This window comes from Cetorhinus maximus, chromosome 2, assembly GCF_964194155.1.
Source record: "Cetorhinus maximus chromosome 2, sCetMax3.hap1.1, whole genome shotgun sequence".
Taxonomy (NCBI): Eukaryota; Metazoa; Chordata; class Chondrichthyes; order Lamniformes; family Cetorhinidae; genus Cetorhinus; species Cetorhinus maximus.
The window spans coordinates 223,231,712-223,516,663 of NC_135880.1; the positions used below are offsets into that span (position 1 = coordinate 223,231,712).

Genomic DNA, 284,952 nt, shown 5'->3' on the forward strand with positions numbered 1-284,952 from the left:
TGAGGAACTCCTGCAGTGATGTCCTAGAGCTGAGATGACTGGCCTCCAACAACCACAACCATCTTTCTTTGTGCTCGGTCTGACTCCAACCAGTGGAAATATTTCCCCGATTCCCACTGACTCCAGTTTTGCTAGGGCTCCTTGATGCCACACTCGATCAAATGCGGCCTTGATGTCAAGGGCAGTCACTCTCACCTCACCATGTGAGTTCAGCTCTTTTGTCCATGTTTGAACCAAGGCTGTAATGAGGTCAGGAGCTGAGTGGCCTGGCAGAACCAAACTGGGCATCAGTGAACAGGTTATTGCTAAGCAAGTGCTGCTTGATAGCACTGTTGATGATCCCTTCCATCACTTTACTGATGATCGAAAGTAGACCAATGGGGTGGTAATTGGCAGGGTTGGATTTGTGTACAGGACATACCTGAGCAATTTTCCAGATAGCCAGTGTTGTCGTTGTACTGGAACAGCATGGCTAGGAGCGCAGCAAGTTCTGGAGCACAAGTCTTCAGTACTATTGCCAGAATATTGTCAGGGCCCATAGTCTTTGCAGTATCGAGTGCCTTCAGCCATTTCTTGATATCATGTGGAATGAATTGAATTGGCTGAAGACTGGCATCTGTGATGCTGGGGACCTCTGGAGGAGGCCGAGGTGGATCACTCACTCAGCACTTCGGGCTTAAGATTGTTGCAAATGCTTCAGCCTTATCTTTTGCACTGATCATGCTGAACTCCCCCATCATTGAGAGTGGGGATATTTGTGAAGCTTCCTCCTCCAGTGAGTCAACTGTCCACCCCCACTCACGACTCAATGTGGCAGGACTGCAGAGCTTAGATCTGATCTGTTGATTGTGGGATCGTTTAGCTCTATCAGTTGCTGCTTAGCACACAAGCAGCCCTGTGTTATAGCTTCACCAGATTGACACCTAATTTTTAGGTATGCCTGGTGTTGCTCTTAACATGCCCTCATGCACTCTTCATTGAACCAGAATTGATCCACTGGCTTGATGGTAATGGTGGAGTGGGGGATATGCCAGGCCACGAGGTTACAGATTGTGTTCAAGTACAATTCTGCTGCTGCTGAAGTCCCACAGTGCCTCATGGATGCCCAGTCTTGGGTTGCTAGATCTGTTCGAAATCTATCCCATTTAGCACGGTGGTAGTGCCACACGGCACAATGAAGGGTGTCCTCAGTGTGAAGGCAGGACTCATCTCTACAGCAACTGTGCGGTGGCCATTCCTACCGATACTGTCATGGACAGGTGCTTCTGCAGCAAGCAGGTTGGTGAGAATGAGGTCAAGTACGTTTTTCCCTCTTGTTGGTTCCCTCACCACCTGCCACAGACCCAGTTTAGCAGCCATGTCCTTTAGGACTCAGCTAGCTCGGTCAGTAATGGTGCTACCGAGCCACACTTGGTGATAGACATTGAAGTCCCCCATCCAGGGTACATTCTGTATCCTTGCCACCCTCAGTGCTTCCTCCAAGCGGTGTTCAGCATGGAAGAGCACTGATTCATCAGCTGAGGGAGGGCAGTATGTGGTAACCAGCAGGAGGCTTTCATGCCCATGTTTGACCTGATGTCATCAGACTTCATGGGATCCAGAGTCAATGACTGAATATTCATTTATATAGCTCTTTTCACAAACTCTCAAGGTATTTCAAACCAAATTTCGTACTTTTTGAGTATAATCACTGTTGCAGCGTAGACCAGCATAGTAACTTTACACACAGCAAAGTTCCACAAACAGCAATGAGATAAATGACCAGTTATTCTGTTTTAGCAACCTTGAGATATCAATGTTGGCCAGGACAACAGGGAGGTTGCTCCTGCTCTTCTTCAAAGAGTGTTGTAAGACAGTTTTAGTCTACTTGAAAGGGCCTCTGGTTAACCATCCAACAAATGGTATCTCCAACAGGACAGCACCCCCACAGCATGGCAGTGGTATGCCAGTGTAGATTGTGCGCTCAAGTATCTGGAATGGGACTTGAACTCAGAGGCAAGAGAGCTTTCAACTAAACTATCTCTAGGCACAACATTGATCAAACTTTCCAAATTTATCCTGATTTTTTTTTCAAATGATACACATTTTATTTGTCCATGTTTGTAGAAAGAGCCCTTTTGAGACTAAAATTCTGTTGAGTGGTGAGAATGTAGAACTCCCGAACATAGGGAATAATTGAGGTGAACAGCGCTGACACATTGACAGGAAAGCTAAATAAACACAAGGGAAGAAAGGAATATGCTGGATAGGGCAACAGGAGACTCGGTTACAACATAAACACCGACATAGGCCAGTTGAGCCGAATAACTTAGTTCTGTACTGTAACCAGTTTGAAAACACTACCACAATAATATTAATTGGAACAGTTTGATACCCTACCCCTTCAGATATCTGAGATCCACAGTTTGACTGTACACTCATGCACTATATTCATTTTTATCTCAATTACCTCTCGAACAGCCCGGAAAACTTTCTCTTCATGAGAGTCCATTTCTGTGAAGGTTCGGATCTGGGCTAGGTTCACGTTCTCACGGTAACCCAGAGCCACTATCTCATCAAAGGCAAAGATCAGATCAAAGCAGTGCTCTGATATCTCACTCTCCTCCAGAACTCTGCAATATTCTGGAATCTATTAAACAACCAAAAGAAATACTTATTACAATTGTTATATGTAGCAACTATCAGGAAGGCAAACAAAGATAAGGAAAAAACATACATTTCAAACTGATTCTAAAAAGACAGGTAGAGCACTACTGTATATACTTGGATCCCTAACAGATTTCAGGTATTCCAGGATTATGGAGAATTTTGAAATCACTCAAACATGAACTGATAGCTTATTCAATTTCAGCAATTCAATAACTTAGTGTGACACAGGGAACTGAAATCGACTTATTCAATTGGTTAGTGAGGAAAGGCACCACTTAATGCCCTGTCCTGATCAGAGGGCCCAGGTTTGACTACCAGCGTGTTCAGTCAGCTGAAGCGTGTGTACTACAAATGGCCTCAGTAACCAGTGCTAGAGGTTGGGCAAAGGAAATCATGGTTCTTCATTACAATCCAAAGATCTCTGCTGGAAAATGCACAACAGGCAGGGACAAACTCAGAAATGCCATCTATGATAAAACACCACCACATGTACCACTCCAGCATCAAGCAATGCCTTCAGAGATGCATGGGGAGAGCAGATCACACAAGATAAAAACAGATGGGGAGGGGCATGATAGCTCAACCTTCAAGCTATCTCAAAAATCTAAGGGCTTTTGTTTCCGCTACTCCAAAAGGGCTTATCCTATGAAGAAAGGTTGAATAGGTTGGGCCTATGCCCATTGGAGTTTAGAAGAATGAGAAGTGATCTTATTGTAATATACAAAATCCTGAGGGGACTTGACAGGGTAGATACCAGGAGGATGCTTCCTCTTGTGGGAAACAAAAGAACCGGGGACACAGTTTAAAAATAAGGGGTCTCCCCTTTAAGACTGAGATGAGGGGAAATTATTTCTCTGAGGGTCGTTAGTCTGACAGCAGTAGGAGCTGGGTCATTGAGTTTATTCAAGGCACAGTTGGACTGATTTTTGACAGACAAGGGAGTCAAGGGTTATGGGAGGCAGACAGGAAAGTGGAGTTGAGACCACAACCAGATCAGCCATGATCAACGGCGGAGCAGGCTCAAAGGGCCAAATGGCCTATCCCTGCTCTCAAGTCCTATGCTCCTATTCCCAGGAGACCATTCTAAACGCTGTTTATTTGCATAAAGATTTTCTTCCCAACACACCTTCTAAGCCTTCCTTCCCTTCCTAAGTTTTAACTTATGATGCCGCTCCTTATTCAAATATCCTAACACATCTTGTAATGGTGCTCCAAATTAAAGTTACTGTGTCCTTTTGTATCTCACACTTCCATACAATCCCTTCTCAGTCACCCATTTTAAAGGCAAGTTCAAACTTTGCATCAGCATCAAGGCTTTTTTCTATGTAGTTTCCATGACTTAAACATTCCGTGTGTTTTGGTAGCTAACCCCTAACGCTAAACACAATTGGACCAGGGCACTTGTTTATACATTCTACTCATTGTACCCTCCAATTGACATATTACCACTGTTTGAGTACACACACCAACAACAACTGCTTACTAACAAAACATACATGAAGTTATTTTATGGGAAACTCAAATCAAAATAATGGCTCAAAGATTCTGAGCTCTACGACTTTTTGAGAGTTTTGGAACAAAGCAAGCTATTTACAAACTCAACATTTCTCAGGCAGATTATTGTAATTTTAAAAGCAAATGTCTGAGAAATATGAATTAAGATGACCCATTCTGAAGCTCTGTGTTACGAACCAACTAAAAACAGGATTGCATCAGTCCAGAGATGATTATTGCCTTTTCCTTTACAGAAAGAATTTTATGTAATTAAAATCCTGGTGCAGTTACAGAAAATTAAGGGAACATTGAAACAGTTCTGCTAACTCCCTCTGCAATCCACATGTTTCTGGGGCAAAGGGCATAAAACTTGGGTGCTTACCTCAGCTTTGCTATACTGGCTATTTTCACCTGGCCTTCTTACAAGCTCAGCTAGTTGACATTGTCAGGGAATCTGGTTTTTAATCTTTGTTCTGTCTAGTTTTGGGGCAAAGGTCAAACCCTGATTAAATGACTACAACTCCTGACATGCCCAGGATATTAGCGTGAGCACAGAGCATGGCAGGGAGACAGGCTGCGCACGCTCAGTTCTAGATTTTCTTCAACAGCTGCTCGGGGATGGCTTGAAACAGTTTTTTCTTCTGAAGGCTTCAAGTCGAAAGTCTCATTCACATCACGTGCGGTTCCTGTGGCAGATGGCGAACACCAGCCTCCAGGCCGTGCATCAGAGTGGAAGATGAGGGCTCGGCCATCCTGGCAGTAATGCACATCCACTGGGTGTGGGGTGCAAAAAACACGAACATGGCACTGGGCTTTTGGGCATGAAAATGAGTCTACATGACCAGTTTTTAGTCCAGGTTGCTGCAGTGGGAAGTTTAGTGACGCGAGGCTCAAGCTGAGCCGCAGCAGTTGCTAGCTCTGTGCAGCTGGGGCTCAGAAAAGCCTGTCATGAGCTTCAAAGGTGACGGAAGTCGCTGGTTCTGTGCTGCTAAGCAGTTGCAGCTCGGGGAAGCCCTGGAGACCTTAACAGCTCAGTGAAGCTGAGGGGAAGCTGTCTGCTAGAAAGCTAGCAGTTGGGGCAGAGAAAAGCATGTAAGCAGTGGTTGACCTGCTAGGGAGCTAGAATCATGCTGGGGTAATTAGGTACTGGGTTGCAGCCTTGGGAATCCAGTGAAATGCAATCTCAGCAGAAGAGATCGAGCAACAGGGGGACAAGCAGTCGCTGAGCAAGTCTGAGTTGGAGTGGCTTTTGGGGGCAGAGGATAGATCTTCAAAAGAGAGGAGCTGAAATCTCTCAGGAGGAAGACAGAGCTTTAAAGAATTTTTGTGACTCACCGAAGTCTGGGTAGGTTGCTGAAAAAATTTGGGGGTACCTGTCTTGGTTGTGTCTCTCATTTATATGTAGTTTGTGGTATGGTTGATCAGAGTTTGCCTGATAATTCATGTTTACCTCTGGATATGTTTACCTCTGGATGGTTAATTCTGGATATTAGACTGTAAGATAGATAGTATTGCCTGTTTGCTTTATTATCTGTCTAAAGTAAAATTTCTTCTGTTTAAAACCGTGGAATCTATGGTTTTATTATCTTAGCAGACACCTGGGATTTTAAATTTCGCCTGCTTTAACAAAAAAAATACGGTCCCTAACTGGACTAATAAATTTGGGGGGTCTCACCTAGGACAGTAACAAAATTTAGAGGTTTGGTCTGGGATCATAACATGTCATTCCTGGCACAATTGATATGGTGCAATGCACTCTCAGTTGAAGACATCATGAAAGAAGAATGAAAGGTGGTCCCTGAGGCACTGTTTACAAGTTTTACAATTCTCTACAGCGCAGTTGCACACAAATCTCAGGAGAAAAGAACTGGATTTATGAACTAATTAACTCCATCACCTTTTCAGATTTGGGTCACATCCCCTAAAACCGAATTAAAACATTGTGCAAAATTTAGTGCATCTCACTCAAATCTTACTTTATCCTTTTATGATAGTCATTTCCCATGTGTTTGAAACAACGGACAGTTTCTCATTTAAACATTAAATTGCCTTTTAAATGCAGATGCAATTTAAATTAACTTGCATTTATAAAACACTTATGACATTATATTCCAAAGTGCTTCAGTGCCAATTAATTACTTTTTATGTGTACAGCTGAGGTAGAATGCAAAGAGTTAACTTGCCATGGACAGACGCAAGTTTTGTTACCACAGCCGTGTGCAAGTTAACAGGCCTCATTCATACATTTAAGAGGATAGTAAAGTGGAAGTGAAGCCTGTCTGCTTAATGTTATGGCAGAAAACACAAATCTAATAAATAGCTAATACAATGCCAGAATATTCTGAATTGACTCAAAAATTCTCAGTGAATTAGCTTTGGTATCCTTCAGATAGTTTGATTTTGCATCGGTAGTGACAAAAGCAATGGAAATGCTGGCTTCTGGGTGGATCTGAATGATGACAAAATTCAGCTGCACCAATTACCAGTGGCAATACCCTGATAAATTCAGATTGTCTCAGTTTCAGTATTCTCAGCAGCTTGAGTTTATTGCTCTTACCACTCGAGAGAAGAGACGGAGTGTTTCCAGATCTTCCAGGATGTTGCTATTTTTGGTTGTGATCAATACCATGTAGAGTTTTTCCAGTGGCTGGTACACATACCGCACACTTTCTGTCTCCACAAATGTGTGCTGCTTCCCAGTGTTCATCAGCTTGGGGAATGCTGCCAGCAAACCTTCAATTCGGGTCCTTGTCATTTCCACAAACTGCCGTGAGACGATTGCCTTCCCAGCCTTGGTGCAAACAGCTGTAGCCAACAGCACCTAGAGTGGAGGGAGAGAGGAAAAAAAACAGCTATCAAGAGGGAAATTACAGCATATTCCTACCCTAATGAAGTAAACTAGACTGAGATATGTTGACCAGACAAATTCAGTTGGACCAAACGTCTATTATAAATATTTCATCCACCTCAGACATAGCATTACATATGTACCCAGGGAAAGAGGGATATTGTGACTTGAATTGGGTATCAGAAGCTACTCTCTTAAAAAATCTTATGGTCTTGTCACTTGATGCAGTAAACACCCTTTAGAACAAAGGTTTTACCTCTGATCAAAAATGATGGCAGCATCAAATGCTCAGGCTGGTTAACTATGGACTGTCATTTTGGGTGAGGCCAGCAATAGGGTTTCAGCAGGGATGTAATTTTAGACATAACTGCATGTGTGCACATCTTGAACTTCAGGCTATTCAGGAGTATAATGAGCAAACAAGTTCCCACCAAACATCAGAACACAACACAAAAAGTGGCCTGAACAAATTGGCAAACTAGCCCGAGATAAGCCATAGAATTGGACTGGTCTATGATCATAGAATAGTACAGCACGGAGGAAGGACACTGGGCCCACCGAGTCTTGGCAAGCTCTTTCAAAAAGCAATCCAGTTAGTCCCATTTTTCCTTTCTCTCTCTATTTTGTAGTAACTTATTGCCAACACACAAATAGCGTTACAACACTTGCCAGACTCTCTCAGAAAGAACTTGCATTCTTTCATACCTTTCATATTCTAAAGTACTTTCCAATTACAGTATTGCTGAAAAAGAGAGGCAAGCTGTTGAAGCTTCATGTCCTGCACTCCTCAGGATAGACACAAAAATGCCGAATTTCAAAGGGAGTAATAATTTATACTGAGAAAAGGGCATTGATTGGTTGGAGTGTCAATCTGATTGGTTGAGGTATTGCCATGGAGAATGTACCAGGGAACTACTGTGCCCCACGCTTTTGTTTAGTTCAAAAAAAAGGATGCAATACCTAGGCATGTTCCTTTTGCTTGCGTAATGTACATGAGCCACATTATAAATCTACTGATAATCTTAAACTGGTTATTAGTGTAATTCTTAGCATACTCCATTCCAGATTGTTCAGCAAGTGTTGTCCAATCGTGGAATCACATCTAAAATTAGATATATGCTCTGAGTTTTATAACTAATTACTTTTAGCATTAGTCACTGGTGAACACAGCGAAGTCCCATTCACAATCAGATGAACAACTCCCTCAGTACTGCAGAGAAGTTATCAGCCTGGATAATGTGTTCAAGTCCTGGAATGAGGCTGAAGCACAACCTTCTGGCTCAGGTGCGGAAGCATTATCACTAGCCATTGGTAACACTTGAGATTAACCACGCAGGGGACATGTTGCCAGGTGACCAGAAACATGAAACTACAATCCTAGAAACCTCCAGGATTGAAGGCTTGAGAAGACTATTTAAAAAGGACATTGTATATCTAAACAGTTTGGGCATGTAGAATAATGCAAATGTTCTAAAATGCCAAAGCATTTTACTTAAGTCATTAAAAGGTATATTAGCTGATTAACAAAAGTTTAACTGACAACCCAGGAAAATAAGAAACTGAAGATTTAATCCAACTCAAATCTTGTGTCTGAATGCTATGAAGTTGACCATGCTAAATAATGAAATGAAACTATGTTCAAAAAAGCACATACAGAACTGGATGTTTTTTTTTTGACCTCATTGCTCTAAGTCAGATACTTCTAAGTCTGCAGCATCTTGTCTGAACTGACTTATTCTTCAGGTGTGAATCTATACAGTGGCCACTGTCACAGGCACACCAAATACAGTTCTCACTCAATGTCCATATGTACACAAGGGTCACTAAGCAATGATTAAAAGTTTGAATATTGGCTGCTTATTTGCTGTTTATAGGCAAAGGGCCTGTGAGTTGGCCTATATAAACTCTTTCCAGCCTTTGCAGCATGTACCATCACTAGAGTTCTAATGAATAATTTTGAAATAACTGCATAGGTATAGTTTCTAACTAGAGCCAGCAGCTGTGAAAGCTCCCAACAGAAACTGTGAAAGGGTAAATATCTGTGCCCTTGATGGCCAAGTAGGTAAATAGAAAGGGCTACATTTGTTACACACAGTAACAGGCTTCTATCAATAGAAACACATTCACCTTTCAATGAAACAAGGTGATAAATGGGATGTACAAATTCTCTTTGTGGGTTATTATTTCTTAAAAAGAGTCGGGAAAGTGATAAATCCACAAATTCCAGTCCAGTTTAGAAGTACAATGAGGCAGAAAAATTCAAATCCAGAAATATTGACAACAAAGCACCTTTCTGTGAGAAATCATGATGCTTCTATGTGGTGCGCCAGCTATTTTACGATTAGTTGGCTCAAACAGGAGTGGAAATTCCACTTTACTGGTTAGCTTCATCAAATTCAATCTCCAGCTACCAGCAAAACAAAATGAAAATATAATTACAAGATGATGTTATCGCTACGCCTTGAATAGGTAAACATGTCAAGTCAAAACAAACCTTATTTTTTAAATCTTGAATATATTTGTGGGAGCTTTGGTACAAAGGGGTTATAACTGGCAATGTGCTGTAACTTGAAAATCAATCCACTATGAAATTTACACAAGCACCTGGCACGTGTGCAAACTGAATCCTAACATGGTATTCAAATGTAATTGAATCAGTTTAACTTTGCTCTTTTGAACTAATTGGAAATGACAATCGGAGACTAGAAAGCTATTTTATTGAAGGAAACCTCAAACGTTTTACAGAAGAAAGTGGGTTATATAAAAAGCAATTTACAATCATGAAGCCATTATCCTTCTCACCTTAAGGTTAAGTACAGCAGGATGCCACATAACCTGGTTCAATTATTCCCCCCAAGACTATATGTTAAGCAAGCTGTTAATTCAATTCTACACATACTGTTGTCCCAATATCTGACTAAAGTACAATCTTTATGACGTTATTCTGACCTCTATGTAACTTCAAACTTCACACATCAGATGCAGGCATCCTTGTTTATTACAGTATTACTACCGACACCAAGGAGCATGGGTAAGAATGCAACACTTGCATACCACACATTCGATAATATTCCAACAATACTTTCAAATAGGACAATAAGACAAGTCAAAGCTGTTACAATAAGACAAGAATACCATTTTCCAGCTCTCCAACATCAAATTCTATTTATCCTGAGGCTCATTTTCACATCTTTCATTGAATCAGATTTTCCAGGAGTTCACCAGAACTTATTTTCATAGTGAATAAAGCTTCAGGAATGATATACTATGACTGATTAAAGTCCTTCGCAGGTCTCTGACAGCTATTAACCCACAACGAACTTGCTCTAATCGCTTTAAAATTGCTGAATTTGGCATAACAGTGTTACAGAAACTGAAATATCAAAACACAGCTCTATGAAGTGGTGGAAGGTGTAATTCATCCTCCACCTTCAGATCTGAGCTACATGGTAGTATGGAGGTACAGTACTGACTGCAGACTTGTCATTATCTTCCACAAAGGGAATCACAGAATTGTTATGGCGCAGAAGGAGGCCATTTGGCCCATCGTGTCATCACCAGCTCTCCAAATGAGCATCGTGCCATTCTCCTGCTTTATTCCCGTACACTTTCACATTGTTTCTATTCAAATAATCATCCAACGCCGAGCCCTCTTGAATGCCTCGATTGAACCTGCCTCCACTACACTTCCAGGCAGTGCATTCCAGGCCCAAACCACTCGCGTGAAAAAGTTTTTTCTCACATCACATTTACTTTTTTTGCAAATCACTTTAAATCTGTGCCCTCTCATTCTCGATCCCTTGATGAGTGGGAATAGTTTCTCCCTATTGACTTTATCCAACCCCCTCATGATTCTGAGCATCTCTATCAAATCTCCTCTTGGCCTTCTCCTCTCCAAGCAGAACAGTCCCTCTCCAATCTATCTTCATAACTCAAGTTTATCATTCCTGGAACCATTCTTGTAAACCTCTTCTACACTCTCTCCAATGAGATCACATCCTTCCTATAGTGTGGAGCCCAGAACTGTACACAATACTCCAGCTGAGGTCAAACTAGTGTCTTGTATAAGCTCAGCATAGCCTCCCTGCTCTTCTACTCTACACCCCTATTAATAAAGCCCAGGAGAGGGGAAGAGCAGCTTACTCCAGGCTATGAGGCAAATATAGGCAGGCAACCTTTGGAGCGATTCTCCCCAAGACTAATTAGTACATCTTACCCAAGATGATATAGATGAGGAACAAAATCAGACAAAAACGTCACACATTAGAGCATATAGTCTTGAATATGATTTTCTGAGAGCATAAAAATACCAATATAATAACCAGTGACAACACTGTGCACTGCAGGCAGAATGGCTATAAACTAAATTTGCCCATTCACACCTATTGTCTCTGAATCTGCCCTGAAACAAGAAACTTGAGAGGTGGGTTTTACCACATGGCAGACAAGAGTTTTGGAAGATGCAAGTTGCCACTGGAAACCAAAATGTCAGACTATGTTTTGAATGTCAGTTCAAGGAGGATTCTAAATTTACTGCAATGGTAATTTAATATATTCATGTGTGAATAGGTTTGAAGTCAAAATTACAATCACAGGTACTTCATAAAACAACAGTGTTGCATAATGATCACAAGGTGAGAATTAGCAATGCACAATGTGAGTTGCAGAGGTCTGACCTAGTTTATAAACTTTATTGATATTCTGTTTGGGCTTCAGTGTAAAATTCAAAAGTATGTTAAAAAATTGGGTGAACTTTGCTTAAGATTGTAGATGTCAGTAACCAAAGGGCAAACTGTTTCTGCAATATTGGCATCAAGCTTCACAAGTTAGGTTCCAGATCGGATCAGTTGTGGGATAAAGCTCCTTCCATTTATGAAAGAAATACTTTAATTCAAGCTCAGAAGAGTATGCCTACAGCACAAGTGTGAAATTTTTGTTTCAACATCTTCCATTCTTGGTGATTCGCAGAGCACTTGCTAAATAATTGAGGGCACTTATGTACCGTCGTCTTCACGCTCACTTGGAATTGGATTCCAAATGCCAAAACCAATTTCATAATACTGCTCTAAACATTAAGCCTACAGAATGTTGAAAAGGTGTGTATGTTACGTCATTCTAGAGTAAGAGATCACAGGTTTAAATCCCACAGCTTCTCAGACAATATGGTAGGTGATAGTGCAGGTAGGTGCAGCTAAGGTAGATCAGCCATGACCTTAGTGAATGGCAAAGCAGAGGCAAGGGGCTGAATGGCCTACTCCTGATCCTATTTCTTATGTTGCTGAGGTTGTCAAGTACTTCTCCACAAAGAGAATTTTAAATAAAGGCAGTAAATTGCCCCACATACCCCAATCTCAAATCCATCCTGCCAGTTGCTTTGAGATTGGCATTCACAATGATCTGGGGAAAATGTACCCATCCTGCTTCTGACTAGCAGATGGCGCAAAGAGGAGAAAACAAGATAGATTACCAGCAAGAATGTATGATTAGCATGAATATGGAATCACCCACTGTCAGTAAACAAAGTCACTAACCTCATTATGTCCTGCTAAACAAAAATTTCCATGTACTTTACCTCTGACTCAAAACAAAAGGGAGAGGAGAGAATATTAGCACAATACCACAACTATGCAAGTTTAAGAAAACCACCAGATCTTGGTTGTCATCTATGCTTCTCTCAATAAGGAAGCACTGCATTGTGAACACTGGACTCTACTGCTACAGTGACTGACTGGTTCACTATGTACTACAACACATTAGTTCTGAAATGTGTTAGAGAACTTATGGTATATCAAACTATTTTCAATCTGTTGTACACTCAATGTAACTTGAACACCGGACAAGTTGCTTAAGGGAGAATATACTCATTGCTTCCAAACACAACTCTTCTTCCTCCTGTTTGATCTCAAAATTAAGTGATCACAATTACAACTCTGAATTTCAAGACAAATTAAATTCCAAAAAAAAATAGGATCGTGTTCCCTAAAATTCAAGAGCTTGGGGTAATTTGATTGAAGTTCAGATATTAGGGGGAAACAATAGGATAGAGAGAAAATATTTCTGCTGACTGGGGTGTCTAGGACTAGGGGCCATAGCCTAAAAATTAGAGCCAGGCTTGTCAGGACTGAAGGTAAAAAGTCCTTATACACACAAAGGGTGGTGGAAATTTGGAACGGTCTTCCACAAATGACAGTTAATGTAGATCAACTGTTAACACCAAACCTGAGATTAATAGATTTTTGATCACAAAGTATTAATGAGATATGGGGCAAAAAGGTAAGCCACCTGAGAAGTTCCTGTTTTTCTCTCTCGGCACAGATGTTGCCTGGCCACCTGAGTAGTTACTACATCTTGTTTTTATTTTGTATGAATAAGGTTAAACTCAGAAATTAAACTCCAGAGAACTGATATGACTGTGTTTCCTTTCAGATTAGTGTCAGCTTGGTTCAGTGACAACACACTCACTATGAGTCAGGAGGCTGTGGGTTCAAGTACAATTCCAGCTCTGGAACATGGAATAAGGTGATAATTCAGTACAGCATTGAGCGAAGTGCTGCATTGCTGAAGTTGCTTTCTTCTAGATAACCCATAAAACTGAAGTTTGGCTACCTGTTTAATTGGATGTAAATTATCCCATGCCACTATTCAAAGAGGAAAGGTGATCTCCTTATGTCCTGGTCAATATTTACCCAACAATCAACAGCACTAAAAGGATAATTTCTCATTTGGGCGTCTTTCTGCACACAGTACAAATGCCCGTTGTCATGTTTGCCTACAACACACCAGTCACAACTGGTCCAAGCCACTGTTCATTCTCTGCATGAACTGCCTCCTAACCTATCAGTGCAACCTTACACTTCTTTCTCCCTTGTCGAACCTGCCCCAAATGCATTTATGCTACTCACCTCCAAAAAGAGAAAAGGCTACTGACAATCCTATAGCACTTTTCACAACCTCAGGACACACAAAGCTCTTTACAACCAATGAAGAATTTTTGCAGTGTAGCCAATGTAGTAATATAGGAAATGCACACAGCAAGTTCACACAGCCAGCAATATGAGCATAAAACTTAGGAGGAGTAGGCCATTCAATGTGACAATGATCAGGTCATTTCAAGCGATTTTGGTAGAGGATAAATATTGGTCAAGACAGTTTGGATAACTCCTCTGCTCTTTTTTAAAATAGTGCCATAGGATCTTTTATGTCCACCTGAGAAGGCACAGCACCTTTGTTTAACATCTCAACCAAAAGAGGGCACATCCAACATTGCAGCACACCCTTAGTTCTGTACTGGAGCAGGACTGAACCACAACCTTCTGACTCGTGCCACACAAGTGCCAGTCAATGACCATCTCCAACAAGAGAGAATCTAACCATCACCCCTTGACATGCAGTGGCATTACCATCACTGAATCCCCCACCATCAACACCCTGGGGGGTTACCATTGACCAGAAACTGAACTGGGCCAGCCATATAAATACTGTGGCTACAAGAGCAGGTCAGAGGCTGGGAATCCTGCAACAAGTAACTCGCCTCCTGACTCCCCAGAGCCTGTCCACCATCTACAAGGCACAAGTCAGGAGTGTGATGGGACTCTCCACATGCCTGGATGAGTGCAGCTCCAACATTTTTCCACATTGTCAGGCTGGTGCCAGTGTTGCACCTGCACTGGAGCAGCTTGGCTAGGGATGCAACTAGTTCCAGAGCAAAAGTGTTCAAGACTACAGATGGGATACTGTCAGGGCCCATTGCCTTTGCTGAATCCAGTGGCTTCAACCATTTCTTGATATTACATGGAGTGAATCAAATTGGCTGAAGACTGGCATCTGTGATGTTGGGGACCTCAGGAGGAGATGGAGAAGGATCATCCACTTCTGGCTGAATATGGTTGCTGTGAAGCACTGTGGGGTATTTCACAGATTCAAAAGCTGTATAAATACAAGTTCCTTCTTTCTGAAAAGCCAGGCCAGCTGGTCTATATACTGCAGCCCCATGAGACCCACTTTGATAATCTGGCAGTTTACATATATTTGCATTTATTATATTTTGTCTTGCATATTTTTCCTGTTTTGAGCCTGCAGTTTTGTAGAAGTCAATTAGCACCATTTTCCCACTGGTAGAAAGATCGGGAATTAGAGAGCCAAGATCTATTGGCATTCGTGGTCTGAGACATATGCAAATTAGAATTTGTAAATCCCAGTATCCACCCATGACACTTACATTAACAAGCGGCTGAGAGAGAGTTAGGCTGACATGCACGATAGCAAGCTTCATATGTCACTATATTATATTCAACTTGTGAAACACAAGCTGGCTCTCATTCAGCCTACACTTGCATCCTAAATACCAGCTCCTGGCACTGTGGTAGGAATAACAAACGGAGTAGGCGATATGGCCCCTCAAACCTGCTCTGCCATTCAATAAAATCATGGCTGATCTACCTTCACTTTGCTACCCTCTCCCCATATCTCTTGATTCCCTTCATGTACAAAAATCTTTTAGTCTTAAATATACTCAACAACCAATCATCCTTTGTTAGTGTCATCTTTGTTAATAGATGCAAAAAACACGCCTTGTGTGTTCCTACCCACATTTTCTACTGCTTTCTTTATCCTGAATGTGTTGAACCTTGCTTCCACAGTGCTGACAACCCTTCAGCACTTAACTCAAATTGACATTTTCCACTGTTTTTATTCAGTCATGGAACATGGATTTCACTGGCCATCCCAACTGCCCCCAAGGTGGAAGTGAGCCACCTTCTTGAACTGTGTCCATGCAGGTACACCCAGTGCTGTTAGGAAGGAGTTCCAGGAACACTGACCGGCCCCTAATTAGTGATGGCCAGCTATTCAAACATGGTGTGGGTTGCGTGTGTGGGGGTGGTTAAGGCCATGAAATCACAGCTGAGTCCAATTCTGTGCTCACCACATTCACAAACACACTTTACAGCACAGACGACTGGAGCTAGCATCCCAGTTGATTTCCACGTCTAGCTGAGGGCCAGTCTGGCCAATTGTTGTCTTGACTTAGGTCAGTTAACTCAGTGGAAACTTGGGATTAAACCTGAAACCTTTATGCTCAGTATCACAAGGAGTCTGTTTGCACATTGCGCCACTGGGGAGCTGGTGGTGCATTTATAAAAGGTAAAATTTGAAAAAGAACACTGCTGCTTTAAATTTCCATTTAACAGCAGAAGGCAGCACATGTCTTACACACAACTTTTGAAAACTCACTCACACCATGAGCACATATTTGTAGTATAGGGCTGCACAGCAGCCATCAAGGAATCCCAAATTTACAACCAAAGACAAGCAAGGAAGTCATCTCGGAAAGGGAGTGAGGAAAATTTGCCATTCATCGTTAACTGAGGGTTGGGATTTTGAGCTCCAAATATCACCAAGGTTCCATTCTTCTAATCTGAAAACACAGCAAAATCTCAGCCTGCACCATTTTAAAATCTAAACTGTAGCTTTTGATCAACACAGAAAAAATCAAGATAGGAATACAAATTCTAACATTTGGCCCACATTTAATAAAACATGATCATATTATGACAGCTACACATCATACCATTTCGGGTGACAAATAAGTGGAACCTAGTTATGAATTTCCCTCAACAGCATTGTACCCCCAAAAATTTGCTGACAGAAAATAAATATGAATAAAATCAGGGCTATATATCTTTATGACAGCAACAGAGAAACTCAAAGTGCACCTTTTGTACCTTCAATGTGAAAGTTCTATGTTAGTCAGGTATACACGAGGAAAAGTGAACACGACATTTCTTTAAAAAAACACTCAATTTTCTCGAACACCACAACAAGGTGAGCTTTTAGGCAGTTCCATCTTGGACAATTTAGCAAGTGATGATGTGTCACATTTAGATGGTGAAAAAAAACTGACAGCCCTCCGTCAACACTAAAACTTGCTCACACCAAGGGGAAGCGGTGGGGGGGGGGGGGAGGAGAGAGAGAGAGAGAGATGCAGGGACAGATTTAGTAAGCAAACGAAAGGCAAGGCAGACACTTGAAATAAGAGCAGAAATTGTTGGAAATCCACCAGCTGCCAAACAAAAATTCAGGCTCATGAGCAAGGGCTCCAACAGAAGAGACTAGGACCAGGACTTGCATACCTCGACTGCCTGAGGAAGGAATTGTCCTGCTTATTTGCAGATAACCACACTGATGACACCATTTGAGTATTTGGTTGGAGGATGATAAAGTGAAGCGAATAAAAGTTTGAACACACACAAAAAAAAAAGCCTCATTTCACCCAACCGTCAGGGGAGACATGAGTTGACAGATTGGTGAGAGCCCAGTTGCACTCATTGAAATGCCAAATGGGAGTCAGCAATAAAATTTAACCACAGGGTCCCATTTGTTCTGAAAGGGGAAGAGGCAAGTCTTCTGCTGAGGGTTTGGGGGCCAGATTACCGCACATATCACTCCCATCAGCACTGAGATGGGAAATTCATTAAAGAATAGAGCAGTGGAGGTTATGAGCGAGTTGGCGACGCAGAAAGTGGGGGGTGGATAGTGAAAGAGAAGGGTCTTTGTGGGAGTGCGGCCTAGCTCAGGCTCAGCCAGGGCTTTCCTCAACCTGACAGGGAAGTAGAAAGGGGGGGAGAGAGAGAGGCAGAGAAAGGAGAACAAAGGCAGATATTGTTTTTTCTCAGTCTCTTACCATCTTGGCGTCCTGTGCGGGGCCTGGTCCTTCGCTGAATATTAATGTCCAGGGGCTTCCACCTCAGCAGCAGAGGACAGGCGGCTTCTCGGCGGCGGTCGGAGCGCCGGCAAGATGGCGGCGGCGGCCACGTCTCCAACCGGAAGTGATGAGACCTCCGGGTCAAAGGGCAGCGCCCGGCACCCCATTCATTAAAAACAGAGAGTGAACAGCAACACTGTCACCCCCCAGTAATACTATACACAGCAGACAGCACAGTCACCCCCCCCCAATAATACTACACACATCAGACAGCACAGTCACCCCCCCAATAATACTATACACATCAGACAGCACAGTCACCCCCCCAATAATACTACACACATCAGACAGCACAGTCACCCCCCCAATAATACTACACACATCAGACAGCACAGTCACCCCCCCAATAATACTACACACATCAGACAGCACAGTCACCCCCCCAATAATACTACACACATCAGACAGCACAGTCACCCCCCCCAATAATACTACACACATCAGACAGCACAGTCACCCCCCCAATAATACTATACACATCAGACAGCACAGTCACCCCCCCCCAATAATACTACACACATCAGACAGCACAGTCACCCCCCAATAATACTATACACATCAGACAGCACAGTCACCCCCCCAATAATACTACACACATCAGACAGCACAGTCACCCCCCCAATAATACTACACACATCAGACAGCACAGTCACCCCCCCAATAATACTACACACATCAGACAGCACAGTCACCCCCCCAATAATACTACACACATCAGACAGCACAGTCACCCCCCCAATAATACTACACACATCAGACAGCACAGTCACCCCCCCAATAATACTACACACATCAGACAGCACAGTCACCCCCCCAATAATACTACACACATCAGACAGCACAGTCACCCCCCCAATAATACTACACACATCAGACAGCACAGTCACCCCCCCAATAATACTACACACATCAGACAGCACAGTCACCCCCCCAATAATACTATACACATCAGACAGCACAGTCACCCCCCCCAATAATACTACACACATCAGACAGCACAGTCACCCCCCCAATAATACTACACACATCAGACAGCACAGTCACCCCCCCAATAATACTACACACATCAGACAGCACAGTCACCCCCCCAATAATACTACACACATCAGACAGCACAGTCACCCCCCCAATAATACTACACACATCAGACAGCACAGTCACCCCCCCAATAATACTACACACATCAGACAGCACAGTCACCCCCCCAATAATACTACACACATCAGACAGCACAGTCACCCCCCCAATAATACTACACACATCAGACAGCACAGTCACCCCCCCAATAATACTATACACATCAGACAGCACAGTCACCCCCCCCAATAATACTACACACATCAGACAGCACAGTCACCCCCCCAATAATACTATACACATCAGACAGCACAGTCACCCCCCCAATAATACTACACACATCAGACAGCACAGTCACCCCCCCAATAATACTACACACATCAGACAGCACAGTCACCCCCCCAACAATACTACACACATCAGACAGCACATTCACCCCCCCAATAATACTACACACATCAGACAGCACAGTCACCCCCCCAACAATACTACACACATCAGACAGCACATTCACCCCCCCAATAATACTACACACACCAGACAGCACAGTCACCCCCCCAATAATACTACACACATCAGACAGCACAGTCACCCCCCCAATAATACTACACACATCAGACAGCACAGTCACCCCCCCAATAATACTACACACATCAGACAGCACAGTCACCCCCCCAATAATACTACACACATCAGACAGCACAGTCACCCCCCCAATAATACTACACACATCAGACAGCACAGTCACCCCCCCAATAATACTATACACACCAGACAGCACATTCACCCCCCCAATAATACTACACACATCAGACAGCACAGTCACCCCCAATAATACTATACACACCAGACAGCACAGTCACCCCCCAGTAATACTACACACATCAGACAGCACAGTCACCCCCCCAATAATACTACACACATCAAACAGCACAGTCACCCATTAATACTATACACACCAGACAGCACAGTCACCCCCCAATAATACTACACACATCAGACAGCACAGTCACCGCCCCCCCCAATAATACTACACACACCAGACAGCACAGTCACCCCCAATAATACTACACACACCAGACAGCACAGTCACCCCCAATAATACTACGCACATCAGACAGCACAGTCACCCCCAATAATACTACACACATCAGACAGCACAGTCACCCCCAATAATACTACACACACCAGACAGCACAGTCATCCCCAATAGTACTACACACATCAGACAGCACAGTCATCCCCAATAATACTACACACATCAGACAGCACAGTCATCCCCAATACAAAAACAAAAATACCTGGAAAAACTCAGCAGGTCTGGCAGCATCTGTGGAGAGGAGCACAGTTAACGTTTCGAGTCCGCATGACTCTTCAACAGAACTAAGGAAAAATAGAAAAGGGGTGAAATATAAATCCATTGTTTTATCTCTACCTTTTAGCCTTTTTCGATTCTTTCACCCCACCCCACCCTCACTAGGGCTATCTGTACCTTGCTTGTCCTGCTTTCTACCCTTAATTAGCACATTCCTTCAGATAATATCACCACCTTCAACACCTCTTTGACCTTTTGTCTGTGACATCTTTTGGTTATCTCCACCTATCACTGGCCCTCTATCCAGCTCTTCTTGTCCCACCCACCTCCCCCCGCCTTAAACCAGCTTATGTTTCACCCCTTTTCTATTAATCCTTAATTCTGTTGAAGAGTCATGCGGACTCAAAATGTTAACTGTGCTCCTCTCCCCAGATGCCAGAGCGGCTGAGTTTTTCAAGGTATTTTTGTTTTTGTTTTGGATTTCAGCATCCGCAGTTTTTTGCTTTTATCTTAGTGCCACCCCAATAATTCTACACACATCAGACAGCACAGTCGCCCCCAATAATACTACACACATCAGACAGCACCGTCACCCCCAATAATAGTAGACACATCAGACAGCACCGTCACCCCCAATAATAATACACACATCAGACAGCACAGTCACCCCCAATAATTCTACACACATCAGACAGCACAGTCGCCCCCAATAATACTACACACATCAGACAGCACCGTCACCCCCAATAATAGTAGACACATCAGGCAGCACAGTCACCCCCAATAATACTACACACATCAGACAGCACAGTCACCCCCAATAATAATACACACATCAGACAGCACAGTCACCCCAATAATAATACACACATCAGACAGCACAGTCACCCCCAATAATAGTAGATACATCAGACAGCACATTCACCCCCAATAATACTATACACACCAGACAGCACCGTCACCCCCAATTATAATACACACATCAGACAGCACAGTCACCCCCAATAATACTACACACATCAGATAGCACAGTCACCCCCAATAATACTACACACATCAGACAGCACAGTCGCCCCCAATAATACTACACACATCAGATAGCACCGTCACCCCCAATAATACTACACACGTCAGACAGCACAGTCACCCCCAATAATACTACACACATCAGACAGCACAGTCACCCCCCCAATAATACTACACACATCAGACAGCACAGTTACCCCCGATAATACTACACACATCAGACAGCACAGTCACCCCCAATAATACTACACACATCAGACAGCACAGTCACCCCCAATAATACTAGACACATCAGACAGCACAGTCACCCCCAATAATACTACACACATCAGACAGCACCGTCACCCCCAATAATACTACACACATCAGACAGCACCGTCACCCCCAATAATACTACACACATCAGACAGCACAATCACCCCCCCAATAATACTACACACATCAGACAGCACAGTCACCCCCAATAATACTACACACATCAGACAGCACAGTCACCCCCCCAATAATACTACACACATGACACAGTACAGTTACCCCCCCCAATAATACTACACACATCAGACAGCACAGTTACCCCCAATAATACTACACACATCAGACAGCACAGTCACCCCCAATAATACTACACACATCAGACAGCACAGTTACCCCCAATAATACTACACACATCAGACAGCACAGTCACCCCCAATAATACTACACACATCAGACAGCACAGTCACCCCCAATAATACTACACACATCAGACAGCACAGTCACCCCCAATAATACTACACACATCAGATAGCACAGTCACCCCCCAATAATACTACACACATCAGACAGCACAGTCATCCCCAATAAAACTACACACATCAGATAGCACAGTCACCCCCAATAAAACTACACACATCAGACAGCACAGTCACCCCCAATAATACTACACACACCAGACAGCACAGTCACCCCCCAATAATACTACACACATCAGACAGCACAGTCACCCCCAATAATACTACACACATCAGACAGCACAGTCACCCCCAATAAAACTACACACATCAGACAGCACAGTCACCCCCAATAATACTACACACATCAGACAGCACAGTCACCCCCAATAATACTAGACACATCAGACAGCACAGTCACCACCAATAATACTACACACATCAAACAGCACAGTCACCGCCAATAATACTACACACATCAGACTACACAGTCACCACCAATAATACTACACACATCAGACAGCACAGTCACCCCCCAATAATACTACACACATCAGACAGCACAGTCACCCCCCAATAATACTACACACATCAGACAGCACAGTCACCCCCAATAAAACTACGCACATCAGACAGCACATTCACCACCAATAATTCTACGCAAATCAGACAGCACAGTCACCCCCGATAATACTACGCACATCAGACAGTACATTCACCACCAATAATTCTACGCACATCAGACAGCACAGTCACCCCCAATAATACTACACACATCAGACAGCACAGTCTCCACCAATAATTCTACACACATCAGACAGCACAGTCACCCCAAAATAATACTACACACATCAGATAGCACAGCACCCCCCCAATAATACTACACACATCAGACAGCACAGTTACCCCCCCAATAATACTACACACATCAGAAAGCACAGTCACCCCCCCAATAATACTACACACATCAGACAGCACAGTCACCCCCAATAATACTACACACATCAGACAGCACAGTCACCCCCAATAATACTACACACATCAGACAGCACAGTCACCCCCAATAATTCTACACACATCAGACAGCACAGTCACCCCCAATAATTCTACAGACAGCACAGTCACCCCCAATTATACTACACACATCAGACAGCACAGTCTCCACCAATAATTCTACAAACATCAGACAGCACAGTCATCACCAATAATTCCACACACATCAGACAGCACAGTCACCCCCAATAATATTACGCACATCAGACAGCACAGTCATCCCCCAATAATACTACACACATCAGATAGCACAGCAACCCCCAATAATACTACACACATCAGACAGCACAGTCACCCCCCCAATAATACTACACACATCAGACAGCAGAGTCACCCCCCCAATAATACTACACACATCAGACAGCACAGTCACCCCCAATAATACTACAAACATCAGACAGCACAGTCACCCCCAATAATACTACACACATCAGACAGCACAGTCACCCCCAATAATATTACACACATCAGACAGCACAGTCACCCCCAATAATACTACACACATCAGATAGCACAGCACCCCCCCAATAATACTACACACATCAGACAGCACAGTCACCCCCAATAAAACTACACACATCAGACAGCACAGTCACCCCCAATAATACTACACACATCAGACAGCACAGTCACCGCCAATAACACTACACACATCAGACAGCACAGTCACCCCCCCAATAATACTAGACACATCAGACAGCACAGTCACCCCCAATAATACTACACACATCAAACAGCACAGTCATCGCCAATAATACTACACACATCAGACTACACAGTCACCACCAATAATACTACACACATCAGACAGCACAGTCACCCCCCAATAATACTACACACATCAGACAGCACAGTCACCCCCCAATAATACTACACACATCAGACAGCACAGTCACCCCCAATAAAACTACGCACATCAGACAGCACATTCACCACCAATAATTCTACGCAAATCAGACAGCACAGTCACCCCCAATAATACTACGCACATCAGACAGCACATTCACGACCAATAATTCTATGCACATCAGACAGCACAGTCACCCCCAATAATACTACACACATCAGACAACACAGTCACCCCCAATAATACTACACACATCAGAAAGCACAGTCACCCCCCAATAATACTACACACATCAGACAGCACAGTCGCCCCCAATAATTCTACACACATCAGACAGCACAGTCACCCCCAATAATTCTACAGACAGCACAGTCACCCCCAGATATACTACACACATCAGACAGCACAGTCTCCACCAATAATTCTACAAACATCAGACAGCACAGTCATCACCAATAATTCTACACACATCAGACAGCACAGTCACCCCCCAATAATACTACACACATCAGATAGCACAGCACCACCCCAATAATACTACACACATCAGACAGCACAGTCACCCCCAATAATACTACACACATCAGACAGCACAGTCATCCCCAATAATTCTACAGACAGCACAGTCACCCCCAATTATACTACACACATCAGACAGCACAGTCTCCACCAATAATTCTACAAACATCAGACAGCACAGTCATCACCAATAATTCCACACACATCAGACAGCACAGTCACCCCCAATAATATTACGCACATCAGACAGCACAGTCATCCCCCAATAATACTACACACATCAGATAGCACAGCAACCCCCAATAATACTACACACATCAGACAGCACAGTCACCCCCCCAATAATACTACACACATCAGACAGCAGAGTCACCCCCCCAATAATACTACACACATCAGACAGCACAGTCACCCCCAATAATACTACAAACATCAGACAGCACAGTCACCCCCAATAATACTACACACATCAGACAGCACAGTCACCCCCAATAATATTACACACATCAGACAGCACAGTCACCCCCAATAATACTACACACATCAGATAGCACAGCACCCCCCCAATAATACTACACACATCAGACAGCACAGTCACCCCCCCAATAATACTACACACATCAGACAGCACAGTCACCCCCAATAATACTACACACATCAAACAGCACAGTCATCGCCAATAATACTACACACATCAGACTACACAGTCACCACCAATAATACTACACACATCAGACAGCACAGTCACCCCCCAATAATACTACACACATCAGACAGCACAGTCACCCCCCAATAATACTACACACATCAGACAGCACAGTCACCCCCAATAAAACTACGCACATCAGACAGCACATTCACCACCAATAATTCTACGCAAATCAGACAGCACAGTCACCCCCAATAATACTACGCACATCAGACAGCACATTCACGACCAATAATTCTATGCACATCAGACAGCACAGTCACCCCCAATAATACTACACACATCAGACAACACAGTCACCCCCAATAATACTACACACATCAGATAGCACAGTCACCCCCCAATAATACTACACACATCAGACAGCACAGTCACCCCCAATAATTCTACACACATCAGACAGCACAGTCACCCCCAATAATTCTACAGACAGCACAGTCACCCCCAGATATACTACACACATCAGACAGCACAGTCTCCACCAATAATTCTACAAACATCAGACAGCACAGTCATCACCAATAATTCTACACACATCAGACAGCACAGTCACCCCCCAATAATACTACACACATCAGATAGCACAGCACCACCCCAATAATACTACACACATCAGACAGCACAGTCACCCCCCCAATAATACTACACACATCAGACAGCACAGTCACCCCGCCAATAATACTACACACATCAGACAGCACAGTCACCCCCAATAATACTACACACATCAGACAGCACAGTCACCCCCAATAATACTACACACATCAGACAGCACAGTCACCCCCAATAATTCTACACACATCGGACAGCACAGTCACCCCCAATAATTCTACAGACAGCACAGTCACCCCCAATTATACTACACACATCAGACAGCACAGTCTCCACCAATAATTCTACAAACATCAGACAGCACAGTCATCACCAATAATTCTACACACATCAGACAGCACAGTCACCCCCAATAATACTTCGCACATCAGATAGCACAGTCACCCCCCAATAATACTACACACATCAGATAGAACAGCACCCCCCCCCCAATAATACTACACACATCAGACAGCACAGTCACCCCCACAATAATACAACACACATCAGACAGCACAGTCACCCCCCCAATAATACTACACACATCAGACAGAACAGTCACCCCCAATAATACTACACACATCAGACAGCACAGTCATCCCCAATAATACTACACACATCAGATAGCAGAGTCACCCCCCCCAATAATACTACACACATCAGACAGCACAGTCACCCCCAATAATTCTACACACATCAGACAGCACAGTCACCGCCAATAATTCTACACACATCAGACAGCACAGTCATCCCCAATAATACTACACACATCAGATAGCAGAGTCACCACCCCCAATAATACTACACACATCAGATAGCAGAGTCACCCCCCCCAATAATACTACACACATCAGACAGCACAGTCACCGCCAATAATTCTACACACATCAGACAGCACAGTCATCCCCAATAATACTACACATATCAGACAGCACAGTCACCCCCAATAATACTACACACATCAGACAGCACAGTCATCCCAAATAATACTACACACATCAGACAGCACAGTCACCCCCAAGAATTCTACACAGGTCAGACAACACAGTTTGATTTTGGTTACATTGTTGCTGTCTGGTTTGTATATAATTATTGAGGTTACAGTGCTGCTGCCTGATTTGTATACAATTATGCAGGTTACAGTGCTGCTGTCTGGTTTGTATATAATTATTGGGGTTACAGTGCTGCAGTCTGGTTTGTATATAATTATTGGGGTTACAGTGCTGCTGTCTGATTTGTATACAGTTATGCAGGTTACAGTGCTGCTGTCTGGTTTGTATATAATTATTGTGATTACAGTGCTGCTGTCTGGTTTGAATATAATTATTGGGGTTACAGTGCTGCTGTCTGGTTTGTATATAATTATTGGGGTTACAGTGCTGCTATCTGATTTGTATATAATTATGCAGGTTACAGTGCTTCTGTCTGGTTTGTATATAATTATGGAGGTCACAGTGCAGCTGTCCGGTTTGCATACAATTATACAGGTTACAGTGCTTCTGTCTGGTTTGTATATAATTATGCAGGTTACAGTGCTGCTGTCTGGTTTGTATATAATTATTTAGCCTACAGTGTTGCTGTCTGGTTTGTATATAATTATGGAGGTTACACTGCTGCTGTCTGGTTTGTATATAATAATTGGGGTTACAGTGCTGCTGTCTGGTTTGTATATAATTATTGGGGTTACAGTGCTGGTGTCTAATTTGTATATAATTATTGGGGTTACAGTGCTGCCGTCTGATTTGTATTTAATTATTGGGGTTACAGTGCTGCTGTCTGATTTGTATATAATTATTCTGGTTACAGTGCTGCTGACTGGTTTGTATATAATTATTGAGGTTACAGTGCTGCTGTCTGGTTTGTATATAATTATTGGGGTTACAGTGCTGCTGTCTGGTTTGTATATAATTATTGGGATTACAGTGCTGCTGTCTGGTTTGAATATAATTATTGGGATTACAGTGCTGCTGTCTGGTTTGTACATAATTATTGGAGTTACAGTGCTGCGATCTGATTTGTATATAATTATGCAGGTTACAGTGCTTCTGTCTGGTTTGTATATAATTATGCAGGTTACAGTACTGCTGTCTGGTTTGTATATAAATATGCAGGTTACAGTGCTTCTGTCTGGTTTGTATATAATTATGCAGTTTACAGTGCTGCTGTCTGGTTTGTATATAATTATTGAGGTTACAGGTTGCTGTCTGGTTTGTATATAATTATGGAGGTTACACTGCTGCTGTCTGGTTTGTATATAATTATTGATGTTACAGTGCTGCTGTCTGATTTGTATATAATTATTGGGGTTACAGTGCTGCTGTCTGATATGTATATAATTATTGGGGTTACAGTGTTGCTGTCTGATTTGTATATAATTATTGGGGTTACAGTGCTGCTGTCTGATTTGTATATGATTATTGAGGTTACAGTGCTGGAGTCTGGCTTGTTTATAATTATTGGGATTACAGTGCTGCTCTCTGGTTTGTTTATAATTATTGGGGTTACAGTGCTGCTGTCTGGTTTGTCTATAATTATTCGGGTTACAGTGCTGCTGTCTGGTTTGTATATAATTATGGAGGTTACTGTTTTGCGGTCTGATTTGTATATAATTATTGAGGTTACAGTGCTGCTGCCTGGTTTGTATATAATTATTGGGGTTGCATTGCTGCAGTCTGATTTGTATATAATTATTGGGGTTACAGTGCTACTGTCTGGTTTGTATATAATTATTGGGATCATAGTGCTGCTCTCTGGTTTGTTTATAATTATTGGGGTTACAGTGCTGCAGTCTGGTTTGTCTATAATTATTCGGGCTACAGTGCTTCTGTCTGATTTGTATATAATTATTGGGGTTACAGTGCTGCTGTCTGTTTTGCATATAATTATTGGGGTTACAGTGCTGCTGTCTGGTTCGTTTATAATTATTGGGGTCACAGTGCTGCTGTCTGGTTTGTTTAAAATTATTGGGGTTACGGTGCTGCTGTCTGGTTTGTTTATAATTATTGGGGTTACAGTGCTGCTGTCTGATTTGCATATAATTATTGGGGCTACAGTGCTGCTGTCTGGTTTGTATATAATTATTGGGGTTACAGTGCTGCAGTCTGATTTGTATATAATTATGGAGGTTACAGTGCTGCTGTCTGATTTGTATATAATTATTGAGGTTACAGTGCTGCTGTCTGGTTTGTACATAATTATGGAGGTTACTGTGCTGCTATCTGTTTTGTATATAATTATGGGGGTTACATTGCTGCTGTCTGATTTGTGTATAATTATGGAGTTTCCTGTGTTGCAGTCTGATTTGTATATAATTATTGTGGTTACAGTGCTGCTGTCTGGTTTGTATATAATTATGGAGGTTATAGTGATGCTCTCTGATTTGAATATAATTATTGAGGTTACAGTGCTGCTGTCTGGTTTGTATATAATTATGGTGGTCACAGTGCTGCTGTCTGGTTTGTATATAATTATGGAGTTTACACTGCTGCTGTCTGGTTTGTATATAATTATTGGGGTTGCATTGCTGCTGTCTGATTTGTATATAATTATTGGGGTTACAATGCTGCTGTCCGGTTTGTATATTATTATAGGGGTTACAGTGCTGCTCTCCGGTTTGTATATAATTATTGGGGTTACAGTGCTGCTGCCTGGTTTGTATATAATTATTGGGGTTACAGTGCTGCTTTCTGGTTTGTATATAAGTATTGAGGTTACAGTGCTGCTGTCTGGTTTGTATATAATTATTGGGATTGCAGTGCTGCTGTCTGGTTTGTATATAATTATTGAGGTTACAGTGCTGCTGTCTGGTTTGTATATAATTATTGGGGTTACAGTGCTGCTGTCCGGTTGTATATAATTATTGGGCTTACAGTGCTGCTGTCTGATTTGTATATACTTATTGGGGTTACAGTGCTGCTGTCTGGATTACATATAATTATTAGGGTAACAGTGCTGCTGTCTAGTTTGTATATAATTATTGGGTTTACAGTGCTGCTGTCTGATTTGTATATAATTATTGGGGTTACAGTGCTGCTGTCTGATTTGCATATAACAATTGGGGTTACAGTGCTGCTGTTTGGTTTGTATATAATTATTGGGGTTACAGTGCTGCTGTCTGGTTTGTATATAATTATTAGGGTTAGAGTGCTGCTGTCTGATTTGTATATAATTATTGGGGTTACAGTGCTGCTGTCTGATTTCTTTGAAATTATTGGGGTTACAGTGCTGCTGTCAGATTTGAATATAATTATGAAGGTTACAGTGCTGCTGTGTGGTTTGTATATAATTATGGAGGTTACAGTGCTGCTGTCTGGTTTGTATATAATTATGAAGGTTACAGTGCTGCTGTCAGATTTGTATATAATTATGAAGGTTACAGTGCTGCTGTCTGGTTTGTATATAATTATGGAGGTTACAGTGCTGCTGTCTGGTTTGTATATAATTATTGGGGTTATAGTGCAGCTGTCTGATTTGCATATAATTATTGGGGTTATACTGCTGCTGTCTGGTTTGTATAAAATTATTGGGGTTAGAGTGCTGCTCTCTGATTTGTATATAATTATTGGGGTTACAGTGTAGCTGTCCGATTTGTATATAATTATGAAGGTTACAGTGCTGCTGTCTGGTTTGTATATAATTATGGAGGTTACAGTGCTGCTGTCCGGTTTGTATATAATTATTGGGGTTACAGTGCTGCTATCTGATTTGTATATAATTATTGGGGTTACAGTGCTGCTGTCTGATTTGTATATAATTATTGGGGTTACATTGCTGCTGTCTGATTTGTATATAATTATTGGGGTTACAGTGCTGCTGTCTGATTTGTATATAATTATTGGGGTTACAGTGCTGTTGTCAGATTTGTATATAATTATGGAGGTTACAGTGCTGCTGTCTGGTTTGTATATAATTATGGAGGTTACACTGCTGCTTTCTGGTTTGTATATAATTATTGGGGTTACAGTGCTGCTGTCTGATTTGTATATAATTATTGGGGTTACAGTGCTGCTGTCTGGTTTGTATATAATTATTGGGGTTACAGTGCTGCTGTCGGGTTTGTATATAATTATGGAGGTTACAGTGCTGCTGTCTAGTTTGTATATAATTATGGATGTTACATTGCTGCTGTCTGGTTTGTAAATAATTATTGGGGTTACAGTGCTGCTGTCTGATTTGTATATAATTATAGAGGTTACAGTGCTGCTGTCTGGTTTGTATATAATTATAGAGGTTACAGTGCTGCTGTCTGGTTTGTATATAATTATTGGGGTTACAGTGCTGCTGTCTGATTTGTATATGATTATTGAGGTTACAGTGCTGCTGTCTGGTTTGTCTATAATTATTGGGATTACAGTGCTGCTGTCTGGTTTGTATATAATTATTGGGGTTGCACTGCTGCTGTCCAGTTTGTATATAATGATTGGGGTTACAGTGCTGCTCTCCGGTTTGTATATAATTATTGGGGTTAATGTGCTGCTGTCTGGTTTGTATATAATTATGGAGGTTACTGTTTTGCGGTCTGATTTGTATATAATTATTGGGGTTACAGTGCTGCTGCCTGGTTTGTATATAATTATTGGGGTTGCATTGCTGCAGTGTGATTTGTATATAATTATTGGGGTTACAGTGCTGCTGTCTGGTTTGTATATAATTATTGGGATCATAGTGCTGCTCTCTGGTTTGTATATAATTATTGGTGTTGAATTGCTGCTGTCTGATTTGTATATAATTATTGGGGTTACAGTGCTGGAGTCTGGTTTGTTTATAATTATTGGGGTTACAGTGCTGCTGTCTGGTTCGTCTATAATTATTGGGGTTACAGTGCTACTGTCTGATTTGTATATAATTATTGGGGTTACAGTGCTGCTGCCTGGTTTGTATATAATTATTGGGGTTACAGTGCTGCTGTCTGATTTGTATATGATTATTGAGGTTACAGTGCTGCTGTCTGGTTTGTCTATAATTATTGGGGTTACAGTGCTGCTGTCTGGTTTGTATATAATTATTGGGGTTGCACTGCTGCTGTCCAGTTTGTATATAATGATTGGGGTTACAGTGCTGCTCTCCGGTTTGTATATAATTATTGGGGTTAATGTGCTGCTGTCTGGTTTGTATATAATTATGGAGGTTACTGTTTTGCGGTCTGATTTGTATATAATTATTGGGGTTACAGTGCTGCTGCCTGGTTTGTATATAATTATTGGGGTTACATTGCTGCTGTCTGATTTGTATATAATTATGGGGCTTACAGTTTTGCTGACTGGTTTACATATAATTATGGTGTTTCCAATGCTGCTGTCTGTTTTGTATATAATTATGGAGCTTACAGTTTTGCTGTCTGGTTTGTATATAATTAAGGTGGTTACAGTGCTGCTGTCTGTTTTGTATATAATTGTTGGGGTTACAGTGCTGCTGTCTGATTTGTATATCACTATTGGGGTTACGGTGTTGCTGTGTGGTTTGTATATAATTATAGAGTTTACAGTGCTGCTGTGTGGTTTGTATATTATTATTGGGGTCACAGTGCTGCTGCCTGGTTTGTATATAATTATTGGGGTTACAGTGTTGCTGCCTGATTTGTATATAATTATGGAGGTTACAGTGCTGCTGTCTGGTTTGTATATAATTACTGGGGTTACAGTGTTGCTGTCTGATTTGTATATAATTATGGAGGTTACAGTGCTGCTGTCTGGTTTGTATATAATTATTGGGGTTACAGTGTTGCTGTCTGATTTGTATATAATAATGGAGGTTACAGTGCTGCTGTCTGATTTGTATATAATTATTGGGGTCACAGTGCTGCTGCCTGGTTTGTATATAATTATTGGGGTTACAGTGCTGCTGTCTGGTTTGTATATAACTATGGAGGTTACAGTGCTGCTGTCTGATTTGTATATAATTATTAGGGTTTCTTTGCTGCTGTCTGATTGATATATAATTATTGAGGTTACAGTGCTGCTGTCTGATTTGTATATAATTATTGGGGTTACAGTGCTGCTGTCTGGTTTGTATATAATTATTGGGGCTACAGTGCTGCTGTCTGCTTTGTATATAATTATTGGGGTTACAGTGCTGCTGTCTGGTTTGTATATAATTATTGGGGTTACAGTGCTGCTGTCTGGTTTGTATATAATTATTGGGGTTACAGTGCTGCTGTCTGATTTGTATATAATTATTGGGGTTACAGTGCTGCTGTCTGGTTTGTATATAATTATTGGGGCTACAGTGCTGCTGTCTGCTTTGTATATAATTATGGAGATTACAGTGCTGACGTCTGATTTGTATATAATTATTCGGGTTACAGTGCTGCTGTCTGGTTTGTATATAATTATTGGTGTTACAGTGCTGCTGTCTGATTTGTATATAATTATTGGGGTTACAGTGCTGCTGTGTGGATTGTATATAATTATGGAGGTTACAGTGCTGCTATCTGATTTGTATATCATTATTGGGGTTACAGTGCTGCTGTCTGGTTTGCATATAATTATTGGGGTTACAGTGCTGCTGTCTAGTTTGTATATAATTATTGGGGTTACAGTGCTGCTGTCTGGTTTGTATATAATTATTGGGGTTACAGTGCTGCTGTCTGGATTGTATATAATTATGGAGGTTACAGTGCTGCTGTCTGATTTGTATATAATTATTGGGGTTACAGTGCTGCTGTCTGGATTGTATATAATTATGGGGGTTACAGTGCTGCTGTCTAGTTTGTATATAATTATTGGGGTTACAGTGCTGCTGTCTGGATTGTATATAATTATGGAGGTTACAGTGCTGCTGTCTGATTTGTGTATAATTATTGGTGTTGCAGTGCTGCTGTCTGGTTTCTATATAATTATTGGGGTTACAGTGCTGCTGTCTGGTTTCTATATAATTATTGGGGTCACAGTGCTGCTGTCTGGTTTGTATATAATTATTGTGGTTACAGTGCTGCTGTCTGGTTTGTATATAATTATTGGGGTTACAGAGCTGCTGTCTGGTTTGTATATAATTATGGAGGTTACAGTGCTGCTGTCTGGTTTGTATTTAATTATTGGAGTTACAGTGCTGCTGTCTGGTTTGTATATAATTATTGGGGTTACAGTGCTGCTGTCTGGTTTGTATATAATTATTGGGATTGCATTGTTGCTGTCTGGTTTGTATATATATTTATTGGGATTAAATTGTTGCTGCCTGGTTTGTATATAATTATTGGGGTTACAGTGCTGCTGTCTGATTTGTATATAATTATTGGGGTTACAGTGCTGCTGTCTGATTTGTATATAATTATTGGAGTTACAGTGCTGCTGTCTGATTTGTATATAATTTTTGGGGTTCCATTGTTGCTATCTGGTTTGTATATAATTATTGGGGTTACAGTGCTGCTGTCTGATTTGTATATAATTATTGGGGTTACAGTGCTGCTGTCTGATTTGTATATAATTATTGGCGTTACATTGTTGCTATCTGGTTTGTATATAATTATTGGGGTTATAGTGCTGCTGACTGATTTGTATTTAATTATTGGGGTTACAGTGCTGCTGTCTGATTTGTATATAATTATTGGGGTTACAGTGCTGCTGTCTGGTTTGTATATAATTATTGGGGTTGCAGTGCTGCTGTCTGATTTGTATATAAATATTGGGGTTACATTGTTGCTATCTGGTTTGTATATAATTATTGGGGTTACGTTGTTGCTGTCTGGTTTGTATATATTTATTGGGGTTACATTGTTGCTATCTGGTTTGTATATAATTTTTGAGGTTACAGTGCTGCTCTCTGATTGGTTTATAATTATTGGGGTTACGGTGCTGCTGTCTGATTTGTATATAATTATGGAGGTTACAGTGTTGCTGTCTGGTTTGTATGTAATTATGGTGGTTACAATGCTGCTGTCTGGTTTGTATATAATTATTGAGGTTACAGTGCTGCTCTCTGATTTGTATATAATTATGCAGGTTACAGTGTTGCTGTCTGGTCTTTATATAATTATTGGGGTTACAGTGCTGCTCTCTGATTTGTATATATTTATTGGGATTACATTGTTACTGCCTGGTTTGTATTTAATTATGGAGGTTACAGTGTTGCTGTCTGGTTTGTATATAATTATTGGTGTTACATTGTTGCTATATGGTTTGTATGTAATTATTTGGGTTACAGTGCTGTTGCCTGATTTGTATATAATTATTGGGGTTACTGTACTGCTGTCTGGTTTGTATATAATTATTGAGGCTACAGTGCTGCTGTCTGGTTTGTATATAATTATTGAGGTTACAGTCTGCTGTCTGATTTGTATATAATTATTGGGGTTACAGCGCTACTGTCTGGTTTGTATATAATTATTGAGGTTACAGTGCTGCTGACTGGTTTGTATATAATTATTGGGGTTACATTGTTGCTGTCTGGTTTGTATATAATTATTGGGGTTACAGTGCTGTTGCCTGATTTGTATATAATTATTGGGTTTACAGTGCTGTTGCCTGATTTGTATATAATTATTGGGGATACTGTGCTGCTGTCTGGTTTGTATATAGTTATAAGACAATAAGACATAGGAGGATAAATCAGGCCAATCGGCCCATCGAGTCTGCTCCGCCATTCAATCATGGCTGATAAGTTTCTCAACCCCATTCTCCTGCCTTCTCCTCGTAACCTTTAATATCCTTACCGATCAAGAACCTATCTATCTCGGTCTTAAATACACCTGGCCTCCACAGCCTTCTGTGGCAATGAATTCCATAGATTCACCACTCTCTGGCTAAAGTAGTTTCTCCTCATCTCTGTTCTTAAAGGCCTTCCCTTTACTCTGAGGCTGTGCCCTCGGGTCCTAGTCTCTCCTACTAATGGTAACATCTTCCCCACATCCACTCTATCCAGGCCTTTCAGTATTCTGTAAGTTTCAATCAGATCCCCCCTCATCCTTCTAAACTCCATTGAGTATAGACCCAGAGTCCTCAAACGTTCCTCATATGTTAAGCCTTTCATTCCTGGGATCGTTCTCGTGAACCTCCTCTGAACCCTATCTAGGCCCAGCACATCCTTCCTGGGATACGGGGCTCAAAATTGCTCACAATATTCTAAATGTGGTCTGACCAGAGCCTTATAAAGCCTCAGCAGCACATCCCTGCTTTTATATTCTAGTCCTCTCGAAATAAATGCCAACATTGCATTTGTCTTCCTAACTACCGACTCAACCTGCAAGTTAACCTTAAAAGAATCCTGGACGAGGACTCCCAAGTCCCTTTGCACTCCAGATTTCTGAATTCTCTCCCCATTTAGAAAATAGTCCATGCCTCTATTCTTCCTACCAAAGTGCATGACCTCACACTTGCCCACGTTGTATTCCATCTGCCACTTCTTTGCCCATTCTCCCAACCTGTCCAAATCCTTCTGCAGCCTCCCCGCCTCCTCAATACTACCTGTCCCTCCACCTATCTTTGTATCATCTGCAAACTTAGCCAGGATGCCCTCAGTTCCTTCATCTAGATCATTAATGTATAAAGTGAAAATTTGTGGTCCCAACACTGACCCCTGCGGAACTCCACTAGTCACCGGCCGCCATCCTGAGAAGGACCCCCTTATCCCCACTCTCTGCCTCCTGCCAGACACTAATCTTCTATCCATGCTAGTACCTTGCCTCTAACACCATGGGCTCTTATCTTACTGAGCAGCCTCCTGTGTGGCACCTTGTCAAAGGCCTTCTGGAAGTCCAAGTAGATAACATCCATTGGCTCTCCTTTGTCTAACCTGCTCATTACCTCCTCAAAGAATTCTAACAGATTTGTCAGGCATGACCTCCCCTTGATGAAACCATGCTGACTCTGCCCTATTTTACCATGCACTTCCAAGTATTCTGAAATCTCATCCTTAATAATGGACTCTAAAATCTTACCAACGACCGAGGTCAGGCTAATCGGCCTGTAATTTCCCGTCTTTTGCCTCACTCCCTTCTTAAACAGGAGGGTTACATTAGCAATTTTCCAGTCCTCTGGGACCCTCCCTGACTCCAGTGATTCCTGAAAGATCACCACTAACGCCTCCACTATCTCTTCAGCTATCTCCTTCAGAACTCTGGGGTGTAATCCATCTGGTCCAGGTGATTTATCCACCTTCAGACCTTTCAGTTTTCCTAGCACCTTCTCCTTGGTAATGGCCACCATACTCACCTCTGCCCCCCGACTCTCTTGAACTTTGGGGATGTTACTCGTGTCTTCCACTGTGAAGACTGATGCAAAGTACCTATTCAGTTCCTCTGCCATTTCTTTGTTCCCCACTACTACTTCTCCAGCGTCATTTTCCAGCAGCCCAATATCCACTTTTGCCTCTCTCCTACCCTTTATACATCTAAAAAAAACTCTTGCAATCTTCTTTTATATCACTGGCTAGTTTACCCTCATATTTAATCTTCTCCCTCCTTATTTCTTTTTTAGTTGTCCTCTGTTGGTCTTTGTAGGCTTCCCAATCCCTTGGTTTCTCACTGCTCTTCACCGCATTGTATGCTTTCTCTTTAGCTTTTATGCTGTCCCTGACTTCCCTTGTCAGCCATGGTTGCCTCGTCCTCCCTTTAGTATGCTTCTTCTTCCTAGGGATGAATTTTTGCTGTGTCTCCCAAATTACTCCCAGAAACTCCTGCCATTGCTGTTCCACTGTCTTTCCTGCTAGGCTCATCTCCCAGTCAATTCTGGCCAGCTCCTCCCTCATGCCTCTGTAGTTGCCTTTATTCAACTGTAATACCGTTACATCTAATTCCAGCTTTTTCCTCTCAAGTTGCAGGGTAAATTCTATCATATTATGGTCACTTCCTCCTAAGGGTTCCTTCACCTTAAGCTCCCTTATCAAATCTGACTCATTACACATCACTAAATCTAGAATTGTCTGTTCCCTAGTGGGCTCCACCACAAGCTACTCCAAAAAGCCATCTCATAGACATTCCACAAATTCCTTTTCTTGGGATCCACTACCAACCTGATCTTCCCAGTCTACCTGCATATTGAAATCCCCCATGATCACTGTAACCTTGCCTTTCTTACATGCCTTTTCTATCTCCTGGTGTATCTTGTGCCCCACATCCTGACTACTGTTCGGAGGCCTGTACATAACTCCCATTATGGTTTTTTTACCTTTGCAGTTCCTCAACTCTACCCATACAGATTCTACATCATCTGACCCTACATCATTTCTTGCTATCGATTTAATTTCATTTCTTACTAACAAAGCAACCCCACCTCCTCTGCCAACCTGCCTATCTTTTCAATAGGATGTATATCCTTGGATATTTAGCTCCCAGTCCTGATCCCCTTGCAGCCATGTCTCCGTGATGCCCACCACATCATACCTGCCAACTTCAACCTGCGCCACAAGCTCATTTACCTTATTTCGTATACTGCGTGCATTCAGATACAACACCTTCAGTCCTGTATTTCCCGTCCCCTTTCTCATTGTCATCCCTTTACCTGATGTGCTTGAAGTTAGATTCCTAGCCCTTTCCAAACACTCTGTCCTATTTTGTGTTCTGGAGACTTTAATAGCCTCTCCTTTCTTTTCAGGTTTTTCATAATTTTCCATGAAGTTGAATCCACCCCCCCACATGCTAACCTGCTGCTTTGTTTCCCATTAGTCATACTTCTTGGAGTTTTACCCTTCCCTTCCCCCCCCCCACTTTCTAGTTTAAGGTCCTGTTGACCACCCTATTTACCCTTTTCGCTAGAACATTGGTCCCAGATCGGTTCAGGTGGAGACCGTCCCAACGGTACAGATCCCTCCTGTTCCAATACTGATACCAGTGCCCCACAAAATGGAATCCTTCTTTCCCGCACCACTCCTTTAGCCACGTGTTTACTTCCCTTATTCTCACGTCCCTATGGCAATTTGCACGTGGCTCGGGTAGTAATCCGGAGATTATAACCCTTGAGGACCTGTTCTTTAATTTAGTTCCTAGTTCCTGATAATCCCCAAACAGGTCCTCTTTCCTTGTCTTACCTATATTATTTGTCCCGACGTGGACCACAACAACTGGATCCTCCCCCTCCCTCTTCAATATCCTTTCAAACCGATCAGAGATGTCCCTCACCCTGGCACCGGGCAGGCAACATACCATGCGGGACTCTCGATCCTGCTCACAAAGGAAGCTATCAATTCCCCTAATTATAGAATCTCCTACAACTACCACTTGTCTTTTTGCTCCCCTCTCTTGAATGGCCTGCTGTGCCTCGGTGCCATGGTCAGCTGGCTCATCCTCCCTCCAGCCCTGTTCCTCATCCACACAGGGAGCAAGTACCTCGTACCTGTTGGACAAGGTCAAGAGCTGAGGCTCCTCTGTTCCTGAACACAGGATCCCTCTACCTGCCTCACTTGCAGTCACACCCTGCTGACCCTGACCACTGACTGGACTTGAGGTACATAATCTACCAGGTGTGATCGCCTCCTGATACAAAGCGTCCAGGTAACTCTCCCCCTCCTGGATGTGCCGCAGCGTCCGGAGCTTGGACTCCAGCTCATCAATTCTGAGGTGGAGTTCCTCCAGCAACCAACACTTGCTGCAGATGTGGTCACTGCAGCTTGCAATGGGATCTCCCAGCTCCCACATCATACAGCTACAGCACATCACCTGCCCAGCCATCTCGACTTAGATAATTAATTTATTAATTAGCTTTGCAGTGGTTTTTTTTCAAATTTGGTGCAGATTTCCTACCAACCAATCAGTTCACAGCTTTCCTGTGACATCACTTTTTCAGTTTTGGCTTCAGTTACTCGGTGCCCCGAGGTCACCGCTCCGGTGGTCCTCCCTCCGAGAGTCTGCTCCCTAGAGCCAAGGCCGTGAATCCCCAAGGTAAGCTGGATTTATACCCACCGCTCCGGTACTCCTCCCTCCGAGTCTGCTCCCAGGATTTACTCACCAATCAGCTGCTTTTTCTTTAAAATCCACTTTCAGAAGAGTGTCCCTCGCAGGTCTGGTGCACTCCTGAAGGCACTGCCGCTTCCTCTCTCTTTTGTTTAGGTTTGAGGAGGAGGGAGGGATGGAAACACTACAGCAATGTAATGTTTGGGGCTATTCCGTTCTTTGACAGTGGGTCCTCCTCGATTCCCTCCTGAGTCGCGGTGGCTGCGATAAATTCTCCCAGAATGCTTCAGTCACTTCTCACCAGCGCCCTCTGTTGGATTACAGAGATTACAGTGTTGCTGTCTGATTTGTTTATAATTATTGGGGTTACAGTGCTGCTGTCTGGTTTGTATATAATTATTGAGGTTACAGTGCTGCTGTCTGGTTTGTATATAATTATTGTGGTTACAGTGCTGCTGTCTGGTTTGTATATAATTATTGTGGTTACAATGCTGCTGTCTGGTTTGTATATAATAATGGAGGTTACAGTGCTGCTGTCTGGTTTGTATATAATTATTGTGGTTACAGTGCTGCTGTCTGGTTTGTATATACTTATTGGGGTTACAGTGCTGCTGTCTGATTGTAACCCCAATCACATCCTTCCTATAATGTGGCAACCAGAACTGCACACAGTACTCCAGCTGTGGCCTCACCAAGGTTCTATACAACTCTAACATGACCTCCCTACTTTTGTAATCTATGCCTCGATTGATAAAGGCAAGTGTCCCATATGCCTTTTTCACCACCCAACTGACATGCCCGTCCGCCTTCAGAGATCTATGGATACACACGCCAAGGTCCCTTTGTTTTTTTTTTTTGCAAAAATATACTTTATTCATAAAATATCTTCAATCACATTCCAAACCATTTCAAAAACAACATTACAAGGGTACAATCCAGGTTAAACTTTTACAAAATGTATCACCAGGTGCATCAGTACAAACAATATTACAATCATTTACAGCCTTTCATTTTGATCTGTACAGCCCGAGGGGCTCTAAACAGTTCCCAGTCTCTCGGTGCGCTGTGGTAGAAAGGTCTTAGACAGCGACCCTTCCCCATTGCGCCTTTGCGGCAGCTGCCCCAAGCTTTAGTGCGTCCCTCAGCACGTAGTCCTGGACTTTGGATTGTGCCAGTCCGCAACAATCGGTCGGGGACAACTCTTTGTGCTGGAAGACCAACAAGTTTCGGGCAGACCAAAGCACGTCTTTCACCGAGTTGATGATCCTCCAGCTGCAGTTGATGTTTGTCTCGGTGTGTGTCCCTGGGAACAGCCCGTAGAGCACAGAGTCCTGTGTCACAGAACTGCTCGGGATGAACCTCGACAGCAACCACTGCATCTCTCTCCAGACTTTCTTTGCAAAGGCACAATCCACAAGGAGGTGAACAACGGTCTCTTCCCCACCACAGCCACCTCGAGGGCAACGTGCAGAGGGGGTGAGCCTCCTGGCGTGTAGGAAGGATCTGACGGGGAGGGCCTTTCTCACCACCAGCCAAGCTACGTCTTGGTGCTTGTTGGAAAGTTCTGGCGATGAGGCATTCTGCCAAATGACTTTGACAGTCTGCTCGGGGACCATCGCCAAGGTCCCTTTGTTCCTCAGAACTTCCTAGTGCCATGCCATTCATTGAATACTTCCTTGTCAAATTACTCCTTCCAAAGTGTAACACCTCACACTTTTCAGTCTTAAATTCCATCTGCCACTTATCTGGCCATTTGACCATCCCGTCTATATCTCCCTGTAGCCCAAGACACTCAGCCTCACTGTTAACCACCCGGCCAATCTTTGTGTCATCTGTAAACTTACTAATCCTACACCCGACATAGTCATCTATGTCGTTTATGTAAATGACAAATAATAGGGGACCGAGCACAGGTCCCTGTGGTACGCCACTGGACACTGGCTTCCAGTCACTAAAGCATCCTTCTGTCATCACCCTCTGTCTCCTACAACAAAGCCAATTTTGAATTCACCTTATCAAATTACTCTGTATCCCATGTGCCTTTGCATTCTTTATAAGTCTCCCATGTGGGACCTTGTCAAAGGCTTTGCTGAAATCCATATAAACTACATCAATTGCACTACCCTCATCTACACACCTGGTCACCTCCTCAAAAAATTCAATCAAATTTGTTAGGCATGACCTTCCTCTGACAAAGCCATGCTGACTATCCCTGATCAAACCTTGCCTCTCCAAGTGGAGATAGATGCTCTCTTTCTGAAATTTCTCCAGTAGTTTCCCTACCACTGACGTGAGACTCACTGGCCACAGCCCTTCTTAAATAGCGGAACCACATTAGCTGTTCTCCAGTCCTCTGGCACCTCCCCCCTGGCCAGAGAGGAATTAAAAATTTGGGTCAGAGCCCCTGCGATCTCCTCCCTTGCCTCCCTCAGCAGTCTGGGACACAAATCATCCGGACCTGGAGATTTGTCCACTTTTAAGCCTGCCAACACCTCCAATACCTTGTCACTTCCTATATACTTTCAGGCAACATCGCTGATACTCCAATATGTATATAGAAATAAGACAGCAGCGCTGAGAATCCAATCATTATGTACAAATCAGACAACAGCACTGTAACCACAATAATTATATATAAATTAGACAGTAGTACTGTGGCCCCAATAATTATATACAAATCAGACAGCAGCACTGACATCCCAGCAATTATATATATTCAGACAGCAACACAGTCACCCCAATAATTATATACAAATGGGACAGCAGCACTGTAACCCCGATAATTAATTACAAATCACTCTGCATTTATTGAGAGTAATAATTCCATACAGACTGCATTGGTATAATTCTGATCAGGCTACATTTGTTTAAAATCAGTTTAAGTTAGATTACACTTATCAGTAAATGAAAATGAAATCAGACTACGTATATTTAAAATAATTGAAATAAGCCCACTTTTAAAAAAAAATTTAATTCAGCCTACAGCTAAACTAAGCATATTTAAATTAAGATTGCATTTAAAAAGTTCTCATAAGATTACATTTTGAACTTTATTTGCATGAAACCACCTTTCAAAGAAGAGTCAAGTCAGACTACATAAACTTTAAATAGTTAGTAGCATTGAAAATGCATATGAAACTTCATTAAAATTTGTAATATGTACAATTTTTGTGGTTTAAAATAGATATGACACCCATTGCCAGTGTTTAAAATTTGACTATTTTAAATTGAAAAACAGGATGTATATTATTAAGTCAACAATATTGAAAATTCCAATAAAAGTAGGCAATCTTTGCAATATTGACTTTTTTGGGGGTTTAACAGCAAAAATGAAATCCTTTCCCAATGCAGAAATCTGATTTTTTAAAAATGAATTTAGAAAATTCACATTCTCAAGTAACAGCATTGTGAAGTTATATAAATTTCTATAAAATTTGCAATATGTATTCGTGGTTTTTTAAAAAAAAAAGTAAATCTTTGCCAATACTGACAATCTGAAATGGGGTTGCAGTGCCTCAAGAAAAGTAGAAAATTCACACTGTCAAGTCAAATGCATTGAACTGGCAAATATAACTGCATTAGCTTTGCAAGATGTATTTATTTGTGTTTTAAAAGCAAAGTAAAATCCTTTGCCAAGGTTGGGAATCTGATTTTTTTTTATAAAACAGAAAATGCACATTGCCAGGTCAATAGCATTGATACCCTTGTGTTTGCAATCAGATACAATCCATAATAAAACACAGAAAACATCAATCTGAATCTTAAAAAGTGAATGGTTAATTTTGAATGTAACCTGAATTTTTCTGCGCCCAACTGTTAACCATCCTAGAGTTGGATGGCTCGTTTGACTTGAGCAGTGCTCTTTAGCTATGGAACTCCTGTTGGTTTAAATGAATGCCAATACACAAACAGGCAATTTGGCTCAATCTGTGTTGATGTTTATTATCACACAAGCAGTGATCCTGATCCTGATTCCTATTCATTTATTTTCCTTCAGCTACCTATCTAGGCTATACTTAAATGTTGACATGGTTCCTGCTTCAATCTGTACATTTGGTCATTCATTCCACTTAGCCTCATAACCCTCCGCCTGAAAAAGATTCTACTGCTCTCTGTCAAACTTAACTTTATATCCAAGTTAGGTCATTCTAGACCTTCACTGTCCCATTCCTAAACACCCAGTCTTAACCTGCAATCTTCTCTATTCTAAGGAAAAATAGCCCCAATTCTTTCTTTGCATTTCCTCAGACCATGCAACATCTTAAATGCCTCACACTGAACAAAAAAATTTTACATCACGGGGAGAAGGCGGGAGATTGGGGTTGAGAAACTTATCAGCCATGATTGAATGGCGGAGCAGACTCGATGGGCCGAATGGCCTAATTTCTGCTCCTATGTCTTATGGTCTTATAACCTGATATCTGCTTCAAATGTTTCTCTACTCTTCCTCTAAAAGTGTAATAACATGTTTTACCTATTGCTGTGAATTACCTTAAACTGTTCTTGGGTGAAAATGGTTACCACAAAGTAAGGTCCCACAAACAGCAATGTGATGAATAACAAATTGTCTTTGGTGATATAACTAAATTACCAAGAAAATTCCCAATTCTTCAAACAGCCAATGGGATCCATCTGAATCACTGGAATAAAGCAATGATGACTTGATTTAATTGGAGATCTAAGCACTCTGCTCATTCAGCAAATACAATGTCATATCAACCTTGCTTATTAGCTCAAGTGTCAGGGTGGGTTTGTGCCCACAATCTTCTAACTCAGAGGTGAGAATATATAACTGAGCTCAAACTGGCATTCTGTGTCAAGCACAATAAGGTTTATATGAAACCAAAACAAAAGTAAAAATACCTGGAAAAACTCAGCAGGTCTGACAGCATCTGCGGAGAGGAACACAGTTAACGTTTCGAGTCATAACTCTTCAGTCATATGGACTTGAAACGTTAACTGTGTTCCTCTCCGCAGATGCTGTCAGACCTGCTGAGTTTTACCAGGTATTTTTATTTTTGTTTTGGATTTCCAGCATCCGCAGTTTTTATGCTTTTATCTTAAGGTTTATGTGAAGGCTGCTGTCCCTGAATTCCCTCCAAAAAAGCTGTGACCTAGTGACCTGAAACATTAACTCTGTTTTTCTCTGCACAGATGCTGCCTGACCTGCTGAATATTTCCAGCACTTTCTGTTTTTATTTCAAATTTCTGGCATCTGCAGTATTTTCCTAATTTAGTGACCATTGGACAAGTTTTCACCCTCATAATTTCCTATCGTTGAAAGTTCTGCTTTTATAAGAGGCACAATTCATAGAACCATGTTTGGGGGTGGTGGTGGTGGTTGCAGGACTGAAAACAGGATGCACATCAATAAAGCAACAAGAATAGTGATTGTCATTGAAGATAAAGGTTAATGCAGCCCAGGACTACAACTCCCATCGTCCTTTAGCGCCGTAGAGCATTTATTTCCGGTGTCCAAGGATGACTTCCGGCCGGGTGACCTTGCTGTGGGAGTTCGACATGGCGGCCGTTGTCAGGCTCAGTCTGGTGTGTGGACGGGGCTGGAAGCGTGAGTGACCATTCCTTTGCCGCTCGGCTGCCCGCCGCTTGCATCCGATGACCTGTCGGTGTTGTTTGCCGGTGGGGAGGTGGTTGACTGAGAATTTTGTTCTAAATCCCGCCGCCGCCCCACCCCCCCCCCCCACGCACGGGACGGGACTGACCTCCACCCGCCACGGCCCAGGCCCGGTTTGTTGTGGTAACGGCCACCCAACACCCCCGCCCCCCCCCCCCCCCCTTATTATTGCAAATAATGCATCCGCTGCGCATGGGGTATCGGTAATAATCGAGAGGAGCAGAGGGGGGGAGGTGGGTAGGTTTGGGAAGGGGGGGGAGGTTTGGGGAGGGGGGGAAGGGGGGGGGGAGGTTTGGGAAGGGGGGGGAGGTTTGGGAAGGGGGGGGAGGTTTGGGAAGGAGGGGGAGGGGGGAGGGAGGTTTGGGAAGGGGGGGAGGGGGGGAGGTTTGGGAAGGGGGGGAGGGGGGGGAGGTTTGGGAAGGGGGGGAGGGGGGGGAGGGGAGGGGGAGGGGGAGGGGGGGGAGGGGGGGGAGGGGGAGGGGGAGGGGGAGGGGGGGGAGGGGAGGGGGGGGGAGGGGGGGAGGGGGGGAGGGGAGGGGGAGGGGGGGGAGGGGAGGGGAGGGGGGGAGGGGAAGGGGGGGAGGGGGGGGGAGGGGGAGGGGGGGGGAGGGGGGGGGAGGGGAAGGGGGGGAGGGGGAGGGGGGGAGGGAGGGGGAGGGGGAGGGGGGAGGGGGGGGGGGGAGGGGAAGGGGGGGAGGGGGAGGGGGGGGGAGGGGGAGGGGGAGGGGGAGGGGGGGGGAGGGGGGGGAGGGGGGGGGGAGGGGGAGGGGGGGGAGGGGGGGGAGGGGAGGGGGAGGGGGAGGGGGGGGAGGGGAGGGGGGAGGGGGGGAGGGGAGGGGAGGGGGAGGGGGGGAGGGGGAGGGGGAGGGGGAGGGGGGGAGGGGAGGGGGAGGGGGGAGGGGGGAGGGGAGGGGGGAGGGAGGTTTGGGAAGGGGGGGAGGGGGGGGGAGGTTTGGGAAGGGGGGGAGGGGGGGGGAGGTTTGGGAAGGGGGGAGGGGGGGAGGTTTGGGAAGGGGGGAGGTTTGGGAAGGGGGGGAGGGGGGGAGGTTTGGGAAGGGGGGGAGGCGGGGGAGGGGGGGAGGTTTGGGAAGGGGGGGAGGCGGGGGAGGGGGGAGGTTTGGGAAGGGGGGGAGGTTGGGAAGGGGGGGAGGTTTGGGGAGGGGGGGGAGGGAGGGGGGGGAGGTTTGGGAAGGGGGGGGAGGTTTGGGAAGGGGGGGGAGGTTTGGGGAGGGGGGAGGGGAGAGGGAGGGAGGTTTGGGGAGGGGGGGGAGGTTTGGGGAGGGGGTGGAGGGAGGGGGGGAGGGAGGGAGGGGGGGAGGTTTGGGGAGGGGGGGAGGTTTGGGGAGGGGGGGGAGGGAGGGAGGGGGGGAGGTTTGGGGGGGGGTGGAGGGAGGGAGGGGGGGAGGTTTGGGGAGGGGGTGGAGGGAGGGAGGGGGGGGAGGTTTGGGGAGGGGGTGGAGGGAGGGAGGGGGGGGAGGTTTGGGGAGGGGGTGGAGGGAGGGGGGGAGGTTGGGGAGGTGGGGGAGGTTTGGGGAGGGGGTGGAGGGAGCGGGGGGGAGGTTTGGGGAGGGGGGGGAGGTTTGGGGAGGGGGAGGTTTGGGGAAGGGAGGGGGGGTTTGGGGGAGGGGGGGTGTTTGGGGAGGGGAGGGAAGGTTTGGGGAGGGGAGGGGGGGGAAGGTTTGGGGAGGGGAGGGGGGGGGAAGGTTTGGGAGGGGAGGGGGGGGGAAGGTTTGGGGAGGGGAGGGGGGGGAAGGTTTGGGGAGGGGAGTGGGGGGGGAGGTTTGGGGAGGGGAGGGGGGAGGTTTGGGGAGGGGAGGGGGGGGAGGTGGGGAAGGGGGAGGTTTGGGGGGGAGGGGGAGGTTTGGTGGGGGGAGGGGAGGTTTGGGGGGGGAGGGGAGGGGGAGGTTTGGGGGGGAGGGGAGGGGGGGGAGGTTTGGGGAGGGGGGGAGGTTGGGGGAGGGGGGGGAGGTTTGGGGGGGAAGGGGGGAGGTTTGGAGGGGGAGGGGGGGAAGGGGGGAGGGGGAGGAGGAGGTGGGGGGGAGGGGGGGGAGGGAGGTGGGGGGGGGGAGGGGGGGGGAGAGGAGGTGGGGGGGGGAGAGGGGGGGAGAGGGGGGAGGAGGTGGGGAGGGGGAGGAGGAGGGGGGGAGGAGGTGGGGAGGGGAGAGGGGGGGAGGAGGTGGGGAGGGGGAGGAGGAGGTAGGGGGGGGAGAGAGGGTGGGGGGGGGAGAGGGGGGGAGGGGGGGAGGGGGGGTGGGGGGGAGGGGGGAGGGGGGGGAGGTTGGGGGGAGGGGGGAGGGGGGGAGGGAGGGGGGGGGAGGGGGGAGGTTGCGGGGGGAGGGAGGGGGAGGGAGGGAGGGGGGGAGGGGGGGGGGAGGGAGGGGGGGAGGGAGGGGGAGGGAGGTTGGGGGGGAGGGAGGGGGGGGGAGGGAGGGGGGGGAGGGGAGGGGGGGGAGGGAGGGGGGGGGAGGGAGGGGGGGGGGGAGGGAGGGGGGGAGGTTGGGTGGGGGGGAGGGGGAGAGGTTTGGGAGGGGGGGAGGTTGGTTGGGGGGGAGGGGGGAGAGGTTTGGGAGGGGGGGGAGTTTTGAGGGGGGGGAGGTTTGGGGGCGTGGGGGGAGGTTGGGGAGATGCGCTCACAATTTATCAGGGGTCGAACTTGAGAGTCGAGTGAGACCCTGCGCCAGAGGGCGGGGGCAGCCAGATCTCTCTCTCTCTCTCTCTGTGAATGCCCGCCCACCCCCCACCAGTCCACCGCTGATCTGTTGCCCATAGGCTTCTCCAATCCATGTGGCCCTTCTGTCACTGGAGAAGTTGTTCCTGCATCGCTTTGGGTATAATTATATAATTCTGTATGCGGCCAGCAGGCCACCATCTACTGAGTACCATCCCTGATGGACCAATCCTGGCATATTGTCGGCTGCGCTTGCTGCATTTTATCAGACCATCCCTTGATCGCTTGCTAAGGGAGAATTTGTAATTCTTTGTTAAAAACAAAAAAACTGCGGATGCTGGAAATCCAAAACAAACAGAAATACCTGGAAAAACTCAGCAGGTCTGGCAGCATCGGCAGAGAAGAGCACAGTTGACGTTTCGAGTCCTCATGACCCTTCAACAGAACTAAGTAAAATTAGAAAAGGGGTGAAATATAAGCTGGTTTAAAGCGCGGGGGGGGTGGGGGTTTTGTTGGGACAAGAAGCCAGTGATAGGAGGAGATAACCAAAAGATGTCACAGACAAAAGAACAAAGAGGTGTTGAAGGTGGTGATATTATCTAAAGGAATGTGCTAATTAAGAGCAGAAGACAGGACAGATAAGGTACAGATAGCTCTGGTGGGGGAATACTAAAAGATAGAAATAAACAATGGTGGAAATACATTTAAAATTACTGGAAATAGGTGGGAAAAGAAAAAATCTATATAAATTATTGGAAAAAACAAAAAGGAGGGGGAAGAAACAGAAAGGGGGTGGGGTTGGAGGAGAGAGTTCAAGATCTAAAATTGTTGAACTCAATGTTCAGCCCGGAAGGCTGTAAAGTGCCTAGTCAGAAGATGAGGTGCTGTTCCTCCAGTTTGCGTTGAGCTTCACTGGAAGACTGCAGCAAGCCAAGGACAGACATGTGGGCAAGAGAGCAGGGTGGAGTGTTGAAATGGCAAGCGACAGGGAGGTCTGGGTCATTCTTGCGGACAGACCGAAGGTGTTCTGCAAAGCAGTCACCCAGTCTGCGTTTGGAACCACCAAACACATCTTCCCTTCAACCCCCCCTGGCGGCATTCCGTAGGGATCGTTCCCTCTGTGACACCCTGGTCCACTCCTCCATCACCCCCTACTCCTCCTCCCACGGCACCTCCCCATGCAAACGCAGAAGATGCAACACCTGCCCCTTCACTTCCTCTCTCCTCGCCGTCCAAGGGCCCAAACACTCCTTTCAAGTGAAGCAGCATTTCACTTGCACTTCCCCCAACATAGTCTACTGCATTCGTTGCTCCCAATGCGGTTTCCTCTACATTGGAGAGACCAAACGCAGACTGGGTGACCGCTTTGCAGAACACCTTCGGTCTATCCGTAAGAATGGCCCAGACCTCCCTGTCGCTTGCCATTTCAACACCCCACCCTACTCTCTTGCCCACATGTCTGTCCTTGGCTTGCTGCAGTGTTCCAGTGAAGCTCAACGCAAACTGGGGGAACAGCACCTCATCTTCCGACTAGGCACTTTACAGCCTTCCGGACTGAATATTGAGTTCAACAATTTTAGATCATGAACTCTCTCCTCCATCCCCAGCCCCTTCCTGTTTCTTCCCCCTCCTTTTTGTTTTTTCCAATAATTTATAAAGATTTTTTCTTTTCCCACCTATTTCCAGTAATTTTAAATGTATTTCCACCATTGTTTATTTCTACCTTTTAGTATTCCCCCACCCCCAATAGAGCTATCTGTACCTTATCTGTCCTGTCTTCTACTCTTAATTAGCACTTTCCTTTAGATAATATCACCACCTTCAACACCTCTTTGTTCTTTTGTCTGTGACAGCTTTTGGTTATCTCCTCCTATCACTGGCTGCTTGTCCCAACAAACCCCCCCACCTTAAACCAGCTTATATTTCACCCCTTTCCTAATTTTACTTAGTTCTGTTGAAGGGTCATGAGGACTCGAAACGTCAACTGTACTGTTCTCCGCTGATGCTGCCAGACCTGCTGAGATTTTCCAGGTATTTCTGTTTCTGTTTTTGTTCTGTAATTCTTTGTCTTTGTTGGGCTTATCTTTAATTTGACTCGTGTAGTGTAACCTTCACTAGGTGATGGATCTTTATACCTCGATATTTTACCTCTTGTTTCTCACAGAATCACAGTGCAGAAGAGGCCCTTCGGCCCATCGAGTCTGCACCGACACGTGAGAAAACACCTGATCTACCTACCTAATCCCATTTACCAGCATTTGGCCCATAGCCTTGAATGTTATGACATGCCAAGTGCTCATCCAGATACTTTTTAAAGGATGTGAGGCAACCCGCCTCCACCACCCTCCCAGGCAGTGCATTCCAGACCGTCACACCCTCTGGGTAAAAAAAATTTTCCTCACATCCCCTCTAAACCTCCTGCCCCTCACCTTGAACTTTTGTCCCCTTGTGACTGACCCTTCAACTAAACTGCTCCTCATCCACCCTGTCCATACCCCTCATAATCTTGTACACCTTGATCGGATCGCCCCTCAGTCTTCTCTGCTCCAACGAAAACAACCCAAGCCTATCCAATCTCTATTCATAACTTAAATGTTTTATCCCAGGTTACATCCTGGTGAATCTCCTCTGCACCCCCTCCAGTGCAATCACATCCTTCCAATAAGCGGTGACCAGAACTGCACACAGTACTCCAGCTGTGGCCTCACCAAGGTTCTATACAACTCCAACATGACCTCCCTACTTTTGTAATCTATGCCTCGATTGATAAAGGCTAGTGTCCCATATGCCTTTTTCACCCCACTAATTTGCCCCTCTGCCTTCAGAGATCTATGGACACACATGCCAAGGTCCCTTTGTTCCTCAGAACTTCCTAGTGTCATGCCGTTCATTGAATACTTCCTCCTTTGGCGACAACTGAGATAGGACATATGCTAGCACCGTTTCTCTACCTGGCTTCGCTTTCAGAGTGAAACTGTAATCTGAAACCTCAAGAGTAACCTCTAGTCTAGCTGGTGGTGTACACATTTTTCTTGAAGATCTGTTCCAGTGGACTCACTAGTCCAGATGTGCTTTTGATTTAAGCAAAGTGCCTTGTGTTTATTTTGCATATTGCATTTTTCAGGTTGTTCAGAGCTTATGTATTGTGATTTGTTTCAGAATAACATATACAGGAAGTGTCGACTTTCATACATTCAATGTGTGAAAAAGGCAATAGATTTTTGGAATACTGGGGAGGGCAGTGGCAGCTTCCAGGAGGAAGCTGTGACTTATTTTCTTCAGTGTTTGGAGTTGAAACTTGGACACTCCACCTCTGTTGACAAAAGACACAATTTGCTCTTGTAAATGGACACTTAAATGTAGAAAATATTGCAAGGAGCTGTACATAGATTGAGGAGGAATGGAGGGGGGTGGTGGTGAGAGAAACAATAGATAAAAGGAATTTAAATCTAGATAATGAGCCTTGTTGGAGAGATTTAGGAGAACTGACTGAAAGCTTGTTTGAAAAATTGGGTTTTGAAAAGGCTTTGCTTTGCAGATAGTAGAAAGGGAGGAATATGTACATATATCCATGGGGGTTTCCCACCAAATGGGGCTACACAAAAAGACACACTTGGACACTGCAGATTCACTTTGTTCCTTTAAACGTCCCACCAGTAACTTCCCATTCCCTCCATCGTAGAGGATGTGAGTTTTTAACACTCGCATGGGAAGCATTATTATTTCTTTTGAAAATCTATTCCCACTATCTTTAGAAGAAAGTTACAGTAAATTGTTGGGTATTGCTCCTTGTAGCTTTCTCCCTAGCTCCCAGTCAATATCTTCAACAGGTTATATTCTTGCATAACCATATATATTTCACTGATTAAGTTAAAATAGCATGTCTCAATGGAAGTCTTTCCCAAGATGTTTGTTTATTTCATCACTGAATCGCGATATAATTTGTGATAAAAGCACCATGTGGCTTGTTTATCTGCTTGGCAGCAAAAATATCTGGAGAGAAATGATTTTCTTTGGTTTGAGATTACAGCACAAGGGTACATGTCATTGAAATTAGGTCAGGAAACTCTCCTTCACACCAAGCATAGTGGGAATCTGAAATTCTGATCCAAAAAGCTGCTGAGGCTGAGGGGAGTTGAAAATATCAAAACTCAGATTGTGATATTTTTATTAGGCAAGGGTATTAAGGGTTTTGGAACCAAGATGAGTAAATGAATTTAAGATACAGATCAACAATAATCTGTTGAAAGGCAGGTGAGACTTGAGGGGATGAATGGTTGTCTCCTCTGCTCAACAAACAAATGATTGCCATGCACATCTATACATATATAATTTTATTGTAACCACTATCCATAGTGGAATAATAACTGGGTAAGTTCATTTTGAAAGTATCTTCTATTTTGCAGCTGCTATTAAAGTTTAGGTTTGTTGCCTGTTTGTCTGTCCTTCTCTCCAGCAACATTCTTCAGTAAATCATTGGCAGCTGGACCTCTTGTTGCTTCCAGAAAGACCCAGCAAACTCCAGTGCTTTTGACATCGCAGATTCACACGTCTCCCAGCCATTTGAGTAAGTGTTGTACCTACAGGATTCTGTATATCGAGCAAATCCAAGCTTTTTGTTTTTATTGGTTGCTTAGGAGGCAGGATGGAAGGAGCGGGGAGCTGCACCTATAATTCCTTCCTCTGACAACAAGGCTGCGATTCAGACTCATGGGCAGACTTGCGACGTTATTTGCGATCACAGTGGGGCCACAGAAACAGCATTTGGGGTGGACCTCCTCTGAGGAAGCAGTGGCGACTGGAGAGGAGACTCTGGTGGGACAATTCTAGACCCAGTGGATCAATGCCATCAAACAGCAAAGGAGTGTACAGTGAACCTGACGTGTTCTTAAACATCCCAGCACTCGCCTCTAGAAGTGTTAATGTGCCAAGCTTGGCAGAGGCAGGCAAGCATAACTCAGTCTTTGGCAGAGTGCAGTAAAAACAGGGAAGTCATGCAGCTCAGCCTTGCAGGTGAGTGGTAGCTACAGACTTTACTGTGCTTCTTATACTGTCTGCCTGCTGTACAGGCTCCTTACACCGAGCTGGCAACACTGCTTCGCAGGCAGAAGCAGGGAGAGCAAAGGGGAGAGGGGTGGTGTAGTGTGACAGTAGATTTGGGACCTTGGGTAGATGAAGGGGGGATTACCGGGTGCAGGGAGGAGAGGGCCTCATTGCTGGGTGCAGGGAGGAGAGGGGCCCGTTGCTGGGTGTGGGGAATGGGGGTAGAGGGGCTTCACAGTGTCTACTATCACCAGGAAATCTGGCTGAAACTTGCCTGGGTACATATAAATTTTTACAAGGTACTTTAAGATGCAACTTTTCATATACATATGCATAAGCTTTAATGATTACATACTGAATGTTACTGTGCTGCTTTATTCCTGTTTTGTTTTTGGTGGTATTGGGGTCAAGTTGATTTTTAAGTTTTAAAATGGGGTCATATTGGAAAGTAGCTTGAGAAGCACTGATATAGAGCGTGTGACAGGATGAATCAAAGGCATAGACGGTATTTGTGAATGATACTGGTCAACAGGAGCTGTAAGCAAGCAAGAGCAGTATTTTGTATAGCATTTTGGTATATTTTGATGAATCTTAATAATGTTCTTAACATAGGAGTGGGCCATTCAGCCTCTCGAGTCTGTTTCCCAGACAGAGCTTTGGTTTAAAATCTGATTGGAATGCTGGAACCTCTGACATTATTCAGAGGTTTTGCTCTAATTTATGTCTTGGAGCTGAACTTGCATCTTTCCTTTTGACCTTGGGGAGGTGCAACAGAGAATGATACCAGACCTAAAAGGGTCAAATTATGAGGACAGGTTTGTATAGACTAGGCCTTGAACTGTTAATTCTGTTTCTTCCTCTACAGATGCTGCCTGACCTGCTGAGGTTTTCTAACATTTTCTGTTTTTATTTCAGATTTCCAGCATCTGAAGTATTTTGCATTTTTTTTAATACCAGACTTGTATTTCCTAAATCATAGAAGGATTAAGGGGTTATCTAATTAAGTATTTAAGATAATTAAAGGGTTTGTTAGAGTGGGAAGAGGAAAATTATTTTCTCTAGTTGGGAGTCAAGAACAAGGGGGGCATAACCTCACCATTAGAGCTAGGCTGTTCAGGGTGATTTTAGGAAGCACTTCTTCACACAAGGAGCAGAGGAAATCTAGAAAACTCCCCCACCCCCAAAAAAAAAATTACTGCTGAGGTTAGGGGTGAATTGACAATTTCAAAACTGAGATTGATAGATTTTTGTTATACAAGGGTAGTTTAGAACCAGGGCAGGTAGGGGTTAAGACATAGATCAAACATAATCTGATTGCATTAAAGAAAAGGCTTGAGGGGTTGAATAGCCTCTTGTTCCTGTATTGCTATAATTGTAGAATTCTGAAATGGAAGCACAATGTTTGCAAATCAGCAGATCAGCCAACAGCTATGGATACAACAGAACAGATTGGTTTCTTCACAGCTCAACATTCAGGATCGTCACCTGAAACACAGATTTGCTTTTTTTTGTTTCTTGAACTGCACTTTTCTGATTAAGACTGTAGAAAAACCAAGCTGCACCATCACAAAATAATTTGCAGCCATGCATAATTCTGAGTAGTTTATTCCACTTTCAATTACCCTTCTGCCATCTGCTTAGCGTAAGATCAGATGTGCTTTCGTGTGGATTTGCAGCTTGAGAATGTTTTACATACTGTTGTAAGCACTAGATGGCAGCAAAGGCACTGAAATGGGCTGTTTTTAACAAAGACATGTTTCTGTAGTTCCACGTTCAAGCGATGTCTCAGCATTTAAAATTGTAATTGAGGGGAAAATACAATGGATACCAAATGGGAGGCAAGGACAGATAAATGGGATTAACAATTGGACCCAAAAATATGGGTGATGAGAGATGTTTTGAGAAGACTTTTATATACAGGCATGTTCAATGATGTTGATGTTCTATGGCATCACTATCACTGAATCCCCCATTATCAACATCCTGGGGGGTTACCATTGACCATATCGTGAACTGGACTAGACATATAAATACTGTGGCTACAAAAGCTGGTCAGAGGCTAGGAATCCTGTGACGAGTAACTCACCTTCTGACTCCCCTAAGGCTGTCCACAATCTACAAGGCACAAAGTCAAGAGTGTGATGGAATACTCCCCACTTGCCTGGATGAGTGCAGCTCCCACAACACACAAGAAGCTTGACACCGTCCAGGACAAAGCAGCCCGCTTGATGGCACCATGTCCACAAACATTCACTCTCTCCACCACCAATGCACAGTAGCAGCAGTGTGTGCCATCTACAAGATGCACTGCAGGAATTCACCAAGGCTCCATTGACAGCACCTTCCAAACCCACGACCACCACCATCTAGAAGGACAAGGGCAGCAGATAGATGGGAACACCACCACCTGGAAGTTCCCCTCCAATTCACTCGCTATTCTGACTTGGAAATATATCACCGTTCCTTCACTGTCGCTGGGTCAAAATCCTGGAACTCTTTCCCTAACAGCATTGTGGGTGTACCCACGTCACATGAGCTGCAGCGATTCAAGAAGGCAGCTCACCACCACCTTCTCAAGGGCAACTAGGGATGGGCAATAAATGCTGGCCCAGCCAGCAAAGCCCACATCCTGTGAATGAATTTTTTTTAAGAAAGGGAAGGGAGGTGAGATTTGGAGGCAGTTACAGAAGATGGAGGCATGTTCGGTGTTAAACTGATAATGGATGATGTGAGGTTCCTCAGGGATATCCTTTGGTTAGGATGATATACAGCACTGAAAGAGGTCATTCAGTCTAGTGCCAGCCGAAAAAGAGCCCTTGGTCTGTAGTCCTGTGGTTTTTGCATCTCCAGTGCATATCCAACTATTTTTTAAATGTGAGAATTTCTGCCTCTACCACCCTTTCAGACAGTGAGCTCCAGACCCCCCTCACCACCTTATCCACTCTGACTAAGGCCCTTAATTTTATACCCCTCAATTAAATCTCCCCTCGGTCTCCTCTGTTCCAAAGAAAATAACCCCAGCCTATCTGATCTTTCCTTTATAGCTAAAATTCTCCATTCTTGACAACATCGCTGTAAATCTCCTCTTTACTCTCTATTATGACTGATGCAGTTGGTAAAGCTGAGTTATTAAAAAAATCCCAGAGGGAAACTTTTAAAATTATTGGTTATGAAGTTCAGTGTTTGAGATGCGACTCTAAACTCAGGAATCAGACCACTAGTTCTTGAGGTTTTAAATCAAACTAATTGAAACATTTTATTAATTAATTTACACAGGTTAAAAAAATATATATACATTGCTACAAAGTACTGCTATCATAACTTTTAACAAATTCCCACACTAATCTCTGTTAAGGCAACAGCAACCTATAGACTTAACTAAACACCAGGCAAAGCATAAACAGAATTACCTGGAAAAACTCAGCAGGTCTGGCAGCATCGGCGGAGAAGAAAAGAGTTGACGTTTTGAGTCCTTATGACCCTTCAACAGAACTGAGTAAAACTTTACTCTCAAAGTAATACTCTGAGTATTTTACTCAGTTCTGTTGAAGGGTCATGAGGACTCGAAACATCAACTATTTTCTTCTCCGCCGATGCTGCCAGACCTGCTGAGTTTTTCCAGGTAATTCTGTTTTTGTTTTGGATTTCCAGCATCCGCAGTTGTTTTTTTGTTTTTAACCAGGCAAAGCATTTTCACCGTACGAATTCAAAATGAGGTTCTTTTCACTGTGGAGCCAGTTGGAGGCTTGCAGCTGCCTTTTGATCTTACATTGCCTCTGCTCTGCACACCCGAAAACTACTGAAGCTATACCTACCACCATTGATTGATTGAATTCAAATTCTCATTGTCTCACTAGTCTCTTTGAACTTTACCTTTTACCAATTTTATTAGTAATGTAAACATATTGCTTGATAGCTGCTAGAAAGGCAAGTTTTCACCCCACTTCTTGAATGCACTATTCAAAAAAAATGCAAATACACACTACCTCTCTGTTTACATCTTAAACTAGTACATATCAAAGCACCCAGACTAACTGACTTTAATCTAATTAAGACACATCCGCAGACTAAACCTCTATTTAAAAGAAAAATGTTTTCCAAAATATATACATTAATAGCTTCATGACACCCTCTCTAGTGCGATCACTTCCTTCTTGTACTGTGGTTACCAGAGGTGCACTGTAATCTGCTACTGGTGTGTGTCTACTTCAATTATCCAAACATGCTGGAATCATTCATTTGGGTGTTTAGTGCCGGCACTTCATACAGTGAGTGTTTTTGAGCTCTTTGTCTCCCTAGGCCCACATAACTATTACAATTGGTTGCTCCCTAATTTGGCCCTTAATTAGGTGACTGTGCAATGTACACCCGTGGCCCAGTGGTGAGTGGCAAAGCTTTTCCTCCCTCCATCTTCGAGTGCCTGACTTCTCAATGCCTCCTGTAATGATATTGCTAAAGGAGCTAACTCTGCAGGTTTAGGGAACTGAATCTATGATCTAATGTGCTAAATTCATGTTCTACCCACCATTAGTCTATTAAACACTCCTAAATTGGGAAATAATGTAGAAATGATATATTGGAACTGTATCTTTCTGCAACCTTATTGTGCTGCTGTTACAGATCTGCTTTTTTTAATTGCTTTCAAAAGGTTTCAGACTTGACTCCCGTTTTATGTTGAGAGTTGATCTCTGCTGGGTGAGCAGTTGGGGCACCATAATTGGCTTTTAGCACCTGGGAAATCTGCTGATGTTCCTGCTGGATAGGACAGTTCTGTGTTGTTTGGAGAGGGTGCAATTGGGCTCAGCTGTGGTCTTCCCCTACAGTTCAATTGCCATCTGGTACTCAACTGTCTTGACTTATACAGTGGCTGGTGCCTGTGAAACTATACACCAGCTTGGAGACTAGTATAAGGCAACAAATCAGCAACAGCAAAATTATCATTGATACAAAACCAAAACGCATTAACATGCCCCAATATGAAGTGATGGAGCGTAGATTTGTGTTCAGTTTCAATTGAGGTGAGCGCCTGATCTCCACTAACATTGAGCCTACAGCTCAAAAACAGTTTTACCCAACTGCTCTATATACAGGCATTTGTGCCACGTGAGTCTCATCATCTTGACCTCACCTCAACCTCTATCAGCAATATCATTTGGTTCTTTCTTAATCCTATTTTATCCCCCTCTTTTTCAGTAATTTTCCCCCCTTTTCCCCATCCATTCTAAAGACATTAATTCCTTAATTAAGTACCTTTTTGATGGTACTTAATTCACAGAAGTGCTTGTTGTTTATGTGTAGACCTAGACACCAAGTGTTAACCTTTGTCACTTTCTCTGATGCTCTCCTTCCAACCTGCCTAACTCAAGCTGGAACGTGTTCAAAATGCTGTGGTCCACCTCCTGACTGACGCAAGAAGTCCCTGCACTTTCATAGCCCTGTACTGCTGCTTGTCCAGAGTGCCTCTAAGTCGATAGCAAGATTGAAATCTTTCCTTCCAAATGTCTCCATGGCTGCTCATCTTCACACGCCCTCCATGCACATGTCTGCCACTCCTTAGATGTTTAATTGCAGCTCCATGGGTTGCACTCTGGCCCCTGAGTCAGGAAGTTGTAGGTTCAAGCCCTGCTCCAGAGACTTGAGCACAAAATCTAAGCTGACATGTCCAGCACAGTATTGAGCGAGTGTTGCATTGTCTTCCGGAGATAACATTAAACTAAGGCTCTGCCCTTTCTCTCAAGTGGTTGTAAAATATCCCGCGCCACTATTTTGAAGAGTGGGCAAGTTCGACTGATGTCCAACATTTATCCCTCAACCACCATCATGAAAACAAATGATCTGGTCGTTATCTGATTGCTTTTAGTGGGAGCTTGCTGTGTGCAAATTGGCTGTCAGATTGCCTACATTATAAGTAGTGACTACACTTCAAAAGGACTTTATTGCCTGTCCTGAGATTCTAGGTAGAAGTCACTAGGAAAGTTCAAGTCTCTCTTTTTTTAACACTAGGCTTTTCCTTATCCCCATTTTCCTTTCTGTCACTGGTGGCCACAATACCCCTGGCCCTTGTATTCCCAGCCTACTCTCTTCCACCTTGCCTTTTACCTTTTCCCTTTCAAAAATGAACTTAAAACTTCTCCTGCAACCAAGTTTTAGGTTCCAAGCCCAACTCTGTCCATATCTCCCTTTACTTTTGTTCCTTGGCAGCCACTGCCTTAACCTCCATGTAAGAAGTTTTGAGCTGTACAAAAAAGCAATTTGTCATGTTTCCAGTGTTGCGCTTTGATCTGTGCATATTTCTGTCACTTAAGAAAAAGAGGAAGTAAGTAATTCTCGCTCTACAGAGAACATTTCCAAGCAACTGAAAGTTAGTTTCTAACTGATCTAAGGAGACACTGAGAAAGAAAACGAGTAATTACCCTCTATTTAATCACAAGAAGGTATAGCCACTAGAACTTGTGATCTTCAAAGGGCACAGCAGCTTATGCACCTAGCCATATTAACAGGAAAATAGTACACTATGTTGTAACACCATGCAATGTTCATGAACCTATATTGTGAGCAATGACACTTTATTCTTGGTATGTTCCATTTTTGCGTGTGTTTAGGTGAATGTGAGTGCTACAGAAATATAGACTTCTGTTAATGAGATTGAGATCATAATTGGAAATTACCATGGATTGGAAAGATCCCTTGAAAAAGAGCACTGATGCCTAATTTGATTCACAGATTATCTAACCTATTCCAATTTCATCAAATGTGCCTCTCTTCTAAGATTAGTCTTCAAATGGTTACAACAGCAAAAACTAACACCTGAAATGTGGCCGGAATTTCAAATGTTGCACAATTTCTAAACAGCAGCATCTTTTCTGTTCGTATTTATTCATTTACTTTTGCGTCAAAGTTTCTCAGTTCGAATTGTTGAATGTTTTTTTTTCACAAAAAAAAATTACTTTGCATTATCAGGAGTAGATAGTTTTTAAACCCTCCTCCACAAATTGGTTTCTGATTTGCAAACTGGAATTGTGGGGCTAATTACGTGGCCTCTTCTGTGCAATTACGGTACATTAGCATGATTAGAGAGATTTGTACATCGTGTTATGGACAAAATGAAGTCCAGATAGTGCATCTCATTTTGTCCTTTCTCCTATTAGCTGGTTCGAAAGCTGCCTCTCAACACTGGACTAGTGAACGGATACTGAGTGTAGCGTTACTGGGCCTTTTACCTGCTGCTTACTTCTACCCGGGAGTTGTCATGGATTACTCACTGGCTGCAGCTGTTACTCTCCATGGTCACTGGTGAGATCACTTTTTAAGCTCTTGTGGTAATTTATCTCTTTTTTTTCAATGAATTATTTGGAAAATTGACTACTCAGGCAGAATGATAGGAGGAGTGAGAGAATTCAGTTACGTGAAGAGAAATTGTGATTGTTTCCTCTAGATTTTGTTTATTTGTTCTTGGGATGTGAGTGTTGCTGACAAGGCCAGCAATTATTGCCCCCTCCCCAATTACCCTTGAGCTGTGAAGGTGCTGAGTTCCCTTCTTGAACCGCTGTTGTCCATCTGGTGTAGGTACACCCATAGTGTTGTTAGGAAGGGAGCTCCCAGGAATTTGACCCAGTGACAGTGAAGGAACAGTAAGTTTCTAACTTGGAAAGATATTACAAGTGTTGGTGTTCCCATGTGTTTGCTGTCCTTGTCCTTCAAGGTGGTAGAGGTTGAGGGACAGAGGAGAGAAGTCAATGGGAATCAGAGGGGAAAAGACTTCACTGGTTGGAGTCATACCTAGCACAAAGCAAGATAGTTGTAGTTGTTGGAGTTCAGTCATCTTGGCTCCAGGACATCACTGCAGGAGCTCTTCAGGGTGGTGTCCTTGGCCCCACATCTTCAGCTGCTTCATCAATGACCTTCCTTCCATCATAAGGTCAGAAGTGGGGATGTTCGCTGATGATTGCACAATGTTCAGCACCATTTGTGACTCCTTAGATACTGAAGCATTCCATGTCCAAATGCAGCAAGATCTGGATAATATCCAGGCTTGGGTTGACAAGTGGCAAGTAAAATTCATGCCACACAAGTGCCAGGCAACTACCTTCACCAAAGACCATCTTCCCTTGACATCGAATGGCATTACCATCACTGAACACCACACTATCAACATCCTGGGGGTTACCATTGACCAGAAACTGAATTGGACTAGCTATATAAATACTGTGGCTACAACAGCAGGTCAGAGGCTAGGAATCCTGCGACGAGTAACCCACCTCCTGACCTCCCAAAGCCTGTCCACCATCTACAAGGCACAAGTCAGGAGTGTGGTGGAATACTCCCTACTTGCCTGGATGAGTGCAGCTCCATCAACACTATCCAAGACAAAGCAGTCCGCTTGATTGGCAGCACACCCACAAACATTCATTCCCTCCACCACCGACGTAGTAGCAGAGTGTACCATCTACAAGATGCACTGCAGGAATTCACCAAGGCTCCGTAGCACCTTCCAAACCGACAACCACGACCATGTAGAAGGACGAGGGCAGCAGACACATGGGAATGCCACCACCTGCAAATTCCCCTCCAAGTCACTCATCGTCCTGACTTGAAAATATATCATCGTTCCTTCACTGTTGCTGGGTCAAAATCCTGGAACTCCCTCCCTAACAGCACTGTGGGTGTACATCATAATGGACTGCAGCGGTTCAAGAAGGCAGCTCACCACCACCGCCTCCTCAAGGGCAACCAGGGATGACCAATAAATGCTGGCCCAGCCAGCGAAGCCCACATCCCATGTATGAATAAGTTTTTTTTTAAATTAGTTTAGAGACTGCCTGCTAGATATTACACTTGTTTGGATATTGAGTATGGATGGGATTGGGATGTTGTACCAGCCTGCTGATACTGCATAGGGACTGCTCAATGCTGAGTGGCCACTTGAGTGAGATACTGGAAAGTTGATTCGCGTCCATAAGTGGTTCATTAAGTGAACAGGAGTTTGCTGATGATGCCAAACTAGGCAGAAAGGTAAACTGTGGGGGACACACGGAGAGGTTGTAAAGAAATATAGGCAGGTTAGTTGAGGCAACAAGATGGCAGATGGAGTATAATGTAGGGAAATGTGAAGATATTCACTTTGGTCATTTATATAAAAAAAGCAGAATATTTTTTAAAAGGTGAGAAACTTGTAAGTGTTGATGTTCAAAGAGACTTGGGTGTGCTGGCACAAGGTATGCAAGAAAGTTAGCATGCAGGTGCAGCAAGCAAATAAGAAGGCAAATGACATGTTGGCCTTTATTACAAGGGGATTGGAGTATAAGAATAAAGAAGTCTTGCTACAGTTGTTCAGGGTTTTTGTGAGACCATATCTGGAGTACTGTATCCATTTTTGGTCTCTGCATTTAAAGGATATACTTACATTGGAGGCGGCACAGTGAAGGTTCACTAAATTGGTCCCAGGGGTGAGAGGTTGTCCTGTGATGACAGGCTGAGTAAATTGGTCTTATGTTCTCTGGAGTTTAGAAAAATGAGAGGCGACCTCATTGAAACCTACAAAATTCTGAAGGGGTTTGACAGGGTAGATGCTGAGAGAGAGATTCCCTGACCAGCGGAAACAAAACAGGGGGGCAGAGTCTCAGGATAAGGGGCCAATCATTTAGGACTGAGATGAGGAGAAATTACTTCATTTGAAGGCTTGTGAATCTTTGGAATTCTCTACCCCAGAGGGTTGTGGATGCTCTATTGTTGAATATATTTAAAGCTGGGATAGACACAATTTTGATCTAGGTAATTGAGGAATATGGGGAGTGGGTGGGAAAATGGAGTTGAAGCCCAAGATCAACCATGATCGTATTGAATGGCAGAGCACGCTCGATGGGTCTACTCCTCCTATTTCTTGTGTTCTTCTGAACCAGTGCCTTTTAAGAGAGAAAATAAATGAACAAGCCTTCCTTCCTAAAATAAAAACAGAAAATTCCAGAAACAATTGGCAGGACAGGCAGTGTCTTTGGAGATAGGAACTGGAAGAAGGATCCAATGTGAATGGTTACACAGGAACGTTACCAGCATCTGTTGTCCAAGAAAACGGGAGGGTATGACCTTTCCTCCTGACAATCTTAGCTTTTGAGATCTGTACTGTAATTGTAGAAAGGCTTTTAGTTCCAAGTCCTAATTTCTAATGTGAAGCATGCTTAATAATAGCCTACCAGATTTAAAATTTTGAATATCTGTGTCATGCTTTTGTGGTTCGCTTATGTTTCATGATGGTTTTTGACTTTTTAGTTGTTGGGCACTGAACATTTATTTCCCATCCCTAATTATCCTTGCGAAGGTGGTGGTGAGCCACCGCCTTGAAATGCTGCAGTCCGTTCTAATGTAGGTACACCCAGAGTGCTGTAAGGAAGGGAGTTCCAGGATTTTGACCCAATGACAGTGAAGGAACGGTCAAGTCAGGGTGGTTTGTGGCTTGGAGAGGAACTTTGCAGGTGGTGGTATTCCCATGCATCTGCTGCCTTTTTCATTCTAGGTGGTAGAGGATGCTTGATGAGTTTCTGCCCTGCACCTTGTAGCTGCTACTGTGCACTGGTGGAGGAGGGAGTAAATGTCTAAGGTACCTTTGTTCATAGAGGCAGAAACTGAACTAATTAGAGCAGAACCATAGAAAAGTTACAGCACAGAAGGGGGCCATTCGGCCCATCTTGTCTATGCCAGCCCGAGGACACCCAGGTGCCCTTTCTAATCCCACCTTCCTGCACCCGGCCCATAGCCCTGCAGCTTACAGCATTTAAGGTGCAGATCCAGGTACTTTTTAAAAGAGTTTAGAGTTTCTGCCTCTATCACCAACTTGGGCAGCGAATTCCAGACACCCACTACCCTCTGCGTAAAAAAGTTCTTTCTCATGTACCCCCTACACCTTCTGCCACTTATCTTGAATCTATGTCCCCTGGTTCTAGAATGCTCCATCAAGGGAAACAATTTTATCCTGTCCACTCTATCTATTCCCCTCATAATTTTGTACACCTCAATCAAGTCACCTCTCAGCCTTCTTTGTTCTAAGGAAAATAACCCCAACCCATCCAATCTCTCCTCGTAGCTACACTTTTCTAACATTGGCAACGTTCTTGTAAACCTCCTCTGCACTCTCTCCAGAGCTATTATGTCCTTCCTGTAATGTGGTGACCAGAAGTGCACACAATACTCCAGTTGTGGCCTCACCAGTGTTTTATACAATTCCAACATTATATCCTTCCTTTTATATTCTATACCTCTGCCAATGAAGGAGAGCATTCCGTATGCCTTCTTTACAACCTTGTCTATTTGAACTGCTGCCTTCAGGGACCTGTGTACTTGTACGCCAAGATCTCTCACTTCATCTACCCCTCTTAGTATATTCCCATTTATTGTGTAATCTCTGTAACTGTTTGACCTCCCTAAATGTATGACCTCACACTTCTCTATGTTAAAATCCATCTGCCACTTTACCGCCCGCTCCACCAACCCATCTATATCGTTTTGGAGATTATGGCTATCCTCTACACTATCCACTACTCGGCCAATCTTTGTGTCATCTGCAAATTTCCCAATCGTGCCCCCCAACGTTCACGTGCAAATCGTTAATATATAACAGAAACAGCAAGGGTCCCAACACCGAGCCCTGTGGAACACCACATGAGACAACTTTCCATTCGCAAGGGCATCCATCGATCATTACCCTTTGTTTCTTGTTACAAAGCCAACCTTTTATCCAGTTTGCCACATTACCCTGAATCCCATGGGCTTTTACTTTCCTGACCAATTTGCCATGTGGGACCTTGTCAAATGCCTTGCTAAAATCCATGTACACAACATCCACTGCACTACCTTCATCAACCCTTCTTGTCACTTCCTCAAAGAATTCAATCAAATTTGTGAGGCAAAACCTTCCTTTAATAAATCCATGCTGACCATCCCTGACTAGTCCATGCCTTTCCACATGACAGTTAATCCTTTCTCTCAGGATTGATTCTACTAATTTGCTCACCACTGATGTAAGACTAACTGGCCTATAATTGTTTGGCATTTCCTTTGATCCCTTTTTAAACAATGGAACTACATTTGCATATCTCCAGTCCACCGGTACCTCCACTGTATCTAGTGAACATTGGAAAATCATCCTCAGAGCATCTGGTATCTCCTCCCTGACTTCCTTCAGCAGCCTCAGAAACAATCCATCTGGCCCTGGCGACTTATCAACTTTCAAGGATTTCAACCTTTCGAGTACTTCCTCTCTCTTTATGACTATCCTGTCCAATATCTTGCAGTGTTCCTCCTGGACTACTATATCTACATCCTCCCTCTCCTTTGTAAACACGGAGACAAAATATTCATTCAAAACCCTTCCCACAGCCTCTGCATCTTCACACAAGTTTCCATCTTCATCTCTGATAGGTCCCACTTTTTCCTTAACTAACCTTTTAGCATTAATGTATTGGTAAAACATCTTTGGGTTATCTTTAACTTTACTTGCTAATCCTTTTTCATGCCCTCTCTTTGATTTCCTTATTTCCTTTTTTACTTCGTCCCTGCACTTCCTATATTCATCTAGGCTATCTGCAGTGCTTAGTTCTTTGTGCCTATCGTACGCTTTCTTTTTCTGTTTGATCTTTCCCTGTATTCCTCTAGACTACCAGGGGGGTCTAGATTTGGCAGTACCACTCTTATTTTTGTTGGGGACATGTCTACTTTATACAATTAGGATCTCGTTTTTTAGTGCTTCCCACTGGTTTTCCACTGTTTTATCCTCCAGCAGTGCTGTCCAGTCCACCTCAGCCAAGTCCCTTCTCATTTCTGCAAAATTTGCCTTCTCCCAGTTCAAGACTTTTACACCTGCCTTATCTCTGTCCTTTTCCAAGGTAATGCTAAATCTAACTGAATTGTGATCACTGTCCCCGATATGGTCACTAATGTCACTCGGTGCCAGAAGATCTATGAGGTTTCATTCTGATCTGTACTGTGAACTTTCTCAAATGTGGTAATGGTCCTCTGTCTCAAGATATTGCGGAGAAAATTCATCCAAAATTTCAAGATCTGATTGCCATTAATGCCTATCCTGGAGTGACTGCATATGTATGTGGGTGTCAGGTGAGAACAAGCTGGTTTGTGGCTGTGGCACCTTTAGGGCTGTTATGTAATATGTCCGTATACCCAAGTTAGAGCAGGATGGAGCTGTGCCCTCAGCACGAATCAGTGGCCCTCAGATTAATTGGGGAGAAATTTGGAAGAAAAAGAATTACTAGCCTGTGTCAGTCGCAGCTCTGCTCTGTATTCCTTGCTCACGAGAAACCAAATGAATGATCTGGACAATTAGTGACCACTTTGCTTCCGAACTGGATGGGGTCAGTGCGCCTCAACTCTTCACCTGTGGGGCCTTCATGACTCTGTTTTCAAACCCCTCTAGAATCCCTAGACCCCTGATCCCTCCCTATCTTTGTAATCTCCTCCAGTGCTACAACCTTCTGAGGTCTCTGCGCCATCTCCGATTTTAATCGCTCCACATCTGTTGCCATGCCTTCGATTGTCTGGGCCCTAAGCATTGGAATTCACTCTCTACATCCCTCCAACTCACTCCTTTAGGCTGCTCTTTAAAACCTTCCTCTCTGGCCAAATATTTGGTCACCTGTCCTAATATTTCCTTACGTGGCTCGGAATGAAATTTGGCTTGACGCTACTGTGAAGTGCCTTGGACATTTCACTACATTAAAGGTGCTATATAAATATAATTTATTATTTTGGACAAATGCAAGCCACGTCCCACTTTGTTCAATTGTGCCCACTACCTGAACTATGTAGTGGCAAATGCAGTTTTCATGCTGTTGATGGCTGGAATATGACTGGAATCAGTATCTAAGTCTGTTTACAATAAATGTATACCTGCATATAATAATGCTCTTTGAAGTAGCAGCAGTAAAGGATTGGTAACCTTTTTGTACAAGACATGACACAACAGTTCTCTGCCCTTCAGGTCAGTGAGCTAAAAAAGTTTGTGGTTAACCTACACATTTACAGATTCTCTGAGACCAATGAGTTTCGCTTAATTTCCTGGTTTATATGCTTGATGTTTTTGAAAAATACAGTTCACCACTTGACTGTTTTTTCCGTTAGGGAAATTTGTTTCAACACTTTACAGTAACTGGACTAAAATAACAATGATAGTCAGATGTTCCCTTCATGGGGCAAAGGGGAACAGGAATAGATTGGTAACTGGATGAATAACCCTATCCGTAATGGATATGGTAACCTTAATTCACCAGCCACAATTCATTCTGAACACCATGAGAAAATAGTTCACGTGAACTGAATCGTTTTTAGCTTTGGTCAAATACCTTGACCCTGTTTGCTATATTGGCTGGTACATCAAACATTAAGATAAAAGCAAAATACTGTGGATGCTGGAACGCTGAAACAAAAATAGCTGGAAAAACTCAGCAGGTCTGACAGTATCTGTGGAGAGGAATACAGTCATACGGACTTGAAACGTTGACTGTATTCCTCAATGCAGATGCTGTCAGACCTGCTGAGTTTTTCCAGCTATTTTTATTATTATTGTTGTACATCAAACATGTTCACTTAAGCAAGATGTTCAATCTCTGCTGATAGCTGTAAAGCCATTATCAGGGTTGAGTTAGCACCTTTGGTATAAGGATTGGCCAAACCGGTTTATGGGATGGCATTGCAAACCTACCTTTAAATTGATATGTTTGTGGCACAGCTTGTTGAACGCTTTGGACAGGCCTGTGCTATTGGGTACTTTCTTCCATTTAAAAACAGGTATGTGACATCCTGCTCTGAAATTTTATCTGATGAAGCGATAAACTGCCTGCACCCACATCCCATAACACTGCCCTACATCACAAATAATGTTTTGCACCGTGACCCTATCTTTTAACCTCTTTTGCCCTTTTTATATTTTTTCTTTCTCTACCCTGATCCAAAAGATGTTGACTTGTGTTTTAGAATAGATTGATTGGAATAGTTTGTCAACAAAGTGCAACACTTCTTGGGAGGAGTGGAGAAAAATGAGGGGAACTAAACTAACCTGGGAAGCAAGGGACTTCATAATGTCCAGAAGTTATATCATTGTGCATGGTAACGGTTGAGCCACCTTTGGAGATCTGTAGGTATCCCATGATAGAAAATACATTAGAGTGTGTAAAATGGTGTTGTGTCAGAGATGAGAAACTATAAAAACTCAGCAGGTCTGACAGCATCTGCAGAGAGGAATACAGTTAACGTTTCAAGTCCGAATGGCTCCTCATCAGAACTAAGGAAAAATAGAAAAGAGGTGAAATATAAGCTGGTTTAAGGGGTTGGGGGTGGGGGTGGGGGGGTAGAGCTGGATAGAGGGCCAGTGATAGACGGAGATTGCCAAAAGATGTCATAGACAAAAGGACAAAGAGGTGTTGACGGTGCTGATATTATCTAAGGAATGTGCTAATGATGACATTAAGGGTAGAAAGCAGGACGAGCAAGGTACAGATAGCCCTAGTAGGGGTGGGGTGGGGGGCAGGGATCGAAATAGGCTAAAAGGTAGAGACAAAACAAGGGATGGAAATACATTTAAAAATAATGGAAATAGGTGGGGAAAGAAAAATATATATAAATTATTGGAAAAGGGAGGATTGGAAAGGGTGTGGGGATGGAGGAGAGAGTTCATGATCTAAAGTTGTTGAACTCAGTATTCAGTCCGGAAGGCTGTAAAGTGCCTAGTCGGAAGATGAGGGGCTGTTCCTCCAGTTTGCGTTGAGCTTCACTGGGACATTGCAGCAGGCCAGGGACGGACATGTGGGCATGAGAGCAGGATGGTGTGTTGAAATGGCAAGCGACAAGGGAGGTCTGGGTCATGCTTGCGGACAGACTGAAGGTGTTCCACAAAGCGGTCACCCAGTCTGCGTTTGGTTTTTTCAATGTAGAGGAAACTGCGTTGGGAGCAGCGAATGCAGTAGACTAAATTGAGGGAAGTGCAAGTGAAATGCTGCTTCACTTGAAAGGAGTGTTTAGGCCCTTGGACGTTGAGGAGGGGGGAAGTAAAGGGGCAGGTGTTGCACCTTCTGTGGTTGAATGGGAAGGTGCCGTGGGAGGGGGTTTGAGGTGTAGGAGGTGATGGAGGAGTGGACCAGTGTGTCCCAGAGGGAACGATCCCTGCGGAATGCTGCCGGGGGGGGGTGAAGGGAAGATGTGTTTGGTGGTGGCATCATGCTGGAGTTGGCGGAAATGGCGGAGGATGATCCTTTGAATGCGGAGGCTGGTGGGGTGATAAGTGAGGACAAGGGGGACCGTATCATGGTTCTGGGAGGGAGAGGGAGGTGTGAGGGTGGATGCACGGGAGATGGGCTGGACACGGTTGAGGGCCCTGTCAACCACCGTGGGTGGAAAACCTCGGTTAAGGAAGACATGTCAGAGGAACTGTTTTTGAAAGTGGCATCATCAGAACAGATGTGATGGAGGCGCAGAAACTGAGAGAATGGGATGGAGTCCTTACAGGAAGCGGGGTGTGAGGAGCTGTAGTCGAGGTAGCTGTGGGAGTCGGTAGGCTTGTAATGAATATTGGTGGATAGTCTATCACCAGAAATTGAGACAGAGAGGTCAAGGAAGGGAAGGAAAGTGTCAGAGATGAACCATGTGAAAATGATGGAGGGGTAGAAATTGGAAGCAAAATTAATAAATTTTTCCAGGTCCAGACGAGAGCATGAAGCAGCACCGAAGCAGTCATTGATGTACCGAAGAAAGAGTTGTGGGAGGGGGCCGGAGTAGGACTGGAATAAGGAATGTTCCACATACCTCATAAAGAGACAGGCATAACTGGGGCCCATGCGGGTACCCATAGCCACACCTTTTATTTGGAGGAAGTGAGAGGAGTTTAAGGAGAAATTGTTCAGTGAGAGAACAAGTTCAGCCAGACAGAGGAGAGTAGTGGTGGTTGGGGATTGTTCGGGCCTCTGTTCGAGGAAGAAGCGGAGAGCCCTCAGACCATCCCGGTGGGGGATGGAGGTGTAGAGGGATTGGACGTCCATGGTGAAGAGGAGGCGGTTGGGGCCAGGGAACTGGAAATTGTTGATATGATGTAGGATGTCAGAGGAATCACGGATGGAGATGGGAAGAGACTGGACAAGGGGAGAGCGAATGGAGTCAAGATAACAAGAAATGAGTTCCGTGGGGCAGGAACAGGCTGACACATGCCGGGACAGTCCTGTTTGTGGATTTTGGGTAGGAGGTAGAAGCGGGCCGTCCAAGGTTGGGAGACTGAGGTTGGAAGCTGTGGAAGGAAGATCTCCAGAGGAGATGAGGTCAGTGACAGTCCTAGAAACAATGGCTTGATGTTCAGTGGTGGGGTCGTGGTCCAGGGGGAGGTAGGAGTAAGTGTCTGTGAGTTGATGCTCAGCCTCTGCGAGGCAGAGGTCATTGCGCCAGACAACAACAGCACCACCCTTGTCAGCGGGTTTGATGACAATGTTGAGGTTGGACCTGAGAGAACGGAGTGCAGTAAGTTCAGAGAGAGACAGGTTAGAATGGGTGAGAGGAGCAGAGAAATTGAGACGACTGATGTCACACCGACAGTTCTCAATGAAAAGATCAAGAGAAGGTAAGAATCCAGAGGGAGGGGTCCAGGTGGAGGGAGAATATTGGAGGCGGGTAAAAGGATCCGTTGCACGGGGAGAGGACTCCTGCCCAAAGAAGTGAGCACGGAGACGAAGGCGGCGGATCATGAACTCTCTCCTCCATCCCCACCCCGTTTCTGATCCCCCCCTTTTCCAATGATTTATACATTTTCTTTTCCCACCTATTTCCATTATTTTTAAATGTATTTCCATCCATTGTTTTATCTCTACCTTTTAGCCTATTTCGATCCCTTCCCCCCTACCCCACCCCCACTAGGGCTATCTGTCCCTTGCTCGTCCTGCTTTCTACCCTTAATGTCATCATTAGCACATTCCTTAGCTAATATCACCACCGTCAACACCCCTTTGTCCTTTTGTCTATGACATCTTTTGGCAATCTCCACCTATCACTGGCCCTCTATCCAGCTCTACCTGTCCCACCCCCCGCCCCCACTTAAACCAGCTTATATTTCACTACTTCTATTTTTCCTTAATTCTGATGAAGAGTCATTCGGATTTGAAACGTTAACTGTATTTCTCTCTGCAGATGCTGTCAGACCTGCTGAGCTTTTCCAGGTATTTTTGTTTTTGTTTTGCATTTCCAGCATCCGCAGTTTTTTGCTTTTATACGAGAAACTATAATGTGGTCAATGGACTGGAAATTTTTCTACTGAAGCAGAGAAGGCCAAGATAAGGAATGAAGGGCTTTTAATAATGATGAGCTTTGATTGTGTGAAAAATAAGGACTATTTACTCTGGATAGGAACTCCAGAGTAAATGAGGGTTCATTAATTTAAATCGGCTTGTCACTTTCCATGGTGCAGTAAACTCCTTCAATACTGCTTTCATACATATTGGCCTAGATTGGGTGCTCAAGACTACATTGAGGCTTGAACCCACCACCTTCTGACGTCAAGGTGAGAATGCTACTTTTCCTCTCCTCTTCTCGGCTTTCCTTTTTCTATTTCTGTAGCAGGGGGATGGAAGTTAGACCCCTGTTGGAAAATATTTCCAGAAATGTCTCCTTGGAGCACTTAAGTGCTACTTCACAGCCTACTCTGGATACCCTGGAGCAAACTTGCCTATTTTCCCTCTTTGCTGCAAATATAATATGCCCAGGGTGGCAGAGGGATATAAGTAGCTATTATAGGAATGGAGTCACTGCAGAAAACCCAAATCTGACCTTTCTGTCCAGTTTTAGTCCCTCTGACGTAGCTGATGGCTATTCCTGAAAGTGGAATATCACATTAGATCATTCCTCATTTTTTGTGCTCACCCTAATATTGTCTTTGCTTTGTTCTCTTAACTTTGGGTTTGTTCACTCTTCACTGCAAAAAATCTTTCCAAATATAGGAACAAGAGAAGGCCATTCAGCCCCTTGAGCCTGTTCTACCATTCAATGAAATCATGGCTGATTTACAATGTAATTCTGCGCACCTGTCTTTGCCCCATTTCCCCTAATATTTTTGATTCACAGAAATCTATCAATTTAAAATTAACCATTGATCTAGAATCAATTGCCATTTGCAGAAGGGGGTTCTAAATTCCCACCACCCTTTGTAAGAAGAAGTATTTCCTAATTTCACCCCTGAGAAGCCTGGCTCTAAATTTTAGACTATGACCTCAAATATACTAAATGTATAGACAGAAGCTCAATAAGGAGTCCTATTTTGCTGAAAATTTTAAAGATTTCTCAAAGTAGAACAAATAATGATCATGAATTCATGGGTTGAAAACATTTCCTTTTAACATATTTGCAATGGCACTATAGAAGGGTGGATTATCTGTTTCTTATCCTAAATTACAATCTGGGCATCACAAGCATTCACTGTGAAATGTGAAATGAATGCACGGAGCAATGATTTTGGATGTTGTTTGCAAGTTCACTGCCTGCCTATTTCCACAGTTAATTCTTTTTCCTTAACCAATCTGCTTTCTTTCAGGGGCCTTGGGGAAATAGTCACAGATTATGTACACGGAGAGACTAAGGTAAAGCTGGCCAAGTTGGGCCTCCAAGTACTGTCAGTTGTCACTTTCGCCGGCCTGTGTTACTTCAATTACCACGACGTGGGGATCTGCAAGGCCGTTGCAATGGTCTGGAGCCTCTAATTCTCAAAATTGTTCATGGTGCCGTCCATCCAGCTGAGCTATTTCTAGGTTCGCTTTGACTTAAAAAAAAAATATATATATACTTTTCTCTTTTGACAAATCACAATAATTATTTCTTTACAAAGAGCTGACAAAAATGAAACATTTTTCCGAATGTATCTTTGAAACCTTTGTCTACACTGATCGTAGATGTTGCCTTATGTCGTTCAGTCATACCGCTGGCCTTGTGTTTAAATTGCACTTACCATCCCAGTGCGCACAAGTTCCCATTGTAAAAACCTCCATTTATTTTTAGTGCATGTACAAAGGGACTTACTTTGCACAAGTGTACAAACCGGGATCAATTTGATTCACAGCTATACAGAAATCATTGTTTTATTTATATCACATTGTGTTTTGCCAAGTATTTACAGCATAAGAACAGACCATTTGATCCAACTGGTCCATGCCAGTGTTCATGCTCCATATAAGCGTCCTTCCACCCTACTTCATCTCATCATATCAGCATATCCCTCTGTTCTTTTCTTGCTCCTGTTTATATAGCTTCCCCTTAAATGCATCTATGCTGTATTCCTCAACGAGTCCATGGGGTAGTGAGTTGCACATTCTAATCAATCTCTGGGTAAAGAAGTTGAGAGGTTGTTTGATTTGAATGAGTTTGTTTTCATATTGTCTATCTGTAAAAACAAGACCTTGGAACTTCCATTTTTTCCCCAACTCTCCTTGTGAAGTCTGCTCATTGTTGGAGAATAAAACCCACAAGTGTCGTTTTTATTCTTGCAATCAATGATGTCACTAAACAGCAGCAACAGAGTTTAAAAACAAAAAACTACTGCGGATGCTGGAAATCCAAAACAAAAACAGAATTACCTGGAAAAACTCAGCAGGTCTGGCAGCATCGGTGGAGAAGAAAAGAGTCGATGTTTCGAGTCCTCACGACCCTTTGAAAGAAATGTCGACTCTTTTCTTCTCCACCGATGCTGCCAGACCTGCTGAGTTTTTCCAGGTAATTCTGTTTTTGTTGTGAGCAGCAACAGAGTGCTTTGTAAGGCAGTGTGCTGTGCTCTGCTGAATTATATCATTGCTGTTTGAAGCGATGAGTCATGTTGATATTGTAACTAGAGAAAGGAAATTTCTTACGGGTTGGGGATGCATTAATCAGCGGTTTTAGTGTTGCCTTTGGAATCTGACTGGTGCAAAGGCCATCATCCACCCCCACCACTACACGTGTGCACATTTTTGCTGCAGTTTCAACACCAGTTTAAACAATTATCATTCTGATTGCTAATCATTTTAACAAGCCCATTAGGGTGGGATATGGACAGATATACAATGACCAGTGTGTCTGGTTGCTCATGTGATCTGTGGGGAGAGGGCCAGGTGGTCTGGTCAACAGACCCATTGCCGAATAAAGAAAATTTTAGCATCTATCTAGCCCAGTGACCTGCTGAGGAAGTGCGTCATTGTGACATTTGGGTACCAAAAATATAAGATCTTTATTTACCTGCAACACTGACTTCACTCACTCTTTACAATTTTCAACAACAGTATTTGAAGGAAGTTTGGTCATTTTGAGTCTAATGTTACTTTTTTTTTTTAAATCCTTAGTAAATAAGTTGTAATCACTAAAGTAAATTATCTGAGCATAACCTCTGCTGTTTCTGGGAGTTTGCTGTGTGCAATTTTGGGTGCTGTAATTCCTGCATTAAAACAGTGACTATACTTCAAAAGTATTTCAGTGGCTTGTAAAGTGCTTTGGAAAGTCCTGAAAGTGCTTAAAAATTCAAGCCTTTTAGTAGTAAAGCTGATGAACACAGGATGTCAGAATGTACGCAAGGCAGAGCATTTGTCCGTCTTTAGTCCTTTCTCCACCGGAAAAGTGGACTTGAACCTAAAGCCATAAACACAGTTGGCTCCCACAATAGCATCTGCTGCCAGCACTAAAAGAATGAACCAAAGCTGAATAAAACAACATGGAGGCCCAGCTGTCATTTTGGGAGCTAGAGAGGGGAACGAAAGATCATCCAAGAGTTTTTCTCCAGATCATGATTCAGTGAGTAGAGCTGTAATGTGTATTTGTGATTGTTAGCCAAAAATGAGATTTTGTTTGGCTATGATATTTCTCCAGAGTTGAGCCACCAATTCACACTCCTTGTCCAAGCTTACATAAGTAGAGTAGGCATTTGGCTGAGGGACTTGTCTCCTGAAACCATGACCCAGTAAGAGAGAATGAATGCCATTGGAGGGGGAGGAAATTAAACATAGTATTAGATTTTTTTGATAAAGCATCTGGGAGTGAGTCTTCGGGCTCAGATAATGGTTAAACTTCACTATTGAGGTTTAGGAGGTTTTCTGTACCCCTTAATTAGAATACCTTATCAATTACCCCATGAAATAAAACCCAGCACCACTTAAAATCAAAAAGAACATAACAAGTTGGAGGAGGAGGCGACCACCACAGAGTCAGTCAAGCCTATTCTGCCATTCAATACGATCATAGCTAATTTTGCCTCAGCTCTCTCACCTGCCCCCATGTTCCTTGATTCCCTCAGAGAACAAATATCTGTATTCAATAATGGAGCGTCCATAATCCACTGGGTAGAGAATTCCAAAGTTTCATTACCTTCTGAGTGAAGAGATTTCTCATTTCAGTCCCTAAATGGGTGACCCTTTATCTCAAGACTGAGCCCCCCATGTCCTAGATTCCCCAGCTAGTGGAAACACCTCTGTGACTACCCTGTTAAGTGTGGTAAAAATATCTTTTCAGTTCCAGTGTTAGTCCATGATGGGCTCTGCTGGTTACAGCAAAGAAAACTTGGCAAAAATAAAATGCCTTCACCACATTGAAATGGATAACCCATTAGACTGTATAAGCAGTGGCTAGAAATAGCAAACTGCTTGAGCGGTTTTGGATGTCATTCCATCCAATGGACCACATAAGCTCACCTGAATCCCTTGGTTCAAGTGCAATTTCATCAGGATCGATCAGTCACTGTGTCAGGTATTCCCAACTAGCTGCTTTGATATATGAGTAAGTATGCACAATCTTTCTTCTTGAGTTTGTGTCGTTGGCGAATATTAAGCTGCAAAGAGGTTTCACCCTAACCTAGCACATAACACAGGTGATAACTGTAGGCTGTCGGGGCTGTCATTTCACTGTCCACTTTATGCCTTCAGTGTAATTCATGTGGCCATGGGAGAGTAACTTGTGCAAAGTTTGGTTTAGAGGCCTGCCTCACAATCTGTGATTTCAACATGTCCGTGGCCAATATAAGAAATCTCCACAGACTTGGAGGAAGTTGGGAGAGAAAGGAAGGTCCCTCCTCTGAGGTCACTGTACAATTGATTTACACATGCAGGAAAGTTTTGTCAACAGCTTTTTGCCATAATGTATTTTTTCCTCCCCCCTTCCATGTGTATGATACATAAATAGGCATACTGAATACATGCAATAACATGCAGTGGATCTTGTGTGGTAGCGCTCGCAGAATTCCTGTGGTCATTGTGTTTTATAAGGAGCAGAACATTGGATCGTGTAATGCACAATGCATCATTCTGCAGTGAAGCTGGAGCAGTGAGAGACCTGGTGTCTGCAAGACCACAAGCCTAGCTCCTGTACCCTCCAAGGTCATTTACAGGCTAACTGCTGGGGTTAATTAGATGCCAATAACTGGCTTTCCTTGTACTTTCTTTAAAAATGAGATGAGTTTGTATTTGTGAGCCACTGAGATATGACAGGTGTGTCTCAAACATTTTATAGGTGAAAGTCCAACAGTCAACCAGTTAATAAAGAAAACACTAAGCAATTGGCCTGACTGCATCAATTGGTGGTTAATCCTTAACTGGATTGAATCGATCTCGGTGCAGTCTCAATTATTTTCTCTGTGCAGTAGCTCAGATAAATTCTATGCTTAAGTCATGACAGAACCAATGAATTATCAGCATTCAATATTACCCTTCCTTCAACTGAATATTTCTGTTTCAAATAATGTTGTTTTCACAGATGTTGATACAATGCGATGTTGTGGTTAAAGCAGATTTGCCACAGGAAATTACTCTGTTCATATTTAATTCATGGCATGACTGAGGGAACATGGGCACACACTTAAATGCTATAATGTTTTGTATATTAATGAGTACAGCCAGTATCTCAACCAGTTCCTTTTAAAACTTTGGCATTTGTTTAAAAACAGTTATTTAAGTCAGTAACATCTGATATGTAATTATCTATAACATCAGCAATCCTGGATATTTAAATGTTGAAGGGGCAGTTTCAATGATGGTTATTATTAGAATTTTCTGCATTCATACAATTAGTCAATTCTTTGTACATAATTTGTAAACTACAGCTGAGCAATTGCATTGTGATGCTCCAGTAAAGTTGAAACCAAGTTAAAATAAAACTGTGCTCTTAATCAAAACTATTTATTCCTTCCATTGTGTTCTATCGTAGGACAGGACTTAAGTCAAGTTTCACAGGGTTTTTTGCAGGGTTTTTTTCTCACTACAGTACAATGTTGACAGAAATCATCTTAAAGGCCAATTGATCCTGAGAACTTAAGCAACAGCTCTGAGAATAAATCTGGGCAGCAAGCGACAGAAGCTGGGAAACAAATATATAACAATGTTCACAACGTAACCGACAGGTATAACTAACCCCCGGAAACCGCTTTTGCAATGATCTTTTTTGAAATGGCTTTAATTTTGAAGAAAACCATAACAAAATTATCTGCAAGTGTTTAGACAAGGACAAAATGAGTGAGAAAATATAATAAATATAATATAATATAAGTTGAGTAACTTTAAAGGTATTTTCCTGTGTTCAATGTTTAAAAGTAATTGACACAATACCTCAGTATAATCTAATTTTCAGTTTCTGACAAAGTTTCCAATTAAAATGTGAACTTATTCCTTCTCTACAAAAAGCAGCTGTACTTTTTAAAGCACCTTCAACTAGTAAAATAACAAGTTAACACCTTAATAAATCATAACTTTTGCTGGACTCCTGTTTCCCAAGGCCAGCTACTCAACAATAATTATGCTTTTATAAGCCAAAAATGCTTGAGCTTATAACTAGAGCTTAAGTTAGACAGCATAGGGAACGAACTTCCTACTGTCACGTATCATTAGCTTATTCTTAGAGTTGTCCTCAACTTGCCAGCTATTTTGCAGGGTTTTTTTCTCACTACAGTACAATGTTGACAGAAATCATCTGAAACGCCAATTGATCCTGAGAACTATTGCAACAGCTCTGAGACTAAATCTGGGCAGCAAGCGACAGAAGCTGAGAAACAAATATATAACAATGTTCACAACGTAACCAACAGGTATAACTAGCCCCCGGAAACGGCTTTTGCAATGATCTTTTTTGAAACAGCAGTGTCAGCTTGTTTTCGGGAGACTGGCCTGTCTGCTCCTGCCATTATACTTTCCCGGACTTTCCTGCAACGTCAAGTGTTTTTCTTCATCGATATCCCCCGAAGCCGTCACCTTCTTTAACGCTAACTTATAAAGTCCATTTTCAAACTCTGTGCACAGCCAGTAACCACGCGCGAAGTCGGATTCAAACGTTGAGAACTGTCCCTTGTCACTCATGTAGAATATGATGTTGCGCTTGCTGCCATCCACTGTTTCTTCGTCTGGAGTATTCTGCTCCTGTTTATAAAAAAAAAATCAAATTCATCACAGTATATCCAGGAAAACTCAGTCTAAGTTTATAATACAAAATTTCCACTCAGAAACTAAATGGGATTGACAAGTGAAGAAACCAGAGAATGCAGATACAGGAATCATTAAAAATATTGATGCAAGTTGATAAGGTCATAAACTGGACTGCAGTTTGTTTCTAGAGGAAGGCAATACCAAAGAAGAGGGAGGTAATGTTATATTTATATACAATCTTGGTTCGAATACTGTGTACAGTTATGATATCTGTACCACAAAAGAGATACTGATCTATAAAGACCTTACCAGAATAAAGAGATGCAACTATCAGGAAAGATTAAGCAGGCTGGGGCTCTTTCCTTTTGAGAAAGCAAAGCAGAGACCTGAGAGGGGTCTCTCAAATGATGAAGTAGTTCAAATGGATGGTTGTGGAGGAGTTGTTTTTTTCACTGTCTGTGCCTGCATCCAGAACTAGGGCCCATAAATATAAATGGTCAGTAACAGACCAAATAAAGGATTTAGGTGAAATTTCCTCACCTGGGGGTAGTGGTACTGTTAATGTTGCTGGAGTAGTAATCTAGAGGCCCAGGCTAATGTTCTGGGAACATGGGTTCAAATCCCACCAAAGCAGCTGGATCTAAAAGCTAATCTCAGTAATGGTGATTGCGACTCTCTCGAATGCATGAAAACTATCAGATTGTGGTTTAAAAACCCACCTAATCCAGCAATGACCTTTAAGGAAGGAAATCTGCCAGCCTTAACCAGTCTGGCCTCCATACAACTTCAGATACCGCACAATGTGGTTGACTCTGAAATGGCCTAGCAAGTCACTCAGTTGTACTAAACTGTTATAGAAAAGTCAATAAGGAATAAAACCGGACAAGCCACATCACATCAAGCTAGGCACTGGGGATGACAATGGCACACCATGCCCAGTCATCCCAGCAAAGTCCTCTTTACGAACATCTGCGGGCTTGTGCCAAAATTGGGAGAGCTGTCCCACAGGCAAAAATCCTGGAACTCCCTTCCGAACAGCACTATGGATGTACCTACACCACATGGACTGCTGCAGTTCAAGAAGGCAGCTCACCACCGCTTTCACGCCAGGGATGCTGTCACAGCCAGTGAAAGAATTAAAGGGCATGTTGGTAAAGGTTAGGAGATGGAACTCGTCGCCACATGGCATGGGAATCTGCATGTCCTCACCGCTCTCTGTATCTAACTCAAAGGTGAGAGTCCTAACACAGCTACTTCTCACTCCAGGTGCATTATGAGCAACTGTAGCACCTGTAACCTACACAATGGCAGATTGAACCTAAGGCTTGCTTGCATGGCTTTGTGACTGGCTGAAAATAGTGAGCGGGAGAAGGGGAAATGTGTTCCATTTCTCAACTGTGTTACCCCTCAGTGGAAAATCGTGCCCTGGGGGGGCGCTGGTGGGGGTTTGATGTAATAATTTTAGGATTGTACCCACCAGAAACTCGATACTTTTGGACTTGCTGCATGACATTTGATATCTCTTTGAGTTGCACTGCACTCTAAAGGAAACTGGAAATGAGGTATCCTGGAAATTACAACCTTTAGTGCACTCTTCTGACTCATAGTAAATTATATCAAATTCGATGCCTGTGAAAAGATCAAATACAAAGTATAAACAAAGCATCTTTAAAACACCAGTGATAGGTTCTGTAACTTGAGTCAAACAGGTTGAAGGAAACCTGGGGGTGTACAAAGCTAAGAAAGTGGCAGGGTAAGTTGAGAAGGCGGTTTAATAAAAGTTATTTTAAATAGAAGGGTAAAGTACACAAGTACTTTGTGCTAAACCTTTATAAAACACTAGTTAGGCCCCAGCAAGAGTATTGTGTCCGATTCTGGGCACCACACTTTAGGACGGATTTCAAAGTCTTGGTGAGAGGAGCTTTACTAGAATGGTTCCGGGGATGAGGGACCTCAACCCAGCCTGTTCCTTCCTGGTGGGTTAGGTTACAATGAAACCCCCCCCCCCGAATTAATGCGGAGGGACTGGAGAAGCTGGGGTCGTTCTCTTTTCAGCGAGGTAGGTTAGGGGGAGATTTAATAGAGATGTTCAAAATTATGAGGAGTTTTGACAGAGTAAGTAGGGAGAAATCTTTTAAGTTCCAAGATCACCACAGACTAGTTTAATTAATCGAAAAGCAGTCGATTAGACCCTAAAGAATGGAGAATTTTTAAACTTAATATTTAAACATTTTAAAAATTTGCTTCCATCACAAGCCACTCCGCATTGTGGTAAATTTCGCAGCAATTCCCTCTCCAAACACAAACACTCCCTCCAAGAAGATGTTCATGTGAACATGGATTAAGATATGGCTGCACTGTGATGCCTCTGGTGGTCAAATTGCCTTCCCATACTCATGACGGAGGCTCAAATGCTAGTTGGGCGAGCTGTTGGAGGGTGGCCATAGAGTCAGTTTGAACCAGTGTTAAGGCTTAGCCTCAGGATTTTGAAAGGGTTTGTTAGGGTCTAATCTATGACTATGACTGTGATCTAACTTAGCTCAGATGGAGGATCATATCCCAGTCCTACTCTGTGGGGCTCAGCACCATTCTGTAGCTGTTGCAGTTACCCATGAAAACTACCCAGACGAGCTTCAAAACCTGCTCTAAATGTGCCCCAAACAGGATCCTAAGAGGGAGTATATTTTAACCTAACCCACCTGGTTGGTAGCATCAGCTGCCAATTTCACATCCCCCTCCGATTTACGTTCTTGTTGCCTTCAATGGTTGGGCTTTAAAATAGCCGACAGACTATCCCTCCCCCAAAAAACCCACCCTGTTCCTTCCTGGTGGGTTAGGTTACAATGAAACCCCCCTGAATGTTAGAAGAAACCATGATTGGAGAATCAGGCAAGTGCTTTGGAGCAACTCATTGTAATTTGTCAGGAATATTCACGTCCAAACAATTCAATAACTTACCATTCACTAAGTTATCAGGCCTCATTGCTAGTGACAAAGAGAATAAAAAAGCTCAAATTAGTGACTAAATTGAGAATCAGCATATAACTTCTATGTGGTCACATGACCCCTTCATTTTATTATAAATTAAATAATAATTTTTTTTTTAAAAAATGGGGATAGACTAGATGAGGTAGAGGGAAAAATGAGTTGGGAGTTCGGGTGCACAAGTCATTAAAACTTTTTCACCCAGAGGGTGGTGCCTGGAATTCGCTGACCAGATTGGGGTTTGGGGCAGAATCACCTCGACTCATTGAAAAGGTACCTGGATCTACACCTGAAATGCTGTAATCTGCAAGGCTACGGACCAGATGCTGGAAGGTGGGATTAGAATGGGCGGCTATTTTTTTTTTCCAGCTGGCACAGCCACAACGGGTTGAATGGCCTCTTTCTGTGCCGTAACTTTCCTGTGGTTCTAAAAGCAGCACCAAGGGATGGATTCGTTCAGACAAGAACATAATGGATTCTTGGGTTTTATGACGAAAGTTTCGGAATAGAAGATTCAATATTTCAAAAATTTATTCATGGGATGTGGGTGTCGCTTGTCTGGGCCAGCATTTATTGCCCACCCCTAATTGCCCCTTGAGAAGGTGGTGGTGAGCTGCCTTCTTGAACCGCTGCAGTCCCTGTGGTGTAGGTACACCCACAGTGCTGTTAGGAAGAGAGTTCCAGGATTTTGACCCAGTGACAGTGAAAGACCCCCTAAAATTGTTGACACCTGATGGAGTCTTTGCACTTTGCGTCTTATGCCTGTGTTGGTTTTCCCATCTGAAAGTATGTTGGTTTTGACAGGCCAATGTTAATGGCAGGGGTGGGGGTTGTAATTTTAGGGATTGTTGGCTGGCCAATCAGTACTGGCAGGATAGATTCTGGTGTTGGGGAAGGGACTGAGGTAGCTTTGGGAGGTGTTGATTGTTAGCTGGGACACAAGGCAAGTATGGCACAGGGACAGAAGTGGCTTCAGGTGAAGGGCACCAGGCAGGTTCCAAAACAGGTACTTTGTCGACAAGGACAGGGGAATGGACAAGTGGCGCTCGTGGGCACAGGAAGCTTAATAATTTTTAGATTGGCAAATTTAGCAAATTACCAGTTTTGGGCACCAAACTCTAGGAAGGGTGTGAAGGCATTAGCAAGGGTGCAGAAATGTGAGAATGGCTCCTGGGATTTGAATCTCTTTGTAAAAATCTAATTTTGTTTGTATTTAGCATTTAACTGAAATTTATTGTCTAAATTCTAAATTTCCCAGCCTGAAGCAGGGTTTCAGGGCTTAACGGGGAGAGCAGTGCAAGGGCTTCAACTTTTTACAATTTATATAAACAATTTGGATGAAAGAACCGAAGGTAAGGTTGCTAAATTTGCTGATGACACAAAGACAGGTAAGAAACTAAGTTGTGAAGAGGACATAAGGAGGCTACAAAGGGACATATATAGGTTAAGTGAGTGGGCAAAGATCCCGCAAATGGAGTATAATGTGGGCAAATGTCCATTTTGGCAGGAAGAATAAAAAGGAAGCTTATTATCTAAATGGTGAGAGATTACAGAGCTCTGAGATTCAGAGGGATCTGGGTGTGCTGGTGCATGAAACACAGAAGGTTAGTATGCAGGTACAGCAAGTGATTAGGAAAGCGAATAGAATGTTATCATTTATTGTGAGGGGAATTGAATACAAAAGTAGGGAGGATATGCTTCAGTTGTACAGTACACTGGTGAGAACACATCTGGAATACTGTGTACAGTATTGGTCTCCTTATTCAAGGAAGGATATAAATGCGTTGGAAGCAACTCAGAGAAGGTTTACCACTCATACCTGGAATGGGCAGGTTGTCTTATGAGGAAAGGTTGGACAGGTTAAGCTTGTATCCGCTGGAGTTTAGAAAAGTAAGAGGCAACTTGATTGAAAACTTTAAGATCCTGAGGGGTTCTGACAGGGTGGATGTGGAGAGGATGTTTTTTGCTGGATATATAGAACTAGGGGTCACTATTTAAAAATAAGGGGTCACCCATTTGAGACATATATGAGAAGAAATTCTTTCCCTCAGAGGGATGTGTCTTTGGAACTCTCTTCCTGAAAATGTGGTGGAAGCAGAATCTTTGAATATTTTTAAGACAGAGGTAGATAGATTCTTGATAAACAAGGGGGTGAAAGGTTATTGGGGATAGGCGGGGGAGGGGGTGGTGGTGGTTACAATCAGGTCAGCCATGATCTTATTGATGACAGAGCAGGCTCGAAGGGCCGAGTGGCCTACTCCTGTTCCTAATTCGTATGTTCCTATGTGGAACTTCAGTTACATAGAGTGATTGGAGAAGCTGGGACTGTTCTCCTTGGGGAAGAGAAGGCTGAGAGGAGATTTGATATTCAAAATCATGAAGGGTCTGGACAGAGTAGATACTGTTCCCATTGGTGGAAGGGTCGAGAACGAGAGGACATAGATTTAAAGGAATTGTCAAAAGAAGCAATGGAGACTTGAGGAAAAACCTTCTGGAGGTGAGTGGTTAGGATCTGGAATGCACTGCCTGAGAATGTGCTGAAGGCAGGTTTAATCATGACTTTTAAAGGGGAATTTCTGAAGAGGAAAGGTTTGCAGGACTACAGGGAAAAGGTGGTGGAATTAGTCCTGCAGAGAGCTGGCACAGGCATGATGGGCTGAATGGCCTCCCTCTGTGCTGTAACCAATCTATGATTCTATGAAAGTTGACCCAATTAAGCTACAACATCAACACACTTTAAACCCCAGAAGTACAGGATAAATCTCTACTTGATTGTGGATATTCGGAATTTTCAATTGCTCGTCCCCACTTAGTACACACTAGGCCCATAAAAAAATTTAATATATAAACTTAACTAGGAACTTGGGATGGATGAAATGCACATTAATTGTCCAGCTGTTAAATTTGCCCAAAAAAAAGTACCTTTAGTTTTCTCTTTCTTATTTAGGTCACGAAATTTGGCTGTTTCACATTTCCCTTCGTTGGAGAATACCAGGAGTTTATGACGCATATCCTGCACTAACACGATGTCCTTGCGTGAAAAACTGAGACAATCTTTCACAAAATCTAAATAGAAATAAATTTTTTAACAGACAGGCAACAACACTAAGTAAAGCCTTTTCCAAAATCACAAGTCCCACAAAATTCATAACAGGAGGAGGAGGTGGTGGTGTAGTGTAGTGTATTAGTATTGTTACTGTTACTGGACTAATAACCCTGAGATCTGGGTTCAAATCCCACCATAGCAGGTGAGTAAAACTCGAATTCAATAAAAATCTGAAATTAAAAGTCTAATGAGAATTATCCATCTGGTTCACCAATGCCCTTTGGGGAAGGATAGTGTACACCTGGCCTACAAGTGATTCTGAAATGGCTTAGCAAGTCACTCAGTTCTCAAGGGTAATTAGGGCAATAAATCTCTACATTGATTGTGGATATTCAGAATTTTCAATTGCTCATCCCCACTTAGTACACACTAGGTCCATAGAAAAATTAAAAGCCAGTGAAGCCCCCACAAGCAAATTTTAAAAAATCACCTCCCAAGACCTCTACCACAGAGAATGACAACCAACCATGTGGGAAAACCATCTCCAAGTCACACACAAAAGCAACTTAAAAATATAGAAACCGCTCCTTCACGTGAGTCCCTTCACCACATGAGTAGTGGTTCAAGAAGGCAGCTCACCATCACCTTTCCAAAGGGCCATTAGGAGTAGCTAACAAATGTCAAGTTGGACTTGGGGGATGCCTGCGTCCCAAGAATAAGTTTTTTACTAAAAAGGCCAACCTGTCCACAGTGTACAAGACACCATTTGGACACTCACGGGGTGGAACACAATTTGAAGAGCGGTGTTCAACACTAAATAAAACAGGTAAGTCACTCACATAACACGTGAGGTTGCCAACTCTCCAGGATTGCCCTGGAGCCTCAAAGAGTTAAAAGATTAATCTCCAGGTGAGCAACACCTGGGAATAATTATGTTTTCTAACAAAAAAATAAATTTTAACGCTATAGTTATTAATGATAAAATGTGGGATGAAAATGACTGTCAAGAATCAACCAACTGGATAACGAAGAGTCTGTTAGCTTTCTGATTGGGCAATGGGAAGGCAGGACACTTAAATGATAGCTGAGCAATGGCAGTAACGTGGGGTGGGGTGGTTGGAGGCAGGAGGTCATGTGATGAAACCTCCAACCAGAGTTGGCAACCCAAATAACACAGGAGAGCTGTAAATTGTGTGACTGGTGGTTCTTGGGCACATTCACTTAAACAGTCAGTCCTTCAGCATGTATCTCTGTTTGTTCCTGTTCCTCCTCAGTTTCTACTCCCCAGTGCTCCCTCCTCCCCATCACTCCTGCATCTATACTATTCCCCTGAGTCATGAGAAATCTGCTGTGGCTCAGTGGGTAACACTCTCCTCTCTAGGTCAGAAGGTCATAGGTTCCAGTCCTACTCAGAAGCAAAAAAAGCCTAGGCTGATACTCTCAGTGCAGTACTGAGAGAGTGCTGGACTGTCAGAGCTGCCACCTTTCAGGTGAGCCTTTAAACTAATGATCCCGTCTGCCCTCTCAGGTGGATGTTAAGGATCCTATGGCCACTATTCCAAAGAAGAGCAATGGATTTCACATCATTGGAAAACAGATAACCTGGTTGTTATCACATTTCTGTTTGAGAGCTTGCAGTGCGTACCCAGGTTGCTGTGTTTCCTACATTACTACAGCAACTGTACTTCAACAAAACTTCATTGGCTGTAAAAGGCTTTGTGAGGTCATGAAAGGTGCTACAGGGGCAAGTCAGGTACAGGGTATAGGTGCAAGGAACAAGCAAAGAAAGGTATAAGTCTTTCTTTAATGTGTTTACATAGAGAAATTAAATAGATCATCAACTGAATTAAAATAGCAGAGGAAAGGGAATTAACTCTCCAATCAGTATGATAGGTTGGAGTCGTGAACATAGACCCTTCAATTTATGAATATTTGAAAATGTCCATATCTTACCTCCTGGCATTCCTTCATGTTTCAGCACAATTTGCAAAAGAAAAAGAAAGAATTATTAAAAGACTGATCCCAGCCACAACATCAATCTGATCATCTATCAATATTGGTTCTATTGATAATTATCATCAGTGAGTGCATTCCAAAATTAATTGTAAAATAACACCATGCTTTATGTTGTCAGTTGAGGCTCAATGGGCTTCACTCTCACTTCTTAAATCAGAAAGACATGAGTTCAAGAGCTTACCCCAGAGAACGGAGCATAAAATCTAGGCAGACACTCCTTGGCTGAATGGCCTCTTTTTTTATTCATTCACGGGATGTGGGCTTCGCTGGCTAGGCCAGTATTTATTGCCCATCCCTAGTTGCCCTTGAGAAGGTGGTGGTGAGCTGCCTTCTTGAATCGCTGCAACTCATGTGACGTGGGTACACCCACAATGCTGATAGGGAGAGAGTTCCAGGATTTTGACCCAGCAAGTGAAGGAACGGCGATATATTTCCAAGTCAGAATAGCGAGTGAATTGGAGGGGAACTTCCAGGTGGTGGTGTTCCCATCTATCTGCTGCCCTTGTCCCTCTAGATGATAGTGGCTGTGGGTTTGGAAGGTACTGTCTAAGTAGCCTTGGTGAATTCCTGCAGTGCATCTTGTAGATGGTACACACTGCTGTCACTGTGCGTTGGTGGTGGAGGGAGTGAATGTTTGTGGATGTGGTGCCAATCAAGTGGGCTGCTTTGTCCTGAATGGTGTCAAGCTTTTTGAGTGTTGTGGGAGCTGCACTCATCCAGGCAAGTGGGGAGTATTCCATCACACTCCTGACTTGTGCCTTGTAGATGGTGGACAGGCTTTGGGGAGTCAGGATTCATCAAAGGATTCCCAGCCTCTGACCTGCTGTTGTAGCCACAGTATTTATATGGCTAGTCCAGTTCAGTTTCTGGTCAATGGTAACCCCCAGGATGTTGATAGTGGGGAGATTCAGTGATGGTAATGCCGTTGAACATCAAGAGGTGATGGTTAGATTCTCTCTTGTTGGAGATGGTCATTGCCTGGCACTTGTGTGGCATGAAAATTACTTGCCACTTGTCAGCCCCAAGCCTGGATATTGTCCAGGTCTTGCTGCATTTGGACATGGACTACTTCAGTATCTGAGGAGTCGCGAATGGTGCTGAACATTGTGCAATCATCTGGCCTTTTGATGGAAGGAAGGTCATTGATGAAACAGCTGAAGATGGTTGGGCCGAGGACACTACCCTGAGGAACTCCTGCAGTGATGTGCTGGAACTGAGAGGACTGACCTCCAACAACCATAACCATCTTCCTTCACGCTAGGTATGACTCCAATGTCTTTCTGCACCGTAACGTCTATGGTTTTATAGAGGGACATGAAGAAAAACTTGTTCACCCAGAGGGTGGTGGGCTCACTGGAGAGTCAGCCTGGTTTAAGTTCTCAGGTCTAAGGAGTGGGACTTGAACCCATGACTTTCTGACTCAGAGGTGAGACAGCTATTCCTGGCTGACAGCTAGATATCAAGTTAAGGTCTCACTTCCTGGGTAAATACAGCTGTCACACAGTAAGATGAAAGGGTTTAACCGACATTGCATCGGAGAGGTAACTATATGTGGTGTCTAACCCGCACTGTGTTTTAACAAGTCATTACAAGACTGCATTGTGCAAGAACCAAATAGTCAATACTGATTATTTTGAATTAAAAACAAGTTTTTTTTAAAAAGACAATGTTTTCTCAACCTTAAATGATATTTTATGATCAATATGCAAGATCTGAGCTCAGTGTGTAAATATTGCTTCACACTCAGGCTGAAAAGTCTTTACGATTCTAGCTGTGTTACCACACAGCAGGAAGTCGGTGGATTACATTTAAGAGTTAGTTTGATGTCCAGTCACCGGAGAATACTTTGTTTTCGATTCCCATCGTTTTTTTGAGTTGTTGGGGTAACTATCAGCGGAAAAAGTCTATGATGCCATCTGTAACTTAAACCAAAGGCTGGTATCAGATTGTCAAAGGGAACTGTCTGGAGATAGAGGGATGGTCATTTCCAAATTCAAGTCGATCTAAGTTGGAATGTAACCAGATCATTCCAGACCCGTGGGATCCCTGTGCCAGCTCAGACCGATTGATCACTTAAACAGCCAAGAACACCCACAAATGTCTGATCGAAAAGTTGAAAAATCTCGAATTTGGTTTAATTTTATTCCAAATTACTGCAAATGGATCCGCCTCTCTCATCAACTCCTTCTTTGTCTCTGAACAGTTTAGGTTTGTGTACAGAGTTTTTTCCATTCACGTCCCCAACATCCAATCAGATGTCGCTATGTTTGGGAGTCGTGGATTTCCAAAGTAAATATCAATTATTTTCCCTTTTTTCTGACCCGGTCACGTTCACATCGTGAGCAGACAGGCAAAATGGATAAAACATCAACACTTTCCTGTGAGCCACAATGTGTTAGTCAAGGTGAGACCTCAATGCAACACGTAGACAACACGAATGTCTGGTTAAATTGCAAGGATTCCCAATCGCCACCAGGAGACAACTTTCTTGGTTTACTTTAGCTGGTACAATTCTTGGCCCAGAGTCTGTAGGTTTCAGTTTATGCCAATTTTAACACTTGTGGTGATGGTGTGTTATAATTCATTCAGGGATTCCAAGTTGCTTTGGTAACATACACTTTTACATGCATGTTGTGGGCCAGAGCTATGGTTAGTGACAGTGGAGGTTCCGATTTACTTTCTATCACTTGTGTGTGAGTGTTTATGTGTCTGTGTAGTGCCTGTCTATGTGTCTTGTTTGTCTGTGTATGTGTGTCTATGTCTGTTTATGTGTGTGCGTGTGTGCCTGTGTCGCTGTGTGTGTGGCTGTGTTTGTGTCTGTGCATGTCTGTGTGTCTGTATGTGTGTGTTTGTCTGTATGTGAGATTGGGTTCCTTGCAATTTAACCAGACATTTGTGTTGTTTTTGTGTTGCATTGAGGTCTGTATGTGTCCGTGCATGTCTGTGCGTGTGTGTCTGTGTGTGTACGTGTCTGTGCATGTCTGTGTGTGTGTCTGTATGTGTTTGTATGCATGTGTAAATGTGTTTATGTGTCTGTGTGGTGCCTGTGTGTGTGTCTGTCTGTGTCTGTGTCTGTGTCTGTGTGTGTGCCTGTGTATAACTGTGTCTGTCTGTGTCTGTGTGTGTGTGCTGCAGTTGTCTGGCCTCTGCCTGAGCTGATCTATGTCGGGTCGATTCCATAAAGAAATAAAGACCTTTGTTGGGAAAGGAAAGTATTGTGTGTGGGACTTCAACACATTCACCGAGAGTTCGGAGAGGGGGAGCAGAGACATCAACTCTCACTCTGGGCGGTGAGTTTACCAATTCCTGCACTGGGAGAGATCAGAGTCTGTTTAGTGGCTTCATTATCCTTCCCCGTCCACCAGCTGTGAATTGTTCAATAAAACTTTACCTTCAAGCCACAAGATACCGTCCTTCAACACAACCGGTCTGAGTTCTTGACACTTTTCCATCTCTTGAAAGATAAAAGATAGAAGAACAGTGAAAATGAATGGCTGGAAGAATTAAAATATTCTATTTCATAATCGATAACACCTTCAATGTTATTAATTCAAACTATCTACCTGCATCTGTGCAGGTCACCTCCTCAGGAATTATAGGTCCTGGAGTCACCTGGCTATGCTTAGGGTCACCTGGTCCGGATGGCTTGCATCCCAGGTTGCTAAAGGAAGTGGGCGTGGAGATAGTGGAAGGGCTTTCCATAACTTTTCCAATCTTCCCTATATGTTGGGGAGGTGCCAGAGGATTGAGGAGTGGCAGGTGTGGCCCCTTATCCAGGACAGGGTGCAAGGACAGTCCTAGCAAGTACAGGCCAGATAATCTAACATCAGTGGTGGGTAAGGTTTTGGAAACCTTAATCAGGGAAGAGATCAACAGGAATTTGGAGTGGTTTGAGTTAATTAAGGAGCACGGATTTGTAAAAGGCTGATTGTGCTTGACTAATTTAATTGAATTTTTCGATGAAGTAACAGAGAAGGTTGATTAAGGGAATGCACTGGATGTTGTTTATATGGATTTTAAGAAAGTGATTGACAAGGAACCACATAAAAGGCTGGTTAACAAAATTGAGGCTTATAGAATAGGAGGGCCATGTACAATTGGATAAAAAATTGGCTTAAGGACAAAACCGCGAGTTGCAGTAGATAGTCGTTTTACAAGACCACAGGGTGATAGAAAGTCATGCTTCCCAAGGGTCAGTGCTAGGACCACTACTTTATCTATATATAAATAACTTGGATCTTGGAATACGGAGTAAAATTTCAAAATTTGTTGACACCAAACTTGGAGGAGCGGCGAAAAGCGAGGATGATACAAATTGCCAGTAACAGGACATACGTAGGCTAGCAGGATGGGCAGATCTGTGGCAGGTGGTATTTTAAAGAGAGAAACGTGAGGTGATGCGTTTTCGAAGAAGGGATGGGAAGAGGCAATATCGACTTATTGGCACAGTCCTGAAGAGTTTGCAGGAACAGAGGGGCCCCAAGGGTTCATGTGCATCAATCTTTGGTGGCAGGACACATCAAGAGAATGGTTAGCAAAGCATATGGGATCTTGGGCTTCATAAATAGAGGCATTGAGAACAAAAGCAGGGAAGTATGCTGAACCTATATAAAGCTCTTGTTAGGCTCCAGTATCTGGTCTGCATAGTTTCAGAAGGATGTGAAAGTCCTTGACAGGGTGCAGAGTGGATTTACAAGAATGGTTCCGTGGATGTGGGTTTTTAGTTACAAGGTTGGGTTGGAGAAGCTGGGATGGTTCTCCTTGGAGCAAAGGAGATTGAGGGGAACAAAACAAAAATAAAAATAGCTGGAAAAACTCAGCAGGTCTGGCAGCATCCTCGGAGAGGAACACAGTTAACGTTTCGAGTCCGTATGACTCTTCAACAGAACTAAGAAATTTGACCGACATGCACAAAATTATGATAATCTAGACAGAGAAAAACCCTTCCCATTGGCTGATTGTACAAGGACTAGGGAGACGCAGATTTAAGGTTTTGGGCAAGAGATGAGGGGGTGGGGATGTGAGGAAGAACATTTTTTACACAGCAAGTGGTAATGACCTGGAACTTGCTGCGGATGAGGGTGGTGGATGGGGAAACAATCAAAATGATTTCAAAAAGAAATTGGATGTGCACTTGAAGAAAATTAAATTGCAGGGGTCCTGGAACTGAGCGGGAGACTGGGACAGAATGGATTGCTCTGCGGTTAGCTGGAATGAACTGGATGGGCCGAATGGCCTCCTTCTGTCCAGGAATCACTTGCTGAGGGTCTAATAACCCCGTACAATAAGGTTTCTCTGCTCACTGATATATACGGCAAAGATCTGCTCGATCATTGCCACGGTAACAGTAGTCACTGCATAATGAAAAGTGATTAAACAAACTAACTTTACCCACTTCAACGATGTGATGAGGTCTTCTGCAAATCCACGTGGTTAGTTTTACTTTTTTAGTTGTTGTGCCTAATGATGTGCCCGTTTGGACGTTAATCTTCTCCTCTGACTTGGTTTTCGTATCTCCCTTGACCTCAGCGAATAGTGGGCGTGGGATCCACAACGTAACAGGCTCTGAGGTTTTAAAAGCTGTTCCTCATGTGCGTGCTGATAAATGAATAAAATAAAGACTTGCACTTATACAGTGTCTTTCACAACCTCAGAATGTCCCGAAGCACTTTACAGTCAATGATGCGCTTTTAAAGTGTAGTCACTGTTGTAATGTAGGAAATGTGGCGGCCAATTTGCGCACAGCAAGATCCCACAAATGGCAACGTGATCATGGCCAGATAATCCATTTAAGGTGTTGATTGAGGGATAAAGATTGGCCGGGACACCTGGGATAACTCCTCTGCTCTTCTCCAAAAACACCATGTGATCTTTTACATCACCCGAGAGGGCAGACATGGTTTATTGTCTCATCCAAAAAATACACTTTCAGCAGCACAGCATCTCCCTCAGCACTGCACTGGGAGTTTCAGTATGAATCATGGGCTCAAGTCTCTAGAGTGAGGCTTAGACCTACCACCTTCTGACTCAGGGGCGGAGTGCTATTCAATGAGCCTTGGCCGATACCTGAAGGCCAAGGTTGATTGACCATGAGAGACCTCACACCTGAATCTGATTCCACTTGCTGTATTTTCATGTTAATTTCCCATTAAGCTTATCACAGAAACTTAAGTCTAGTGCCTATCAGCGTTAGTATCCTCTATATGCCATGACAAGTGAGAATGCGGAACTCGCTACCACAGGGAGAGGTTGAAGTGAGTAGTTTAGACGCTTTTAAGGGGAAGCTAGATAAGCTTATGAGAGAGAAGGGAATAGAGGGTTACAATGATAGATTTAGGTGGGAGAAAAGATGGGAGGAGGTTCAAGTGCAGTATAAACACCAGCATGGACAGGTTGGGCTGAATGGCCTGTTTCTGTGCCATCTATCCTATGTAACAAAGCTATGGAACTACTGTGATGAAAGTGGGCTACAAGTTCACCAACTACCTTGGGACATCTTGAACTTTTTAAGGAAGACCTGGGGTTTTTAGAGGAATACAAGTAAAGACATTGATCAAAAGACGGCTGATACAGTAAAGTGACCACATTCTGGAAAATTCCTCTGTGGTTTCACACTGACAGATGTGCCCTGACAACATGGAACTTTGCACCCGAAAAGGCGTCAATGCCCACTTCTAACAGAGAGACTTGAAAAAAGGTTTGGACAATGCAAAAGCCTGGGTTTTAATCTCCCGTGTTTGTGGAGACAATGGGCTGTTTCCTACATCTCATCAGAAATCTTAAAAAACCCATCTCCTGTTGATTTGTATCTCAGAACGTGTGTAAAAAAGTTCTGAGATGAAAGAAAAATGGACGGTAGATGCAAGACGCACCTATTTCCCCCTCCTGGGAATTCACAGAGAAAATGGCTTAAAAACTGGCTGAAGACCAGTGAGTGACAGTGACAGAAGCAAGAAGCAACACCCCTGCAGAGAAAGGCAGGCGATTTCTCTCTGTCTCTCTCTCTTTCTCTCTCACTGAAAGCAAGTGCCTTTAAGATAAACAGCAAGAAACAAGGCAGTTTCCTAAGAACACCACTAAAAAGGCACGATCTCTATCTCTCTCTCTCTCTCTCTCTCGCTGGAGACAAGTGTTGTAACAGGGTGTCTTTCAGAATTGAATCAAACCAACAAGTGTCTCAAATAGACTACAAAAACCAACAAGGACAACTCCAAAGTTCTACTGGAATCATATAACTTTACAGCCACAATATACCACCATCTACACCACAGACAAGCCAAGGACATATTCAAGGACATACTTTCTTTGTAACTGTTATCTGGACTCTTAATTTTCTCATTTCTGATCAACGTGCGTGGTTCTCGCGTCTTTTGTTATTTTTCCTCAGGGTTTTTTTTTTAGTAACTAATAAACTTACTCTTTCTTTGACTCAAGGAAACCTGGTTGGATTGGCTCCTTATTAGAAAGTAAATACATTTGAATAGGGAAAAGTCATCCATGGGGTAAGAATTTTAAACAAACCTTTGTGGCGACCTGCCGGGAGGGGTTGAATAAAAAAGGGGAGCCAGCTCATTCTTCCCATCCGGTCATAACACAACTGACTTCCAATCAACCTGGTGCCCAGAAAGTGAATAATTTTTAAGTGTGGAGTCTCAATCCTTCAGGTTGTGAATTGTTTTAGGAGATTTTCAAAATGTCAAATAATTTTTTTGTTCCTGTACTTTTCCTTTCTTCCCCTCTTATCTCTCTCACTTAATCCAATCCTTCTTTCTATCTCCTTATTCTCAATCTTCTAATCTCATTGGTTAAGCAGATAGACTGTCAGCCCTGTTGTCCATTGAGATCCTGTATGACCCTTGACCCTCGCTGTGCACATATAGGCTCACACTTGCAGCAATTTTTAAAAAAATTTCATTCTTGGGTTGTGAGCATCACTGGCAATGACAGCATTTGTTGATGATGCTGGTGAGTCATGTCATGGCCATGTGGTGTAAGTACACCAAAAGCACTATTAGGGATGTAGTTCCAGGATTTTGACTCAGTGATAGTGAAGGAATGACAATATAGTTCTAAGTTAGGATGGTACATGGCTTGGAGTGGACCTTGCAGGTGGTGGTGTTCATGATTCTGTTGCCCTTGTCCTTCTAGATGGTACAGGTCACTGGTTTGGAAAGTGTTGTTGAAGAAGCCTTGGTGAGTTGCTGCAGTGTAGATGGTACACACTGCTGCCACTGTGCATCAGCAGTGTTAAGGCAAATGGGGAGCATTCCATTACATTCCTGACTTGTTCTTGTGGATGGTGGACAGGTTTTGGGGAGTCAGGAGGTGAGTTACTCTCCGCAGGATTCCTAGCCTCTGACCTGTTCTTGTAGCCACAGTATTTATTTGGCTAGACCAGTTCAGTCTCTGGACAATCGTAACCCCCAGGATTTTGATAGTGGGGGTTTCGGTGATGGTAATGCCATTGAACATTAAGGGGTGATGGTTAGGTTCTCTCTTGTTGGAGATGGTCATTATCTGACACAATGCTGTGGCATTAATGTTACTTGACACTTGTCAGCCCAAGACTGGATATTGTCCAGGTCTTGCTGCATTTGGATATGGACTGCTTCAATATCTGAGGAGTCGTGAATGGTGCTGAACATTGTGCAATCATCAGCGAACATCCCCATTTCTCACCTTATGATGGAAGGAAGGTCATTGATGAAGCAGCTGAAGATGGTTAGGACTAGGACACTACCCTGAGGAAAAGCTAGGGTCCCGGCTAGTCCTGGAGCAGAGGTCATTAGTACTACAGTGGGGATGTTGTTCAGAGTTGAAACAGACATACAAAGCTTGAAACATGAACATGCACAAACAACTCTAGTTAACAATACACCTTGTGCTGCCGTGAGATCTGAGCCAACATAAACTCAACAATACACTGCAGCCAGTCACCAAGCAGATATAACCCACAGAACCCAAACACAGCTCATCTTATTCAGGCTTGTTTAATGTATTTATAATTGTGTTGCACACCTCTGCAGCCTGGGATTTTCTTGCATCATAAAACCCTTTCTCTCTCCATCATTCTCTTCCGTGACACTTTAACCACAAAAGCAACACATGAGCCACATGGAGCTGCAAATGTGAGTTCGATTGTGGAGCAAAATCTGTGTGACATCAGATAGAAGAAAAGGTCTCAGGGACGGAGGAGGAAGGTAAACTCCAGGACTAATGCAAGTTGGACGAGATTGAATCTGGTGGTACAGGACTTGAGTGTTGCTGAAGAAAGAGACACGTCCAATCTTTTCGTCTTGCATTCATCAGACACACGCGAGAAAACCAATACGAGTGTCTGATGCGTGCAAGACAAAAAGCTTAGACATGTCCCTTTTTGCAGCGATAGTGAATATAGACCCTCCACCTGACATTCCCTTTGTGCTGAAACCAATGGTGTAAAATGAGTTTCTAATTCACAATCACTCACAACAGCAAATATTCCATGAAAGCAAAATATTGGGCAAGTACACAGTTTGCGTCGGAATGGTCAGGGACTATCAGAGGATAGAGGCCCCTCAGGGGTACCTTTCCATCCCCAGAGGTTGCACATTTTCACCATCGTCTGTTTTTCTGTAAGGTGCTGGCTATTGTGTCTAACTTTTGAATGGTTTATAAATTATGTCCAATTTTACAGAAGCAGGCCATTTGGCCCAAATCACCCGTGCAAGTGTTTATTTTTTTATTCATTCACGGGATGTGGGCTTCGCTGGCTGGGCCAGCATTTATTGCCCATCCCTAGTTGCCCTGAGAAGGTGGTGATGAGCTGCCTTCTTGAATCGCACTGTTGATGACCCTTCCCATTTACTGATGATGGAGAGTAGACTGATGGGGCGGTAATTGGCCGGGTTGGATTTCTCCTGCTTTTTGTGTATAGGACATACCTGGGCAATTTTCCACATAGCCGGGTAGCTGCCAGTGTTGTAGCTGTACTGGATCAGCTTGGCTAGGGGCGCGGCAAGTTCTGGAGCACAAGTCTTCAGTACTATTGCCGGAATATTGTCAGGGTCCATGGCCTTTGCAGCATCCAGTGCCTTCAGCCGTTTCTTGATATCACGTGGAGTGAATCGAATTGGCTGAAGACTGGGGTCTGTGATGCTGGGGACCTCTGGAAGAGGTGAAAATTGTAGCAAATGCTTCAGCCTTATCTTTTGCACTGATGTGCTGGGCTCCTCCATCATTGAGGATGGGGATATTTGTGGAACCTCCTCCTCCAGTGAGTTGTTTAATTGTCCATCACCATTCACGACTGGGTGTGGTAGGACTGCAGAGCTTAGATCTGATCCGTTGGTTGTGGGATTGCTTAGCCCTGTCTATCACTTACTGCTTATGCTGTTTGGAATGCAAGTTGTCCGGTGTTATAGCTTCACCAGGTTGACACCTCATTTTTAGGTATGCTTGGTGCTGCTCCTGGCATGCCCTCCTGCACTCTTCATTTAACCAGGGTTGATCCCCTGGCTTGATGGTAATGGTAGAGTGGGGGATATGTCGGGCCATGAGGTTACAGATTGTGTTTGAGTACAATTCTGCTGCTGCTGATGGCCCACAGCGCCTCATGGATGCCCAGTCTTGAGTCACGAGATCTGTTTGAAATCTATCCCATTTAGCACGTTGGTAGTGCCACACAACACGATGGAGGGTATCCTCAATGTGAAGGCGGGACTTCGTCTCCACAAGGACTGTGTGGTGGTCACTCCTACCGATACTGTCATGGACAGATGCATCTGCGGCAGGCAGGTTGGTGAGGATGAGGTCAAGTATGTTTTTTCCTCTTGTTGGTTCCCTCACCACCTGCCGCTATCTCCTTTAGGACTCACCCAGTAGTGGTGCTACCGAGCCACCCTTGATGATGATCAGTGAAGTCCCCCACCCAGAGTACATTCAGTGCCCTTACCACCTTCAGTGCTTCATCCAAGTGATATTTAACAGCAGTACGTGGTAATCAGCAGGAGGTTTCCTTGCCCATGTTTGACCTGATGCCATGAGACTTAATGGGGTCTGGAGTCAATGTTGAGGATTCCCAGGGCAACTCCCTCCTGACTGTATACCACTGTGCTGCTCCCTCAGCTGGGTCTGTCCGTCCTTCTGTTGGGACAGGACATACCCAGGGATGGTGATGGTGGTGTCTGGGACATTATCCGTAAGATATGATTCAATGAGTGTGACTACGTCAAGCTGTTGCTTGACTAGTCTGTGAGTCAGCTCTCCCACTAGCCCCCAGATGTTAGTAAGGAGGACTTTTCAGTATCGACCAGACTGAGATTGCCATTGTCGTTTCTGGTGTCTAGGTCGATGTCAGGTGGTCTGTCTTGTTTCATTCGTTTTTTGGGTTTGATATAACTGAGGGGCACTTAAGAGACAACCACATTGCTCTGGGTCTGGAGTCAGAAGGTTTCCTTCCCTGGGACATTAGTGAACCGCAGATGGGTTTTTACAACAATCGACAATGGTTTCATGGTCATCAATAGACTTTTAATTCCAGATTTTTAAAAGTTGAATTCAAATTCCACCATCAGTCGTGGTGGGATTGTGAACAGCGTCTCTGGATTACTAGTCCAACGACTATACCACTACACCATCACCTCCCCACCCCACATGAGCGTCTACCCATCCTACCTCATCTCATACTATCGGCATATTCCTGTACTCCTGTCTCCTTCATGTGTGTCCAGCTTCCCCTTAAATTTATCTTTTCTGTTCACTTCAAATATTCCCTGTGATAGCGAGTTCCACGTTCTCCCCACTCTCTGGGTAAAGACCTTTCTCCTGAATTCCCGATTGGATTTATTAATGACTATTGAATATTTCCTGTGATAGCGAGTTCCACATTCTCCCCACTCTCTGGGTAAAGACGTTGCTCCTGAATTCCCGATTGGATTTATTAATGACTACGTTGAGCTGTGTTGAGCTTTTTTTGCACTTTCCCCAAAGCTACTGCATTTTTTTTGGTAATACGGAGAGCAGGACTGCTCTGGGTACTCCAGGGTTCCACACAAGTTTAAAATACTGTCCCTGATTGTCAATTCTATCATCCAGAAATGAGACTACAGACTATTTCTTAGAAAAAAGTCACCTACCTCAATCTGGTGAATATTCCTAGGCTCTGCACTGTGCACTTACAGGTACAGCACTTACAATGAATGCCTGTCCGCCTCAAGTGACAGTCTAGTTTTTATAAGCCACCCACCACAGTTGTGGCTGATTCATTTCCCTTCTATGACGTCTTTTTATTGATTTCTTTTTCCTACACAGATTTTGTTTTTTATTAATTCCAGTTGTCTTTGAGAAGGTGGTGGTGAGCTTCCTTCTTGAGCCGCTGCAGTCCCTGTGGTGTAGGTACACCCACAGCGCTGTTAGGGAGTTCCAGGATTTTGACCCAGCGACAGTGAAATTGGGTGGCAAAGACCTCACCAGACTTTCAACTCTTGGTTGCTTGTTTTCTCAAGTGAAGTAGACACGTCCACTTATCACAGAATCTTAACAGCACAGGAGGAGGCCATTCGGCCCATCATGTCTGCACCAGCTCTCCAAATGAGCATTATGAGCTGGTGCCATTGCCCTGCCTTTTCCCCGCACCCCTGCACATTGTTTCTATTCAAATAATCATCTAATGCCCTCTTGAATGCCTCGATTGAACCTGCCCCCACCACACTTCCAGGCAGCGCATTCCAGACCCAAACCACTCGCTGTGTGAAAAAGATTTTTCTCATGTCGCATTTGCTTCTTTTGCAAATCACTTTAAACCTGTGCCTTCTCGTTCTTGATCCTTTTACGAGTGGGAACAGCTTCTCCCTATCTACTCTGTCCAGTCCCCTCATGATTTTGAACATCTCTATCAAATCTCCTCTTAGCCTTCTTCTCTCCAAGGAGAACAGTTCCAAACTCTCCAATCTACCCTCACAGCTGAAGTATCTCATCCCTGGAATCATTCTTGTAAACCTCTTCTGCTCTCTCTCTAATGTGTTCACATCCTTCCTATAATATGGTGGCCAGAACTGTACACAATATTCCAGCTGAGGTCTAACGAGTGTCTTATATAAATTCAGCATAACCTCCCTGCTCTTGTACTCTATGCCCCTATTACTAAAGCCCAGGATACTATATGCTTTACTAACTGCTCTCTCTACCTGTCCTGCCACCTTCAATGATCTATGCACATATGCACCCAAGTCTTTCTGCTCCTGCATTCCCTTCAAAATTTCACCCCTTATTTTATATTGTCTGTCCATGTTCTTCGTACCAAAATACATCACCTCGCACTTCTCTGCATTGAACTTTATCTGCCACGTATCCGCCCACTCCACCTACTTGTCTATGTCCTTTTGAAGTTCTACACTGTCCCCCTCACAGTTTACAAAACTCCCAAGCTTCGTATCATCTGTAAATTTTGAAATTGTCCCCTCCACACCAATCATTAATATATATCAGGAAAAGCAAGGGTCCCAATACCGACCCCTGGGGAACTCCACTACAAACCTTCCTGCAGCCCGGGAAACATCCATTGACCATTACTCTTTGCTTCCTATTCTTCAGCCAATTTTGTATCCATGTGGCTACTGTCCCTTTTATTCCATGAGCAATAACTTTTCTCACAAGTCAGTTGTCGGCCCTAAATTCCCCTTATTCCTGGCGTTTCACAGTTAAATCCGAGTATAGGAAATTAAAAAATATTACACTTTTCTAATTTACTCACCAGTTCCTACTTACCAAGGTCGCCGCTCTTCTCTGAGCGAAGGCAGAGAAGGAGAGGAGCCCCTCTGCCCTCAGTCACCAAACTCCAGCTGAAGCACTCAGCTGCAGCCAAATGCCCCCGTATCTATCCCGCCTCACCACCTTAAACAAAATTTCCATTGAGTTCTGCAATCCCGGTGGGGGCCAGCGAGTGAAAGCGTTGTTATTGCACCAAGTGAATTAGCTCATTCCGATCGGAATGTTTTCCCAGCCAGGTTTGTGGAATCAGGAGAACCGGAAATGCTGAAAAGCTGAAAAGACGGCTGGAAATTCTGGAACAGCGCTGACAGGTTCCCCAAGCTGCCTCTGAGGCCTGTTTCTTGGCTTTGTTCTATGTTGTTATGGCTCAGAACCAGGTTACTGTTGAGTAATTCCAACTAGAATTCATAGAATCATACATCACAAGAGGAGGCCATTCAGCCTGTCATGCCTGTGCTGGCTCTTTTTGCAAGAGTTATCCAATTAATACCGCTCCCACCCCATTCCAACCCTTTCCACCAAATTGCCCTGCAAATATTTCCCCTTCAAGGATTTATCCAATTCCTTTTTGAAAGTTACTGTTGAATCTGTTTCCACCCTTCTGGCCCCTTTCAGGCAGCACATTCCAGATCACAACAACTCATTGTGTAAACTTCCTGTCTCCCAATTTGGCTCTCAGTGCCCAACAGTTAATTCTTTCTAACTATGAGCACTAACCTCGCCGCAGACACAATGATAATCCTGGAGATTGTCCTGAATTCCCTTGAAGCAGCCGCTGCTCAAAGGTTTCGCATGACTTTATGTCCAGCTCCGCCCTCCAATTGACCATAGTCTGCCCCCTTCACCTCTCCGCCCCCGCCGCCAGTGACGGAAGCATTGGTAGAAGCAGCGTACCAATGGTAGGTGAGTCAACGCCCAGGAATCCTTCTCCCCACCTAGCTCTCCCAAGAATAGCCTGAGTGCCATCTGCTGGAGAGCCGTGGAATGACACAGTCCCCGTTTAATTCCAATCGAGAGCTGAATTAATCGGGCTTTCCTTTCACTCGTTCCTGGGACGCGAGTGCCACTGGCAAGACCAGCTTTTGGTTGCCCGTCCCTGATGGACCTTGAAAAGACGTTGGTGAGCTGCCTCCTGCTGTCCGTGCGGCGTAGGTACACCCAGTGTGGTGTTAGGAGGGGAGTGAAGGAATGGCGGTGTAGTTCCAATTCAGGATGGAATGAGGGATGAGGGGCTTATCCGATGGAGAAAAGTTGAACAGGTTAGGCCTGTACCCATTGGAGTTGAGAAGAATGAGAGGTGATCTTATTGGAATGTACGAGATCCTGAGGGGATTTGACAGGTTGGATACTGGGAGGAATGTTTCCACTTGTGGGAGAGACTAGAACCAGGGGGCACAGTTTAAGAATAAGAGGTCTCCCTTTTAAGATGGAGGTGAGAGAAATTTTTTCTCTCAGAGGGCGGTTAGTCTGTGGAATCCTCTTCCTCAGAAGGCAGTGGGGGCTGGGTCATTGACTTTATTCAAGGCTGAGTTAGGCAGGTTTTTGACAGATAAGAGACTCGAGGACTATGGGAGGCAGGCAGGAAAGTGGAGTTGAGACCAAACCAGATCAGCCATGATCTTATTGAAGGATGGAGCAGGCTCGAAGGGCTGAATGGCCTACTCCTGCTTCTAAGTTCCATGTTCCTATGTGTGTGGCTTGGGGAGGAACCTGCAAGTGGTGATATTGTATCCACAAGAATGGGAACCACAGGAAGAAGCTTAATCTCACATCCAACCCCAGCCTGCCCCATCCTCCCACTTAAACACAATCTATTATTTTCAGTGTCAGTCAGGTAGCCAATGGGAGTGGAGGATTGAGGGTCAGCCTGAGGGCCACTCCCCCAATAACTGGAGGGTGACAGATCCTCTGGCAGCAAAGTGGGGGAAGACCAGCTCATGCAATGTGCCTGTTGCTGGCACACAGACCTGTCAGCTCCGTGTGTGGCAGCAGTGTGGGCACTCTGCCCTTAGCTCAGCTGTGGCACAGTTTGTAGCATTCCCGCCTCCTGATTCAGAAAGTGGTGGGTTCAATACCCACTCCAAGGACCTGAGCACAAAATCCAAGCTGGCGCTCCCAGTGTAGGAGTGAGGGAGTACCACACTGTCGGAGGAGATGTTAAACCACAGCCCCTTCTGCCCTCTTAGGTAGACGCAAAAGATCCCATGGCACTATTTCAAAGAAGAGCAGTGGAATTCTCCTCAGTGTCCTGGTCAATATTTATCCCTCAATCAGCATCACTCAAATTGATTATTTGGTCATCAACACATTGCTGTTTGTGAGATCTCGCAGTGCACAAGATCCATCGCTGAATTCCCCACTATCAACATCCTGGGGGAGTTACTATTGACCAGAAACTGAACTGGACTAGCCATAGAAATACTGTGGCTACAAGAGCAGATCAGAGACTAGGAATCCTGTGGTGAGTAACTCACCTCCTGACTCCCCAAAGCCTGTCCACCATCTATAAGGCACAAGTCAGGAGTGTGATGGAATACTCCCCACTTGCCTGGATATGTACAGCTCCCACAACACTCGAGAAGCTCAACACCATCCAGGACAAAGCAGCCCACTTGTTTGGCACCCCATCCACAAACATTCACTCCCTCCACCTCTGACACCCAGTGGCAACAGTGTGTACCATCGACAAGATGCACTGAAGCAGCTCGCCAAGGCTCCTTTGACAGCATCTTCCAAATCTGCAACATCTACCACCCAGAAGGATAAGGGTAGCAGATAGATGGGAACACCACCACTTGGAAGTTCCCTTCCAAACCACTCACCATCCTGACTTGGAAATATATCGGCCGTTCCTTCACTGTCACTGGGTCAAAATCCTGGAACTCCCGTCCAAACAGCACTGTGGGTGTACCTACACCACATGGACTGCAGCGGTTCAAGAAGGCAGCTCACCACCACCTTCTCAAGGGGCAATTAGGGATGGGCAATAAATGCTGGCCCAGACAACAACACTCACTTTCCAAGAACAAATTAAAAGGGGGCCAAGGCAAGACTCTCATGGATTCCAGAGGTAACAGTACATATGGGAATGGGAAGGAAAGACATTGAAGGAGATTCTCTGGCCACAATTCAATCAATAAGATTGTAACAAGATGAGGACAGTCCCACCCAGCTGGATGAGAGGCTTTGGAGATGTTGTGGCCAACTGTGCCAAAGGCTGCAGACAAGTTGAGAAGGAGAGGGATAGTTTACCAAGGATGTCATATGGTCCAGATGTGGTGAGAGGATGGAAAGGGCGGGACTGGGATCTACCAATTCAGGATGAGCTCATGGGTGAAGCAAGTTTCCTGTTTCAAGTTCTTACTGCTTGCAACCACCAGAGGGCCCCCCACTCCACATTAAGGTGAGCACGATACTGGGGATTCATACACATAGCCTGAGCATTTTGACAGGTGATAGTTCTGGGATTCACCTCCTCTCTCTGCATTGGCTCCAGGTCCTGGCGTATCCTCCAACAGAGATTCCCAGTTGATGAGGCAGTTTGAATTATCTGTGACAATTAAAGTGCATTGTGAGTGTGAAGCCTGGAATCAGGTGGTCTGCACTGCACTCTGCAGGTCATTTTCAGGAACGATGTCAGGAAGACTTATTCACACAAGGGCTCATGGAAACCTGGAATTCTCTCCCCCAAAAAGCTGCTGAGGCTGGGGTGGGGTTGGGAGGGAGGCGGGGGTGAGTTGAAAATTTGAAAACTGAGATTGATGGGTTTTTGTTAAGTAAGGGTGTTAAAGGTCACAGAATCAAGGGACAGAATCGTCCCAGATTCACACTAATTGTGGTAGCGAGCGTGAAATAAAGTGGTTTCACCCACCAGCCACGATGGTGAGTTTTCACAGCGTATCGCCCCCCTCTTCCCGTTGTGTCCCACTCCATTAATAACCCATTCCCGGGAAACGCTCCGGATCGCTGGTCAGTGGGCTCAGATTTTCCCACCAGGCTCTGACCTCAGTGCTTCCTCACTCCGGATGCCGTGTTTAAAGGGCACCAGAGCACAGAGGAGGCCAGTGTGGGAAGAGGGTGAATTCTCTCCTCCATTCCACAGGGTAAGTCAACCACCTCATCGCTCTCAACTCACACACACTCACAAACCCATCACATCCACAGAGATCTCACACCTCAAGGGACAACACCACTGACTCTCACACACACCCTCACATCTCCATCAGGCTCATACCCTCTCGAACGCACGTCCTCATCCTGTCCATGGCTCCGCTCACCACACAAACATTCCACATAGTGCCCCGTGTCCTGCTCCCACTCTCTCCATCTGTTTTAATGCAGGAGAAGTTGGCTCACAACAGCAGGGAGAGGTCCCAGACCAGGGGTGGAGTGGCCCCACATTAGGCCCCCTCACTCACTTTGAGGAATGTGCCATCGCACTGACTGGTCAGGATGCAGATCGTACCTGTGGCGATGGTGGGGTCGGCAGTGATCACCCATGTGAGGATCTTACACCACATCATCCCTCTCTCAATCCAACTGTGAGTGCTCTCTCTTCTACATCCCAGGGTACTAAAGATGGTGGCCATGGAAATAGTGGATGTGTTGGTTATCATCTTCCAAAATTCTGTAGATTCTGGAACAGTCCCAGCAGATTGGAGGGTGGCAAATGTAATCCCAGTATTTAAAAAAGGAGGGAGGGAGGGAGAAAGCAGGAAATTACAGACCGGTTAGCCTAACATCAGTAGGAGGGAAAATGCTAGAGTCTATTATAAAGGATGTGATAACAGGGACACTTAGAAAATATCAACAGGATTAGACAAAGTCAAAATGGGTTTATGAAAGGGAAATCATGTTTGACAAACCTATTGGAGATTTTTGAGGATGTAACTAGCAGAATAGATAAGGGAGAATCAGTGGATGTGGTGGATTTGGATTTTCAGAAGGCTTTTGGTAAAGTCCCACATAAGAGGTTAGTGTGCAAATTAAAGCACATGGGATTGGGGATAATATATTGGCATGGATTGAGAATTGGTTAGCAGACAGGAAACAGAGAGTAGGAATAAATGGGTCTTTTTCTGAGTGGCAGGTGGTGACAAGTGGGGTACTGCAGGGATCAGTGCTTGGGCCCCTAATATTCACAATATATATCAATGATTTGACTGAGGGAACCAAATGTAATATTTCCAAGTTTGCTGATGACATGAAACTAGGTGGGAATGTGAGTGATGAGAAGGTTGTTAAGAGGCTTCAAGGTGATTTAGACAAGTTGAGTGAGTGGGCAAATACATGGCAGATGCAGTATAATGTGGATAAATGTGAAGTTATCCACTTCGGTAGGAAAAACAGAATAGCAGAGTATTATTTAAGTGGTGATAGATTGGGAAATGTTGATGTACAAAGGGACCTGGGTGTCCTTGTACACCAATCACTGAAAGCAAGCATGCAGATGCAGCAAGCAGTTAAAAGGCAAATGGTATGTTGGCCTTCATTGTGAGAGGACCTGAGTACAGGAGCAAGGATATCTTACTGCAGCTGTACAGGGCCTTGGTGAGACCACACCTGGAGTATTGTGTGCAGTTTTGGTCTCCTTACCTAAGAAAGGATATACTTGCCATAGAGGGAGTGCAGCGAAGGTTCACCAGACTGATTCCTGTGATAGCAGGATTGGTGTATGAGGAGAGATTGGGCCGACTAAGCTGGGGGGTCTAGAACAAGGGGTCACAGTCTCAGGATATGGGGCAGGCCATTTAGGACTGAGATGAGGAGAAATTTCTTCACCCAGAGGGTGGTGAGCCTGTGGAATTCACCACCGCAGAAAGGCTGTGAAGGCCGTGCCACTGAATATATTTAAGAAGGAAATAGGTTTCTGGACTCCAGTTTCCAGAGGACCCGTCACAGCGCTTACCCGCACCCTCCACCAGTGCAGAGACACACAGCTCATTGGGATCTAGAGCAGGCGCGGGTTCACAATCTGGTGGTCACCACATGACACATGTCCACAATAGGCAGCGTCAGGCTCAGCTGAGCTCCCCGGTACTCGGGGGTCTGCGGGGGGAGAGAACCTGTGGGGTCCGAGTCAGATGACAAGCCGCTGGATTCAACCTCCCAACTCATCCTGGAGAGTCAGCAGAAGGCAGGGGAACATCACACAGAGCTATTGGAACATCACACAGAGCTATTGGAACATCACACAGAGCTATTGGAACATCACACAGAGCTATTGGAACATCACACAGAGCTATTGGAACATCACACAGAGCTATTGGAACATCACACAGAGCTATTGGAACATCACACAGAGCTATTGGAACATCACACAGAGCTATTGGAACATCACACAGAGCTATTGGAACATCACACAGAGCTGTTGGAGCATCACACAGAGCTGGTGGAACATCACACAGAGTTATTGGAACATCACACAGAACTATTGGAACATCACACAGAACTATTGGAACATCACACAGAGATATTGGAACATCACACAGAGCTATTGGAACATCACACAGAGCTATTGGAACATCACGCAGAGCTATTGGAACATCACACAGAGCTGTTGGAACATCACGCAGAGCTATTGGAACATCACACAGAGCTATTGGAACATCACACAGAGCTATTGGAACATGACACAGAGCTATTGGAACATCACACAGAGCTATTGGAACATCACACAGAGCTGTTGGAACATCACGCAGAGCTATTGGAACATCACGCAGAGCTATTGGAACATCACGCAGAGCTATTGGAACATCACGCAGAGCTATTGGAACATCACGCAGAGCTGTTGGAACATCACGCAGAGCTATTGGAACATCACACAGAGCTATTGGAACATCACACAGAGCTATTGGAACATCACACAGAGCTATTGGAACATCACGCAGAGCTATTGGAACATCACACAGAGCTATTGGAACATCACACAGAGCTATTGGAACATCACACAGAGCTGTTGGAACATCACGCAGAGCTATTGGAACATCACACAGAGCTATTGGAACATCACGCAGAGCTATTGGAACATCACACAGAGCTATTGGAACATCACACAGAGCTATTGGAACATCACGCAGAGCTATTGGAACATCACACAGAGCTATTGGAACATCACACAGAACTATTGGAACATCACACAGAGCTATTGGAACATCACGCAGAGCTATTGGAACATCACGCAGAGCTATTGGAACATCACGCAGAGCTATTGGAACATCACGCAGAGCTATTGGAACATCACGCAGAGCTATTGGAACATCACACAGAGCTATTGGAACATCACACAGAGCTATTGGAACATCACGCAGAGCTGTTGGAACATCACGCAGAGCTATTGGAACATCACGCAGAGCTATTGGAACATCACACAGAGCTGTTGGAACATCACGCAGAGCTATTGGAACATCACGCAGAGCTATTGGAACATCACACAGAGCTATTGGAACATCACACAGAGCTATTGGAACATCACACAGAGCTATTGGAACATCACACAGAGCTATTGGAACATCACACAGAGCTATTGGAACATGACACAGAGCTAGTGGAACATCACACAGAGCTATTGGAACATGACAGAGCTATTGGAACATGACACAGAGCTATTGGAACATCACACAGAGCTATTGGAACATGACACAGAGCTATTGGAACATCACACAGAGCTACTGGAACATCACACAGAGCTATTGGAACATCACACAGAGCTATTGGAACATCACACAGAGCTATTGGAACATCACACAGAACTATTGGAACATCACACAGAGCTATTGGAACATCACACAGAGCTATTGGAACATCACACAGAGCTATTGGAACATCACACAGAGCTATTGGAACATCACACAGAGCTATTGGAACATCACACAGAGCTATTGGAACATCACACAGAGCTATTGGAACATCACACAGAGCTATTGGAACATCACACAGAGCTATTGGAACATCACACAGAGCTGGTGGAACATCACACAGAGCTATTGGAACATCACACAGAACTATTGGAACATCACACAGAGCTACTGGAACATCACACAGAGCTATTGGAACATCACACAGAGCTATTGGAACATCACACAGAGCTATTGGAACATCACACAGAGCTATTGGAACATCACACAGAGCTATTGGAAGCCCTCCACAGAGTGGCACGGAAGTCGGAGGAGTGTGTCTGCCTGCTCGCTGATGAAGTGATGCCCACATGTACATGTACGGAGGTCTCCATGGGGAAGATGGTGGAGACCCTGGTCCAGCAGGATGCGGAGATGCGCGCGGACCTGCACTCCTTTGCGGTAGCCATGGGTGAGTTCCTGCAGTGGTGACGTGAGAGGGCAATGGGGCACCTCGACATTCCTCCAGGTGCTCATCCCCGTCAAGGAATCAGGCTGGGGCCCTTGGATATCCGAAGGGAGGAGGAGCGGCAGTTGGACATCTCTGGGTCTTCCATTCAGGAATCTCAGAGGCTGTCCGCTCCCTTTTGCCTGTGACCCTCTCACCTCACCCTCTGTCACTGCAGAGGGAGCAGTTGGCCCACAGGTGGACAGCCAAAGCAAGTCGGGGCCCTGAAGGCCTCGGCTCTCCAGAGTACACACACTGAAGTCATCAGAGGCAACAGGGCCAACCATTGCACAGGCTGTCTCCACCCCTGCTGCGGATGTCAGGGCAGCACCTAGAAGAAGTGGAAGGCCTAGAAAAGTTACGAATTTCTGATCACAAATGGTTGCACAGGTGAACAGACTTTGTCACTTTATAATCTGAAAACATATTAACTAACACTGAATAATGTGTAATGTTGTCTTTCAGCTTCATTGACAGACTTTTCAAATTCCCCTGCTGTATTCCCGCCCCGCCCCACCCCCCCTCAGTTTCACCCAGCTGGAGCACGCGTGCTTCTGGAGAAAGAAGTGTGTGTGTGTGTGTCAGGGGCTTTCAGAGCCTCAGCTAAGCACTCTCCCACGCACGCAGACTCTTCATCCATCACACTCATCTTACTGTCCTGAGCATTTTTAATGTTGCCTCTGGGGTTCTCTTCCAGTTCTCTATCGGAGCCGAACTGCATCTCCTCCCACCCACTGATCACACTCCCGTGCAGCACCAGTGCTCATCCAACAGGAGGCTCCACTCGCTTTCCGTTCTCACAACCACAGTCGGAGTGAAGTTTGGAATCAGTTCCCCTGTCCTTTCCCACCAGAGTCACCCACGTTCTTTCCCCCATCACTGTTGACCCTCCTGGCATCACCTTCCACCTCCCCACTGTCACCTACCACCCCGAACCCTTGTCTTTCCAGGATGTCCAGGTGAACATTCCCTACCTACCTGAGAATTCCACCCCCACCCACATTGACTTCCCCGACCTCCGACTTCCCACCCCCAGGGTCCATGTCTGCCTCTGAATCCCCACCAGCGACCCTCACCATCCCTTCTCCCATTACCGACGCACCCTCATCCTCCCATCCTACCACCTCATACTGCCCTCTCTCACACTCACCATTCACCCCTACCCTGCCCACCCTCAGTTTGCTCCCCCAGGAGACAGTCATTGACTCCACAGACCCCCTCCCTTGCATATTCACCTGGACATTCCCCCTCATTACTCCCTCCTCCACCCTTACTCCCTCCTTCCCCCGGACACCTCCCTCCCTCTGAACTCCCTCCTTTACACCTTCCTCCACCCTTATGCCTAACTCCCCACTTGCTGCATTCACCCCCGTTACACCCTCCGCCCCTGTACTTCTCCTCCCCCCTCCCAACCTCAGTCCCCCAATATATTTGGACCCCCCCCCCAACCCAACCTCACCAAGCCCCTCTCCCCCCCACCAGACGCCTTTGTCCTGCCCCTCCCAACCTCACCCCCCCCCCCACCCCTCCCACTCACAAATGGATCTTCCACTCCCGCCCCCTCGCTGATCATCCATAGCAGCCCATAGCCAGGGCCGTGATGTTCTGAAACAGGCCCGAGACGCTGATGGAGACCTCCCACTTCTGAGAGCTGCTTCGCGGTGGAACCATGCGCATGAGAATCCACCCAGCACGCGATGCACTTGTTCCTCGGGGGTCCGGTGGCTGTAGGGCTCCAGCATCTTCTGCTCCGCGGATGTCCACAATCTGAACAAGGCCCTAACGGTAAAGTCCCAACTTTTGCACATCTGGCTTGTCCAGACATGTTCCAGGCGTGTTTTACCGCTGGCGTAATGGGAAATCGGGCATGGCGGCACAATTCCAGACCGGGTTTACTTTGCATTCCATGAGTGGGATGCAAATCGGGTTCCCGCCGGCCTCCAGCAGGATTGGCGTTCCCACCATGGCAGAGACCATCGGATGGTCTGGCTGTGTTTTCACATGAGCATGAAACTGATTCCTGCCCCTCACACTGAAATCCCACCCCCACCCCCACCCACCATGACACCCGCCACGGATCGGACAATTCTGCCCAAGTATCAAGTTAAGATGCAGATCAACCAGAGTCTAATTGAATGACGTCACTGCAGGAGTTCCTCAGGGTCGTGTCCTCGGCCCAACCATCTTCAGCTGCTTCATCAATGACCTTCCATCCATCATAAGGTCAGAAGTGGGGATGTTTGCTGATGATTGCACAATGTTCAGCACCATTCGCGACTCTTCAGATATTGAAGCAGTCCATGTCCAAATGCAGCAAGATCTGGACAATATCCAGGCTTGGGCTGACAAGTGGCAAGTAACATTCACGGTACACAAGTGCCAGGCAATGACCATCTCCAACAAGTGAGAATTTACCCATCATCCCTTGACATTCAATGGCATTACAATCGCTGAATCCCCCATTATCAACATCCTGGAGGTTACCATTGACAGAAACTGAACTGGACTAGCCATATAAATACTGTGGCTACAATAGCAGGTCAGAGGCTAGGAATCTTGCACCTCCTGACTCCCCAAAGCCTGTCCACCATCTACAAGGCACAAGTCAGGAGTATGATGGAATATCCTCCACTTGCCTGGATGAGTGCAGCTCCAACAACACTCAAGAAGCTCGACACTTTCCAGGAAAAAGCAGCCACTTGATCAGCACCCCATCCACCCCCTTGAATGTTCACTGCCTCCACCACCGATGTGCAGTGGCAACTGTGTGTACCATCTACAAGATACGCTGCAGCAAAGGAGCCAAGTCTCCTTCAACCACCTAAAAGGACAAGGGCAGCAGATGTATGGGAACACCACCACCTGCAAGTTCCCCTCCAGGCCGTACACCATCCTGTCTTGGAACTGCAGCAGTTTAAGAAGGCAGCTCACCACCACCTTCCCAAGGGCAATTGGGAATGGGCAATAAGTACTGGCCCAGCCAGCAAAGACCACATCCCATGAACGAATGAAAAAAAAAGAACAGGCTTGAGGGGCTACATCGCCTCCTCTTGTTTCTATGTTCCTATTAATACCATGTTAAGATAGTGCCGTTGAAAAATTATATGAGGGGTTTTGATGGAGTAAATAAGGAGAAGCTTTCAATGGCAGGATGGAGAGTAACCAGAAAGACACAGAGTTAAGGTGAGTGGCAAAATGTGAGGTGAGGAAATAAATTTTTACACCACAAATTGTTGTGGTCTGGAAGGGTCATCTTCTCCTCTTCTCCCACTTCAGTCTCATTGAGACATGGAAGGCTCTACAAGAAGGGGGTGGAAAATGATTGTGTGTGTTTGTGTGTGTGTGTGTGTGTGTGTGTGTGAGAAAGAAAGAATTAGGACAGTTGTACGGGAAAGGACTTGCAAAGTTTCTGTCAAAGACCTGTTTCACAGGGTGATCCACATGAGGATTTGCGTTAATTGGCAGGCAGTGGACAGCAGCACATGGTGGACGGTCCAGTGTTAAGAGTTCAGTCATTCACTGAAACAACAGCAGCAGCTGCTGCACTTGTCAGTATGGCTAATAAGTAATAGCATTAAAGGGGCAGTATGACTGCAGGAACCATTGGAAGGGACATCACCAACATAGAGAAAAGAATAAAGAAAGACTTGTATTTATCTTGTGCCTCATTGTGTCTCTCAGTAATAAATCACATACCTTGAATTGGACTGACATGAAACAACTGCTGTTACTGACGGGGACTGATGAATGTGTAATCAGAGCAGAGAGGATGATTCTCTTGCCTCTCTACAATGGGTAGATTGTGTCACTGAGCAGGGGGTTTGCAGGTTTAATCTGTGTTGTGCGCTGACCTCAGCTGTAGCAGCGATTGGGGGAAGGAGTGAGGAGGGAAGGGCTCCAATTGCCCTCAGTACCCTGAAGTAAGGAGAGGAAAGTTCAGGCAGGATTCCTGCTGCTGGTTACTGTCTGGTGATGCCTTCTAGCTCGGCAATGATGCACCACATGCTATGATAGCTTACTAACACTCACCTGATCTACTCTCATAAATAATGTGTATCAGATTAAACCGAGGAGGAGGATGGGTGAAAAACTGGCCCAAAAAATGGTAAATATTGACAACCTGATTATTTACAATGGAGCCTCTTAAATTACCCCATTTATTTTCATTAAAAAACACCCAGTTTACCGCATTTAACCTCCTCTCAGATATCCAGCGCTGGGAGATGTCTGACAATCTCTACTCGTGGCCTGATTCTCTCACCCTCTCCTTCTTAAAGGATACAACTGACATAAGGACCTCTCCCAATGCACCCCCAGATGAAATGTCTGTTTTATCGAAGATGGCATGTTCTCATGAAGAAATATTTACAAAATCACAGCAAAGTGTGTCAACTGCCCCCACACTCACACCTTTGGCCACTCAACATGTGCATCCTCATAGTGCCTCACTTTCCTGAGCCAATTGGAAAACAAATCTGATCGGATGATTCCTGATGTCAGTCAAAGAGACACAATTCCTCATTACAGACATTTATACAACTCATAAACAAAATGGTTCCCTTAAAAATGAAGAAAAAGAATATTTTTATTAATGCCATTATTATGTTTCTCCGGAGTATTAATGACAGCAGTATCTCAGAGATTCATCTTGAACTCCTGGACAATGCTGGAGAGTCAATGAGCCTCTGAGGACCCAACACAGGTCCTGGCTACTTGGGGGAGGCATGTGGTAGGGTGGAGGGTGCGGGTGGTGGTGGTGTTGCTGAAGAACTGTACACCAGCCCAAGTTAGCATCTACAAGGAGATAGGAAGAAAACTGCAGGAGAGGGATAGGGGGAATATTTTTGTGTTGTTTATATTTTTTCTCCCTCTCTATACAGACATTGTGTGAGGGATGCTAATAATGGTTCATGCCATAATATTACTATGGGGCAGCTCTCTCAAACTACCTCAGCTGGTACAGGGATTAAACCCATGCTTTTGGTGTTATTCTGCACCATACTGTTGCCATCTAGCCATCACCGTTTACATTTTAAGGCTTTTATAAATAGCTGCCCAAAACCAGGAGCAACCCCATTGTCTAGTCCCAGCCCCATGTCTGCTTTGTTGAAGGGTGCGTTTTAGACTGGGCTGAATAAATATAGGCTCCACCAATATCCTTATCTTCAATGGTGGGGCTTTTCAGCACATCAGAGCAAAAGACAAGGCAACAATCTTCAGCCAGAAGTGCCGAGTGGATGATCCATCTCGGCCTCCGGAGGTCCCCAGCATCACAGATGCCAGTCTTCAGCCAACTCAATTCACTCCGGCTGATATCAAGAAGTGGCTGAAGGCACCGGATACATCAAAGGCTATGGGCCCTGACAACATCCCAGCATTGGTATTGAAGACTTGTGCTCCAGAACGTGCCGCTCCCCTAGCCAAGCTGTTCCAGTACAACTACAACGCTAATGCTAATAATGGTGAAAATGTGGAAAATTGCTCAGGTATGTCCTGTACACAAAAAGCAGGACAGATCCAACCTGGCCAATTACCGGCCAGTAAGTCTACTCTTGATTATCAGCAAATTGAAGGAAGGGGCCATGGACGGTGCTATCAAGCGAACTTACTCAGCAATAACCTGCTCTCTGACACTCAGTTTGGGTTCCGCCAGGGCCACTCAGCTCCTGACCTCATTACAGCCTTGGTTCAAACATGGACAAAAGAGCTGAACTCCATAGATGAGGTGAGAGTGGCTGCCCTTGACATCAAGGCAGCATTTGACCGAGTGTGGCATCAAGGAGCCCTAGCAAAACTGGAGTCAATGGGAATCAGGGGAAAACTCTCTGCTGGTTGGAGTCATACCCAGCACAAAGGAAGATGGTTGTGGTTGTTGGAGGTCAGTCATCTCAGCTCCAGGACATCACTGCAGGAGTTCCTCAGGATAGTGTCCTAGGCTCAACCACCTTCAGCTGCTTCATCAATGACCTTCCTTCCATCATAAGGTCAGAAGTGGGAATATTCGCTGTTGATTGCACAATGTTCAGCACTCTTGACTCCTCAGATACAGAAGCAGTCCATGTCCTTATGAAACAAGACCTGGACAATAGGCAGGCTTGGGATGATATGTGGCAAGTAATATTCATGCCACACAAGTGCAAGGCAATGACCATCTCCAACAAGAGAGAATCTAACCATCTCGCCTTAACTTAAAAACAGAAAATGCTGGAAAACCTCAGCAGGTCTGGCAGCATCAGTTGAGAGAGAAACAGAGCTAATGTTTCGAGTCTGTATGACTCTTCTTCAAAGCTGGATCTCCCCTTGATGTTCAACGGCATTACCATCACTGAATCCCCCACCATCAACATCCTGGGGGTTACCATTGACCAGAAACTGAACTGGACTAGCCAAATAAATACTGTGGCTACAAGAGCAGGTCAGAGGCTAGGAATCCTGTGGTGAGTAACTCACCAGCTGACTCCCCAAAACCTGTCCACCATGTACAAGGCACAAATCAGGAGTGTGATGGAATACTCCCCACTTGCCTGGATGAGTGCAGCTCCCACAACACTTGAGAAACTCGACATCATCAAGGTCAAATTAGCCCACTTGATTGTCACCACATCCACCACCTTCAGCATCCACTCCCTCCACCAGTGACACACAGTAGCAGCAGTGTGTACCATCTACAAGATGCACTGCAGCAACTCACCAAGGCTCCTTTGACAGATAAAAGCAAAATGCCGCAGATGCTGGAAATCTGAAACAAAAACAGAAAATGCTAGAAAAACTCAGCAGGTCTGGCAGCATCTGTGGAGAGAGAAACAGAGTTAACGTTTTGAGTCCATATGACTCTTCTTCAGAGCTGCCATCCTTTGACAGAACCTTCCAACCTGCAACCTCTACCATCTAGAAGGACAAGGGCAACAGATGTATGGGAACACCAGCACCTGGAAGTTCCCCTCCAAGCCACACACCATCCTGAATTGGAAATATATCACCGTTCCTTCACTGTCACTGGGATAAAATCCTGGAACTCCCTCCCTAACAGCACTGTGGGTGAACAGGGACTGCAGCGGTTCAAGAAGGCAGCTCACCATCACCTTCTCAAGGGGCAATTAGGGATGGGTAACAAATGTTAGGGCCAGCCGGACATGCCCACATCCCGTGAAGAATAAAAAAGCAAACACCTTCAAAAGGCTGTGACTGTAGCAATGTGGCAAACCCAGCAGCCAATCTGCACATATCAAGATCCCACAAACTGTTTATAGGTGTTGTTAACAGATAATTATGGGTGAGGACATCAGAGGCATCTACCTTGCTCTCCTTCAGATAGTGCCATGGGATTGCATTAACCTGAGAGTGTAGACAGGGCCTCGGTTTAAAATCTCATCAGAAGGACAGCGCCTCCAGCAGTGCAGCACTCCCTCAGGGCTGGAGTTTGTGTTCCAGTTAATGGGGGTGGGACTTGAACTCACAGCCTCAGAGGTTTCATTTTGCAAACCCCGCTCTTCAAGCATCTTCCATCAGCTCGGTCCCAAATGCAGCGATTGAAGAGTGTATATGTAAACACTGTTATTACATAGAATTACACTGTTATTAAACCCGCCCAGAATATCAAATCAAAGGGTCTGGAAGTATTTTATTAAAAAAGAATCAGCTCATGAATCATTAGCTGAGCATGAGATTGATGATTAATTAATACCCCTGAACTTTTCCGTAAAGAATAATTCCAGGTCTGGTAGCGTGGGTTGGGAGCTCCATATAAGACCATAAGACATAGGAGCAGAAATTAGGCCATTCGGCCCATCGAGTCTGCCCTGCCATTCAATCATGGCTGATAAGTTTCTCAACCCCATTCACCTGCCTTCTCCCCGTAACCTTTGATCCCCTTACCAATCAAGAACTTATCTATCTCGGTCTTAAATACACTCAATGACCTGGCCTCCACAGCCTTCTGTGGCAATGAATTCCATAGATTCACCACTCTCTGGCTAAAGAAGTTTCTCCTCATCTCTGCTATAAAAGGGAGGAGGGAGGGAAGATGATTATACTATTCCCCAGCTCATTCATAAATTAGTCATTTACAGAGCTGGAGTGATACAGCAGCACCTCATTAGAAATGTTTCCTCTCTCCTCCATGCATGCCCTTGTGTAATATTTTAAGGAGGCGATAGTTAAGACTTCCGACCGCCGTGTGGTTTAAGTGAATGTCGCCTGGGTGACTTTAGTCTCCTGTATATGTACCAGGAAGTCGATTTTTTACGCTGTTGGGCTGTGCTTGTGTGAAAGACTCTCTCTCTCTCTGAATGCTGTAGATGCGAGGACTGTTTTTTCTGGAATGGCACTTTAATTTCCACACAGCATGGCTACTAAGGAAGAGCTGTACACCAAAGTTGTACCCAGAAAGAATCGGCAGAACCGACCTGGGACCGTCAAACATGGGTCGACTCTGGAGGTTTTCTTATCAATGGGATTCCCTAAAGCCCGAGCGTAAGTTGGATGAGTTCAAATGGATCTATTTTGCTCTCTGTTTCTTTGTGGCTCTGTTGTTACTGTATCCAAATGGCGCTGCCCCTGATACTGTGTTTCCATTTGATGTAACGTTTCTGTCTGGTAACATTGGTCTTGCTACATTGTTGGGAAGGGAGTTGTCACATGGCCTATTCTAAAAACCTGTTCAAAATACGGAATAGGCTGAAAACGCCCAGTCTCCCTGAAAAAGGGAGGGGGGGGTGGAGATGCCAGTTAATGTTTCGGGGCCTCACTATCTCCCCATCGTATTTGCATTTTTATATTAAAAAAAACTTAAGCTTTAAACGGGCCCCTTTCTAACCCTCTCCCTCTCTCTCTCTGTCCTCTCCTCCATCTCTCTCTCCCTCTCCCCCTCTCTCACACACAATAATAACACTGAAATCTAGGGCCTGCAGTCAGGAAGCTGGGCGATTGTCCCGGGTTGTTTTGGAACTGGATGGAGTGGTTACGTTGCAGTTTTTAGTGTCGGTCACCCGGAGTCTCTCTGGATGGTTTAAGGGGAGAGGGAGAGGGAGAGGGCAACATCCCCTCCGCCCACCCGGGGCTGTGTGAATTTCACCAGTGCGTTAGTTTCAACAGGGGACGTGTGTCTGTTTCATTCATCCCCGTCTTTCCTCCCACTCCCTCTCCCCCCCTCTCTCTCCCTCTCCCCCCCTCTCTCTCCCTCTCCCTCCCTCTCCCTCCCTCTCCCCCCCTCTCTCTCCCTCTCCCCCCCTCTCTCTCCCTCTCCCCCCCTCTCTCTCCCTCTCTCTCCCTCTCCCCCCCTCTCTCTCCCTCTCCCCCCCTCTCTCTCTCTCTCCCCCCCCTCCTCCCATTTTTTAAAAGCCTGTTTGAATGCTGGTGATTTTGCTAACACGTGAATTTTGTGCGGATTACAATGAGCCGTGGAGAAAAAAAAGCAGAAAAAAAAATACTGCGGATGCTGGAAATCTGAAATAAGACCAGAAAATGCTGGAATTGCTCAGCAGGTCAGGCAGTTCCCGTGGAGAGAGAGAGAGAGAGAGAAAGAGTTAACGTTTTGGGTCGATAACCTTTCAGGACCTGCTGAGTATTTCCTACATTTTCCGTTTTTATTACAATGCGCTATGTTAGCATTCGGTGCAATGTGAACATGATATCCTGTGCTCACCAAAAGCACTCATGGAAACCCATTTTCCTCCCTCCCTCCCCCTCCAAGCCGCTTTTGGAAAAGGTGAATGCGGCAAAAATCCTTCTCCCAGGATTTTCTGACCGAAACATTTTGGCTCCGTGACCACGGAAAGATTACTTGGCTGTTTTTTTTTTGCTGGTTCACAGGGCGACACTCCTGACAATCTTGTAGCAATATTTCCTCCACCAAGATGCAAGATTTTTAAAAAATATATATATATTTTTGTTGCAACTGTGCTTTGAAGAATCCCAGCTAACCCCCAAATCCCCCTCCCTATAGTTTCTGCAGGGCTACTTTTTATAACTGTCCTCAAAATGGAGAACCGCTTTAGCTAAATTGGGATCACGACCCTAAATTCACAGGCTCAGGGCAAGGGGTTTGAGGGGAGTAAATATGGAGAAGCTGCTCTTTCACTGGCAGCATGGTCAGTAACCAGAAGACAGTTCAGATAATTTGGCAAAGGAACCAGAGGGGAGATCAGGAAACACATTTTAATGCAGCAAGTTGTGATCTGGAATGTGCTGCCTGAAAGGGCGGTGGAAGCAGATTTAATTTAATAGTAACTTTCAAAAGGGAATTGGATAAATACTTACAAAGGGGGGGGAGAAAAAAGGTTAGAGAGCAGCGGGAATAATGGGATAGCTCTTTCAGAGTTAGAACAGGCACGATGGACCAAATGGCTTCCTTCTGTGCTGTAAGATTCTATGAAGTCAAGATCTGCTTCTGTCCCCTGCTGTCTGTGGTTCTGTGTGATTTACAATCTGTGTTTGTGTCCACTTATTCATTTCTGTAGAAAACTAAACCGAATGTCCTTGCCTATGTCTAAGAAAGAACAAATTGCATTTACATAACACCTTGCATAACTTCTGGAATTCAGAGTTTCTGTTCTGAGGAATTTTTTTTTCCCTGCAATGTGCTCATTGGCCTTTCCAGATTTAGTAATTGTAGCACAATCACCTCTCCTCCGTTTTAACGTGTGTATGCTTGTTTCATTACTTTGTCCATTGGTGTGTCCTCCATCTTAACAGGAGATGTGAAGCTTCACCCCTGAAGCTGCTGGTGGACTCCAGGAGCCCAGTGATCTTGGGCTGTGCCTTGCTGATTCAGTGCTGAGCTGATTCCTCACTCTCAGCAGGCATTGCCCTAGTGTGAAGCTTATTGTTCCCATACAGTGAATTCCTGATCTCAGTCGGGTAGACACTGGGAGAAGTGGAACATTATGTTTAGCTAACTTGATTCAGTTTTTTTAATCAGGTAATAGAGAGGGCGGACGAGGGTAACCCAGTTGATGTAATATACATAGACTTCCAAATGGCATTTGATAAAGTGCCACAGAATAGGCTTGTCGGCAATGTTGAAGCCCATTGAATAAAAGGGACAGGGACAGTATGGATACGAAGTTGGGTGAACATTTTTTTGGACCAGAGAATGGTATACAGTGGGGCTTCCCAATGGGCTGTATTAAGACCACTGCTTTTCTGTGTGAAGTGATAGATGGAGAGGCAATATTTCAAGATATCATTCTCAAAGAAGCAGAGGCAGAAATTGTTGAAGGTGGCAGGGTGGGTTGAGAAAGTGGTTGATATAGCATACAGGATCCTGAGCTTTATAAATAGAGGCGTAGGGTACAAAAACAAGGAATTTATTAATTGAATTTAAATTGTACCATTGTCTATGGCAGGATTTGAACCTATGCCCTTTGAGCCTTTAGGCTACTAACCCAGTGACATTACCACTATGCCACTGCCTCCACCCAATAAGGAATTTAAGATGAACCTCGATCAGGGTCTGGATGGAGTAGATAGGGTGAAACTATTCCCATTGGCAGAATCTGGTTGAGAACCAGATGAGATCGATTTAAATAGATTGGTGATATGAGGAAAACTTTTTCCACGCAGAGTGGTTAGGATGCACTGCCCGAGAGTGTGCTGGAGGCAGATTTCATCGTGGCTTTCAAAAGGAAATTGTAAAATTATCTGAAGAAAATATTTTCAGGAAAGGGATAGGGTAGTGGGACTAGCTGAGTTCTCTTGCAGAGAGCTGGCATGAACACAATGGGCTGAATGGCCTGATTCTGTGCTGTAAGCATTATATGATAAAGAATAGGAGTTCGCTTCCCTTATCACCACTGTGCCAACCTAGGCGAAATCGAGGAGTGTTAACACGGGCCACATATGCACTTCTTATGTGTCAGCTGTGTCTCAGTGGGTAGCACTCTCACCTTCCGACTCTGAAGGTTCTGGGTTCAAGTCCCACTCTTGGAGGCTTGAGCACAAAATCCAGGCTGACACTGCCTGTGTGATACTGAGGGAGCGCTACACTGTCGGAGGAGCCCTCTTTCGGATGCAACTTTCAACCAAAGTCCTATCTGCTCCTTCAGGTGGACCTCAAAAGATCCCCAGCACGATTCTGAAGAAAAACAGGGGAGTTTTCCCTGGTCTCTGGCTGATATTCATCTTTAAACCAACCGCTTAAAATCAGATGACTTGATCATTTTTATGGTGATGTTTGTTTGTGATAACTTGCTGTGTGCAAATTGGCAGCTGCGTTTCCTACACTACAACAGTGACAATATTTAATTAGCTGTATAGCACTTTGGAACATTCTGAGGTCACCAAATAGACTCTAGAAATGAGAGTTCTTTTTGCTTCTGTAAGTGATGTGCATTTGTGACCTCACTTAACAGGCACTAAGACCCTATTGGAAAGATTGCACCTAAACCAGTGCTCCTATGATATTGTTAATGCAGTGTTTTAAACTGCTCCTAGCGCTCATCTTTTCTGTACTTTACCCCAGCAATATACGGCTCAAAATGCTACTCACCAGACCCAAGGTTAGCAGCGTAAAATCTATAATTGTGTATTGCTGCATTTTTTTTCGTGAATCAAGTGGTTTGCATTTCATAGAATCACAGACATTGCAGTGAAACCATTGATGTATCTTCATGAAAGCATTAATATTCTTAATACATGCACGGGCAGTAGAACTTTCTGGCGCTCGATTACACATTAATTGCAGCAAAGAAATGCCAGCTCTATTTGAAACCTTCAGCGTGAATGGCATCAAACGTCAACAATGCTGCAAGCCCAAAACCAAGTCAAACTAACCTAATAAATTAACGAGCACAAAAAAAAATACCAGTGGTGATTTTGGGAATGAAGAGGGAGAACTGCAAATACTGGACTAAATCTGAGCATCAAATCAGAATGATAGCAATGAACAACCGGTTTATCAGACTTTTGGAATGATGGGCTGAATGGCCTCCTCCAGTGATTTATATAATTCCATGTGAAATATTTAATGTTTTGGATCTCCACTTGAGGGGAACATGGCCCCTAAATTTGTTATTTTGACTTTGGACTTGGAACAGGATGGAGGGTTGTAAACCAAGTTTGATGTTATTGAGACTCATTAATACCTGAACAAAACAGCACTCAGAAAGATTCATGGAATGTAAGCTTTTATCTCAATGGGGCTGCAGGATAGAGCCTTAGTCAGATGCTATTCAGAGTACTGTGTTCAGTTCTGGGCATTGCACCTCACAAAGGATTTACTGGCCTTGGAATGGTTGCAACAGATTCACCAGAATGATACCAGCCATAGATTTAAAAAGTTTGGCTAAAGAACTGGAGGGGTAATGAGAATTTCCACACACTGGGGTGTCGTGATCACAAGCTCAAAGATTGCTGGAATCAATTCCATAGATTTCAAAGGCAATTGGACGTGTGCTTGAAGAGGACAAATTAGCAGAGTTATGGGGGGAAAAGCTAGAGTATGGGACTAATTGGTTAGGTCATTCAAATTGCCAACAGAGATGAGATGGGCTGAATGGCCTCCCTCAGTGCTGTAAGATTCTGTGATCCAGTAAAAGGTTGAAATTGAGGCCAAATTGCATTGAATAGGCTTGTATTTTTTTCAGTTTAGAAGATTGAGAGATGATCTAATCGCAATATTTAATATGATCGAGATTGAGTAGGGTAGGCACAGAGAAACACATTCCCATGGTAGGGCAGTCCAGGATATGGGGGGCACAATCTTAAGAATAGAGCTAGATCATTTGGAAATGAAATCAGGAGGCACTTTTTAAACACACGAGTTCTGGGAATTTGGAATCCTCTTTTGCCCCAAAGACTGAGGGGATGTTTGGTCAGTTAACACGTTAAGACTGAAATTGATAGATTTTTTTTTAATTGGCTAGGGGTGTAATGCAGAGATCAGCCATGATCTAATTGAATGGCGGAACAGTTTTGAACAGCTGAATGGCACCAGGGTATATGGAACAGAGGAGGTTATATGGAGTTAGGTCACAAATCAGCCACAATCTCATTAGATGGCGGAATAGTCTCGCATTGGTATTCCTGTGATCGTCCTGATGAGTGCAGGATGAAAAGTTTCAACAAAATGTCTCTTTTTTTTTCTAGCAATACTCAACATTTTACGTATAGAAACTTTGGCCTTCCTGCTCCATCTAACCGGTTCTTTCTCATGCTGATACTCTGAGACACAGAAAATAATTTTGTTTTGTAATTGTTGGGGTGTCTGTGTCAATATGTGAAAGCTGGTGAGGAAGTTGTTTAAAGTGAGGTGCGCAAAATAGAAGCAGTGCAAAGCGGTACAAAGCTGAGACTGTTGCTGAGCGCTGGAAATCCTGTTTCCATTGCTCTGACATCAGTGACTCGTTTTACTTCCCAGCAGCAAAACAACAGAATTGAAAATATTTGTTTAATCAAAAAAAAACAGCTTTAAAAATGATGAGTCCTTGTTGAACTACCTACCACTTTTTATAAATTGAATTATCGTCTATATAATGGTATAATTGCCATCAGTTGAATAACGATGGACATATGCCAGTGATAAATATAAGAATAGATTCTATTGAATGGGCTACCATTGGGAATCTGTTATTTAACAAACTATATAATACACAGCATATAATACACTAACTGTTACCATGGTAACAATCCTGTCTTAGCCTCTGGATAGGTAGCTTCAACATGTTGAATGAAAGATTTGAGAAGTATTAGAAATGTGTGTTATAGATTTAACAGTCCTAAATTGACACTCCACAGCTGCAGTGAAAAAGAAATTGTTTTACATTCTTAAATAAAAAGGTAAAAGCTGATCACGTATCTGTAATTTTGAAGTTTTTATCCTTGTTCTCAGATTTTCCATGGCTTTGCCCCTTCCGATCTCTAACCTCCTACAACCCTCTGGGATCTCTGCATTGTTCCAATTCTGGCCTCTTGCGCATCCCCGATTTTTGATCACACCACTATTGGCAACTGTGCCTTCAGCTGCCTAGGCGCTGTCTGATCACGCTGATGTGGAGCACCTTAGGACACTTTAGTTTGTTTAAAGGTGTTATGAAAATGCAACTTGTTGTGGTAACGAGTAAAGGTACGTAAACATTTGGATTCAGATCACTGTCAAAATCAGGAATGGTTCTGATGGGGAATATGCATCTAAAATGGTGACCACCTTTGGAGCTGCTGAGAAGCCTGTGTATTTTCAGAATGTTCTGCATGTGAATTAGATCCTCTCTAGCCTTTTTTCTAAGGCTGTGTGTGAACCACCTTTTAGCTGTCAGACATCATTTTCATCCCTTGAGAAAAGTGAAAGTTTTGGAACTGCAGCATTAACTTGTGTTTCTCAGCAACCAACGGCACAATTAATTCACAGTAATTTAACACCATTGTGACTTTGGCGACATGGACCGCTGTGCAGCAGTTTCAGGTGTCAGCTGTGGCTCGGTGGGTAGCACTCTTGCCTCGGAGCCTAAAGATAGTGGGTTCAACTCCAATTCCAGAGACCTCTGCACAAAATCCAAGTTAAGACTTCAGTACGGTGCTGAAAGAATGCTGCAGTGGATGAGGTGCAGCTTTTTTTTTTGGGTGTGATGCTAAACCAAGGCTCTGCCTGGGTGCAAAATTAAATAAATAAATCACATGGTGCCATTACAAAGATTTGATCATACCTCATGGCTGTTTTTGGGAGCTTGCTGTGTGCAAATTGGCTTCCATGTTCCTTGCATTATATGAAAACTTTATTGGCTGTGAAGTGTTTAAAATGTCATGAATGGTGCTATATAAATGGAAGTCTTTCTTGTAGATTGTAAAAGTAATGCATATAAGCATTGACAGAACGTTTATTTGGACATCATATGCGCAGCTAATGTAGATTTCTTGAAATTTGGCTAATTGTGTATTCCAAACCAACAATAACAACCAAAGCGGGAGGGAAATGTGATAATTTAACACCAAGAAAGCAGATGGAGGAACTACTTATTAGGAAAGACTAAAGATCTCTGAAAATAAGAGAAGAATGAAGAAAGAGAGATTATCGCCCCCAGGCAAAGGTGAATCTGTTGCTTACGTGAATATTTTTTTGTAAATAAAGTATTTTTTTTTAAGGACCAGATTATTCAAATTTGGAGGGGGATTTAGCAAATAAGTCCTGAAGTTTAATGATTTGTTTGTGTCACATTTAAATACAGATCCAGAAATATTTGACAAAGCGGGAGAGATGCAAATTACCATTTTTTAAAAAAGGTACTTTGATCTTCATAAATTCACACCATAAATAGAGAATAAAGAAGTTGCATGTTACAAATGGGATTGCCAAATATCCAGGATTGTCCAGGACACAGCTGTCAGCAAAACCTGGAGAAAAATTATAGGGATCATTTTATTTTTTAAAAAAAAGCATTGTGATTTTTTTTTTCATTTTCTTTTTAATGCTTTCATTTATTAGTCATTAAATTATTGGAGATGGAATTAAAAGGTAGTTTAATGCACAGTCAAGCATCATTAATTGGGTGATTTAAGAGTCAGTTAGTTGTGATCACAAACTTTCAGTTCCAGGTAAGGTATAATATCAGCTCCTGATGTTATATAATATATAGCAGCAGGAGCAAAGTAAAGCAGCCTGCTCTCTCCTCCTCTCCAGTGGAATGCTTATCAGTGTCACAAACAGAATTTGTGTTTTATTGTTATCTGTGGTCAAAGTGTGTTTTTGTGCAAGGTCGTTGTGTTTTCTTACCCTCGGAGTGACTTGTCCCAGTTTTAAAAGTTTCCAGCAGCAAGCTTTTTTGTGACTTTAAAAACAAAGATTATTTTTTTATCACATACTTACCCCACAGGTTTAAAGTGATGTCTCTCTCACACACACACACACGACCACCATACATACAAAAATTAAATACAGATGAAGGAAAAAAAAGCAATATGGTTACAAGTAGTATTTATTGCAGTCTATTTTGTAACTGGCCTGTAGTTTCTTAGATGAATTGATGCTTTAGCTGGAGTGGAGGTCTTGTAAAGCGCAGAATTCTCAGTAAGCTGTGAGGCTTCTTGTAGTTGAATTGCCAGAAGGCTGGCTCTCAGGTGAACTTGAAGATGGAACAGGTTAGGGGAGAATCATTCTCCCACTTTACCTTGGCTGTGTGGTTGTCTTGATGGCTTTTCAGTGGTGTTTCAATGGTGCATGTCATGGTGTTTCCTAATTAGAATAGCTTCTGTTGTTAGAAAAAAGAACAGATAATCAACATGGCTGTTTTAACTTTGTGACCTGTGATGAGCCCAAAGTCATTTTTACAAAAAAAGGTGGTGGGTTGGGATGATACACGTCCTGTGTTGGAGCCTTTCACGCTTTGAGACGTCCAAGTTCTTTGTATTGTGATGGCTCCACGTCCAAACACAGTGAAAGGTCGATTGGGGTTATTTCATATTCCTCTACCACCAGTGGAGTTCAATGTCTGTTGTCCACAGTGAAACGTGGAGACGAGTTGACTGCAAACCCAATCATCTGTAAGTTTTGGACCATTCTTAAGCAATGAGATGTACGAATTTCTCAAGTGACTGAGAGGTTCCTTCACTCAGTTCCGTATTTAATCAGGTATTGGCTGCAGACTCTGTCTAACAGTTCAAATGTCAAATAAGTCACATGGTGTGCTGCAGCTATCTTAAGCTTTTGGTGTCGGTTTTTTTTAACAAAAATGATAGCTTTAAAATTTGCAATACCTTCATGCCTGTACTGGGTGTGACACCAGCCACCTATCTGTGCTAATGTGACATTTTCTGTGTATTTTCCTGGCTACCGCAGATTTTATGCCAAATGTATGAGCTGTTCAGTGGATTTATACCCACTGGGAGATGGTTCACTTGCTCACGTTTTTACCCGCCTCCTCAGACTAAGTGTTTGGTTGACCATCCTAATATCTCATGTGGCACATTCTTTTTTTTTTTGAGTCATTTAATTCAATTGTGAAACACCTCGGGACATTTGACTACATTAAAGGCCCAAATGAATACAACTTTTTGCCATTGGGGTTTTCCCTGTGTGTGGGAGAGGGGCAGACTCCGGCTCGACTTGTGGTGCTGCCCCTGCAGTGGAATATCCTGCTGAAGCTCTCACCCTCGGCTCACGTGAAGAATGGCCGCTTGGGGAAAGGCAGCTGGAGATTTTTGTTTTGGAATGTGCCTGTAAAGTGCCTTGGGGACATTTCATTCAATTAAAGGCGCAGTATAAATAGAAGTTGTTGTAAAGCACCTTGTGACATTTCACTACGTTAAAGGTGCTATATAAATGCAAATTGTTCAGAGTGATTTCAGGGTTCAAGTATAATAATTTGCAAAACAAGTGTTTAAAGTGTAGGCGCAGGTTCAAATTATTTCTTTTGTCTTTTCATTTGGCTTTAGTACTTGCTGCAAACGTGACGTTTTAAAATATGTCAGCAGTGAGTTACCGTTTTCCGTTTGCTACCCCCACACCCCCTCCCCTCCCCTGCCGTCTTGCTAATTCAGGAACAGTATTGCCGATCCAACTTCCTTAATCTATTGAGCTGGTTTCAGACTCTGAGCTGTGCATCCTGTTTGTATTGTGTACCAGACTTCACCAGAGCCCATTCCCCACTGTCCCCACCCCTCTCCTCCCGGTTTCTGTGTTGCTGAATTCCTGGCGTGCCGTCTGTAAATACACATTGACTTCAGACAGAAAAGGGAGCAGAAGCGAGGACGTGAACACTGACGCCCACCTCTTATTAAACCCCAAAGTGACAACACTGCTACTGCGTGTTCAGTGACCCTCACCCTCTACCCATGTATTTTCATTAAGTTACGCCAAGATAAGCTTTGGCATACCAAAAATCTGCAAGAGTCTTTCTTTCTTGTCAACACCTCCCTCCTCTCTTGGGGGGGAGGGAGGGGGAGGGGGGGGGAATATCAAGAACTTGCATTTATATAGCACTTTTCAATACCACAGGACATCCCAAAGTGTTTTACAGTCGATGAAGCATTTTTTTGAAGTGGAGAAGTATAGGAATCAAACAGCCAATCAGGACACAGCAAGCTCCCACCAGCAGCAATGTGGTAAATGGCCAGATCATCTGTTTTGGCAATTATTGGTTGAAGGATAAATTTTACCCCAGGGCATGGGAGAACTCAACCGCTTTGAGTAAGTGCCATGACCTCTCACATGGCGGCACTTTTCTAGAGGGTGTACACTTTATCCTGTTGTGAACAAAGATGGTAATTATGGACAGCCCTTTAATGCCAAAGTGTGAATTGCTGGAACAGGTTGTGACAACAGCTTGTATTTTGCTGTTTGACATGAAATTTACTCAGAAAAGCCCGAGCTGCTGAAAATGGGAAACAGTATTTTGTTTCTCTAATAATCTGCGTGCAAATAGCCTTGTCTTTTTATGTTAGAGATTCAGATGTGTATTCCCCAGAAGTGTGTAGCAAGAATAAATATTTATCTAGAGAGACCATGGATTTAACTCAGTACTGTGGTAGCATGAGGCTGATTCCAGTAAGCCTGCCAAACTATTGCACAAGCTGTGACAAGCTACTTTTGCAATAGCATCTTTAATGAAGAAATCCTCCTCAAACATTTACAAAAGGATAAAGGTAAGTGAAAAGATTAGATGGTGTACCATGTTGAGATCATCCTGGAGTCTCCAGGAATTGAAGATTTGATCTCTAACACGGTATTGCAAGTAATCTTGGAAAGAAACCATTTGGACGTTTATTCCTGTTTTAAAGTGTGTGTTATGTTCTTCAAACACTTCCCTAATTGGTTATGTCCTAATGCTTTATGTCCTAATGCTTTTACATCCAATCAACTACTTTTCAAGTGCAGTCACTGTTGAAATGTTTAGGGGGAAAAAAAACACATTGGAGATGGAGGAAAATGGATCATTTGACTGAAATTGAGAGTCATCCATTTGCACAACAAAGAGTCCGTTTGCTTTTCACTTGGCTTGGGAAGGAGTAACATGAAGGGAGCAGTTGTGGTGGACCAATGGCGGAGATGCATATCCTGCCCTATCCACAGCAGAACTTCCAGCCTTGGAAGTCACCTACATGCCCACCGGAACCCTACCAAACGCCGCAGATGATGAATGTGGATCTTTGCCTTGAAGGATGAACAAGGAAGGCAGGAGTTAGAGGTGATTGAAAACCTGCCATGACTCTCCCATCAATCGTTGCCCAGCTTGTCCCTCTTCATGGTGTCCTGCCTTCCTCCATAACCAAATCGGCTCCCCATTGGCTGATTCTTCACTGGCAATCACATAGCTTTTCTTCCGCATCTCCGTCCACCAATATTTTTATAACTAGCAAACCAAAGTATTCAAAAAATACTTTAATGTGGGGAAAAGCAACACCCATTTAATTTAACATTTGAGTTTCTCCGAGGTTTTGTTCACAGCAGTGCCCTGGAGAATTAGTATTTAATTCCCGGTGACTCCAGGGCAACCCTGGAGAGTTGGCAACTCTTGAAGAGAAATGCATTTCAATAAAGGACTATAGGATTAGGATGGGCACATGGGTTTTGGGTGACTGTCTGAGTGGAGTATAAATACTTGCCCAAACTGGTTGGATTGAATAGCCCATGTTTCTTTGTTTGGAATATTTATATATTAAAATACTGCGGATGCTGGAAATCTGAAACAAAAACAAAAATACCTGGAAAAACTCAACAGGTCTGACAGCATCTGCGGAGAGGAGCACAGTTGACGTTTCGAGTCCGAATGACTCTTCATCAGCACTAAGGAAATAGAGAAATGAGGCAAAGTATAAGCTGGTAGAGGGGAGAGGGGGGGGGGGGGGGTGGGACAGGTAGAGTTGGATAGGGGACCAGTGATAGGTGGAGGCAAAGACAAGATTTCCAAAGTTGTCATAATCAGAATGACAAAGGGGTGTTGACGGTGGTGATGTTATCTAAGGAATGTGCTAATGGGGACATTAAGGGTAGCAAGCAGGACAAGCTAGTGGCAGATGGCCCTAGTCGGGGTGGGGTGGGGGGGAAGGGATCAAAATGGGCTAAAAGGTGGAGATAGAACAATAGATCGAAATAAATTTTAAAAATAGGTGGGAAAAGAAAAATATATTTTTTTAAATATTATAAATTATTGGAAAAAGGGGGATCGGAAAGGGGGTGGGGATGGAGGAGAGAGTTCATGATCTGAAATTGTTGAACTCAGTATTCAGTCCGGAAGGCTGTAAAGTGCCTAGTCGGAAGATGAGGTGCTGTTCCTCCAGTTTGCGTTGAGCTTCACTGGAACAATGCAGCAGGCCAAGGACGGACATGTGGGCATGAGAGCAGGGTGGTGTGTTGAAATGGCAAGCGACAGGGAGGTCTGGGTCATGCTTGCGGACAGACCGAATATATTAAGCATCTATATTCAACAGTGACTACATTTTGAGTACATTGTTCGTCAAGCACTCTGAAGCATCTTGAAGATGTGAAATGGTTAAGAGAAAGGGAACAATAGCAAAATATTATGGATGCTGGAAATCTGTAATAAAAGCAGAAAATGCTGGAAATACTCAGCAGGTCAGGCAGCTTCATGTGGAGAGAGAAACTCTTAAATCTACTTAGTACATGAACTGGTGCACAGGCTACAGTCTGTCACATTCAATTAAAAAAAAATTTATAGTCCAAACTAGGCACTGATTAGAACATCCACCACTACTACTTCTTTCATGTGGAGAGGGGAACAGATTCAATGGCCTGTTTGTCAGAGAAATAGTTATTCCTTTGTAAAAATTAACTTTTTTACATCTAACCCTGATGTATGTCAGATCTGGGAGACATTGGTGCTTAAAATGGCATTGGTATCAATCTGCTGCTTTAACTGTGATAACCTTGGCTCAGTTGGTATCACCCTCTCTCTTCCTGACCCAGAAGGCTGTTGGTTCAAGTCCCATTCATGCACTGCAACAGAAAACTGAAGCTGGCACATCCTGTTGCTATGGTCCCAAATAAGGTTACCACTGGACAAGCTAGATCCCAGGGTGGAACCCAGCTTGATGGATCCTAACTTTTTGTTTGTTTGCTTAGATATGTAGAGAGGGGCTACTGAACAGAGTCACCAGAGTCAGCTAATGAACTTTTAACAAAAGCATAAAACATTAAACAAGAAAAGATGAACTTTCTTACAATACTCCTTCACCCACAATTATATCTTTACAGATGTATACAGATTTGTAAGGATAACACAAGTTACAAAAGCTATCTTATACTCTCATGTTCACAGTAAGTACACAGTCCATGTACACCTATGGCTCCCTGTGGTCAGACACCCCACACTCTGAAACCAAGTGACAGATGCTATGGATCTCTCCTTGACTCCCCCCAGACACTTATTACAGCGTGAGGCAACCAGTCTCACTGAACTCCGTCTTTCACACGAGGGTTTCCAATCTCCACTTGCCAAGAACTCACCTTGGAATCTTTTCCTAAACTGACTCTTTCTCTCAGACGCCTTCCGCAAGGGTTCACCTCCAGGGTTTTGAACTCTCCTTCCAAGGTTCCTCTCCCCTGGGTCACCACATGCATTCAAGCTTTCTTCCACGCATTCTCTCTCACCGGCTCAGCTGTTAACAGTACACCACTGCTTCACATGCCCATAGCAAGGAGTTACAGACCTTCAATTGCCTCTTTGGGCCTTCTGACTCCTCACAAGCTTTTACATCATTTTGACTTTGCTCCTTGCAGCTTGGAGCCTGGAGCCTTTCTCTGCCTCTCAATCTTAACTTCACTTAACAAGATCTTTTCCAGGTTCCTGTTCTTTCTTGGACTAGAAGGTCTGCTTGGGACTTCCTCCTGTTCCACTCCCCTGGATTTGGGGACCACCTTCTTTAGCTTGGAACCTGTTATCTGTCCCTTTGTTCCAGTCTCTCTCAACTTTTAACCAGCTTTGGCTTGGACTGGCTATCTGCACCTTTTCAGGTTGCTTCTGTTTGGCAGCTGTCTTCAAAACCAACTGAACTCAAAACAGCTCCCTAATCAAATTGCTGTTTCTAGTTCCTTCTGTGCGTGTCTGTGGGAGGGACCTGTCTCCCTGGACCCCTATAAGCAACAGCCCAGTTTTTCTACTCTTGTGCTTGCTTTACTACTTTTTTGTTGTAAACTCATTAGAAATGTAGCCACCTTTTTAAAGTGAAACTAAAACTCAACTTGACCTTTTCTTAACACACGGTTACAGAAATACAAATCAAACTTAAACTTTAAAGCTAAACCTGATTCCTAATACCCACAAATGCCAATATAACTAACTTGAACTATCTCTATTTCCTAACACTGCAGGATTGAGGGAGTATTACACAGTCGGAGATAGTTTGCCTTTTCGGATGAGACATTCCCCTCTCAGGGTGGACATATAAAATCCAAAGGCACTATTTTGTAGAAGAGCAGGGGAGTTCTCCCCAGTGTCCTGGCCAATATGTATCCCACAACCAACATCTTTAACACAGATGATCTGGCTTTTATTCATTGCAATTCATGGGCACCTGCTGTGTGCAAATGAATGTGTTTTCTATGTTACAGCATTGTCTAAACTTCAGGAGTAGGGACACCCTGAAGTCATCAAAGGTGCTATATAAATGCAAGTTCTTTCTTTTCATGTCTCTTCCTTCAAACAGAATTCACCAAAAGAAGTGCAATATTCCCTTGTGCCACTTTGTGTTCTGGGATGGTGGATGTTCTAATCAGTGCCTTGCAGCTTCTCTAGTTCTGACTATAATTTTTTTTTAAATTGAATGTGACAGACTGTGGCCTGTGCACCAGTTCATGCACTAAGTAGATTTGAGAGCAAAAGATGTCCAAGGGAATAACTCCATCCGAAAGTGATGTTGACTGAGCTGCAATTGTTCCTCGTTGAGCTACATTTAAGTGGAGTATACCTTGGGGCAAGAGCAGAATGGAAGCCATTTTCTTTCGTTTGTTTTTTCTGGGTGTTTTTCACCATTTCGTCCAAGTCCTGTCCCCTGATTGCTGTGTAATCAGTTTTCAAGGCCAATGACTTAATGAGGCGTGAAAGGGCATCTCTCCCATCTTTTCCCCAGGATTTCCAAACTCTCCAAATTGCCCTCACTGTTTTATTTTGGGAAGGTGCTTCCCAGGATCTGCTGGACACAGGGAGCTCATTGGACCTGGAAGAGTAGAAGAAACTTCTGGTCCTAGTGCATCTTGCATCGCCGGAACCAGAAGCCATTTCTGAAACCGGTGAGCTGCTCCCTGACGTACTTGAATGATCAGGAAGGTCCTGGCCACTCATCACTTAGTCACAATATATTTTGTATAGATAATGCAATGGTATGTTTGAGTTAATTTGCATAAAAGAAAACCGCCCTTACCCAGCACTAACATTTAAGCTAGAACCCCTGACTTGTCAGATGAATGATTCATTTTCCCCATAGCTGCTTCTCTCTCTCTCTCCTTCTGTCTCTGTGTCTCTTTTCTTTCTATCTCTTGCGCCCCCCCACTCTCTTTTCCCCCCGCCCCGCCACCCTCTCTCCCAGCCTGGGCTATGGGTTCTCAAACGTAGTTTAACAAAAATTGCCAAGTTAATCCTTTGATGTCACACACTGACTAGTACAGAAGGGAAGAGATGTTTCATTGACCACAGCAATTCCAGCTGTAGACTCATTAAAAATACATTGGACTGGACATGATCTTGATCTGCCCACATCACAAAGCTCTGGCAATTAACCAACCACCCCCCCTTGCTACCCCCCATGAGACAGCAGTGGTTCTAGGAACAGTATCAATGATGTGACCCAGATACCAAGTCAGCACATATGTTCCTTGCTATAACGTTAACTTTTCTACCTCGTGTAATGGTGCTGGTTCCTGTGATCTTGAAATAGATGCTGTTTTATTTTTTTTTAAAAATAGCTTGCAAGGGGTTCTGTGCTTGAGTTGAGCACAAGGGGCACTGCATTGGGAGGTTGAGTGTGTGTGTTGAGTGTATGGGGCTGTCTGTGTGTGGTTGGGTGATATCCAGCAGAATATCTTTGGGTAAGCCATTAGTGCATGAAGGAGTGACCATGAACACCAGCACTGATAGATTTGTTTGTTCAGGTGTTTGAATAGTCTGAACCATCTGAGTGCCAGGGAAAGCTCTGATTTGACACATCATCATCCAGAAAATCTTAGATTGATGAATTGGTGTCAGTCATGGGGACCAGCAGCAACTCTTGGCCTGCGCTGGGTTATCTGATCCCACTCCTTTAGCTGAAAAGACGATGAGGCCTGAAGGGAAAGAAAATCAGTTGGGGTTACTGTTATCCAGTGACCTGACTGGATGTTAGCTAAGAGACTGGGTTCACTATAGTTCCCCTCATGACTGAATATGCTGTTGACCTCAGTGTAGCTTCATACATGAAAGGATCATCTGGTTGGAGCACAGGAGAGCAAACTGTACCTGTGAAACTGTATCCTAACCAGCATTGAGGCATTCGGTGAAAACAACCTGTGTATATTTTGGGTTGAATTTTCCAAAATCTTGTGCAGGCAACATATTGGAGAATTAGGAGTTTTCTGCCCAAATCAATGGATAGAACATTCTGGCATTCTTGGGCAATGTGACTGTGATGTCCCCATAGGCTGCTTGCTGCCTGTAAAATCCCATGTGGCACAGAATCTTGTAACATTTCAACCTTTAGTCCTTTCCCAGATTAAAAAGTCATTCTTCTTTTTCAGTTAACAAAGCAAATGATTGTCTGTCTGTCTGTAAATTATGTGCTGAGTCACAATCTCTCCTAATCCTTGGCACCCCCGTAGCATTGTGGTGCAGACAAGCCAAATATTCAGGACAGGGCATTGACATGTGGTGTTCCTTTTTGTATTTTGGCAGTTGTGTGTGTGGCCGTTTCCAAGGGGCCTTGTTATGAAAGATAATAATAGATACAGGCAGATGTGGATGCGGTGAGCCAGACAGGAAGAAAGCACCAGTCCTCCAGAAGGCCTTTCGCTTGTCAGTTCAGCCTGAGGGCTAGTCTTGAAGACCTGACTAATGACAGTAGGATTGAGATAGAGTTCTAACTCTTGAAGAATCATCTTAATGCTCCGCAGCATTCTCTCTTTTTGTGTCATCTTAACAAAGCAACACAGAAATGTAGCCTGGCATGACTGCAAAGCTGGAGAGGTGGGGGTGGGTTACAGTTTCTGTGAAGCTTTTGTAAAATGCATGGCTATAAGTCACTATGTTCATGACAGTCGCCCTATTTATGTTACAGCCCAGCGTGCAGAGACTGGAACCATACCACCCTGTGTCAAAGCATTATGGAAAGTAAATTTGTATCATCTGCAGGTGAAGTTGCTGCAGTGTTTTGGATGAATGTAGAGAAGTAGGAGAGTCCAAAACTTGAGGCCATAAATATCGAATAATCAGTAATAAATCCAGTGTGGAACTTCGGGAGCAGGTTCTTTAGCCAGGGAATGATGAGAATGTGGATATTGTTGCCACAAGTAACTGAGTCTATTAGTGTGTAGATAGCTTTTCAAAAGAAAGCTGGATAAACATATGACAGAGAAAGAAATGGAAACATATGCTGATGAAATAAATTGGAAGGAGGCTCATGTGGAGCATAAGCAATGGCAATGGCTTGTTTCTGTGCTGTTCACTCAATGGACTTTGCCTGTTGTCTTTCTGGTTGGGGTTAGAAACTGAACTTTAATGGAAAATTAAGCCGAATGTATTGGAAGCAGCGATCTCTGTCCTCCACAGGAACATGACTGTATTGTACAAACCTCTCTCTTGTTATTTGACCAGAGGTACACAGGGCAATTGATGTTGGGAGGTAACTAGTGTTCAGGTGTAAAACAAAAACAGAATTACCTGGAAAAACTCAGCAGGTCTGGTGAGGTCTCCTACCTCTCCCTGGACCATGACCCCACCACTGAACATCAAGCCATTGTTTCCAGGACTGTCACTGACCTCATCTCCTCTGGAGATCTTCCTCCCACAGCTTCCAACCTGATAGTCGCCCAACCTCGGACGGCCCGCTTCTACCTCCTACCCAAAATCCACAAACAGAACTGTCCCAGCAGACTGACATGTCAGCCTGTTCCTGCCCCACAGAACTCATTTCTCGTTATCTTGACTCCCTTCTCTCTCCCCTTGTCCAGTCCCTTCCCACCTACATCCGTGATTCCTCTGACACCTTACGTCACATCAACGATTTCCAGTTCCCTGGCCCCAACCGCTTCCTCTTCACCATGGACGTCCAATCCCTCTACACCTCCATCCCCCACCAGGATGGTCTGAGGGCCCTTAGCTTCTTCCTTGAACAGAGGCCCCAACAATCCCCATCCACCACTACTCTCCTCCGGCTGGCTGAACTTGTTCTCACACTGAACAATTTCTCCTTAAACTCCTCTCACTTCCTCCAAATAAAAGGTGTGGCTATGGGTACCCGCATGGGCCCCAGCTATGCCTGTCTCTTTATGGGGTATGTGGAACATTCCTTAAACCAGCTTATATTTCACCCCTCTCCTAACTTCACTCAGTTCTGCTGAAGGGTCATGAGGACTCGAAACGTCAACTCTTTTCTTCTCCGCCGATGCTGCCAGACCTGCTGAGTTTTTCCAGGTAATTCTGTTTTTGTTTTGGATTTCTAGCATCCGCAGCAGTTTTTTGTTTTTATCTGTGTTCAGGTGTATGTTGCCTGCCAATGCCAGAATGGGCCTTGCTTCCATATTAGCTGGAATTAACCTACTGGCAATTTTGTTTGAGGTGAATACTGAAATCTGATCACTGGAAACAGTTGCTAGTCTCTCTCTCTCTTTGTCCAATTTTCCCTGGTGGGGATAAGGCTGCAGAGAGCCTTAAAATCAGAGACGGGTCATACTAGGGGTGATGACAGAAAGAACACTTCACTCTAAAAGGAGTGGAAATCTGGAATTTTCTCTCCCCAGATATGTTGAGGGTGTGGGAGAGAGATTGATTGATTGAAAATTTCAAAACTGAGGTTACTAGTTTTACTTTGATACTAAGGAGTATTAAGTATTATAGAACCAAGGTTGGTAGATGGAGTTGAAACGCTGATCAGCCATGATCTAATTGCTCCAGTGTAGCTACAACACAGGCATCTACCCAGCGCAAAAAGCAGGACAAATGCAAGCCAGCCAATTACTGGCCCATCAGTCTACTCTGATCACCAGCAAAGTGATGGAAGGGGTTGTTGACAGTGCTATCAAGTAACACTTATTCAGCAATAACCTGCTCACTGACGCTCAGTTTGGGTTCCGCCAGGGCCACTCGGCTCCTGACCTCATTATAAACTTAGTCCAAATGTGGACAAAAGAGCTGAACTCCCGAGGTGAGGTGAGAGTGACTGCCCTTGACATCAAGGCAGCATTTGACCGAGTGTGGCATCAAGGAGCCCTAGCAAAACTGGAGTCAATGGGAATTAGGGGGAAAACTCTCCGCTGGTTGGAGTCATACCTAGCACAAAGGAAGATAGTTTTTTTTATTATTCATTCATGGGATGGGGGTGTTGCTGTCCAGGCCAGCATTTATTACCCATCCTAAGTTGCCCTAGTTCAGAGGGCATTTAAGAGTCAACCACATTGCTGTGGGACTGGAGCCAGACCAGGTAAGGACAGATTTCCTTCCCTAAAGGACTTTGCAGTCATGGCATTTTACATTCCTGTGCTGCTTTGTTAAGATGGCACAAGCATCCAGCGATTGACATTTAAAGGACATTAGTGAACCAGATGGGTTTTAACAACAATTGACAATGGTCATCATTAGACTTTTTAATTCTATATTTTTGTTTTAATTGAATTCAAATTCCATCTACCGTGGCCTCCTGACTCTACAAAGCCTGTCCACCATCTACAAGGCACAAGTCAGGAGTGTGATAGAATACTCTCCACTTGCCTGGATGAGTGCAGCTCCCACAACACTCAAGAAGCTTGACATAAACATCCACAACACTCACTCCCTCCACCACTGACGTACAGTGGCAGCAGTGTACACCATCTACAAGATGCACTGCAGGAATTCACCAAGGCTCCTTCGACAGCACCTTCCAAACCCACGACCACTACTGTCTAGAAAGACAAAAGCAGCAGATAGATGGGAACACCACCACCTGGAAGTTCCCCTCCAAGTCACTCACCATCCTGACTTGGAAATATATCACCGTTCCTTCACTGTGGCTGGGTCAAAATCCTGGAACTCCCACTCTAACAGCACTGAGTGTACCTACATCACATGGACTGCAGCGGCTCAAGAAAGCAGCTCACCACCACCTTCTCAAGGGCAATTAAGGATGGGCAATAAAGATGTTGATTTTGCCAATGATGCCACGTTCTATTAAAGAAAAGAAAAATTGAATGGCAGAACAGGCTCAAGGGGTTAGCTGAATGCCCCCCTCCCCCTTTCCTACAAAGGGCAGTGGGCATATTATTTTAAGACTCGTGTCAGACAGTAGAAATGGTTTCTAAGGTCACAGGTCAAAAGCAATGAAGCTAGTGTATGTAGAATTGTATCTAAGCATCCTCGGGATTTTGGGGGAAATTGAAATGATTTAGCTTGGAACAGGTTAGTGAGAGGCAGATGACACACAGGCCTGTTACCAGATCGCTGGCTTATTTATTGTTAACTAGGGTATGCAGGAACTGAAGGAGGCCATTCATCCCTCAGTGACATTATGGCGAATTGTGCCTCAATTCCATAAACCTGCCTTAGTTCCATATCCCTTGATCCCCCTACCCAACAAAAATCGGACAGCCTCACTGTTGAAAGCTTCAGTGGCCCAGACTTTTTTGAGGAGAGCATTTCTACTGTCCTTTGTGCAAAGAAATACTTCCTGTTTTCCCTCCTCAATCTTTGGGCTTGAATTTTAATCCTGTCACCTTTTTGTTCTTCATCTCCTATCAGAGCAAGTAGTTTCTCTAAGCCTATCTAATCAAATCATTTATATATTTAAAAAAAAACTCCGATCACCCCTCAATTTTGCATGTTTCGAGGTAATACATGCCAAGTTTCTGCACCGTCTCTGTATTGCTGTTTTACCTGGGGGATTTGCCTTGTTTGCAACAGCCCCATCTAGTCACACACGCCCACACACTTGTTACGTGATTCCTGCATGTTTAGTAGAAATGTCTTGCCTTCCCCGATAGGAAGGGAGCTCCCCATGTTACTGAAACAACCATGGGGGCTGCAGAGATGCAGAACAAAAACTGCTCACTTACTCTTTTTTGTGGTAGAGTTAACCTTTAGTTTCATTTCCACTAGAGGCTCCTTTTATGCATGTGTCTTGTGTGTCTGATTATTTTTCCAGTAATATTGGTTGAGGAGGAAGCAGTGGGAAGCATTTTGTTACATATGTGAATGACACTGACCCTTTCTTCATTAGGACCCCTGGTGGTGGACTTTTTCAATGATTGCCTCACCCCCTTCTATAGGTGTTGAAATTCCACCAGCATCTCATCCCAGTGGCCATTTCTCCTGTGTGAACCGAGACTTTGTTTGTTTGTTTGTGTCAGCAGGCAATTCAACTGCAAAGGGCATCACAGCTAAAGACCATCCTGGCTTCACCTGTCATTCCAGAGGTGCTAGATAATGAGGAGCAGGAACCCTGACTTGATTTTTGTTTTTTTATCTTCACTCCCTTTGTTTTAGGGCTTTGAACCTCCCTAGCACGTCAAACCAGATTGAGTTTTGTGGGTCAGGATCCTGTTGGAGAATGCCCTTTAAACCAATAAGCTGCATGTGATGGAACAAAAAAGAAACTTGAATTTACATAATGCCTTTCATGACTCCGATGTCTGAAAGCTCTTATCAAATGCTTCTGTACTGTAGGACACGCAGCAGCTAACCTGCACGTAGCAAGGCCCCACACACTACAATGTGACCAAGGACCAGATTGTCTGTTTCAGTGAACTTGGTTAGGGGATAAGTGTTGCCTAGGACAGCTTGTAGAATTCCTCTGCTCCTCTTTTGAAATATTGCCATGGGATCTTTAGGCCCACCCGAGAGGCAAGATGGACCCTTGGTTTACCTTCTCATCTGAAAGATGAGTGCCATGCCGGGGGGTGTTGACCTAGATTATGTGTTAAGGTTTCTCAAGTGGGACTTGAACCCTTCCAGTACCACAGTGGAGGAACCAAACGAGTAAAAGAGAAGCAATGCGCCACCATAAGATGAGAGAGAGAGAGAGAGGAAGTATATCTGTGCTGAGTTGAGACTAGTTCCAACATTTTAATTGGTACATGGAATGTGGGTGTCACTGACTGGACCAGCATTTATTGCCCATCCCTAATTGCCATTGAGAAGGTGGTGGTGAGCTGCCTTCTTGAACCGCTGCAGTCCATGTGGTGTAGGGACACCCACAGTGCTGTTAGGGAGGGTGTTCCAGGATTTTGACCCAGCGACGTGAGTGACTTGGAGGGGAACTTACAGGGGATGGTGTTCCCATCTATCTGCTGCCCTTGTCCTTCTAGATGGTAGTGGTTGTGGGTTTGGAAGGTGCTGTCTAAGGGGCCTTGGTGAATTCCTGCAGTGCATCCTGTAGATGGTACACACACTGCTGCTACTGTGCATCGGTGGTGGATGGAGTGAATGTTTGTAGATGTGGTACCAATCAAGCGGCTGCTTTGTCCTGGATGGTGTTGTCCTGGATGCTTCTTGAGATGCACTCATCCAGGCAAGTGGGGAGCATTCCATCACATTCCTGAATTGTGCCTTGCAGATGGTGGACAGGCTTTGGGGAGTCAGGAGGTGAGGTACACAGGATTCCTAGCCTCTGACTTCTTGTTGCCACAGTATTTATATGGCTAGTCCAGTTCAATGGTCTGGTCAATGGCAACCCTGCAGGATCTTGATAATGGGGGATTCAGTGATGGTAATGCCGTTGAATGCTAAGAGGCAATGCTTAAATTCTCACTTGTTGAGGATGGTCATTGCCTGGCACTTGTGTGGTGTGAATGTTAATTGCCACTTGTCAGCCCAAGCCTGGATATTGTCCAGGTCTTGCTGCATTTGGACGTGGACTGCTTCAGTATCTGAGGAGTCCTGAATGGTGTTGAACATTGTGCAATCATCAGCGAACATCCCCACTTCTGACCTTATGGTGGAAGGAAGGTCATTGATGAAGCAGCTGAAGATGGTTGGGCTGAGGACACGACCCTGAGGAACTGCTGCAATGATGTCCTGAAGCTGAGGTGACTGACCTCTAACAACTGCAACCATCTTCCTTTGTGCTGGGTATGACTCCAACCAGCAGAGTCAACCATTGACTCCAGTTTTGCTGGGGCTCCTTGATGCCACACTCTGTCAAATGCTGCCTTGGTGTTAAGGGCAGTCACTCTCGCCTCACCTCTGGAGTTCAGCTCTTTTGTCCATGTTTTGAACCAAGGCTGTAATGAAGTCAGGAGCTGAGTGGCCCTGGCGGAACCCAAATATGGCGTCAGTGAGCAGGTTATTGCTAAGCAAGTGCAACTTGAAGCACAGTTGATGATCCCTTGCATCACATTTTACTGATGACTGAGAGCATACCAATGGCGTGGTAATTGGCCAGCTTGGATTTGTCCTGCTATGTGTGTACAGAATGTACCTGGGCAATTTTCCACATAGCTGAGTAGATGCCAGTGTTGTAGCTGTACTGGAACAACTTGGCTAGGGGCGCAGCAAATTCTGCAGCATAAATCTTCAGTACTATTGCCGGAATGGTGTCAGGGCCCATAGCCTTTGCAGCATCCAGTGCCTTCAGCCGTTTCTTGATATCACATGGAGTGAATCGAATTGGCTGAAGACTGACATCTGTGATGCTGGGAACCTCCAAAGGAGGCCGAGATGAATCATTCACTCAGCACTTCTGGCTTCCAGAGAGAACATCCCAGCCCTTCCCAGAAGTCAACACCTTCTCTGGAGCATTGAGTAGACATAAATTGCATTTGACGTAAGGTTGGAGCAGAGTGTTTGATATTCAGCCTTGGTCAGAGTAATTAGCTTGTAAAACATCTGCTTTATCCCTTTATCATCCCTCTTTCCCTTTATCATTTTATTATTTCTTTGTGTTTACCTCGATCGTTTTCCTGCCCTTCTTGGTGGGCAGTTGGTTGTCCACACTGTTTGGCATACAAACCTTGGCCAGGGTACAAAGGAGGTTTATCAGAATGATGCCAGTGATGAGGAATTTCAGTTATGTGCAGAGATGAGAGAAGCTGGGGTTATTCTCTTGCAGAGCAGAGAAAGTTAAGGAGAGATTTAATAGAAATGTTCAAAAATTATGAAGGGTTTTGGTAGAGTGAATAAGAAAGAAACTGTTTACATTGGCAGGAGGGTCGGTAACCAGAGGACACAGATTTAAGGTAATAACTAAGAAGGAAGTTTATTTTTTACAGCGAGCTGTGATGATCTGGAATGCAGTGCCTGAGAAAGGCAGTGAAAGCTGATTCAGGAGTAACTTTCAAATGGAATTGGATAAATAGTTGATGGAGAAAGATCAGGGGAGTAGGACTCATTGGACATCTTTCAAAAAGCCAGCACTGGCTCAATGACCAAATGGCCGTCTCTTAAATTATTTTAGCAAATCAGAGAATGATTGTCAATGATGCTTATGGATCAAGAATGCCTAACAGAATCATGTGACGTGGTCTGTTCACTATTTGTTTAAGAAGGGACTTAGCCCATTTAAAAAAGGTTGATAAAATATTAGACAGAGGAAGAGGGAACGTCCTACATTTATATATTTTCCACTGATGGTGGAACCCACGCTTTCTAGGTTGTAGTGTTTTATAGATATGCTACCCTCCCAAAGGAATATGGGTAAACCCCGTACTCCATTAGCACAGTTCTGACTTTGCCTTACTATAGCAGTAGCAGGAATATTTTTTTTGGAAAAATATACTTTATTCATAAAATATCCGCAAGAACATTACAAAACATTTCAAAATGGCCATTACAAAAAGTGCAATCAGATTCAAGTTTCTCACATAGATCATGAGGTGCTTCAATACAATTAATGAACATTACAGACATCTCAACATAGTCATTTTTTAAAGTGTAGCAGGAATGCTTTTTTTTGGAAAAATATACTTTACTCATAAACTATCTGGAAGAACATTACAAAACATTTCTAAATGGCCATCACAAAAAGTGCAGTCGGATTCAACTTTTACACATGGATCACGAGGTGCTTCAATACAATCGATGAATATTACAATCATTTCAATACAGTCATTACAGACAGTCAACTCCACTAACCTGCACTATCAACATACATTATGTTGCACTCTGAGGTGCTTTAATACAATTATAATACAATTAGTATTCACTACAGACATTTATTGTGAGTCGTACAGCCCGAGGGGTCTACACCTTTCCCAGCCCCTCTGTGCACTGGCAGAAAGGTCTTAGACAGCGACCTTTCCCCACTGAGCCTTTGCGGTGGCTGCCCCAAGCTTTAGTTCGTCCCTCAGCAGGTAGTCCTGGAGCTTGGAATGTGCCAGTCTGCAACACTCGGTCAGGGACAACTCTTTGTGCTGGAAGACCAACAAGTTTCGGGCAGACCAAGGAGCGTCTTTCACCGAGTTGATGATCCTCCAGCTGCAGTTGATGTTTGTCTCGGTGTGTGTCCCTGGGAACAGCCCGTAGAGCACAGAGTCCTGTGTCACAGAACTGCTTGGGATGAACCTCGACAGAAACCACTGCATCTCTCTCCAGACCTTCTTTGCAAAGACACAATCCACAAGGAGGTGAATATCAGTCTCTTCCCCACCACAGCCACCTCGAGGGCAACGTGCAGAGGGGGTGAGACTCCTGGCGTGTTGGAAGGATCTGACTGGGAGGGCCTTTCTCACCACCAACCAAGCTACATCTTGGTGCTTGTTGGAAAGTTCTGGCGATGAGGCATTCTGCCAAATGACTTTGACAGTCTGCTCGGGGAACCATCCCACAGGATCCACCCTCTCCTTTTCCCGCAGGGCCTCTAGGACATTACGTGCCAACCACTGCCTGATGGACTTGTGGTCAAAGGTGTTTCTCTGCATAAATTTTTCCACGAGAGACAGGTGGTACGGCACGGTCCAACTACTTGGAGCGTTCCGCGGCAGCGTGGCCAGACCCAGCCTTCGCAACACTGGGGACAGGTAGAACCTCAGCACATAGTGACACTTGGTGTTTGCGTACTGAGGGTCTACGCACAGCTTGATGCAGCCACACACAAAGGTGCCCATCAGGATGAGGGTGATATTGGGCATGTTTTTTCCCCCTTTATCTAGAGGTTTGTACATCTCATCCCTGCAAACACTATCCATTTTTGACCTCCAGATAAAATGAAAGATGGCTCGGGTGATCGCCATCGCGCAGGAGTGTGGAATGGGCCAGACCTGTGCCACGTACAGCAACAGCGAGAGTGCCTCACACCTGATGACCAGGTTCTTACCCGCAATGGAGAGGGAGCGTCGCTCCCACATGCCCAGTTTTCTTTCCACCATAGCCACTCGCTCCTTCCAGTTTCTAACGCATGCCCTGGTCCCTCCGAACCATATCCCCAGCACCTTCAGGCCGTCAGCCCTGACAGTGAAGGGGACAAAGGATTGATCAGCCCAGTTCCCAAAGAACATGGCCTCGCTCTTGCCACGAGGCCAGTTTGAAATGGTCGCTGATGTGGATCAGTCTGCGCACCGACAGCGGATCCGAGCAGAAGATGGCGACATCGTCCATGGACAGGGAGGCTTTGACCTGAGTGCCTCCACTGCCTGGGATCGTCACTCCTCTTATGCCCAGGTCCTTCCTGATGGACTCAGCAAAGGGTTCTAGGACAGGGGATAGAGGGCAGCCCTGCCTGACTCCAGATTTAATAGGAAAGCTATCTGATTCCCACCCGTTGATTGAGACTGCGCTACTGATGTTAGTGTAGAGCAGTTGGATCCAATTGCGAATTCCCTCCCCAAATCCCATTTTGGAGAGCACATCCCCTGTGTAGGTGTGCAATATTCTGTCAAAGGCCTTCTCCTGATCCAGGCTGATGAGGCAGGTGTCCACACCCCTGTCCTACACATAGGCAATCGTATCCCTGAGCAGTGCGAGGCTGTCAGAGATCTTCCTGCCCGGCACAGTGCAGGTCTGGTCAGGGTGGATCACCAATTCCAGAGCAGACTTGACCCGATTGGCGATGACCTTGGACAGAATCTTATAGTCCACATTCAGCAGTGAAATGGGTTGCCAATTTCTAATTCCCTCCCTTTCCCCCTTGTGCTTGTAGATGAGGGTGATGATGCCTTTCCTCATGGATTCTGACATGCTACCGGCCAGAAGCATACCCTCGTACACTTCTAGCAGGTCTGGGCCCATCCAGTCCCACAGAGCCGAATAGAACCCCGCTGGCAAGCCATCGCTTCCGGGAGTTTTACTCTTTTCGAAGGACTCGAGGGCCTTAGTCAGTTCATCAGGAGTTAGCGGTTTGTCCAGGCTCTCCCGTGTACTGTCGTCTAAGTCCTCCGTGATAGGAGGACAGGGAGGACTGGGAGGCTGCGCTGTCTGTGGGCTTCACGTCATACAATCCAGCATAAAAGGATTTGCTGATCCTCAATGTCAGACTGCGATGACTTTACTGAGCCGTCTTCTTCAATGTTTTTTTTTGAAGTTCCAAACTTTTATTAAAAATCCACACTAAAGTTAGTGTCCATTACTGCAACAGCTGATATCCCAAATGTTCATGACATTGCTAATTAGCCACTGAAGGTTAGTACTGATGGCGCACACAGACTGCAGCCCTTGAACTTCCAATCAGTTCTGCTCATCTTCCATCTCCTCCTCCTCCTCTTTGTTGCTTCTTCCACCAGTCACTGTTAGTTGCTCAAATTCACCAGTCTTGGAATTCCACACGCAGCCTATAGTCACTTTGAAAGCCACCGTCTCAACACCAAGCAGTTTCAGAAGATGTGCTTGTTCAGGACTCAGTGAGGCACCTTCTTTACACACATCATAATCAGACAATAACGTTACAACACCTTTCTTCAATGTAATTGGAAACCCAAGCTGTCGCAGTTGTGGCTTGAGAGAGTGTGAGAACTGTGTCACCACCTTCAATGTTTTGTTTTTTGAAAAATATACTTTCTTCATAAAATATCTGGAAGAACATTACAAAACATTTCTAAATGGCCATCACAAAAAGTGCAGTCGGATTCAACTTTTACACCTGGATCACGAGGTGCTTCAATACAATCAATGAGTATTACAGTCATTTCAATATGGTCATTACAGACAGTCAGATGGTGCAATGGTATTGGTGTTATCAACATACATGTTGCATTCTGAGGTGCTTCAATAATTATAATACAATTAGTATTCAATGCATACATTCATTGTGAGCGGTACAGCCCGAGGGGTCTATCATAATCAATGTTTTTTTTTTGTAAAAATATACTTTATTCATAAAAAATCTTCAATCACATTCAAAACCATTTCAAAAACAACATTACAAGGGTACAATCCAGGTTAAACTTTTACAAAATGTATCACCAGGTGCATCAGTACAAACAATATTACAATCATTTACAGCCTTTCATTTTGATCTGTACAGCCCGAGGGGCTCTAAACAGTTCCCAGTCTCTCGGTGCGCTGTGGTAGAAAGGTCTTAGACAGCAACCCTTCCCCATTGCGCCTTGGCGGCAGCTGCCCCAAGCTTTAGTGCGTCCCTCAGCACGTAGTCCTGGACTTTGGATTGTGCCAGTCCGCAACAATCGGTCGGGGACAACTCTTTGTGCTGGAAGACCAACAAGTTTCGGGCAGACCAAAGCGCCTCTTTCACCGAGTTGATGATCCTCCAGCTGCAGTTGATGTTTGTCTCGGTGTGTGTCCCTGGGAACAGCCCGTAGAGCACAGAGTCCTGTGTCACAGAACTGCTCGGGATGAACCTCGACAGCAACCACTGCATCTCTCTCCAGACTTTCTTTGCAAAGGCACAATCCACAAGGAGGTGAACAACGGTCTCTTCCCCACCACAGCCACCTCGAGGGCATCGTGCAGAGGGGGTGAGACTCCTGGCGTGTAGGAAGGATCTGACGGGGAGGGCCTTTCTCACCACCAGCCAAGCTACGTCTTGGTGCTTGTTGGAAAGTTCTGGCGATGAGGCATTCTGCCAAATGACTTTGACAGTCTGCTCGGGGAACCATCCCACAGGGTCCACCCTCTCCTTATCCCTCAGGGCCTCTAGGACGTTACGTGCTGACCACTGCCTGATGGACTTGTGGTCAAAGGTGTTTTTCTGCATAAATTTTTCCACCAGGGACAGGTGGTACGGCACGGTCCAACTACTTGGAGCGTTCCGCGGCAGCGTGGCCAGACCCATCCTTCGCAACACCGGGGACAGGTAGAACCTCAGCACGTAGTGACACTTGGTGTTTGCGTACTGAGGGTCTACGCACCGCTTGATGCAGCCACACACAAAGGTGGCCATCAGTATGAGGGCGATGTTGGGCACGTTTTTTCCCCCTTTATCTAGAGGCTTGTACATCGCGTCCCTGCAGACACGATCCATTTTCAACCTCCAGATAAAGCGGAAGATGGCTCGAGTGATCGCCATCGCGCAGGAGTGTGGAATGGGCCAGACCTGCGCCACGTACAGCAACAGCGAGAGTACCTCACACCTGATGACCAGGTTCTTACCCGCAATGGAGAGGGAGCGTCGCTCCCACATGCCCAGTTTCCTTTTCACCATAGCCACTCGCTCCTTCCAGTTTCTAACGCATGCCCCGGTCCCTCCGAACCATATCCCCAGCACCTTCAGGCCGTCAGCCCTGACAGTGAAGGGGACAAAGGATCGGTCAGCCCAGTTCCCAAAGAACATGGCCTCGCTCTTCCCACGATTTACCTTGGCTCCCGAGGCCAGTTCGAACTGGTCGCAGACGTGCATCAGTCTGCGCACCGACAGCGGATCCGAGCAGAAGACGGCGACGTCGTCCATGTACAGGGAGGCTTTTACCTGAGTGCCTCCGCTGCCTGGGATCGTCACTCCTCTTATGCCCGGATCCTTCCTGATGGACTCGGCAAAGGGTTCTATGCAGCACACGAAAAGGACAGGCGAGAGAGGACAGCCCTGCCTGACTCCAGATTTAATCGGAAAGCTATCTGTTTCCCACCCATTGATTGAGACTGCGCTACTGATGTTAGTGTAGAGCAGTTGGATCCAATTTCGGATTCCCTCCCCAAACCCCATTTTGGAGAGCACATCCCCCATGTAGGTGTGCGATATTCTGTCAAAGGCCTTCTCCTGATCCAAGCTGATGAGGCAGGTATCCACACCCCTGTCCTGTACATAGGCAATCGTATCCCTGAGCAGCGCCAGGCTGTCAGAGATCTTCCTGCCTGGCACAGAGCAGGTCTGGTCAGGGTGAATCACCAATTCCAGAGCGGATTTGACCCGGTTGGCGATGACCTTGGACAGAATCTTATAGTCCACATTCAACAGTGAAATGGGTCGCCAATTTCTAACATAATCAATGTTTTTTTTTTTTTTTGTAAAAATATACTTTATTCATAAAAATCTTCAATCACATTCAAAACCATTTCAAAAACAACATTACAAGGGTACAATCCAGGTTAAACTTTTACAAAATGTATCACCAGGTGCATCAGTACAAACAATATTACAGTCATTTACAGCCTTTCATTTTGATCTGTACAGCCCGAGGGGCTCTAAACAGTTCCCAGTCTCTCGGTGCGCTGTGGTAGAAAGGTCTTAGACAGCGACCCTTCCCCATTGCGCCTTTGCGGCAGCTGCCCCAAGCTTTAGTGCGTCCCTCAGCACGTAGTCCTGGACTTTGGATTGTGCCAGTCCGCAACAATCGGTCGGGGACAACTCTTTGTGCTGGAAGACCAACAAGTTTCGGGCAGACCAAAGCGCGTCTTTCACCGAGTTGATGATCCTCCAGCTGCAGTTGATGTTTGTCTCGGTGTGTGTCCCTGGGAACAGCCCGTAGAGCACAGAGTCCTGTGTCACAGAACTGCTCGGGATGAACCTCGACAGCAACCACTGCATCTCTCTCCAGACTTTCTTTGCAAAGGCACAATCCACAAGGAGGTGAACAACGGTCTCTTCCCCACCACAGCCACCTCGAGGGCATCGTGCAGAGGGGGTGAGACTCCTGGCGTGTAGGAAGGATCTGACGGGGAGGGCCTTTCTCACCACCAGCCAAGCTACGTCTTGGTGCTTGTTGGAAAGTTCTGGCGATGAGGCATTCTGCCAAATGACTTTGACAGTCTGCTCGGGGAACCATCCCACAGGGTCCACCCTCTCCTTATCCCTCAGGGCCTCTAGGACGTTACGTGCTGACCACTGCCTGATGGACTTGTGGTCAAAGGTGTTTTTCTGCATAAATTTTTCCACCAGGGACAGGTGGTACGGCACGGTCCAACTACTTGGAGCGTTCCGCGGCAGCGTGGCCAGACCCATCCTTCGCAACACCGGGGACAGGTAGAACCTCAGCACGTAGTGACACTTGGTGTTTGCGTACTGAGGGTCTACGCACCGCTTGATGCAGCCGCACACAAAGGTGGCCATCAGTATGAGGGCGATGTTGGGCACGTTTTTTCCCCCTTTATCTAGAGGCTTGTACATCGCGTCCCTGCAGACACGATCCATTTTCGACCTCCAGATAAAGCGGAAGATGGCTCGAGTGATCGCCATCGCGCAGGAGTGTGGAATGGGCCAGACCTGCGCCACGTACAGCAACAGCGAGAGTACCTCACACCTGATGACCAGGTTCTTACCCGCAATGGAGAGGGAGTGTCGCTCCCACATGCCCAGTTTCCTTTTCACCATAGCCACTCGCTCCTTCCAGTTTCTAACGCATGCCCCGGTCCCTCCGAACCATATCCCCAGCACCTTCAGGCCGTCAGCCCTGACAGTGAAGGGGACAAAGGATCGGTCAGCCCACTTCCCAAAGAACATGGCCTCGCTCTTCCCACGATTTACCTTGGCTCCCGAGGCCAGTTCGAACTGGTCGCAGACGTGCATCAGTCTGCGCACCGACAGCGGATCCGAGCAGAAGACGGCGACGTCGTCCATGTACAGGGAGGCTTTTACCTGAGTGCCTCCACTGCCTGGGATCGTCACTCCTCTTATGCCCGGATCCTTCCTGATGGACTCGGCAAAGGGTTCTATGCAGCACACAAAAAGGACAGGCGAGAGAGGGCAGCCCTGCCTGACTCCAGATTTAATCGGAAAGCTATCTGTTTCCCACCCATTGATTGAGACTGCGCTACTGATGTTAGTGTAGAGCAGTTGGATCCAATTTCGAATTCCCTCCCCAAACCCCATTTTGGAGAGCACATCCCCCATGTAGGTGTGCGATATTCTGTCAAAGGCCTTCTCCTGATCCAAGCTGATGAGGCAGGTATCCACACCCCTGTCCTGTACATAGGCAATCGTATCCCTGAGCAGCGCCAGGCTGTCAGAGATCTTCCTGCCTGGCACAGAGCAGGTCTGGTCAGGGTGAATCACCAATTCCAGAGCGGATTTGACCCGGTTGGCGATGACCTTGGACAGAATCTTATAGTCCACATTCAACAGTGAAATGGGTCGCCAATTTCTAATTTCCTCCCTTTCCCCCTTGTGCTTGTAGATGAGGGTGATGATGCCTTTCCTCATGGATTCTGACATGCTGCCGGCCAGGAGCATACTCTCGTACACTTCTAGCAGGTCTGGGCCGATCAAGTCCCACAGAGCCGAATACAACTCCGCCGGCAGGCCGTCGCTTCCGGGGGTTTTACTCTTCTCGAAGGACTCGAGGGCCTTAGTCAGTTCGTCAGGAGTTAGCGGTTTGTCTAGGCTCTCCCGCGTACTGTGGTCTAAGACCTCCGTGATAGAGGACAGGAAGGACTGGGAGGCCGTGCTGTCCGTGGGCTTCACGTCATACAGACCGGCATAAAAGGATTTGCTGATCCTCAGAATGTCGGACCGTGATGACTTTACTGAGCCGTCTTCTTCCTTCAGGCTGCTGATCACAGAGCGCTCTCTGTGTACCTTTTGGAAGAAGAAACGTGAGCACGTCTCATCCTGCTCCACGGAGCGGACTCTGGAACGGAAGATGATCTTGGAGGCCTCCGAGGCAAAGTGCGAGGCTTGCTGGCCCTTCACCTCTTGGAGCTCCTCCTTGACATCCACCCCCATCGACTGCAGCCGGAGCAGATTCTGCATCTTTTCCTGGAGTCGGGACATTTCCCTCTGTTCCTTTCTAGCTTTCTGGGTGCCTTTGCGGATGAAAAACCTCTTGATGCTTCCCTTGATCACTTCCCACCAGTGTGTCAGGGACTCAAAGAGGGGTTTCACGGTTCTCCAACCTTTGTAATCCCTCTTGAGCTCCTCAATGTTCTCTGGGGTCAGCAGTTGCACATTTAGCTTCCATGCCCCCCTGCCCACCCTCAGGTCTTCCTCCAAGTGGCAGTCCGCCAGTAGGAGGCAGTGGTCAGAGAAGAACACCGGCTTGACGTCGGTGGATCTGACTGTGAATGCACGGGACACAAACAGGAAGTCTATCCTGGAACGAATGGACCCGTCTGGCCGCGACCAGGTGTATCTACGCTGCGCTCCGTCTGCAGGGTTGCTGAAGACGTCGTGCAGCTTGGCATCCTTAACTGTTTCCATCAGGGATCTGGACGTAGCGTCCAATCTGCTTCCGGCCCTGCCGGATCGTCCAGCCGCATCGATGATGCAGTTGAAGTCCCCGCCCAGAATGACCGGCCTGGAGGTCGCCAGCAGCAGTGGGAGCTGCTGAAAAACCTCCAGCCGCTCAGCCCCTTGTGCCGGGCCGTACACGTTAATTAACCGAAGTGGAGCGTTCTTGTACATTACGTCTGCTACCAGGAGTCGCCCGCCCACCACCTCCTTGACCTCGGAGACGGTGAAGTTGCCTCCCCGCAGCAGAATACCCAGGCCGGAGGAACGAGAGTCGTTTCCGCCCGACCAGATCGATGGCCCGTGGGACCACCATCGTGACCATTGCCTGTAGGAGCTGAGGTGCGGTATCGCACACTCCTGCAGAAACAACAGGTCAGCTTTGACCTTGGCTAGGTAGTCCAAGGTCGCAACACATCGCGTAGTAGATTTAATGCTACGCACATTTATGGATACAATCTTTAAACCCATATTAAAGCATTTATTCTCCTACCAAACCCACTGTCTCTGAGAGTCCCAGACCTTTAGTCTGCTCCTTCATACCCGTAGTGAGCTCAAATTCCTTCACTTTGGATGGGCTGAGGTAGATCTCCTTGGCCGTGTTCTGCTCCAGTGGCATCTGGAGGTTCACGTAGTGAGCGGATTTTGAGATGACCTTTGCTGGAGAAGCTTCTCCAAAACTCACCCCCTCTGGGGGGTTGCTGTTCCCGGCTTCCTGGAGCTGGGGTGCGATGATTGCCTCACTGCTCCCAGATTCCAGGGGCTGTGGTGCACTGGCCTCCTCAGGTTGCAGGCCAAGTTGGGGTGCGCTGGGCTCCTTGTTGTCTCCAATTTTCTGGAGCTCGGGTGTCTCGTCCTCCAACGCCCTGGAGCTTTGCCGCCTCTTCTGTCGGTGCCGCTCTGGCACTTCCTCATCCGAAGAGCTGCTGCCCTTGTCATCCGTGTCGGATGGGAGACGCCTCTTGCCGCTTCTCTGGGAAACGCCTTTGCTTCTTCTTCGCTCCCTCTTACTTTTCTTGTTCTTCACCGTCCGCCACTCCCCCTGCTGCTTTTCCACTGCTGCCTCCTCCTCCATTGATTCGCTGTCCTGAGGACTGGAAGGTTCAGGGGGTAGTGCTGTTGATTGGCTCTCTGTTGCCTCAATCTCTTTCTCCACCTTGTCTCTCTCTGTGTCCTCCTTTGTCCCGTTGAGCTCCCTGGGGGCCTTGGTGGTTGGAGTGACACGGAACATTTCTTCTGCTTCCCCGTGGTCGGCTTTGGCTGCCTGTGCGTAAGTACGGCAGCGTTTGGGGCAGGTCCTGTAGAGGTGACTTGCCTCGCCACACAGGTTGCAGCACTTGGCCTGTTTGCAGTCTTTTGTCTGGTGCCCTTCCTGTTTGCAGATCTTGCAGAGGGAGGCGCTGCAGTTGGCCGCCACATGACCAGCCTTGCCGCATGAGCGGCAATGCTTGGGTTGCCCAGCGTAGACCAGGTAGCCACGGTTTCCCCCGATTGCGAAACTGGAAGGAGGGTGGAAAATGGCTCCCTTACCATCGGTCTTTAGCGTGACCTTAAACAGGCGTTTGCCTGTCCAGATCCCCAAGTCGTCTCGAATCTCAGTGCCGCTCCCCACCTTATCGAAGTACCTGGTGAGGAAGGTGACCACGTCGGCGACAGGGACGAAGGGGTTGTACACATGCACCATCACCTCACGTTCCCGTTGCAACGGCAGAGAAAAGTGCGGCTCCGCCGTCAGGATCTTCATCTCCGGCAGGTCTCTCTTCTCCTCGAACACCCTCAGGAGCCGGACGCAGTCTGCCACTTGCTTGAACGTGACGTCGAAATAACCACCTTTGCGGGAGTCGTGCAGGGTGAAGATCTCCGTAGCTTGGAAGCCGCACGCCTTCAACAGGATCCTCCTGGTGAAGAAGCCCCGATCCATAGGTGATCCTCCTTCGTCGCTGTGGTTCACCGTGACTCGGACGGTGATAGGTAACCCACGGTAATCAATGTTGTTGAGACACTTGGAGCCATATGCAGTGTTGACTGTTGTGTATGCCAGACCCAAGTATGCTGTAGGATCCCCGTGACAACTATTTAGTAAGTATGTCTGCAACTGAAGGGACCAGCTGCCTCCACATACAGTTGATGACTGTTCTTTAGCTTATGAGGCCAGGATATAAATAGATCCCAACTCCTTGTGCTATACTTTTGATGTCTAAATGTTCTTGTTTGTGCTCCTTGAGATTGCTGTTATTAGATAGCATTTGATTAACGCTTATTGGTTGGCTAACTCTGTAATGACTATTGAAGATTTTTGCTTGTTGCCTTTGTTTTATAAAGAGGGAGTTGTTGCCATTTTGTGGCAGGATAGATACAGGTGTCACAATGACAGCTCAGGACACTGGGCTAATCAGCAGAAGGAACCAGGTTTCTGAAGAATTTCACAATGGGGACAATGCCCCTTTTTAGTTCTGAGGTCCACAGTATGAGTGAGCGGTACACAGCTTGATCCCACACCGCTCCAATGTCCCTTGTAGCTGGCTATTAAGAGATGTCAGTGACAAATTAGATGTGACATTCCCCTCCTGCATTTGGATGGTGTCAGAGCCTCTGCTCATGTCTCTCCTCTCAACTTTACTCATTGGGAGCAGAACAAGACTTGAAATTGAGGGATTGCCAGAGTAGTAGCCAATATAGGTCAGCGAGAACAGGGATGATGGTTGAATGGAACTGGTGAGAGTTAGGATACAGGCAGCAGAGTTTTCGATGAGCTCAAGTTTTTGGAGAGGACTGAAGATGAGAGGCTGACTAAGAGCTTATTAGAATAGTTAAACCTAGTGGTAGCATGGCTAGGATTTTGCAGCAGCTGAACAGAGGCAGGATAGAGTCAGGCACTAAATGCAGAAGTGGAAGTTGGAGATCTTGGTGATGGCACAGATGTGTGGTAAGAGGCTCATCTCGGGATCAAATGTGATAAGGTTGTGAAAGATCTGACTCAGCCTTAGAACTTTACATATGGTATTTTCATTTCTGAGTCAGGAATCATCGAATGAAATGGCACAGTAGGAGGCCATTTGATCCATTGTCCCCATGCTGGCTCTTTGAAAGAACTATCCAATTAGTCCCATTCCCCTGCTCCTTCCCCATTTAATTAGGTCATATCCTTGGTGTCCCTATGATGCTCTTTTTAAAGGAGATTTAATTTTTAATTGAAAACGTGAAGGCCCAGAGTGCAGAGTAAATCTGCAAATTTGAAGGGAGGAGGAAAGAAATGCTTAACAATAGGCTATGTATAGCTGGAACAGGGATAAGCAGGTCCATATACAATTTAACAATTCCTCCTTGCTTTATAGGCTTCCCTCATTCTGCTCCCTACTCTGTACCAGCTCAAATAGTCCAGGAGCCAATTCTAACTCTCGCCTCATATTTTGGCACCTAGTATATTTCTTACCACATCCTCTGAATCAACATCAACAATGTCAGGGGAGGTCCATTTTGGCCTTTTTAGTACATGTATCGTGCAGCGAATACTTTTCGCTATGTTCTACCATTGATATCAGGAAGTAAATAATAAATATACAAACAATGTCACACTCAATCCAAGTTTTGGGATTCACTTCCATTTTACTGCTGTCGTTTTAAACAGGGGATTGGACTCGTGTTGTGGAAGGAATAACTCTTCTGTGGGTTTGAGGAAGCCGGGACGACATCTTAATTGAAAGATGGGGATAAGGAGCAATGGGATAAATTCTCCCCTGAGCGCTCTCTTGGCATGGAGACCAGCACATTGGGTACTTGGTGCAAATCTCCCATAGTTTCTGTCATGGGTGGAATATTACCTCGTATTTACAGCACAGAAAAAGGCCATTTGGTGCAACTGGTCTATGCTTATGCTTCATACGAGCTTCCTATTGTCTCTTTCCATTCTTCTTCTTCTCATATCCCATCAACATGTCCCTATTTCTTTCTTCATCGTGTTTTTATCCAGCCTTCTCTTGAAATCACCTATATTTTTTACTTTGAGTAAAGTTTCTCCCGAATTCTGTATTGGATTTATTAGCAACTATCTTGTATGGATGGCCCCTGATTTTAGTCAGCCCCGTAAGTGGAAACCATTCTCTATGTCTACCCAATCAACAGCATTTATCATTTTCTAGACTGCTCATCATGTCACCCTCTGCCTCCTCTTCTAGAGAAAAGAGTCCCAGCCTCTTCAGCTTTCTTGATAGTTATAAACCTCTCAGCTCTGGATATTTTCCTTTTGCATCTTTTTCCAGAATCTTTTATTTTGCAGCAGGGGAAAGCAGAATTGAGCACTGCATCCAACTGCAGCCTGACCAAGGTTTAATATGAGTTTATCATAATATTTTGCGGGAAGCACATGTTTGGGCGTCTGCCTCCAGTACGCCAAACTCTGCAGCCAAAACACGGGAGGCAAACATTTTCCACAGCTTCTGCACTAACCCAGAACCATTCAGATTTGCAGTAATAGATCGCGTGAGAATGCTATTCAACTGGGGGGGGGGTTGACCCAGCCCTGTCTATATACCAGGCATCTACACCTATTGTAGGAACAGGAGGAGGTCCACTTAGCTCCTTGAGCCTGTTTTGCCATTCAATTAGATCATGGCTGATCTGTGTCTTAACTCCATTTACCCACTTTCATTGTGTATCCTTAATGCCCTAAAAAGATCTATGCATCGATGTTGAAATTTTCATTTGAGCCCCAGCCTCAACACTTTTTTTTGGAGGAGAGAGTTCCAGATCTGAATAGCTATCGGCAGCTGGTTGATGCTTTCCTTCAACAGGAACTGTCGTGGGCTCACTGCTGCTAGAACTTGGATCAGAAGATACAAGATGTTTTGTATCAGCGATTTATTTTTCTGAAACCAACAGGAAAAGTGGGTTGACTCCCCCTTGACCCTTGAAGGGGCTGTAGGGCTGGTGAATCTTCAACCATTTACTGGGGATAAAGGTTGAGAGGGCAGGAGGTGGGACTTGTGGACAAGACCAGCTTGGCATAAGGGGATATTTGAGGGGTGCTGTCGAAAGGTACAAGTTCAGAGCTGGGGTGGGGGGAAATCTCGGGGGATGTTTGATTTGGTCAATATGGGGAAGGAAAGCGAGTGACAGAGACAGCTAGATGCAGGTTTCGATCTGGTAGCTTGCTGTCGAGGCCCAAATATGCAGTATGTACAGTCGTGATCTGATAGAACAGTGGTATAGGCTAGAAGGGCATGAATGGCCTCTAAGGAATGTCCCTGTAAGCTTTTAAATTACAGTTAATGCATTGAAGAACAGAAGGAGAGAAATGGCAGAGGGTGGAGAGCCCATGGTTAAGAGGTTTGCCGTGTCTGCTTTTTCCCTTGTAATCTGCGTTTTGTCTCGGGAATTCTCCACGATGTAGGAGTTCCGGCTCCAGGAAGAGAAGCCTTTGATTCTCTGCCTTTCAAAAGATTGTGACTTACTAAAAATATGCGATCCATTAAACTGCAGCAGGAGTGACTTGTCAAAAGTGAACTTCTGGGAGATGAAAGTATCCTGCAACTGGGTCAGTAACTGCCCTGGGCTGTCTTAAACCACATTGTCTTAGTCTTAATTGCTTCCTTGGTGATGGTAGTCTATTAATGCTGCCCTGTCCTCACCATTCGCTCCCCTGTGAATAATATTGTACATTTATTTCTAGCTTTTTTTCACTGGCTGTGGTTTACAGTACAAAGAACTGTGTCATTTGGCAGATGAGCTCAAGGGGCTGAATGGCCTACTCCTCCTATTCTTATGTTCCTACTCTCTCAACTCAATATTTTTATAGTGTTTTCTAACTGGGTGTAGCTGTGCATTTTCTCCTGGAGAAAAATCATTATTTTTCAAAAATACTTTTTTGTTTGAAAACTATTGGGATTGGCAAAGGAAAGACTGTTTGAGTGACAGTTAAGGATCATCCAATTAGGTCATGAGTGTTTGTTTTCTGATTTGCTGTAGGAAAGCAGGGTGAAGATTGGCTTGTCAGTAGACCAATGGGAAAGCTGGGGTGGTGGAGGACATGGTGGTTGAAGAGAGGCTGTCATGTGATGGAACCTCCAGGATTGGCAATCCTCTCTCTGGTACATGGAGAGTTGCTCATGGTTGAGTACAACCTTCCATGAATACAAACCCTCACATTCTCTCAGACGCAGACACTGCTGAGGGGACGGAGGGAGGGAATGAGTTGGTACAGAAAGAGTTACTGGAGGGAAAATGCTTGGGATAACCTCGTCACTAAAGGTTGTGCCACAGGTTAGCAAGGCCATAAAAATAAAAACAAGTAAACCGAGCACTAGGTTTTATTTCTAGGGGGCTAAAATTGAAAAGTAGGGAAGTTATGCTAAACCTGTATTGAACCTTGGTTAGACCACACTTGCAGTACTTGTACAGTCTGGTCGTCATATTATAAAAAGGATATAAAGGCTCTGGAGAGGGTGCAGAGGAGATTTACAAGGATGATATCAGAAATGTGTGGGTTTACAGATCAGGAAAGGATTGACAGCCTGGGTCTCTTTTGAAATAAGAAGGCTGAGGGGTGACCTAATAGAGATATTCAAAATTATGTAGGGTTCATAGGGGGGTTCCCCTTTTCTCCCTCAGACCCTCCCCACACTCCAGCTCATGACACCAGATTCACCATGACGCCAGATTTGAACAGAATGACCAGCAAGACACAGTTTCTTCTGATAATTCACAATTGCTTTATTGAATCACCCACAGCCCTTTAGAGAGGGGCTGCATCCAGCAGCCACGAAATACAGTTACCCAGAACCGTATACCATCAGAGGCTAAACCCCCATCTTGTTCCTAACCTGATACTTAAATCTTTATATCCTAACTTAATAATTACAATCACCCCTCGGTTGGTCTTCCAATGGTGTTGTAGGTCCCTCGGTGGAGTTGACCAGACTCTATTGGCTTCCTTGACTGCCTGCAGAACACAATGATGTCCCATGATTTCTGTCCCTGATTTTATGCCATTTCTGCTGCTGACCTGACTGGCTTATTCCAATGTCCAGTAGTTAGCACTTTTAGTTTATTCTATGCATATTCCAGACAAATAGGATCAGCTCATGCTGGTTGAAACAATAGTCTTTCTATGGAAAATATATCCCAGACCAATATGATCAGCTTTCACATTGTTTAAACAATTCTCCTGCTGCTTTGAGCCATACAGCACCTGGCTCCAGGGTGGATGGAGGTTTGAATATTAATTGTATGTTCCTTGTGCAATTGTATCAGGTAATCACTCTCTTAATTGTGTTAGCCAATGGCAGGTCATGGCATTTCCCTGGTACTGTTGTTCCATGATAACAATCAATGTCCAAACCCTTGTGATGAGCCAATGTTTTTTACTAGATGTCTGAATTAACCCCTTGCTGCACAGCCCTGTGCTGTTGGCTGCAGCTTGGTTTCTGTGTTGTGTGTGGTAATAAACATGAGGTCAAAACGTGTCTGTGGGTTTGGGTTTTATACTCCATAAATTTCCCAGTTGGAGGGGATTCTGGTCCTTCAGTTTTGATAACATGGATGCAGAGAGAATATTTCCTCTTGTGCGGAACAGCATAACTAGAGGCCATCGATATTAGATAGTCACCAAGAAACCCAAAGGGAATTCAGAGAAACTTCTTTAACTAAAGAGTGGTGAGAATGTGGCGCTCACTACCACAGGGAGTGGTTGAAGTGAATAGATAAGAGTTATTTAAGGGGAAGCTAGGCAAGCATTTGAGGGAGAAGTGAATAGAGGGTTATGGTGGCAGATTTAAATGAGGAAAATGGGAGAAGGCTTGAGTGGAGCATAATTAACAGCATGGACTAGTTGGGCCAAATGGCCTGTTTCTGTGCTGTATATGATATGTAACCAAAGCCTTATCTCTTACCCCACAGTTCACTACAATCAGGTTAAATTAAACTTCGCAGATGCAAGATAGGCAGTTGGGGGTGCCACCTGCCTGATTTTTCCATTGACTTTCCAAACTCTGCCCATTTTGCACCTCCAGTAAGCTGAATTTTACCCCCAATCCCTCAATACCAAATAAGAGTCTGTTGAATCCTTCTCTCACTTTCCTTCCTCTCGGAAAGAATTCCAACACAACTTTTTTCCCTCAAATAGGGATGAGGAGAAATGTTAACTGACTGACTGTAAATACCACCACATAACCTAGCTCTTCCTGTGACTCTGAGTTTATCGAGTGAGTAATTCTGCCACACACACCACTAGGAAGGTCTCGGGCCTGTGCTGAGTGTGCAATCCAAGGACTGCAACTGGCCTCCATGCTGCAGGCTAGGGACGGAAAATCAGCCAGGGTTCCTGTTTCTGATGACTTGTAGAGTTCCCTGTGTCTTTAAACACACTGGGAGAGACCATGACCCAGGCTCAGGTGTGACACTCTTTGTAGTGATCCAGTTTTGTACGTATGTAAAAAAAATGCTTTCTCTGCAATGTGTGGGACTGTACCCCAGCACCTTCAGGAGAGGAGTGGCAGCAACTAAGCGGATGGGAGAGAGAAAGAACACACCCTTATTTTCCAATTTCCGGAGTCTTGGGTTAGTGTGAGTTTGGAACTGCCCTTTCACTGTTATTTTTCCATTGTTGATCGATTCAGTTGCTGTTCCTTTTCCCACTTTCAATTAGAGGAATAGCTGGAGTGTGTGTGTGTGTGAGGGAGTCTGATCTGAACTGATTCCATTGGGGGAGTAGAACCCGGGGAACATCCATTAAGCAAGCTATCAGGCATGAAACACTTCGTGGCTCGATGAAAATTCTGGTGTCATCTGGTCAGTGAACACATCGAATTCTTCTCTGATTTAATGCTGAGTGAATGGAGAAACTAACCAGTATATTAAATGTCAAACTGCATCATCCTGAGGAATCGGTACAGAGAACAGTTGTTCTTTGAATCCAGCCTTGAGGGGTGCTGGGGATGAGTACAAACAGCCCTTTGAGCTCAGTTGGAAGAATTAGTCCACCAGTTAGCGGGGTTGGGTGTGTTGTTTTTTCTCAATGCAGTAGGGCCTTTGCCATCTAGACTCTGCTAAAGTCATTTGTTTTGAAAAGCTTTTTTAAGTAATCTAATTATGGTAAAAAAAAGTAGGCCATTTTCATAACCCAGGCGATCTTGAGCCACTTGATCTGGTGCCTGGTTAATATGATCATAATCCTGCCTCTCGCACGATCTGCTGTAACTTCATAACTCACACCAAGCCCTGATCACCATCCACCCATGTGCTCACTGACTGAGATTGGCTCCCACTCCCAGTGACACTTGTCTCTTTTTAAATTGTCATCCATGTTTATAAATCCGTCCGTGGCCTCATCCCTCCCTATCTCTCTAATTTCCTCCAGTCCTACAACTCCAAGAACTCTGCATTGCTCTAACTCTAGTTTCTTCCACACCTCCAATTTTAATCACTCCATCATTGGTGACTGTGCCTTCAGCTGCCTGGGCCCAAAGCTTGGGAATTCCCTGCCTAAGCCTCTCCCCACTGTGCCCTTGCCCTTTGTCTGTTAAGACATTCTTTAAAACCTATTTTTTTTGTCCAAACATTCCTAATATCTCCTTGGGTGGCTCTGTGGCAAATTTTGCTTAAGGTGTGAAGCACTTTGGGGCATTTTATGATGTTTAAAGGAGTGTTGCTGTCTCATAGCTGAGTTGTTCTACAGGTGGTTGGCTCTGTGTTGACAACAACCTATGTTTAGCAGTGATGTGAAATTGCTGCTCCATTTTATAATTCATCAGCTGTTTGCAAATGCCAGAGTCCTGGGAGGAAAAGAACAACGTGAAATAACTGGCTTACATTTTAATACATTTGACACTTTGAAGTGTGATATCTGAAATATGAGGGCTGTACACTAAAGATGAAACTGGTATCGGAGTTACAATATATTAAAAATCTTGCATCTCCATGCACTCCTGTATCAAATTATTCCATTATAAGTTGCCCTGTCTACATTTGTAATGGCAAATCCCCTGTAAACATGTCACACTGTAGTTACACCATTTCACCAATGGTGACACTGTAGCGACTCAGTTTTGCATCTTCCAGCTTAGTCTATATTGCAGAGAAACTCCTAGCTAGAGCTTTGTATAGCTGAAGTGTAATTTCTACTCCCTTGTAATCCCATTCTCTGGATATAAAGGCCATGATTCTGTTTGATTTTTTGATTATCTTCTGTATCTGTTCATGACATTTTAATGATCCACCTTCATGAACCCCTAAGTCTCTTTGGGTTTCTGCTGTTTCTAGCTTTTCGACATTTACAATATTAGAGCTGGGCACTAAGTGGATGAACTCACACTTGCCTACATTGAAATCTGTTTTTCCTATTCACTTCATTGATTAATATTGCTTTGTGAGTTTATGCTTCCAACTACACTGTTTACAGTGCTGCCCATCTTTGTATCAATGACAAATTTAGATTTGTAGCTTTCTATCCCATCACCAAAGCCATTAATGAATAAAGCAAATAGTTGAGGCTCCAACAAAAACAAAAAATGCTGGAAAAACTCAGCAAGCCTGACAGCATCTGTGGAGAGAGAAACAGAGTTAACGTTTTGAGTCCGTATGACCCTTCTGTTTCCCTCTCCACAAATGCTGCCAGACCTGCTGAGTTTTTTCAGCCTTTTCTGTTTTTGTTTGATTTCCAGCATCTGTAGTATTTTGATTTTATTATAGTTGAGGCCCAACACTGATATCTCTGCTACTAGTCACATCCTGCCAATCAGAGCATCTGCCCATCAACCACACTCTCTGTCCCCTGCTACTCAGTCAATTTCTTAACAACGTAAAAAAAAACTGCCTTCAATTCCACTTTAGCTAGCAGTCTCTTATGAGGGACTTTATCAAATGTCTTCTGAAAGTCCATATAAATAAAATCCATAGACATTTCCCTTCACACCACCTTAGTGACTTCTTTTAAAAATTCAAGCAGGTTTGCCCGGCATCATCATCTTGTTTCAAATCCATGCTAGCTCTGTATGATTTTGCACTTATTCAGCCATGATGTGGGAGTTCACTGATCATTGTATCCAGAGCCTCTAATCCAGTGTGGGGGTGTGTTGAACAATTGATAAGTCAAAGCAGCGCAGCATGTTTTTGAGACCCAAATCCATCATTTTGCAAGCCTGGTCTTCTGAGCTATGAATCAATGATGCCTGATCAACGAAGGGTCCTTGATCCCCTGATAGCAGTGGGTTAAAATACGGTTCAGTATTTCAGATGAGCTCTAGGCACTTTAACCCTTTGCTGTGTTAGCTGATCATTGAATGGTGGTAGGGGGGGGTGATACCTTTTTAGGTTTGCTACTCTTGGAATGGGGAAATTTCAAATCCTGATTAAGACAGCGAGATGATGTGCTACCTTTTTGGTCAATTTCCGGTGACCTTGAATTGGGAGAGTGTTTGCAAATGGGCATCCTGAGAGGACTGGATTGTGGTTGGTTATGATAACCCCCAGAGTGGAGGAGTGTTACACTTCCAATTGCCAGATGTAAACATGAGAAATGGGCACTTGGGAACAGCGGCTTGTGTGTTTATGGAAGATATTAGAAAGTAAAATGGAAGGTGGATTTAATAGGAGGGGAGATGGTGGCATAGTGGTAATATCACTGGACTAGTAATCCAGAGACCTCGGCTATGACCAGAGACATGGATTCAAATCCCACCACAGCAGCTGATGAAATTTAAATTCAATTAACAAATTGAAATCTAGTCTTGGTAATGAAACTGTTGTCAATTTTTGTTTTTAAAAAAAACCCATTAAGGGAGGAAATCTGCCTTCCTTACTCAGTCTGGCTTACAAGTGGCGGTGCAGACATGATGGGGCCAATCGGCTGCCTCCTGTACTGTAAAAATTCTGTTAAATCAAAAATTACTGGCTCTGTGTTGCCCAATCTCAGGGTTTCAAAGTTTGTTGATTGTTGAAGCCTAGAGAGAGAATGAGGTGAGTCGTTCTATGGATTTCAGGTGTTGGGAGAGAGCAAATGAGAGGAGGAGATGATGTGAGAAAAAAGCAAAAAACTGCGGATGCTGGAAATCCAAAACAAAAACAAAAATACCTGGAAAAACTCAGCAGGTCTGGCAGCGTCTGCGGAGAGGAGCACAGTTAACGTTTCGAGTCCGAATGACCCTTCAGGGGTAACTGTGCTCCTCTCCGCAGATGATATGAGAAGTCTTGCTTTCAACACAGCAAGCATGCAGGGAGTGGGAAGAGTGTGCAGGATGTCATAAGGAATTGAGCTTTGATCTATAGACTGTAGGGAAATGGGGCAGGGCAGAATTAGCAAGTGCAGAGAAACACTAGAGACCAACAATTAGGTGAGAACCACCTGTCTGAACAAATAGCCTTTTTCTTGCATCTGCTGGCTTTGGATGAGAATCAAAGAATAGATTTGCCACTCTCCTCTTTGGCCTGGGATTTAGTGTGTTAAATTTAAATAAAAATTATTTTAAATAATTTAGCTAGCTTTTTTTAATTTGCAGAATTTAAAGTTTGACCTTAGTCATTCCAGTCACATTCACATCATCAGTTTTTTGCAATGGCGCAGTTGGTTGAAAATAAAAGCCTGTTACATTGCAAGCTGCAATTTTTTTGCTTAATTGTTAAAAATCGTGCACTTTTAAATACTATTTCAGATGATGAGTGCATGTAAGTGAGTCACAGTACATAGGCAGTGAGAATGATAAGGTTCATTATGGCACTTGCTTTTGCAAATTAAAATAATTATTTTGCTCTAATCTTGTGAATGATGTGAGCAAATTTCGCCACACTCTCTCCAAAGCCTCTGGAACAAGGACTGAGGTGCAGCATAAATGACGGTTTATAGAAATATGCTGAGTTTTCTCTTGCTCTATTTGTGTGGGCGAGTTATTATCTCTAAGGCACTGAGTGCGGTACAGGGCGCAGCATGTCAGAGTTGGTCTCTGAAAGAATACTGAAAGCTCTGCTACAGCTTTTTAAAATTTACAGCAGAAGTGAGCTGCATCAGTCCATAACTAGAGCGACTGTTACCTTGGCTAACTGCATTTATATAGCTGCTCAGGACTTCCCTTTATAGCCAGTGAAGTACTTTTTGAAGGGTGTTGACTTATTATTAGCAATATAACAACTTAAGAATTAGGAGGAGTAGGCCATATGGTCCCTTTTAGACATTGAGTAAGATCATTATTGCATTATCATTAAGGATGACAGCATACAGCCAATTTACACATAGCAAGCTCTTATATACAGCAATGTGATGAAGACCAGATCTGTTTCTTTAAGTAATCATTAAGGATGACAGCATACAGCCAATTTACACATAGCAAGCTCTTATATACAGCAATGTGATGAAGACCAGATCTGTTTCTTTAAGTAATGTTGGTTGCGGGGTTAAATATTTGGCCTGGACCGTGGGGAGAACTCCCATCTGCTCTTCTTTGGAAAAGTGCCAGATGATTTTTCATATCTGCTGAGAGGTTAAATGGAGCCTTGCCTTAATGTTTCATCCAAAAGATGAAACCATTCCCTAAGTACTGTACTGGAGTGTCAGCCTTTTGTGCTCCAGTTCTTGCTCTGAGAGTCAGGCAGAGTGTGTGGCTGCTTGCGAATGCTCATGAAACACTTGGTATTCCATGCCCGTGTGTTTAAAGAACAAAACTATTATTTGAGAAACAAGGCCTCGTGCTATATCTTTTTGGATTGGTGCTGTTGCTACAGAGCAAGAGACAATGTTTATAAATGTGTCTCTGGTCGTGAACCATGTCCAACAGCTTTACCAGAGGGTACGGAGTAGGGAGCAGAATGGGGGAAGCCTATAAAGGCTATAAAGCAAGGAGGAATTGCTAAAGAGAGCTTCCTGAGAGTCTTTTTAAGAAGGCGGTGAAAGGACCTCTTACATGTGTTGAAGAGTGTATAGTGGCTGGAAGATATGGAAAAAATGGGGTCTGTGTTTTTTTAAGCTACCGAATTTATGATTTCAGTTTTCTGGGGTTTGGAGAAAAGTTTTTTTTTAAACACACTTGATTTTGAGATAACTGGGATGTGCTAGTTTCCATGGTGATGGTCGATAGCAAGCAGTTGTGTTTCTTTTGTTCCTCCAAGCTCGGAGCACTGTAATTATTTAACGGTGTCATGTATCTTTAAGGAGGATTTTGAGCACCAGACGGGAGGCCTAAGGTCTAGGCCATAGGCGAGGCCCAGTCAACCATCCCTTGCCTAGATTTCATGGAATTCACAATTGACAAACGAATGAATCATTCCTCTGGCTGACATAAGCCCCTTGCCTCCACCATCTCAACCAACAGGAGATGCCAATTTGTTCAGAAATTGTTTTTCCATTCAGTTTTCATCTGGGATGTTTTTTTACAGACGTAGGACTACAAGGCCTATTATAGAGGATAATTGATCCATAAGACTCTATCAGGGATGTACGTTTTCTGCCTATAAATGCACAAAATAACCTTTTTCTGAAACCTGATGTGATCCACGTATCTGCCTTTCAAGAGCTCTGATTCCCTTTGCTAATTCATACATCAAAAACCATCGATTCTGGGTGAACTCAAATGTTCACCCTTTTTCCAGTTCACAACATCTCATGGAAGTCTCTGGTTGATAATGGGTTTGTTTTAAAATGGTTTGTCGAGCGGTAATTCAAGAATGTAGTGGAAAGGTTGCACTACAGGAACAGTTATCCACCCTAGCGAGTCCGTATTTAGAATATCGGCTGTTGTACAGAAAGGGTGATATAAATAAGATCGCCATTTGCATGTTGCCCACTAAATAATTGAAAGAAAACCCGACAGGAAACGCCAACCAATCTGTGAAAACAGAAAACTTTAACACCATGCAAAATTAAGCACCCTTTTATAACCTGACACTATTACCAGTATTCCACTATCTCCCCCCCTAATGTTAAGGCAAAAGAAACAGACCACACATGACCCTTTGCTCATCAGATGCAGTCTGACCTCTAAACGCAACCAGGAATTCACATTTTGTGACATCCGCTCTCTTCCTCGGGTGGATTTTTAAAATTTTCTCCATCCTGGCATAAAGTGGGCACTTCTGACTGGAAGCTGAAACCCTGCCAGCACTTTGCAGCAGTGTGAATCCTCTGGTGTTGAGCATCACTAGGTCTTCGTGAGCCTATTTGTTGTCTGTTTTCTCTCTGTCTATTTGCCTGCGATCACCACAGCAGTCGCACCCCCCCTTGCTCTATACCTGCTGCTGATTCTAAAGCCATTTCCTGAGTCTGGCGGCTATCTTTCTTGACTTTGCCGCTTTAGTGTTAAGTTTTGAAATTTGGTTTGCGTGGGCAGATGAGAAGGAAGCTTGTGTGTTTGTGATGCTATAGTAGCCCCTGTGTTTGACCAGTATTGTGTGGGTGGTGTTTAAGAATTTGATCTAAGTCTGCACGGCATCTCCTCCTGTCTAAAGCAATTCTCTTTGAAATCAAAGAGCAAATATCCAAACTTGTTTTTGTTTATATTAAGTTGTGGTTTATTGAAGTTGGTCTCATCTGGTGACCACCTGAAGCCTATCCTCATGGGAAAGTTAAAGTTCATTGTGAGGCAGGAAACTTCCACTGTCATGGCTCCCAGTGGCAATATTCTGTAGATTGTGGGGAGGACACCAAAGTTGAGCTGATCTTGTCCTCATTGTCTGTCCGTGCAGCTGCACCATGTATGTTGATGACGCTCAACTTTACGCCACCTCCACCAGCCTACAAGAAACCTCAAACTCAGCCAAAACCCTGCCAACTCCATTCTGTCCTGCACGGTGTCCTGTTCTCTGCCTCTACATCTCGGTGTTTGTCTCCACTGGCCCCTCAGTCTCAAATGCAGTGCATTCAAAATCCTAATCCCTGTTTACAATTCGCATTATGCCTTTCCCCATCCCATATCAGAGGTGTCTTCCGAGAACATAAAAACATAAGGAATAGGAGCAGGAGTAGGTATGCAGCCTCTCAAGTCTACTCCGTCATTCAATAAAATCATCCTAATCTTCCTCAACTTTACTTTCCCGTGCTATTCCCATATCCCTAAACTCCATAGTGTCCTGTTTAGCAACTCTAACTCTGGCCTTCTCCTCTCTACTCAGCTCCAGCTTTGGGAGCCTTCAGTCATGTTACCCCAAGACTCGATCTTCCCTAAATTCCACTTCCCGCCCTCACCTTCACGATTCTTTTCAAAACTTGCCTCATCCGACTGAAACATAAGAACATAGGAGCAGGAGCAGGCCACTCAGCTCGTTGAGCTTGCTCTGCCATTCAGTTAGATCATAGCTGGTCATCTTACCTCAGTGTCACTTTCCCACACTAGCTCCATATCCCTTGATGTCATTAGACTGCTAGAATTAGGATTAGGCTCTGCTGTAATTTCATAGACATAGAAACATGAAAACTAGGAGCAGGAGTAGGCCATTCGGCCCTTCAAGCCTGCTCTGCCATTCATTATGATCATGGCCAATCATCCAACTTAATAGCCTGCTCCTGTTTTCTCCCCATATCCTTTTGACCCCTTTCGCCCCAAGAGCTTGAAACTCCTTGAAAACATACAATATTTTGGCCTCAACTACTTTGTGGTAGCGAATTCCACAGGCTCACCACCCTCTGAGTGAAGAAATTTCTCTTTATCTCCGTTCTAAATGGTCTACCCCAAAACCTCTGTTTCTGGACTCCCCCACCATCGGGATCATCCTTCCTGCATCTACCCTGTCTAGTCCTGTTAGAGTTTTATAGGTTTCTGAGATTCCCCCACATTCTTCTGAACTCCAGCGAATATAATCCTAACCGACTCAATCTCTCCTCATATGTCAGTCCCGTCATCCCAGGAATCAGTCTGGTAAACCTTTGCTGCACTCCCTCTATAGCAAGAACATCTTTCCACAGATAAGGAGACCAAAACTGCACACAATGTTCCAAGTGTGGTCTCACCAAGGCCCTGTATAATTGCAGCAAGACATCTCTGCTCCTGTACTCGAATCCTCTCGCTATGAAGGCCAACATACCATTTGCCTTCTTTACCGCCTGCTGCACCTGCATGCTTACCTGCAGCGACTGGTGTACGAGGACACCCAGGTCTTGTTGCACATTCCCCTCTCTCAATTTATAGCCATTCAGATAATAATCTGCCTTCCTGTTTTTGCTACCAAAATGGATATCCTCACATTTATCCACATTATACTGCATCTGCCATGCATTTGCCCACTCAGCTTGTCCAAATTACACTGAAGCATCTCTGCATCCTCCTCACAGCTCACCATCCAACCCAGCTTTGTGTCATCTGCAAATTTGGAGATATTACATTTAGTTCGCTCATCTAAATCATTAATATATATTGTGAATAGCTGGGGTCCCAGCACCAATCCCTGCGGTACCCCACTAGTCACTGCCTGCCATTCGGAAAAAATCCCATTTAGTCCTACTCTTTGTTTCCTGTCTGCCAACCAGTTTTCTCTCCATCTCAATACACTACCCCCAAACCCATGAGTTTTAATTTTACACGCTAATCTCTTATGTGGGACTTTGTCGAAATCCTTCTGAAAGTCCAAATAAACCACATCCACTGGCTCCCCCTCATCAACTCTACTAGTTACATCCTTGAAAAATTCCAGTAGACTTATCAAGCATGATTTCCCTTTCATAAATCCATGCTGACTCTGTCTGACTCTGCCACTGTTTTCCAAGTGCTCAGCTATTAAATCTTTTATAACGGACTCCAGAATTTTCCCCACTACCGACGTCAGGCTGACAGGTCTATAATTCCCAGTTTTCTCTCTACCTCCCTTTTTAAATAGTGGGGTTACATTAACTACCCTCCAATCTGTAGGAACTGTTCCAGAGTCTATGGAATCTCGGAAGATGACCACCAATGCATCCAATATTTCTAGGGCCACTTCCTTTCATACAAAAAAACTACCACTTAAGTCAAACACTTGAAGGGCTGTTAGTTCAGAAAAAGATGAAGCGGAAAGATATTTGAAGATGTATCATTTGTAGTATTTATATTTATTTTATAATTAGTTTTTAGACTTTTTCCATTCTCAAACCACAATATGGTGCATGGAGCAGCCTCAGTGCTCAGCTGTGTTTGAGTAACACAGAGAACCTCAGTATGAGACACTCGGTGTAGTGTGTGTGCGCATGCACATTGGTGTAATTAGAACAAACTCTTTGGTTTTCACTTTCAGAAATAAACTTCTGTTTGTAAAACATAGATGAAATTCTTTTGCTGAAAATTTAGGAACAAGTCCTTTCCTCTCTCTCTTTCTTTCTCTCTCTCTCTCTCTCCTATCCCAATGGAGGAAGTTACTGCAATGAGATAGGTGTGAACGCCAACGCTGGTTCTGATGTGCACTCTTGCTTCTTACAGTCAGAGGTATTTCCTTTCAAATTCATTTGACCATGGTGGGTCAGAAGAGAGTGTCCCTCTTGACACTTAATGCGTCAGGCAGTTGACCAGGAAGCTCCCCGCGAGGGTTTCATTTCCTCTGCAACACTATAGCTCAGTGCTCAATTTGGAAATTACTTCACCAAAACAAGTGTCCCTTATTATTATCAGTAAATATGATCAATGCAACCAAATAAACAGCATGGACTTAAGAGGCTGCAGTTCTGAATTTGTTCTTAATCATTCAAATTCCCACCCCCACCAACTTTTGAAGTATTGTTTCTGTTGCAATCAATGTGTTCTCGCTTTTTGTAGTTTTTGTTGTGCGTGGCCTGTTCATTTGTATGTACGGCACCTTTTACAATTTTTACGTGTGACCACACAACCGTGGTATCTCAAACACGGCAACCTGCGAGCAGTGTGTGTGTGTTTGTTTTCTTGGCTGCAGTGTAGGCAGGACAGCAGCTTGTTTGCACACAAGCAAAATCCCACAAACACGCAGTGATAATGGCCGGTTTACCCATGATGGTGGCCAGGAGGCCGGTGACAACTTTTTCCTGTTCTTTTTCAAAATCTTTCGCGTAGAGTTGGTTGTTGTGAAATTGTTTTGTGTCTCAATAAGAGGTTTTGAGCCCTGTGCAGTTGAACATCAACGGGTTACTGGTAACGTTAGGCCTAACTCCCAGGCCTAGCCCTATAGGTGCGCTCTTCATGTCGACTTCTCTCAGAGCCTCTCTCTACGTGGTCTACTATCACGTGATTCTCTACATCATAATGTGGGCAGCATTGTTCCCCCAGCGCCACATTAACCGCTACTAATTGGAACATCCTTGTGGGATACTGGTGGCAACTTTCCTATTTTTAAAAAAATCTTTGCCACAGAATTGGTCTTCACATTTCGAGCATTTGCTTTCGATTTAAAAAAAAAACTCTCAACAGTTCTTTACACCCCTCCACCCCTCACCCGGCCCCTCCCCATACACATTGACTCAGGTTTGGAAGAAGAAAACCTGAATTTATATATGTCAGAGTTGGGGGGTGCTGGATGGAAAGGGCTTCAATGCGTCAGGAGACCTTCACACATTCTTGACTTGTTTCTGTTCTGTGGGTTTGCTGTCGAACAGAATCTCTTCTGTCTTCTAACTATCTTTTGTGGGTTGTTTTAACCTTGGCGGTGGGGGGGGGGGACGTGACTCCCGTTTTAGCAACTAGGGTTAAAGGGTTGTAATTGCTGCTTGAGCTTCCTAGAGATGAAGAATTTAGTGGCGAGAAGGGGCGGGGTGGCGATGGAAGTACATCGAAACGCAATGGAATAAAGTTTCAATCGCAGTCTAGTTTCATAGATACTAGTAAAATGATATAGGGCCAGGCAATTAAATGCATGACCCACAGTTTTGAGCTCTTGTATATTGTTTTACCCCTGAATATGGTTTCTGTATTGGAACAACTGAATGGGAATTGATTAATGGAATTTGTGAACAACAGATTGCGATTGACACCAGCTGATCTGAAGCAGTGATCCAGTGTGTGCAGATAGGACCCAGGGTATAACCTCTGTGGGGAGATGGCTGAAATTTGCAAAGCATGAAAATGTGTGAGGGAAAAACACCCATTCAGCTACAATTTAAGAACAGGTCCTTGTATCAACCTCGCCATCATGTCACAACAGGCCTGAAAACTGTTAAGCAGAATCTGCTGGACTGTTATCTTTTACAAGCTGTCAATTCTCACTTTCCTGAATATTTTTTTAAACTGTTGCAGTTCAGCAGAGTGACCACTCAACAAGCCAGCACTAAAGTGGTGTTATAAACCCCAGGAGTATATCGGCAGATGTGGAATTACAGTCACGCAACTCGGCACCTTCTCCTTTACTTCCCAAAGTACCTTTTGGTCCACATTGCTCTCCAACAATGTCTTCACCCACTAAACTAGCACAGGAACATCAGTCCCCTTTGTCTCAGCCATAGCACTCTCAGTTCAGTGTGGGTTCAATTAACACTCTGGAGACTTAAGCATGTTACCTCGGCTGATACTCCCAGTGCAGTACTGCGGGAGCGTTACACTGTCAGTGGCACCATCTTTCAGATGAGATGTTAAACTGAGACTGCCCTCTGAGATCCCACTGTACTATTCGAACAAGGGCAGCGGGGGTGTTCTTCCTGGCCAATATTTATCCCTCAAAACCCACAAAAGAGAACATGATCAGGTCATTAAGATAAAAGCAAAATACTGCGGATACGGGAAATCTGAAATAAAAGCAGGAAATGCTGGAAAAACTCAGCAGGTCTGACAGCGTCTGTGGAGAGAGAAACAGTTAACGTTTTGAGTCCTTATAGCTCCTCTTCAGTTCTGAAGAAGAGTCATAAGGACTCGAAACGTTAACTCTTGAGTTTTTCCAACATTTCCTGTTTTTAATGATCAGGTCATTATCACATTGTTACTTGTGGGAGTTTGCTGTGTGCAAATTAACTGCCACATTTCCTACATTACAACAGCGACTACACTTTTTAAAAAAAAAAGCTTAATTGGCTATGAAGTGTTTTGAGACATCGTGAGGCCATAATTGATACCATAGAAATACAGATTCTTTCTTTTCCTGATTTTTAAAAGCTTCTATTTTCTTTGAACGTGTATCAGGATTTATATTCACAGGACAGTTGCATAAAGTGATAGTGTGATTGCCATTTAAAGGGCACAGGAATTTCACAGCATGATCATGGTAATTGCCCTTGTTAGTAAGGGGCCGCAATTTATTGAAAAAACTTCATTTTTCACCTATTGCAGCATTTATCACTTTTCAAATATCCTTCCTCGCATGCTCGTGGCTTTGCATTCGGACGAGTAATCCTGATCCGGCATAATCTAATAATCCAGAGAATGGGAGTTCGAATCCTACCATGGCAGTTTGAGAATTTGATTTCAGTTTATTAAAAATATCTGGGACTTTAAAATAGAAAACTGGTATCAGTAAAAGTGACCTTGATACCGTTGATTTGTTATTAAAACCCAACCGAATCATTAATATCCCTTTTTTAGGGAAGCAAAGATGGTCTGACTATATCTGACTCCAATCCCACACCAATGCATGTGACCCTTTCATCAGCCTTCTGAAGTGGCCTAGCAAGTCACTCTTCTTCTTGCATGTAACATCTTGCAGCTTTACAAGTCCAAGTTGGACAGCCAGGTCACAACACTATGTGTGGTGTTAGGTAGATGTCTTGAATCCTGTAGACTACATCAATCCACAAAGTGGTGAACAATCTGATCCGGGTGATCATAATTGCATGCTGGACTGTCCTTGAAATTCCATTTGTGCAGGACATTTGTGATGTCCATGCATAGAGAGTGTGGAGCCTGCTGACTGTAGACCACTCGGGTGGGAGATGACCACGTTCATGTAGTCCATCCTTTTTGGTTTTTTTAAACTGTCATCACTTCGACATATGCAGCAAGTCACTCAGTTACATCAAACCCACAATCAATGGCTCAAAAAGACACAACACAACCTTCTAAGGGGAACCGGAGATGGATAATAAATGTTCACCTTGTTAGCAATGCCCACATCATGAGGATGAAAATTTGTTACCTGCGCATTGCTGATCTATGATGGCTTTGCACAATTTTGATCAATCACCTCTCCCGATTTAATGATCCATTTAACAACCTGTGGGGCTTCAGAAGGCAGAATCTGTTTTCAACATGGGCGACATTTCTGAAGTTTACAACCCATTCAGTCAAGCCTTAGATTGGCAGTGGGGTATCTGGAAAAGGAACAGTGGAATAGAGCTGGTAATAAACTTGCTGTAAATCCGAAATTGGCAAAAGCAATAGGAAACAATCCTTGCAAATTTAGGAGGAGAAGGGAGATTATCTCCAATTACAGGGAGAGTTGTCACATTTCAGAGTTATTAATGTTTTACTGAATGTTGAAGCCTGTCTGTTTCCCTCTGTTCTCCTTTTCTTCCCTCCCCCACTCCAACTCCCCCTTTCATTTCATTCCTTCCTTTCGTCATTTCAGATTCAATAGTAACTCACAAAAGGGAATTGGATAAATACTTGAAAAGGGGAAATTTGCAGAGCTACGGAGAAAGAGCAGGGGAGTGGGATTAATTTAAATAGGTCGTTCAAAGAGTTGACACTGACTTGATGGACTGAATGGCCTCCTTTTCCCCTTGAGCTAACTCAGCATCGAGCAGCGATCAAACCTGGGACCTTGATGTCTTGAATATCTGTTTTTTGAATATTTCTGTTTCACACCACACCGTGAACTTCCCCAAGTGAGACATCAACAATCAAGAGCGTTTGGCAAACACTTCTCTTTTTTTTGTAAGATTCCCTAGGCAGGGAAGGATGTTGCAATATATATTTCTAAAGAGAATCCATGTGATTAGCACGATGCAGCTGGTTCCCTACCTGCTAGCAAGACTTTTTACAGCTGGCTGTATTTACTGAAACACCAGAGAAATTGGAGCCATTTCCACCTCCATTCTGGCATTTTTCTGGATCTTTTAGTATCCCAGAAATGGCAAATTCCCAACGAGAACCATTCCAATTTATTTCCTCTGGCTCCCGAGAGCAGTTGATTGTGTGGACAGATTAGATTCAGAGGAAAGCAAATCTTCCTCATTGGATGGGGGAGGGTGAAGACAAACTAGAACTTGCAGTTCCCCAATGGAACATTTCAACACTTTTGCCACAAGCATGCAATATATTTCTAGTAAAACACTGCGGGACCCCAGAGATTGTCTTTTTGTCTTTGATTTTTTTTTATAAATGGATCTGATTGGTACTACGTAGACTTCTCCTAACCATTTGGTTGCAGGAAAGGCCTTAGATACTGTGTAACATTCCTCCTTCTTTTATTATTGAGTTTGAAGACTTAGCCACAGCGTTACTGACTTGAGGTTGGCCTTTAGCATAGAAAAAGGGGGAGGTCATTCAGCCCCTCAAACCTGCTTGAGATGCAATTAGGTCGTGACTGATTTGTGCCTTGACTCCATCTCTCCGCCTTGATTTCCTAACCCTCAACTCCTGACGAGATAATTCTATGAATCTCAGTTTTAAAATTTTCAGTTGACCTCGCCTAGGTTCAACCGTTTTCTGGAGAGAGAGAGAGAGAGAGAGAGCGTTCTGGGTTCCCACTATCCTGTGTGTGAATAAGTGCTCCCTGCCATCACCCCTGAATGGCCTGGCTTTCATTTTACAGCTGCCTCCTTGTTCTGAACTCACCCACCAGAGGAACTAGTTTCTCTCAATCATTTTAAATGCCTCAATGAGATCATCCTTTAATGTTCTAAAAGCAAGAGAATACAAGTCTAGTCAATGCAACCTGTCGTCTTAATTTAGCCTGATTAGTCCCAGTATCATTTAAGCTCCACATAGAGTTTTCTTATCGAGTAGATTTGCCGTCCTCCTTGAGTTTGTTTGTTTATGACTTTTTTGGGTTTCACTTTACCCAAACTACTGCGCCCCACTTTACCCAAACTACCGCGCCCCCCCAACCCCCTCTTGCAGAGGCAGGCAAAGCCACAAGTGTCCACCACCTCATCCCCTCCCCAGCAAGATCATTACAATGGGTAGGGTAAAGTAGGATTGTAGTTTTAAATTCAGTCAAAGAATGGTCAGAGGGGATACATTTAAATGAGTGAGAAATCGTTTTAATATTGGGAAGAATTCTTTGGCAAAGATGATTTCTCAGGTGGGCTTGAAAGAGACCTGACTTTGGAAAACAAAGTTAGATGTGCCTGAGAGCGTTGGGCTACTGGAGCAAGAACTTTGGCTGAATGACCTTAATTTTGCCCCTGAACCTCCTCCATGATCTTGTCTAACTCTCCATCAGCATAGGAAGCTCAGCTGACACGCTGTGTACCAAACCTATCTGATCAGGTTGTCCTTAATACTGTCACAGAGTGAATAACAAATCATACGGACTCAAAGTTAGCTCTGTTTTTCTCTCCACAGATGCTGGTTAGACCTGAGTTTACTCCTGCTGAGTTTTTTTCCAGCATTTTCTGTTTTTGTTTCAGATTTCCAGCATCTGCAGTATTTTGCTTTAATCTTAGTGAATAACAAGTGCTGGGATGAGTTTTCACATGTTGGCCAGTAGCTACCAAGTGGGCAGGATTATTTGTCAACCGACTGTAAAAAGGGGAACTGCAGGCAGGGCAGTAAGAGGCCAGCGAAATGTGTTACTATTACTAATCCCGATCACATGGAATCAATGTGCTAGACAAAGGAGATCCGTGTAAATGTACATATCGGAAAAATAGTGAGGACGGTTACATTTTTAACTAACATGGTTCAGTGGGCACTACTCTCACTCTGAATCAGTAGGTGTGGGTTCAAGTTTCACTCGAGGCTTGATACCATAATTCGGGCTGACACACCCAGTGCGGTACTGAGGGAGGCTGCACTGTCAGTAGTGCCATCTTTCAAATGGAATATTAAGTCCAGGCCCTGTCTATCCCATTGGAAAGATGCAAAAGATGCCATTGTCCAAGAAAAGCAGGGAGTTTTCCCTTTTGTCCTGGCCAATATTTATCCCTCCATGAACATCACTGAAAGAACACATTGTCCTTCTTGTTGAGGCATCAGGAGGCCTTAAGAGACCTGCACTCCCTCTTTTTCCAGAAGGCCTTACGAAGCACAAGCCAATCAGGCAGTGGCAGACCTTTCCCCTGAAATCAAGCCCCTCGGGGTGGAAGTCCCGCCTAGTGAGAGCTGCCGGCCAATCGGAGGTAGGCAGCTCTTGCACTCAACAGGGCCACTGGGGAGGCAGTGGCTGCTGCCGGAAGGACATCTCATCCCTCCCCCCCCCCACAGTCCCAGGATTGTGGAGGACCCAGGCTACAGGTAAGTATTGTGAGGCAGGGAGAAAGTTTCATGCAGTAGGGGTTGCAGGGAGAGGGGGCAGGGCGTTCAGAAGGAAGGGTAAGGAACTGGCTCTCAGCAGGTCCCCCCACCCCATTTCCCAATGCCCAGATCCTCGATTGGACCCCACCGCCCCAACCCCCCACCTTGAGGTGACACTTGTTCGTGCTGTATGGCGAGAGGCCCATCCGCTGCTGGGTTATTAACAATGGTGGCAAGGTGATGGCCTTTAGATGGTCATTAATTGGCCACTTAAGGGCCTCAATTGGCAACGGAACAGGAAGGTCAACCACGGGCCTTCCCGCCCAGAACTTAATTCTGGTGGAGGTGAAGAGACAGCGGAGTTCAGGTACACCACCAGCCCGCCTAAGTAAATGCCCTTCCTGCCTCCAGGCTTTCCACCAGCGAGATTCTGCCCATTACCTGGTCATTTATCACATTGTTGTTTGTGGGAGCTTCTTGTGCTCAACTGGCTGCTGAGTTTCCTACATTTACAGCAGTGACTACACTGGCTGTCAAGTGCTTTGGGACAACCTGAGCTTGTGAAAGGAGCTTTATAAATGTGAGTTTTTATTTTGCTTCTTTTTAATGAGAACATTAAAAATCCAGAGTGACTAAAAGTCATTCAGCCCATAAATCTCACCCCATCCAGAGCCGTGTACAGTTATTCTGCTCTTCCACATCATGTCCTTCCTTCACTTAAAAGGCCACCCATTTCCTTCTCATCAGTTTCCACACCCTCCCCCACCCCTCTTCCAGTGGAGGGTTATTTCTGGCTCTGGGTTTGTATTAGGAAGCGCTAGGAAAAGCTGTTGAATTGGTGTCAACTTACAAGTGGAATTTCCTAGTCATCAGCTATCAAGGTTGAAGGGACATTTTGCCATTTTAATCACTGAACTGAGCACACCCGAGTTCAGCGGAGTAAAGGTCTTCTTACAGCATGGGATTAGATACAGAGTAAAGCTCCCTCTACACTGTATCTAACCCCGTGCTCTGCCTGTCCTGGGAGTGTTTGATGGGGACAGAGCAAAGCTGCCTCTGTGCCAGTGCTTTCCAAACCTTTTCCCGGTGTGACTCCATTTTAATGCCTCAGACTTGGTCAGACTCCAAAGTGAAAATTTGTTGTACGAGAGTTGTTGAGCTTCAGTGGCTCAGCGGGTGTGGGGTGCCAGAATAAGACAAGAGGTTGGTAACCTTCACTGTTTAATTATTAATATGCACAGTAACTTTAAACATACAAGAATCATGTGTTTTTAAATTTTTAAAATATTTTGATGAAAATTTTCTCTTACTTGCCAAGTCAACTTCAATCCATAAAAAATTTGGATGTGTTCATGGCAGACACTGAGGCTGCCTGTGTGAAACTTGTTTGCTCCCCTCCCAGTGGACTATGAGCCAGAAAAAAAAAAGTGGGTGCGCATATCATGAGGCCTTGGAGCCAATCGAAGGACTTCCCAACAGAGTCTCTGCTTCACAGCCACCATTATGGCCTGGGAGCTTACAACCCCAAAATCTCCTCCCACAATCCCAATGAGGGTCGCGACTCTCCACACTGTCCCCATCAAACACTCCCAGGACGGGTACAGCACGGGGTTAGATTCAGAGTAAATCTCCCTCTACACTGTCCCCCTCAAACACTCCCAGGGCAGGTACAGCACGGGGTTAGATACAGAGTAAAGCTCCCTCTACACTGTCCCCATCAAACATGCCCAGGACAGGTACAGCATGGGGTTAGATACAGAGTAAAGCTCCCTCTACACTGTCCCCATCAAACACTCCCAGGACAGGTACAGCATGGAGTTCGATATAGAGTAAAGCTCCCTCTACACTGTCCCCATCAAAAACTCCCAGGACAGGTACAGCACGGGTTTAGATACAGAGTAAAGCTCCCTCTACACTGTCCCCATCAAACATGCCCAGGACAGGTACAGCACGGGGTTAGATACAGAGTAAAGCTCCCTCTACACTGTCCCCATCAAACACTCCCAGGACAGGTACAGCACGGGGTTAGATACAGAGTAAAGCTCCCTCTACACTGTCTCCATCAAACACTCCCAGGGCAGGTACAGCACGGGGTTAGATACAGAGTAAAGCTCCCTCTACACTGTCCCCATCAAACACTCCCAGGACAGGTACTGCACAGGGTTAGATACAGAGTAAAGCTCCCTCTACACTGTCCCCATCAAACACTCCCAGGAAAGGTACAGCACGGGGTTAGATACAGAGTAAAGCTCCCTCTACACTGTCCCCATCAAACACTCCCAGGACAGGTACAGCATGGGGTTAGATACAGAGTAAAGCTCCCTCTACACTGTCCCCATCAAACACTCCCAGGACAGGTACAGCATGGAGTTCGATATAGAGTAAAGCTCCCTCTACACTATCCCCATCAAACACTCCCAGGGCAGGTACAGCATGGGGTTAGATACAGAGTAAAGCTCCCTCTACACTGTCCCCATCAAATGCTCCCAGGACAGGTACAGCACAGGGTTAGATACGGAGTAAAGCTCCCTCTACACTATCCCCATCAAACACTCCCAGGGCAGGTACAGCATGGGGTTAGATACAGAGTAAAGCTCCCTCTACACTATCCCCATCAAACACTCCCAGGGCAGGTACAGCATGGGGTTAGATACAGAGTAAAGCTCCCTCTACACTATCCCCATCAAACACTCCCAGGGCAGGTACAGCATGGGGTTAGATACAGAGTAAAGCTCCCTCTACACTGTCCCCATATAGTGTGTGGTTTTCAGACAGAGAGAGACACACACAGAAAGACTTAAAGGGAGACACGCAGAAATGCAGTGTACAGAGAGCTTTACTCTGTATCTAACCCCGTGCTGCACCTGTACTGGGAGTGTTTGGTGGGGGCAGTGTAGAGGGAGCTTTACTCTGTATCTAACCCCGTGCTGTACCTGTCCTGGGAGTGTTTGAGGGGGACAGTGTAGAGGGAGCTTTACTCTGTATCTAACCCCGTGCTGTACCTGTCCTGGGAGAGTTTGATGGGGACAGTGTAGAGGGAGCTTTACTCTGTATCTAACCCCGTGCTGTACCTGTCCTGGGAGAGTTTGATGGGGACAGTGTAGAGGGAGCTTTACTCTGTATCTAACCCCGTGCTGTACCTGTCCTGGGAGAGTTTGATGGGGACAGTGTAGAGGGAGCTTTACTCTATTTAGAGAAACCATATGTATTTATGAAGCTCAGCATGCTGGTTTTGGTCCCGGAGACCCAAGCACAGACTTCAGTAACCACAGCTTGTTTTTGCTGCCTGTACTTGACCTTCAGAGTGTGATGAGCTTGAACCCACCAGCCTGCTGCCTGCACTGTGGTGCTTGCAACCCACTTCCACCTCCAGAGATTTTCAATTTAATTAACATATCCAGATATTTTTGGTTGGAATATTTTCATGCGGCACATATTAAGTGCAGCAAATCAGTTCCCCGTATTTTTTCTCTCTCTTGCTCGCTCTCCCCCACCGCTCTCTTTCTGTCCCCCTTCCAATTTCTTTCTCGTGCTCCCTCTTTCTCGTTTTTCTTTCTCTCCATTTCTCTTTTTTCTCTCTCCCCCCTTCTCCTTTTTTCTCTCTCCCTTTCTCCTTTTTTCTCTCTCTCCCCCCTTCTCTTTTCTCTCTCTCTCTCCCCCCTTCTCTTTTTTCTCTCTCTCTCCCCCCTTCTCTTTTTTCTCTCTCTCTCCCCCCTTCTCTTTTTTCTCTCTCTCTCCCCCTTCCCTTTTCTCTCTCTCTCTCTCTCTCCCCCCTCCTCCTCTCTCTCTTTCTCTCTCTCTCCCCCCTTCTCTTTTCTTTCTCTCTCTCCCCCCCTTCCCTTTTCTCTCTCTCTCTCTCTCTCTCTCTTTCCCCCCCCCTACTCCTCTCTCTCTTTCTCTCTCTCTCCCCCCTTCTCTTTTCTTTCTCTCTCTCTCCCGCTTCTCTTTTCTCTCCCCCTCCCCCTTCCCTCTCACTTCATTGACTGTGAAGCTCTTTATGATGTTTTGAAGTTGTAAAAGGCGTTATCGTCTTTCCTTCTCAGGTGATCAAGGAAAGGATGTATATCTGCTGTGATCAGCAGACAGCGCAGCTTGTCTGAGGAATAAGACTTTCTTGGGATATTTGCTGCCAAAAATTCCAAAAATCCACCTGAATTTTTTTTTTGAAGAACCTTTCCTCAGGAAATTATCTGGCTTGGGGTTGATAGCAGATTGTATAACCTTTAAGCAGATGGAGGGGATGATGAACAAAGCTTTAGTTGATGCTGCATGTAGGTACCTCTCCTCACTCTGATGGAGAGCTGTGGGATCTGTATTATATTTAGCATTGCCATGCCAGACTTTAAAATTCCACTTGGGTCAGTACACAGTTGGTCTGCGCTATGCGTTATCGGTGGGGGGGGACTGTGTGCGACTAATTCTGGAGGGGCAGCTTTGCTCAAAGTTTCTAGATTTTAATTCGGTTTCTGACCTCAGTCAGTTTTTGACCTTGACATTTTATCATGAAAGTGGATCAGCACAAATTGCTGAAGGTTTGCTCCTCTTGCCGACTTGCTAATGAACAACACTCTTGATCCCCTGTTAATCAGTATTGAGAGGACGAGGTGGATGCTAATTAAGGCAGAATGCACTCCTTCAATTTGTACACCCCTGACTTCTGTCGCTCTACTATTGGTGACTGTTTCTTCAGTCCTACACTCTGGTAATCCCCCCTCTAAACCTCTCTGCCTCTTTCTCATTTCAATAGGCTCCTTAAAATCTAGTACTTTGACCAAGCCTTTGGTCATTTGTCTGAATATCTCTTTTTGTGGTCAGTTCTTTTTTTGTCCTTTGAATGCCCCTGTGAAGCACATTGGGGTGTTTTGCTATAATAAAGGTGTCATACATATGTTGTGGTTCTTAATGTGCTTCCAAAAAACCTCAGATTTTGAGTTGAAATTGCTCACTTGCTGCATCCTCTCCCAATCTCTATAAACGTTTATGACCTTAATGTTTATCTAGCTTTCTGGTGCTGAGCCACATTTTATTCGCTATCAGTTTCCACCCACAGTTTCTGAAGCTGCTGAGCTGGGCAGAGGGTGAGATTAGACGTCTGGTGACTTGGGTGGAAAGTAGTAATCATCTTTATCAATAACTACTTTTTAGAAGGTTCCACTCTGATTTGACACATGCAAGTCGAGACCCCGACACAGGCTGATTTGGCCTTTTGCTTGAAGAGGATGAATGTACTTTTTTCTAATTGCTACTTTCTACGGTGATTTTGATCTGTCATTTTTCCATCTGACTCTGAGACCCAGTGTCACATATGCGCCTTGAGCCCTGGCGAACTCATGGACTGAAGTCGCGTTCACACCGCCACCCCACATGCCTGTATCTTCCTGGCAGTTTCCGTGACGATTTCCTACAATGATATTTTGGTTTGTTTGTTTTTTCCACCAATGCTCTCTCCTCTAACTCTGACCTCTTCCCACTTCCTTCACCCCCACAGTTGGTGTTGTGCCTTCAGCTGTCTAGACCCTAAGCTCTGGAATTCCCTCCCCAAAAACAATCTTGAGCGTAATTGTCCCAGATTTGCAGACAGTGCGGTAGTGGGCGGGGAATGCCGCAATGGTAGACTTTCACGCTGTATCGCCCCATTCTCGTCTTATTAATTAAGCAGCCACAGGAAACGCGCTGCCTTGCTGGTGGGTGACCTCCAATTTGCCCGCCACGCCATTACCTCGCCGCTTCCTCACGCAGGGCACCAGATTTAAATTGCAGCTGTGCACACACTTCTCAATGCTTGAAACCCAGGAGGGCACCGGTGAAAATATGGCCCCAAAAGCCAAGAAGAGTGCAGCCGCGCGCACCCCCCCACCCCCCCCCCCCCCCACCCCCACCCCCACCCCCAACCGTCCCCGATTCAGTGATGCATTCCTGGGATCACCTCCTGGACACCGTGGAGGCCCACCACGATGTCCTCTACCCTCACTCTGACTGCAGGTGGCCCATCACCATCTCACCGTTCGAGCTTGGGAGGTGGTCAGTGATAATGCTGCACACGAGATCGACCACCCAGTGCAGAAAATGGATGATCAATCTCATCCTGCCGTCAGGGTAAGGCAACCATCTTATCACTCCAAACTCACACATTCAATGGTGTCTGGAGGGTAGAGAGGAACTTCGAAATTACAATCACTAGGCAAGCGGTACTGTGCAAACTGATGGGACTTTGGACTGACAAGTCTCCTCCAGGACCAGGTGGACTTCATACTAGAGTCTTAAAAGTGGTAGATCCGTTGGTGTTAATTTTCCAAAATTCCCTAGATTCTGGAAAGGTTCCATCAGAATGGAAAGTAGCAAATATAATCCCTTTATTCAAGAAGGGAGGGAAGCAGAAAACAGGAAACTATAGGCCAGTTAGCTTGACGTCTGTTTTGGGGAAGATGTTAGAGTCGATCATTAAAGAGGTTATAGCTGGGCACTTAGAAAAATACGAGGTAATCGGGAAGAGTCAGCACGGTTTTATGAAAGGGAAATCATGTTTAACTAATTTATTAGAGTTCTTTTGAAGGAGTAATGTGTGCGGTGGTTAGAGTCTGTAGACGTGCTGTGCTTGGATTTCCAGAAGGCATTTGATAAGGTGCCACATCAAAGCTTATTGCAGAAAATAAAAGCTCCTGGTGTACAGGGTAACATCTATTGACCTGGATAGTAGATTGGCTGGCAGAAAACAGATTATGCATAAATGGGCCTTTGTCTGATTGACAGGATGTGATGAGTGGAATCCTGCAAGGGTCTGTGCTGGGCCTCAACTTCTTACGATTTACATCAATGACCCCTAGCTGAGGGGAGCGAAGGCATGGGAGCTAAATTTGCAGACGACAGGAAGATAGGTAGGAAAGTATGTTGTGAAGAAGGCATAAAGAGTTTGCAGAATGATATAGATAGGTTGAGTGAGTGGGCAAAAATCTGGCAGATGGAGTATAATGTGGGAAAATGTGAAGCTGTTCACTTTGGCAGAAAGAATAAAAAAAACCAGAGTATTACTTAAATTGAGAATGACTGCAGAGTTCTGAGGTGCAGGGGGATCTAGGTTTCTTTATGCATGAGTCACAAAAGGTTAGTGTGCAGGTACAGCATGTGGGTTCTGCTCCTATTTTGTATGTTCATATCTCACTCGCTGCCAGCTCAAGTTTTCATTGCTACTCGCTCTCTGACACACACACTCACATCATCATCTGACCTCATCTCCTCTGGAGACTGCCTCCTCAGTCCTCACCCTCTTGAGGCCACTTGCCCAGATCAATATGTGCCTCCACACATCCTGCGATTTCCACCCCCCCCTCCCCCCAACCTTCCCCAGTACAGGCCTCACCCTGCAGCCTCTTCTTCCCCCTTCCCCAAGCAAGCCCTAGCCCTGCAGCTATTGAAAAGCCAACCCTGACTTATGGCTAGTCTGGTAGGTAGAGACTTGCCTGTGAGCCTCCAACCCCCTCCCCCCTTAAAAGTGATGTGGTGCTGCCTGTGAAGCCTGGGGCTGATGACTGAGTGCTGCCCGAAGCAAGGTTGGCAAACAAACCTCAAAGTCCCAAGCGAAGTGCAGTTGCCAGGTGCATGTCGCTATGTACAGTTGTGAAACATGTCGGCGTGATGATCCAGCGAGGGTGGGGGCGTACGATTCCGGCGAGCAGGGCTTATGATCAGATGCTAAAATATTGAAATTAGGTTCCTGACGGACAGCGGCAGGACACTTGGCCCACCATTGGTGGGTGGAGCGGACCATCACAAACTGATTTCACGATGGCGAGAAACCAATTATTGGTCTTCTCACCATATTGTGCCCCTCCCCCCGCCCCCACCCGCCATGATGCCCAGCGCCAGTGGGGCCATAAAATCCTCTTTCCTCCTATTTTAAGATGCTCCTTAAAACTTACCTCTTTGACCAAGCTTTTGTTAGCCTGTCCTAATATCTCCTTATGGGGCCTAGTGTCCAATTTTGTTAATTCCCCCGTGCAGTGCCTTGGGGGATGCATTAAGTACATTGTTGGCACTATACGAATGCAAGTTTCTTATTTGTCCTGTGACGATGCGTATTTGTCAATTCTCCATTTTATCCCCTGTGAAGTGATTCTGTGGTCAGGTGTTTCCAGTTGGAATGACACCCTACAGGAAACGCATCCTGGAAAGCATGCGCTGAGCACGTGTGTTTTCTCACTCCATGTTCCTGTGAGCAGCACTCGCCGCTGGAAGTGGCAGATCACAGACAACTCTGCATTTATGTAGCACCCTTCACCACCTCAAGATGGCCTGAAGTTCTTTACAGCCAATGAAATACTTGTGAAGTGTAGTCCCTGTCGTAATGTAGGACCCCTCCCTGCCATTAAAGGCACTATGCCAAATGTAGATCTTTACAATGGAGTTTAAATTATCCATGGTCCAATTACTTCCTATCTTCTAACACCACTTCATCTAAAGGCTACAATTAGTTTTGACTTAGTATGTGTAATGCTGTTAGGAGTTGGGCTAATGATTGTTAGCAACTCCCCTGTGGCATTTCTCCTGATAGGTTAGAGAATGCAGAAGAGCATTAGGCAACGTCAAATTAATTTGTTGTTCTGTCAGGGCAATATGTATATTTTTAAGGGGGCAAAGTCTGATTGCTGTCTACTTGACACTGGGTGAGTTCATGCAGGGGGTCACTTAAGAGGCAGCAGATAATCTGGAATTGGGTTCGGTTGTTTGCTTTATTTTGAGAAATACAAGAGTATGAACCAGATACACCAGTTTTTCATTATGGATTATTATAAATTCATATTTTAATATTTTATTCCTTCTCTGGATTTGAGAGTTGCTGGCTAGGTCAATATTCAGTGACTCTCCCTAATTGCCCTTGAGAAGGTGGTGGTGAACTGCCGCCTTGAACCACTACAGCCCATGTGGTGTAGGTACACCCACAGTGCTGTTGGGGAGGGAATTCTAGGAGTTTGACCCGTCTATTCGCCACAATTGTGAAAGCAGTTTGGAAGAGGAATTGAGCAAGTTTGTTGAAAAAGTACATTTTTACACCTGTTTCTTCTTAAGGATTTGTGATAAGGAAATCCAGAGTGAGATTTCTATCCCCCTCTCAATCCTGTGTCACTTCTGAATGGCCCACTCTTAGCTCACTTTCCTTGCATCTATAATCTGAATTACAATAACTATGGTTTGAAAATTGTTGTGGTTTTAAGTTTCAATTAAAGTGATGGAAATGTGTACTCTGTTAGGTACTGTCCCAACTTGAGGTCAACTAGATTCAATAAATTGATATATTTCTGGTAAAGATGTAAGAGTTGTTCATTATTGTTGCAAAGTGATATTGATGCATTTACCAGAATCTTCTGTACGATGCAAGTTACCAGGTTATTTGAATCTTTTCCAAAAAAAAAACACTAAACAGAAAGTTTGGGCTTCAAGTTGTGCATTTGATATCATCATATTAGAAATTTGCACTTTCTGTGACCAGCATCAAACGCTCTCGGGGCAGGTGCAGTATAGGTTTGTATACACAGCAATTGGTAAAGGCTGAGTTGTTTAAATCCCAGAGGTAAACTTGGAACAACTGTCATATTTTCAAATGGTATGTTTGAGATGCAGCTCTGAATTCAGGAATAAGACCACTGAGCCTCAAAAGGTTTTTTTTGTATAAAACTAAATTAAACATTTATTAATTTAACAACAAATTAAACACATGCACACATCTACAAATTACTATCATAATAACAAATCCCCAAATTAATCACTCCCAGCTAAGTCTTCACCAAGGCAACAATAACCCATAGGCTTTTAACAGACAATGGGCAAAGCACATTTGACCTTATGAATTCAAAATGAGGTTCCTTGCAATTTAGTTCCTTTGCAGACACAGTTGTAGGGCTTACAGGCTGTTTAGACCTTAAATGCCTCTGACTTATAAACAGAAAGGAGTTTGTGTGTGTGTGTGTACCTAGCTTTTCATAGAAACATAGAACATAGCAGGAGTAGGCCATTTGGCCCTTCGAGCCTGCTCTGCCATTCATTATGATCATGGCTGATCATCCAACTCAATAGCCTGCTCCTGCTTTCTCCCCATATCTTTTGATTCCTTTCACCCCAAGAGCTATATCTTTCCTTGAAAATATATAATGTTTTGGCCTCAACTACTTTCTGTGGTAGTGAATTCCACAGGCTCACCGCACTCTGGGTGAAGAAATTTCTCCTCATCTCAGTCCTAAATGGTCTACACCGTATCCTCAGACTGTGACCCCTGGTTCCGGACTCCCCCACCATCGAGAACATCCTTCCTGCATCTACCCTGTCTAGTCCTGTTAAAATGTTATAGGCTTCTATGAGATCCCCCCTCATTCTTCTGAACTCCAATGAATATAATCCTAACCGACTCAGTCTCTCCTCGTATGTCAGTTTGGATGTTAATTCACATCTTCTAACAATAATATTTTCATCCTACTAACTTTATTAGTAATGTAAATACATTGCTTGGCATCTCCCAGCTAGGTGCAGGATTTTACTTCCATTTCTGAATGCTTTACTGAAAAAATGAAAATTTACACATTGTCTTCTATCCTCCTCATTGTTCACCCAATTAACATCTAAAACTACTGTACATTAAAGCACCCAGACTAGCTGGCTTTAATCCAGTTAAGACGTATACAGTTAAACACATAGACACAGACTCTACTACAATTCCATTTTAAAAATAATTTCCAATAACATTATAGACATTTGTACCTAACCTTGTCATAAAGAGATATTAGAGTCGAGCTCTCAGTTGATCTCCGCCCTAATAAATCTCTTTAGCCACAACCTAAGTGGCTAGAGAAGTGTTTCCTGTTGCTACGAAGCAACATTTTCCACCCCAGATATCTTTACAAGCTGGCTACTGGCACGGTCACGCTGTAGGTTCAGATTTGACACTGCTTGAGAGTTGCAGAGCTGGCCATGTTGTGAATGTACTGCCGATCTGCGTCAGTCTCCAGTCCGAAATCATCACGCTCCCTTCACCAATACACAAAATAAATTGAAGAAGTAATAGGGCAAATCGTTTCTACCCCAGTGTTACAAATTCAGTTTTAACGGTTTTTAGTGGTGCCTGTGAACTCCTCTGAAGTTTATTTGATGCTGGGCGTGGTAATATGGAAGATGTTTGGGTGCAGGCTGTATGAAGCTGAACAGTGAGAAATGAAAATGTCACTGCTGATATGATAAAACTCGCACTATTTGCAGCACAATCATAAACATCATCTTTTTGTTGACGGTTACTGTTCTGCTGTCAGTCATGAACAGAGCAAATGCTCCTGTTGTGGATGCAGCGTGGAGGGAGCTTTACTCTGCATCTAATCCATTGCTGTCCCTGTCCTGAGTGTGTTTGATGGGTTAGTATAGAGGTGGCTTTACTCTATCCTTCACAGCATGGGTTGATACAATGTCACCCCACTCATTCGGAGTTTGCTGGGGGGAGAGCTCACTCCTCGTGAGTCACTGGTGCATTTTCATCCTTCACTGTCCAAACTCCCTGCTTCACCAAACAGTAATTAGGCATTCAAATAATGAGGTGACTAACATGATGGTATCAGTTTCTCATATTCATGTTACAGTCTACCTATCCTGTTTGGAGCTGTTATATCCCCCTGATCTCTTTCTGATAACTCTGACTGAATCATAGAAATTTACGGTATGGAAGGAGACCATTCAGCCCATCATGTCTGAAAGAGTTATCCAGCCTAATCCCATTTTCCATCTCTTGGTCCTTGGCCCTGTAGTTTATGGCAGTTCAAATGCACGAACGAGTGTTTTTTAAATATAATGAGGGTTTCTGCCTTTACCACCCTTTTTCAAACAGTTTGTTCCAGACCCCTGCCATCCTGTGGATGAGAAAATCTCTCTTCAACGCCCCCCTTATCCTTCTGCCAAGTACTTTAACTCTGTTCTCTTTGGTTATTGACCTCTCTTCTAAGGAAGGTAGGTGCTTTCAATCCACTCTATCCAGGCCCTTAATTTTATACACTTCAATTAAATAACCCCTCAGCCTCCTCTGTTCCAAAGGAAACAACTCCAGCCTTTCCTCGTAGCTAAAATTCTCCAGTCCAGGCAACATCCTTTTAAGTCTCCTCTTTACCCTCTCTAGTGCAATCACAACTTTCCTATAATGCAGTGACCAGGAGTGCATGCAGTACTCCAGCTGTGGCCTAACTAGTGTTTTATACAAAACAAAAACAAAAATACCTGGAAAAACTCAGCAGGTCTGGCAGCATCGGTGGAGAAGAGCACAGTTGACGTTTGGAGTCCTCATGACCCTTCAACAGAACTGAGGTTGTGCTAGAACTGTTTTACACAGTTCTAGCACAACCTCATAGCTCTCACATTCTATGTCTCAGCTAATAAAGGAAAGTATTCTGTTTGTCTTCGTATAGAATTTAACCCTTTTCATCTCTTTTTTTAAAAAAAAATCCGTTCCCAGATTAATGAAAATTAATGAGCTGCTTCTATGTATGGGACCTTTGCATCTTTTAATGGTGACTTGCTCATTGCTCTCCCCTTGTTTGAATTAATCATTATAAAAAAGCATTTAATGGAGCCCCTTGATATGATGGAAGGCAGCTTCTTGTTTGAATGCCTCATAAGTTTTTAGCTCGGAGCTCACCTTAGGGATGGAAACTTGGTGCTGTCATTCTGGAGAGTTTACAGCTTTGCTTAGTCCCAATAAACCTACCTGATCCGAGTGCATTTTCTCTCCCTCACCTACATGTGTGAATCCTCAACTCCCTCCTTCCTCAGGCGTCCCCCCTTCTGTATTGGCCTAGTGTTATGGTAGTATTAACAACCCAGAGGTTGAGAGTTCAAATCCTATCATGGAAAGTTGTGAACTGAATAAGTCTGTTAATTTTTTTATTCTTTCATGGGGTGTGGGTGTCGCTGGCAAGGCCAGCATTTATTGCCCGTCCCTAATTGCCCTTGAACTGAGGGGCTGCGTAGGCCATTTCAGGGGGCAGTTAGGAGTCAACCATATTAATCTGGATCTGGAATCATATGTAGGCCAGACCAGGTAAGGATGGCGGATTTCATTCCCTAAAGGACATTTCCAAACCAGTACCAGGAGATGACCCTCTCTCTTGGTTATATATTCAAAAGATCGTTTGTCCTTCCTCCTCTCCCTGTTGTTCTTTAGAGTGACCATTTGATCAATATACCCTTGTAAGTGCTTCAGTAATTCCATTTGCCATTGCTATTCTGTTGCCACTTGCCATGTCACCAACACTTGCCAATTCATGTCTTTGTGCACCATTACCTGATCCCCAGAGATTCCTCCCTTGAGAAACAAACTTCCTAGAATCTCAGATGCTGCCTTTGCACCTTTTGTATTTTGAGCAGCCCAAACAGAGTTTGTGGGGGGGGCACCAAATGTCATCTTTCTGCCTGGGTGTGTGATCTACCCTGCCTATGGTGGGCTGCTTCAACACTCCCTCCCACTCTGACCTTCCTACTCTACACTTGCACTCCTGCTCTAAGGTCAGTGCAAGTCTCAGTGCCTCCCATCTCCATCTCCTTCCTTGGTACAGAAACCAAAAGATTGCAGCTCAGGAGCTGAGTTTGGTTCCTTCAGGCCTTGGCTGTCTTGCCCATCTCCTCCCTCCAAAAATTCCTTCCCTCCCACCACCACCCCTATCTCCCCACCTATGTTCTCCTATCCATGTTCCCCCCCACCCCCTTAAGCGACACATAGACAAAGGGGGATTAATTTGTTATTCAGCTTGGTTGCTTTGTTGTTTTGCTATATGTAAAATGGATGCCGCTCTTACCCCCACACACATCAACATAAGAAATGGGAGGAGGGGCAGGCAATTCAGCCCTTTGACCCTGCTCTGCCATTTTCTACCTTAGCTCCATCTTCCTGTTTTATTCCCATATCCCTTAACTCTCTTAGTGTCCAAACATCAGTCGATTTCAATCATGACCATCAGTGACTGAGCATCCACAACCCTCGGATGGAAAATTCCAAGGATCCTCAACCCTCCAAATGAAGAAATTTCTCCTCGTCTCAGTCTCTTATTCTGAGACTGTGACCCCTTCATCCAGGGGTCAACATCTTGGCAACTGTCTTGTCCTTTTAAGAATTTTAGATGTCAAACAATAAAATTGTTCTGCGAAGTGTTGTGGATATGATGTGAGAAGTCTGATAATGTGCTTTATAAATGCAGGCTTTTAATTTATTATTTTCTTTTTGACTTCATGAAACTATTTTGTGCACCTTTTTGTCTTTTAGTACCTGACTGAAATGGTTTTTGTATCCAACACTTTCATCTCTTTTTTTACAGCTGTTTCTTTTCTTTTAAGTGTTTGTAGGTTATTAATCCCATTGACTAACACATCTCTGTGACGGTAATTGACCTGATACTTGACCTTTTTGAAATGTTGATTTTCCTTCCCCCTCACCTTGTTTTGTTCAATCCTATTAAGCAGCTCATTTCTCTTTCACTTCTGCTGAAGGGGTGACATCTGAATGTGTTAATCGCTCTCTCTCTTTCCCCAGATGCCTGTATTTCCATCATTTTCTGTTTCTATTTCAGGTTATGTTTATACTTTTACTACACAGGACATGGCTGTTTATCTTTTTGAAAGGGTTTCTTGTCTGGAATGTTAACCATTCTCCTTTAAAGGGTTAAATCGTGAGAATTTATTGTGTGGACTTGGCTTTATGGAAGATTTGAGGGGTGATTGGATTGAGCTGTTTTAAATGTTCAAAGGATTTGACAGTCTCTTTGTATCTACCCTATTTCCTCTGGTGGTGGAATGAAGAACGAGGGGACATCATCTTAAAATTAGAGCTAGGCTATTTAGGAGGGAAATCTGGAAGCATTGAGGGCAATTGGGGATGGGCAACAAACTCTGGCCAATGATGCCCACATCCTGTGATAGGAAAAAAAAGCACAAAAGATTAGAATTCTTTCCTCCAAAAGACTGAAGATGCTGGGGGCCATTTGGAGCTTTCAAAATGAAGCTTAACAGATTGTTGTTGGGTAATGGTATATTTGTGGAGCTGAGGTACAGAGATCAGTCACGATCTAGTTGAATGGGGAGCAGAGTCAAGGGGCTTAATGGCCTTCCTAGGTTCCCTTTCTTCAGATTCCACCCTGATGTGATTTGCAACATTATTGGTTTTTCTATAATACAGACTAGTGGTGTGTATTGAGTGTGATTTAAAAAGCTGCTATAATGCCCAAATGATGTAGGATTTCTTCCTTAAAATGCCTCACTCCGATCACTAGGCACAATTCAATCCAGATCACTTTATGCCTGACCTGCACATTACACTTTACGTTTATGTAAAGCCAGAAGTGCTTTCTATCGATGTGATAGACATTGTATAACTGACCAATACTTGAGGCTGTCTGTTTATACCAAATGATGGGCAGACACTTCGTTGGAAACTGGATGGCTACTTGTTCCAAACTCTTGAAAGGGGAGGGTCTTCGGTTTTGATTAGGCTTACTCTCAATTACACAATGTTTTTTCCATGTGGTTTACAAGTTGTGAGGTGATAGAGGTAGAGAATGGAACACATTCTCACACTGTCAGCATCAATCATTTCCAAGTCTATTGGTGTTGCACATTTGGGTGCAGAGTTAAGTTCTGTCATCTCTGCTGCAGGAGGGTCGCAAATTCTGGATCTATTCCTGGAGGTTTCATAACGTGACTCCTGCCCCCGTGCTCCTGCTATTGGTTGCCTGACATGACCATACGATAGGTGCACCAGTATCAGCTAATCTGATTGATGATTCTTGATTGCCAATGAAAGAGCTTTTCACAAACCTGTCACCCACCATGCCCAATATTTTTATAGCTAATAAACCAATAATGTATTTCTCACCCAGATTTGCTCACAGTGGTGCCCTAGAAATTCATCTTTGATCCCTGGGAGGATTGGGAACCCTATATGGCAACTATATTCCCCAGTTTTATCTGTTGAAGATAATTGAATAAATACACATTTTCTGAAGCTCTAACCTTTGAGTGAGACTGGTCATTTTGTGCCCGAACTCGATTTGACACAGAACCTCCAGCCAACAGAGAAAGGCTTTAAACCTCCCTTCACTAATTTTGTGTTGCTGAGAATATGTTGAGTTATTTGCTGACTTGGCTCTTGTATCTAAAACAGGAAAATATATGGTGATATCTTTCTTCAGATTTCTGATTTCACAGCACAAGTAGAGTATAGGGAACAAAAAGAAGACCCTTGCATATCTACAGGGGGCTGAGGTACAAATCATATCCTGCGTTGACAGGGACTTCTCCCTGTTGAGGGATTACCTGACCCCCTCTCCCACCACTCCATTTCCCATCTTTCATCCTCTGTAGAGCAATCCAGTCAGTCATGTTCTCATGCTCTATCTCCATAGCATGGACTCGATGGGCTAAATGGCCTCCTCCTGTGTCATTATGGCTCTATGGCCTGAATTTCACACTCCCACACCAATGAGTTTTATAGGTTGTGGGGGGGAAGGGAATGTGAAATAGGATGAATGGGCTTCTCACTGGGTTCCCGCCTGCCCTGACCCTCTCAGCAAATTTATGCTGGGGTGGATGAGGCCTCGGATGGGCCGCCCGCCCTTGCCCACTATCCACACCCCCAGGTCTTCTTTACCCTCCCAGCCCTGAGACCCCTAGTCCAAGGACTTAGGCTCTGTCATCTTCATGAAGTTCCTCTTCTGTCCACTGCAGCTTCTATCGCTGCAGCGACTAGAGAGCTGCCAGCCAATCAGATTGGCTAGCAGTTCTAAGTTAGGACTTCCTCCTGAGTGAGGGGTGGAAGTCCCTCCTGCAGCCAATTAATGCTCATTCGAGCGTGAAATGGCTGCGGGGGAGGACATCCCCGCTGACTCCTTGGATCGTGGGATGGGAAAACTTGCCATCCGAAATATCCTGGCCTATGACTCTCTACCTCTTATCCCACTGACTGGTGGATACTGGGATGGAGTTTTGTGACTACCAGCAACCTTCTGGAACCTTGCAAGAGTAGTCATTCTCCAGTGAGTATTGGCAGGGATTCAACCAGAGTAGGTTCCACGGTTGAGTTCAGCAATCATTTGAATCAATAGCCACGTAAGTACACTTGCCAGCAGAGAGCACTGGATGCTGACTTTAATCATTCCATCATTGGCAGATGTGACTTCAGTTGCCTGGCCCCTATACTCTGGAATTCCTCTCCTAAATCTCTGTGCCTTTTTTAAGTCACAACTTAAAACCAACTTCATTGACCAAGCTTTTGGCCACCTGTCCTAATATCTCCTCCTGTGATTCCTCCTCCTCCTTCAGGTACCATGTTCTAAGAGGTTGTTGGTGACCATGGACTTCCATTGGATTGGTCCATGATTATATTTGGAAAAGTACTACGGTGGTCTGCCATTGACTTCCGCTGCAATGCTAACCAGGAAACTCTCCTCTTTACCACCTTCCATCAGGTGTATTGGAAGGATTTTACAGGCTGATAATCAACCTATTTGGCCATGTTTTGCCTGCACCTTCCTTAGCCATCAAGTCCTGAAGTGGCACTTGAACCTGGAGCTTCTGGCCCAGAGGTAGGGACACTACCCACTGTGCCACAAGATCTCCTTAACCTTTCTGTGGTTAGATGTCATTTTGTTAGATAATGTCCCAAAGTGCCTCACAGGAGTATTTTGTTGATGGCACTATAAAAATGCAAATTATCAGTTAGAAACCAGCATTTTGACTTTTATTTTTGATCCCCTTTTCCCTCTCGGTTAACCCAGCAGCAATGGGTTCATTGGCAGTTCCCTAACCATTCCATCCTTGGCTGAATTAGGCTAACTTGGCACAAGCTTGGACCCAACGCTGGGCTTGTCTGGCCTGTCTAGTTTGGTCCAATACTGGATGAAACCATTACTTACTCGGGCTGCAGGGAATTTTGGTTGGGATGTTAAGATGCCTCACTGTTCATTTGTGAACATTACTGCAAAATTTGACCTAATATTTTCTGTGCTGTCGCTCACTTATCTATGGAGCTCAGTGGGCCCATGCACCTTGTCAATGTGGTTGTGAGGAGGCCTTTAAAGTGATGAAAGAGTAAAGAAACAGTTTCCACTTGTTAATGTTTATTTATGGGGACACTTAACCTGATGTATAAATGAGGGAGAAGAGAATAGAGGGAAACGGAGGGTGGTGGTGGTGAGATGGGGGAGAGGTCATTGGAATTCTGGGGATGCGATCAATAGCAGCAGAGATCAGTTGGTTCGAATGGCCTGTTTCTGTGCTGTATATTCTATGTACTTTTTAGGGAGATGATTATTTTTACATTCTCCAATCAAACAGTACAGCCAATGATACTTTCCTTATATCTCTCTCTCCTTTCACCTGGTATGACGCTAATCACAGTTTGTTTTCTCCACCTTGAGCGGTTTTCCTAGCTTACGTTTGTGGTCTCAGATTGAGAGGATACATCTTAATTCAGCAGTGCAAAAATTTTAAGATTGGCTGTTTTTTTTTTTTTTGCCCCAATATTGAAAAACACAATCGTGTTTTACAAAGAGAGGGGGAGGGAAAATCTAATCAATCCTGGTGGGAGAGTTAGACAAAAGCAGATGGAAAGGTTAGCTGTTAAAGACAAGGGCTGATAGGGCTGCCAGCTCTCCAGGATTATCCTGGAGTCTCTGGGAATTGAAGATTCATCTCCTACATACTGCTGTCAACAGCCCAGGAGAAAAAATCTTGAGGATATTTTTCTTTTAAAAAAAATTGCCTTTTCGTTACAAGATATTGACAGTGGGTATGGGTGGTGGTGAGGGGCTGGGCGGGAGGATAAGTTTGAGATGGTGGGGTGGTTGGGTGTGAAGCTCACATGATGAAACCTCTACGAATATGTCCAAGCAGAGTTGGCAACCCTAGGCTAAAGGGCTAGGAGAGGAGAGAGGGGTGCGGGAATGTGGTCAGATTACTAGGAGGTAAGGTTGATCTCTGAAAAAGATGGACTTTTGCTAAATGATTTTCCCCCCATTCCAAAATATTTGGAATTATCCTTAGGGGTAGCAAGCTGATGGGAAGGGATTTTTGTCTTCAGTTTTATATTTTTGTTAAGGTGCTGGCTCTGACAGATGGTTATTTTGTCAATTCTTTTTACCCTTCTTCAGTAATCCACCATTTCATGGTCACAAGCCAATAACTGAAGCAGTGGAGAGGATCCAGTCACTGATTTAAGGCTTGTGCTGTTAACCCTGAAGTTGCTGGATGCTACTCAGAGCAGAAAGCAGCTTTGAGTTTGGGTTTAAGACTGACATTCAAACCAACAGAAAGAGGCCCTATAGCTCTCTGACCTTGTTCCAGCATCAAATTACAGTAGATCATGGCTGATCTGATTCTTAACTCCAACTGCCTGCCTTGGTTGTAACCCTTCATTTTACTAACCAAGAAAAAAACCTAAATGTTTCAAATGACACCAGCCCCAGCAGCCTGTTGCGGGGAGAGAGAGTTCCTGACTTCCACCAGCCATTTTGTGACATCGCCCCTGAATGGCCTAGTTCTAATTTTGATGTTTGGCCCATTGTTCTGGACTGCCTTACCAGAGGGAATAGTTTTCCTCTGTTTATTGTCTGAACTCCTTTTTAAACATCTTAAATAACTCCATTAGATCACCCTTTTTAATCATCTTTATTCACCCCCGCTACTTCCATCTTCATTTCTTCCTATTTCCCGGCTGCCTCCCCGTTCTTCAATCATTACCACACTCTAATTCTGGCTCTGGGAGCTTTGCAAGGCCAATGCAGGTTCACGTATTCTCTCCTGCTGTGCACAGGAACCTCCCATTCCATCTGTTCAAGGTCTCTGGCAGATGGCCCAGGTGAGGTTAGAAATTGTCACTGTGGGTGGTCAAAGGGAAGGGGACCGTGACTTTCTTTTTGCCAGTCAGTATGACAATGACAGAGGAGTCATTACCCAAATGATCAATGTGCGGGGGAGTTGGTGCATTTGGTGCTTAATCCCACCCAATTAAACATTAACTAATTTTATCGGAAGTGAAGTAGAATCTGACTTAACTGTTTCGAACCTAAAGACCCGGAGAGTCAAGCTCTCTCTAGAAACATCACTAATAAAATCTCACTAACCATGTCCACTCAGGCTTGCATTTAATGCAAACGAGTCCGTATCAAAGGCACAGTCCGAGGCCTATGAGGAGGATTTTAAGAGGATTTCTTACCCTCCCATCCTCAACTCCCATTAAGACATTGCACTTCAATTTTTGTGCTTGTGATGACCAGTATGGTGTTTACTGGGATTAGATCACTTTGTGTGTTTTTGTACTGGGTGTCAAGGCTCTCAGACAAGGCAGCATGTTGTTTGGATGTAGGGGAGAGCTCCCTCAACACTGCTCTAACATTTTGGGTTCTCCCTGAACTTGGACATATAACCTTCCCCACAGTAGTGTAGAATTTCCTCCTCTGTTTCATCTCTAGGTTGGAAGTAAGTGTTTGGATAAATGCCTTTGTACACTGGCTTGTCATATTAATGTGACCTCTGATATCATTCATTTTATGTAAACAAAGGTTTTGGGCAGTAGCCATTTTACACACCACATGGAACAGTAAGTGTGCCTGTTTGCTGACTTAAGAGTTTTACGTACATTTAGGGATAAAATTCAACTTCGGTGGGAGTGCAAAACAGGAGCAAGGAACCAGACGCCCGTTACAGACCCCTCCTAATTTTACGGTACATTTAGTCAATAGAAAGAAAACCTGGCTGAACTGTGTAGCTGTGATATGCCCTCCCATTCCACAAGCAAACTACTTGTGAATCCAATATCATTCCAACCTACACTAAATTTAACATTAAAGGTTCGGCAAATTCTGCAAAATTATTTTTTGAGGAACTAATTACATTTGAATGAAACTAAATTTAGGTGCAGCTTGGAGCATTTTTGATTTTGTCTTGTGCCGTTGGTAGAATTTCTTTTTGCACAATTGACTATAACACCGTCCCCCCGACCTTGGGTTCGGCTTTTGGGTTTACTTTTTGCTTAACGGCTTGACATTTGGACAAGGAAATAGAGTTAAAGAGATGGTGGCGTCTGGTATTTTATCAATGGGTATCATCGGAAAGATTTGACTTTCAAATTAACGTATGTGAAATGAATGCGGGGGAAATGTTACAAACGAATGTCTACAGAGAATTAATGAGCAAAAGATTGAATCCTGAACCGTTTTGGGTTGCATTTCAGCTTATACTTTCATCTGTATGTAAAGTTGAGTACATAAACTGTCAATGGCTTGTAATATTTTAAGGCATTGTGTTGATAATTCATTTCACCATATCTCTCAAACTTCTTGACGCATTTAACAGTCAATGAATTACCTTGAGCTCACGTGACAATTTTGTGGGAGTCCTAAACTGTTCTTTCTCTCTGTCCTCAAGACATTCCTTAGAACCTACCCCTTTTGAAGAGGTGAACAGAATCTTGGTCAGCGTATCTCCTGTGGCTCAGTATCTACTTTTATCTGGTTATGCTGCTCTGAAAGGGCATTGGGACCTTTGAAGATGTTAAAAGTGCAGTATAATTTGTTGTAGTAGACAAATGCAGCAACCATTGTGTGCAAACAGTAATGGGACGGAGGCCAGTTACTCTAATTTTTTTTTTGTTCTTTGTTGAAGTTAGAGTGTTGATCAGAAAAAATATTTTGTAAAGTATATTCCTGTGTCTCTCTTTGGCTAGTAACTGATGCAGTTTAGGAGTCCCAGAAAGTGGTTGTTATGGTTTAATATAACGAGGAAGTGGTCTCGAGTTTCTAACAAGTTCTTCCTGCCACTTGTCAGAAAATGTCTCAATTCAGTGGGACACAGAATAACCACAGTCCCTCTGGTGGGGGCAAATGAAGAGATGTCAATGCTTCCTTGAATAGAATAAACTTTGAACAGCTGATGACGACCAGGTCAAAGTCTGATAGCTATCTCTTATATTCCACATTCGTGTTTATCGTAAGGTTTAAGACTACCGGAGAGATGAGAAACTGACCATTTTCCTCATCAAGATCATGGTCACCTTTTGATAAGTGTGTGATTCTTCAAACTCGGGCAAATTTGGACTATCCACCCATGCTCCTTTCAGAATCTACAATCAGTATTCTTTATCTCCTTTCCTTCACCTCCCAATTTTTCATTCGCACTCCTTGGTTTAGGCATCAGTGCTCGATGCTGATTAGTGCAATCGCTGTAAGGGTATTGGTGTAATTAGAGGGGAATTGAAGAACATGATAAATCATAGATGTTTCAGAAGGAAGCCATTCAGTTCATTGAACCTGTACTGGTGCTTAGTCCATTTCTGTTATGTCCTGCTTGTACCCTGTATCCATTTAAGTGTTACGTAGAAATAAGAGGTGGCCGTTTGGTCCCTCTAGCAGCTAGCCTGTTGTGTCATTCAATGAGACCATGGCCGATCTGCAATACGCCTAACTCCATATACCTATCTTTGCTCCACAATCCTTAATATCTTTGGTTAACAAAAATCTATGAATCTCAGTTTTAAAATTAACTATCGCTCTAGGATCAATTGGTGTTGCAGAATACAGTTCCAAACATTTACTAAGTTTTGTGTGAAGATGTGTTTTCTAGTGAAAACAGAGTTAACGTTTCGAGCCCAATATGACACTTCTTCAGTTCAAAGAAAAGTCACATTGGACTCAAAACATTAACCCTGCTTCTCTCTCCAAAGATGCTGCCAGACCTGCTGAGTTTTTCCAGCACTTTGTTTTTAATTCAGATTTCCAGCATCTGCAGTATTTTGCTGTTATCCTAGTTTGCTTAATCTCACCTTGTAACTTAATACTTGGAGTCCAGGTATCATTCTGGTAAACCCACGCTGCACTCCCTCCAAGGTATGCTTCCCAGAACTAAACACAGCACTCCAGGTGTTGGCTGACCACGGTTAAAGCTCCCTCTTAAATGCTATAACTGGTTTGAGTTCACTGGGCACATGGATATAGTATTGTATTGTTTAATAATCCTTTGAATCAAAATATTCTTTCAAACTCCTCCTTTCTATGTTCAACACTAATTCTAAGTTGGTTGCAATGGATGTGATAAAACCATCTGCTCCAGTTAATCGGGAGGGGAGAGGAAATAGCTAATTGTGATGCTCCTAGCTTAGAATGTGGGCAGGCATGATCTTTCCTGTCCGTTATTTTAATATAGAATCTCTCAGACCAGGAAAGGGTTTGGACTGCTACTGAATTTGATCATTTGGAACCTTTAGCAGTAGAAGGGAGGGGACTACAATTACACTCAGTGCTCGTGGGCTAGAGAATAAGGGGATGGGAGAGATATCAACCAGGGCTACTGCTTCTGATGACCATCAGTATTGAGCCCTGGTGAATGCCGTGCCCTGGTGAATGCTGCAAGTGTTACAACTGTCTGAGGACAGGTTGGGAAGCATTTGAGATGCACTCTACAATTGCCTATTCTGCTGTTGAGTCAGTGTCTGGTCTCTGACATCTAGAATGGTCACCTGGCTGAGGGAGTGCTGAATCAGGTCCATGGAACTGTAACACTAACATACGAAGCTTTAGTAGAGCAGAAAATTGGAAGAAAGTCTCTCCTTTTCCAACTTGTTATGCATAACAAAATGCCTGCCCCTCACCCACATTAACATTATTAGGTGGGGGAACCTCCTGTGGCATTGCTGCATGTGTCAGCGGTTAAAATAGATTCGCTACTCCACCTGGTGACTCTGGCATATAACTGCATCCATCACCCTAACCTGTTTGTATAAGTGATTTGGAAAGTTTCGAAATAACACCTTTCACAGCTCCAAGATGTTCCCAAGTACCTTTCAGAAGTACTTCTTTGGCTGTGGTATAGGTCACTGTTGCAATGGAGGAAAGTGCAGCAGGCAATTTCCACACAGCAAGATCCCACAGATGGCAATGAGATAAATAACCAGATAACGGACATGTTAAGGGATGGGATATTGGCAAGGACACTGGGGAGAACTCCCATGCTCCTCTTTAAAATAATGACCTAGGATCTTTTCCATCCATCTGAGAGGACAGACGGGGTCTCAGTTTATTGTCTCGTTTGAAAGGCAGTGCTGCACTCCCTCAGCGCTGCATCTGGAATATCAGCCTAGGCTAAACTCTCTGGAATGGGGCTCGAATCCACAATCTTCTGATTCCATGACAAGCATGTACTACTCACTGAGTCTCAAACTCAGCACACGGTGCATCTACACAATGCAGCCATCAGCAAAACTCCAAGTGACACTTCACATTAAATGTGGCTGCCAAGGAATGACACATTTTAGCCTCTCTATGTGGAATAGATTTGAGCTGCGGAATGAGTTGAGAGGTCAATTATAGTGCAGCTGTCTCAAACCACCTAATTTCCGCAGATACAGTTTTTAGTTTTGTCTAGTTCCTTTTTATTCCTCTTTCCTGGTTGCTGACTCATACACTTTAACAGGGAAATAGCATTTTCAAGGGCAGGGGAGGATGTCGTCTCTGTTGAATGTGACAAAAAAAAGTCCCAATGAGTTCATTTTAAATTAATGCTTTGATTATTTTACAATATATACAGGGAAACTTTGTTTTGTAGGGCAGATTTCTTTGGGGCTGCCTTTGATGCTATTCTTCATGACTAGAAAGGAAGTACCCTTGTCCCACAAACCCACATTACAAAGTAGGGTTGGGGAAGGAGTTGAGATTACCTGAGTTTTGCGCTTTTTAAAAACGATTGAACAGTTCATTTATGGAGGAGAGATGGTGGTAATGTCACTAGACTAGTAGTCCAGAGGCCCAGGCAATGCCCAGGGACATGGGTTCACAGCCCACCACAGTAGGAGATGGAATTTTAATTGAATTAATAAATATGGAATTGAAAGCTAGTTTCAGTAATGAAACTATCAGGTTTTTACAACAAATCAATCCAGTTTAGGGGAGGAAATCTGCCATCCTTGCATGGTCTGGCCTACATGTGATCGACTCTTAACTTCCCTCTGAAGTGGCTTAGCAAACCACTCAGTTCAAGGGCAATTAGGAATGGGCAACAAATGTTGGCCTTGTTAGTGACACCCACATCCCAAGAACAAATCAAGAAAAAATACATTTGCTACTCGGGAACAAGTCCTGCTGGCCCTATACCATTTCACTAACGTTTCTGTTGTTTCCTCAAATGCGCAGCAACAACATGTTAATATAAAAACAAAAAACTACTGCGGATGCTGGAAATCCAAAACAAAAACAGAATTACCTGGAAAAACTCAGCGGGTCTGGCAGCATCGGTGGAGAAGAAAAGAGTTGACGTTTCGAGTCCACATGACCCTTCAACAGAACTGAGTGTAGTTAGGAGAGGGGTGAAATATAAGCTGGTTTAAGGTGGGGGGCGGGGGGAGAGAAGTTGAGGGTGGTTGGTTGTAGGGACAAGCAAGCAGTGATAGGAGCAGATAATCAAAAGATGTCACAGACAAAAGGATCAAAGAGGTTTTGAAGGTGGTGATATTATCTAAGAAAAGTGCTAATTAAGAATGGATGGCAGGATACTCAAGGTACAGCTCTAGTGGGGGTGGGGTGGAAAGACTGACAAGGTATTAGTTGTAGATTTAAACATAATGGAAATAGGTGGGAAAAGAAAAATCTATATAAATTATTGAAAAAAACAAAAGGGAGGGGGAAGAAACAGGGTGGGGATGGGGGGAGGGAGTTTAAGATCTAAAGTTGTTGAATTCAATATTCAGTCCGGAAGGCTGTAAAGTGCCTAGTCGGAAGATGAGGTGCTGTTCCTCCAGTTTGCGTTGGGCTTCACTGGAACAATGCAGCAAGCCAAGGACAGACATGTGGGCAAGAGAGCAGGGTGGAGTGTTAAAATGGCAAGCGACAGGGAGGTTTGGGTCTTTCTTGCGGACAGACCGCGGATGTTCTGCAAAGCGGTCGCCCAGTTTGTGTTTGGTCTCTCCAATGTAGAGGAGACCGCATTGGGAGCAACGAATGCAGTAGACTAAGTTAGGGGAAATGCAAGTGAAATGCTGCTTCACTTGAAAGGAGTGTTTGGGCCCTTGGACGGTGAGGAGAGAGGAAGTGAAGGGGCAGGTGTTGCATCTTCTGCGTGGGCATGGTGAGGTGCCATAGGTGGGGGTTGAGGAGTAGGGGGTGATGGAGGAGTGGACCAGGGTGTCCTGGACGGAACGATCCCTACGGAATGCCGCTGGGGGGGGGGTGAAGGGAAGATGTGTTTGGTGGTGGCATCATGCTGGAGTTGGCGGAAATGGCGGAGGATGATCCTTTGAATGTGGAGGCTGGTGGGATGATAAGTGAGGACAAGGGGGACCCTATCATGTTTCTGGGAGGGAGGAGAAGGCGTGAGGGCGGATGCGCGGGATATGGGCCGGACACGGTTGAGGGCCCTGTCAACGACCATGGGTGGAAAACCTCGGTTAAGGAAGAAGGAGGACATGTCAGAGGAACTGTTTTTGAAGGTAGCGTCATCAGAACAGATGCGACGGAGGCGAAGGAACTGAGAGAATGGGAAGGAGTCCTTACAGGAAGCGGGGTGTGAGGAGCTGTAGTCGAGGTAGCTGTGGGAGTCGGTAGGCTTGTAATGGATATTGGTGGACAGTCTATCATCAGAAATTGAGACAGAGAGGTCAAGGAAGGGAAGGGAAGTGTCAGAGATGGACCATGTGAAAATGATGGAGGGGTGGAGATTGGAAGCAAAATTAATAAATTTTTCCAGGTCCCGACGAGAGCATGAAGCCGCACCGAAGTAATCATCGATGTACCGGAGAAAGAGTTGTGGGAGGGGGCCGGAGTAGGACTGGAACAAGGAATGTTCCACATACCCCATAAAGAGACAGGCATAGCTGGGGCCCATGCGGGTACCCATAGCCACACCTTTTATTTGGAGGAAGTGAGAGGAGTTAAAGGAGAAATTGTTCAGTGTGAGAACAAGTTCAGCCAGATATAGCACCTTTTAATGTAGTAAAGTATCCCAAGGCACTTTGAAGACAAAAATTGACAGAAAGAAGTAAGGAGATATTAGGACAGGCTACCAAAAGCTTTGTCTTAAAGAAGGGAGAGAGTAGATAGGTCTAGAGAGGGATTTACACAGCCTGGGGCCTAGGCTGCTGAGGTCACTGCCAACAATGGTAGAGTGAAAGAAATGGAGAATGCAAAAGTGTCCGAGGAAGCCGTTCAGTGTGTTACAACATGACTTCCTGGACACGTACACAGTAAGTTTACCATGTACTGTCTCTGTCTCACCCCGACTTAGGGGAACTGACAAGCGAGATGTGTTTGTCAGGTTGCATGCTGCTGGTGTATGTATATTTCACACCTGCTGTGTAATTGGTTTCACTGACAAGTAACAGCAAGAGTATAAACTTTCAGCAGCTCTTTGGAGTTCCCATGTGAACTGTGTTTCTCAGTTTTTTGCTAAATGTTGTGAAAGTGAGGAGTGGCTATGTTACTGGGAAGGATGTAAGGCAAGATTGGTTTCTCAATGAGAGGTATGAGGAGGCAATGACCCCTATCAAAATTAACAAACTTGTTTTTAAAGCAAACTGTTTTGGGTTTAATCTCTGATCACCAAGAATAACTTCAAACTGCTCTTCATTTGTTATAAGTGCACAAAGAGAAAGAACTTGCATTTCTATAGCACTTTTCATAAACTCAAGGCATCCCAAAGCACCTTCCAGCCAACATAGTCGCTGCTGTAATGTAAGAAATGTGGCAGCCAATTCAAGCATAGCAAACTCACACAAACAGCAAAGTGATGAAAGAACAGATAATCTGAACTATTTTTTAGATGTTGGTTGGGGGATAAGCGTGATCAGGAAATTGGAGAAATTCCTACTCTTCTTTAAATAGTGCTGGGGGGTCTTTTTATGTGCACCTGAGAGGGAAGACAGGGTCTCAGTTTAATGTCTCGTGTGAAAGGTGACATCTCCCAACACTGCAGCTACTCCCTTGCATCTCCCAACACTGCAGCTGCTCCCTTGCATCTCCCAACACTGCAGCTGCTCCCTTGCATCTCCCAACACTGCAGCTGCTCCCTTGCATCTCCCAACACTGCAGCTGCTCCCTTGCATCTCCCAACACTGCAGCTGCTCCCTTGCATCTCCCAACACTGCAGCTGCTCCCTTGCATCTCCCAACACTGCAGCTGCTCCCTTGCATCTCCCAACACTGCAGCTGCTCCCTTGCATCTCCCAACACTGCAGCTGCTCCCTTGCATCTCCCAACACTGCAGCTGCTCCCTTGCACCTCCCAACACTGCAGCTGCTCCCTTGCACCTCCCAACACTGCAGCTGCTCCCTTGCACCTCCCAACACTGCAGCTGCTCCCTTGCACCTCCCAACACTGCAGCTGCTCCCTTGCACCTCCCAACACTGCAGCTGCTCCCTTGCACCTCCCAACACTGCAGCTGCTCCCTTGCACCTCCCAACACTGCAGCTGCTCCCTTGCACCTCCCAACACTGCAGCTGCTCCCTTGCACCTCCCAACACTGCAGCTGCTCCCTTGCACCTCCCAACACTGCAGCTGCTCCCTTGCACCTCCCAACACTGCAGCTGCTCCCTTGCACCTCCCAACACTGCAGCTGCTCCCTTGCACCTCCCAACACTGCAGCTGCTCCCTTGCACCTCCCAACACTGCAGCTGCTCCCTTGCACCTCCCAACACTGCAGCTGCTCCCTTGCACCTCCCAACACTGCAGCTGCTCCCTTGCACCTCCCAACACTGCAGCTGCTCCCTTGCACCTCCCAACACTGCAGCTGCTCCCTTGCACCTCCCAACACTGCAGCTGCTCCCTTGCACCTCCCAACACTGCAGCTGCTCCCTTGCACCTCCCAACACTGCAGCTGCTCCCTTGCACCTCCCAACACTGCAGCTGCTCCCTTGCACCTGACTCAGAGGTGAGAGTGCTGCCCACTGAACCACAGCTTACACCTGGAGCAGATGGAGTACCTTGAAGAAGAGCTGAGGATTACAGCCTTTCTCCTTTATTAACCCACTAACCTCTCCGAGAGCTTCTAGAAACCAAAATTGATAGTTTTCTTTGAAACGTAGATGAGAATTCTCCCATGGGGTAAAGCTGCAGGTTAGCATGGTCTTGAGTCAAAGCAACTAGAAAGGCCCAAATTCAATTCTGAATGCTCACTGACTTGGGAATGGAAAAGTCAGCCACAGCTTTGTGCATGCCCCTTTGAACATCATTTTGTTCATCAAGGAATATGAAGAAGGCGCAGCAGAGGTAGAAGATCAACCATGATCTTATTGAATGGCGGAGCAGGCTCAAAGGGCTGTATGGTCTACTTATGTTCTTCTGTAAATGTAAAGTGGCCAACAGCCAATCACAAACAGTAATGTGGAGCCATGGAAATACTTGGGCAAGTGTTTTTTTTTTAAATATATATTTGTCACCATGCCAAGCTCACTGGCTGATCATATGGTTGTGGTTTGGATCTTGATGCTGAATGTCAGGAAGATGATAGTTCATGCGCTAGTATGTTCAATTCTGGGCATAGAATTTTAGGAAAAGTGCCAAGGCTTTGGAAAGGACGCAGAGGAGATTTACTAGAATGGTACCAGGGATGAGGGACTCCAACGTGGAGAAACTGAAATTGTCCTCCTCAGACCAAAAAGGACCCAGAAGTGATTTAATGAAGGTGTTCAAAGCCGTGGCAGGTTTTAAGGAGTAAATAAGGCAAAACTGTTTCCAGTGGCAGAAGGGTCGGTAACCAGGGGACATAGATTTAAGGCAATTGGTAAAAGAACGAGAGGGCAGATGCAGAGAAACTTTTACACAGTGAGTTTGTTGTGATCTGGGATGCACTAACTTTCAGAATGGAATTGGTTAAATACTTGGAGCGGAGCAATTTGTAGGGATATGGGGAAAGACAGGGGAGCAAGACTAATTGGATAGCTTGACCAAATAGCAGGCACAGACATGATGGGCTAAATGGCCTCTTTCTGTGCTGTATCACTCTATCATTCCTTAAACATTGCTGAGCCACTGGGAATTCTTAAATGACGTTATTTGAACAACGAGTTACTATGTTGTAATATAGTTAATCTTTTCTTGTTTGATGTTTTATGCTTTTGTTAGAAGTTCATTCGCTGACTGTGGTGACTCTGTTCGGTAGCCCCTCTCTACATATCTAAACAAACAAATAAAAGTTAGGATCTATCAAGCTGGGTTCCACCCCAGGATCAGGCTTGTCCAGTGGTAACCTCAGTTGTGGATCATAACAAAACAAATTAGAACTGCCCAGTAAATATTAACACACTCGGAGAGACTCCCATGTAAATATGAAACACTGTTAGAATTTGCTGACCAAAGGAAATGCAGCAGCCAATTTGCACAGCAAGATCCCACAAACAGCAATAAACTAATGACCAAATCAACCTTTTTTTTTAAAGTGATGTAGTTAAGAGGGAAATGTTGACCAGGACACTGGGGAGAACTCTCCTGCTCTTTTGCCAATACATGGGTCAGTGGATGATGATTTGGACTGAGAGGCTCTGGCAGATGCTTCTCATACTTTTCATTGCCCCTGGGGATCACTTCAAATTGGAATCTTGATCTGTGTGTGGAATTTGAATCCAAAATTGGAATTTCAACCAGCCTAATAAAATAATAGCTTCAGTCGCAGTTTTATGTGAAGGTGGGAGTTTGGGATTTTTATCTGGATTATGTCTTGGACCACAGTGATTCCTCACTTCCCCATCCCCACACTGACACTGTGTGTTTGGGTGTGAATGGGGTTTAGTTTATACTCTGTCTGTCCTAAGGGTGTTAACTCCTGTAGGTTGTGGTCTCATGGACACTGACAATCCGGATGTCCTACACAGAGTATTCTTCCTGTATGAATCTTGAATTAAATTCATGATGGAATCATCAAAGGAGGGCTCGGTGCTTTGCTCAACAAGCCTGTGGGCATGCTCTAAAGCAAGAATCATTGACTAGAGAACCATGTGAGCTGTTTTTAACTGTTACTGGGTTGGAATCAGGAAATAGAGTCCTGGCTAACTTCCCCGTCTCCCAACTCAAGGCTTTGGGACCAATTATCATGTCATCACTGCTGCCCAGCACAAACTGGCAATCAAACCCAGGACAACACACACTTTTATGTCTGAGCTTCAGAAACTAAAACCACCCCAATTTTGTTGGACCAATTTGTAAATTTGCTCCTCCAATGTGGAAGATTCCTAGTTTGGTTTCCAATCTTACTGTGCTCTCCAGTGATTCCTATAAAATACACCCACACTAACGAGGATGGAATCTGGTTTACCTGTGATAGTCCCAGGGTTGGCTAGTTGGATATCACTCAATGTTTGTTCTCCGATGAAGTATGGGGATTTAGTGTTGTGGGGCCCATGGAATTATAGCCCATTATGTGACAACAGAGGGAAATGGGAAAATGATTAAGAAAGCAGAGAACAAAGAGAGGCCACTTGCCCTGCCAAATCAATCTTTCCATTAGACCAGGAACTATCGGCTCCAACATGGGGTCTCACCATGCACTTCACCTCCTGAGGGAAAGCTATGTATAAATCTCCCATGAATGCATTGTACTGCTCACATCAATGAAAGTTGATATTTCAATAGGATTACACACAGTTTTACAGCACAGAAACATCCTCCCTATCCAGCTAGTCTTGCAGTATTGGCTCCATATACACCTCCTCCCATCCGACTTCATCTCAACCTATCAGCATAAACTTATTTTCCTTTCTCCCTCATGTTTCTCTGCTTCTCCTCAGCAATAGTAATAGTGATCTGTCTAAGGGCAGATACTCTGATCATTTCTCCACGTTTCGTGGTCTTGCACTTTCCTCTTCAATTGCTTGTAGGAGCCTCTCGTTTCAATTTTAATGAGCAATATGAGTAGGGAAAAGAGGTGGTTTCCCATTGCCTTCCTCGTGTACTCAAAGGAAATACAAATTCTCTTCTGGAAGAATCCTCCGCCTGTAAGTAGCTGTTGTCCCTCGAGGTTTTGGCCCTTCCACCATCACCATCGAAAATCCGTTGGCTCTGCCGTTGGCCATGGCTCATAACTTTGAGCATTGGAACCTTACCTAGGCCTGAGGCAACTCGCTAAAGGGCAGGGATCCACCCCCTGAGGTTTTACATGACCCAGCTACCAAGTGCCTTGGAGGTATCTATGCTATTCACCTGAACTACTTTATGTGGTAGCGAGTTTCACATTGTAACCACTCCTGAATCCTTTATTAATATTTTCCTCTATCCTCCTTGATGTGTTAAGAAATTGTTTCTTTTTCCAAAAAAAAGGTGCTTATTTCTCTGTTTCAGAATGTGTCCCACCTTTCTTTTCCCAAGTTAAATCGTGCTTGTCACTGTTTGAAGATGGGCTGGGTGTTCCATTCCGGTTTCCTGGCTAACATTCCTCATGCAATCAACCCAACGGAGGAAAGCCCAATCAACTGGTCATTCATCTTCTCTGTGAGATCTTGCTGTGTGTAAAATGGCTCTCAAGCTTACCCACATAGCAGCTGTCTCTGCTTTCCAGAATCATTCATCATATGTGAAGCATTTTGGAATATTCTGAGATGGGATAAGGCTGTATATAAATTCAGAAATTTCTCTTTTGAAAACCCGTCAGGTATCTTCTGTGCTCTTCAATCAGAAAGTGTGTTGTCTCCTTGGCCAAAGCTCGGTCTCTTAACTGGCGCCTGATGTGGATCAATGTGTCGCACTCACCAATGTGGAGCTTAATGGACTGTTTATGAGCTGTGTAATAATAAATGAGGTCAATGCATGCTAATATCATAAGTAGGGAAAAGAAAAATTCCGACTTGATTGGACAGCAATTGAATCCATTACTTGTGACCTTGCCCTCACCTCCTTTGGAGACCTTATCCATTTTTGTTGGTGGATTTCCAAGGCTGTTGTTAACGCTTTAAGTGACTGCTCTCTTTTTCCACTTTCAACTATTGCATTTTCTTTTTCCCTTCCTGTGAAACGTCACACTGTTCAGTATTTGCAACCTTCTGAGAATCCTACTCATGCATACATTTTTGCTGTCACTAATAGTTGTCATTGGTAGCTAGGTAGTATCGTTGGCTGGGTAGATTATCTGTTCTCTCAGCCTACCCACTTCTGGGCAGGTGGTGAGCTTGTTTGATGGGTCACCTGTTTCTCACCTCCTCCAGTGTCAGACACCTCCCTGTCTCTGTTTGTTTCCAACTCTCACTCATGCTCGCCATGTGAGACCATGACAATTCACTCTGATCCCTTCTTCGACAACGTGCACCAGCTTTGAGTTACCAGTTTACAATTGAGCAAAGGAATCCTGGGCTATTACCCCACCCTTTGCTAGTCTGCAGGCACTGCGGAAGGTCTAAGATCAGCTTATTCATTACAACTGGCGATCGAGTCCTGGTCTGTGTGGCTTTACAGAATAAGTCAGTAGGAACATTTAGTAATTTTTTGTTTCTTTTTTAAAAAGGTGCAAGGAAGCTAGGAAGCAGAATTGTGACATGGTTGGAAACAGATTTCTGTAGTATATGAGGTGCAGAGATAGACAACTTTGTATGGCTGGGGAAGCAGTTTTAGTTTAATGGTGAGGCTAACAATCCATTGAACAGCTTCAACTGATGAAGTGTGACTGGTTGTGATGCCACCAGGAATGGATCTCCTCGGGGCAGGAGTTTAGTCTACGAGCGATGGTCTGACTTGGACGGCCGCAGCCATAATCTGAGCTGTTCCTCATGTTCCTCTTGTGGAGCGAGAGGCCACATCTTCCCTGGCCTGTCCTCTGGTGGTTGAGGGTTGTTCAGAGTTTCCACAGAAGGTTGAAACCTGGGGCTCCACCACTTGGACCGGTGACCAGGTTGCGGTCGGTGATGTTTGCAGACAACCAGGTGGTGTCCATCGAGAGGTGGGGCTGTCATCAGTTAGGGTGAGGGAGTGTGTTCCAGTAGGGGCTACAGATTTCAGACGAGTGTGGGGGTTTTATTGTGACGGTCACGTTAGTTTTCTCTTTAAAACTGGCAACTGAGAAACTAGCTCAACACTTAAGTGTGTTTTAAACCGGTAACGCAATCCCAACAAAACATTTCACAAATACCTCTGACTCTGACACCACAGCTTCCTGTCTTTAAAAAACCACACTGTTTCCTGCCCTGCTTCCAAGGGTCTTATTTAAACGACGGGGAATTTTTATTTTCCAGAAACAAAACGCACAACTACAGGCCCCACCCAGCAGGCCTTAAATAACTAGAAAGTACTCATGGAAAGATGAAAAATTAAACTGTTAACCTCCAGTTGCTGATCTATAACCAGAGAAGTTGGGATGAGTGGGTGACTGTGGGGCACTGTTAGGCACTGTTATGAGACTTGTTCATTCTATTGGCAGCAGTATAATTGGACAAAAAAACAGATATTCAGACAAGAGACCAAAAACTTAGCCGAAGAGGTAGGTTTTAAGGTGAACTTAAGGAGGTAGAGGTGAAGAGGTTTAGGGAGGGAATGCAAGAGTTTTGGACCCAGGCAGCTGAAGGCACAGTCGCCAATGGTGGAGCGATTAAAAACTGTGAATGCTCATGAGGGCAAAATTGGAGTGCAGAGATCTGAGGGGTGTAGGTGCTGGAGGAAATTACATCAGGAGGAATGAGGCCATTGGAGGGGCTTTAGAAAAAGGATAAGAATTTTAAAGTTAAAGCTTTCGAGACCAAAAATCAATGGAGGTCACAAGTAACAGCTGATTGGGACTTGGTTTGAGTTAGATTACAAGGAGCAATGTTACACAGTCGGTGTTCTTGTAATATAATGAGTCCATAATGAGGCCTGACTGTGTGTCTTGGTCTTTCTATTACCTGTAATGTGACAGGCTGATTGAACTGGATATTATGATTGCTCTGATTGCTAACGGCTTGATTGATCTATGCTAATTTTCCCGAAGTCGAGCCCTTCAATCATTATCATCTCTGTAGCATCTAGTGTCAGAGGTGGATGTTACAGGATAAAGACTTCACCGTGAACGTCCTGCAGCCTCCATTCTGCTCTACTTGTGTTTTTTTTATAAAACAGATTTTTTTGTCAGATGTTTAAATGGAAAATACTCCGAATACTGATAATCTGAAATAAAAACAGAAAATTCTGGAAATACTCAGTGGGTCAGGCAGTATCTGTGGAGAGAAACCGAGTTAACATTTCATCACAGCTGAAGAAAGGTTAGAGATGTCCAACATATCAAGCTAAAATGTTAATTATGTTACACTCACCACTGATGCTGCCTGACCACCCCAAGTATTCCAGCATTTTCTGTTTATTTCTTTCTGGTTTCTCAGCCTTTGTTCTGTTGGGCACACTCTCTCCTTGGAGCCCAAAGGTTGTGGGCCCTAGTCTCTCACAAGAAGCCCGATCATGTATTCCAGGTTGACATTCCCAGTGCACAACTGAGGGAGGGCAGCCCTGTTGGCGATGCTAACTTTTGAATGAGATTTTGAACTTGGGTGGGTTTAAAGATCCCTTGGCACAATTTTGAAGAAGGACAACAAAATTCTCCCTGGTGCCCCAGCCAATGTTTATCCCTCCAACCACCATCACTCAAAAACAGATGGATCTGGTCATTACCATGTTCCTGTTTGTGGAATCTTGCTGTGTACAAATTCGCTGCTTTATTTCCTACATTAGAAAAGTGACTACTCGAAATTCATTGGCAGTAAAATGTTTTGAGATGTCTTGAGGTCCTGATAGGTGCTATAGAAATGCAAATTCCTTCTAATCTGCAGGTGCTTGTTCCCTGCTCCATGAGCTGCTTTGTTTGCTAGGGGTACGAGGTGGGTGAAGATAGGGAATGGAAAGCATTGTGCTTGTCAGTAGTGCATGTGATGTGGTTTGATAATAAGAAAGGCACCAGGATAATCAAACTGTATTTGATGTATCCCCCAGCGCAATGCACTACCCAGCGGAGTGAGAGGCGACGCATTTAAGTAGAGGGTAAAATAAAGTACCATTGACAAAATCGATGGGAGACAATGGGAGAAAGCTCGGATGTGTTTAGTTTGCTCCCGACTGAAATTTTGGTTCTGAACTGAGTGATGAGTTTGATCCACTCTCACCATCTGTCAACCTGGGTCACTGAGGTTTAAGTGTGAGGTTAGGTGGATTGAAGTTACTTTCTTCCTGCTTGTAACAAGACTTAGTGTCCCAGCACTGTCTGTGTGTGTGTGTCTGTGTGTGTGTGTCTGTGTGTGTGTGTGTGTCTGTGTGTGTGTGTGTGTGTGTGTCTGTGTGTGTGTGTGTGTCTGTGTGTGTGTGTGTGTCTGTGTGTGTGTCTCTCTGTGTGTCTGTGTAAGTAACTGGAATATTCTGTTTGCTGCAGGATGTCCTGTCACAGTACGGGTTAGCTGAGGAATATAACCAGAGTTTGGTAACCATTTGCTTCTCTCCTTCAAGGTGGACTTCAAGATGCCGGTAACAAATTGCAGCACTAAATTATGGACTGAAGAGATGGAGAGAGTCTGTCTAGCACCCAGCGTGTTAACAATTCTTCTTTCATCTTTTTCTTCCAGACTAAAGGCGTTAGCATCCACAGGCGGAAAGAGTGTCCAGGCAGCTTGTGATTGGTTGGTATGAGATTAATATCTACAAATGCAGTTAATGATTTTCTCTTACAGCTTATACTTGCACGGTGATCTGATGTTAATCATTTTTTTATAGTTTATTAATTTCTAGAGGAGATTGATACCAATTGAACTCTTGTTGCAAACCTAAATTTAATGTGAACCTTTTGGTTCGTTTGATTTCCTGTCACGTGTTCCAAGCAAAGGGTCTTGCCACAGGAGGAGAGATGTCAATGTGTGATTCTTAACCACCGCACAACACGTATAGCATCGAGAATGAGTCGTTCGAGTATTTAACAAAAAAAAAACAAAGGGTTTCAGACGATTATGGAGTTAGATCATGTGGATATTAAGGGTGGATTTTTCCACTCCCGCCAGCAATGGGAATCCTGGCATGTGGTGGAACAAGGTTTGGTGTGAGTCAAAAAATCCGTTTCCCCACAGCGGCAAATTAGTTTGGAATCTTGTTCTCCTGACTTTCGTGGTGGCTTAAAGCCGGGCCGAGTGTCCGTGGAGCTGTGTCGGGAACCCCGCTTGCATCTCATTGAATGCTCACTAAAAGGCCAACAAACTGGAATCTTGTCCCCTCTCCAAATTTACCGGCCCGCCAGTGGGAATTTAGAACGTTCGCTTTCACTACTGTACGCAAGTGACGTGCCCCCTGGCGAGGTCGATTTCTTCCCAGACTTTGAGGTCAATAGATGCTGCTTTTGCCTCCCTTTCACCTCATTGCTGAGAGATATCGGCTGCCTGGAGCACAAGCTGCTCCAAGGCTGGACCCTGGATGGAGAGACCAAGGCAGAGCGGGAGGGAGTGGGGTGGAGTGGTGTCCAGGAGCAGGGTGGGAGAGTGAACGGCTGTCCGGCTGCTGTTTGAATATGTCACCAGGACGTTGGGGCCTATGAGTTGGCATTGGGACTGGCAACTTCCTGCCTGCCTTGCCACATCACGAGATTCAATGTGCTCCTTGCAGGCGCATAATTAATGAGCTGAAAAGCACGAGATCTCGCGTGTTCACCCTCCCCCTCCCCCATCCTCCAGTGGAAGTCACTCCAACTTCCGCTCCTGCCGCTGCCATTTTGTCCCCAGAACGGAGACTATTTCCTTTGGTGGGGAAATCTAGAACCAGACAACATGACCTTAAAATTAGAACCAGGACATTCAAGAGAAATCAGGAAGAACATTTTCCACACGAGGGGAATGTGGAGAAATCTGGAATTCTCTTCTCTCCACCCCCACCCAACCCCCCAGTGGACTGTAGGTGTTGGTGCACATTTGGAGTTGAGCAGGGGAACCTGCTGTTTAATACACAGATGTAAGAAGGTGCCAAGAATTCTTGGTGACTACCTTTTATAATGTTACAAGGTTTAATTAGTTTCATAGAATCATAGAATGATACAGTGCAGAAGGTGGCCAATTGACCTAGCAATCATATGCTGACTGAGTAGAGCTATCCAGTTAGTTTTTCTGTAAATGGTGAGAGATCGGGCTCCTGTTTCATTTCTTAAGCAAAAAAATAGGGAGTCACAGCTCGATATTGTGGTTACAGCAACACTGATGCAACATACCAAATGTTACTGAACTCGAGAAACCAACCCAAAATGATGAGACCTGAGCTGGGAATAGTATCAACCCACTTCCTGTGGGATGTGTGTTTACAGCACAGAACAAGTCATAGTTTGGTGCTAAATTTACTTGAGAGAACATCAGAAAGCTGGTGTGGGCAATAGGGTATGTCTGGTGTAGAAGGATGCACTCTCACGGGGTTGAAGTTTTTTTTTATTATTCGTTCATGGGGAGTGGGCATCACCAGCTGGGCCAGCATTTATTGCCCATCCCTAATTGCCCTTGAGAAGGGGATGGTGAACTGCCTCCTTGAACTGCTGCAGTCCATGTGGTGTAGGTACACCCACAGTGCTGTTAGGGAGGGAGTTCCCGGATTTTGACCCTGCGACAGTGAAGGAACGGTCGATATATTTCCAAGTCAGGCTGGTGAGTGACTTGGAGGGGAGCTTCCATAGACGGTAGTGGTTGTGAGTTTAGAAGGTGCTGCCTAAGGAGCCCTTGGTGAGTTTCTGCAGTGCATCTTGTAGATGGTACACACTGCTGCTACTGTGCGTCGGTGGTGGAGGGAGTGAATGTTTGTGGGTGTGGTGCCAATCAAGCGGGCTGCTTTGTCCTGGATGGTGTCAAGCTTCTTGAGTGTTGTGGAAGTTGCACTCATCCAGGCAAGTGGAGAGTATTCCATCACACTCCTGACTTGTGTCTTGTTAATGGTGGACAGGCTTTGGGGAGTCAGGAGGTGAGTTACTTGCTGCAGGATTCCAAGCCTCTGACCTGCTCTTGTAGCCACAGTTTTTATATGGCTTTTCCATTTCAGTTTTTGGTCAATGATAACCCACAGGATGTTGATAGTTAAGAGGTATTGGTGAGGTTATTGTAGGAGACCAGAAGACCTTTTATTCTGTACCACTCCATACTATATCTAACCTGGTACATCGTTTATTTAAATGGTGCTTATCAAGGTTAGTGAGGTTGTCAATTACTGCAGATTAGGGACGGGTTTATGTTGGAAACTTTTGTCCACTACACTGAGACTGTTTAAAGTTACTTCACATAGGACAAGCAGCACTGACTTTAGACACAGACCCCAGAGACGAAAGGTCGGAGTTTAATTCACTGCCACGTCCAGTTCCCACCCTGAGAACGCTTGATGGTGCCATGCAGGAGGAGTTTGAAACTGCAGCTAACTCGTGCTGTATCAGAACTGAGTTGGCTCCTAATGAGATGTCAATGCTCATCCCCAGTGTAGGCATCAACTTGACAAGGTCTAAGGAAACTTATTCTTTCATTGCCACCTTTTTAAACAAGCCCTATAATAAAATCTGTACTGAAAAGAAAATTGCATCTCCTCCAACAACTATTAAAGACCCTTTCATTCATTTGATGCATCAACTCTTCATAGGGTATTCATGGGGGAGGTGGTGACATGGTGGCATTTCCTGGTAACACAGAGACACAGGGTAATGCTCTGGTGACCCGAGTTCGAATCCCACCACGGCAGTTGATGGAATTTGAATTCAATAAATATCTGGAATTAATAGTCTAATGATGACCATTGTCGATTGTTGTAAAAACCCATCTGGTTCACTAGATGGTGTCATTAGGACACTAATGTCCTTTACGGAAGGAAATCTGCCGTCCTCACCTGGTCTGGCCTACATGTGACTCCAGACCCACAGCAATGTGGTCGATCCTTAAATGCTTCTGAAATAGCAAAGCAAACCACTCAGTTGTATCAATCCGTTAAAAAGTCAATAAAAAGGAATGAAACCAGACGGACCACTTGGTATTAATCTAGGCACCGGAAACGACAATGGCAAACCCAGCCCTGTCAACCCTGCAAAGCCCTCCTTACCACAGCTGGGGCCTTGTGCCAAAAGTGGAAGAGCTGTCTCACAGACTAGTCAAGCAACAGCCTGTCATAGTCATTCTCACTGAATCATACCTGACAGATAATGTCCCAGACATCACTATCCCTGGGTATGTCCTGTCCCATCAGCCACCCAGAGGTGGTATACAGTCAGGAGGGAGTTGCCCTGGAAATCCTCAACATTGACTCCGGCCCCCCATGAAATCTCAAGGCATCAGGTCAATCATGGGCAAGGAAACCTCCTGCTGATTACCACGTACCGCCCTCCCTCAGCTGATGAATCAGTGCTCCTCCATGTTGAACACCACTTGGAGGAGGCATTGAAGGTGGCAAGGGCACAGAATGTGCTCTGGGTGGGGGCTTAAATGTCTCAGTAGCACTACCACAGACCAAGGTGGCCGAGTCCTAAAGGACATAGCCGCTAGACTGCAGCAGGTGGTGAGAGAGACAACAAGAGGGAGAAACATACTTGATCTCATGCTCACCAACCTGCCTGCTGCAGATGCATCTGTCCATGACAGTATCGGTAGAAGTGACCACTGCAGAGTCATTGTGGAGATGAAGTCCTGTCTTCACATTGATGGATACTCTCCATCGTGTTGTGTGGCACTAACACCGTGCCAAATGGGATAGATTTCGAACAGATCTAGCAACTCGAGACTGGTCATCCATGAGGTGCTGTGGGCCATAAACAGTAGCAGAATTGTACTTGAACACAATCTGTAATCTCATGGTCGAGCATATCCCCCACTCTACCATTACCACCAAGCTAGGGGGTCAACTCTGATTCAATGAAGAGTGCAGGAGGGCATGCCAGGAGCAGCACCAGGCATACCTAAAAATGAGGTGTCAACCTGGTAAAGCTATAACACAGGACAACTTGCATGCCAAACAGCATAAGCAGCAACTGATAGACAGAGCTAAGTGATCCCGCAACCAATGGATCAGACCTAATTTCTTCAGCTCTGCCACATCCAGTCATGAATGATGATGGACAGTTTTAAAAAAAAAAACTCACTGGAGGAGGAGGCTCCACAAATATCCCCATCCTCAATGATGGGGAATCCCAGCACATCAGTGCAAAAGATAAGGCTGAAGCATTTGCAACAATCTTCAGCTAAAAGTGCCGAGTGGATGATCCATCTCGGCCTCCTCTGGAGGTCCCCAGCATCACAGATGCCAGTCTTCAGCCAGTTTGATTCACTCCATGTGATATCAAGAAACAGCTGAAGGCACTGGATACTGCAAAGGCTATGGGGCCTGACTAAGTTCCGGCAATAGTACTGAAGACTTATGCTCCAGAACTTGCCATGTCCCTAGCCAAGCTGTTCCAGTACAGCTACAACACTGGCATCTACCAGGCTATGTGGAAAATTGCCCAGGTGTGACCTGCACACACAAAGCAGGATAAATCCAACCCGGCCAATTACCGCCCCAACAGTCTACTCGCCATCATCATTAAGGTGATGGATATCATCAACAGTGCTATTAAGCAGCACATGTTCAACAATAACCTTCTCACTGACACTCAGTTTGGGTTCCTCCAGGGTCACTCAGCTCCTGACCTCATTACAGCCTTGGTTCAAACATGGACAAAAGAGCTGAACTCCCGAGGTGAGGTGAGAGTGACTGCCCTTGACATCAAGGCAGCATTTGACCGAGTGTGGCATCAAAGAGCCCTAGCAAAACTGGAGTCAATGGGGATCAGGGGGAAAACTCTCCGCTAGTTGGAGTCATACCTAGCATAAAGGAAGATGGTTGTGATTGTTGGAGGTCAATCATCTCAGTTCCAGAACATCACTGCAGGAGGTCCTCGGGGTAGTGTCCTAGGCCCAATCATTTTCAGCTACTTCATCAACCTTCCTTCCATCATAACGTCAGAAGTGGGGATGTTCGCTGATGATTGCACAATTTTCAGCACCATTTTTGACGACTCAGATACTGAAGCAGTCCATGTCCAAATGCAGCAAGACTTGGATAATACCCAGGCTTGGTCTGACAAATGGCAAGTAATATTCGCATCACATAAGTGCTAAGCAATGACCATCTCCAACAAGAGAGAATCTAACCACTGCCCCTTGATCTTCAATGGCATTACCATCACTGAATCCCACACTATCAGCATCCTGGGGGTTACCATTGACCAGAAATTGAACTGGACTAGCCATATAAATACTGTGGCTACAATAGCAGTTCAGAGGCTAGGAACCCTGTGGTGAGTAACTCACCTCCTGACTCCCCAAAGCCTGTCCACCATCTACATGGCACAAGTCAGGAGTGTGATGGAATACTCCCCACTTGCCTGGATGAGTGCAGCTCCAACAGGACTCAAGAAGCCCGGTCCCATCCAGGGCAAAGCAGCCCACTTCATTGGCACTCCATCCACAAGCATACACTTCCTCCACCACCAATGAACAGTGGCAGCAATGTGTACCATCAAAAAGATACACTGCAGAGACTCACCAAGGTTCCTCGGGCAGCACTCTTCAAACCCACGACCTCTACATCTAGATGGGCAAGAGCAGCAGATACATGGAAGTTCCCCTTGAAGTCACTCACCATCCTGACTTGGAAATATATCGCCGTTCCTTCACTGTCGCTGGGTCAGAATCCTGGAACTCCCTCCCTAACAGCACGGTGGGTGTACCTACAGTGGTTCAAGAAGGCAGCTCACCACCACCTTAAGGGCAATTAGGGATGGGCAATAAATGCTGGCCCAGCCAGCGAAGCCCACATCTCATAAATGAGTAAAAATATATATGTAAAGGCTAATGGGCTAGGGCTGCTCAACAATATAACCCTTACTGACCCTATTGGATCCTAGTCACTTCTGCAGCTTTAAGGAAGAGTAACTCTCAACCCTAGGAGCAGCTTTGGCAGCCAGTCTGCTCCAGTGTGATGAGCTCCTTTGCACCCTGTTGTGATGTGGGAGTTTGTTTGCACTCGGGATCTCTCACAAGCTGAAGAAGGAGCATTCTGTTGATCCTGGTAAACACCAGGGCAGCTCCCTCACTCCTGTCTCTCTCATGCGATTCATTAAGGGAGGAGTAGTTTCCCTGTTCTTATACTTCGGAATACCTTCTCCGAGGTGGAGGCCAGCTGAGGCTAAAGAGTGCCACCTACTTAGCGTGCACGCCCATCAGCTGCAAATACCCTCATTGGATGTCAACCCAATACTCAGAACCAGTGCTGCTCTGTCTGGAACTGTCTGCAGAGAGGCCTGAACCTAACCTTCCTGACCCAGAGATGTGTAAATACTATCTTCCTAAGGCATTGTTCTGGAATTCCCTTGCTGAGCCTCTCTACCCCTCTCTCCTCCTTTTTAAGATGCTCCTTAAAACTGATATTAAAGGAGCATCAAGATACAAATTGTTGTGAGGTAGTAGCTACCCCGCCTGGATATGAGTCCACAATGGAATGTCAACCCAGTGTTGAGCCCCACGTTTTATTTTCCATTTTAAGGAGGAGTATTTAGTACAGAGGTATCCATAGACCCAGTGTTGCTCGGATCCCAAAGAAGTTGGGTTGTGGGCGACAGGCCCTCTAAGGGATAAAAATTTCCTAATGAGAAGGTTAAACTCTCCTGTTAATCCTGTCAACATGAGAAACCTGGGCCATGGAGGGAGATGGCAAAAAAAAAATCAAAAATCAAAATTGAAGGAAGGAGAGGAGAAGCTGAGGATTTCTGGTGCTATTGCATAATGATTGGTAAGTAGTTTCAGGTATAACCCTTGCTGACACCACTATCGATTTGAAGCATGTAGCAGCACTAACCAGGCCAGCCCTGCAGTACTCCGGGGATCCCTTAACCGTCAACAATTGCTGCATCTCTACTGACAGGATGTGGCTAGTGTGGTTAGCCCCTGTGTGTGTTCCTCTCTAAGGATGCAGGTGCTATATTAAAGAGAATGAAACAGCACAGTATTAATGCAGAGGAATTAAAAAAAAACAAAATCTCTTCTTTGTCCTGCATGTGCCAAATCTCTTTTGTTATCTGGCCCTTGCGAGGTTTAAGTTAATGAATTGGTGTAAAAGTTTTATATAATGACGTGGATTCTTAGAATTACACGCCAACTCTCACCTTCAACCTCTGTTTATGAGAATTTCTGTCAAAAGCCAACACAAACTGATCCCAGCTGAGAGCCTGTGCAAAGAAAAAAAATCAATGAATCGAACTTGAAACTGTTTGAGGCTACCACCTCAACCGTGTCTTTGTGTGGAACATTGAAACACTCTCTATTGTTGTACTGATCTTAAAGCAGACAGAAACTATGGGAGCCGTGTGTGAGAATGAGATATATGCGCCCTTCCTGGATTTCCTTTATTTCCCAACAATTTTCTACTCTTCCCTTTTAAAAGCCCCTGATTGTTCCTCGGCTATGATTCCATGGGAGTTAGGCACCTTTTCACCTCTTGGCAATTCTTGTGGATGTATCACCACATTCCTTGGATCTGAAACAGGCAGCATCACATCCAATCCCAAACCCAATCTTGCCTGATGTCCATTTTTCAGATAAGACTATAGGCAGGAGGAGGAAACCCCAGGTGATTTCCCTTCCCTAGCGCAAAGGGATTGAACCAACCTTGGTACTTCCCCCCCACCCTCCGCCACCAATCACCATCCCTCCCAAACTCCCCCCGCCCCTGCTGCTGGCTTCCAATTTCTGCTTCAGTTTGATCAGCACCGACCAGGCTTTTCATGAAGTTGGGAATGCAGCTGAGGGTTGCATGTGAGAGTTTCTCCATGAGAATACCCTCTGCTGCACAGTTTGACTCTCCAAAGCTTTCGTTAGTCAAGCATGAGCTACGTTCTCTTCAAAGAGAAAACCAAAGACCTGTGGCTCCCTTGCAGATGACCATGGCAAGAAGTGTTTATAAAATGCTCCCCATCAGGCGCTCATCCCTGAAGTGTACCAGTTGGTTTTTTTCCCCTCTGGCAATCCAACAGCTACAGGTTGTTTTTGTGTGTAAGCCCAGGTTAATTCATTTTGGTTCTCTAACTTTCCATGACCACACTGCTAGTGAACCCATTGAACAATGGAACGGGTCAACAGTGACCTGCCTTGCATGGTCTATTGGCCTATTCCCGTTCCAAAAAAATTCAGACTTTCAGAAATTCCGATACAATCTACAATTACAATCCCATGAAATGTGTGAAATATTCTGGATTGTCATCAAAATCCAACTGGCTCATTAACGCTCCTGAGGAAAGGGGACCCTGCTATCCTGATGCGGTTTGGTTGACACTTGATTCCAGCTCACACTGTATGTTCCGAACTCTTGATATTGCCTCAGGACAACTAGGGATACGGCCCATATCCCAAGAATAAACTGAGGGAAAGCAAAGAACCAGGAGGAGGCCATGTAGCCCGTTTGATCCTGCTATGCCATTTAATTAGATCACAGCTAATTTGTATCTTAACCTCCATCTACCTGTCTTGGTTCCATTCTTAATACCCAAGAAAAATCGTATCAATCTCAGTTTTGAAATTTCCCACAGGCCCCCAGCCTCAAAAGCTTTTTGATGAGGTTTGTTCCAGCTATCAACTACCCAGGACGCAGAGCAGATTGGGAAGTTGTGCGTGGAGGTGAACAACCTCCTCTGATTCATCACCATCCTGGTTTTCTTTGGCCAAGGACAGGCCAAATGGCCTCCTCTTTCCTGTAATGATTCTATGATTCACGGAAATCTGAATGCAATTCTACCATTGAGCGATGCTCCTGTAGAGAACATCAACACGCAGTTGATCATCTCCTGTTGCATACGCTGGAGCAGGAGTATATGCAGAGACAGACCATTTGCTGGATTGATCGATTGCTCCCTGAAATCCCCAGTGCCTGTGTAAGAACAACAATCAGGAAGTTTGTTCCTCCGCACTGCCTTCCCCCACCCCGCCCTGAGCTAATGGTTTTGATTCCTTTCCGTTCTATTACAATAATTGATTTTGGTGGGTGGATGGAGGTTGAGAGTGGACAGAATGGCTCTGCATTGATTTTTTTTTCTCTCTGTCTGTGCATTATCTGAGTGCTTGGAAGGAGTGCCACCTCTTGAGTCGGGAAATTCACTTCAATCTCTTCTTTTCCATTCCCTTCTTTTGTGTCAGGCTGCTTTCACATGTGGATGACCCCTTCCTGGACGATCCTCTTCCTCGGGAATATGTTCTTTACCTGCGTCCCACTGGACCGTTGGCCAACAAGCTGTTTGAGTACTGGCATCAATCTCGACAAGTGTGCGGCAAAAACAAGGCTCACAACATCTTCCCTCATATCACCCTCTGCCAGTTCTTCATGGTGAGTGATTTGGAACTTCAGAAACTGTTCCTGGGGAACATGGTGTGTTAAATTTAAAGCATAGAATCAAACAGCTCAGAAAGTGTCCATCATGTTTCCGCTGGAAGGGGTGGTGTGACAGGGAGGGGGAAGCTAGTTTTATTTTTTATCCCCTTCTCTCTTGTCTCACGCTGGGGTACAGACTTCCTCGCGTGCCAGCTGCCCTATGATGTCATGAGTGTGTCATGCTCCTTCTTTGTATGGGGATCAGCAGGTTATTTGTCATCACGCTTGGGGATAATGTGTTACATCCACATGTACTCAGAGCTGTCAGCAGATATGTATCAGGGTAGGATAGTGCATCTATGAAGAGATTTTTGCAGGCCAAGGGCATTGAGGGATATGGAGCCAAGACGAGTGGATGGAGTCACAATATCGATCCACCACGATCTTGCTGAATGGTGGAAAAAGCTCGAATGGCTGAATGGCCTCCTATTTCTGTCTAAGTAATTTCCTGGCTGATTTTTGCAAACCCCCACCACCCCCCCCCAAACTTCCCACTCCTCTCAAGCCCAGGAACGTGGAGGCTGGTTGTAACACACACATTGCTTGACTAGGGTATTTAAGCACAGCCTAGGCACTGACCCATAATCTACTGGCCTCTTGGACTCAGTAGCAGAGAGCAGTGCTGTTATCCATGGCACCAAGTGGGGACACTCTCTCTTATTAATGAGGCTAAAAAATGTAATAATTGATAAAAACAAATATCTCTGGGGAGAGGTGTGTCGCTGGGTTCTGGAGAGGTATGTGACTGGATTCTGTAGCAGTGTGGGTTTGGTGTGTCACTGAGTTTTGTATCAGCGCAGGGGTGAAGAGAGGGTGGGTATTTGGTGCTGGGTGCGCAGGATCCAATGGCCATGTGCGAATGACCCTGGTTGGTGTTGTTCCTGTTTCAGTGCGAGGACAGTAAAGTGGAAGGTCTCTGTGAAGCCTTGCAGAACACGGTGAGCCGATGGAAAGAGACCTTCCCTCTTCCCCTTCCCTTGGAGCTGTACACTTCATCAAACTTTATCGGCCTTTTTGTGGAGGAGCAGAGCGCAGAAATTATCAAGAAATTTGCTGCAGATTTTGCATCGGAAGCTACAAGTAAAGCAGGTGGGAAATCTGACCTTGGTGCACATTAAGCGCTGTGTTACCGGGGGGGGCGATGATTATGACCTGAGGTGAATTTGAATTGGAGTGGGACACAAAACTGGCAGAATCACTGGCTCTCGCTCAGTGGGCAGCATTCTCACCTCGGAGTCAGAGGGTTGTGGGTTCAAGTAGGGTTGGGCAACAAATGCTGGCCATGTCAATGACCATCACATCCCATAAAAAATGCCCCAGGTCAGAGACTTGACCCCAGAAGGCCAGGCTGACATTTCCCGGTCTATTACTGAGATGGATGGAAACTATCCAAAGATACTATTTTGAAGGAGAGCAGGGGATCCAGGCCAAAATATATCCCTTGATCGACATCACTCAGAACAGACTTCCATTTGAGTGCTGACACACCTGAGTCCCAGGGAAAACATTGCTTGACTGACAACTCTGGCGCTCTGATTTCTGCCGTCAGTTGCACAATGTTTATTTACACAATGATGATGTTTCAAGTGCTTGCAGTTTCAGCTATCGAAACTTTAGAGGGTCTGGATGATTGACACTTTTTATTCCCTGTAGTAAAAAGGAGTTTTCGAAAGTTATCAATTTTTTTTTTTAAAAGGTGTTTTTGCACATCCTACCCCATTGTCACTATAGGGTTTGTTGCTTCTATACACCACAGAGTGGGTGAATGGGCATGGAAATGCCATAGCTTGGCATGGGGGAGCAGGAGAGGTTAGAGGTGGTGGGTGGAGGGGCATACCTTGGCACGAGGACCTTTTGAACTTGCCTTTTCGAAGGTTCCCGCATGCAGACTATTGTTCACGACTCCTCTTGAGGCGCAGTGAACCAGAACTTGTTGAAAACCTGGACCAACTCCACGCAAATTGTGGAGGGCTGCGACCTGCCTATCCCTGCAATGGAGCCGGCAAGGTCAGGAGCGCAGGGAGTGTGCTCCTGACCTGAACCAGCTCACGTGTGTTAAAGAACCTGTTGAGAATTGGGAACCCCGGGAATGGAGGCAGGAATCCCAGAATCGGGTCCCGGTTGCCATTTTTAAAGGGTTTCTGAGTCATCCCAGATTGGTGAAAATCCAAGCCTGTGAGCCCTGTCCTCCAACCTCTCCATCCTCTCCTACGTGACCTTCTTAGTGCATCTATGGATAGATTGTTGCTAGCTAAAGGCATTAGGGATGGAGCCAAGATGAGTGGACAGAGTTACAACATAGGTCAGCCGGGATCTCGTTGAATGTCGGAATAAGCTTGAGGGGCTGAATGGCTGCCTCCTCTTCCTGTCTAAATAATCCACCGTTGGCTCGACTGTTAGTGAACATTCTCTTTGCTCCCTGTTCTTTATTCCTTTTGTCGCTTTCTCTCCCTCTCGCAGACGTCCGAGTGGAACCCCACAAGAAGCAGCTCCATGTCACGCTCGCATATCATTTCCAGCCCGGACACCAGACCGCGCTGGAGAAACTGGCTCGAGGCGTAGACCTAAATCTGGGCTGCGATTGGGTGGCTGCTGTTTATTCTCGTGATATCCGATTTGCTAACCATGAGGTAAATAATCCCACACGGGGAAGGATCTGCGTGTAGACAAGTGTCGGTTATATTCCTTCTGTATAGAACATTTAAGGGGGTGATCTAATTAAGGCGTTGAAAATGATTAAATGATTCAACGGGGTGAATAGCGAGAAACTGTTTGCTGTGACCGGGGGAGTCCAGAACATAGAGGTCTAACCTTAAAATTGGAGTTAGGTTCAGGGTGATGTCAGGAAGCACTTCCTCACACCAGGGGTAATGGCTGGAGCTTCCTCTCCCCACACCCCCGCACCCCCCAAAAAAACTTTTGAGGCTGGGAGGTCAGTTTAAAGAATGAGATTGATTGATTGATAGATTTTTGTTATGTGAGAGTATTAAGGGTTACAGAGTAAACATGACTTGATGAGGTTAGGATACAGATCAGCCATGATCGAATTAAACTGTGGAGCTGGCAGAATGGCTCTACCTGTTCCTATGCTCCTTCCAATGTGTAAATACATGGGCCATGTTTGATTAGCTTGTCTCACAGAGCCTGAGGGGGTTACTGCGGCACAGTCACCCGAGTGCCTGCTCCACCTTCAGTAAATGGACTCCATCCTTTAGTACACCAATCGAGCCAACATGTTATTTTTGAATAATAGTAGCAGTAATAGTAATCTGAAGTTTGTTGTCAAGTGATCTGTCTGTGAAGAGTTCCAAAACGTCACCACAGGCTCCAAAAATTGTCCAGCATGTCTTATTAACATCAACGTGCCAATGAGTCGGAGTCATAGAGGGACTTAGTGAAGAGAGACTGTTTAAAAAGAGTCTCCATGAACGATAGCAACATTTCCTGAGAAAAGTAGGATTATTTCACTGGCAATAATGCTGTCAGTGGAGGATGGTCTCCAGGTGTAATTGACAGGGGAGTCACCCAGTCATCTCATCTCCCTTCTGGCCAAGACTTATGGCATTACCGTAGGCAACTAGTATTGTGCACTTGAATATCCACCTTTTGGGGGAGGAAGATGTTGATTGGTCTTGGATATGGTCTGGATCAATGTAAACAACATTTTTTAAATGTTATTTTTGTGGGCGGGGTTCTCTGTAGCCGGCTGGTTTGACCTGCAACATCGCAACATGTTTTGAGTCCATTTCCCCTGTGCTCTGTTGGTCAGACTCTGCGAGTGATGTACCCATACACACCCCAGAATGACGATGAGTTGGAATTGGTGCAAGGCGATTATATATTTATGTCTCCAATTGAACAAAGCAGCACCAGCGAGGGCTGGATCTATGGCACCTCCCTGGCAACGGGCTGCTCGGGGCTGCTTCCAGAGAATTACATCGCCAAAGCCGATGAATGTGATACATGGGTCTTCCATGGGTAAGTGATGTTTTGCTGACTGTGTAGCAAAGATTAGTGACCGTGTGACATCGTCGGGGCAGCAAGAGGAGAATCAAAGCCCAAAGTCACCTTCTACAAAGAGCAATTTCGGGGGAGAAACCTAACATTAGCTTCAGGGGAAAGTGGGAAAGCAATGCCTTAAAAACGATAGATTCAAAGGGTAATTTGAAACTAACGATTCCAGTTGGCTTTGGTTTGGAAGCAACTTTTACACCATGCCCGATTTTACTCCACATAAGATCAGTATTCAACTAAATTGCGTCTTAGGGTTTAAGTTAATATTAACTCTTAGTTTTCACTAACAAGGTTCAAATTATCCAGTAATTTGATATAAGTAGGAAAGTAACAAAGCAAATTAGAATCAACAACAACCACCACTTCTATTTCTGTAAAGCCTTTAACGTGCTTGGGGCCTAGGCAACTAAAGGCACAGCCACCCCTATGGTGGAAAGATTGAAATTGGGAATGTGCAAGAGGCCAGAATTAGAGGAGCGCAGATATGTTTGTGGTGATGGGACTGGAGGAGATTACAGAGACAGAGAGGGGTGAGCCATGGAGGGGTTTGAAAACAAGGAAGATGATTTTTAAAGTGAGGCGTTGCTTGACTGGAGCCAATGTAGGTCCGTGAGCACAGGGATGACACTGGAACAGGACTTGCTGCATGTTAAGAACCTGGCAGCAGAGTTTTGGATGACCTCAAGTTTATGGAGGTTAGAATGTGGGATACCTGCCAGGGATGTGTTGAAATAGTGTAGTCTATAGGTCACTAAGGTTTCAGCAGAAGATGAGCTGTGAGATGGGCAAAGTCTGGTGATGTTACTGAAACTGGTGCTTGTTTAAAAAAAAAAAAATTTAATTCATCAGATAACATGGCATTAGCAAATTAGAATTCGGAGCTGGAGGATTTGAGTTTATTTTGACTGGTTGGGCTCTTTATTTATTAAACAACACTTCTTTTTCCTTTGTTAGGCCTCACTGGGAGAATCTCCCAGAGTCCTGGCTCAGCTAACCTCACAAACAGATTATCTGGTTATTATCTCATTGCTGTTTGTGGGATCTTGCTGTGTACAAATTGGCTGCTGAATTTCCTACATTACAACAGTGACTACACTTCAGAAGTACTTAATTGGTAGTAAAGCACTTGGAATATCCTAAGGCCCCGAAAGGGGGCTATAGAAATGCAAACCTTTACAATATGGTGAGAATTGATGATATTTTTGGAGTCTCAGTGGTTGAGGGGAATGTTCTCTTGATAGAAAAGGGCAGAAGACTCCAGGACCTTCTGTACAAAGTCCTTTCCCAATTAATTGAATGTGCTTTCCAAACTTTGGAATTCCTAACCCTAGAGAGCTGTGGATGCTCAGTTGTTGAGTATTTCCAAGATGGGGTTCAATCGACTTTTGGGTACTGAGGGATTGAGGGATATCAGCATAGTGTTGGAAGTAGGAGATCAGCCATGATCATATTTGAGTGATGGAGGAGGCTTGAGGGGCCATCTGGCCTGTTCCTGCTCTCAATGTTCTTAATGGCTTCATCAGTAACTTGTTAGTATTTACACATTGATAGCGTGTCTTATTGTGCTTGGAGAGATGCATCATCTTTGTGCCCTGATTTACCTGTATGAAGATTCCTGTTATCTCCCACGTTTTGTTTGCTCAGATCTAATTCGTTTCTAGCTGCGACAGCCTCCGCTGGCGCCAGCCTGTGTGATGGGCCTTTCCGGAGGAGATGCCAGGAGGAGCAGGGGCCGGGTGAGGCTCTGTCATTGCCGTCCAGCGTCATCTGTCAACCGGTGGCGGTAAGCTGCATCCTAAGGAGCTCGTATGACATTGTCAGGGGAGACCCAGTCCCAAACCTGAGCGTCAGTCACACACAGTCTGACTTTGAACAAATCGAGCTCGAAGGAAGGAAATTAGCCCTGATGAAGGGGACTGGTGAATCATAGAATGATACCTCACAGAACGAAGCCATTCAGCCCATCTTTCCTGCCCTAAAGGGCTATCCAATTAATCTCATTCCATTGCCCTTTCCCCATAGACATGCAAAATTTTCCCTTCAAGTATTTATCCAAATCCCTTTTGAAAGTTACTATTGAATCTGCTTCCACTGCCCCTTCAGGCAGCACATTCCGGATGCTTAACATCTCCCATAAGGAAAATGTGAAATCTATTATTGAGGAGGTTATAGCAGGGCACTTAGCAAATCTCAATGCAAATCAGGCAGAGTCAACATGGTTTTGTGAAAGGGAAATAGTGTTTGACTAATTTATTAGAGTTCTTTGAGGAAGTAACAAGCAATGTGGATAAAGGGGAACCTGTGGATGTAGTGTACTTAGATTTCCAGAAGACATTTGACAAACTGCCAAATCAAAGCTTACTACACAAACTAAGAGCTCATGGTCTAGGTGGTAACATATTAGCATAGATGGGGGACTGGTTAGCTAACAAGAAACAGAGTTGGCATGAATGGGTCATTTTCAGGTTGGCAAGATGTAACGAGTGGAGTGTCACAGAGATAGTGCTGGGCCCTCAACTATTTACAATTTATATTAATGACTTGGATGACAGGATCGAAGATAGGCTTGCTAAATTTGCTGATGACACAAAGATAGGAAAGTAATTTATGAAGAGGACATAAGGAGCCTGAAAAGGGATATAGATGGGTTAAGTGAGTGGGCAAAAATTTGGCATGGTATAATGAGGGAAATTTTAACTTGTCTATTTTGGCAGGAAGAATAAAAAAAAGCAGCATATTATTTAAATGGGGAGAGATTGCTGAACTCTTGAGGTACAGAGGGATCTGGGTGTCCTGGTACATGAATCACAAAAAGTCAGTATTCAGGTACAGCAAGTGATTAGGGAGGCAAATGGAATGTTGTCGTTTATTGCAAGGGGAATGGAATATAAAAATAAGGATGGTTTGCCACAGTTGTACAGTTTGTTGGTGAAACAACATCTCGAGTACTGTGGACACTTTTGAACTCCTTAGGACATAACTGTATTAGAAGCAGTTCAGGGAAGGCCCACTTGACTGATTCCTGGGGTGAGGGGATTATCCTACGAGGAAAGGTTGAACAGGTTGGGCCTGGAGTTTAGAAGGGTGAGAGGTGATTTTATTGATCCTGAGGAGACTTGACAGGGTGGGTGGTGAAATAATGTTTCCCCTTGTGGGAGAGACTACAACTAGGGGTACACAGTTTAAAAATAAGGGGTCTCCCGTTTAAGACAGAGATGAGGAGAATTTTTTTTCCTTTTGAGTATCATGAGTCTGTGGAACTCCCTTCCCCAAAGACTGGTGGAAGCTGGGTCATTGAATATTTTTAAGGCTGCTTTAGATAGATTCTTGATTGACAAGGGGCCAAAGGATATGGGAGGTAGGAAGGAAAGTGGAGTGAGGCCACAATCGGATCAGTCATGATGTTGTTGAATAGCAGAGCAGGTGTGAGGGGACAAATGGTTTACTCCTATTCCTAATTTGTATGGTCGAATATTTGTATGTGCCGAGTTTTTAAAACAAAAACTATCCTTATCTCATCCCTGCTTCTTTTTCCAATTACCATAAATCTCCGGTTATTGACTCTTATGCCACTGACAACAGTTTCTCTTTAATTACTCAATCAAAACCCTTAACAATTTTGAACACTTCTGTCAAATCTCTCCTTAACCTCCTCTGCTCTGAGGAGAACAATCCCAGCTTCTCCAGTCTCTCGGTTTGACTTGAGTTTCCTCATCCCTGCTACCGTTCTGATGGATCTCTTCGGGTCCTTCCTAACTGTGGTGTCAAATTAAACCGGAATCCGGCCTTAACATTATTAGGAAGAATTGGGCCAATGTATGGATTTTCGATCTCTGGGGGTCCAATTCTTTAATACCAACTGTGCACTGTGCGCCACCTGCTGGAAAAATGGAGCAACACAGGATGGCCCAAAATTCTTCCCTCCTCAAAACATCTTCTTAATGTTTCCATGGGGGGTTGGTGTGTGCATATGTTGACACACTCCTGGGGAAATCCAAAGACAGCAGGCAAAAGAACAATGCTGCTATCGTGGTAAACTTTAAAACAAACGTCAGCAAAAAGCAGCAGAAAAACAAACAACAAATGTTTCAATCCCTCAAACATGGTCAGATTCCCCGGCCTGACCCTCTCCCACACCCCTGCAGCACCCCCCCACTCCACCACCAGCCGCCCACCCAAAGCCCCACAGGGGCCCGGGATCATCAAGTGAAATCTGTGGACTGAATGCTGGAGCATTTAGGGAGGATGAGAGACACTGAGATACGGGTGGATGAGGATGGGGGTTGATTTCCAACTCTGACCAAAGAACCAGGCTCACTTTCCAGGAGGTTCATTTGAACTAGTAGAACAAAGAAAAGTACAGCACAGGAACAGGCCCTTCGGCCCTCCAAACCTGCGCCGATCATATTGCCCGTCAACTAAAACATTTTGCACTTCGTGCAATTCTGGTCACCACATTACCTGAAGGATATGGAGGCGTTGGAGAGGGTGCAGAGGAGGTTTACCAGGATGCTGCCTGGTCTGGAGGTTATTAGCTATGAGGAGAGGTTGGAGAAACTCGGATTGTTCTCACTAGAGTGACGGAGATTGAGGGACGACATGATAGAAGTTTACAACATTATGAGTGGCATGGACAGAATAGATAGTCAGAAGCTTTTTCCCAGGGTGGAAGAGTCAATTACTAGGGGGACATAGATTTAAGGTGAGAGGAGAAAACTATAGAGGAGATGTGCGGGGCAAGTTTTTTACGCAGAGGGTAGTGAGTGCCTGGAATTCGCTGCCAGAGGAGGTGGTGGAAGCAGGTACGATAGTGGTGTTTAAGAGGCAGCTTGACACATACATGAATAGGATGGGAATAGAGGGATACGGACTCCAGAACTGTTTAGGCAGACTACCTCTCCTCCACCCCGGGAGAGACCCGTTCAGAATATACCACCCTCGTCCGCCCCCAGAGGCCGGAGCAGGTTCAGGTGCCCATTGGAATTCTCACTGTCAATGTCTTTGGGACCAGACGCAAAGTTACTGCGCCCATTCCTGTGTCTAGGCTTGCCGTCCATTTTGAATTTTTACCCTTTCTAGCAAAAGCTGCATCACGTATCACATGGTGTTACCTGTAACTACTTTGGTCAGAAAGTATCATTGTAGGAGGAGCCAGTGCTGCAAATGCTGAAGAATTCCATAAATCCTTCCACTCCGAGTCCGCTGGGGAATTGCATTTGGATCAAACTAGAATCTAGGCCAGAGTGTGGAGGCCAAACTTTTATATTTTAATTCCATCTGTGACAGCTTTAACTGGGTCAATCCCCAAGCAGATCATTGAAATATGTCAGCGTGGAAGGGGACCCAGATAAAAAATCAGGTTATTTCCTGCAGCAGAGAAGAGGGTCAGAAAAGCTATTTCTCCCTGTGTTTTTTAATATATATTTGAATTGCTGGTCGTCCTGAACTGTCACTGAGAAATGGTCATGTGTTCTGTGTTTTGCCACAGATGGTATCCCAGAACTCCCGGTCTGGTCCGCAGAAGCGGGACCTGTACGTTTGCCGACACGGGGAGAGGATGGATGTGGTCTTTGGAAAACACTGGCTCACTCAGTGCTTCGATGCAAAAGGTTCGTCCCCGTCCCCGGTCCCCGTCCCCGGTCCCCGTCCCCGTCCGATGGCAGCACTGATGGTCGAACCCGCTCGTTCCCCAAGCTGCCTGTTTTCACCACTTCTTTTGGCTTGAGTGCCGAGGGAGTGCTGCACTGTTGGAAATGCTGTCTTTTGGCTGAGATATTAAACAGAGTCCTGTCCTGCCCTTCAGGTGGACATAAAAGATCCTATGGCACTATTCGAAGAAGTGCAGGGCAGTTTTCCCTGGTGTCCTGGCCAATATTTACACCCTAACTAACATCACTAAAACAGATGATCTGGTCATTATCAAGTTGTTGCTGTGCATACATTTTCCTATATTCCAACTGTGACTATACTTAAAAAGTACTTCATTCCTTGTTCAAGCACTTTGGGACACCTGAGGTTGTGAAAGGGGATATAGAAATGCAAGTTTTCCTTCTTTCCTGGGAAACAGTTCCACAGGGTGCTTGCTGACTGCCTGCATCTTGCCCAAGTGGAAATTCTTCATGCTGGACTGAGTAATCGTGCAGGTTATCCGGTCATTGCGGGATTCCTGCTGATCCCAATCCGGTGTCTACCTTGCAGCCACGCAGGTTTTCTGTTGGGTGACTTCGGGTTGTGATCAGGAGTGAGAACATTGGCTGATTTTCTTGCTTTCCTCTGATGCTGGGACCTGGGTTAGGTTTTCATTTTAGCCTCAATGTCACTTTAAATTGCAGCCCACTGCGGGGGTGGGGTCGGGGTGAAATCTGATCAAGCTGACCCATCAAGTTGATCTATACAACCCTCCCAGACCTCTGCACTCTGTGCATCCCGATTTTCATCCCTCCGCTATTGGCATGTTTCTTCGGCTTCCTGGTCTCTGGAATTCCCTTCCTAAACCTCTCTACCTTTCTGTCTCTCATTCCTCCTTTTAGGACGCTCCTTAAAATCTACCTCTGACCAAACTTTTGGTCACCTGACCTGATATTTCCTTCTTTGAGTCGGTGTCAAATTTTGTTTGATAACCCTCCTGTGAAGCACTTTAGGGCTTTTTAACTATGTGAAAGGCGCTATATAAATGCAAGTTAACAAAGTCTTGCTGTCTGTTACCTTTCCTGTGGTTGCCATGGTGCAAATGATTGGAAATGCACCAGGTGACATGACCTGCATTGGTGCAGCAAGACAGCAGATATCGAGGCCGTGTACAAGCACTAACGGTTCCCAGAAGTTACTGTGGTACGTTGTTGACGTGTGTTTGCATTGTATTGAAAGGCGGGAGGACTCTGAGAGGTGGCCATTTGATATTTAGTTGGAGTTCTTAACGAATTTTTAGGTCTCACCCCGCTCCTTCTCTGAAGGCAACAGGCAGCGTTTTGTGATGCTTGTTCTTTGTTTTCGTTGAGCACCGATTGTCACTTGCTGAAGACTCTGACTTGCTGCTGTCAGTTTATGACAAACAAAACCCTAAGCAGGTTTGTAACTCTGAGAGGAGCTAATTCCGACTGCCGTTTTGCTGCAGGGTTTTGTTCACAGCCCTTGTTTAAAGAGTTAATCTGCTGACATTTACTTTTTGAAACAGGTAATTACATAAGGTCCAATTTGAACATGCCACCAATTCTGCCTCAGAGAAGCGGTGGATACAGGGACTATGAGAAAGACGCTCCCATCACGGTGTTTGGCTGTGCACAGGCTAGGCTTGTTGGTGAGTTAATCCTGTCAACACCTTTGATTCATGTTTAACGTGTTAATGTTGTTTGTGTAATCGATTGCTCCTGCCCCCTATTCATCTTAGGTTTTCTGTGCTACATTATCTCCTTGCTGGGCCCAGCATAGAAGACAGCATACTCCTAGATCACTGGAAATGTTGTTCTGTGCACTTCATTATACTTACCATCAATGGGATAAAAACAAAAAACTACTGCGGATGCTGGAAATCCAAAACAAAAACAGAATTACCTGGAAAAACTCAGCAGGTCTGGCAGCATCGGCGGAGAAGAAAAGGGTTGACGTTTCGAGTCCTCATGACCTCTTGAGTTCTGTTGAAGGGTCATGAGGACTTGAAACATCAACTCTTTTCTTCTCCGCTGATGCTGCCAGACCTGCTGAGTTTTTCCAGGTAATTCTGTTTTTGTTTACCATCAATGGGGTTGTGTTACAAAGGGAAGGATGCTGATGCTTCAGTTGCATCGAGCCTTATTCTGATCCCATTCAGTTTTGGGCACCGCACTGGGGGTACGTTGACTTTGGAGTGAAAATAAATTCTCCTCAACTCCCTTCTAATTGTTCTGCCAATTACTTTAAACCTATGTCTCCTGGTTATCGATGTCTATCTAAGAAAAATGATTCCTTCATAATCACTCTACCCAGGCCCCTCATAATTTTACACACCGCAATTATATCTCCCGTTACACTTCCCTGTTCCAAAGGAAACAACTCCAGCCTTGCCCCATCTTCCTCCGTGATTGGATTACAAACTAATCTTCCTAATCGATTTTCAATCAAGGAAGTTGCAATGACTTTAAACATTAGGAGAACAGGATTTCACCCCCTCCTCGCTCTCAGGACAACTGGGCTATGGGAGAAGCGATTCCTCCTGGATCTTTTATATCTGTTCTCTTGTCAGTAAACCAGATGCTGGGAGCTCATGAAAAATATACGATTTTAACTGATACTAAAAATGTAACAGGTTAAGAGAAAGTCGGTCAGGTTGGAAGTCAGATACGTTGACCAGGATTTTTGGGATGGTGCAGTAGGCCTTCCTGCTATCTGAGGAGTCAGAGGAGAGTGAAACCCAGCTGATGGCGCCTGCCCCACAGCCACTTCATTCGATGGCTGGAGGCGGGACTTCTGCCTCTCACTCAGGAGGAGGTCCTGCCTCTGAGAGCTGTCAGCCAGTCGGATTGGCCGGCAGTTCTCTAGTACCTGCAACGCCAAAAGCTGCAGTGGACAGGCCCACGTCCCAAGAGTCCAGGACTGGGTGGGTTTTGGGAGTCTTGGGGTGGGGAAGTGAGGCCCAGGTGGTTTGCAGAAGGGACTGGGGTGATGTTAGAGAGGCCAGGGGGTAGGGAGGACCTGTAGGGGCTAGTCGTTTTGGCATGGGGGTGAAAGGGGGAGGGATCTGATGTTAAAAGGAGGCTGCTGATGGAGGCAGTTTGAAAGATTCTATCCAATTCATCCCGAATCCCAGCTCTTTCCCAACAGCCCTGTTTTTTTTCCTTTTCACATATTTATCTAATTGTCTTTTTGAAAGTTAGTATTGATTCTGCTTCCATCACCCTTCTCAGGCAGCACATTCCAAATCACAACTCGCTGTGTGATATTATTTCTCCCTAACTACTCTATTAAAAACCACTCATGATTTTGAACACCTCTATTAAATCTCCCCTTAACCTTCTCTGCTCGTAGGAGAACAATCCCAGCATTTCCAGTCTCTTCACATTAACTGAGGTCCCTCATCCCTGGCTTCATTCTGGTAAATCATCTCTGCACCCTTTCAAAGGCCTTGGCATCCTTGCTAAAGTCTGGTGCCCAGAGTTGGACACAATACTCCAGCTGCAGCCGAATCAGTACTTTATGAATTGTTTTGCATACTTCTTTACTTTTGTACTCTGTGCTGCTGTTTGTCAAGCCAAGTGTCCGGTATTTTTTTTAAACTGCCTTCTTAATGTGTTCTGCCACCTTCAAAGATTTGTGTACATACATTTCCAGGTCTCTTGGTTCCTGTACCACCTTTAAAATTGTACCATTTAATTTATATTGTCTTTTAGTTTTAAATGCAAACTTGACTTAACTATCTGGACTTTAAGTGCCAGACTTATGGTGCTTAGTCACTGCTGTGTAGCCCTGTGCTGCAGGTTGGTCACCTGTGCCCTCAGTCATTATCTGAGCAACCAAAAACCCAGAGCAACAATAAACAGCCCTGCCATGGTGCAACAAAATGTTGGCTAACTCAGTATAGACCTGGCTAGCAAAATGGGGACCTTGCAGTTCTGAATGATTCAGTATCACAACAGCACTTACATCCAAGCTATTGGGGGAAGCTCTCCTTCAATCCACTCTACTACAGGGCAGTGGTGAGGTTGAAGAGATCCAGGAGAAGGCTTTAATGTAGTTGTGCTTCGATGAATCTGACTGCCGTGTGTGTTTTACTTGCAGGAGAGGCTCTGCTTGAGAGTAAGTCAGTCATTGACTACGTGTACTGTTCACCCTCACTACGCTGTGTGCAGACAGCATTCAACATACTGAAAGGTAATGAAATGTCTGACAATGTTTACAAAACCCTTCCTAGGCGCTCTCTGCCCAACATCTGCAACTTTATCATAGTTCCACACCCCTCTTTTTTTACCGTCTGCTCTTCTGGATTAGGACTTTGTCTTCACCTGCCTGCCTTTCCACTCTTTCACCATGACTGAGTCTTCAGCCTTAATGTCTCTGAATCTAACTCTTGAATTTTCTTCCCAGACCCCTTGGCTTTGTTGCATTTCTTTGCCTTCCCTCCCCCTGACACCACGACAGGCCTACTCAAAGCCTATCCCTTTGACCACAGGCCTCTTGAGTTCAGGAAATCTTACCCCAGGGAAAATCGGTGTGTGTGGAGCTGTACCCCAGGGAGAGTCAGCAGCTTCAGAAGTGACATTGGTAAAGTTTTAAGGGGCAGGCCCATGGTTTATGTGCTATTGATTTGGAGATGCTCCTTTTGTTGAATGAGTTACAGAGGATGTCACCTCTGTTCTTCCACACGCATGGCCTGAGCTCTCCATTGGTTGTCATTTTGATTCTCTACCCCTCGCCCACCTCATGCTTCTACACTGTTCTAATAAAGCTTGATGAACAACACCTCATCTTTCTTTGTCACGTGCCAATGTACCTTCAACTTGTTCACAGGACTTCAGCAGGAAAACCATATAAAAGTTCGGGTGGAGCCTGGGCTGTTTGAGTGGACTAAGTGGGTCTCTGGGAATACCTTGCCGGCCTGGATGTCAACAGAGGAGCTTGCAGCAGCAAACCTGGGGACTGACACAACCTACAGGTAGGAGTTGGCACAGAAAGTGCTCAGCAAACAGCAGCATTCGAATGAGGCTTTTCCCCTTTGTATAGGTCAAACCATTTGGTCTTTCATGGGAAGTATTTAAATCCGTCGAGAGCTAAATTAGTATGTCCTTAGAGCCACAGAATGTTACAGCACAGGGGCAGATTATTTGATCCATGGTGTCTGCTGCTTGTTGAGGTGTCGAGAATGTGAACTATCAGCGGGAGGTACTTGAGATCAAGGTTCCTAACCTGGGGTTGGCATTGTGCCTAATCAGAATTGAGTCACTGTCACTATCAGGAAAGATTGAGATGAGGAGAAATTTCTTCACTTGGAGGATTGTGAATCTTCCGAGTTTTTTACCCCCTAAGGGCTTTGGATGCTCAGTCATTGAGTACATTCTAACTGGTGTTTTATATATTGCAGACCTCATTTTCCAGCGAGCAAGCTAGGGATTTCAGAATCCTATGAGACGTACATTAGCAGGAGTTGCCAGGTGATGAGGGATATCCTGGCTGAATGTAAAGTCAAAGGTAATGGCAAGACTCTTTGTGTAAGGGAACTACAGTATTTTCAGTTGATATTTGGAAGGGAATGATGGAGAATTACTTCAACAACGCAATGAGTGTGACAGACCCATCAGGGTTTGGGATAAAGTTTGGAACAAAATAATAATGTGAGAGAGAAAGACTTGCATTTTCGTGCAGCAACTTTCACAACCTTTTGACTAGCATCCACCCATCATTAAAACCAGGGCCTCTGCAAGAGCGTTAGGCACCTTGGGTGAACAATAGGCCTTGTGACACACACCCCCACGCCCCCACAATTAAGACAATTACATTTCAAAAATGAATATTGTGCATTAGTATGAATAAAAACTCTGCATTTACAATGACAGATTTTACATGATAATGAAGAATATTATGACACTGTACATTCTTCTTGTTCTACACTGTTTATAGGATATGTACCCAAAGAAGTGCATGTTATAATGTGTAATGTGATCACATGATGTAATACTATATGTTCCTGCAACAGTTGCTAGATGATTTTATGTGCAATTTACACAATCCATAACCATTATGATAGAGTGGGCGAGTTTAATGGGTTCTTTGATATTATTTATTGATTTGCAGTTTTGGATTAGTCATAGTGATGTGCATATTTGTAAAACTGTCACGTAAACAGAATGAGGAATACGATATGACATTTTGGGAAAGACTGCAATGTAAATACCTGGAAATCTATATGTATGTCAGCAGGATATGGATGTATATCAGTAGATCTGGACCTTTCATCCCCATTGCTGAAGCCTGATTTTTCACTTACTTAGTTTCATGAATAGTTCATTCAGTTTTTTTTATCCGCCCCTCAAATTTTGTTGCTCTGGGTAACTACCTAGTTTGCACCGGCCTTGATTAAAACAGATCATCTGGTCATTATCATGTTGCTGCTTGTGAGAACTTGTGTACAAATTATACTTCATGCTAGTGCTGATCATGCTTGTAATAATCGGATCGAGTGGTGGAGCAGGCTCAGGGGATCACTCCTGCTCCTATTTCTTAAATTTATTACGCGATGCTCCTGACATACTTTGGCTCCTGCCAAGGAAGCCCTGTTTTCAGTCGCGAAATCATTGGGTGGGGAGATCTGCTCGTTACCACATTCCTGTTTGTGGGAGCTTGCTGTGCGCAAGTGGTTTCTGGGTTTCCTGCGTTACAACAGCAGTTACTCATTTCATTGCCCGTAAAAACAACTTGGGATGTCCTGAGGTCGTGAAAGGCACTAGATAAATGCAAGTTATCTTCATGGTGCTGGATTGTGAATTGGGATGACAGTGGCTTTGCTTTTACTTTCAGGTAACAGTGTTCTGATTGTAGCACACGCCTCCTCCCTTGAGGCTTGCACTCGGCAGCTCCAGGGTCTATCCGCGCGCAATTCTAAGGACTTTGTTCAGGTGGTTCGAAAGGTCAGTGTGTTGTGTGTCCTCCTTTGTTCACTCTAAACTCTTAAACTTTGCTAATAAACATATATACTGAAGGGGGCTGACGCTAACTGGGAGTGAGTGTTGGTGGGGTGGGGAAGGTGGGCTGCCTGAAGTTTCCTGGTCCGAGGTTGTGCTTGTTTTAACAGCCAGGTCTTGTTTTCGTTCCAATTGCCAACTGCTCACCTGAGACAGGTGGAGAGAGGCAGCTGGCCAATTTTGGGCAGGTCAAAAGCATAGGACTTGATGGCAGCCCACCTGCACCTAGGGTAAATGTTGGAGCAGGACATTTTAATTCAATTTCATGGTTTAGAAGGGGGAACCTGGGCAACAGTGATCCAGCCTTAATAGTAACTACATTAGTGGAAAGGAAATTTTGAACAGAATCGACTTCATGCAAAGTGATAAATGGCTGGAATTATTTGGCATGTAGAGTGTCACAGGCAGCATTTGGAAAGGGGAAGGGATGATTTCAAACCACGGCTGACTGTGGTAAACATCAGTGACTTGCATGTAATAAAAGTGCACAATCATCTTTAAAGTTTAATCAAAAATCTACAAATCACAGGCCAATTCCCACCATTAAGTTTGCTATCGTCACTTCTGTTCCAGATGGTTTGATACAATTTCTTACCAATTTGTGAAATGTGAAGTGATGCAAGTCTGAATGAAGAATGAGAAGATATAAACTCATGGGACAGTTTTACAGCAGGTGCAGGAACAGACAGAAGCAGAGGAGAGATGAGTGTTTCTAATGCAGAGTGATTATGACCTAGGATACTCTGCCTGAAAGGGTGGTGGAAGTGAATTCAGTGGCAGCTTTCAAAGGCGAGGTGGTGGGGGTGAGCTGCCGTCTTGAACCGCTGCAGTCCATGTGGTGTAGGTACACCTACAGTGCTGTTAGGGAGGGAGTTCCAGGATTTTGATCCAGCGACAGTGAAGGAACAGTGATATATTTCCAAGTCAGGATGGTGAGTGACTTGGAGGGGAACTTCCAGGTGGTGGTGTTCCCATCTATCTGCTGCCCTTGTCCTTCTAGATGGTAGTGGTCGTGGGTTTGGAAGGTGCTGTCGAAGGAGCCTCGGTGAATTCCTGCAATGCATCTTGTAGATGGTACATACTGCTGCCACTGTGCGTCGGTGGTGGAGGGACTGAAAGTTTGTGAATGTGGTGCCAATCAAGCGGGCTGCTTTATTCTGGACGGTGTCAAGGTTCTTGAGTGTTGTGGGAGCTGCACTCATCCAGGCAAGTGGGGAGTATTCCATCACACTCCTGACTTGTGCCTTGTAGATGGTGGACAGGCTTTGGGGAGTCAGGAGGTGAGTCACTCATCTCTGACCTGCTTTTGTAGCCACAGTATTTATATGGCTATTTCAGTTCAGTTTCTGATCAATGGTAACCCCCAGGATGTGGATAGTGGGGGATTCAGTGATGATAACGCCGTTGAACGTCAAGGGATGATGGTCGGATTGGATGGTTGGACTCACATACATGAAAAGAAAATTTTTGTAAGGTCATGGGAAGAGAACAGAAGAATTGGATAGTTCATTCAAAGAGCTGGCACAGGCACAATGGGCCAAAGTGTTGTACGATTCTGTTAACAAGATATAAATGTTAAACTTGCTGCTTTAGGAATAAGAAGTCAGCTAAAACTTTTTCACCCAAAGTGAAATAGAATTTTAAAAATAGGATTGGAAATATTGCTGAAAAAAGAGACATATTGAAGCTTTTTGTCTTCACTCATCAGGTCACTTCGCAAGAATACCAACACAAGGGAAAAACGACAATTTATACTGTAAGAGAAGAGAGTGCTGACTGGTTGGCAAGTGGACTCTGGTAGAGGCATTACCATGGAGAATGCACCAATTGATGGTGACTGACAAGCATTGTTTGTAATTTAAACCAGGCAGCTTGACCCTGATTGGTCAAGGCATTGCCCTGAGGAATGAGTCAGTGAATGGCTGTCACTGATTTTGTTTAGCTGAAACAGGTGCAATGTGTGCCTGTGTTCTTTCTGCCTGCAAAGAACAGGACCCTGTGTACTAATATTCCAGCTTCCAGTACAGATAGAACATGTACACACATTGTGCCTATTTCAGCTAAACAAAATAAGTGACAGCCATTCACTGCCTCATTCCTCAGGGCAATGCCATGACTAATCAGGGTCAAGGTGCCTGGTTTAAATTTCAAACAATGCTTGGCAGTTAGTCGCCATCAATTCCTGCATTCTTCATGGCAACGCCTCTACCAATCAGAGTCCACTTGCCAACCAGTCAGCACTCTCTTCTCATCCAATACAACTTGTTGTTTTCCCCTTATATTGGTATTTTTGTGAAGTGTCCTGATGAGTGCAAGATGAAAAGCTTTGTCTTTTTTTTCAGCAATACTCAATTTCTGTACTACCAAATGACTATTTAGAATTGGAAGTGATCAGGAAGATGCATTCAATCAGTAGAGATTGGTTTAAGAAGTGTGTTTCTAGAGAAGGGTTATGATATGAAGGTGGGTTTCAGATTATTGAGTTGTTGGGACAAATAGCTCTTGGAGTAGAGGAATTGGATAGCTCTATCAAAGGGCCTGTATGATGGACTGAATGGCCTCCTCCTGTGCTGCATAATTCTAAGATTCATGTTTTTTTATCCCTTCCCACAGATCCCGTATTTAGGATTCTGCGCCTGTGAAGAGTTAGAAGACGCGGGTATATGGCAACTGGTAGATCCTCCCATCCTACCCCTCACCCATGGCCCCAATCACAGTTTTAGCTGGAGAGACATCTTGTACCAAGACTAAAAAAAAAAGGAAAAGAAGCCCATCCATCACTGGAAGATAGAGCCATTAATAGCATGTGCTTCCATTTACTATTTCATCTCCTTTCCACATACTCTGTACGAGCAGGTTCATTCCACTGCCACGCTCGGTATATTGTGTGATTCAACAACCAACTGGTGCCCTGTAGCTTTAATTATTTGACTATCTTATATGCCTGTACAATACTTTGTTTTGACAGGACTGTTTATTTTTCATCTGATTGTCTGAAGTAGATTATGAATGATTTATGTTATTAGAGGGCCAAATATATTTAGGTCAGGACAAGATCAAGTTCTGAGGCCTGGTTTGAATGGAACTTGAGTGAATTTCAGAGAATCTAAATGTAGTTGAGGGACCTTGTGGTTGCTGTAGGTCTACGATATATTTTTGAGAAGTACGTGACACGGTTTCGCTAGGACCTGTGGTGTACTGGAGCAATAACTGGGGCATGGGATTCTATATAACGTGCTTCATAAGCAAAGATGGATGACTTGAAATTTTTTTTGGAGCAAAGCTGACTAGGATTCCTGCTCCATTTATATGGAATAATGGGACTTTGCTTATCTCAGATTCTTGGGACAGTCAAGTGATATTATTTTTTTCCCTTCCCTGTTCTATTTAACTGAAGCCAAATAACAAATTGAATTTTAAATTAAAGCCAAAGGGATGGCTTGTGAGGTATTGCTGAAATGAAGTCCATGATCAGATATTTAAATATATTAAAATACACCGAACTTTGACCCTTCGTTACTAGAGTAATTGAGAAGAGGCCCTATTTATTGCATGTATTGTTAGAGGGATCTACTTTAGGTGATTATCCCCAAAACACAATTATATGAAATCTAGTCAGGGATATGTATATATAGCCTGGCAATAGAGAATTCTTAATTCTGAACTTCAAGCAGGGAGGCTGCCAAGGGGCTGTGGCTACAATCTTGATAGCCCTGATTCTCCAATCGGTGCTCTGTTGCAAGTAGGAGTCCATGCTGGGAGTGTGGGAGCGTGGAATCTTATGAGTTCGCATATTAAGGGTGGGGTATGACTGAGGGAAACCTTGAACATGATGCAGTATCTGTTTCTCTTCATTGTCAATTCCTAAGTTCCACTATTTAAATGTAGGCTTGATCCTTTCCCCGTTCATTAAGCAGTGGCCTTTAATGTGAACATGTTCACTTTTCTTGCACTAATCCTCACAGTGTAATTTAAAGACAGGAATGTCATAGATGTGAGCCTTATAATGAGGGTGTGTTGAATCAGCTGAGTGCTATTTAAATGTGGTTCCTCTCTACCCTGAGGCAAACTGGAGAGAGAACTATCGATTTCCTCTATATTTTTGTTTTCCTATTTTGCCTTGGATAAGCTTTTAGAACAGAAAGTTCACCATTCTCAAAATCTAAGTCTTCACTAAATCCAGAAATTCTTTCCATGTTTTGGTGAAATAGCCAAAGTTAGTTTGTGCTGTCGTTACTAGGACTGATTTGAAGTTTCTCTGCTGTATTTATCCATTTTCTGTGTTCCATGGGATGCTTCGAAACCAATGAGGTATTTTAATGGAAGGTCGACCTTTTCTGACCAATCTCAATTTCTAATGAACAGCTTTTTTTTTCTCAGGACAGAGATCTTCAGCCTGATGTGTTTCTCACCAGAAAGGGTTTTCAATCTCCAGCACATTATCACCTGGGGAAAGAGTGAAAATCACAACACTCGTGGTTCCAGTTTCAAATACTGCCTGAACCCTCACCTAGAAGGTTGTTCTCTGCAGTGCTACTTAAGAAACCCAAAGGTTAAAAATAGAAAATCTAATTTTTTTTTTTGTTTTGTGGATGTGGGTGAGATGGAGATAAACCTGTCACCTCTTTAAAATTTCCAGACAGCCCTTTTTGACTTCTCAGTCCAAAAGTGGATGTTAAGTTGTTGAGATTTTTGACTGTTATGTGGGTGTTTTCATTCATCACAAAGTCTTCTGGCGTTTAGAGTCTGCAGGCCACACCCGTTTCAGCAGTAAGAAGAATATTTGCCCGCTATTTTTACCAGAACTATGCCCTGGTAGTTCCTTCACATCACGTTCTGTTAGGGGATAGTCAAATCAAAAACAAGACTTTACTGAATCTTCTGAATTATTATGTGTTTGTGGATAGCAATCAGGAGCAGGATCCCTAACCAACTTCACACTTTCAATGGCCAAGGGCAATGAGGCCAGTTCTAGCCGCCCATCTCCACTGTTGCCCAGTTCACATTAGATATCTCAGAATGGGTCCAAGGATCCAACCTGGGACTTCTGTAGTATATGTGGGACATCAACTTACTGTACACATTTGCCTAACTATTGAAAGAGAAGCATTTGGAATTTCTGAAGTTAATTGTTTCATATTGTGCATGTCCCCTCCCTAATGTCCAGTCCCTTTGCCAGCCCACCCCCTCACTCCCCATCCCCTTTCCTTTCACACACACACACGCGCGGACGCGCACACAGTAGCTCATTAGATACAATTTTAAGCAGACGGGATTTACTGAAAGGATTGAAATTGCAAGCTGATTCACTGAAGGGCATTATAATCATGTAAGGGTGTACGCACTGGGCCCATTAGTGCCACCTGAGCAAGAGGAAAGGGTCACTCAACATTCACAGACCATGGTGCCAAACACTCCATGCCACAGATTCTTTTACCTTTCTTCATTCAAATTATGCCTAGGAGGTTCCTTTTACAGCACCTGCTGTGATAGAATCATTTTTAAAGATGTGTTATTTTAAACACACGCTGTGTTTTCAGCTGCCTAGGCCCTCGGCCTTGAAATTCCCTCCTGAACCTTTTTCCTCCTTTTTTATGATCCTTAAAACCTCTCTCTTTGACCCAGCGTTTGGCCATCAGCCCTCATACCTCCTTATGTGGCTCAGTGTCAAACTAAAGCTAAAGGCACTATATAAATGCAAGTTGTTGTTGTTGTTGAAAGAAATTTCAGTTGCATTACATTAATGCCAGAAGTTTAATAATGACCGTGCTGCCCTCACTGTGAATGTTCTGTCTCTTTACAGGACGATCTGGACTTTCCTGGGTTTATAAACAGTGCTACACATATTGATGTCTTTGCATCACCAATAAAGTCCGTCCAGATTTAAAAAAAAAAATTGGATTAACTTTCCCTTTTTAATCGCGTGGCTATGTCCAAATGACAAAATGGTGGGCATGTGGATGCGGGCTGTTTCTGGTACTCAGTAATTTAGCCTTTCCCAAAACTTCCTTCCAGAATCTTGGCACCATTTTGTGTGTAATTCTTTTCCTATCTCTGGCGAGATGCCTGCAACGATGAAGGTGGGGAAAAAGATTTATGTGTGCTGTGTAGAAATTGATAAATAGACTCCTTATAAACTAGTTTATGATACTCTTGTACGCAATGCACGGCAAAAATCCTCTATATTTGGGGGCATTTGGAACCTAACCCGCCCATGGGGAATCTGACTAGATTGGGTGCGTCGCTGGTTTTGTATCCTGACTAATTTACTGCAAATTGAAGATAGCAGTAAGCAATATTGGACAGGGTATAGAAACAGCGATGCACCCAATCCCATATGTGTTTCCACCTGACAAGGTAGTAAAATGCCTGTGTTCCAACATCATTCTTTTTCCAATCCAACCGGCTTCCAAGGGGGGGGCGAGGATTTCTTCACCGTGAAGGCTGTCATCAATTAGGGCGGGATTTTCTGGCCCCACCCACTGCCGGGATCGACAGGCCCCCTCCCGAAAGCCAATGGGCTTTTGGCTGGTCTGCCACGTTCGCCGCGGTGGGACCGAAAATCCCGGCCTAGGCGAAATGACATCGGTCTAGTCCGTTGGGTGCCTCATCGAAATGAGCATGTGGAAAGCATAGCCATTTCCAGTTTGAAAAACCTCTGTGGAGTCATCAGATTTCTAGTTCAGTATTGTAGTGTTCATTTAGGTTATGCCATTGTACTAAATCGAGTTGAACTGATTAAAAGGAAATCATGCAGTTTTAGTGAATCACAGGGGACTTGATTAAACCTGGTTCCTTGAGTGTTCACCTTTGCAGCCCAGTTTGACTGTTTTTAACCTCACAAAGGTTTTGCCTTCACCTGATAGTTACATGTTTATTTTGTTTCTATCTGCATGATTTCATAGCTTTTTGTGCTCTTCAATTATTTATATTTATTCAACTCTTTGTCGGCATGTTCTAAACGATGAGCTGATAGGCAAGGTCATTCCTTTCAGCACATTTGTGATAACTTGCTTCTGCTGCTTACTGCAAGATTGGTCCGTCGGCTGAATTTTCACAAGCCCTGAGGAAATCGGTGCACACTACAGGCCCAATAGAGCCCAGTAATGCAATGCAATGCAATGATAAATGGGGAGAGGGGTGCCCGTGGATGATGATTTCATTCTTGAACTCGGCTCAAAAGCTGGCATTAGCTCGGGAACCGGTGGGATTCTGTTTGTCACTGTTTCTTGTTGCATTTTTTTTTTTCTGTTGCCATCTGCTGAAGAACAAATGGAGCATCCGATATTGCACAATGATTCATTGTACAAAAACAGCCAAGTGCAGTCAAATAAATATTTCTTCCTTTATGATCTAGAGGTGGGTATTAGTTACCCAGATTCATCTAAAGGAAGAGCTAAAATACAGAAAGATGTCTACTGTTTTATGAAAAGATTCTGAGGGAGGAGTGAAATTCAACTTGGATGTGGATACAAAATGAACAATACTGCATCTCCTGCCAGTTACGCTGCTGGTTTGCTGTTAAGTTCTATTTGGGTATGTAACTGGTGGTAGATGTGATGCCACCAATTTTGCATCATCACCCAAGTTGAGTTTCAACCCAAGTTTTCTATAAGAGTTGAGAAAGGGATTCTCCCTATAATTAGTTTGCCGTTGAGCATTACAAACTATTGGCCATTGGGGGCATGCTTCTGTGGGAGTGAGAATTAACTGAGGGGCATGATATTCCAGAGGATGCATGGACCAGTGGCTGTGGGCAATTAGTTTTATATAATTGAACCTGGCCTCTTAACCAGCAGTCTCAAGGAAGTTCTTGCTGGTTGGAATCATATGAAGTTTAGGTATCCTAGTTTCCAGCTTACAAACCCATGCCATGTTTTCTTGCCAACTCCTCTCCGATTTGTGACATCTCTGAAGTAAAATCATATCTTTCAGGAATCTTTATCTTTGATATTGGCTGTGGTCTTTAATTTTTAAACAGTTGCTTGGAACTGCCTATTGAGTTTGTTGTTGTTGTTGTTGTACCATTTATATTGTAATCAAGGCTACCAAACTCCTTCATTCCCTCAGTCTTCCCTTCTTCAGGTCTTTAAAGCCCAAGCTTAGGTTCAACTAACCACAGCTTCCTGATTTTCTTAGTCTTCTTTCCTCTTTGACATTTGGTGTTCCCCTGCACTATGGGCCTTTTTGGTTTTTATTTAACTAAATATTTCCTGGCACAAAACTGATCTCCTGTTAATTCTGTGGAGCATCTCTTTATTCTGCCTATAACTAGAAACTGAAATGTACCTTTTTTTAAAACAGATTAAATAGTAGCTGATGTATTTACACTTTGGCTCACTCGAGGATCGTGGCATCTTTTTACATTCTCGTGGGGATATGCCATTAGTCTGCTCTCCTTTTGTGCAGCTTTTGCACCCTAGCTTTTCCCACCCTATTTTACACTTTCTTTTTCAACTCCTCTCCATTCGCTTAAAGTCCCTCCCTTGTTGCACTCCAAAGAGCATTGAGGTTTGTGTGTCTACCATCCACGTGACTGTGGTCACCAGCACTGCTGCTGTCTGCAATATAGGCGTGTGTTATTATTTTGTACTTTTGCTGAGCCCTATAATGAAGTAACAAAACTCCCAGCCCATGAGGTTGGAAGTTTTGAGTGCCATGCAACCATGTGCCTCAAATCAGTAACCATGACACCTTAAAGGGGGCTCCTTAAAAAGCATGTCAGCAGGATTTTTCTGATACTATTACGTTCTGTCGAAAACTCTGTCTCGAATGACTGGAGCTTGGTTTTGCGAAACAGAAACACCTGACTATCCAATTCAAACTTAGCGGAGTAATTGGCAGTTACACCCGTTTAACTAAACATCTTTATTTCTGAAATGATCTCATTCAAGGTGAGCTCCATTCCCTTCTTTTACCAGCCTTACTTTGTTTTGAAAATAGTATGAGTTGAAGGCCAGTCAAACACCTCACTTATTCCCAACCAAATGCCAAGGGTTAACTTGGCTTTGCCTGTCACTCAAATCTGCCTTTCCTTGGAACAATGAACCTTGGTGCCATGTAGCAGCAGGACATAGGAATCACCTGTTGAAATGCAATCCCATCTATGACGCTAAGACCTACCAGTTCTTGTAAAATGACATTGGCTACAGCCTAATGAGGTCTCACCCACCTGTCCTCTTGTTGGTTATAAAGAGAACAAGTAAAAAAAAATGTTTGCACCTTTTTTGTAAAATAAAATTTCAAAAGCTTGTCTTATTTTGGATAAGCTGAGCCTTGTTTTGGAAATGGGTCCCCCAGTTGAAGAGCTTAATTCTTGAGTTGAAAGTGTAACGGTGCAGCAGTCCAGGCCAACTCGCACCTTAAAGTTTGTTCGAAGAATGAGAAGTTGAATAAACTGGAGCCAAGGAAACAAATTAAAATTAGCTTAAAAGTAAATTTGAAACCTTAAAAAAAAAAGCATTTCCAGCACAAATGTGTTCAGTTAACATCATTCAAACATTAGGATGTGTACTGTCTTTAATAATATAAACCCTACACTATATATTTTCCATATTTGTTTTCTATCAAAATTGTGAGTCTTGATAGTGAGTTGACGCTGGTTGTGTCTTGGTCCTTGTGTTCCTACTTTCTCCTGTTTGTAGACAATAAGCAGACTATAAAAAAATTAAGGAAGAATATATTAAATTAAATATACACTCTATTAAAAAGCCTGGCGCTTTTGTGATTATACGGCTGGGGGGGGAGCTAGTTTTTGGCATGTCATTGAGTAGTGATTTGTTTGCAACTCTTAACAGGCAGACCTCAATTCAAATGTCAAGTCTCTTGTTCTCCAAACAAATGCTTTATGTATTTAAATTATTGTTCCATTTTTATGTATTCAAAAGTGTGTTCTCAAGAATGTGCAATTTTTTTGTTACAAATGACTGCCTCGACAATTATTTACTGCTTCCTACTGTGTAAATTATGTTGCCAAATAAATGTTTTATTAGCATTAAATATCACTATTTATTCCGAGTATATTTTCAGGCCTTTTCAATTGCTTACTTGATTTTGTGAGTGTGTAATTATTATGATTCACCGCACCTTTAAGGAATTAATAAATGGGGAGAAACTCTGGCTGTGTTGTCACTGGAATTTCATTAAAATATAATGGCGGTGGTCAGAAAATTTCATACTGACCACTTGAAAAGCACCCAGCAAGGGGAGTTATCAATTCTTTCCTTCCAAACTTGAGTTGTGCACGGAGAGGTGTCTGTGAGCTGGTCAACATTAGAATGAATAACTGCTGGGAACACGTTTATTGTTGATGCTAGTGGTGATGGGGGTAATTTTAAGGTGGTAAATTAAAAGCTGTAGACAGGATGTGTTCATACAACATTTAAAATGCTTCAACTCGTGTGAAATCTTTTCTACAGATAATTGCAATACATTCAGCCTTGTGACAATACTGATCATATGTATTGCTGTTAGTTCTTGACCCTTCCCCCTCCACCTCCCCCCACCACCCCATTAAGGATTATACTAAGAAAGACTTGAAGTGCACAACCTCCAAAGATCCCCAAGTGGCAATCGAACCAAGCACCAAAGTACTTTTGAAGTATGGTCAGAGTTGTGATGTAGGAAAAGATCGGTAACAAGGTCCCACAAACGCCAAGAGCTAAATTGCAAGATAATAAGACAATTGGTTAACTGAAGACGAAAATAATTGCAGGGCTATGGGAGGAAAAGGCAGAGTAGTGGGACTAGGTGAGTTGCTCTTGCAGAGACCCTGCACAGGCACAATGGGCTGTATGGTCTCCTCTGCTGTAACCATTCTAGGGGGTGTTTGATTATTTAGTCATCTTGGTAAGAGATAAATGTTGACCAAGGGCACTGGGAAGAATGCCGCTGCTCTCCTCAAATAATGCCAAGGAATTTTTTACATCCACCTTAGAAAGCAGATGGGGCCGAGGTTTAACCTCTCACCTAAAGATCGACACTTTCAACTGAACACCTCTCCCTCGGTACTTTTAATAGATCATGTGACCAAGTCTGTGTAGTGGGACTTTACCCCCTAGTCAGAATGTCATGAGGTCCCCCTCAGATATTTGGCACCAATGAATCTCCATTGATGATGCGGTGGGCCTGCTACAGCACACACAACAGGAGCCCTGGTCTGACATTGGCCAGGGTACTGGTGGGGACATTATAATAGCCCCTTTGTCAGGGAGGGGAAAACATCAAGCAGGGAGGGGGTTCCCAGCCATCAGTCACGTTTGTTGAAAAGTATGTTTCTATGGATGTTGAATGGGGAGTGAATTGGGTTTAGCTATGGGCTGCCCTTCTGTCTCCACCCCCCCCCCCAAAAAAAAACCTCAAGGGTAGAATATGGCAACCCATGAATTATTAAGGTTTACTTTTCAAGACCCATATTAGTATTTTACGTTAATCTAGTGCTTTTTAAGCTGACAGCCCCTCGCTGATAGGTTGTCTCCTTGTGTTTGGCCGGTGGAGGGAGCCTCTTCCCGCTCCCCAACCCCCATGCGCGCGGCGGCGGCTCGATTCAATCGAGAGCGGGATTCGGGCGCGTCCTCGCGCCTCCAACTGTCAGGGCGCCGGGGAGCAAAGGCTGGGAGGCAGGCAAATCTTCTCTCCAGAAATGTCTCCAACTAATTTTTAAAAATGTGGAAATAATGACTGGACGACGTTTAAAAAAAAGTAATATTCATGTTTTCTGTCATGCCTAATTTCATTGCTTAAGTAGTGCAACAATATATTCACATTTTTTTTTTACAATGACTTGTTTTAATTATCCTAAAATTAGATTATTGACTTTTTAAAAGTTTAATTCTTTGTGATATCTCTTTCCATTTTTAAAAGTAGGTTGGAAATTTTGGGTGTGTTTCTTGTGTAAATATTGCCAAGGTTCGGGAAGGCGGAGGACCTCCTCGTGAACCTGCTCCTGGGCCTGGCCAGGTTGGCCATTAACAGGTCCAGGCAGCGGGCGATCGAGGGGGGAGTCCCGCCCGACTGTTTGTCCCTCTTCCGCGGCTACGTTCACGGCCGGGTGTCCCTGGAGAGGGAGCACGCGGTGTCTGCCGGCACCATCGAGGCCTTCCGTGCCCGGTGCGCACCGTGGGGACTGGGGTGTTTTGTTGACCCCTTTAATCACATTTTGGTTTAATGTTTGTAAGTTTCCTTTAAAGTTTTTCCTTGATTTTACAGCTGACCTGATTTAGGGGCTGTGCTTGATTTATCCCTTGTTTTTGTTAATTTAGTTAATTGTTTTAACTCTACAAGAGTTACATCTGCTTTTTAAAAGGAATCGCCTGGTAATTCAATGTCAGGATTTGGAGGTGGTGGGTTTACAGTGGGTTTTGTCAATGCAGTGGTTCTGCTACAGGACTGATAACCAAGAAGCTTGGACAAAGTAATCCAGCAGGAGTTCAAGCGCATCATGACAGTTTGAGAATTCAAATTTAGTTTTCATAAAGTTATATCCATAAAAGTGGCCAATAGATTGTAGTACTGTCTTAAAAATCCAACTGCTTCATTGGTTTGTAACATTAGGAACATTCCTTTAGGAAGAAAACTTGCTTTCCGTGCCTGGTCTGGCTTATATATGACTCCAGCCCCACACCTTTGTGACTTTTTTTGTTTGTTTTTATTCATTCATGGGAAGTGAGCGCTTATTGCCCTTCAGAATTGTCCTTCAGAAGGTGTTGTTGAGCTGCCTTCTCGAACTGCTGCAGTCTTGTGTTATTGACTCTTAACTGCCCTCTGAAGTGACCTGGCAAAAGTCGGTCAGTTGGTAATAAGTGCTGGCAATGGCCGGCAATGCCTGAATCCCAAGAATAAATTGAGGTAAATCTTTATGAAACTTAATTTCACAATAGTTTAAACTACTTTTTTCAGAAAGACAACCTGGGTAGCTCAGGTGTGTGTGAAAAATCGGATTAGGTTTGGCTATGATGTTCCCTCCTAAGTGAGAATAGCCTCACCCATTCACTGACCAAGCTCATTCATCGAGAATGGTCACTTAGATGAGATGTTGGCGAACTGCAGGAGTTTATGGAACCTGTACCCCAGTCAACATCTTTAGAAGAGGGAAGAAAACCCTACAAATGACTAAGAGAGACCACATATGTTTAAATTTGTAATGTTTTGGTGAGACCAATGCACTCTCAAATTATTGTCAACTGTGCAAAGTTTTTTAAAATTCATTTATAGGTTGTGGGCATTGCTGGCTAGGCCAGCATTTATTGCCCATCCCTAATTGCCCATGAGACGATGATAGCTGCCTTCTTGAATTGCTGCAGGAGAGCTGGGAAATTCTTTGTTCCTTAGATTTTTTTTTTGAAGGTTTACATCTATCTTCAACCCCTCTGGCTTGCAGACTATCATGCCATCTCTAACCTCCCTTTCCTCTCCAAGACCCACACTCTTCTTTCTTGAAACTGCCTATTTTGAATCCCTCCATGCAATTTTTCAAACTTCCCATGTTACTAAAATGGCCCTATCCAATGACATTCACTGTTACTGCTGTAGCTGTGATGCACTATTATTCTTGCACTCTCTACAGGCTTTGACGCTGTCAACCACATCGTTCTCCTATACTGCTCCCCTCCATTGTCCACCTCAGTTGGACTGCTTTCAGTTGGTTCCACTCCTACCTATACAATTGTAGTGAGTGCATTTGCACCAGTGGTTTCTCTTCTGACTCAGTAGTATCCTAATTATACATCTTTAACCCTTCCTCTTCCTCATCTATGTACTGTTAGCAAAGTCAACTATAGGAAACAGGGTTCCTCTTATACGCTAATGACCACTCTCTTGGGCTAAACCAGACCTTTTCCAACCTTTGGTTTTTTAAATCAACCCTGATTGGAGCTTCTATCACAAAAGCAACCTACCTTCACCTCTACAAAATCACTCACCTCTGGCCATTCTCAGCCCATCTGCTAGTTTCCTCCAGGCTCATCTATTCCAATGTACTTTTCTCCAATCATTCATCTTCCAGCCTGCATAAACTTAATTTCATCCAAAAGTCTGCTGTCGGAACCTAATCTGCACAAGTCCCACTTACCCATCACCTCTAACCTCATTGTTCTACGTTGGTTCCTGGATGCTCAAAGTCTCTAATTTAAAATTCCTTATTCTCAACTTTTCCTAGCTCCGTAATCCCTTCCAACCCTACAAACCCCCGTTCTTAATATCTCCATTCCTCTGACTCCAGCCTCTTGTACGTTTCCCCTTCCTTCATCCTACCATTACAGACTCTGCCTTCACCTGTCTAAACCCTCTGCATTTCCCTCCCTTCACCCCTCATTCCTCTCCATTCACTTCTTGGCCTTTAACAGCCTCTTTAATATCAATCACTGACTAAGCTTTTTGGCCACTCCAGCATTTTTTGTTAACTTACACCTCTGTTAAGAGTTTTGAGATTTTTCTATATTAAGGTGCTGTATTAATTCAAGTTACTATTACTAAATAGAGAATAATAGGTGAGTAGAAGTAGGGAACATTAGAATCAGTATATTGACGCATGTTGACAACGTTTTGGTTTTGTGTCTCTTTCATTCCACAGTCAACTGAGAATTGGTCAACTTTGATTTTTTTCCAGCCATGGTTAACGAAGGCACACTGGTTTCAATGGCTCATAGAACTTGTACCATGGTCTTTGCACTGCTGTTATTTCTAGGTATGTCTTGGGCATATCTGGCAGGATTCCAGCTCCTCTTAAATGGTTATAAACTCGCTTCACTTGTGGTGTATGGCTCCATGATCATTATCCATCTCTTCCTTCAAACAGTCTTTGCCCTGATCGAGTGCAGCGTGACAGAAAATAATGTTTTGCATTGCAGTAGCACCAAGTCGGTAGCCATAATCATACCTGCTTATCAGGAAGACCCTTTATATCTGGCACAATGTCTTAACTCTGTGAAGAACATTCAGTATCCAAGTCACAAGCTGAGAATTATCATGGTCATTGATGGGAACTCCAAAGAAGACCAATACATGATGGATATGTTCAAAGAGGTTTTCTGCAATGAAGATATTGGGACATTTGTGTGGGAGGGCAACTATCATTCAAGAAATTTTAATAGAATTATTCAGAATAAAGAGGAGGATAACATCAAACAACCATACAAAGACCCTGTCAATCTGTTTTATGGGGAGGCATGTATTGGAAATCCAGAGAGATTAGAAGTGGAGTCATTAATCAGGACCAAACGTTGTGTTTGCATCATGCAGAAACGGGGAGGAAAGAGAGAAGTAATGTACACAGCCTTCAAAGCTATCGGGGACTCTGTGGATTACATACAGGTATGATCAGTGCAACAAGTCCTATGTCTCTAATTTAGCCTTTACACTGGTGTGAATCTACTTCTGCATAAATTCCTCGTTTTAACACTCTGAAACTAAAAATTGAGCTGAGTTTCTGAGTTTTCATCTGACCTACCATATGATTCACTGTTCCTTCTTTTCAATTCCTGATCACCCCCAGTGGTTGAGAATTTATGATCTCAACTTCCCCAGCGAGCTCTGAGGCATAGTTCTTTTAATGTAATCTCAGGATGTAAGCATCACTGGTAAGGCTGACATGTTTCCCCATCCCTGGTTGTCTTGAGAAAATGGGGTGAGCCGCCTTCTTGAGCTACTATGGCAGACTGATGCAGCTGAGCAGCTAGGCCATTTCAAAGTGCATTTAACAATCAACCATGTTGGTGTGGGGCGGAGTACTCTGGATTACTAGTGCAATAACATAACATCTACACCAGTGTGCCCCTGTTGGCCCAAATGAAAGTACCAGGTTCAAAGTTCATACAAAGGGACAACCCATTCTTGTTTTAGCTGAGATACCAAGAAGAAGGTATTATATGCAAGATTTGCAGAGGCTCTCCACATAATGATAGTGAGTTGTCCTGAACTGTTCTGGTGCACCCTCTAGTGATGAGTTCCACAACAACAACAAATCACAGGCCTTTTTGGAAACAAGGCAAGAAAGGAAAAATGTAGAAAATTAGTGCTAGTAGCACAATTATTTTTAAAGTAAATAAGGTCCTGATCCTAGGTGCCCCTCTAGTTTCCCAAGTTATTGATGCATATTTTATTTATACAATTAACACATACATTTGTGCAACTGTCTCAGTCTGAGAAGGCAGAAAGTTACAAGCCTAAAGTTACAGTTTTGACAAAAAGCAACTTTACCCAACATAAAAATTCCGGGCGTAGGATTTGAGCCTTTTATTTATTTTTTTGTTTGTTCACAAGACCTTGGTCTGATGATTTTCCTCCTTTTGAGGGATATTTTCCAATTGAAGAATGTTGTACAAATGTGTTGAGAGTTCAGACCAAACTTTGCTGGTCAGAAAATATTATAAATGTGAATCACTGACTCATATTCAGATATGGTTCCACAGACCGTCTTCTGATACCTCACCCAAGCATCAGTTTCTATTTCCCAGCCTATTAAAAAGTGAGTAATAGTAAAATATATTGTATTGGCCTTAGAGTAAGTGCAGCGCAATTCTCGAGAATGATACCTGGACTAAAAGGGTTAAATTATGAGGATAGGTTACATAAATTAGGCTTGTATTCCCTTGAGTAAGGAAATTAAGATCTAAATGATTAAGCTGAATCAATAATTTGATAAGGTAAATAGTGATAAACAATTTCATTTGGTGGGGAGTCCAGAACAAGGTGATATAACCTTAAAATTAGACCTAGTGCATTCAGGGGTGAAGGCAGGGAGCACATATTCACACAAAAGCTGTTGGAGCTTGGTGGTCAATTGAAAATTTAAAAACTGAGATTGGTCGATTTTTGTTGGGCAATATTATTCAAGGTTACGGAAACTTAGGGCGGGATTAGTTGTGGGCGGGATGGCAAAATTTGGAGAGCAGCCAAAGTCAATTGAAAATCCTAGCCCAAGATGGGGTTAAGATACAAATCAGTCCTGATTTAAATGAATGACAAAACAGCCTCAAGGGGCTGATGGGTCTACTCTTGTTCGCATTTGAATGGGAGGAGGAGGGAGATCCAGGCAAACTGGTTCTATTCTATCTGAATCTTTAACACACCTTTCAGTCGGGCATCAGGAGGAGGAACTGTGACTGATTTTAACCCCTCTTTAGCCCAGGGGCATTGAGGCTAATTACAGGTCCTCTAATGCTGTCTGGCTAACTCAGCACAGACTAGGCAGCTCACCACCACTTTCTCAAGGGTAATAAATGCTGGCTGCTCACATCCCATAAATAATCTTTTTTTTTAAAAAGTATATTGATCAATACTATAAATAATGACATACCAAAACAACACTTGGCTTCTTCATTCTTGTGCTAACATATCCTTTCCAGATATCACATGGGAGAAAAAATAATTCAGCAGCTATCATGGATCTTACATTGCTAACAAACCCAACTTCTTTGCAAGAGCATTCAGTATCACAGCCTACATTTAACACTGCTAATGTGCAGTAGTTTCCAGCTCCATAGTTCTTATAAATTAATGCGTCACTTTCTTTGTCACTTTCCATTTCAGTCAGTAGTGATCTGCCGATCTGCTTGTTTCTCCATGTCTTGTGGTCTTGTTTTCCTTTTTCCTTTTTATCAGATTCAAAATGTCAGCAGGAAGTTCAACATTTACTTCACCTCCACCTTTGTTTTGCTGTGTTTTCATCCTTGTCATTAGCATGCAAATTTGAATGATAAGAGATAAAAAGTTAGTCATAGCTTCAAATGAAATTGACCTAGGTTGTAATTGCATAGAGAAAGAATTTGCATTTGATCACAAGCTCAGGATGCCTGAAAGCAGTTTACAACTAGTGGATTACATTTGAAGTGCAGTCACTGTTATTATTCAGGCAACAGCAACTAAAATATGCACAACAAGATCCTAAAAACAGCAAATGAATAAACAGCCAAATGATCTATTTTTGGTGGTGAGACTCGAAGAAGAAATTTTTGACTAGGACACTGGGAGATCTCTTGCGCTTCTTTATATAAATATAGCATTTCTTACAAGCACCCAAACAGGTTGACAGAGCCTTGATTTAAATGCAAATTCATATGAAAGATGGCAATTCTGATAGTGCAGCAGTCCTTGGTAGTATGCAATGGGATAATTTTAGTTGAAGATAGTAAAGTAGATCAGTAGCAAATCGCTTTAGCTTGCTATGCCTAGGAATGCTAGATACAGGTTTGTGCGTGCCAGCCACTATACATTTAAGTTGCTTATCTTGGCTATGAAGATTTGTGGGAGCCACAAAACAGACTGGGTGGAATCGTCCCAGATTTGCACTGAGTGTGGTAGCAGACGAGTAAAATGACGTTTTACCCGCCGGCCGCGATGGCGGGTGAAACGTCATGTCATCCCAAACCCGCCGTATTACGTATGCATTCCTGGGAAACACGGTGTTTCCATGGCGGGCAGGCTCTCATTCGCCTGCCACGCCATCACCTCGCCGCTTCAGCACGCAGGGCGGCATATTTAAAGTCCAGCTGCCTGCACACATTTCAGTGCTTCCAGCCCACGACTGCTGCTGGGAAAATGTCCCCATGAAAGGCAAAAAGACTGCAGCTCCCCAGGTTCAGCAACTTGTCACTGGAATGCTTTCTGATGCCGTGGAGGCCTGCTGCAATGTCCTCTACCCCGGTTCTGGCCGCAGGATGGGCAGTGGCATAACCTTGGGAGGTGGTGGCAGCTGTGGTCAGCGCCAACACCCTTCAAAAGAGGACAGCCACCCAGTGCCGCAAGAGGATGAATGATGATCTCCATTCCACCAGCGTAAGTCACTCTTCTCATCATTCTCAACTCATACTCACAAACCCATCACACATTCACAGGGATCTCAGTCACTGCCAGTTCAAGGGACATCACCATTCATGCTCTCATACATACCTTCATTGTCCTCATCCCATCCATGGGACCACTCACCACCCATGCCAGGCATACTTATCATCTGGCCTGGCAGGTATCCTCCTTACACTCTCTCCATCTCTATTCATGCAGGTCAAGCTGGCACACAACAACAGAGAGGTCACAGACTGGTGGAGGAATGCCTGAAATCAAGGTCCTCACGGACTTTGAAAACAGAGCCATCAAGCTGGCCAGTGACGATCTGGAGCAGTCTTTTCTTTGCTGATGGTGAGGTCAGCGGTGCTCTACGAAGTGAGGGTCCACCAGTGCAACATCCATCAGACAACCATACTGTGAGTGATATGCGCTGTTTCATAGGCCACTGTCATGCACTAATTATCTCCCCTTGCTTCCGCAGGCACACCTGGGAAACAGTCGACGGAGTCAACGACCCAGGGCCTCCAATCAAGCCCCGAAGAAACTGCTGAAGAGGAATCTGAAGGCACCCTCCTTGAAGTCCCGTCATAACGCTCACCCACACCCTCCACCAGTGCAGAGACACACATCTCGGTGGGACCTAGCTTTAGAATAGCCTCGGGATCACAATCTGGTGAGTACATCACAGTGTCTGATCCACAGCAGGCTGTGGCAGGGACTTCCCCAGGTGTCTGGCACTCGAGGACTGCTGGAGGCCAGAAATGTGCTGAATCCGAGTCAGATGACGAGCCTCTGGACTCGGTCATGTTACAGTTGCTGGAGCTGCAAAGGCAAGCTCGGGAACATCAGGAAGGGATGTCCGCTGCGCTCCTCAGATTGCAAGGCACGATGAAGGAGTCCGTCCATCTTTAAGCTGAGGTGATAGCGCCGGCATTGCAATGCACTGAGGTCAACAGTGGTAGGATGGCGGCCACTATGGAGACCTTGGCTCAGGACGTCACTCCTGCACTGCTGCCATAGTTGGCCTCCAACAGTGTGTACATGAGAGGGGTGCAGGGCAGCTTTATCCCACTCCAGCTACCCCTTCTCCTCAAGGAATCAGCCTGGGGACCTTGGGCACCCATAGGGAGGAGGATCAGCAGGTGTGCCCACACCCCCACCCCCATCCCCAGGGCCATCCATCTAGGTGACTCCAGGAGTGTCCGGTCCATCCAATCCCCTCTTCCTGTGACCTCAGCAGCTCCAGCTCCACATGCCATGGAGGGTGCCACTACCACACAGCAGGACCCCGAAAGCAGGCTGGGGCCCTCCAGGCATTGGGCCTCCAGAGGACACCCGCCAAAGTCATCACAGTCAGCAGGCTGCCTCCATCTCCAGTGTGGATGTCGTGGGAGCACCAAGACGTAACAGCAGGTTTAGGAAAGTTAAGAAGATGTAGTTGCACAACCTGGGCATGGGCGTTAATCACCTGTACATACTGTTCACTATTGTCAATAAACTCCCAAGAATGTTTCCCTGCCTATGGCTCCTTGTTCTGATGAGCAGTGTTTGTGTCACTCAGATGTGCAACCTTTCTGTACAAGATAAAGGCACATGTCTCATTCCAGGGCCTCTTCACTATGTTTGTGCAGTCTTCAGATCAAAGTAATGGTCCGGCCTCACACTCCCTCAACACATTACTGATGCTTGTACTTCGATGGTGCTTGTCATTGCTGCTAGAATGTAGTGGGCACGCGCCACAGAGTTCTGTCATTCTCTCTGATTGCTCTCAGCACCTTTAAGGTGGGTCTGGCTCCCATCTCTTTAGCATCTGTGATCAGTGATGTATGGACACTGCATGTCGTCATCATCCTCCTGCAATCAAGTGACTATTAGGGCCTCCACTGCGTCTCCATGACAGGAGCATTAGCACAGAGGGTATGCGCCCTGCCATAAGTCAGACTGGAGTCAAATGTTCACAGATACAATGTGAAGATTTATGGGCTCTCCTCATTGCATGTCGTCATCATCCTCCACAAATCTAGCAGCTATGAGGGCCTTCTGAGTGCTCCTGCCTTGTCTGGCCAGTGCGAGGGCCTCATCCCTGTCATTACAGCCTTTGAGGACCTCCTCAGCCTCATCCGAGGAAATCTCCAGCTCCTCCATCTCCTCCTCAGCCAGCTCCTCGCCCCATTGCTACGCCAGGGTATAAAGGGTGCAGCAGGCAACAATGATGCGTGACACCCCCTGTGGACTATATTGCAGGGCTTTGCCAGACTGGTCCAGGCACCGGAGCCTCATTTTCAGCATCCCGATGGACTGCTCCACCAAGTTGCGAGTTGCAGCATGAGTTTTGTTATACCTTCGCTCTGCTGCAGTCTGAGGCTGCCGCATGGGTGTCATCAGCCACATCCTCTGTGGGTAGCCCTTGTCCCGGAGGAGCTATCTCTGTACCTTCTGTGGACCCTGGAATACGTCAGGGACCTGTGACCAACTGAGAATATAGGAGTCATGCACACTCCCTGGAAACCGTGTGCAGACCTGCAGGATGCGTTTCTGGTGGTCACGCACCAGCTGCATATTCAGTGAATGGAAGCCCAGGCTCCATGATCCTGATGTACTCCTCCAGCAAGAAGAAAGAGAGAGACATGTGGGTTAGCATAGGTGTACTAAGAACCTGTCCTGGTCAAGTGTGAAGGCCCCTTAACACATTGCAGAGAGTGCTGGCCACCACATGGATGGCCAGAGATTAGTGCGCTGCATGGCTATCTGAAACCCCACCCACCTCTGCCCCACTCCATCTGGCGGCAGCTTTGCCCATTGGGCTACATGCTGTGCTCTCAGCTCAGGCGCAGGCATTCTCCTAACCTGCGCTGCAAGGCAGCACTGTTAGCTTGAACCATGGGGGAGACTGGTCCAAACCAGAATGGTGACATTGCAAGGGGCTGTGAGCACCTCCATCAGTGACTGCTCCATGGCCACCTTTAGCAAGGAGATTGTACAACGTGCACAGTTGTCCAACTGTTCTGCAGCCCACTAAAATGCTCATTACTTCGCAGTCTGTGCCCGAGGGGTGAAAAGCTCTGGAGCACTTGAAGACATTTTGATGCCTCTGTGTTGCTTGAGTGGGCAGATAAGCTAGAAGCCCAACTCCAATCATATCAATGGCTGCGCCTGAGCTGACTCAGCTGCAGAGGAATGGTCACTTTATGCAAGGTGACCCTAATGCATGGCCACTTCCTTCGCCCACCCTACCCCACCCCCTGTCCCGAATGCTGTGTGCCACATTCAACCGCAGGGCAGCTCTAGCACCCACACCCCCCAGTCACCTCAAATGCAGGGCTGCCCTTGTCCACACTCCCCCCCAAGTCACCGCAACCACAGGGCTGTCCTTGCCCCCTCCTACACTCCAACTCACCTGAACTGCAGGGCTGCCCTTGTCCACACTCCCCCCCCACCCCCCCCCAAGTCACCTCAACCACAGGGCTGTCCTTGCCCCCTCCTACACCCCAACTCACCTGAACTGCAGGACTGCCCTTGCCCCTTCCCCCAGTCACCTCAACCAAAGGGCTGCCCTTACCCCCACCCCCAAGTCACCTCAAACGCAGGACTGCCCTTGCCCGCCCCCCCCTGCCCCCGCCCCAAGTCACCTCACCCACAGGCCTGCCCTTGCTCCCCTGACCCCTCTCCCTTGAAGTCCAACAAGCGACCCGCCAGTGGTGGGCTGAGCGGACAATCGCAAACTGGTTTCATGCTGTCGTGAACTGATGGTGCCATGTTGTCCACTCACGCCACTGAAACGCCCAACACCGGAGGGCACGGAAAATCCTGGCCACTGTTTCTTCGGTGTAATCTTGTTATGCCAGTGTTGTCTCTCCGTACGGAATGTAGATAATTTCTTGACTGAAATCAATTGTCACAACATGGACAGGGTCTGGCTGGAATTTTCCGGCCCCTCCCTCTGGCGGAACTTCCGGTCCTGCTGAAGTGAACGGAATTTTGAATAGCCTGCCACATCCGCTATGATGGGACCCGCCATGAAATATAGAAACATAGAAACTAGGAGCAGGAGTAGGCCATTCAGCCCTTCGAGCCTGCTCCGCCATTCAATATGATCATGGCTGATCCTCTATCTCAATGCCATATTCCCACTTTCTCTCCATACCCCTCAATGCCCCTAATATCCAAAAATTTATCAATTTCTTTCTTGAATATACTCAGTGACCCGGCCTCCACAGCATTCTGTGAGAGAGAATTCCACAGGTTGACCACCCTCTGTTTGAAGAAATATTTCCTCATCTCAGTCCTAAATGGCCTGCCCCGCATCCTGAGACTGTGGCCCCTGGTTCTAGACTCCCCAACCAGGGGAAACATCCTCCCTGCATCCAGTCTGTCCAGCCCTGTTAGAATTTTATACGTTTCAATCAGATCCCCTCTCATTCTTCTAAACTCTAGTGAATACAGGCCCAGTGAAACCAATCTCTCCTCATATGACAGTCCTGCCATGCCCGGTATTAGCCTAGTGAACCTCCGCTGCACTCCCTCTATGGCATGTATATCCTTCCTTAGATAAGGAGACCAAAACTGTGCACAATACTCCAGGTGTGGTCTCACCAAGGCCCTGTATAACTGCAGTAAGACATCTCTACTTCTGAACTCAAATCCTCTTGCAATGAAGACCAACATACCATTTGCCTTCCTAATTGCTTGCTGCACCTGCCTATTTACTTTCTTTGACTTGTGTATGAGGACACCCATATCCCTTTGTACATCCACATTTCTCAATGTATCACCACTTAAATAATACTCTGCCTTTTTGTTTTTCACACCGAAGCATATAACTTCACATTTATCCACCATATACTGCATCTACCATGTGTTTGCCCACAAACACAACTTGTCTGAATCGTCCTGAAACCTCCTTGCATCCTCCTCACAGGTCACAACCCCGCCCAGTTTTGTGTTGTCAGCAAATTTGCAAATATTGCATTTGGTTCCCTCATCCAAGTCATTTATGTATATCGTGAATAGCTGGGGCTCAAGCACTGATCCCTGCGGTACACCACTAGTCACCGCCTGCCACCCGGAAAAAAGACCAATTTATTCCCACTCTGCTGTTTCCGGTCTGTCAACCAATTCTCAATCCATGCCAGTATATTACCCCCAATCTCATGTGCTTTAATTTTGCCCACTAGCCTCTTATGTGGGACCTTATCAAAAGCCTTCTTGAAATCCAAATATACCACATCCACTGGTTCTCCCTTATCTATTCTACTAGTTGCATCCTCAAAACACTCCAGCAGATTAGTTAAGCATGATTTCCCTTTCATAAACCCATGCTGCCTTTGTCTAATATTGTTAATGCTTTCCAAGTGCTCTGTTACCACATCTTTTAATATAGACTCTAGCATTTTCCCCAGTACTGATGTTAGGCTAACTACTCTAAAAAATTCTCTGTTTTTTCTCTCCCTCCTTTTTTAAATAGTGGGGTTACGTTTGCCACCCTCCAATCTGTAGGAACTGCTCCAGAGTCTATAGAATTTTGGAAGGTGACCACCAATGCATCTAATATTTCCAGGGCCACTTCCTTTAGTACTCTGGGGTGTAGATTATCAGGCCCTGGGGATTTTTCAGCCTTTAACCCCATTAATTTCTCCAGCACCATATTTTTTTTTACTAAAACTGATTTTCTTCAATTCCTCCCTCTCACTAGACCCTTGGTTCCCTAACATTTCTGGGAAATTATTTCTGTCCTCTTTTGTGAAGACAGACCAAAATATGTGTTCAATTCTTTCGCCATTTCTTTGTTCCCATTATAATTTCCCCCGGTTCTGACTGTAAGGGACCTACATTTGTCTTCGCTAACATATTTATAGAAGCTTTTACAGTCAGTTTTTATGTTCCTTTCAAGTTTACTCTCATACTCAATTTTCCCCTTCTTAATCAATTTTTTGGTCCACTTTTGCTGAATTCTAAACTGCTCCCTATCCTCAGGCTTACTGTTTTTTCTGGCAATTTTATATGCCTCCTCTTTGGATCTAATACTATCTATGCTGGGACCAGAAACTCTGCTGGCCACATAATCAAACATTTTTATTCTCCATGTTCCAACAAGAAGTGTGCCTTCTTTGGTTTCAAGGTTGGCAATACCAGCTGCAACAATGCTTTGCCATCCCAAGTCTTTTGTACTTGTTTCTTCTGAATTCTCTGTTGGTATTTTGCAGTTTCAGCATTGTAATAAGAATATCGTTGAAGTGCACTTGTTGACCATCGTGACTACCTGCACTTTGCACAGTTCATTGCAGGAAATGCATTTTGTCAGCCTTATTTTATTTATTCACATTCCATTTGCTCTAAAAACATAAGATATAGGAGCAGGAGTAGACCATATAACCCCCTTGAGATGCTCCGCTACTCTTTTATTTTAATTCAGTCTTGGGAATCGGGTATCGCTGGCGAGGTCAGCATTTATTGCCCATCCCTTGAGAAAGTGGTGGTAGTAAACCACTTTCTTGAGCTGCTGCAGTCTGTGTGATGTTGGTACTCCCACAGTGCTGTTAGGGAGGGAGTTCCAGAATTTTGACCCAGTGAGTCTAGTTTTATTGTTGGGGTCGTACTGTGAGAACTAGCACGCAGTATTTTAAATGATGAGCAATACAGCATTCAACAACTTACTTGGTCCTTTCATTCTTCACATCTGGAATGCCTTTTTGGTTCGTGATCACTTAATCAATCAATTACTGATGCTTGGAATATCGATGTATCCAGATCAATCCATGTATCTGAAAATAATCTTTACAATAATGCTAAAGTTGGACATGTAGATACATCAGGAATAGCCCAATATTATTGGCCTGGCCAGTTTTCATGGAGGGTTGCTGATTATTGTCCAGATATAGTTAGATGAATGGTTAACGTAATATAGGAAAAAATTTATGAGCCATGGCATCCTGGCCTGCTAGCAAAACATATTGGGCACTCTGGCAACATAATTTTCTGATGATTCATTATGTTTAGAAAATCATGAAAAACATGAAATACAGATATTCTCTGCCAGCGGATAATGATCCCTGCCAGCTGAGTGAACTTCTAAAATGACCTCTTATTTATCTTTATCAATAGATTATTTAACTTTAGCCATGAATTGCACATCTTTATCAATGGATTGTGTAACTGTCTGTATTTTAGGTCTGTGATTCGGATACAAAGCTTGACTCACAAGCAACTATGGAACTGGCTAAAGTTTTAGACTCAAAGGAAAACTATGGAGCAGTTGGAGGGGAAGTGCGAGTACTCAATGTCACCGACTCGTTCATTAGCTTCATTAGCAGCCTGCGTTACTGGATCACGTTCAATATAGAACGAGCCTGCCAGTCTTACTTTGACTGTGTGTCCTGTATCAGTGGACCTTTAGGTAAGGCATGTGAACAAATCAGGATCTTATTGGAGGATGTCATGATCCCAGATAATTTAAAATAAAACCCTTTTTTAGATCTCCCTGGTACAGATGCAATCCTGCAGAGTAGGCCTAAGCTGTGGAGCTTACCTTTTAGTCACCTAGGACAAAGAAAAATTATCCAGGATGCATCAAGGCTGAACAAGAGTCAAAGAGAAGATAAGTCACATAGCAATGATGTCAAGTTTGGGTTTTAAAAGTCAGCCATTTGAAGTACAAAGGAAAGACTAAGAGATGTGATGCATTTGACAGCATTAAATCCTGGGAACGAGTGAGTTAGAATAGGAGACAGTGTGATGAGCCTTGATTTCAACACATTGAGAGTGCAGGGAGAAGAAATCATATTGGAGCTTAGGAAGAACAAGAGAGAAAAGTTCAGATGGGGAACTGTCCATTGAAGTATTGGTAAATTACCAGAGACAAGAGGCAGATGTGTTGTCAGGCTTCTGTGAGTATTGTTTGGCTTTGCTATCATGTCTGACTTCCTCAATAGCTCAGCTGATTAACCTTACTTCTAACTTCCTCAATTTTAACTTCTATCCCTGGTATGAGAACCATTCATCAAAACATACTGAACTGTTTGATCAGACCCAGATCCATGATCTGTTTTTAATTCTAACAATGACTTTCTGTTTCAGGGATGTACAGGAATAACTTGCTCCAGCAGTTACTAGAACCCTGGTACAATCAGAGATTCCTGGGAATCCGGTGCACATTTGGGGATGATCATCACTTGACCAGTAGGGTGCTTAGTCTGGGCTATTCCACCAAGTAAGAGATTAATCTATTTTCTGCTCAGTTTTGAATTAAAAAATTTGCGTTGTAGCTGACATGATAAACCCAGGCTTGTTATTTCTGCTTAAATTGATGAGGATTTCTTAGATAGTGTGATGGAAAAGTCTGGGAAGTTGGTTGAATGATTCTGTATGTGATTATGTCAGGCTGTTGTTTGACTAGTCTGCGGGACACCTTTCCGAATTTTGGTGCAAGTCTCCCGATTTTAGTGAAGAGGACTTTGCAGAATCAATTTGGTTAGGTGTGCTGTTGTCATGTTCAGTGTCTAGGTCAATTCTGGGTGATCCATCTAGTTATATTCTTATTGTGTCATGTAGCAGTTTGATAGAACTAATTGCTTTACTTGGCTAATTCACAGGGTAGTTAAAAGTTATGGACAGGAAGACAATTATTTTGTTTTTTATTCATTCATGAGGTGTGGACATTGTTGGCTAAGCCAGCATTTCTTGCCCATCCCTAATTGCCCTCAAGAAAGTGGTGGTGAACTGCCTTCTTGAACCGCTGCAGTCCAAATAGTGTAGGGAGGGAGTGCTGTTAGGGAGGGAGTCCCAGGATTTTGCCCCAGCAACAATGAAGGAATGGCGATATATTTCCAAGTCAGGATGGTGTGTGGCTTGAAGGGAAACCTCCAGGTGGTGGTGTTCCCATGCATCTGTTGCCCTTGTCCTTCTAGGTTGTAGTGGTGGTGGGTTTGGAAAGTGTGGTCTGAGGAGTCTTGGTAGGCTCCTGCAGTGCATCTTGTAGATGGTACACACTACTGCCACCGTGCGTCTATGGTGGAGGGCGTGAATGTTTGTGGATAGGGGGCCAATCAAGCGGTCTGCTTTGTCCTGGATGGTGTCGAGCTTCTTGTGTGTTGTTGGAGCTGCACTCGTCCAGACAAGTGGAGAGTATTCCATCATACTCCTGACTTGTGCCTTATAGATGGTGGAAAGGCATGAGGTCAGGAGCTGAGTGGTCTTGGCAGAACCCAAACTGAGCGCCAGTGTGCACGTTATTGCTAAGCAGGTACCGTTTGATAGCACTGTTGATGACCCCTTCCATCACTTTGCTGATGATTGAGAGTAGACTGATGGGGGAGGGGGGGGGGGGGGGGGGGTGCGGGGGGGTGGTAATTGGCTGGGCCAGATTTATCCTGCTTTTTGTGTACAGGACATACCTGAACAATTTTCCACATTACCGGGTAGGTGCCAGTGTTGTAGTTGTACTGGACCAGCTTGGCTAGGGGTGTGGCAGGTTCTAGAGCACAAGTCTTCAGTACTATTGCCGGAATATTGTCAGGGCTCACAGCCTTTGCAGTATCCAGTGCCTTCAGCTGTTTCTTGATATCACGTGGAGTGAATCGAATTGGCTGAAGACTGGTATCTGTGATGCTAGGGATCTCCAGAGAAGGCAGAAATAGATCATCTGGATGAAGATTGTTGCAAATGCACTGTTGTGCTGGGCTACCCCATCTTGCAGGATGGGGATATTTTGGAATCTCCCTCTCTAGTGAGTTGTTTAATTGTCCATCACCATTCATGACTGCATGTGTCTGGACAGCAGAGCTTAGACCTGATCTGTTGGTTGAGGGATCGCTTGGCTCTGTCTATTGCATGATGCTTTCGCCGTTTGGCATACAAGTGTCCTGAGTTGTATCTTCATCAGGTTGACATCTAATTTTTGGGTATGCCTGGTGCTGCTCCTGCACTCTTCATTGAACCAGGGTTGGTCCCCTAACTCGGTGGTAATGGTAGAGCAGGTGATAAGTTGGGCCTTGAGGTTACAGATTGAGGTTGAGTACAATTCTGCTGCTGATGGCCCGCAGCGCCTCATGATTTCCCAGTCTTGAGTTGCTAGATCTGTTTGAAATCTATCCCATTTAGCGTGGTAGTAGTGCCACACAACACAATGGAGGGTATTCTCAATGTGAGGACAGGACATCGTCTCCACAAGGACTGTGCGGACTTACTGATACCGTCATAGACATATGCATCTGCAGGAGGCAGATTGGTGAGGATGAGGTCAAGTATGTTTTTCCCTCATTACCTGCTGAAGACCCAGTTTAGCAGCTTTGTCCTTTGGGTCTCGGCTAGCTCGGTCAGTAATGGTGCTACTGAGCCACTCTTGGTAATGGACATTGAAGTCCCCTACCCAGAGTACATTCTGTGCTCTTTCCACTTCTGTGATGTTCAACATGGAGGAGTACTGATTCATCAGCTGAAGTGGGGTGGGGACCGTATGTGGTAATCAGCAGGAGGTTTCCTTGCCCATGTTTGACCTGATGCCATGAGACTTAATGGGGTCTGGAGTCAATGTTGAGGACTCCCAGGGCAACTCCCTCTGGCCATTTTTGCTGCTGGTGGGACAGTGATGGTGGTGTCTGGGACATTATCTGTAAGTTATGATTCCGTGAGCATGACTATGTCAGGCTGTTGCTTGGCTAGTGGGACAACTCTCTCAATTTTGGCACAAGCCCCCAGATGTTAGTAAGGAGGACTTTGTAGGGTCGACAGGACTGAGTTTGCCATTGTTTCCAGTGCCTAAGTCTGTCTGGTTTCATTCCTTAGTAGCAGTTTGATACAACTGAGTGGCTTGCTAGGCCATTTCAGAGTCAACCACATGGCTGTGAGTAACATGTCGGCCAGGTCAGGTAAGGACAGCAGATTTCCTTCCCTAAAGGCATTTAGTGGCACCAGAGGGCTTTTACGACAATGGTTTCATGGTCATCATTAGACTTTTAATTCCAGATTTTTATTAATTGAATTCAAATTACACCATCTGCCGTGGTGGGATTCGAACCCAAGTTCCCAGAGCATTACCCTGGATTTCTAATCTAGTGAGAATAACACTACGCCACCATCTCCCTTAAAATGATAAGATGGCTGAAAAGGCTGGCAGAGATGGGGCTGCAATGCCAAGTCATCCCTGTGTCTGTGATCAGCTTGGCTTTAATGACTGGTTGATAATATTGAATGTGTGTTAAATTTGATTGTTTTAAAATGAAAGTCAAATACAGAAATAAGGAAAGTTAATTAATGAAAACTCGTTTGTTTCATCCAGGTATACACACAAGGCTTGGTGCTACACAGAAACTCCAGCTCAATATCTGCGCTGGCTTAATCAACAAATACGTTGGACCAAGTCATCCTTCATTGAGTGGTTCTACAGTTCTCTCTGGTGGCATAAGCAAAGTCTGTGGATTACGTATGAGTCTGTAGTTATGGGGATTTTGCCAGTATTCATTATTGTCACAATTGTCAAGGTATTCTACCAGGGGTATCTCTGGGACATTCTCTGGGTGCTCCTCTGCTTCCATGCCCTTGCACTGCTCAAAGCATTCAATGTCGTATGCCTGAACAGGAGTCTGGTGATGATATTAGTATCTCTGTATCCTGTCATTTACCTGAGTGGGCTGCTGCCAATCAAATGTTTTTCTCTTCTTACCATTAACAATACCAGCTGGGGAACATCTGGACGCAAAGAGAGAGTCAAGAACTACATCCCATTACTTCCGCTCTTGTTGTGGGGAATCATCCTTCTTGTCGGTTTAATCGAGACTATATTCACGGAGACGGAAAGATCTTGGATCCACACTGAACAACCGTCATATAAAAACTGCGTGCTCTATGGTTCACTGGCCTTGTTTTCATACTGGGCATGGATGGTTGCAATTTACCATTTGTGGTCATGGCAACGGCGTAGAAGGAACACTGCAATGTACCGTGTTGAAGCTTAGATAGATTTTGTGTAAATCACTTCACAATTACTGAAAAAATTGAGGAATAACCAGCACCTTGAAGCATAAATTTAGAGATTTTGTTTTTTATTCCTTTTCTCTGCAGTCCCTCCTGGGCCATGCATCTTTTATAGTTAGAACAGTGGTACTGATACTATCTCCCAGCTCTCTGCCAGCTTCATTCTGTGATAGCCAGTGCCACAGAGCATTATATTTTTGGAACACCTTCATCAGTAGTGGGTAAATGCACCACTTATGGTGATGATCCAAACAGACAGTAAAGATTGTCCTTTCATGGTGACAGTATAGAGCAATATAACTAGCCTTAGTGTCTTTATACTAACAAGTGGATAAGGTAGCAAGAGTTCCCCCTCCTGTTTGCTGTCCAGTGACCCCTACTGGAATGTATGACATTAGGTGAAAACAGGCCTTAGTTCAGTCGTGATACCCACTGTGCCCAAAATAACCTGCTGACACTCATTGTTAGGCATCATACTGGGAGACTGGCCACTTCTCATTGATCCATACTCCACATTAACCAACATATATAGGAGAGGAAGAATGATTTTCTTTAATTCAGGAAGTTGTCAGAGTGTAAATGTGACTTTGGGTAGTATTATTTTGTAAAAGGGCAGTGTACACAATGTGATGGTCCTGAAATATATCCTGTACATTATGCATTAAGATTAAAAGAGCTAGTATAAGCAATAATTAAACACAAGAGTGCCTATAAATATGTGCTACAGACTGACATTTTTAACTTTTAACACCAGGAGTGTCCAAACTGCAGCCTGAGAGTCACATGTGGCCCCAAGTTTTTGCATACCAGCCCACGAAGCCCAGACAGTTGCACTTCTGTTTCTTATTTGATGATTTTCCCTGGTTGAATTTTATGGGCCTAGAGTTTGAAAAAAAAAAGTAATTTTTCTTGCTATTACCTCATGGTGTATAAATTCTGACTCACAATACAAAGATCTAACTGTATCAGCAAATTAATGTAATATGGATTTCAACTTTATGCATTGTTGCTGAGGCTTCATGGTGGACACCTATATGGTCCATGAAGACACTGTTATACATTATGAGAACCAATCACTGGGCTTGCTCTTACAGATAAACTTTAAAAGTAGAACATTTCACATTGGTATTGCCAATGAGAGGCCAAAATTAGGCAGATGTTGGGCATCATCCATTCGACAGTGTAAATGTAGTTTAAACCCTATACAATTATGTTGTTTTCATATGTTAGCCATGAGTGGTTTGTTTATGCCTCCTGTCATGTGCTCCAGAAATTCTACCCGCTAATACGCAGGAGACAATACCAGCAGTGATAGTGAAAGGGGAACCAGCATTTATTGGCCTGAGAACAGCCTGGGAGCTGTCTCTCTTCCACCTTGCTGTGCCTGCACTTGTCCCTTCACCTCAGTTCATCATTTGCAAATAAATCTTAGACAAGAATATGAATCTTATTAATGGATTACATTGGCTCCAAAAGTGCTGCTTATTTCCTGTACAAACAGAACACCCTTGAAGAGAGACGCTTCACAAATGAGAATTACTAATTAAGGGGCAAGCTGAAGTAACAAAGGTGGTTACGTAAAAACCAGATGGTTGCAGTATACATTTTCTTCCACATGAGAGCACCACCACCTCTGTAATGCTGAATGGAATTTACTTGTGCCACACTGTGGCATCACCTAAGTATGGCATGAATTTCAACACCATAGCCCTAATGAAAAAGGTATCTCTACGCATTGCTGTGTCTGCCATTAGTGGTAACTAATGTTACCATTAGTGTGGCAAATGTTAGCACAGACCCTGTAGCAGTTTTGTTAGAAAACAATTTTCCTGAAAAATTGATTGTGGATCAAGATATAAATGAGATATGTTGATAAGGAAGATTTTTGGAACTCTCAATTTCACTAGAAATTGTCCAGCCATGAAATTCAAGTGTTTAGCTGATCCTGCGATTCATTGTGACAGGCTCGTGCAGATATATATCAGGCAGTCAGGAGGAAAACAGCAGTGTCAGAGTTTTGGTGAGGTATGTAGGGTACATAAGATATAGTAGTGCAATGGGTAGGATGTTGGATTAGGAACCCAAGGGTTATAATTTGACATCCAGCTATACCAAAGATGAAAGTTAAATCAATAAATCTGGTAATTTGTGGGTAGCAACCAAAAAAAAACCTTGAAAGTTGATGATTTGTCAATAGAAACCCAACTAGTTCGCTACCATCCTTCAGGAAAGGAGCCTGCGACCACATGTAATTCCTTCCAATACTATAGATTAACTCTAAACATCACTCTAAAGCCTGGATTCATCTAGATACTGTAATGGGGAAATGTAAGGATGGCATAAGAGATCAAATAGACTTAAGTTCCTTCCTCATTCAAAACAAACTTGTGATCTCCCCTCATCCCAGCATTGTTCAGCCCCATGTCCAGTGCTGGATATAGAAAAAGGTGGCCACCCTAAGTGAACTTCAGCTGCTGCACAAATGACAGAAAGCAAATCAGGTAAAATATAACTTCTTGGCAGCAGTTTATGTGAAAGCAGAAGCATCATTCCATTTGTAAGCTATATCCCTGAGCACACTTTCAGCATCTAGTGAAGGTAGCCAGAAATAAATGTATTCAGGTGAAGTGGGGGGTAGGGGGAGAAATAATTGAACATAAGCACACAGACTTAATACAGTACACCTTTTTAAGCAATTCCCTTTGGTTCATTTTCTATAATTCTTTGATTTTATATTATTATTTACATTTAAATAGCAAATTCTATGGCACTTTTGGAAGCAAAAGTAGAGTTAGTTGGAGCATAGGAGTTTCTCTGCAGAACAGGTATAATGCTAGAGAAAACTGAGCTACCTGGCAGGAGAGTGTAATTACAATGTGACAGGTTTGCATAGATAGTTTAATTGGGCAGAATTTTGCCGTCGGCGAGCAGGGGGCGGGGCCCGCTTGTCGACGCGTAAAATGATGTTGGACGGAACCCCCGACGTCATCCCGCCCCATTTAAATTTTTAGGAAGGTGGGGGTACAGCAAAATCAGCTGTACGCCCGCCAACCTGTCAATGGCCAATTGAGGCCACTGACATGATCATTTAAATAATTAAAAGACCTGCACGTCCAACCTTAAGGTTGGTGGGCAGGCCAGGAGCCCCGGCGGCAAATAGAAATAACATGAAACCTCATCCACCGGCGGGATGAGGTTTCATGCAGGGTTCTAAAAAGCTTAATAAAGTTTTACTGTAATTTATGAACATGTCCCATCTCATGTGATGTTGTCACATGAAGGGGACATGTTAGGGAATTTTTTTTTTCTATTTTTAATCTCTTTCAAAGTGTAAGCGATCTCCCTAAGGCAGCACTTAGCCTCAGGAAGATGTGCGCTCTTTTGTGCGCATGCGCGAAAGAGCGTGCTCTTGCTTTTGGGGAATCCCCCCCCCCAGCCTGCGCAGGGAGCTCATAGCACTTCCCGCTGGACGTCACACTGGGTGGGCCTTAATTGGCCCGCCCACTTAAAATAGCAGCGCGGCCCGCTTCTCCGGCGGGGATCGGGTCCGCCCGCCCAACAGGCAGAAAATTCTGCCCATTATATATGTGGATGCAGAAATTTGTTTTGGAAAAGTTGACATTAAAATGTGACAACAGAAAATGAGGCACTGCAATCAGGAATTATGAGCAAATGTAAAATTTGAAACTTACCCAGCATCAATAGGGATAATGCTAGGATCTATTATTCAGAATGTGGTAAGAGGGAATTTAGAATATCACAATATGATTGAGCAGAGTCAAGACAGAATTATAAAAGGGAAATCGCGTTTGACAAAACTGTTAGAATTTTTTGAGCTTGTAATTAGCAAGGTAGATAAGAGACTAGTGATAAGAGACCAGTGACTAGTGTATTTGGGTTTTCAAAAAGCATTTGATAAGGTGTCATGTAAGAAGTTATTACACAGAATAGGGCTGATGTGTTTGGGGGTAATATATTAGCATGGATTGGTTAATAGACAGAAAACAGAGAGTAGGAATAAACGAGTTGTTTTTGGGTTGGCAAAGTGTAACTACTGCTGGGATCAGATTTGGGGCCACAACTATTTACAATCTATATCAATAACTTGAAAGAGGGGAAAGAGTGTAATGTACCCAAGTTTGCTGACGATACAAAGTTGGGTGGGAAGGTTAACTGTGAAGAGGATGCAAATAGGCTGCAAAGGGATAAAGATAGGTTAAGTCAGTGTACAAGAATTTAGATTGAATATAATATGGAAAAATGCAAAGTTATCCACCTTGGTAGGAAAAATAGAAAGAATAATTTTTTAAATGGTGAATGCTTGGGAAATATTTGTATTCAGAGGGACCTGGGTGTCTTTGTACACAAATTATAGCAAGTTAACACGCAGGTAGAGAAGTTAGGAAGGCTAGTGGTATGTTGGTCTTTATTACAAAAAAATTGGAATGCAAAAGTAAAGAAGTCTTACAACAATCAGAGCTTTGGTGAGACCACAGCTGGAGTACTGGGTACAGATTTGGTCTCTACCAAAGGATGAAAACCTTGGAAGGAGTGCAATGAAGTTCGTAAGACTGATTCCTGGGTTGAGCGGATTGTCCTAAGGGAGACATTGAGTTAATTGGACCTATATTACCTAGAATTTAGAAGATTGAAAACTGTCTAAGTGAAACATATAAAATTTTTAAAGAGCTTGACAGGGTACATGCCGGATTGATGATTCCCGTGACTGGGAATCTCAGAATAAGGGATTGGCCATTTGTGACTGAGATGAGGAGAAATTTCTTCAAAAGGTTGTGAGTCTTTGAAATTCTCTAAATGAGAGCTCTGTGGATGCTCAGTCATTCAGCACATTCAAGATGAGATCAATGGATATTTGGATACTAAGATGATTAAGGGATATGGGGATAACACAGGAAGGGAGGAGGGGTTACCTTAGAACTTCAGGCATGATCTTAGTGATTGGTGGTGCAGGCCCAAAGAGCTGAATGGCCTAGTCCAGCTCCTATTTATGTTCTTGTACAAATGTAGAAAAAGGAATCATTGGTGGAAAATTACAGCACGTAAAGAAGACCACCTTCATAGGCTGTGTGGCAGAGGCTCTGTTTTTAATTACATTGTATGGATTACACTGCTGTCCCCCTTCATGTAAAGATGCCCTAAATGTATTTTTTAGTTGAAAACATCAGGCCTGTGCCCGTAGCAGGATACCAATAACACTAAAATTATTAAGTTAAAAAGTGAGATTAAGTAGGAGTCATGGTGAGGTGACACCAAACACAAGTTTTTAATGTCATTAACTTGTGAACGGAGGTGTCAAACAGGCAAGGAGCCACAGAGATTTGAGAATGAATGATTGAAATAAGAATCAGTGCAATAAATCTAGGCTTCAACTCAGTTGACAGGTCTTTCATGGGAGACATGATATTCGATTTATCATGTTTAGAATCAAATTCAAGGGTAAAGTCAGATAGCAGAACTATTATATTTTTTCCTCACTCCAAGTAACAGAATGTTTTATCTGCTTGACTGATCTTGGAGCATAAGAGCAACCCAGTTTCAAGTTCAAAAATTTAAAAATTCAGAAAGGTACTCCATTTTCTTGCATTGATCCTGAGGAGGAAATTTGTGCAATTATCTATGACACCAAAATGGCTTCCTCAAACACCAGACTGCTTACATTTCTGATGCATGGAGATTGAATTGTTAGCCTCAGTAATGTTGACAAAGGGAATGCTATTAAACTGCCACATAATCATAAACAAAATACAGTAAAAGACTGCACACCTAACAACAAATCTCTGATGGCCCCTGTGGTTTTTGTTTCAAACTGTTGGTAATATGCAATGTGGTAGCCGACTTACTTCATTAAGTATGATGTTCAAATTCCATTGTCTCACTCGTAATGCCATTAGAGAGTGAGTTTATGATATTGCTACAAAATTGAGCTCACAGCCTCTGGGCTATGATGGGATAAAAACAGTCAGAACTCCCACTCTGGATTGCTATCGAATGATTCCTGCTCAAAAAGTGTGTAAACATCAGAGGGGTACATGCTCAGCTATGGCTGTGATACCCTTTGAATATTGTTGATACCATGCGACTGATTTTTGTATCTATAACACCCTTTAAATTGACATATAGGATGTCACATTCCATGATGCTGGATCTTTCTCCATCATCATGCTGCAAAATTTTCAGAAAGTAGACAATGAGCAGTGCCTGTTTGTTCATTGCCCTTGCCCGTTTAATCATCATGATGTTTTACATGGCAAGTTGCTGAAAATGCAAAATGGAAATGGCACACAGGGATCTGAGAGAACAGGGTAAGAAACGGTGCATCTCTGCAGCCAATAAAATTGAAGGATTGTGAGATTAACAGAGCAAGGTCAGGGAGGAAGTGTAAGTGAGAATGGCGAATTCATTTGCCAATCGGGTACAAAACGAGAAATAAAGAGGGAAAGAAAAATGGATTCAGAGAGAGAGAAAGGGGGGTCAGAAAGAAAAAAGTAAAAATAACATCTTTTAATTTTACCTCATTAAAAATCTCCAATAATTAAAACTGAAAGAATGAGACTCCACACTTATAATTGCCCATTCTAGGTGTCAAGAGAGGTCAACTTCTCACTATCCCATTGTTAAAAGGGTACATAAACTTGAAATGGCTTGACATAGCTTTCTGTGGTGAGTTCACTTTGTATCCACCATGGAAGCACAGGAACTTCACACCGCTCAACGCATTTGAATTGGGAACCAGACAGCAAGTACTGTTTTTGCAAAGCTAATGGCACAGTAGCACATCTCCAATAGCGACTTTTTGATTTCTGTGATTACTCATGCATCTGCTCTTGCTTGAATTTGCTGTGGCATTTGCGCATTAATAACTGCAAGTGCTATTAGCCTCACAGTTATTTCCACAGTAATTTTTTGGTCCAGATAATGGCCATTTGGGGTTGCATAGCACTGACCTAAATTCAGAAGGTTTAAACTGTCTATTAAAAATATTAAACAGCCAGCAATTAGGACTTAACAGGACCATGCCACAATATTTCATGTTTTTAAACAAAACAATTGTATATCAAGGGAAACTGAACAAATCAAGCACCACCAACTTAACACTCTAGCTCGTAAAGACTTATGCCATAAACTGTTCTTCTTTTTGCATTCCCCTCCCCCCGCCCCCCTCCCCCCAAGAGTTCCCTCACCTTACGAAATTTTGAATGCTCATCCACTTTTCCTGGAACCTACCCAAAGATACGTAACAGCCCTCTGGAATTAACTTTAATTCTCCTCAGTGTTCCAGCTATCCTGTGAGGTGAAATTCTATGTGCGTCCTTCGATTAGCTTTTTGGCTATGCAACTTACCACCTTTTCTTTATGGACCTCACAACTGTGGATGCCTCAGTTCCTTGTTCCGGATGCTGGCAGATACCCAATTGCATTCCCCCAGCTTTCCAAGTTAACTCTGCCGACTGCTTTCTGCCACAAGGCTGTGTGAGGATTGTTGTAGGGTTTCGGTTACAGTTCGGTAGGTTTGAAGAAGTCTTCGTAGGTTAACTGTAAGACTTCATTGACTCTTAGAACAATTTATAAATATACAGTAAAAGGTACAAGCTGGGAGCTGTCTCCATGCTTGTTGGTACACATGGCTCTGTATAACACTAGACTGACCCTGGATGCGGGTCATGTGTTCTCTTACAATTCTCTGTGCATGGTACTGTACTCAGTCCCACATTAACCCTTTATGTGCCTTACTACAAGGACCACTATAGATTTCTTCCACTAGCTGTGAGCTAGAGTAAATCTTCCAGCTGCTTTTCTATCGTGAAATCCAAACGGAGATAGAGTTCCACCCAAATTCTACGTGGTGAATGATGTTGGTATTTTCTCTGCTTGAAGGCCTAACTGACTCATATTTATTTTCTTTGACTCTTCCAACTCAGTGAATCCAGCTTACAAAAGGCGAAATCTGCAACTTCCTCTGTTGTTCCCTAAACTGAACTGCTTGCAGTTTTTTTTCTGACAGCAAATACACACAGATAAACGAAACAAAGGAACCTTCTAACCAAGGCTCCACCCTAAAACACTATCTCTGTGACAACATGGTATGCTTTGGGATGGTTCAAAAGAAATGCAAACAAATTATTTTATCTTTAAAACAACCCTTTGATTCTGTAACCAATATGAATAATTTATCTTTCTAATAGAGTATTAGGATCCTTTCCCCAGACTCCCTGGCTCCATTACAAGCTTAGGGATGGATCATTCATTGTTCAAGTTTTTTCACTGTCACCTCTGACATTGCAAGACAAACACAGGCTACCTTTAAGTGTAATAAACCCAGGCTTGTTTGAGTTTCATTTACATCAGTTTTTACCAGTTTCTCAACCTGTTGCCCCCATTTTTATACAGTTAAAACTTTAATTCCTAAAACTAAAAATTATATTCTAAAACAAATGAATTGTGAACTAGATTTTCATAACAATGCAAATTGTCTGACCCACAAAATTTAGGGAGTGCGTGGAGTTTGTACATGCGCAGAATGCAATTGGCTGCATTGGCAAGACACACTCCGCAAAATTTAATATGGGTCAAGATGATTGTTCAGAGGCATAAACGTATGTTGGATCAGACAAAACATAAAGTTTTTTCAATGTGACCGGAAAATATCGCAGACAAACACAAACAGCAAGATTATGAATATGTTGGATGAAGGGTCATTTGGAATTCATTCAAGGTGATCCCTTGGCTTGTACATTTCTTCCGTGTAAATTTAATGTTGTGTCAAGCAGGCCTGGATAGAGTGGACGTGGGGAAGATGTTTCCATTAGTAGGAGAGACTAGGACCCGAGGGCACAGCCTCAGAGTAAAGGGAAGACCTTTTAGAACAGAGATGAGGAGAAACTTCTTTAGCCAGAGAGTGGTGAATCTATGGAATTCATTGCCACAGAAGGTTGTGGAGGCCAGGTCATTGAGTGTATTTAAGTCCGAGATAGATAAGTTCTTGATTGGTAAGGGGATCAAAGGTTACGGGGAGAAGGCGGGAGAATGGGGTTGAGAAACTTATCAGCCATGATTGAATGGCGGAGCAGACTCGATGGGCTGAATGGCCTAATTTCTGCTCCTTGTCTTATGGTCTTCTAAAAGTGCAGAACTGTAATTACATCCCTTCTTGGTACTGATATATGTTTGCAAAACTGGTGGGGAATCAGTGAATATAAAATAGAGGCTATTGGAGATGATATTGAAGATGGTGATTCTCATGTATATTGATTAATCTTGTTTTATGGTTCATTCCCCTTACAAAACAAAAGTATTCTGCAAGGGCATGTAATAGCAAAAGAACAATGACATAGAGACTAGGAAGTCAAGAACCCAGGCAGTGCCAGTTTCTTAGTAAAGTAGATTTTTGATGCAGTCTTTGGAACTAAACCCTTACCATGGTCACAGCAGGACAATTGAAGGCCATGTTTCACCAAAATAGGTTACATTGACTCTGAATCTTATAAAATGATACACAGAGTTGATAAGTTTCTCTTAGGAGAATCAAGTATTCTTATCCAGATTGCAATGCCATGATACAGGCTCCATCCTCATTGAATAGCTTGGCAACATTCACTGACTACATTCACACCTGAAGAATGGTTACTTGAGCAACGTACTGGAGGGGGATGATTGGGACCTGCAAAACTGTACCTGAACAAGACACGGTACCTCAAGAGAAAGGGAAGAAAAATATGTAATTGCTGTGCATAATATCAAAAGAGTTAAATTAAAAAATGTAGGTCATTAAGGCACAGAAGGAAACTGTTCGGCTCATCAATGATTGGTGAAAATGAGATCTTACGTATGGTCAAAATTTTAATGTGATGTACAGAGCAGGCTCATGGGGCCGAGTGGCCTACTCCTGCTCCTAATTCATATGTTTGTACTATGATTAAGTTAGGAATCAATGTAAAACAAATGCATATTGTTTGAAGTGAGCATGGGGGGTAGAAGAGAACTGCATAAACAGATTAACCTCTCTCACACTTATGGAAATGCTGCTCTGTAGCAGATACAAAGTTGTGTGCACCCCTCATCCCTCTGAGTTCTGTTCCACTGTCCAATTGAGAACCAAAGTTTGACTGGAAGAATGACTGAAAAATAGATTCTGCACATCTTGACTTGGCTGCAATTAACAGTGGGATACGTTTCAAAGCTAAAGTGTAAAGTATGACACTTTGTGTTAATTAATAAATCCGGATGTCTTTACCTACATGAATACAACATTGAAAACTATTGCCCCAAAAGGGACAGCTTTTGCTGAAGTATGATTACTACTTTAAGTCAAGGAGTACAATTCTAATAAATTTTTCTAAGTAACACATTGACTTAGGTCCAATATAAATGCAATAATCACACAGGATAAGTAGAGTACTTAACCACAGGAAAAAGTCACAAATAGAATGTCTCCCAATGGAGCAGCCCCATCTGTTGCAGTGTGAACTTTTTAATTAGTGTCAGCACATGTAAATAAAATGAACAGCAACCTAGGACCAGAAGCATTCTTTCTTAATGCTGGCACCACCCTGTTTATTACTCTGTGAAGTAGATTCAATGGCTTCATTGAAAACCTGCAGCTCAGTACTTGCAGTTGTGTATATAGGGATTGCATTGAGCAAACTGGGCAAAAGGCATAGAAAGAGCCCATTAACAGAGCAGTCTAAAGCATGATAATCTAGCTTGAAAGATAGAAAGAACTCCATTTTATATGAACTCCTTTTTCAGAATATCCCAAAGTGCACCAGTCAAATTCATAATTTCTAAGATGTAGTCACATGTTATTATGTAGGTAAAACAGGAGGTAATCAGTGCACAGCAAGGTTCCGCAAATAGCAATGAGATAAATGACCAGTTAATCTTTTCAGTTGTCTTGGCTGAGGGATAAATGTTCGCCAGGTCATCAGAAGAACACTACTACTCTTTTTAAACATAGGAACTTTTACCTGAACAAGCAATTTAAATTTAATGCCTTATCTAAAAGACTGTACTTTGGACAGCACACGATCTGAAATAATAGTCTAGATTATGTGCTCAAGTCTTGTGTGACTTGAATCCATAGCATTCTGAATAAATGGCTGATTAATGGAAGGAGCTCAGAAATAGACCATGGATTGGAGAAAGAGTTTGAGGGTGGGGTAGAAATTGGACAACCTGGATCAGAGGAGTAGTGAAGGAAAAGTGAAAAAATGTATATCAGTACCCGAAATTTAGATTTTGAACAGGCATTTTAAGTCTCTCTTGACCAGAAATGCAATGAAAGCATATTACTGCATTCAAATCCCTTTAAAAACATTGCTGTTGCCTACCAAAGGTTGGAAACAACTCTGCAGTAGAGATTTAAGAGCACCTAAAATAGAACTAGAGACAAAAACAAGCTGAATTAATTGCAGAGTTGCACAACAACGAAACCAACAAGTTGGATCACATTTTTGCAACCAGTTGTACGGCTGTTAATTATTCGATTATTCATATAAACATCAAATCACCCTCCCCTTTGCCTTTATGAAAAAGAATGAATACAACTAAGAGAATGGAATGACATATTATAATACAATTGAATTTATACAAAAAAGTAGTGATGTATTTCCCCATTCCTTACCTGAAGGTACTGGCTTCAATTGGTCAATTCCCAGATACTCAGGCTTGGATTTTCATCCTCCAGGCAGATAGGGGCATCGGGAAAATTCCCTCTTGGCCCACCTGCTTCAGGAGATGTGCCTGCTAAGGCAGGATCTTCATTGCTGGGGGCCAGGTGCAAGCTGGAGTCGGGTCAGCCAGCCTGGAAAGAAGTATGAAGGCAGCCACAGGGGCTACCATGTGTGGAGGCAGGCTGTTTAAAAGGCCCGCCTCAGTGTCGTGGGGCTTTGTCTCAGTGAAAAAAACCAGAAAGACCCTCACCACGCTTACAACCTTCACCCTCCAAACATCCCCATGCCCCGTCCTTGCCACCTCACGCTCCCCACCCACATCCTCCAGCTCCCTATGCCAAGCTCCGACCTTTTACCCACCCCTATGTCTCCTCATGCTCCCCCACCAAGCTCTAGCACTTCCATGCCCACTGATCCACTGTACACTGTCTACAACCAATGAACACCACAGTGTAAAATGGGGTGTCTAAAAAACTCTGAAAAAATATAATCCATAAATCCTTGAAATTTCAAAAACCACACACTTGACTGAGAGTGCAGACAGCTAATAGAATAACAGGACACCTGACATCAGGAAACATTGTTTCATTGACAGCTCAGGGTCTCTGATTTCTGTGGTCAATTTCATAATGTTTGTTGACATAAGTAAGTGGTTTCAAGTGTTTGTGGTTTGTGGATTTTGTAACTTCAAATGGCCTGGATGACTGAGACTTTTATTAGCTTATCCAGACTTTTTTCATAGGGGAAAGTGATAAAAGGCTTACATTTTATCGGAGCTTTTTTTATCCATCCCATTTTACACAGTGGTGTTTATTAGTTGTAGAAAATACATTGGGTCAATGGGCATGGAAGTGCCAGGGCTTGGCATAGGGGTCCTGAGGGGACATGGGTGGGTGGAAGGACAGAGCCTGGCATGGGAATATGATGGGACATAGGGGGTGGGCGGAAAGGCAGAATTTGATATAGGGGGCATGAGGGGGACCTTTTGAACTTACCTTTTGAAAGTCCCCTCCTGCACACTAGGGTTTACAACCTCTCTAAGGGGCTGTGAACCAGACTTTTTAAAAACCTGGTCCGACTCCATGAAAATTGCAGAGGAGTAGGAGATAACTATTTCCATAATGAAGCCAGCCAGGTGGGTAGTGCCAGAAGCATGCTTCTGCCAGGAAGCAGTCCATATCCTTTTATGGCATTCCCAAAAAACACACAGCCTGGGAATGCCATAAAATCGGGAATCCTGGAATGGGGACCCGCCTGCCATTTTTAAAAGGCTCCCGAGCCAACCCGACTCTGAAAATCCAGGCCCAAGTGACCGTTCTTCACACAGAGGTGGAGCACATCACAATGGAATGGAAAGCACAATCCTGCTCTCATTTGACACCTACATGTGCACACTTTCTTGCAGTAACTAAGTAAAATAACAATCAAGAGCAGGAGCTTCAAGTTGATATTCTATATTAGCTCAGATCAGTTCTGTGCTCCATCTTCTGACATAATTTATCAGCTAAGGCAGCAGCACATGGGGGATGGAACTTGGGAGCATTTGAATGGCTCAGAAATACACCAAATGGCATATTTAACTGCTAGGTCATCAAGGAAATGAAAGTTAAATCTTCCCACAGTATTATCTTGTATTGAAAAGCTTATCATCTTTTTTCTCTTGGTCACTGTAGGTCAAACATTGCAAGTTTGACTCATTCCACTCCAACTATATTGTATAATGCTGCGCACATCTATGCTTGACAAGAGATATGGTGGCTCATATCTACCGCACTCTGTGGGAGGGTCACCATTGCACTCAATTATTTTGCCTGCGGGTCATTCCACGGATCCACAGGGGACTTATGTGGCATCTCTCCGTCCTCAACACATAAATTTATCAAGGAGATGACAGATGCCCTCTACAGTAATGTTCATCATTATGTGAAATTCACACTGGATGAAGCTAGCCAAGCTGCTAGATTCCTGGGTTTCGCAGAAATCTTTGGCTTCCCTAGAGTACAGGGTGTGATCGATTGCACATATGCTGCTTTGAGAGCTCCATGGCAGCAGCTCCTGATGTTCAATAACAGGAAAGGGTTCTGCTCTCTAAACATTCAGCGGGTGTGTGACCATCAGAAGCACATCCTGCATGGTACTCTGGGAGTCCCAATGACTCATACATCCTGAGGCACTCCCAGGTGCCTCAGATATTCGAAGGGTCACAGCGCTTGGTGATAAGGAGTACCCGCTGAAATGATGGCTCATGACAACAGTGCGTCGTCCTCAAAGTGCCTCGGAGGAGAGATAAACGTAGCACTTAGTTGGATAAGATCTATCATAGGGCAGACCATTGGCATCCTGAAGATGCGCTTCTGACGCTTGGACCGGTCAGGTGGGGCTCTGAAGTACTCTTCACAGAGGGTGTCCTGCAAAATCATGGTGTGTTACACCCAGCACAACTTGGCACTTCAAAGGGGAAGAAGGCTGAGAACTCCTCAGATGATGAAGAACTGGAAGGGCAGGAACCTGACAAGTACAGGCAAGGATACCCAAGCGCATTTCTCCTGTCTCTTAGTGGCATGCCTGCGATCTGAAAGGCCTCTACAACCACTAACATTGAGAGCAAGGTCAGCTTTGGACCTTGGACCTCCAACCCTCGTATTTCATCAGGCCTTAATCTTTGGAAAGGTCAGCAACGCCAAAGATGTATGTAGCTGCTCTGGGAAGTGAAAGGCAACAAACCAGCACAAAGCCTGTGTCAAGTGGACTTGATGCAGTCGTGGCCTCCTGAATGAGACACTTCTTGCTGCCACAGAGATGTGCACATGGTTGGAGAGACCATTCTGGATGCAGGTCTTGTGCTTTGCCATTAACAATGAAGACAGCAATTAGATGATGAAACAACATGAATGGTAATCCTGCAATGTAATTGAGCATGTATAACTCCATGGTGTCTTTTAATGAATATCACTTCCAAATGCAATTTGCAGTCACTTTCAATAAAGAGGTTGACACATTTCCCTGATGTTAGACAAGGGGCAAGTAACTAAGTCAGCTAGACATCACATGAATGTGAGACTCCCAAAGGGAGGTGATCATGGAGCGGGAGTTTGGGTCATCCTCACAATAAGAGGTCACATAGTTGTATATGCATGACGCATTCAAATGGTGAAGCCATTGTCATGAACAGCTAATATATTTACAAAAGTGCACAATATACACAGTGAATGAACACCCATGACCCAAAAGTGATATCAAGGTTTCTTAATCTTTCGAACCCTCCCGGTCTTAGTGCATCCCCAACATCTGCAGCAGAGGTGGAGGCACTCTGCTGACTGCTATGCCTTGTTGTCTTTGATTACTTTGGCTGAAGTCCTCTGGAGCCTCGAAGCTTGGAGGGCCCCGG

General features: G+C 44.3%; 5 protein-coding genes across 9 annotated transcripts in view; 3 read left to right on the forward strand and 2 right to left on the reverse strand.

The window, feature by feature from the left end:
- The window catches only part of LOC144671127 (coatomer subunit delta), a 35,568-nt gene extending 17,759 nt beyond the window's left edge, over nt 1-17,809 (reverse strand). The window contains exons 1-3 of the mRNA XM_078533059.1: nt 17,673-17,809; nt 6,701-6,964; nt 2,450-2,629 (exon numbers count right to left, since the gene is read on the reverse strand). Of these exons, the coding sequence (XP_078389185.1) occupies nt 2,450-2,629; nt 6,701-6,964; nt 17,673-17,675 (447 nt within the window). The 5' untranslated portion in view covers nt 17,676-17,809. The remainder of the gene's footprint in view (nt 1-2,449; nt 2,630-6,700; nt 6,965-17,672) is intronic.
- Nucleotides 17,810-44,884: 27,075 nt separating this feature from the next.
- sdhdb (succinate dehydrogenase complex, subunit D, integral membrane protein b) lies at nt 44,885-76,913 on the forward strand. Its single transcript, XM_078533062.1, has 4 exons — nt 44,885-44,988; nt 52,179-52,289; nt 59,914-60,058; nt 72,327-76,913. Exons 1-4 carry the CDS (start codon nt 44,901-44,903, stop codon nt 72,490-72,492), a joined length of 510 nt encoding a protein of 169 aa, XP_078389188.1. The 5' UTR covers nt 44,885-44,900; the 3' UTR covers nt 72,493-76,913.
- Nucleotides 76,914-77,173: 260 nt separating this feature from the next.
- On the reverse strand, nt 77,174-100,789 carry LOC144671143 (uncharacterized). 3 transcript variants are annotated; one of them, XR_013573898.1, is made up of 8 exons: nt 100,667-100,789; nt 89,592-89,654; nt 86,138-86,149; nt 84,061-84,204; nt 81,112-81,138; nt 79,631-79,782; nt 77,440-78,147; nt 77,174-77,408 (listed from the first exon to the last, which is right to left on the reverse strand). XR_013573898.1 is itself a non-coding variant. In XM_078533060.1 (7 exons), the coding sequence occupies exons 1-7, from the start codon at nt 100,776-100,778 to the stop codon at nt 77,875-77,877; spliced, it is 783 nt and encodes a 260-aa protein (XP_078389186.1). In that variant the 5' UTR covers nt 100,779-100,789; the 3' UTR covers nt 77,174-77,874. The 3 variants fall into 3 exon arrangements, 2 of the variants coding, with proteins under 2 accessions (XP_078389186.1, XP_078389187.1); XM_078533060.1 differs by having other exon boundaries at nt 77,174-78,147; XM_078533061.1 differs by lacking the exon at nt 81,112-81,138 and having other exon boundaries at nt 77,174-78,147.
- A 15,570-nt stretch (nt 100,790-116,359) lies between these two features.
- Nucleotides 116,360-243,296, forward strand: LOC144671268 (ubiquitin-associated and SH3 domain-containing protein B-like). Of its 3 annotated transcripts, none has more exons than XM_078533081.1 (14): nt 116,360-116,764; nt 212,647-212,700; nt 222,235-222,421; nt 223,357-223,555; nt 224,927-225,096; nt 226,236-226,444; nt 228,125-228,263; nt 231,969-232,089; nt 233,655-233,777; nt 236,231-236,323; nt 236,960-237,104; nt 237,531-237,637; nt 238,964-239,073; nt 241,741-243,296. In XM_078533081.1, the coding sequence occupies exons 1-14, from the start codon at nt 116,637-116,639 to the stop codon at nt 241,876-241,878; spliced, it is 1,923 nt and encodes a 640-aa protein (XP_078389207.1). In that variant the 5' UTR covers nt 116,360-116,636; the 3' UTR covers nt 241,879-243,296. The 3 variants fall into 3 exon arrangements, with proteins under 3 accessions (XP_078389207.1, XP_078389213.1, XP_078389219.1); XM_078533093.1 differs by lacking the exon at nt 116,360-116,764 and adding an exon at nt 177,255-177,309; XM_078533087.1 differs by lacking the exon at nt 233,655-233,777 and having other exon boundaries at nt 116,373-116,764.
- Nucleotides 243,297-253,782: 10,486 nt separating this feature from the next.
- LOC144691050 (hyaluronan synthase 1-like) lies at nt 253,783-270,748 on the forward strand. The gene is made up of 4 exons (XM_078559073.1): nt 253,783-254,436; nt 265,075-265,300; nt 265,981-266,113; nt 269,180-270,748. Exons 1-4 carry the CDS (start codon nt 253,783-253,785, stop codon nt 269,853-269,855), a joined length of 1,689 nt encoding a protein of 562 aa, XP_078415199.1. The 3' UTR covers nt 269,856-270,748.
- The last annotated feature ends 14,204 nt before the right edge of the window (nt 270,749-284,952 follow it).

Bases quoted from the DNA above. Each gene is read 5' to 3' on its own strand.
- sdhdb (XM_078533062.1), top strand. From the start codon at position 44,901: ATGACTTCCGGCCGGGTGACCTTGCTGTGGGAGTTCGACATGGCGGCC. The intron at 44,989-52,178 runs GTGAGTGACCAT...CCTTCTCTCCAG, and splicing joins GTGTGGACGGGGCTGGAAGC to CAACATTCTTCAGTAAATCA. The intron at 60,059-72,326 runs GTGAGATCACTT...GCTTTCTTTCAG, and splicing joins GTTACTCTCCATGGTCACTG to GGGCCTTGGGGAAATAGTCA.
- LOC144671143 (XM_078533060.1), bottom strand. From the start codon at position 100,778: ATGGTCAATTGGAGGGCGGAGCTGGACATAAAGTCATGCGAAACCTTT. The intron at 89,655-100,666 runs GTTAGTGCTCAT...TTATCTTTCAAG, and splicing joins ATCATTGTGTCTGCGGCGAG to AGATGGAAAAGTGTCAAGAA. The intron at 79,783-81,111 runs GTAAGTTATTGA...ATCTTTTCACAG, and splicing joins GCCTGATAACTTAGTGAATG to GCATCGAATTTGATATAATT.
- LOC144671268 (XM_078533081.1), top strand. From the start codon at position 116,637: ATGGCTACTAAGGAAGAGCTGTACACCAAAGTTGTACCCAGAAAGAAT. The intron at 228,264-231,968 runs GTAAGCTGCATC...GTTTTGCCACAG, and splicing joins TCATCTGTCAACCGGTGGCG to ATGGTATCCCAGAACTCCCG. The intron at 236,324-236,959 runs GTAATGAAATGT...ACTTGTTCACAG, and splicing joins AGCATTCAACATACTGAAAG to GACTTCAGCAGGAAAACCAT.
- LOC144691050 (XM_078559073.1), top strand. From the start codon at position 253,783: ATGGTCTTTGCACTGCTGTTATTTCTAGGTATGTCTTGGGCATATCTG. The intron at 254,437-265,074 runs GTATGATCAGTG...TCTGTATTTTAG, and splicing joins ACTCTGTGGATTACATACAG to GTCTGTGATTCGGATACAAA. The intron at 266,114-269,179 runs GTAAGAGATTAA...TGTTTCATCCAG, and splicing joins AGTCTGGGCTATTCCACCAA to GTATACACACAAGGCTTGGT.